This window comes from Abramis brama, assembly GCF_963993115.1.
Source record: "Abramis brama genome assembly, chromosome: 5".
Classification (NCBI taxonomy): domain Eukaryota; kingdom Metazoa; phylum Chordata; class Actinopteri; order Cypriniformes; family Leuciscidae; genus Abramis; species Abramis brama.
Window position 1 is genome coordinate 5,855,524 of NC_139967.1, and position 256,704 is coordinate 6,112,227.

The 256,704-nt window shown below is 37.2% G+C and overlaps 11 protein-coding genes and 1 long non-coding RNA gene across 19 annotated transcripts; 4 read left to right on the top strand and 8 right to left on the bottom strand.

The window, feature by feature from the left end:
* Positions 1-17,237: 17,237 nt before the first annotated feature.
* On the top strand, positions 17,238-23,744 carry LOC311083206 (serine protease FAM111A-like). Of its 3 annotated transcripts, none has more exons than XM_084114565.1 (4): positions 17,238-17,277; positions 19,366-19,427; positions 19,579-19,641; positions 21,273-23,744. In XM_084114565.1, exons 2-4 carry the CDS (start codon positions 19,413-19,415, stop codon positions 23,031-23,033), a joined length of 1,839 nt encoding a protein of 612 aa, XP_083970691.1. In that variant the 5' UTR covers positions 17,238-17,277; positions 19,366-19,412; the 3' UTR covers positions 23,034-23,744. The 3 variants fall into 3 exon arrangements, with proteins under 3 accessions (XP_083970691.1, XP_083970692.1, XP_083970690.1); XM_084114564.1 differs by lacking the exon at positions 17,238-17,277 and adding an exon at positions 18,323-18,379; XM_084114566.1 differs by lacking the exons at positions 17,238-17,277; positions 19,366-19,427 and adding an exon at positions 18,320-18,379.
* Positions 23,745-30,129: 6,385 nt separating this feature from the next.
* LOC311083207 lies at positions 30,130-34,148 on the top strand. Its single transcript, XR_014606233.1, has 3 exons — positions 30,130-30,190; positions 33,804-33,866; positions 33,978-34,148. It is a non-coding gene; the product is annotated as an uncharacterized lncRNA (long non-coding RNA).
* Positions 34,149-34,251: 103 nt separating this feature from the next.
* On the top strand, positions 34,252-36,310 carry LOC311083059 (serine protease FAM111A-like; the record flags this gene model as incomplete). Its single annotated transcript, XM_084114310.1, is given in 3 exon segments — positions 34,252-34,291; positions 35,320-35,472; positions 35,475-36,310. Coding segments are annotated over 3 exon segments (1,005 nt in total). The 3' UTR covers positions 36,287-36,310.
* A 728-nt stretch (positions 36,311-37,038) lies between these two features.
* LOC311083204 (sperm flagellar protein 2-like) lies at positions 37,039-66,606 on the bottom strand. 3 transcript variants are annotated; one of them, XM_084114562.1, is made up of 36 exons: positions 66,478-66,606; positions 66,226-66,328; positions 63,150-63,402; positions 62,279-62,449; positions 61,954-62,094; positions 61,241-61,317; positions 60,888-61,056; positions 59,697-59,885; positions 59,421-59,608; positions 58,621-58,789; positions 58,240-58,456; positions 54,720-54,823; positions 54,429-54,519; positions 53,059-53,111; positions 52,862-52,965; positions 51,219-51,463; positions 50,966-51,104; positions 50,533-50,687; positions 49,454-49,590; positions 48,452-48,579; positions 48,227-48,365; positions 47,280-47,417; positions 47,034-47,191; positions 46,048-46,131; positions 45,854-45,962; positions 44,085-44,205; positions 43,882-44,007; positions 43,598-43,736; positions 42,577-42,803; positions 42,290-42,393; positions 40,733-40,915; positions 40,371-40,463; positions 39,847-40,017; positions 38,695-38,901; positions 37,532-37,654; positions 37,039-37,175 (listed from the first exon to the last, which is right to left on the bottom strand). In XM_084114562.1, the coding sequence occupies exons 1-36, from the start codon at positions 66,533-66,535 to the stop codon at positions 37,092-37,094; spliced, it is 5,097 nt and encodes a 1,698-aa protein (XP_083970688.1). In that variant the 5' UTR covers positions 66,536-66,606; the 3' UTR covers positions 37,039-37,091. The 3 variants fall into 3 exon arrangements, with proteins under 3 accessions (XP_083970688.1, XP_083970687.1, XP_083970686.1); XM_084114561.1 differs by lacking the exons at positions 37,039-37,175; positions 37,532-37,654; positions 38,695-38,901 and having other exon boundaries at positions 39,822-40,017; positions 54,429-54,516; XM_084114560.1 differs by lacking the exons at positions 37,039-37,175; positions 37,532-37,654; positions 38,695-38,901 and having other exon boundaries at positions 39,822-40,017; positions 50,966-51,101.
* Positions 66,607-70,245: 3,639 nt separating this feature from the next.
* lifra (LIF receptor subunit alpha a) lies at positions 70,246-96,066 on the bottom strand. Its single transcript, XM_084113522.1, has 18 exons — positions 95,828-96,066; positions 88,328-88,465; positions 87,592-87,734; positions 84,978-85,131; positions 84,158-84,430; positions 83,325-83,454; positions 82,517-82,650; positions 82,244-82,389; positions 81,367-81,520; positions 81,063-81,127; positions 80,716-80,935; positions 79,802-79,984; positions 78,746-78,847; positions 75,597-75,746; positions 75,081-75,218; positions 74,802-74,898; positions 73,887-73,953; positions 70,246-71,803 (listed from the first exon to the last, which is right to left on the bottom strand). Exons 2-18 carry the CDS (start codon positions 88,392-88,394, stop codon positions 71,216-71,218), a joined length of 2,811 nt encoding a protein of 936 aa, XP_083969648.1. The 5' UTR covers positions 88,395-88,465; positions 95,828-96,066; the 3' UTR covers positions 70,246-71,215.
* A 1,490-nt stretch (positions 96,067-97,556) lies between these two features.
* Positions 97,557-117,714, top strand: osmr (oncostatin M receptor). 2 transcript variants are annotated; one of them, XR_014606409.1, is made up of 17 exons: positions 97,557-97,736; positions 97,861-98,012; positions 98,090-98,222; positions 105,911-106,165; positions 107,341-107,473; positions 107,959-108,113; positions 108,376-108,509; positions 108,925-109,075; positions 109,989-110,065; positions 110,776-110,977; positions 111,052-111,231; positions 112,240-112,338; positions 112,515-112,673; positions 113,334-113,486; positions 114,201-114,282; positions 114,496-114,580; positions 116,268-116,406. XR_014606409.1 is itself a non-coding variant. In XM_084115828.1 (17 exons), exons 1-17 carry the CDS (start codon positions 97,661-97,663, stop codon positions 116,589-116,591), a joined length of 2,541 nt encoding a protein of 846 aa, XP_083971954.1. In that variant the 5' UTR covers positions 97,557-97,660; the 3' UTR covers positions 116,592-117,714. The 2 variants fall into 2 exon arrangements, 1 of the variants encoding a protein (XP_083971954.1); XM_084115828.1 differs by lacking the exon at positions 114,496-114,580 and adding an exon at positions 114,357-114,432 and having other exon boundaries at positions 116,268-117,714.
* A 2,741-nt stretch (positions 117,715-120,455) lies between these two features.
* On the bottom strand, positions 120,456-159,869 carry rictora (RPTOR independent companion of MTOR, complex 2 a). Its single transcript, XM_084115827.1, has 38 exons — positions 159,787-159,869; positions 159,604-159,651; positions 158,658-158,755; positions 155,442-155,506; positions 154,371-154,502; positions 154,066-154,129; positions 153,843-153,969; positions 145,475-145,644; positions 145,293-145,360; positions 144,690-144,757; positions 144,522-144,604; positions 142,541-142,628; positions 142,335-142,425; positions 142,183-142,249; positions 142,009-142,089; positions 140,777-140,877; positions 140,516-140,681; positions 139,804-139,905; positions 139,131-139,177; positions 138,895-139,030; positions 137,944-138,143; positions 137,308-137,434; positions 135,048-135,212; positions 134,796-134,872; positions 133,033-133,111; positions 132,819-132,928; positions 131,964-132,051; positions 131,790-131,882; positions 131,567-131,673; positions 129,780-130,009; positions 128,140-129,136; positions 125,502-125,679; positions 125,001-125,085; positions 123,619-123,831; positions 123,257-123,412; positions 122,602-122,725; positions 122,381-122,519; positions 120,456-121,140 (listed from the first exon to the last, which is right to left on the bottom strand). Exons 1-38 carry the CDS (start codon positions 159,854-159,856, stop codon positions 121,069-121,071), a joined length of 5,112 nt encoding a protein of 1,703 aa, XP_083971953.1. The 5' UTR covers positions 159,857-159,869; the 3' UTR covers positions 120,456-121,068.
* Positions 159,870-166,436: 6,567 nt separating this feature from the next.
* Positions 166,437-185,852, bottom strand: fyb1a (FYN binding protein 1 a). The gene is made up of 18 exons (XM_084114311.1): positions 185,770-185,852; positions 183,785-184,352; positions 182,151-182,283; positions 181,504-181,571; positions 181,234-181,256; positions 180,957-180,997; positions 177,024-177,183; positions 176,238-176,397; positions 175,971-176,073; positions 175,820-175,830; positions 175,616-175,670; positions 168,134-168,177; positions 167,762-167,828; positions 167,412-167,511; positions 167,175-167,337; positions 167,055-167,085; positions 166,723-166,754; positions 166,437-166,624 (listed from the first exon to the last, which is right to left on the bottom strand). The coding sequence occupies exons 1-18, from the start codon at positions 185,848-185,850 to the stop codon at positions 166,602-166,604; spliced, it is 1,863 nt and encodes a 620-aa protein (XP_083970437.1). The 5' UTR covers positions 185,851-185,852; the 3' UTR covers positions 166,437-166,601.
* A 3,358-nt stretch (positions 185,853-189,210) lies between these two features.
* Positions 189,211-196,167, bottom strand: cUnh5orf34 (chromosome Un C5orf34 homolog). 3 transcript variants are annotated; one of them, XM_084115712.1, is made up of 12 exons: positions 195,804-196,167; positions 195,260-195,349; positions 194,554-195,158; positions 194,301-194,399; positions 193,390-193,510; positions 193,186-193,277; positions 192,394-192,463; positions 192,167-192,316; positions 191,148-191,269; positions 190,943-191,065; positions 190,633-190,673; positions 189,211-189,535 (listed from the first exon to the last, which is right to left on the bottom strand). In XM_084115712.1, exons 1-12 carry the CDS (start codon positions 195,996-195,998, stop codon positions 189,366-189,368), a joined length of 1,878 nt encoding a protein of 625 aa, XP_083971838.1. In that variant the 5' UTR covers positions 195,999-196,167; the 3' UTR covers positions 189,211-189,365. The 3 variants fall into 3 exon arrangements, with proteins under 3 accessions (XP_083971838.1, XP_083971837.1, XP_083971839.1); XM_084115711.1 differs by having other exon boundaries at positions 192,167-192,319; positions 195,804-196,114; XM_084115713.1 differs by lacking the exon at positions 194,301-194,399 and having other exon boundaries at positions 189,224-189,535; positions 192,167-192,319; positions 195,804-196,114.
* A 950-nt stretch (positions 196,168-197,117) lies between these two features.
* paip1 (poly(A) binding protein interacting protein 1) lies at positions 197,118-213,976 on the bottom strand. Its single transcript, XM_084115081.1, has 11 exons — positions 213,611-213,976; positions 210,499-210,626; positions 210,223-210,420; positions 209,246-209,358; positions 208,275-208,386; positions 205,774-205,899; positions 205,436-205,542; positions 204,633-204,750; positions 203,130-203,184; positions 202,139-202,217; positions 197,118-198,013 (listed from the first exon to the last, which is right to left on the bottom strand). The coding sequence occupies exons 1-11, from the start codon at positions 213,744-213,746 to the stop codon at positions 197,926-197,928; spliced, it is 1,260 nt and encodes a 419-aa protein (XP_083971207.1). The 5' UTR covers positions 213,747-213,976; the 3' UTR covers positions 197,118-197,925.
* A 1,416-nt stretch (positions 213,977-215,392) lies between these two features.
* mybbp1a (MYB binding protein (P160) 1a) lies at positions 215,393-234,066 on the bottom strand. The gene is made up of 27 exons (XM_084113785.1): positions 233,807-234,066; positions 232,671-232,766; positions 232,495-232,578; positions 232,309-232,383; positions 232,070-232,177; positions 229,317-229,507; positions 228,908-229,075; positions 228,309-228,426; positions 227,639-227,928; positions 226,927-227,037; positions 226,700-226,825; positions 225,415-225,621; positions 225,180-225,288; positions 224,605-224,692; positions 224,294-224,457; positions 222,963-223,094; positions 222,738-222,878; positions 222,071-222,244; positions 220,860-221,017; positions 220,121-220,255; positions 219,946-220,021; positions 219,733-219,864; positions 217,577-217,645; positions 217,372-217,485; positions 216,465-216,563; positions 216,251-216,375; positions 215,393-215,992 (listed from the first exon to the last, which is right to left on the bottom strand). The coding sequence occupies exons 1-27, from the start codon at positions 234,002-234,004 to the stop codon at positions 215,656-215,658; spliced, it is 3,825 nt and encodes a 1,274-aa protein (XP_083969911.1). The 5' UTR covers positions 234,005-234,066; the 3' UTR covers positions 215,393-215,655.
* A 2,652-nt stretch (positions 234,067-236,718) lies between these two features.
* fgf10b (fibroblast growth factor 10b) lies at positions 236,719-251,374 on the bottom strand. The gene is made up of 3 exons (XM_084113786.1): positions 250,866-251,374; positions 239,271-239,374; positions 236,719-237,397 (listed from the first exon to the last, which is right to left on the bottom strand). Exons 1-3 carry the CDS (start codon positions 251,176-251,178, stop codon positions 237,206-237,208), a joined length of 609 nt encoding a protein of 202 aa, XP_083969912.1. The 5' UTR covers positions 251,179-251,374; the 3' UTR covers positions 236,719-237,205.
* Between the last annotated feature and the right edge of the window lie 5,330 nt (positions 251,375-256,704).

A 256,704-nucleotide genomic window follows, 5' to 3' on the forward strand; every position in this document is an offset into this window, starting at 1 on the left:
AAATTTATAAATAAATTTATATTTTTTAAAGCTACGCATTTCTTTCCTTTTTTAATTAGGCTACCAGATATGTTTGCTAACTGCAAGCTATGCATCCAGCTGGGTTCACTTCAGTGACAGTCATAAATTCTCCTGTCATAGAGACAGCTGACGTGCATTTAGACTGATGATTCGCTGATGTTATGTTTCATGTCAATCGTGTAATCTTAACATAAACGTGCTTACACGTTCGCCAGCAGGTGGCGAGAACGCGTTCATCTGTACATGATTTGATATGATATGAGAAGAAGAATACATGGAGAATCAAGCTGTCATTCGCCGTCAGGCAGGGTGTACATATTCAGATGAAGACTTCATCACACGATGGAACAGATGTCACTTTGTGTATAGCTACAAACATTAGCAAACATTAGCAAACGGGTAACGTTAGCTATCTGGCACTCATCACCTTTGCTTTGATTATGAAGATATTCCTGTTTTTCACCTCCCATACGACAGCGTTGTTAACCCATCCACTCTTGAAAAAAAGATAGCTATCTGTACTTTTGTAGGCTTTCATTTTTTGTGCGATGTAAGGTGACGGATTCTCTATAAGATATATATAAATATCTCCAAACTCCAAGTCTGGTAGAGACTTTGCCAGCTTCAAAGCAATGAAAACATCAGCGGGTGCTGTGTATGGATCACACGTTCCGAGTATGTTAATCTTTTCTTGATATCTAATTTTAAAATTTGGTGACAAATGGTCTAAATAGTTAATTGATTGTAGTATTGGAAATTTACAAGGCTGCAATTCCCCTGGCTGACCACTGTTCGTCGCCATTTTGTCAGCGTTTGTTGCCCGCCAGGTATCCATGGTAGTCACGTGACTGCAAAGTATGAATTGAATGGATTGGCTCAAATGGGTGCCCTTTCATGGCTTCCAAAACCGTAGAAAGGTCCCACACGGGGACTGAGGGGGGTCTGGGAGGATTCAACCTCCTAGCTCCTCTAAGGAAGCGGATGACCAGATCGTTTCTCCCAAGTGAGTGGCCAAGCGTTGGTTTAGTAAACTATAGCCGCCAAGTAGACCTTGAGCGTGGATGGGGTTCTGCCCTATCCAGTAGCTCCTGCAGGAAGGAGAGAACCTCCGCCACCCCGCAGTCCGGTGGTGACATGCCACGAGCTGTGCACCAGCTAGAAAACACCGACCATTTCGAGGAATAGAGCCGTCTAGTGGATGGGGCCCTAGCCTGCGTAATCATGTTTAACACTCCCGCCGGGAGGTTAGCGGGTACTTGTTGATGGCCCACGCATGTAGGGACCACAGCTCTGGGCGAGGATGCCAGATCGAGCCCTTGGCCTGAGAGAGGAGGTCCTTCCTCACTGGTATTGGGCATGGGGCAGTGCTTGTCAGCTGCATCAGAACTGGGAACCAAGCCTGGTTCTTCCAGAACGGAGCCACAAGTAGCACTGAGCATCCATTTTCCCTGATTCGCTCTAATACCCGAGACAGGAGTGTGACGGGGGGAAAAGCATAGAGCGGGCAGCGGGCCCAGACATGGGCCAGCGCATCCCTGCTCTTGGAGAAAAACTCCGGACAGTGAGAGTTTTCTTGAGATGCAAACAGGTCTATCTTTGATCTGCCGAATGTCTTCCACAGCAGTTGGACTGTCTGCGGGTGTAGGGACCATTCTCCTGCCGGAACATTGTTTCTGGACAGTCTGTCTGGTCCTAGATTCAAGTGGCCTGGCACGTGCGCTGCTCTCAGCGAGCGCAGATTGTGCTGAGCCCAAACCAGGAGGCGCTCCGTCAGCCTGTACAGGTTTCGGGACCTGATACCTCCTTGGCGATTTATATAGGCCACCACCGACATGTTGTCCGAACGGACCAAGACGTGGTGTCCTTTTATCTGGGGACAAAAATGCCTCAGTGCGTTGTCGACTGCCATCATTTCCAGGCAGTTTATGTGCAGAAGCCTTTCCCGTTCTGACCACTGGCTGAAGAACAGTCTGCCCTCGAGCAGCGCTCCCCATCCCGAGGTGGAGGCGTCCGTAGACACCACCTTCACACTCGAGGAAGTCCCCAGGCTTACACCTGACTGGTACCAGTTGGTTACTCTCCAAGATGTCAGAGCTGAGATGCATTTCTGATCGATCTTGAGGCGAAACAGACCGGAGGCCCACGATCGAGGCGGTGCTCGCGCTTTTAGCCAGAACTGCAGTGGGCGCATGCGAAGCAGACCCAACTGGAGTACTGATGATGCTGAGGCCATGAGACTATAGTACCTTCTGAGAGGGACTATAGTGCCGCAGCGGAAGGATTTCGTCATGTGCTGAATGTTCAGTCTGCGCTGTGGCGATAGTTGTGCTGTCATAGACAGCGAGTCCAGTTCTATACCAAGAAAAGATATTCTCTGACTGGGAGACAGTGAACTCCTCGTCCAGTTGACTTTGAGACCTAGATTCTCGAGATGTTCGAGCAATATGGTCCTGTGTTCCATGAGCTCTGAGTGAGATTGAGCTAGAACCAGCCAATCGTCCAAGTAATTCAAAACTCGCATTCCCCGGAGTTTCAGGGGTGCGAGCGCCGCGTCCATGCACATCGTGAATGTACGGGGTGCTAGGGACAGGCCAAGTGGCAGGACTTTGTATTGATATGCCTGGCCCTCGAAGGCGAATCTCAAAAATCGCCTGTGACATGACGCTATTTGTATTTGTTAATACGCGTCTTTCAGATCTATTGACATAAACCAGTCCCCTTGGCAAATTTGCGCGAGGATTTTCCTGGTTGTGAGCATTCTGAACCGGCGTTTTGAAAGCACTTTGTTCAGCTGTTTTAGATCTAGAATGGGTCTGAGACCCCCGTCTTTCATCGGTACCAGAAAATATCTGCTGTATAGACCCCCTTCGCCCTGAGCTTGAGATAAAGGCTCTATGGCCCCTTTGCTCAACAGTTTCGCTATTTCGGCTCGAAGTAGATGTGCTACTTCCTTTTTCACCGTAGTTTCGATTCGTGCCGCGTAACGGTGGGGACGTCGAGCAAACTGTAGCGAATAGCCTCTCTTTATAATGTTCAGGACCCATTCTGATACCCCGGGAAGCTTTTCCCATGCACTTGCATGAATATCTAGGGGTTGAATGAAATCTGGGCTCTGGCCGTGACATGGTGCCTACCGGAGAGCTTCGGTGTGCTGTAACACAAACATCGCGCTTGTAGCGATCGAGGCGGGGGGCGCGCTGATCACAGCGGGCAGCCTGCCCGCTCTCGACTCTCTTATAGCGGGTTGCCGAGGGAGAGCGAGTGGGGGGAACCCCGTAGGGCTTGTCATGCCTGTGAGTGAATGTGGGCGCGGGACAGCGGGCACATTTACTGCACTGAAAACACCGTCGGCTTGAGCTGACTGTATGTGTGTTGGTTTCGTTTTTACAGAAACCCTGGGACATGCAGTGTGTAGTGTTCGTGGGCACTGGGTCATGGGCACATTCACTACATTTAATGCACAATCAACAGGAGTCGATTTTATGTGTGCGAGCCCTGGAGTGTGGCGGGCTGTGCTTGTGTGTAGGAATGAACACTGGGTTGTGGGCATTTTTACTACACTCATAACACCATCGGCCGTGGCCGGAATACCAGAAAATACACTCTTTATGGGATTTATCTGGGTTGCCGTAAAAACGGCGTTTGTGTGCAGGCAAATGGGCTGTGGTACCGGCTTGTTTACTGCAGAATACACTGGAACAGTCGCATTTTTTGGAACTGAACGAGCGAGAAGTTTTGGTGGAAGTCTGGCCGCAGCGGGACTTGAACACCGTCGTTTTCCTAGGCTGGCTAGGAAGACTTTGAGGCCTCAGGCTTTACCTCAATCTTTGGCTGGGGCCCGCGCAGCGGGGCGGGGGGACTTGCTTCTCAAGTCCGGCACGCTGATAGCTTCCGGTCCTTCCTCATCCAGCTTACGGAGAAGGTCGGCCTGGAAGATCTGCAAAATGGCCATCGAGTGCAACGCAGATGCAGCCTGTCCAGCGTCGGTGTAAGCGCGGCTGTGCATAGCTGAAGTCGTGCGGCAAGCTTTAGAGGGTAGTGCCGTCCTGGCACGCCGTCCAGCAGAGGGCGGGCAAAGATGGGCCGCTACAGCTTCTTCCACCGGAGGAAGAGAAAGATACCCTCTGTGTTTAGCACCGTCCACCACGGAGAATGCTGCTGACACGGAGTTACGGACCCTGGCTGAGAAGGGGGCGTTCCAGGACTTTCGCGACTTCTTCGTGAAGCTCAGGAAGAAAAGGCGCAGGTCTTGAAGACTGCGAGACGCGGTCCCTTTGCAGGAAACATCCATCCAGCCGGTTGTGCGCAGGTTCCGCGGGCACAGACCACTCGAGGCCGAGGCTTGCTACGGCCTGCGCGAGCAGACGCATCAGCTCTGCTTCAATGCTGGCCCTTTTCCCGGAAGGCTCGCGAGCAGAGGGAGCGAGATCCACAGAGCTCGACCAATCCTCACTGCCCGACACCAGGATAGAGCAGCTGTCATCCTCCACAAACGCGGCTTCCTCGTCGTCATCCATGACGGAAGCGGCGGCAGACAGTGAGAGTGAGAGACTCAGGCAAAGCAGGCGGAGAAGCTGGCGGGCGAACCGGCGAGCTTCCATGGGTTGGAGGAGGTTCCGGGACCCGCAGAGCGCGGCGCTTTTTACGGCGCGGCACCGCAGCGGGCAGAGGTGCAGACTCGGTAAAGGATGCCAGGCGAGTCCTCAGAATCACCATGGGCAATAACTCGCAGTGAGGGCAGCCGCCGTCAGCGAGCGCGAGAGCTGCATGATCCTCACCCAGGCAGGAAACGCAGATGACATGGCGGTCTCCGTCGCTGAGTGGGGCTCGGCACGAGCCACAGAAGGTACGAGGCATCTTGATAAAGACGCTCGGCTCTTTTAGAAAGGGAGTGTGCGTCGCAGCGGCGAACACACACTAGCAGAGAAAAAGGATATTATACACCGGATAGCGTAGCAGGAACGGCGACTGAAGGCAACGAGTTGTCGGCCAGCGGCTTCAGATGCGAAGGCTCGTCCCGCAGAAGGCTTTTTCAGACGGCGCGGCTTCTTCCTCTCCGGATCCAGCGATACGTGAGCTCCGCTGAAGAGATGAAAAATCAGATTCTATCAGCCTGTCGAGCTATATTTATAGGCCCAAGCCACGTCCGTTTCGGCGGGACGTGACGTAGTGGGCGCGAAGCGCCCCCACTGGATCTGACGTCACGAGGGGCCTCTCTCGATAGGCTGCTGCAGTTGCCGCAGGGCAACCAATGGGCGCGCGAGCCGTCTCGCCTATGTCTGCATGCTGCCGCAACACGTTTTACATTATTTCAAAATTAAGGATAATTTTTGGCTTCAATATCTCGCGGAAAAGAGATTTTCCCCTAGCGTAAGATACTTACGCAGTACGAGAGACCTCTCGTAAGAGAACCATGAAAGTGAGTGGTATTTACACCCACTCGAGCGATTTGCTTGCTAAACTAAAGAAGCCATTGAGCATCGTCGAGAGGTTAAAAGGAATTGGATTGGATTAAACCCGCCAATAGCGCGCCAGGTGGATAAGCCAGTTTGTGATTGGTCCCCGCAAATTTGTAACGGAAGCAGGATAGAAAAATTTACAGGTTTCCAGTCTGAGCTGCAGGTCGAAATCTAATCGCCGGCAGATCGGGCTGGGTTTACCCAGTCTAGCCTAGAATCATAACCACACCATATTGGTCCTCCCAAGGTTTTTTTTCTCCATTTCTGACAGTTTGGGTTCCTTGTTTTATTGCAGTTGAATTCTGTTTGCATCATTATTTTCCTGTTTATCACTGTAAAGCTGCTTTGGAACAATCTATTGTATAAAGTACTGTAGTGATTCTGACAGGTCAATTTAGCTCAAAAGGAATTATTAATTAATTTATAGGGAATTCGAAAGAATTACTTATTACGGCCGAGCAAATGACTCGTCCAGCGTTCATTTGAACAGGCTGTAACTAACAGCTCTGCAGCGGATATAAATATCCAAACTAGTGAAAACACTATTTATTAGTAAGGTAACTAAGATCAGCAGTTTAAGACATTAAACATTAAATACGGAAGCACATAACACAGGTAACACTTCTCTTTAAAATACAAACAAGACTTTAGAATGAGTAATAAAGAGTATAAAGAATGAGTTTTAAGTGTGAGATGATGAAATCCCAAGTTTCTATATGCACATAAGGTATGACCTGAATTATTTTCATTCAAAATCTTTTGCATGAGTCTATTTGTTTTTTGAGTTGTGTACTGCCTTAAATAAAAAATAAATTAGCTCCAATTCTGCAGGACACCAGCACATTTAGGGATACAAGGAAATGAAATAGATAAATTAGCTAAATATAGCATTGAAAAATAATTATAAAATAGAGATTCGTCTTGGAATAAAGAAGGTAAATCACTAATTAAAAGCAACTTCGACAAACACTGGCAAAATAATCGGGGATAAAGGTAGAGAATATTCAACACGATCTCATGAAAGTGCGATCTTAAAAGCAGATCTTAATTGCAGATCTTGGAAAATCTCTAGGGGCAATGAAGTTTTATCAGACATTCATAAGGTGACAGAAGCACATACTGTGCGCTGTGTCTACACCACATCCTCTAAAGATGACGTATGTTGCATTATGTGTGTGGGTGAATATGGGTTTTGCAGGACAAAAGCATTGTTGTCTGTAACTGCTAAAAATGAAGACAGTTAGGAGTTCAGTGTCTAGAAAGGTAGAAAACAGATGAAATGTACAATAAAAATGTAATGCAAACAGTAAAAGCATTGACGCAGGTAAAACCAAGCATTGACGCAAGTAATGTAACAACACATGCAGGAAATATGTTGACGCAAGTTGAAATTGAACGTGTGCATAAATGTAGAGATATTGTGCGTTATTAGTGATTATAAAATGTGGCCTTTTTGATCTCTCTCAGAGTAGATGTGTGTGTAAGATCTTCTGAAGAGAGCAAGCGGAAGCCAGCCACAGACCACAACACTCAGAAGAAGACACCTGACTTTCTTAGAGAGCGCATATATTAAACGAAGAAAGGGTAAGCCTTGAAATGTAATTGTGTATCTGGCCCATGGAACTTCCAGCTTAGCTGGAATAAGAGTGGTGTATTTAGCTTTTGCCTCTGCAAGAAATAATAAATTGAGAATGAGGACTTGCCCTTAAAACTCTGAATAGTATTGTCCCAGTCTGTTTATTGCTGTAGACTGTAGAGTAAGAATCCTTTTGGGGTATCATGAGATGACTGTCTGAAAAAGATAGATTTATATAGCGATATCATGACAGACTTTACCAAGTCAGTCAAGGTTGCCAACCAGTCACAACAGAGTGGGCCGTGGCGTGGGAGTGCATGAGCAGGTATAGCTGTTCTCTGAGGGTGGAGAGCCAGCTGTGGTGCACTGAACAGAAGGCTACTGTAAAATGCAACTTGATCCTACAGAATTAGTCAATTAGCCTACAGGCCGATCTCGAATCTACTTTTTGTGTCAAGGATAATAGAAAAGGCAGTTTCCTCACAACTACGTTCCTTTTTAGAAAGAAAAGGTATCTCCAAGAATTTCCCATCAGGATTTAGACCATATCATAGTACTAAGACTGCTCTCATTAGAGTTACAAATTAAATATTTTCCCAGCTGATGAACGATAAAAACACTGACAGCCAAACAGAATCCATTCTGCTGTAACAAGCTCGAGCATTTAAAGCAGCATGAGGAAATGAGTGTATGAAGAAAGCACACAGGATCATCAGTGACTCATCAGCCACCAAAGCCATGGACTGCTCTCTCTGCTACCCCCGGGTAGCAGACGGCCCACAGCATCTGGATCTGCACGAGCCGACAGAGGGACAGCTTTTTCTCTCAGGCTATCAGGCTGCTGAACACCTAGAATTGATTCGCCTTACACAGCTGTTAGATAATTTTATTCAGTTACCTACAGTGTTCTGTAATTCAACTCCAGATCTTGTGATGCCATTTTACAATGCGTTGTAAAATAAGAGACACAGGGACCAGATTGCTACTCAGTTGAATGTCAGTTTAATGCAGTCAGACAGAGGATATAATTGCAAATGCTATATTCACCTGTGTTAATACTTTTCCTATTTGCGTCAATGGTTACATTACTTAAGTCAATAGCCTTATACATGCGTTAACCTGTTTGCATCAATTGTTACATCAAGCCATGTGCTGAAAGTCGTAGACAGGAAGCTGAAAGCCACATAATAATAATAATAATAATAATTTGTTACATTTATATAGTGCTTTTTCTGAGACCTCAAAGCGCTTTACATAGAAGGGGGGAATCTCCTCAACCACCACCAATGTGCAGCATCCACTTGGATGATGCGATGGCAGCCATTTTGCGCCAGAACGCCCACCACACACCAGCTTACTGGTGGAGAGGAGACAGAGCGATGAAGCCAATCAGTTTATGAGGATGATTAGGAGGCCATGATAGACAGAGGCCAAGGGGCAAATTTGGCCAGGATGCTGGGGTTACACCCCTACTCTTTTTCGAAGGACATCCTGGGATTTTTAATGACCACAGAGAGTCAGGACCTCGGTTTAACGTCTCATCCGAATGACGGTGCTCTTTTGGCAGTATAGTGTACCCGTCACTATAGAGCATCATAGTCCCGCCCACAGCCCGAGAGCGCTTAGGTGCCGGAAGTAAATTTCCCATTCATTTCTCCCATTGACGTTTTGGAAAAATCCGTATCTAAAGAGTTTTAGAGCATGTCTGAGGATAACCAGCTACGGCTGAACTCATAAGCATACAACATATCATTTCGAGTGAAAAAATGAAGAGAAAATCCAAAAAAAGTCAAAGGTACAAGACTGTGTACATATTTTCATTTCCGAGCGAAGGAACTACTCATCCCATAAACCACCACGCCTCACTGAAGTCGACTGAAGCCACAACCGCGAAAGAGCCTTTTGAGCGACTTCCAAATCTGACGACGGCCACGCTAACTTTTTCCTCCAGTGAATTTTATATAGTGAATGTGCAGTTAATAGCAGTTCTTTCAGTAGTAATTGTGTAAATAATAGTGTTTTATATGTATTGTGTATTGAATTTTATATTTATCATCGTGTATTTTCTGCTCTTGGACCACCATCATATTCAGTTTATTAACTTGCCATGAATTATTACACAAATGTTCAGTAAATGCATGAAGAGGTATGCCTAGGCTAAATATTGTTTTGACAGTGGCATCATAAAATGCTTGATATGACTCATACCATATGAAGGCTACAGTAGCCTAGCTAAAGTGAACGATAATGCTAACTAACGTTACCAACATCCCTGCAAAACTCACCAAAACTTTGTAGGTCTTGTCCCTCATGCTGGCCCTTACAAAACCCACAAGCTGACCCTCGGACACGCTACACTCAACTACATGACCCGATTTGAAGTGGTTTTCACCCCTTTGAACACTTTTGTTTTCCTCCTTGAAAAAAGCCATCATGGCAGCCAAGGAGATCATGATTGCACTGATAAGTCTACCGTGCAAAAACGCAACACAGGTTTTTTTTATTTTTTATTAATGATCTTCAGCCTTCACGGACCTTCGCGGGGTTTAACCAGACAGTTACACGAGTTCCACCAATCATGTGCATTAATTTGTGGGATTATTCAGGATTGTGGGTAATGAAGTATTTATCGAAGACATCGCGAATAAAAGGCATTTATCTCAAAACAAGGTTAGTGCCCCATGAACTTTTGGCGTTTATATGAGCATATACAATTGCTTAGTACAGCCGTAGCTACCATGTAAGTCTACCATGTATGGTTACGTTTTTATGGCTTATAGCCCAACTGTCAATGGAGAAATTGTATTGAATTCTTACTTCCGGCACCGGTTGTGGGTGGGACTGTGATGCTCTATACTGGGGCATTAGGGCCCACACAGACCACAGGGTGAGCGCCCCCTGCTGGCCTCACTAACACCTCTTCCAGCAGCAACCTGGTTTTCTCAGGAGGTCTCCCATCCAGGTACTAACCAGGCTCAGCCCTGCTTAGCTTCAGTGGGCAACCAGTCTTGGGCTACAGGGCGACAAGGCTGTTGGCTAGACAGGAAGCGTAGACCATAAATGGAAACAAGGTCTCACTCAAACCCAATTTATACTTCTGCGCCAAACTCACGCTACTTCAAAGGCTGTGTGTGGCACCTGTAGCCCACGGCGTATCCTGACGTGCACCTCTCCAAAAATGTAACAACACGTCAATTCTACGTGAACCCCAAGCACTGTGATTGGTCTGCTAGAACCCCTCCCTCGGGTTTCACATGTTCCCTCTGCATGTGCACATCAACACAGACAACGACGCAGAAGTATAAATGAAAACCGATGGCGTAGGTCAGACGCAGAAGTATAAATCAGCTTTCAGGAACAAGACTTGTAATCACAGCTCATGCCATGCACTAAACTCCATCACCACAATTTCAACCAAATGGGACTCTAAAGTAGCATGCACTGCACTTTAAAACAATAATAAACTCTGCTATCACCTACTTATCAATCTGCAACAGTATAATATGTATAATTGTGTATTATATGTATAATCTGTACCTTTTGTTTGTACATATTTATCATGTATATTGTGTATTTTTATCTGTAAAGTACGTCTAATTGTATTCTGTTTGGAGTTGCTCTCAGCCGTTCACTCACAACTGCACATGTGCTGTTGGTGATGTGTCAATAAAAGTGATTTGATTTGAAAACACCCATCCAGATTTGTACAGTGATTGGTGCCAGTTGCTGGAGGAGTGATTTTATTTATTCTGACTTGTTCCACTGGTAACACTTTACAATAAGGTTCATTAGTTAACTACATTAGTTAACATTAACTAATAATGAACTGCACTTATACAGCATTTGTTCATCTTTGTTAATGTTAATTTCAACATTTACTAATACTTTATTAAAATCTTGTTAACATTAGTTAATGCACTGTGAACTAACATGAACAAACAATGAACAGCTTTATTTTTATTAACTAACATTAACAAAGATTAACAAAAACAGTAATAAATGTATTGCTCATTGTTAGTTCATGTTAGTTAATACATTAACTAATGTTTAATAAAGGAACCTTATTGTAAAGTGTTACCGTTCCACTCTTAAATTTTAATAAAACATTGTTTACATTTTGTGAATATCTCAGCATTATATCTCAGTTAATGATCCTGATTTTTTGCTGTACTCAGCTGGAGCTGCAGTGTTTATTCATTGGCATACCAATATGACATTTTGTTTACATGTTTTCTTGTTAATGTCGTGTTGTTTAGCTGTGTGAATCTGACGTAGGCCTACAACCGTCAAGATCTCGTTCATAAGACTACAATCTGAACAGACTATAACGAGTGAATTTGTAGAGGCCATTGTGCCATGTTTAATTCACATGTATAACCCAAGGGGGTAATCTTTCAGAAAAAACTGAAGGGAATGATCCCAGAATAGAGGCCAATGGGCAAATCTGGCCAGGATGCCGGGGTTACACCCCTACTCATATATATATATTTATATACATATATATTATATATATATATATATGTATATAATTTGACTTGAAAGATGACAGTTAGGGTGAATTGCCTTTATAAATGTAAAAAAATAAATTAAAAATAAATTAAAAAAATGCAATGAGAATCAATTTAAGATTATTGGTTCAGAATAAATGACTTACACAAAAATGTAACACTTTACTGAAGTAATTAGTTATTGCACCAATACAGTACTTGAAAGGGTAGAGATTTTATTATAATATTAGGCTAATGGAAAGTGAGTCGCTCGCTATGTGAGGAGAGTGAGTCGCCAGCTGAGGAAAGTGAGTCGCTCGCTGTGTGAGGAGAGTGAATCGCTCGCTGTGTGAGGAGAGTGAGTCGCCAGCTGAGGAAAGTGAGTCGCTCGCTGTGTAAGGAAAGTGAGTCGCTCGCTGTGTGAGGAGAGTGAGTCGCCAGCTGAGGAAAGTGAGTCGCTCGCTGTGTGAGGAAAGTGAGTCGCTCGCTGTGTGAGGAAAGTGAGTCGCTCGCTGTGAGAGGAAAGTGAGTCGCTCGCTGTGTGAGGAAAGTGAGTCGCTCGCTGTGTGAGGAGAGTGAGTCGCTCGCTGTGTGAGGAGAGTGAATCGCTCGCTGTGTGAGGAGAGTGAGTCGCTCGCTGTGTGAGGAGAGTGAGTCGCTCGCTGTGTGAGGAAAGTGAGTCGCTCGCTGTGTGAGGAAAGTGAGTCGCTCGCTGTGTGAGGAGAGTGAATCGCTCGCTGTGTGAGGAGAGTGAGTCGCTCGCTGTGTGAGGAAAGTGAGTCGCTCGCTGTGTGAGGAGAGTGAATCGCTCGCTGTGTGAGGAAAGTGAGTCGCTCGCTGTGAGAGGAAAGTGAGTCGCTCGCTGTGTGAGGAGAGTGAGTCGCTCGCTGTGTGAGGAGAGTGAGTCGCTCGCTGTGTGAGGAAAGTGAGTCGCTCGCTGTGTGAGGAAAGTGAGTCGCTCGCTGTGTGAGGAGAGTGAATCGCTCGCTGTGTGAGGAGAGTGAGTCGCTCGCTGTGTGAGGAAAGTGAGTCGCTCGCTGTGTGAGGAGAGTGAATCGCTCGCTGTGTGAGGAAAGTGAGTCGCTCGCTGTGAGAGGAAAGTGAGTCGCTCGCTGTGAGAGGAAAGTGAGTCGCTCGCTGAGAGTGAGTCGCTCGCTGTGTGAGGAGAGTACGTATACAGATCCACCGCTGGCATATCAGTGGGAAAGTGAGTAGCTTTAGTCCTATTTTTGGACCTGCGGCCCGCCATAGGGGAGCAGACCAACGAACGATCACCCTTACCCGAGTAATAGCCTATGGCAACTTTATGGTAATAAGCTGACGCGGTTCGGCGGCAACCAATCGGAATGTAGAAGGCCGCCTGAGAGGAAAAAAAAATCACGCATTCTAATCTACGTCAGAGCGTCCCCGAATCTTTCTAAACCTTGTTTATACTTTCGCCTGGCTCCGCAGAGCGAGTCTCCCCAGACTGCGCGCGCACCTCCCCAAACGGACGAGGCGTTTATACTTGACGCGCTCGCCGTTGTACTATTCTTTGAAACGATAGGGGGCGACTCAAGTAATTATCCTCTGAACCATCAGGAATCAGCGGTTAGAAGAAGAAGCTACACGTGACAAATGTTTATTTTAGTACACCGCCACCAATACCACACTACAAAAAGAATCGTGTAAAACCCAGTAAACCCTGAGATTATTACTAGTGACAATAAAACAAAATATATGGATATGAGAATGTATATACAATATAACTAAATTAACGATCTCTTACATATTTTCTAATTTCACTAAACATTTCATTAAGTTTCGTGAACATTTTTATTAAACATGGACCTTTATGTTCATTAAAAATACTTTTTATGCTATTGTATGCTCATTTTTTAAATGTAATCAACTCATTTAGACGTGCAAACTGGGTGCCGGTGTGGTGAGAAGTTCGAGCTCGGCCAGATTCGGCTCGAAGTCGTTCATCTTCGGATGCGGCGCCGCGCGCGTTGTTACAAAAAATGTCGCGCACACCGCCAGGCGAAATTGGGTCTTGCGAACCCAACGCGCACGACCGCCCACACCGCAATGACGTCATTTTTGCCGCGCGCACCTTCGCGCTCGTGCGGACGCGTCGAGTATAAACCAGGCAACTGGGCTACTTGCTACTAAAAAAACTAGGCTATATCAAGCTCTTGAAAGCCTTTTTTTTTTTTTTTTGGCAGAAACGATGGTTTGAGACATTACAGAAGACACGCAGACTGTGCTGGAACTTACCTCAGTCACTTCTTCTGACGAGTAGGCTATTTCTAAAACTACGCCAGCAGACTTTTCACTCACAACTCACTAGCTAGCCTACATTAGAAACTCATTTCCCGCTGATTTTACGTACGAGCCCCTGACAGGGCCCCTGTGAGGGAAACTGCGCGTATGGATTTCATACAAAACGCTTTTCTCACTTTTAAATACGAAACGTCCACAATGAATAGGCCTACGATAATTAGCCTACATGATGAATTTAGAATTTCAACTGCATATTTCAAAAAGGCTGCTGATATAGCTGGTTTAATTTCAACAAAGGATTTAACGATGCGGCATTTTGTCAAAAATTCTAACCGGCTAGCTGTGGCTAATAAATGTTTCACAGAATAAATATGTTACCCCTCACACTTCCATATCAAAGACTGTATGTTGTACAGTGAAATTAGCTTGCTGCTACCACCACAACTTATTAAAAATATAGGTAAACATTCATATTAACTTACCATGAAACACTGCCTGCTCTGAGTGGCGTGCTCCTCGAGTCATAAGTGAAGAATCCAGAAAGTTCCGCAAAGAATTAAAGTAACCAGTTGCTGGGTCAAAATAACCCAACCAGCGATTTATTTGTGAATGACCCCCTTACAACTCATTTGACCCAGCATGAGCAACCCAATAATGTGCTTACAGTACCCCAAACAACCCAACTTTTTGACCCAGCGCAATCAACCCAACAATTTGTTTACAGAAACAACCCAGCATTTTTTTGAGTGTATATATATATATATATTCCCTACCGACCCATGACCTCAACTGACAACCAACCGGAACCAAACTTTTTTTTTTTTAGGCCCCAGATGTTCCCTGTTATGAATAGTTATTTTTATAAACCTTTACAGTGTGACCAGATGTTCCCTGTTATGAATAGTTATTTTTTATAAACCTTTACAATGTGACCATTTGTTCCCTGTTATGAATAGTTATGTTTATAAACCTTTACAATGTGACCAGATTTTACCTGTTGTGAAGTTATTTTTATAAACCTTTACAATGTGACCAGATGTTCCCTGTTATCAATAGTTACAGTGTGAGCAGATTTTACCTGTCAGTCATTTATTATTAAACCATATAATGTGAGCTCTGTAGATTCCCCTTATACTTAAAGGAATTAAGTCTTCTAGTTAGAAGGAATAAGTCACGTCAAGTTTGCAAATGAATATCATCTTGGTTTATTACTTATGATATTTAAATGGTGAAATGTATCTACATGAAGGTCAGTAGAAGGTGTCTCTAGCTTCCTGAAAACATTAAAGGGTCACGACACCCCCCTCTTTCAGCTCAAGTCTAGCTCACAATCTTTTTGAAAAATGCAGAGCCATAGAGAGAGAGAGAGCCATATGTTTTCTCTACCACTCTGGTCCCGCCCATGGAAGCTCAGCTTCTCTGGGGGTGAACGGGGAGTGGGCTGGCCTGGACTCCGGGCTTCCGCGTGATGATTGGACGGTCTGTCGAAAGGCTGTGTCTCTTTTGATTGACAGCGATTTCATACAATAAAAAGTCGCTGATGTTGAAGCTGTTCGAGCTCAGTCCCATCGCGGATTTTTCAAAGACAAACTGCTGCAATCTATTTCTTGGTATTTGCTTGTCGAAATTGCTAGCCAATTTTTATAATACATTTCACACAATTATAAATTTATACCTTTATTATATTATTACTTATTATATTTTTTTATATTATTAGTAGTAGTAATAATTCAAAAATATTAAAAAAAATATCTTATTATTAGTAGCATTATTATTATACTTTATCATATTATTATTTCTACCTTTATTATATTATTACATTCATTTTTCACAGAGCATTTTCTTGAAAAGGAACGTAGAATTTACGCATAAATAAATGAATAATTTTTATGATGTAGGCCGAAAATGAGCTTCCCCTCTTTGAAAGACCAGCAGCCGCCACTGATCTCTAGGTAATGAAAATATAGCCTATTAACAAAAATAAATCTTATATAGGCTATATTATATAAAAAAAAACGTATAGACAGAGGTGGACAGTAACAAAGTACATATACTTGAGTACTGTACTTAAGTACACTTTTTGAGTATCTGTACTTTACTTGAATATTATCTTTTCTGGAAACTTTTTACTTTAACTTCACTACATTTGAAAGACAAATATCATACTTTTTACTCCACTACGTTTAGTAACGTCAGTCAGGGGATGATTTTGGTTTGGAAATGAAAGTCGTGCTGACGTCAGAACCCGACGTCAGATTTACATCAGAACCCGACGTCGGACAGACGTTGGATTTTGGTTGGAAATGAAAGTCGGGTTGACGTCAAAAAGCCAAAAAACTAAGCCAAGGGCACTATTTGAGGGAACAGCCATTTGGGTGTCCGAAACCATTGTAGACGTTATTGAGTGCGCTTATTCAATCTCATATTCAATCCCACTACTGGAACTGTGTTCTAGAAATAAATGTGATATTGATATGAGGGTAGGCAGGCATAGATTCAGAGGCATAAGGTACTGTAAGTATTACATTCAACAATGCAACAATAATAAAACAATGCATTGACATTTACTTTTTATTTTTGATACTTAAGTACTTTTAAAAACGAGTACTTCTGTACTTTTACTTAAGTAAGAATCGGTGTTTACCACTTTTACTTGTAACGGAGTAATATTTGACCAGTATCTGTACTTTCACTCAAGTAAGGAAGTTGTGTACTTTGTCCACCTCTGCATATAGACCTATAAAAGATTTTTTTTTTAAAAGGGCCTCATTGATTAATTTTGCCTGGGGCCCCCATTCAGTGTTCGCCTCTGATTGGGAGCTGCTAGGCTACTGCTTAAGCTTTTTGAATGTAGAAGTGTGATAAAGGCGTGATAGGCTATCAGTTGTATGTGGATAAAGGCATATTTTGTACATGACTACACATGTCCTTATAAGGCCAAGAAAATATGTCGTTTTACTCTCTCTCCTCTCTCCACAATAGCTGGTGTATGTGGTGAGCGCAGCGCCGTTGTAGCCTGTACTGTGCCTGCCGTCGCATCATCCAAGTGGATGCTGCACACTGGTGGTGGTTGAGGAGAGACATGATTGTAAAGCGCTTTGGTTGTACAGAAGGCTAGTACATACGAAAGCGCTATCTATTCTATTCTATAGCCTAACATCTCGTTGTTACGAGAAAAATGTCGTTTTAACGACATAAGATCTCGTTATTACGACATAATTGAGGGGGAAAATAATATGTATATGTGGCAGCAATGCGTCACCGTACATGAGTGAGTAAGTAGCTTCATCATAAATTCTAGTAGCCTACTTTCGATTCCCTTGTGGGCGGGCAGGCACTGAAGAGCGGGAAATCAGATCAAAGCGAGCGTGGAGCGAATGAGATGAGAACAGAAACTCTGAAGTTAAGACGTCACGTTTACACACTAGTGTAGGCTACACCATCTATATTCCCTTTTTACTTGGACAAGGTAAGATTTCCTGGTTTCTTTTTAAACTATAGCCTATCACTATTTGGAATATAACGTTGGAATGTCTTTAACTTCTTAAAGGGTCATGAAACCCTAAAACACATTTGAGATGTTATAGCCTAGGCCTAGGTGGCACACCATAAAAAATAAAATAAACAATAGCACAGCATTATGTTTAATAGGCTACTAAAGGAAAAGTGGATGTTTTTTTCTTTAGTTTTTATGAGATATTTCGTTTTTCCGGTTTAAAATGCAAAGTTGTACCAACGTCACGAAAAGTGAGGTATAGCCTACGTTAAATTCGGACTGGTGACTGGCTGCCGTGACTATGGCCTCGATGTTTAAACGCTGCTTAGGCTACTCGCAAAAAAAGGCATTTAAATGTCGAGCCGCGGAGGAGAATCACACCATAATGTAAGAACGGGAGCAATTTTGTAGTCTAAAAAGGTGTTTATTAAAGCAGATGTGCAAAAAAAAAAAAAAAAAGTCCAACTGGATGCGTTTCTCTACATCTTATATTATGAGCTGAACAAAACATAATTCATAAAATTCAAGTGGACTGTATTTATTTATTGCCATGCCAGTGATTAACAGAAACATATTTATTTGTAAATTAAAGCATATATATGTGAAGCATTTTGAGTTAAATAAAAATAAAATGATTCCATTCAAAATAGATTCCTCTTGGAAAAATGAAGGTAAATCACTTATTAAAAGCAACTTCGACAAACACTGGCAAAATAATCGGGGTAGCCTATAGATAAAAGGTAGATAATAAAAATATATTTAAAAATTAAAACCTTTATAAGTACAAACAGAAGATTATTTCTATGTGAATCTGGTCAAGATCAATGAAGCCACGATTTTACCAAATACTGTAGGCTACTCTGATTTGATCATTTTACTATAAATTTATGATTTTCTCCAACATAATAGATGGCGGTATGCAGCTTTTACAATGGTCTATAACCCGCCAAAACACTCGAAGAATTTTAAATCTTTTGCGCGCGCTGCATGAGATCACATGATCTTCACAAACAAAGGAAAACAGACGACACGCACTTTCTCCTGCTTCATTTAAGCTAATTTTAAATCACATAAGGTAACTTTTTTTAAACAAAATATCATATTCAACAAAATATAATTATAAAAAAAAACATTCTATTGATTTCGGTTATCTACTTTTATGTTTTTACTGGTAGGCGGCTAATGAAAAAAACAAATAGCCTACTGTAAAGGATAAAATGCGCTTGTTGTGAATTATTTGTGAAAGAATTTACAATAAATAAATAAAAATAAAAAAAACTTAGGCCTACATATGCTACATTAAATAGCCTACACTAAGAAGCAATGGTACCAAATGTGTTAGGATTAGTGACTTTTCGTTCCTGAGGCGCTTTGGTGGGTTTTTTCCTGCATTCAAAGACCGCGGGCTGCGAAAGATTATATGCGAATATTATTGATTAACTTAGACTTTAATGAATGAATTCGTCCTTCACCGAACAACGGGGCTTTCTTGAATGAAGATTTGCTGGACGACGAACGTGTCCAATCTAATGCTTATTAAATACTGTCTGCAATATAGACTTAAATTTGCCTTGTTTTCATAAAAAGTGCAAACAGTTGGCTCTAATCTAAAGAGTTTTTGTCACGTCTCATCGGCTCGCGTTTGATAATTCTGGAAATAATCCCGTTGTGTGAAAAATATAAGATATAAAATACACATTTTTCACACAACAGGATTGTAAGCCAATTTTTATTTACCAATTATGTACACTGAAAAAAAAATGTATTCGTTGAATTTCGTTTGAATTTTTTTATGGTAGGCTAAGTGTGCACACAATTGATTTAAGATACATTTAAACAAATGCATTATGTTGAACTAAAATTGAATAAGTTCAACTTAATGCATTTGTTTAAATGTAGCTAAAATCAATTGTGTGCAACCACTTACCATAAAAAATTTAGTAAATTCAACGAATCATTTTTTAGAGTGCACTATACTTTAGTAATGCAGTATAATAGACTTTTTTTAATCAGATTTCTTTGAGATATTAATCTTGAGCTCATCATTTATCTTCTTCACAGAAACACTGAATTGCCAACATCACTCTTGATCAACACCAGCAAAGAAAATGAATAACAGCAATGTGAAATATTTTCCAGTGACATATATCTGATTTATAAATATTGACTTTCAAATTTCTAAGCTTGGCTATTGACATTCTTTATGGGGATCATATTGAAATGTTTAGCCTTAATCTAATAATTATGGTAAAGATTGTGGAATGTCTATTTCAGGAAAAGCAGACTGACAGCAACAGTGAAGCCAAAGGGGCGTCACAAACTGGTGAAAAGGTGCAGGTAAGCCCATGATATTTCAATAATAACAAAGTTTTAGGTAATTGCTCATGTCTCAGCCAATGAAAACATCAGTGAAACATCAGGTCAAGCAAATAAGCTAGTGCAAAATAACCTTTTTTATAATAATAATAAATAAATAAAACTTTTTAAAGACCTGTGTCTTTAATCATTAGTTCACAGACACGGAGTTGTCAAGCTCATAAAATAGCACAATAACAGTAGTCTATATTGTGCACTATATTCCCAGTCTTCTGGATCCTGTCATGTGTAAGGAAGACGAACAGATCAAAAAATGCCGTTATTCAACTAAGTTTTTCAAACAATAAAGGTTTTCCCTCCACATTTGTTTCTGCATATATTCAAATACAAATACCAAATTTTGGTCAGTTCCTCGCACAAAGCACTATGGCTTTAGAAGACTTGCAATTTATAGAAAGTTTAATGAACTACTATTTTTCCACTCTGAGATTGTTAATCATATTTTTAAATGTTGCATGCTAAAGAAACTAACAATCTTACATACTTTTGAGTGCACTTTTGAATAATTCTGTGTGGCAATATCAATTGTAATTTTGGTAATGTCCTGAATTGTATTAGATTCAAATGTGTTCAATTAATGATACTAATATATGCTGTTTTAATGTTTCTTATGCCATTGTTCTAGAAAAAAAATTATATTCCGAGCAAGAAAAAAGGAAACAATGGCCGTGATCCTCTAAAGATTTGTTGCACACTGACATATCTGTATCATTGGGTGAAGATTATTTAAGGGTCTCATGAAAAAGTGTGTGTGGAATTACTCTAGCTAAAACATTTTGGAAAGACAAAGCTTCTTGATAGCTGCTTTAAAAAGCCATATCTTTAGAGTGACAATTTATTGCATTGCTTATGATTTACAATATGATGGTAAACCCATATTAAAGGATTAGTTCACCCAAAAATGAAAATTCTGTCAGTAATTACTTGTTCCAACCCCGTAAGACTTTCGTTCATCTTCGGAACACAAATTAAGTTATTTTTGTTGAAATCTGAGAGCTGGATCACTCCTCCATAGGCTGCTAGGTAATTGATATCTGCCGGCCCAGAAAAGTTAGTAAAGACGTCGTTAAAATAGACCAAGTGACTACAGTGGCTCAACCTTAAGTTTATCAAGCGACGAGAATACTTTTTGTGCGCAAAAAAACAAACAAAAATAAAGTAATGACAGAATTTTCATTTTTGGGTGAACTAACCCTTTAATATGGAAAGGAAGAATGATTTTTTCAAGGATAAAGTTAAAGAGGGTCCATCAAAAAGCCATATGCAGCAGGTTTGTGAATTTTAATTGTACTTGGTGCTTATCAATTCAAATGCCTTTACCTGTATTGCATTTCTTGTCCTTCAGATCACTGTCGAATCAGTGGCTGATCTTCTACTTCATGAATAATACACCTAAATTAAAGAATTAAAAAAATAAAAGTGCACATTATGAACTGTTGTGATCATTGACTTGTGGATCCAAATTAAATCTGGGAAATTGTATATATTATATTGTATATATTATAATGTTGCACAATATTTCTAATCATGTAAATCATTTATTTATAAATGTTTAAATGCTTTTTGTATTCTTGTTCTTCTGAATTTAACAGTGCAACAAGGGGCAAAGCCACAGTTTCAATTTCCACTACCAATCTAAGAGGCATGCAGTGGCGTGTGATACATCCAAGACTGTGCTTGATGCTCTTAATACAAACAAGATTTTCAAGATGATTAACAAAGAAAACATGGAGAAAGAAATAGTCATCAAGAGATCCAATGGAAAAGTTTTTGGAGCTGCTGTGAAGGCTGATTTCCCCTGCTGTCTTATTGAAAAAGATGAGCGCTTAGACATAACCTTCATCAAAAATACTAGAAATGTTGATACAAAGATAAAAACAACTGGAAGGCTTTCATTCTCCAATGAATCAGAGAACTTTGTAATCTTTTACATTAAAACAAAAGGAGGGGTGAAAGTGAAACGCTTAATGAAAAACAATGAGCTGATGAAGAAAGTTGAGGATGTCTGTGTGTACGCGTTCAAAGAAGACAGACTGAAGGATGCTCTCCGGCGTGACGGACGCTTCATCGATGTCATATTCAAGAAACAGTGTGCACTCCGTGATTTTAGGAGCGAGATAAATCATGTAATGTCAAACACTGTACAGCATCTTGATCAAAAGCATTTTGAGATCATTGTTATCAGTGATAAAAACCTGCCAGACAGCCAAGAAGAGTTCTTGAGTGATGTCAGCCCTGAAATGAATGAAGCTTCAGCCGCTGATTTGAAAGAAAACGTTGATTCTAACCAGCATCCCGTCAACACTGAACAAGAAGAAACTCAAAAGAGGAACGCAATGAAATCCACAAATACTTCAGCTAAATGCTCTAAAATAATTAACTCAAAAGAGATTCTGGGAATTCTGCGTTCTCAGTTTAAAGGTTTAATGGAGACGTTAAAGCAGCGAGAGAACCTTAAGAACAAGACTCAGTTCCAGAAGTTCTTCAGAGCAGAATATGATAAAAGCGTTCAGAGTTTCTTGGAGGTGAAGAAAGTGAAGCAGCTCACGAAACTCTCTGACTCAGTGTGTCAGATTCGAGTGGAGGGATCCGCCAGAGGAACCGGCTTCCGACTCTTTGACAGATTCATCCTCACTAATGCTCATGTTATTGGAGAATTTGACTCTTTCTCCATGAAGACATTCACTGCTGTATTTGGATATGAAGATTTGGAAGCAAATGAGACCAAGTGTGTGCCGATCAAGGAACAGGTTGCAGCGTACTATTATGGCAAAGACAACATGGGCAGGTATCTTGACTTTGCTCTTCTTGAACTGAAAGCCACTGATGAAATTGCTAACGGTACTGGATTGCTCAGTCAATACATTCATGGCCCCCCACCTAACAGAGGTCAGATCTGCATTGTGGGACATCCAGGAGAAGGGGTCAAGAAAATGGACCCCTGCTTCATCATTGAGAAAGAGAATCTACAAAAGGCTGAAGAGAAACACAAATCTGAGAATGCCGAATTCATTCATGTGATGACACAACAGTCTTTGGCAGAGAAATGGGAAAATCATGACAACCAGATCCATTATGACTCTTGTTTCTTTCACGGATCTTCTGGCTCTCCAGTTTTTGATGAACACTGCTATCTGATTGGTGTGCACACTGGTGGATATGTGTACAAAGGAGCAAAAGATCAAATTAGAAGCATTGTGGAATATGCCTATTCCATGCAGCCCATCCTGGAAAGTATCATCACACAGGCCAAGAAAAGTGAGAGATCTGACATCCTAAAATTACTCTCCGAATATAAATCTTTAAATCTTAACTTGGAAGACAATGATGCGAAAATGGAAACAGATCCATAAAACCAGGAAGACTGTAGATGAATAATGGGACTTGAGTCTTGAGTGGTGCCACTTTGTCTATATATATCATATTCATATATCTTGGGGTATTATGCAGGGATGTATAATAAACAATTTCATTTAATTATGTGTAGAGTTATGGGTTCTGTGCGATCCCTGGATGACTCTATGCAAATGTGTCTATTCATTGTTCCTATTATTGTCATTGTCTATTGACTTGTTTCTTGTGTAACATGTATTCTATGTTTAGTATGCAATGGAGCAACCAGAAAACTGCATCCTGATCTGTTAGATTGTATCTGTATGATTCCAAAGGATAAATGATATTCTGTATAATTTCCAGAAATCCTTAATGCTATATTTTAAAGTGATAGACACAAAATTATAATGCTGTCATTAATTATTTACCCTCATGATTTCAAACCTGCATGACTTTCTTGAGCAGAAGAAATATATTTCGGGGGGAAAAATAGACAACATGAATAAATAATGACAGAATTTTCATTTTTAGTTAAAGTATCCCTTTAAAAGGTCAACATTCTTCTTAAATATCTTTGACTGCTCCAGCATTGTTCAATTCTGCGGATGTTTGTAAAAAAAAAAAAAAAAGGCCTACAGCTGCACATATACGATTGTATATCTCTTTATAAACCTGTTGTGTCTTATTTTTTCTAACCTTGTGCCTTATTTTTGCTATATTAAATAATCATGCTGAACAAAATATATTGGCCTCATTCTTGACTATAAGCACTTTCAGACTCTAAACAATGAGACACAAGAGCCATAGGCACCAGTGATGCGCGGGTTGATCCGAAATGAGCGGGTGCCTGCGGTCACCCGCGGTTACCCGCGGTTATGAGTCATCCAAAAATATTTTTAATGATATTCGGGTCGCGGTCGGGTCGTTTGATATAAAGACGCCAATTAAACCTTTGTAATTTATATAGTAGCCTACTAGAGAGCATATGAGCGGAGTGGAGCGGTGAGAATCTCCGCTCATCATCGCTCACGGAAATGTTCGCTCCCCGCTCAAAGCTACATCAGGCCGCTCCGCTCATCATCGCTCAGCGCTCAACGCAGTTTGCTCCGCGCTCCACTCAAATCGCCCCCCGCTCGCTCCAAAAAAGGAAAATAAAAATCTACATGTACATCACTTTTAGCTTAGACCACAGCCTTACCTCCTAAAGAACTGATGAGCAACAACAACATTTTTCAAATAGAAATGTTTTATTTCAAATTACAAATTAGGCCTATGTAAGAACTAAGAAGGAATATAGCCTACGTACAAAGTCCTGTAAAATTAAACGAATAAATGGGCCTAATAATATAAATAACAATTATATAAACAAAAATATAGCCTACATAAAAATTTTAAAAGTAAATTTACTATTAGGCCAGAATTTTGATAAGTGAACTTTTGTGCAACGCGCACGATTAAAATTTAAATTGCCGTATATCCATTGTACACACAAACTGCTGTAAAATAAAACGAATAAATGGGCCTAATAATATAAATAAAATTTATATAAACAAAAATATAAAAAAAATATACATAAACGTTTTAAAAGTAGGCTAAATTAGCCTAACTATTAGGCCAACATTCTTATAACTGAACTTTTGCGCAGCGCGCAGGATTAAAATTTAAATGGGTTTGTATCAATTGTTTGAATATTACGCTATATTTAATTTACACTTTGTTACAGGTTACCGTATTCAATTTGCTAACCTTTTGCTTTCTTCCCAGCGTGTTCACATCACACTGCATGTTTACGAGAGATGTGTCTTTTTAGATTCCAAAATGAATCTTTACTGACTGGAACGATGTCTCCACATTCGTTTTCTTCTACCACATTATAGTTAGTTTTATATTATAGTAGCCTACACCTGTATGACTTCTTATTTTCCTTTTTGAAGTAGCCTACTTTTTGAACTCCATTATTGAGCCGAGTTTTGACTGAAAATAGAATCCATCTTGCAGTCATCAACAGTAGACTGAGTCAGGCTTGACTGAGCATGCTTCAGAATCGTGGTGTGCGCGGAGCGAAATTGGAGCGAGAAATAGGGCGAGGGCGACGCTCCGTCCTTTTAAAAATGCCGCTCTGCGCTCTGTCCAAAAATGCGGGTCGGGTACAATATTTTCTTTTCTTTTTTTTGCGGTCCGAGTTGCGGGCGGGTTAGTTGAAAACGTCGGTCGGGTGCGGGTTGTTTATACATTGACCCGCGCATCACTGATAGGCACATATCCTCTGCACACGAGAACCAGACAAGTCCTCTGCACAGATGCTATGGCCAGCTTCAACTCCTCCGCCTTCATATGTCGGCGTGATGATGTACTCTGATTCTGACACAGAAGGAATTTGATGAAATGTTCTGAATAATATCAATCCACAATTTTAACTTGTGATGCAGCCTAAGAATTAGTCTGGCTATCACCAGAACAGCTCAATCTTTTAAGATTGAACATTAGTCTGTGGAGTCTGGTCTGTATTTTCTACTGCACAAGAGGCGTGATCAACGGGCATAGTTCAAATGACTCTGTACGCATTTGGATAGTCCTTCAACCAATCAGACCAACGATTCAGGTGACGTACTTTGCTGCGAAAACTCCAGGCGGGAAACGTGTCAACAAATGTATTGGTTTGTAGCATTGGTCAGCGGTTTGCAGAAGCAGCAATGGCATCGAGCGATTTTTGCAGGTTGTGCAAAAAAAAAAAAAACATGAAAGTGAGTGGTATTTACACCCACTCGAGCGATTTGTTTGCTACACTAAAGAGGCCATTGAGCATCGTCGAGAGGTTAAAAGGAATTGGATTGGATTAAACCCGCCAATAGCGCGCCAGGTGGATAAGCCAGTTCGTGATTGGTCCCCGCAAATTTGTAACGGAAGCAGGATAGAAGAATGTACAGGTTTACCCAGTCTAGCCTAGAATCATAACCACACCATATTGTCCCACTGACCCTGACATGATGTTCTATTTTTTTTTTTATAAAATCAAAGTGGACTGTATTTATTTATTGCCAGTGATCAACAGAAACATATATTTCTTTGTTAATCAAAGCAGATGTGAAGCATCTAGCATCCATTGTAAGTTCTATATTTCTGCAGTTTTTCCTAATTTCTAGGGCCTTTACGAAAACAGTAAAGTACATTACACGCCATAAGATAGCAAAATCTTCCGGGCCTTTTCTGGATTCTTCTGGCATTTGTTTGGTTTGTGTACGATGTTGGCAAATGGATGGCAACCCTGAAGAGTTCCGGAATCGGTGGTGGCGCAGCAGGAGGTGGTGGAGGGAGGGGCATTATTTTATGGCTCTCTTCTGGCAAATATGAAACATGCCAGATTCAACGTATTTTTCAGTTGCTGTTGTGGGAGTGATTGTGGAATGACTTAAACAAGTATTTTCTCTCCAGTTTTATCATAAGATATATATTTATATATAACGTTATATATAGCCTCTAATGGACAAGGTTGTCTTTGTCATAACTTTATGCAATTACACGAAGTTACACAATTTAATTTAATAATAAATTAATTTTACTGAAATCGTATTTAAAATGTATGTAACGGTAGGGTCTGACCATAATTAACTTGACATAATAAAATAAAAACTGATAGGCTACAGTACATGATATTTAAGTATGAAAAAACGAACTTATTAAAACATTTGTGATTTACCCTTTGACCTTGCTGCCGCGCCATTTTAAACGAAGTCAGACGAACCGCGCTGAGGTAAAGTGTGTTGCTTGAGCTGCTGAACTATGCTTTTCTTTTTTGGTAATTCCATTAACTATCGTACAAATAGCTAGTTAACAAATTATATTTTCTGTTGTAAGTTATATTGTAGGTGGTAAGTTCCATGTAAACTGGCATTATATGATATGAGCATTAAACTTACTGCCCCGTTTTTGAATAGTTCTCAGCGTCAGCACTTAACGTACTTTAGCTCGCTTTCTAGGTTTAACATTTTTTACAGTCTATGGGTTTAACCGAGCCCGTTTCTCTGACCAAACCAATGTTCCTGTACATTTCCTGACAGAGATTTCACCGGTGACTATCAGAGCCAAGTAAAAGTAAGGTAAGTTGTGTTCTGTATGTTTTTAACTCTGTGTTGCATTTTGTTTTTGTTGCGTAGGCTATGTAGGCCTAAACGTCTTTTATCTGCTAAGTAGATTTTTTTTTTCGCACCCTAACGTTAACGTGCCCTCATGAGCACCATGGCAGTTTTAGATGACAGGAATTTGATGAGAAAATTGCATATGGCGTATGGATAGGCAGTTTATTGGTATTATAATAGCATATGCACATTTTTAAAATATTCAATGGTTGTTTGAAGAAATCCGTATAAAAGCCACTGCTTCGTGTCTATTCACACCGCATGGCGTCAAGATGGCACCTGACGTCGTTCTGGCAGACATTTTCCCGCTGCATTCTGCCTACTAGTGTACTTGAGGGATTCGCCAGCCTTATTCTACATTTGAGTTTGACATATTTTCTATTTAGTTTGGGGCTTTTTAAAAAAAACCTTGCCTTCATGAGATCAGGCGAAGTTCGCGTTGTTTGAAAATCGATGTACCACAGCCTTCTTGTACCCTGGAAACTCCAGAGTTCTCGCAAGAGCAATTTGAATTGTCTCTGCGAGACACTCTGGCAACCCATACAGAAAAAATATATTGAAATGTATTTTAAAGTGTCAAATATATGTGGAATATATTCCAAATACATTGAAAATATATTTGCATTGTTGTTCACTTATATTAATCATTTTGAAATGTATTCTGAAATATAACAAAAATATATGATGTCCAGTGTGAAATATATTTACATTTATAACATGTAAAATTTAAATGTCAACTCAAAAATAGCTGAACTCAGATTTAAAATGAAATAAATAAAAATGTAAAAAATAAATTGAAAATGTGTTTGTTTATGAAAATGTTAATGTTTTAAATTTCAAAATATTTCAAATGAAACAATTTGCAAAAGTTAAAACGTATATGAACATGTTGACATATATAAATATATTCACATATTTAACTAAAATATATTTATTGGGCCAATTTCGAATATTTGCATATATTCCAAAAATATATTTCAAAATATATTCTGAAAATTTATTTCAAATATATTTCTTTTGTGTGTGGGTATGAGTGATGATGCACGTTACTTTTGCCACTTGTATCGCGAGGAGCCAATCACATCGGTGTATCTGATATAGGTGGTGTAAGACAGCTAAACCGATGACACTCATAGTGTTATCCAATTGCGTCGAAGTCCGTACGTTTTTGTTTTTAGCCTCACCAACAAAAAATGTTCTTTCCTGTTTTCATTGCATGTTTTCTATCTTATTCCACAATTGATTTAATTTACTTTAATTTAATTTAATTAATTTACCATCTATTATTTTCTTTAATTGCTCATATATGCTTGTGTATTCATATTTCCATACTCATTTAACAAATCATTCACTCATAAATTCTTTATATGCATTTTATATATTCTTTTAACTTTACATTTATGTTTTATACTGATTTTACATTGACTTCATCTTAATGTTTTATCTGTTTTAAGAGATACAATCAAATATGTATCTTCACCACAATAAATACATTTAGAATGAAATTTATTTTTAGTTTTTAGATTTAAATTCAGTTTATTGAAGGGCATTTCCCTCATATCTTTGTGTATTCATGCTTACTTTAGATGTAAATTGCAGCAAATAAAACCAAAGCTTTCGATTACACTTACATTTATTATTTTAACACTTTTTTTAATTTTAACACTTACATTATACCTTACATTGGTGGTGGTTGCGGAGATTTCCCCCTTCTATGCAAAGCGATTTGAGTGCTGAGAAAAAGCGCTATATAAATGTAATTATTATTTTTATTATTTCATTAGTGTGTGCCTTGTGTGATTCAAAGTGTTGCTTTTAGTGTTTATCATGTTGAAGCTTTGGGGATCTTCAGTTTGTTAGGTCTGGAAAATGTTGTGAATGTCCTGTAAGAAATGTAATCAGAATTATTAATAAAAAAAACACTTTAAGTGTATAATTGTGAAAGCAGGAACAAATGAGTAATGCAATTATTAACACTATTAACTATGTTAACTAACAAGAAACTCTGGTTAACAAATTAGCAAGTAATAGTGCTTAGTTGAATGTGGTAGTTCACTATTAGATAATCAATAACTACTATTTTTTTTCATACCTCTTCACTTTCATCATAATTTCTAATACTTTCGATTCCCTGTTGACTACTGGGCGTGGAAGGAAGAGCACGTAGGCCTACTATAATACAGTTATTCTTTTACCCGGACGGATGTAAACCATGCAGATACTCTTTTAGCTCAGACAAGGTAGGCTACGTTTTTCTGATTTCCATTATAAACGTGAAGGTGAAGGATATCATTATTTGGAATATAACTATGTCTCTGTCTACTAAATTTAGCAACTAATTTCTTGTTTTGTACATAAAAAAAAAAGGCACATTTGCAGGTCTTCAGTGAGTTTCGATTCCGTTTACCGGGCGTGGACGGATTGACGGGTCGACAAGAGAAAGAAATAAAGTACGTACTAACACATTCATGCTTCAGAGTTCAGACTAATTTAATTGTGCAGCAATAAACTATGTAAACCTTTTCCAAACACAATATGAAATTATTACCGTAATGTTTCTATATCGATCGTTGTACATTTTTGTCACAAAATTACTTTTAAGTCTCACCAAAGCAAAAATAAAAGACAAATAAGTTGACAGAAACAATTAATGTCAGCAGAAGTTTATCACAAGACTGTTTTAAGGTAATACCAGTTTTAAGAATAATAGTGACTATCACTAATTTTAAGGTTACATTGTTAAAAGAACCAAGTTATGCAAGTTTAACATATTTCTCAGCTCTTCATTATTTGTCCTGTTCAAAGACACAGAACGGCCAAAAACATGCCTCAAGAACCACCCAACAAAAAACTGAAGCAGACAGACCTTCGGAGCTCCTTTCAACAGAGCCGTGTGGGTGACTGTTATTCTTCTCATCCTCTCTGCTTAGACACTGCGTTGGGTTTAGGCTTATTTGTAATGGAGTTTTTGTCTCTTTCAGAAACAGACTGCCAGAGACAGTGAATCTGGGGAGACGTCACAAGCTAGTGCCAATGTTCAGGTAAGGACATTATATTTGTTGCTTGTTTGTTTTATGGTGCTTTAGGCCAAAACAAAAAGCTATTGGTAACTGACGGTTATCAGTATCAACATTCCAATATAAAATCACCAATTATAGCCTACTTTAAAAATAAATGTGATCAGTAGCTAAATCCAAATGTCACCATGAAAGTTTTCTGAAATTCTCAAAGCCACAAATAAAGAAAACATTCTCTAGAGCACTTTAATGCCTTTACAACAGCAAAATGTAATGATGGCACAGTTCTTAGAACAAGAAAATAATGTTGAATTCCAGTTTTTTTATTTTGCTCAAGATCTTGTATTGACAATGCAAGAGTCCAGCACTCTGTAAAGTCTCCTCCAGCACATCCCAAAGACTTCCAATGAATTTAAGATCTGGACTCAGAGGAGCCGATTTATGAATGAAAATGATTCTTCATGCTCCCTCACAACCATTCTTTCACAATGTAAGCCGGATGAATCTTGACATTGTCATCCTGGAATATGGCCATGATGTGTCTTCCTACATGGTTGTTTAAAGGGACACTTCACCCATTTGCATTAAGTTTTGTATTGTTAGAAACCCAGTCATATATTATAATAAACGTGGATTTTTCATTCATTTTTCCCTGAGATGGGAGAAATAAGGATTTAAGTGTTTTACTTCCTGCTTATTATGACGTAAAAATCATCATTTTGCGTCATAATAAGCAGGAAGTCACATTTCATTGAAAAGTGTAGAGACTACAAACACTGGCTCCTCATTATTCCAGGGGGAGGGACCCGCTCACGCTACAGGCCTATTACAGATCAGTGGGTGGGACTTCACTTTCTGAAACTGAAAGCAATATCCTCCATCTTGTTTGGAAGCTAAGCTAACAGGCGCTGTGGAGACAGATGTGAAGATATGACAATAGCGGAGGAGAGTGCTCAATATGATATAGAGGAAGAGGATTTCGGAAGTCTGATGCTTGAATCAGGTGTTTGTGGCTACCTTTACAAGTCGCATAGCGAAGAGCAGCCGAGGCAGAAGACCTGCCTGTCGCGGACGAGAAGCCCAGACTGGCTCGAGCTGGGGGCGGACTGGTGGCGCCGGTAATCTCACACCTCTCGTTTCAATCTAACTGAATTCATTCCGATTGGTGAATCTGACTGTAGTGTTTACATGAACGCTAAACAAGTGATCGGTTGATGTGCGCTTTACCCTTGCTAAGAAAATTTCCGCTCCTCCGTGAGAGATGCGAGACCCGGCGCGTCTCAGTAATGACGCCACCGGCCTCGCGCCGTTCTCCCGCGGCCGTCAGCCTCGTCCTGCTCGCCACAGTAAACATGATGAATGGCGACTGTAGAACGCAAAAGCCGAATCCCGGACATTTTGGGTCTCTAAATCCCTGGCAAACTCATCACTTACTGAGGCTAGCCTTGTTGTTTTCAACTGTGCTCTCTAACCGGTAGGCGTGGCCTCCTAAGGCAGCGAAGCAAGTGCATTCTGGGAGTTGTTGTCTTTCATCCACATAAGCCAAAAATACATTTTCTGGCTTTTCTCAGTCTAGAAAGCTCCAAATTCAAAAATTTCTCCACATTTCTTCTACTTAAATGACCTATTTTAAATACACATTCATCTTCCCAGAGGTGAAGTATCCCTTTAAGAAATGAAAAGCTAAACACTTCATCAATTAGTGTTAGAAGAACTGCTTGCAAACATAACATGCTAGAAACATAATAATCACAGCAATAATGATCCAATCATAGACTCGTAAGCATTTGCCCTATTTAAATCCAAACAGCAATTTCTATTTTTTTTTCTTTTTTTGGCCAGGCAGTGTACTACTTGGTTCACATTTTTTATTAATTAATAAAAAATTATTGCATGGAAGCAGGCATATTTGGACACAAGCGTCTGTGTTTAATTGGAACACACAGATAAAACCATTCATTATGCTAAATCTGTTCATTCCTTAAGTTTTATGACTAAATTATATTCTTATAGAAGGCACTTTTTTTTTTTTATAGATCGCAGCGTTTTAACTGTCATTTTAGAAATAAGAAAAAAGTCACAGATGAAATGGTAACAAATCAATAATATTGGGTTTGAACTGTAATAAAATATCACTGATTTCAAATTGTCAATTACAGCAGATGTTTTTGAATCACTGTAAAATCCAACAGTGATTCTAACTAACACTTTTTAGTTAACTTTACTTAATGTCTTAACTTAATTGTAAAAATCTAGTAATCTGTATTATTCACATACTAGGCTGAGGCGGTCGGATCCATCTGCAATATTTTATTAACACAGGTGATGAAACAGAGATAAGCAGACATAAAACTCAGGAAGGCATACAATGAAGGGACAATCCAGTACTCGAAGTGATAAACAGGCAAGGGTCAGGGCAGGCGGTGAAGGTTCACTAACAGAGTCCAGAGTCCAGGCAAAGCTCTAAGGTCCAAGGAAGCACAGGGCACGGAGAAACACCAGAGAGACGTTTGGAAATGTCTGCGGGGCAAAACAAGACTTCGCAAAGGGGACAATGGAAGGAGCAGTCCAGATAAAGGGTAGATAATGGTGCGCAGGTGATGAAGGTGATCAGGGAAACCAGGGATGGACAATGATGAGAGAAGAGAGGAGTGATGGGAATTGCAGTTCTAGAACTCAGGAGAGAGGGAGCGAGTGAGACCAGAGGAAGGCATAGCAGCGCGCTCCGTGACACTAAGCTTTGTTTACTAAGAAAACCCAAGTTAAGATTAATTGATTAGTTTGAGTGTGGTTTTTGAGGCGGGGAAAATCTTAATGGACTTTTCACTTAATGGACTCCGTTAGCATTCATTCATTTCCCAAAGTCATCTTGAATGTTAAAATTTTAATACAACTGATACATTTGAGAGAACATCACATAAGCTGACTTCATAAATTGATGTTGATTTTCCTAAAATGTTTTCAGTCACCATTATGGCGATTAGTGATCACTTTGGTTGGGCACTTGGAACTTCATTTATACTATTGTAATTCTCTTCCCATTGATGCAGCGATTGCAACAATTGTTTTTTTTTTTTTTTTATATATATGAATGAATGAATGATGTATAACATATTTCATGTTAATTAATAATCTTTTATAATTTTGTTGCTAACACTTATGTCCTACACACCTTGTGAAACTTTTAATTGTGTTGATATAATCCCTCTATATTTGTGACAATCTTGCAATTGATCATGCTTGAGTCACAGACTTCAACATTCAGCCTGTAAAACACAAAAATGGTAACAATTCTATTTTATTTAAAGTAAATTATCAAGTACTCTCTACAGTTCTTTTTAAGTTACTAGAACTCTTATGTAAGTGAACTATACTAACTAAGCATTTGTCAGTACCACATACTATTCCTTTTTCACTTCACTTGTTTTTTTTTTTAAGTGCAATCAGTTTGCATGCTTTTTTTTAAGTCCAACTAATTAGATTTTACAGTGATTTTCTGTACACTGTATTTTCTCAAGGTATATTTGTTTCCCTCTCAGGGTGAAAAGACATTTGTTTTGCGACATTTTCATTATTTAAAATTATTGTAGACAGTGGTACGCCTGCATTAACTTCACTGTTGTGGACATTTTCCCAGAAAACGACGGCTCCTTCAGTTAAGAAAGAAGTTGAAGAGGGACCCTCAAAAGATCTGCAGCTGGTAGATCACTTTCTGTATCACATGCATAATTAATCATTTATTACAAACATTTCTTCAGTGGAATTAATTTGAATGTTTGTGTACATAAATATTTTTTTCTAATTTTAACAGGAAGCTGAAGAGAAAAAACACATTTTCCGGTTTTGTTTAAACTCTAAGACCTATTCAGTTGTGTGTACAACATCCATGACTGTGCTTGAGGCTCTTAATACAAGCAAAATTTTCAGGATCGAAAAAGACAAAAAGAAGAACAAACAGAAAGAAATACTCATCCAAAGACCTAATAGAAAAGATCCTAGAGCTGCTGTGAAGACAGATTTCCCCTGCTGTCTTATTGGCGGGCCAAGCCAGAATCCCATCAACACTGAGCAAGAAAAACAACAAGATGGAAACACAACAAAGTCGACCAATCCTTCAACCAAGCGGTATGTAGTAGTGGTGGGAGAAAAAATCGATCCATCGATGCATCGCGATTCTCTCTCCAACGATTCTGGATCGATTCTGAGAATTTCAGAATCGATTCTGAGCTTAGTTTATAACCAGATGTGCGATGACGCAGAGTTTGCTTTAGAAACACCCGTCTTCTGCTTGCTAACAATTCCCCACACACGTACCTTCAGTAAAATAATATTTAATAAAGTTCGGAAAGGTTGAAACGAATTATAAGGACATTCACAGGCTTCATTGTACAGGATGCGCTGTGAGAGACGCGCATGTTTGATGTTACACTTGAAGTGTGCTGTCTCGCGCGTCGATATTCTCCTTAAAAATGCTCTACGAAGTCATCGTTTATGTGGTTTGGAATGCAGTGGACTTATATATTTAAAATATGAACCTCGCTAACAGAAGGCTGCTTTCAGTTTCAAATGCTGATGCGCGCTTTGTGTTGACTGCTCGCGCATGCGGCTGTGCGACTCCGTGTAAGTGGTTTAATATACTTGTGCAAAATGAACGTAAACACAGCAAGTTATGTCTTAAGGGATTAAACGGTGAGGACAAACCACATTACTTGTATTTAAAAAGAGATCCGAGCGTGAATGCAGCTAAATAGATATCTAATATCTCAGTCTAATAAGATGTCAAAGTAAAAAACAAAAGTATGATGAAAATAAATCACTCACAGTTCTTGAATGGAAAATGTTCAGATAATCTTAAATACTGAAAGCACTCTTCTGTTTCTTTGTCATTTGTTTCTATGCTTCTCTTTATTAGGCTATTTGCTATTTATATGGTTTGAAGTTATATTAGTTTAAAATTCTTAAAATAAAACTGTTTTAATGTTTTATTTATTTTATTTGTAATTATAAAAAAAATAGACTACTTAATTACTTATGTAAACTTATGAATTAATGGGGGGGGGATAAAGAATCGTTCTGGAATCGGATCGTGACTCCCAGAACCGGAATCGGATCGGATCGTGAGGTGACTGAAGATTCCCACCTCTATTATGTAGTTAAACCCATAGACAAATCCGAAGAGATTCTGAAAATTCTGCGTGATCAGTTTAAAGATTTACTGGAGACGTTAAAGCAGCGAGAGAACCTAAAGAACAAGTCTGAGGTCCAGAAGTTCTTCAAAGAAGAGTATCATAAAAGTGTTGAGAATTACTGAAGAAAGTGAAGAAGCTCATGAGACTCTCTGACTCTGTGTGTCAGATTCGAGTCGGGGAGTCTAAAGAAGGAACCGGCTTCATACTCTTTGACAGATACATCCTCACTAATGCTCATGTTATTGGGATATCGACTGACCTTACGACAGTCAACTTTGCACAGTACACAGCTGTATTTGATTATGAAGACAAGGATTCAGAGATCAAGCGCATACCAGTTAAACAACTCATCGCTTACTTTTATGGGAAGGATTTCAGTGGTAGGCATTTCGACTATGCTCTTCTCGAATTGGATTTGGATTCATCACTTGTCGATAAAAATTTTATCAACAAGTATCAACAAAGGTATCCTAAATTGCTCAGTTGTTACAGTCCAAACCCTCCAATTAAAAGAGGTCAGATCTGCATTTTGGGACATCCAGGAGAAGGGGTCAAGAAAATGGACCCCTGCATCATCATTGAGAGAGAGAAACGACTGGAGGCTGCAGATAAACACGTATCTGAGTATTACGATTTATTTCATGTTATGAAACAAAAGTCTTTGGAAGAGAAATGGGACTTTTTTGACAATGAAATTACTTATGATTCTTGTTTCTTTCATGGATCTTCTGGCTCTCCAGTTTTTGATGTAAACTGCAATCTGATTGGTGTGCACACTGGTGGATATGTGTACGAAAGAAACAAACATAAAACTTGGAGCGTTATGGAATACAGCTATACTATGCAGCCCATCCTGGAAAACATCAGAGCACAGGGTAAGATAAAAGGTTTGCGTGAGATTGTTAATATCTTAGAACCCTACATCGATTAAAAGCAATGTGTCTGGGGCTCCAGATCAACAGAATCAGACCTGAAGAGTCTTGAATGAATCTGTCCACACGTCTATGCTGATTTTTTTTTGGAAAGGACTACAAAGTCTTCCATTTTGAGAGACCTAAAATATTTGAATTTTTCACTATCATTATAGGGTTTACTTTTTTAGATAATTTTTTTAAAGGTTTGAATGTGTGCTCAACAGTAGAAGTTACACTCTGTTTCCATTATTTTTGACGTGTAAAGTCGTGTATCTCACCTGTGGGTGTTTGTGGGTTTGATTCGTGCCAAGACAGCAGAACAGTGAACATTATTCATTTGGCAGAGACTAAAGATACAGTAATTTCTTTATTGTTCATTCTTCATTCACAGTTCATTCTTTATTGTATTTTCTTTACATTGTTATTCATACATATTTCTGTATTTTCATATACATTCATTAACATATTAATTTAACAAATCTCTCACTCATGTATTCTTTATATCTATTTTTTAGATAATGTTTTTACTTTACATTTTTTGTTGAGGTTTTCTGCTGATTTCACATTGATTTATCTGAATATTTTGCTTTTGTTGTAAGCGATCATGTTCAAGCATCCACATAAATCATCTCTGAATCACACAAATACACCAAATTATTCACTGTAATATGAGACAAGAATACACAGCTACAATCAAATGTGTATCTTCACTACAGTAAATACATTTAGAAACATTTAGAGTTTATTAAAGGGTAATTTCAGCAGATCACTGTTCTTCATGCTTTCATGATGAATTTAGCATTAGCATGTACCTTGTCTGATTCATGTGTTGGTGTGTGTTGTTATTGAGTGTTGATCATGTTGAGAATCTTCAGTTTGCTGTGTCTGGAAAATTCTGTGAATGTCCTATAAAGAGGACATATAATCAATTAATAAAAACACTTTTGTTTTAGTGTAAATACAAACTTGTTTTTCATTTGTATTTCACAATCAATTACAATAAATATCCCATCAAAAGGCTTGATAAGTGCTTTTTTCTGTCCTGTGTTTTTCCTTTTGAAACAGGAAGTTTGCGTGGAACATGGAATAAAAGCCACAAAACTTGCTTAAAATGTTTCAAATAGATTAATCATTTAGTGCCAGGAATCTTCTCTGTTTAGATCATTCGATCATTAAAATAATATATTAACTGTATTTAGCTCTCACCACTGAGCTCTGTTGTAGTATGTGTGTGAGATCACATGTTTGTGTGTCATACTCACAGGAAGCAGGTACTGTGAGGATCCTTCTATTAGATCCTGCAGAAAGGGATGCTGGGAAAGTGTGGAGAAATCAACCTTTTCCTCACCCTTAAAACCCAACTCCTTAAACACCTTCAGCAGCTCCTGAACACACGACAACACATTAAATACAGTCCTGTAGAGACTCAGGATCATCTGCTGATCTACAGAAACACAGATTATGTTGCTCTGCTTCAAAACTGAGTGAAAAACATTCCAGTGAACATGTACTGGACACACAAAGATTTCACAAAATAGCTTTACATTTATGAGACAATTATGAGAGTGACTAACACATGCACATTGTTGGCTATGGTTATAATTGTTAGCTATGTTTATGGATTTGTTAAAGGGGTGGTGTAATGCCCTTTTCACAAGATGTAAAATAAGTCTCTGATGTCCCCAGAGTGTGTATGTGAAGTTTTAGCTCAAAATACCCCACAGATATTCGTATATAGCTGAGGGTGAGCAAAAACGCACCGTTTTTGTGTGTGTCCCTTTAAATGCAAATTAGCTGCTGCTCTCAGCACAGGGGGCGGAGCTTTAAGAGCTCCTGTCCTTTTACCTCACACAGACATGCACTGGAAATGTCAATGTTTATGTTCAAACCGGAGTCAGACAATGATGGAGAGACTCAAGAAGAAGTGACAACATGTAGAGCAACAGGACATTTCTGAATGGTTAGTTGATGAATTTATGTATCTTATGTGTAGTTATCTTCTAGTCATTGATTAGCATATTCTGTCATGATAATCTTGTTCCCGGGGGCGGGGTTTATGTAAATTTTAAGGTTAGTGATGTCACTAACCCGGGAGGAAGCTCGTGTAGTCTCTACCAGCCGTTTGTTGTAGTCCTTAAAAAACGATTTCTTTAAAAGCAAATATCTCCCTTTGCTTTGAACTTTGAGCGTTGTAACTTTGCAGATGTTGTTTATGCTCAAACAGCAACATTACACACTAACTAAAGTTAGAAAAGTGAAATCATAATCAACCACCCCTTTAAGTATTTTTGCCATCTTGCTTGCTATTTTAAATTGAAAAGTTTCTCATTTGTTTATATTTTGAATTAAAATAGCTCAAATGCAATGGGGTTTGAGTTGGGCTGATGGATCTTTATAGGTTTGGATCAGGGCTGTTATATTCTACCTCTCTGAATTCATCTCTGCTCCTGCGGTTCGGCTGGAATCGGTTCAGATGTGAAGAGACGTGATCATCTCCACGACTCAGGACTCTGAGCACATCATCAACTGACACTTCATCAAGCTCCTCCCCTCTCTCCTCCTCTTCATCAAGCTCCTCCCCTCTCTCCTCTTCATCAGCCTCGACTCCAGCGCCCTCTATATATGGCACAGACTAAAGCAGGAACAGTGGTTTGAATCAATACAAGAGTAAATAATAGATTATTTTTGCACATTACAGCAATGAAAAATAGAAAACAATAAGCATTTACATTTAATCATTTAGCAGACGCTTTTATCCAAAGTGATTTACTTTACATTTTCTTTCTTTTGATTTTGGTGTAAAATACGACCCCAACAAGCTCTTGACAGGTTTTGTGAAATTCACCCACAAATTCCTCAGCTCAGAAGAGTGTTAACTGTGTCACACTGTGTGTGTTTGTATTTGTACAGTTATCTTTGTGAGGATCAGTTTGAGTTGTAGACCATCAGAGTGAGAACAAAGTGAGTAAAGTGAGGACGTTTTGGCCAGTTCTGACTTTCTGACGCCCCTTTAAAGGCCTGTTTGAGGGTTAAGACTTTGTTTTAGGGTTAAAGGTGCAGTCTGTAACTGGACATGCAACAGAAACGAGTGCAATTGACAATGGAAGCCGAGGATTCTTACACACTGTGAGTTGATGAGTTGATTTATAATATGCTCGTTTTAATATGCTATCGTTCATAGAGATTTTTAGATGGATATCGAGGCTTTTTAGGTTGGGTAAAAATCTGCAATCTCTGATTCAGTTTGTTTGCTGGCTGCAATGCACTGTGTTTCCTACCAACTGGCATCCCGGGGTGTCGAAATACTATTGGGTGAACTGGAAGTGGGTCGAGATCACACAGACCAAAACAAAAACAGACAATCCAACACAGAAAGCACATTTCAAAGTAAAATAACTTGCTGTAGAAGTGTTTTTCAGAGAAACGAATATGTGAACTCAGCATGTTTCCTAAATATCCACAAACATATGGTGTTTTTATGCTTTAGTAGAGTGAAAAAGTTACATACAGCACCTTTAAGGTTAGAATTAGGTTAGGCAATTAGTTGTGATAATTAAGGTTAGATGTGTGTGTGTACCTGTGTGAGTGGGCCGGTATGTTTGTAGTGTAGTGTGTGTCCGATCACGAGGCCCAGCGCTCTGGTGAAGCCCTGAGACGGTTCAGGATGGCAGCAGAAATACAGCAGCAAGCTCAGATAGTCCAGCATCAGCGGAGATGAGTGTGAGCTCGCAAACAGACTGAAGAAAAACTACACACACAAAGAAAAACATATGCATGTTCATAAACTGATTACTGTATATGTTCAGAACACCTCAAAGAGTCTCAAATTATAAACCAATCAATGTTAATGCATTTACTGTATTCAGTGATGTTTTACTCAAAGAATTAAAGGGGTCAACTCATGAGGAATCAGCTTTCAGAACTGTTGTGTTAGAAATGAACAGCTGAAGTCTATTTAAACAAGTTTTCGACAATCTGAGAGGCACATTAATGCCGATTGTTTTGTGAATTTTTCAAAATGTAAAAAAAGGCAGTAAAAAAACAATAAAAGCAATAATATGACCCCCTTTAAAGTTGACAAAACCCTTCATGTTGCATTACCTTCTTAAGGTTGGCTAGTCTGTCGTAGGGCAGAGGTTCGGTTGGGCCATCCGGGACAGGAAGATCTCTTTCACTGGGAAACCACAATTCAACCTGATCATAGAACAAAACAGATGATAAACTGAACTGATAAACACATACAACTGTAGCACAATAATATATTTGAGGTTTGCTTCATTTGATTTTAATTGTAGAACTAGCATGCAATTGGAATAAAATGAACTAGAACCCTATTTTCATTATAAAAATGTTGTTAGAGTGATTTTACAACTGTATGGACATGTGTTTGTGTTTACAGATCTGTGTTGTTTAATATGACCGTTGCAGTGATGTTCTGTGAAATGTGCATGAGCGTAATAGACCTGTGTGTATTGTTCTTGTGTGATGAGTCCAGTTCCTGCAGTGTCGACGGCTCTGAAGCGCTGGAGGGTTTTTAACAGCTCAATCTGAGAGGGAAACGGCCACGGCAGAGCAGCGCTGAGCAGGAACTGACGCCAGTCCAACATCTCAGAATCCTGAGCTAATACACACACCAGCTCATCAACCTACACACACACAATAGCACATACACCATCAAAAGGACTTGTCTGTAAGGCATCGTCTCATTTGACACAATTCGTTTTTTTTTTCAATTATGTCTTAACGTTGATGTTCTCAAAATTGTGTTTTCTTCATGTATTGTCTTAAGTTTAAAGCTCTACCAAACTCATTTTTTATGTATCTTTAATTTATCATTTCAGCTTAAAATATTAAATAATACATTTCAGCTAAATTTATAGATTGCTTGACAAGCAGTTTTTTTTCTGTTTGGACACATTTCCTATTGAAGCAGGAAGTTGAGGAGAAAAAAGTTAAAAATAAGGCCTTGTCTACAATGAAGACACAAAATTAATAAATTCCCGCCACTTCCCTCTTAAAGCAACACCAAAGCACTTTTCCTCTTCGGTCCCCCTACAGGTTGGAAGCGGAATTGTCCATTACCGCTGTTGTAAATAATTTAGCCTACTGCAGCCTACCGTCGCCCGCACGCTATTTGTTTATTCAGCACCGGCTTTGGAAATAACGATGTCCATGGACAAGGTAGAGTATGTTGTATGATTTTATGAAAGTATGATGTATTGCGACATCAGAAACAAAGAAAAACAAAATAATGACATTGCTTGCTATTTTTTTTGCTATTGTAACGCTTGCCATAAAGCAAGTCAAATTTGTAGTTTCTTATGTCTAATTCGAACTACAGATCCGCTACCCGATCTGGCAAACTTGCACAGTGCGGTTATAGCCGATAGAGGGTCACAAAGCGAACACTGAAGTGCCATTCACCCTGTTACGAGTAGATGAACCACTGAAACGATTTTGGAAACATTATTTTAAGGTACAAAAGAATCTTTGGTGTTGATTTAAAGTCACCATGACATTAAAATGGACATTTCTTATTTTTTATGGAATATTGCACTGTTCATTATAAATAATGTAATTGTGCACATCATTATTTTTAAATTCATGTGCCCTTTATTCATGTAATCTTTAATCAAAATATCTTCCTCTCCATCTTGCATCATCATCTCTTCTCTTCTCTGATGATCTGTTCACTGGTGTGAGGGCGGGACAACCTGTCACTCACATGAGATCCACCAATAGCAAACCACAACAATCCAATCGATTCCAGATGAATAAAATTAAGTCCCGCCCTAAAAAAAATTCTGGTTGGAGGTTTTACTTGGATATACCTCACATTAGGGAACAAAAGACACAACTTCCGTTTCATGTAGACTTTAAGCAAAGGTTTGTTGGGAAAGAAAATTAAGTATGTGTATTAAGTATTATTAAGTATTAAGTAGTGTTTGCAACCAAAGACACACAATAAACCCTAATTTGCTCTGCTCATCAGAGACGGAGGTGTTTGAGTGAAGATGTACCTGTGAGGGAGTGATGTGCATCCAGGGCTCAGGTAGGACATCACTACCCATATGAGAAGTTAATTCATGCAGAACTTCAGTCAACTCATTTCCACACAGCAGACCTAAACACACAACACAATAAAGTTACTAACTTCAACTGAAACATGTTCGCTTAGTTCTGTTTAACTCTCATTCTGTTCATTCAGTTTAGCACACAATTTTAAAGGAATTGTTCAATCAAAAAACAAGTAACAGAATTTTTGTGAACAATCCCTGGCATGTTTTGTAGTAACGCTGATTCTGACCCGTCGGGGCGGTCTTGCCCAGCTGAGCGCAGAGGACGTGCAGCTGTTGGACTGTGAGAGTGCTGTTTTTGGGCTTTTCCAGGGATCTGCACGGAGCGGATGCTGGACTCGCCACCACACGTGTGTCTCCATCCACGCAGAAGTCAGTGCTCTGCAGCACGAGCTCATGATGGATCTGAACTGCATTCTCAATGTGCTTCTGCACAAACTCTGTCAGCTGGTCGATACTGGAAACACATGCAAACATATTATCTATCTATCTAATTTTTTTTTTTTTTTTTATGGAACAGAAGGAAATATATTTAAAGTATTAAAAACACCCTACTGGTCAAAAGTTTGGAATTAAAATAATAAAATGTAAATGTTTTTAAAATAAGTCTGGCTTCATTTGATCAAAAATAGAGTAAAACAGAAATAAATTGAAATATTTCTACAATATCTATTTCACATGATCCTTCAGAAATCATTCTAATATGCTGATTTGATGCTCAAGAAATGTTTCTTATTATGAAGGATCATGTGACTGAAGACAAGTAATGGCTGCTTAAATTACATTTTAATTTAAATTTAAATAAAATGACAATATTACTAACATTAATATTGTGATAAAAATCACAATATTTTTGATTAAATAAATGTAGACTCAGCGAGCATAAGAGACTTCTTGCAAAAACATTTTAAAAAAATCTAATAAAATAATTTTAATATTATAAAATAAGTATATTTAAAATATTCAAAATAATTTGACTAAGAATTTATATTGCAAAACAAGATTTTATACATCATGGTATTTGTACTGAATTAAGTTTATGCTAATCTAGATTTAAAAAAAAATATTTGCTGAGTTAATTTATTTAGCAAAATTAATTTCTTTGCTTTATATTGTGGTTTTGGGAGTGAAAACCACAATATCCCGTTTATTTGAGATATTCAGCCATTTATAAGTACATTCATAATTCATCTCTGCAGCTAAATGGATTAACTCTCCTCCTCTCCTGATCTGCCGTCCTCCTCCTCTCACCTGTTCATCTCAGACAGAAAGCGAGCTCCCAGCCACTCCTCCATGTTCCTGTAGATCTGCTCCGCTCTCTGCTGCAAACTGCTCACGTTTCTCAGCGCATGAGTCTTCACCAGATCCAAACGCAGCTTCACCGCATGTTCTGCACACAAACACAGAACATTCTTACTGTTTACACATCACACACACACAAACATCCTGAAGCTCTGTACTGTTGATATACACAGTGATATACAAAAGCACAACAGGCACCATGACACAATGTCAGCCAATAGCTCACGGCGTACCTTCACATTTCAGTGCGGTTGTGAACTCCAGTTTGATTCTCGTCCTCTCTGCCTTCCTCTTGATCTCCTCAGGGTTCTTCACCACTGTGGGCTGAGGACTGGGCTCCGGAGGAGGGGTGGGAGCACCTAAAACAACACACACCCTCATGTCAACACACACCAGTGCTGAAACTCATACATATGATAGAGTGGAGAGTCTTCACCTTTCTTTTTCCCTGCTTTCTTCTTGTCCGTAGCTGAGTTTGAAGTCTGCGATGTCTGTCTCTCTATCGGCTTCTGTTCTTCATCACCTTCCTCTTCTCGCTGCTGCGTCTCTGCCAACACCTGACACACAGTTGTGTGCGAAAACACACGTGAAGAAGAGAGATGTGCCGACACAGGTGAGTACATCATCATTTCACAACTCATAGCTTATCCAAACAGAATCTTGAGTAGGAACTATCGTTTTTGTTAAATAAATTACGAAACGTCTAAACATGGACAAAAAGATAAAAGAATCAACATTATAATGAAACGTTAATGAAAAATATACGATAAGTCTCTTCTGCTCACCATGGCTGAATTTATTTGATCAAAAATACAGTAAAACAGTAATGTTGTGAAATATTTATAATTTATTCCTGTGATCAAAGCTGAATTTTCAGCATCATTACTCCAGTCTTCAGTGTCACATGATCCTTCAGAAATCATTATAATATGCTGATTTGTTGCTCAAGAAACATTTCTTATTATAACCATTGTTGGAAAAGTTGTGCTGCTTAATATTTTTGTGGAAACCATGATGCATTCTGATGATCAGAAAGTTCAAAAGAACAGCATTTATTTGAAATAGAATTTTATTTTGTAACAGTGTAAATGTCAATGTCATTTTTGATCAATCCTTGAGGAATAAAGTATTAATTTCTTTAAAAAAATTCTTACTGACCCCAAACTGTTAAACAGTAGTGTTTATGAATAATTTATTCAAATTAGTAACCAACATTATAGAAATTACTAAATTGAAAATGGCTGTTTTTCTGTTTTTAATGTGATTATGAATTCTTTGATGCATTTTTGTTTCTTCTCAGTTACAGCATATTGCATGTATAAACAAATGTACACAGTATTAAACAATTTTTTTTCAATCATATTATAGATTATCTATCCATCTGCATTTTGACTAAATTTCTACATATTTATACCCTGGAAATCCACAGTTCTCGCGAGCGCACAAGATGAATTTGCTCAGCGAGTTTACTCTGGCGTGGAGTAATGATGCTCATTAAATATGCCCCTCGATCCGAGCTGCACCAATCACATCGGGTTATCTGATATAGGTGGAGCTAAACAGATGACGACAGCGCTGCGACGTCCAAGTCATTAGTAAACATTGCAAGATGGCTATGGATGAACACCAGTTGTTTGAAACGGCTTTGGCCGCTACAATGAACGAGTTAGACTTGGCTTTTTATCTAAAAGAGGAACAGAAGACGCCGCTCGAATCGTTCCTTTGTAAGAAGGGTGTTTTTGCTGTTTTGCCGACCGGATACAGCAAGAGTCTAATCTACCAGTTAGCTCCGCTGGTAGCTAAGCGTATGGGGCTTGTTGTGATTGGTCATAGTGTTATCCAATTGCGTGCAGTGAGATTTTCAAATGCATGCTTGGTGCCGCCCCTCGAGCTGGAAGATTTTCATTAGTCGACGCCAGACCATTAATCTTTTAGATTTAGGTCTGGATTTCCAGGCTAAAATATTTACAGATTTTTTTATTGATTTGAGTTCCCAAAACTGTCTACAAAGACACTGCCTACTTGAACATGATGTAGTTCAGAGGAATATTTCTTGCCTTAACTGAAAGATGCTGCAAGTTTTTTTTTTACATAAATTAATTGCATTTGTCTGTCAGAAGATGTAAATCAGTAATGGCAAATATGGCCCATATTTTTAAGCTCAACAGCAAAAAGATGATTATATATTTCTAATACCCAACACACCATGGTCCTGACGGCAGTGAGTGCGGTCTGGAAGAACTCCTGCAGGAGTTTCTCATCGGGATGATGCAGAACCTCAGAAGTGGGAGATCTGCAGGAAACCAACGGAAACCTGACAGCACAAACATATCCAGTTATTCAACAAACACGCTTATTTTTTAAACACACCCAAAGACAAACATTTTAAGCACACATACACTTTAATTTTCTTCTTCTCCTCCATTTCACAGTCTTTTTCTTCAGCAATCTTTCCAGGTTTTTCTAACAGCGCAGGGCCAGAGCTGAAATAAGAATGCATAATATTTTAACATACCAAACATCAGGTCTCTCTCTGTGGTCCCTTAGAGTCTATCTAAATATCTTTACTGGAAAAAACAAATGTCTGTGTTCAGAATTAAATACTATATAACATATACTACTCAGTATACACTACTGTATATTGCAAAGACAAGAAATATTCAGTAATATTATCGGCACTAACTACACTGGCACTATAGGATGAAAACTCAATTGCGCTTTGAGTTTAACACACTAACGACTTATTGAACTAATTTGAATCAACATTGAACTGAATCTTCTGTAGAGTCGCTTTACAGCTGAAATGAACTCGATTCTTAACTGATGAACTTTGCAACAATGATAATTATTAAACTGAATTGAAGCTAAATTGAGTTGAATAATGACATTATTGTCTTCTGTAGAGCTGCTTTACAGCTGAAATTGAATTTGTTTCATAATTAATTAATTTTACATTAACACTGTACAGGTTGTTTCAAAGCAGCTTCACATTAATAAACAGGAAAATAACAAAGCGCTATATAAATGAATGTGACTTGACCTTATCATGAAAATATTTAGCTCTACAAGTGGTGACCAGGTACCACCTCTGAAATAAAACTCTAGGCAGTACAATCAAAATGTTAAATCAGTTAATTTGGAAATTGAAGGTTAAAATAAAAGCGCACTGCATTTTGGGATACATTATTCCACACACTATGCTTTGTTTTATACTGGACATGTTGGCATGCATACTGAAAAACTAGTATACTGTATATCCTATTCTGAACACAGCTAAAGTGGTGAGACAGACAGATGGATGACTGCAGGAGCTTGGCAGAAGATCTATAGTCCTGTAATGTCTGTGACATGATGATAAATCATGATGTGTAATGCTTCTTTTTACATTTTTGACCCCTCTTGCTCGACATGCTCCTCTGCAGTGATGTCAAGCAATGGGACGCGAGTGAAGCCACGTGTGGATTCAGGAAACACAGTTTTACACATCGCTGAATAGTAATCTCTCAGCAGACACAGGGAGTCTTGAAAGCGGCCCACTTCTATCTGTACACACACACAGAACCATTAGACTTCAAACTCATCCCAGGCTGTTTTGTGATGTGTTAGAGGAGTGTGTGTGTGTGTGTGTTACCTGCATTAATGCAGAATAATGGTTGATTAGTACAGCAGTGTGATCGTCTAACCAGCCACCATCAATGACTCCTGCTCTCTCCTGCTCCGCCTCTTCCTTGCGTTTATCACAGATGTCCCACAGACGCTCACGCAAGTCCTGCACAAAAGGAAAACACACACTGATTAGAATGAAAGTTTGAAAAAAAAAAATGTGTGACAAATATTTATTTGTGGCTAATTTGTGATAAACCTGCAAGCAAAAAAATGCTCACTGATTTTTTTTTTATATTATTAAACCAAAACTCTGACACCTGTGAACATTTTGCACTACTGCTTGTTGACTTTTTCATCAACTTTTTATTGTTTTTTAACAATAAATACCATGTAACATCAAAACTACTTGAAAAACATTGAACATAGATAGGTTTAAATGAAACTCGCACAGAAAAATAAATAAATATTTTAAAATGCATATCCTTGTTTTAATACTGCAAATATAACTCAAAACACATGATTTATGGTTTTGTACATCTGTGTTTTCTGTGCTGAAATCTAGCATGTCTTTGCCTGTTAAAATACAAACTTGCAGAAATATCTTTTTTTTACGTGTTAAACTAGAAAAATGATTTTCTAACTCAGTATTTTAGTCTTGTCTTTCAGTACGCATTCTTAAATCAAGATACATTGACTTGAGAAGCAAAATGACAAGATATTGGTGATTAAGTGATTTTATACTCAATACAAGAAAGCAAATCTTCAACAGGGTAAAAATGAAATGTAGTTCAAAGTGAAAACAAGTTTGTTTTTCTTCACTTGTTTTAAGCATAAAGTCTTTATATCTGATGTCATTTTTCTTTTCAAATAAATGTATCTTGATTTAAGAATGTTTAGATATTTGTACTGGAAAACAAGACTAAAATACTGAGGAAGAAAAAAAATTTTGTGCAGTTCAGGAATGTGTCTCACATCCAGTCTTTGATGGAGCTCTCCTTTGGTCTCCTCGTCCTCTCTGATGTTGTCAGGAACGCTATTATAATCGCGCTGCCACGCGCTTACAAACTCCTGCTTCAGATCCGGCTTCTGTAGGCAGTGCCTGAAGTTCTCCCTGAAACACAAACTCACATCCGTCATACACTCACACACACATTCACAGGCCCTCACATCACACACAGGCGAGCGCTGTTCTCTCACCGGATGTTGTAGAGGTGGTGAATGATGAGCTCGCGTTCACCGCGGAGGTTCTGCATCACTGTTTTAACGTTAGTCACATATGAATTACAGACGGTCTCCCAGTACGGAACAAGATACTTTGGGATCTCCTGCACAAAGATGAACATAAGAGAAAAACACAAAAACTGACATGATATAAATGGATCATAGAATACCTTTTTTGTGCCAAAAAACATTTCAGTTTAGTTTTTCACAACCATTCTATGCATTTTCTATATTCAATTTCTGTTTAAAATAAATGTTGTCCCTCTGAAACTTCTATTTATCAAAAATCTTGAAATAAATGTTTCATGATTTCTTCAAATATATTAAGCAGCACAACTGTTTTCAACATTGATAATAATCAGAAATATTTATCGAGCAGCAAATATTGGAATGATTTCTGAAGGATCATGTGACACTGAAGACTGGAGTAATGATGCTAAAAATTCAGCTTTGAATCAGAGGAATAAATTACATTTTAAAATATTTAAACTATTATTTTAAATTTTAATAATATTTCACAATATTAATTTTTTTTTTTTACCAGATAAATGCAGCTTTGGTGAGCATAAGAGACTTATTTCAAAAACATTTTTTTTTTTAAAATCTTACTGACTCCAAAACAGGCAATTGTATATTTGTTTAATATCACAAAATCAGTGTAATTTTTCTAGCTTAATTGGAATTCTCTTTTTGGAATGGGGAAGAAGTTTAGAGTTGATTTTGGTGGTGTGAACTTGCCTTTACAGTAGCACACAACTCTTTCAAGATATTATTTCCCTTATATTATGACTCATTTAAGAGATTTTAACATAAATCTCATACCAACTTGAGTATCAAACTGATTAAAAAATAAACAAACTAGATAAGTGTAATGACTCTGCATCTGATCTTTCAAATCAAACAGACTCTTTGAATGTCATTTCTCCATGTTTAATTGAAGCATCTGCCAGTCTTCTGAGAGAAGGTGTGTGTATGTGCCTCGGGTAAGGGTTCCTCCACATAGACCCTTCCAGCAGATTTTGGGGTCGCTGGTGAAGACTTCGCAGAGCAGGCACTCTCTGGACGGCTGTGTTCGAGTGAGGAAGACATTTTCCTGGAGTGACCCAGAGCTGCTTCTATGGGCCAGGGCAGAGAGCACACTTCACTAGAGATGCATTTACACAAGGACATATAGGTGCAAATCAATAATGTTAAAGTTGTAGGAAGAAGAATGGAAGATTTTCCAACTTGTCTGTAACAATTAAAACTGAATTAATTGCAGAAAATTGTAGAGAAGAGCAGAAGCTTAGCCCTATAAAGCCTCATATTTGATATCGCAAATTGTAAAACTTTTAATCATCAACATGATCAAAACTTTGCAGAAAAATGTTGCACACAATCTACAACATACCTTCTGTCATCTGATTGATAGTTTATACTTTTTAGCAAGTAAAATGCCTTTTAGTATAATTGTAAAAACAACCCCCCCTTAAGGTCATGGTTCAAGGTTATCTTTACTGATTTTTTTCAAGCAAATCTAAGAATAATTTTTATATGTTTGGTTTACTTGATTATCCATACATCATATTTTAGAAAAGTCATGTAAAAATGTGAGTATCAAATATGATCCATTAGGCTTTTCTCTTAAACATCATTATATTGCATTGAATTTTTTCCCCCACAATAAAAACTACAGAGCTTTGATCATAAAACTAAGCATTTAAATACTTAAATACTATTTAAATAATTTTACTAAGACATGTTATTGGGAGATGTGGAGTGACAGCTGATATTTATATGCATTTTATGTAAGTAACCTGCTATACTGCTATATATATCTCATTAATTTTTACAAGATATCAGAAATTCATCTTACTTTTTTGCCATATAAAAATCAGAAACAGCACAAAATTTTATATTTTTGCTCAGTTTGGGCCTCTGAATAAAACTGAGCTCCATATTCTCACTATATCATACTATATGAGCCATAAAAGCCTGATGTATCAAATACTATACTCATTAAAAAACTTTTTATATATCTAAAATTTTGTTTTGCAGTCTGAAGCAAATCATTGTACCTTTTTCAACAGAGTCCATAGTGTCCATCAGAACCATCTCCACGTTTTTGAAGAGAGTTTCCTCATCTACATCTGCTGTGATTTTTACAAGAATATTCTGCCGATCACCAAACCATTTCTCCAGTTTTGGCCATGTGTCATGGAACCCACTAATTCTATTAAAGAAACCATAACATAGAAGACTATATTATAATTTTGTGCTTTAAAAAAAAAAAAATTCTCCATAAAATGACACTTTTTTCGGATGAAATAGCACTCAATTAAAAGGAACAAAATGTAGGATGGCACTTGATTTTATCCATCAGGATTTGCCAGGATCATGAACTAGTTCTGAAAACTGGTGAACCATATGTATAGTTTGGGCATTACAAAATATAATTGTGTCCTATATATGATGTCCCATGTACTGAAAACAACCCCTGTTTTCACACACCTGTGCTGTATCTGATTCGTCCCCAGGCTTTTGTCATCAGACAAGGATTCCGGACCTTGTGTGTCCAGATCTGTCATGCTCGTCTTTTCATCTGGAGCATCACTGCTTTCTCTCTCCTGCCCTCTGCTCTCCCCATCTACTACTAAGTGAAGATAGCACAGCTTATTCCATACTAAAACAACAATGCCTGTCATGTTGCTAAGAGTAACTGATTAGTTAACAATATCTGGCATTTCAATCTGCATAAACTCACCATCCTGGTGAGCGGCTCTCTCCAGAACCTGCTCATCTGAAACGTCTAACAGCAGCACGACGTCCAGTGCAGGGGATGGAGGACTTGGATCTTTAGGAGTGTTTTTATCTGTGGATAAGCTGCTTTGTGTTTTCGTCTCGGTCTCATCAGGTTCTGTAACGTTCAGAGCTTTCTCCAGCATCTGAGCCTGACTGATGTCCACTGGGAACCCATCAAGAATCCAGCCACTATCAGCAGGGATGTTCCTGAACAACACAGCAGGAGGGAATCAAACTGGTTTTAAAGGAACTAGACTACAAGTCAAGTCGAGTCAAATTTATCTATCTAGCACTTTTCCTAAAATACATTGCTTCAAAGCAGATTTTCAGAAAATGGTGATGTTAGTGTTTATAATATCTTAAAGGCCATTCACAACAAGAACAATAACTATAAAGATAACTAAAACAATAACTATATTAGGGTCCAATACCGTTCAGTTTATTATAAGCATGCGCTGCAGTTTTGCCCTCTGCCGCTTTAAATGCTCGAGCTCTTTAAAGTTGGAAGGATTCTGATTATTTGTCATAGTATTTATCGTTCATCTGCAGGATAAAAATCATTCTGAAAGTGTTTCCAACGATATTGTTTCTCTGTGCCTTTATAATTATAGTTGTGGTGTAGACTCTGCAATTCTTTTATATTTAGAATGATTTTTAGAACTATATCTTTATCGTTCAAGGTATAGCCCTTGGTGTGACTGTGAACGAGCATTAAGAACTTCATGCCTTATAGTTGCATTTAGCATATTAAAGCTGGGCGATTTACATTTTATGATGATACAAGCAATCAAGCCATTGAGATTTGCTATATAGCATAATCGCCCTACATGAGAATAGTGTATGTATGTGGATGAAGTTGGACATACTTTTGTATCCAACTTTATACATAGAGCTGTACAATAATATAGTTACATTTTCCAACGTTATAACAATCTAGCAGTTGAGATCTACTATATACAGTAGGTATAGCACATCCTGGTTAGACGCGTTCCTGAGTCAACATATTTTGTTGATCATGGAACAACATTCCTGTCCAAAAATGTAATCCTAACCCTATCCATAACTTATCCCTAAATTCAGAGGGGAATGATAGTGAATAACACTATTATAGAAGCAACCAGGGTTTGGTTGTAAGCCTAAACTTGACATAAACTGTAAACTTGTCCCTCAAATCTGATTGGAAAGTTGTTCCAGGATCAACAAAGATGTTGATCCAGGAACATGTTTCACTTGGTGAAATCAGGTTCTGCATAGGTATAAACACTTATAGTAGTTGTATAATTCATTATTAATTTGTTAATTAATTCACCAAAGGAAATGAAAAAACAAAGTTTTTCATGTGCACTCATGTTAGATGATAATACTATAGTGACCACGATGATCACATGACCAGCTGAACAGAACTCAATTTATATCAGTTAGATATCAGTTAGTTAAATGCTTGTAGAATAAATAGCCCCCCAAAACCTATTTGAATCAGAATTCTGGGATTAACGAGTCAGAATCAAATATTCCAGAGAGTGTTGTGTAGTAAAGTAATTTTTTATTTTAACTTGTGCAAAAACCAAAATGTGAAATCAGAAAATAAGCATTAGAGCTCTTTACCTGATAGCATCCACTATGATGTCGACCAGAAGTTGATCAGGAACAGCTTTGCCTGTCCTGAGAGCCTCCTCTACCGCTGCACCACACTGCGCTCGCAACGACCACTGCACAACACAGCATTGTGCATCATGAGCCATATCCAAGAGCTTAATGCTGCTAAATACAGAGAGTTTATGTGGCTTTGTGTATGCTTTTACTTTTTCTTTATCTTCTTTTTCGTGAAGTCCAGATATCTCATGAGGCTGCGGTCCTGATGTGAGACATACAGAAGAGTCGATCACTACTGGAACTTGAGTGAGCATTTCCATAGTACATGTCACTCTTTTTAAACCTTACTTTTTTTGCGTTTTAGGGTTTGGTATAGAGCATTTATAGAGAACCATATAACTAATACACAGTTAAATTAAAGAAAAAAAGGAAATCAGTTTACATGATACATACAAGAATATTATAAATTAATAATTTATTCCTGTGATCAAAGCGGAATTTTCAGCTTCATTACTCCAGTCTTCAGTGTCACATGATCCTTCAGAAATCATTCTAATATGTAGATTTGCTGTTCATGCTATCAGTGTTGAAAACAGTTGGGCTGCTTCATATTTTTGTGGAAACCATGCTAACCATTTCAAACCATGAAACCATGCTCCTTCGGATGAGACGTTAAACCGAGGTCCTGACTCTCTGTGGTCATTAAAAATCCCATGGCATTTCTCGTAAAGAGTAGGGGTGTAACCCCGGTGTCATGGCCACACACCATTGGCCCTTACCAATCATGGCCTCCTAATAATCCCCTTACATTGAATTGGCTCTATCACTCTCTCTCCTCTCTCCACCTATATCCGGTGTGTGGTGAGCGCACTGGCGCCGTTGTACTGTGGCTGCCGTCGCATCATCCAAGTGGATGCTGCACACTGGTGGTGGTTGAGGAGAGATCCCCTGACATGATTGTAAAGCGCTTTGGGTGTACAGTAGTACATATGAAAGCGCTATATAAATGCCCGATTCTATTCTATTCTATTCTATTCTATTCTATTCTATTCTATTCTAAAAACAATTCAGGACTCTTTGATGAAGGCTGTGTTCGAAATCACCTCCTATACCCTCATTCACTATTCCCTACATTACTACTAACATAGATCATGGTAATATAGCACTTTGGAAAATGGATGGATGGATGATTCAGCTGTGGCGACATCTTCTGGTGTACATTGGTTGTACACTCGTTATTATGGTGCATTATGGGATTGAATGAGTGCACTCAATAACATCAACTATGGTTTCAGACACCACTACAAATGGCTGTCCCCTCAAATGGTGCCCTATTTACGGGTATAGGGGGCGATTTCAGACACAGCAGAAAAGAAAGAGAAAGAACAGCATTTATTTGAAATCTAAATTTTTTGTAACATTACATGTCTTTACTGTCACTTTTGATCAACTAAATGCATCCTTGATGAATAAAAAGTATTATTCTCTTTCCCCAAAGAAAATCTTACTGACCCCAAACTTTTGAATGGTAGTGTAAATAACGTCACAGTTTTAAAAGTTATCTAATATTCTCACAAACCTGATTCTAGAGGAGAGGATGTCTCCTCCTCTTCATCTCTCTGAGGCTGTTCAATACCTTCTGTTGGAGAACCATTTCTCTCCAGGTTCTTCTGAGCATAGCAAATACATGATCAACACCAACACGGGACAAAACAGTGTAAATAATGTAGTAAATTAAAAGTTTGAACAGACAACAGTACAGTAAAATACATCACAAACTGTTCTAATAAAGATTTTGCTGAAAACTATGATAAGTTCTGCTGGGTTTCCACCTCAAGAAACAAACATAATACTAAGAGTATTTACTGACCTGTGACACTTTTTGGCTTTCACTCGCAGCCTGTTTTTCCTTCTGATAGTCTGATAGAGCATCCTGGATCAAAGTGTTGGCTGAGAGCACATGGATGCCAAGAACTGATTCCCAGAGATTAAAAAAAACAGCAAGTCAGGAAATTTAGTTAACAGGGAACTACACTAACCTTTTCCACTGGTGGCACTTGCGCTACTAACTTTTTCAGTTACTGGCGCAAAACATGATTTGGTCGCACAAATTGTTTATAGTAAGCCGCTCTTTTAAACCACATGCCTTCTTGTTTTTGTTTTCTTTAACGTTGGTTGGGATAGATTTACTGCAATAGAAAATACAGTACACAATAAAGTGCAAAATGGATTTCAACATGCTATGGTTGGCACAGATGGGCAGACTCCTGAACTCTTAAGTAGTGATGCACCGATGTGAAAATTGTGGCCGATACCGATAATAACCGATATTAATATTGCTGTTATGGCCGACACCGATATCTCTGTATAGAAAACAAATTTACTGATAATCAAATAAAGAGATATTTTCCAAAACACAATTTTTTTAAAATTTTTTTACTTTAGAAATGACTGATATTGGGCACCTTTACCTGTGTTTGCAAAATATATCACACATAGGACACACATGCATTAATTATATTGCATTGCATATAATGTGTGCTGGTCAACTTGTCTAAAATTAAGAAATCCCTAGAAAACAGTAAAAAAAAATAATAATTAAGATTGTGTAACATTGTGTACAATTAAGATAGGCTACTTAATTTATTATTCCAATATCCAAATATGATGCTAAATAGCACAGGGAAAAGGGCTTCTATTTGTGACGTGCTGTCTTTGCATTTGAACATTGCACATTTTAAACAGGACACGCATTAGCTGAATAAATGTTAGCCAATACAAACATATTTATTGAAAACAGTTGATAATGAATAGACAGGAGTCCAATAATAGCATAACGAATCACTTATTCTAAAAATAATATCAAGTATAAGTTAGACGAATCCGACATATAACGAGGGCTGTGTTACCAGTAAAACATCCGTCATTTAACGAATTTTAAAAACACGGATGGATAATACAAAATGCTTTCTGACATTTTGACAGAAAAACAAAACAAGCAAGAACAAAATGTAAACTATAGCCCGTCAATTTTCATTCTACAATTATCTTCTCCAGGGATTAAAGTGAAAAAAATTCTTCTGACTGAAATTTTTTTTTAGGCCAAGTCATATTCCTTTAACTTTTTACATAGTCGAGACCAATAGCGTTTTAAGGGGAGACGTTTTAAACCGCTTTAATATTGCCAGTAGGCATATTTTAAAAGCTATTTTAATCTATGAAAACGAGGCAGGGAGCATGTGTAGGCTACTGTAGAGCACGAACGGCAGCATTGTGACTAGCTTCTGATTGATGGTGACCTAGCACTTTTTTGCCATTATTGCCATATTGAAGTCTCCTGTGACATACTGTGCAAAGACACGTAACTGGCTGTTTGATTTTTTTAGTCCACAAACTAAAAGGCTTGCCATTCTCCCCCCATTTCGCTAAGCCTTCCCCTTTACTTAAACTTTCGTTAAGTAAAGGGGAAAATATTATATATAGGCAAATTATAACACGTTAACACAAAATTTGTTAACACACACAAGTACTTTTCCCCTTTACTTAACATAAATTGTAAGAATATAAAGACTAGTAATAAATAAACATTAGGCCTATGCTAAAGCTATTAAATAGCAGTCCCAAACTAGTTTTTGTTAATACAAAGTTGGTATGAGCCACTACAGTCATTTAAAAATATAAAAAATAATACAAAGAAAAATAGTGGCATTTTGGGGTTAGTATGGAAACGACAGTTACCATGGTGAATACACAATATTAACAATAACTATTAATGAAACATGGAAACTGCTCCTACTTTTATTTCGGGTAATTTACAACGTAACGGCGTTGCATGCTCGTAGTTTCTTTTGCACTAGCTTGATCAGTGAGGCGATACAGCACGCGCCGCTGCATTTGCGCGTGCAATTGAGTGTGCGCTACGAGAACAGTATAACGGCTGACAGGACAAGAAAGTCCGTTTTTCTGAGGTGAAAAACTATATTTCAGCGTATACTCATGTCACTGCCTGGTAGTTCCTATTGTGCTGGGTTTTCTGAAGTAGTCATGATTCGCCTCTCATAACATGCTCTAATAAACACGCATGCAGAGTGGAAAAGGAGGAGCGGAGGCGCGGGGAGCAAGGATTAAGGCCCGTTCACACCAAGCACGATAACTATAAAGATAACGACAAAGATAACTATATATGCGTCCACACCAACGAACGATAACGGTCTTTTTATTCTAAGCACGCGCGCGCGCCCCCCATTTTAAATGCGCGAGACCTTTAAATTAGAATGGATTCTGATTGACTGTCAGTGTTTTATCGTTTGACAGCTGAAAAAAAATCGTTCTGAAAGTGATCCCAACGATATCGTTCCTCATATCTTTATCGTTATAGTTGTGGTGTGAACTCTGTTATTCTTTAATATGGAGAACTATTTTTAGAATTATATCTTTATCGTTATCTTTATAGTTATCGTCCTTGGTGTGAACGGGCCTTTACAGCGCAAACTATATCGATATATGCGATATATGGTCTAATTCCATATCGCATTTCAAAAATATATCGATATATTTTTTATATCGATATATCGCCTAGCCCTACCTGCATTATAAGTGTGTCCATGGTAACTGAAATATAGTTATTCTAACTCAGCGCGCAACTGTAGCCTGACATGCACTTTCCGTGAGCGGTAATTGAAAACCCGGAGTGGACCATGAGCGAAGTGATTACAGAACGCTTAGAATGGAGAGAGGAACGTGCTTTTGCTCCACTCCAGGCTTTGATCACATCCCCCTCAGTAGGGTGAATACACCTCGTCTTTCCTTAATTTAAGACCTATTCAAACTAAAATTAAGACATTTATTACACTTTTTGAGAAATGAAATCCTATTTACGGCCTTAAAATTATTAAAAGTGAATTTAAGACATTAAGGACAGACTGGAACCATATTGACGGAAATCCGTCATAGACCTGCTGCAATTAACGGAAATCCGTCGTAGCGACGGAGAACTTTAATCCCTGCTTCTCTCTCTGTGTGCGCGCGTCCGTGTTGTGAGAGAGAGAGAGCTCGCGCAGCACTGATACAATGGTACGTTTAGTAACGGTCGCGGGGCTGAAGCCAACTTGATGTGTTGAATGCTCAGAGCACGTTATAAAACGTATTCTTAAAATACACATTTCTGTTTTAATAAATGCTCATAGTAAATCATAGCATATTGCCTAAAACAAAAATAATCAGTGATACATTTGCGACCCATTAAAAATTAGGGTCGCAATGGCATTTCAAAAGGTCGCATATGCGACCATTTTGGTCGCAGTGTAGTTCCCTGGTTAATACAGTCCTGATGTATCATACCACTATTCCTTCCAGTACAGCTCTTACTATGATGAAGCATCAACTCCTACCGTTGCTGATCCTGGTGAGGCAGGAGGTTTTGCCCGAGTGGGTTTTTCCCAGCATGCACGCTCTGATGGTGAAACGGGGAAACGGAGGAGTAGTGCTGGCACTGGGTCGGACTACCATGCTCTGTAGACGACTCAACACATGATCCAGAATATCATTATTCACTGGTGAGGCTTGACTCTCGCCCTCTTCATGCAAAACCCACTCGCCCATCATGGCCTGAAGTGAACAGACAGAAAGATACACATACATAATACTTGCACTGCCATGTAAATGAGCCCATCCCTCGACTGTTATTTCATAAGGAACAATTACATGGTTTCAAGAGAATGAATGGTCAGAGATGATATGAACTCAAAATACTCTTAACATACTGTCCTTACCACATACTCGTTGTAGTCTTGATTATTGAGTATATGGAGCTTATCCAGCTCAATGATCTGTTCTGGTGTGGGGTCAGTAGGGGTGGGCTGCACACTGGCCACTTCATACAGCGGCTTACCACTGAAAAACAGCTCCATCCACTCCTGCATCAGCTTCACTGGTATCAGACTGAGAAAGAGTGAAGATGGCCATTTTACCGTTTTCTATACCATTTTTTACCCACCATATTATTTCCTTACACACACTACCGCTCAAAAGTCTGGGGTCAGTAAGAATTTTTATTATTATTATTATTTAGCAAGGATGCATTTGATTAAAAATAAGACATGTAAGCATAACTATTTTCAACATTAAAAGTAATAAGGAAAGAATGTTGAGCAGTGAATGAGCATGATTTATGAAGGATCATGTGACACTGAAGACTGGAGTAATGATGCTTAAAATTCAGCTTTGCATCACAGGAATAAATTAGATTTAAATATATTCATATAGAAAACAATCATTTTAATTTGAAAAAATATTTCACAATATTACTGTTTTTACTATATTTATAATAAAAAAACAGCCTTGGTGAGCATAAGAGATTTAAAATTAAAAACAATTCTGACTCCACACTTTTATACAGTAGTGTCTATATAAAACAATTTTTTTTTTATATAATGTGCTAATAAGTTACTTTACATTATAGCACACTGAATTCTTTTTTATTTCAAATAGTGAGAATTTTTTTTTTTTTCATCACATGAGCTTTTTAAACTCCATGACTGCAGTTTAGTAGAGGGATCAGGGACATAAATACTTGGATGTAAGAAGCCGATATTCTCCAGCTTTTGTCGCCAGATCGACAATCTGTCCCAGAATTCCTCTGCAGAAGTCGAAGTGCTTGCGATAGCGAGCCTGAACGCGCTCGGCGACTAGCTGTTTGTGTAGCTCATGCTCCATCCTGATCTGCTCACTGCGCTCCAGACGTTCCTGTTGGGCGAGAACCTGGACGGCAGCAGTGATGGGACAATCATGATCAAAACCTCTCAAAAACCTTATGTTTTTTTTTGTTTGTGCATGTATATTCTCTCACAGCTTCTCTATCCAAGGCCTCTTGGAAGTCTCGAAGGTGGTGTTCCTGGTATTGTCTCTCTTGGAAGATCCGGTTTTGTCGAAGTACCTCTTTCTGCTGTTTTATTTGCATCAGCTGCACGGCGATCCTCTTCTCCTGCTGCGTCTGACGCATCAAACGACTGACCATCTGTTCCTCTCGCAATGCCTCCTGCAGACAAATATCATCGCAAGAACCAGACATGATCAAGACGCACTGCTGGCCAAAAGTTTGACACTTTCTTGACATACATACATTTTTAAGCGGGACTCAAAATTCTAAACACATTTTGCATAATATTAACCACTGCACTATGCTAGTATTGCATTCCTAACACAGCTGATGTTTAACTCTGTAAATCCTGACATTAATTAACAATATAAAAATCTATTTCTTTTAATGGAATAGTTTATTGAACCTTTAGACAAAAAGAAAACATCTAAAAAAAGTTTCCATGTGTTTTTGGAGTATGATATTGTGAGAATATTGAGCTCAAATTTACACCTCAAATTTATTCAGAGGCCCAAACTGAGCAAAAATATGGATATTTACATGAACAAAAAGGTAAGATGAAATTCTGATAGCTTGTAATGTAAATTAATGAGATCTTTACAACAGTATAGCAGATACTTACAGTACATAAACTGCATATAAATATTGAAAATTATGTTTCAATGCTTAGTTTTATGACCAAAGCTCTGTAGTTTTTATTATCGGGGGGAAACATATAATGCACTGACTATTGAGAGATGAATAAATAAACGTTCCTCAAAAGCCTGATGGATCACATTTGACACAAATTTTAACATGATTTTTATAAAAAACAATGTATGGATAATCAAGTAAACCGATGTTGCTTCAGTCCAGTAAGTGTTCATCTTGAAATGTTACTAACAATATAAAAGTTTGCTTTATAAAGATTGTTAAAGATTTCACAGCAGACATGCAGGTACATGAAGAACCTGAAGGCAGACATTTTTACAATTATACTAAAAGGCCTTTTGCTTGCTAAAAAAATATAAACTATCAATCAGACGACAGAAGGCATGTACTAGATTGCGTTCAACAGGCTATCCAGCAAAGTTCTGATCATGTTGATAATTTAGAGGCCTTAGAAATCAAATATAAATCAGCAGACTTTATAGTGTTGAAATAAGCGACGCTATTGGTCACCTGCTGAGCCTCATGAACTTGGAGTTGTTCCATCAGAGCACGTCGTCTCCTCATCTCTCTCTGTTCCCGGGCAGCAGCGTCTTCCTCCAGATGCTGACGGATGTTCTCGATGTACTCCTTGTTCCACTTCTCTTTGTCGCCTGTGCTCATTGGCTGGGTCACACGGCCACTGTAAATCCAGGTAAAGTTACATGTTACATCCCAGAGCTCACCTAATGAAGATAATATTTTCCTGTTTGGTGTGCAATAAGACTTAGACGGTCAGTGAACGGTATGTCAGCCTGCTGTCGGTAGCTTCTCGGTGTTTTTTTGTTTGATTGTATTCCTAGATTTTCCGCATTATGCAAACATACCTGAGTAAGGCTTCACCGCCAGCTGGAGAAATCTTCTTCCGGTGCTTCTCAAACTGTTCGATCTCACGATGAACATGCTGAAAATCATACGTCATCTTAAAGGGTCACAATCACACAATCAAATCTGTTCAAAATAATCTTTGACAATTCGTTATGTTTTTCAATTTGAACTGTTTTTATTCCAGTCTGTCACAACATCGGTGTAATTTTTCCATCCCAAAATCAAAAAGAAACAAGAAATTAACTTATGGTAATTCTCGTTACTGTAATAAAAGATAATAAAAGAAATGCAGCATTTACATGCATTTAAGCATCACAGTGCTGTACAGCAAGGTTATTTTAGTAATATTTATATCCAAACAGTATACATATATTAATAGCTTTTATTTTTATATTCTCAGTTTTATTAATTCTTGAACTTAAACAAACATTAGAAATGTTGCCTTTGGGCAACTTACTGAAAGAAGTTTTTACATTTTTTAAAATCTAATATTCATACTTTATTTTACCTCAGCTTCATTTCAGTTACCAAAAACTATTTTTAATAGTTTTAGTTCACAATAACAATAATATATATAATAATTATATAATAATATATTATAACAATAATATAATATATAATATATAATAATAATATATTACAATAACGAGAATTTAGGGCTGTAAACGTGCATAATTATCATGTAAATAAAGTGCTGTTGTGTGTTGTTCACCTGAGCCTCTTGCTTTTTGCGAAACTGATGGTGTTTCTCAGAAGCTCTTGACGTGCGAGTGTGTGGAGGCTTCGGGATCTGGACTACAGCTGACTGAATCTGGATCAGAATCTCATTCTGTTTTCTGCGTGCCTGCCGGAGCTGACAAACAAATCATATTATCAGTTTCAGTCAACACTATTACAGGCTGATTAACCAACCATTAAACAGTAAAAAATGTAGAAGTTTCAGGTTCATGCCTGTTTGATGCTACTGAATAATAGAGTTAAATGCTTATATTTATCACTGGGAAAGTCAGCTGTGGTTTAGCTCTAGAAAGGCAGACCTTTTCAATGTCCTTCAGCCTCCTCTCCTCCTGGCGTTTGAGCCGTTCCTCTTCCTTCAGGAGTTCAGTCATGACCGAGCGCTTGTACATGTCCTGCCCTCGTTTATGGAAGCGGTTTGCGATCTTCTGCATCTTCAGATCCGCCTCACGCTTCACCACAGTCTTCAAGCGCTGTGAGACAAACATGAGACTCTTTTCTTTGGTCCTAAGTTTGCAGTGTTGGTAGAGCTAATCTAAACATGAAACTAACCAGGCTACCAATTATTACAAGATGACATATGCAGCCTGCCACATTTTAACTACTTTTTAATATAAATTATTATTTTTTGTTTTTTTAAATATTTAGATGCAATTTTATCTAATATTTTATTAGATACACACAGTTTTGTGAACAGCAATTAAGATGATCTCTGAAAGATCGTGTGACACGGAAGACTGGAGTAATGATGATGAAAATTCTGCTTTGCATCACAGGAATAAATTACATTTTAAAAATATATTCAAATACAATTACAATTATTTTAAATTTTAATATTTAACATTTTGTTCTGTTTTTACTGTATTTAGTGAACATAATAGACTTCTTTCAAAAATCATACAGACCCCAAACTTCAGTAAAGTAACCGCACTTGTGACTCATTCACATGACACACTACTAATTGAAGTTTATGATTAATATGAATAAGAAAATCTAAATGATAAATAGTGACATTACCACCTTTCTACTGAGAAATTGTATTGTACACAACCATTCTCTGTACACAATTCATGTTAGGGATCTTTAATATATTTCAGGGCAATAAGTTGTGCCAAAAACCAGAAAAGTACGACCACCCCTGAGAGAGGAGGAAAGAAAAGACTTGAAGATCACCTCAGTATAGATGCTGTTCTCTATGCGGTGCAGACGGGCCGTGGCCGCGGGCTGCATGACCTCCATGCCTGTGGCAGTGAGGCCTGATTTCTTCTTCTTCTGCAGAAGGATGTAGAGCTGGTAGAGCAGGTGTGTGGCCGCCCCCTGTCTGCCCTGCATCACTGCTTTGGCACTGCCCAGGTCAAAGGGCACACCTAGCAGCTGCAGCGTGGGCTCTATACGAGTGAAGTTATTCAGCTTCGCATTCGCCGTGCTGTGGAAGAACACAAATACTAAAGATATTTGGCTATGTAACTATGTATCTATCTATCGATCTATCTATCTATCTATCTATCTATCTAATCATGTTATCTATGCTAGATAGATAGATAGATAGATAGATAGATAGATAGATAGATAGATAGATAGATAGATAGATAGATAGATAGATAGTAGGGGTGGAACGGTACATGTATTCGTACTGAACCGAAACGGTACGGGCGTCACGGTTCGGTACATAAATTTACACGGAGAATACACGGTATAAAAATAAATAAAACTTGCGTGTAAATTAATTAATGTAATGCGGAACTACTGTTAGATACGCGGGTTCTTTAGGGACACCTAATCTGTAGCTCCGCCTTAGCTCTGAAGCAGGCTGCGAGGTAAAGATTGCAATTTGCAATTCTGGAATAGGCTGTGTGTGTGTGTGTGTGTGTGTGAGAGAGATAAAGAGAGAGAGAGGCGCGATCGCGATCGAAAAGTCTGTGTGTGTGTAAACATAAAAACGTACTCCGTCATTTTGTTTATGCAGGACATCATTCAAACTGCAAAGTGTTTAAGTTACTGTGAATTAAAATTTTAAGGAAAACAAATATATGAATCTGAATTTAGCAAATTAATTTTCAATTCATTCAGGTACAATTACCAAACATATCTCAATGTATTTTTGTCTTTTTAGTAATTGAATTAATAAACTAATTATATAAAACTATTGTCAGTGCACTACAAATAAACTGGTTCTATGCCTTTACTTTATTAATAAATCTTATTTAAAAAATAGGACATTAATTTTCCTTTGGTGGTACAGCCTGAGACATGCACAAGCCTTCTGCATTTTTGTTTTGTTTTTCCCTCCATTGTACCGAACTCGTACCGAACCATGATGTCTGAACCGAGGTATGAACCGAACCGTGACTTCTGTGTCCCGTTCCACCCCTAATAGATAGATACAGTAGATAATGACAGACAGACAGACTGACTATCTATCTATCTATCTATCTATCTATCTATCTAGGCAACATATGACCATCTTTATCAATTTACATTACCAAAGGATTAATAATACTATACAATAAAAATAAATAAATAATGAATAAATGAATAAAAAATATATTTTTTACATGAAAATAAACAAAGCAATTAAAATGTATAATCTTCTAATATTTATATCAGTGTCTCTGGGCGTATAGTGAGTGTGTTGGTAGCTCTTGTCCCGCTGGAGGCGCTTTTGTCTGGCAGCCAGGTTTGAGCTAGCTGGGCTTTCTCCTAGCTGGTGTGGGGAGTTTTCCATATTTGTTTTCCGATAGAAGTCTTTCTGGTGGGTTGTGAAATGGGGATAGAGAGTGTCCCTAATGTGTGTTTAATTTGGGCAGGATGTTAGAAAGTTTAGCTCTGTTTCCAGTGAGGACACAGTTGCTCTTCCTTCCGCAGTCAGGTCTCTGTGTGTGTGTGTGTGTGTGTGTGTGTGTCTGTCTCTATGGTCAGACTGTGTTCACTGAGTCTGTACATGCTCAGGACTTTTCTCAGTTTAGCGTCGCTCACTGTACTCATGTATCCTGGCAATTCATATTTTCTGTTTAGGGCCGGATAGCATTCCAATTTACTTTGTTTGGCTGTTGCGTCTGTCCAATGTTGTGTAGGTATTTTTCTTTTTGTGTTTTAATTATTTGGTTTGGTCTGGCTGGGTTTTTATTGTCAGTTTGTGACGTCAGCTCTAAGACCAATCGGCCGAGGGCGTTTTTCTCTGGCTTCAGCTCTTGGTATGTCAGGGCTTTGTGATGGAGGGTCTGTTCATTGCTATTTTTTAAGTGGGCATGGAATTTAATAGCTCTTTTTTAATTATTATTATAAGTAGGTATAATCCTAATTCTGCTCTGCAGGCATTATTTGGGGTTTTGCGCTGAACTCGGTCTGCAGAGTCTCTATTGGGTGTTTGTCCCATTTAGTGAACTCTTGGTCTGTGAGTGGCCCCAGACTTCACACCCGTACAGTGCGATGGGCTCTATTACTGTTTTGATTTTTTTAAAATCCGGATTCTGATTGGGATGTCAATTTTCATATTTGTTTTAATAGCATAAAAAGCTCTCCGTGCCTTGTCTCTCAATTTTTTAACAGCTTTTTAAAAATTTCCTGTGTTGCTAACAGCCCTCTAAAATGCGAGTAAACCACTCGCATATGCGAGTAAATTTCACTCTGGGCGACTAAATAATGTCTATCATTAGCCATTGGCTAATAAATTTTTAGATTGTACTCGCCAGTGTGTATGTTAGATGTCAAGTATAAGTTTAGCATAGATATATTTTTACTCGTTGTACACGAAGTGGTAAGTGTAGTCCTGCGTATCTATCTATCTATGTCACACATGACAGTCTGTCTGTCTATCTATCTATCTATCTATCTATCTATCTATCTATCTATCTATCTATCTCTCCATCTGTCTATCTATCCATCCATCCATCTATCTATCTATAAAAATAAAGCCCATTGCTTTTATGTCATGTTATATGGTATGAACATCCATCCATAAAAGGATGGATACATGTAAAAAATATATACATTTCATAAAATAAAATTAATATCTATATTTCTATCCACCCACCAATCACATATTCAACAAATCAATCCATCCAGTCATCTATACCTGTTTTATCTATCAATCCATCCATCCAACTGTCTATCCATCAAAACCTAAGTTAGGCTATTTATTCACCGAACAGGAAATAAACAGATGTACAAATGTAAAATTAAATACACATAAAATACTAACCTAAAAATATGTAGGCCTATGTCCATCCATCTAACGTTCTAACGTTACCTTTGTTTGGTGAACAGGTGGAAGTCCTCCTGCAGCTCATATCTGTTCAGGATCTCTCCTATCAAATAACCGTTTGCAAAATCCCTGGCGAAGGAATACGGCTCTGCAAAAGATTCATATGACATTAAGGAAAAAAAGCGCAATTATTACTGATAGTTTAGCTGATAAAATGATAAATCAGGTATTAATACACACGTTTAAGGACGGATCGTTAACTCGTTTGCTAACGGCTAACGTTACTTCGTAACTTACCAACGACTTTTGACAGCTGGAGCTCTGAATTCAGCCACTGACAGATTATGTCTGACATTCTGAGCGCTTAAATTTCTTAAGGAAATTCAATAATGTCTATATATATATCTATAAAGTTATAGGTCTTGGGAATATCTAGACATCTGTGTAGTTTATGGATGACATTGGGGAGTGTCTCGTTTTGGCTTGGTGTTGCCACAGTAACCAAACTAAAATTCCCTGAATGGGATTCATGGCAGAGTGGAAGTACCTTGTCCTTGTGACCGACACACACCTTTATTCGGTTCTGTCGATATTTGAAATGCAATTATAAAATCATATATATTATTTAATTATTTTATATATATTATTTAATTGCAATATATAAGCGTGTGTGTGTGTGTGTGTGTGTGTGTGTGTGTGTGTGTGTGTGTATATATATATATATATATATATATATATATATATATATGTGTGTGTGTGTGTGTGTGTGTGTGTGTGTGTGTGTATGATTCCCACATGCATCCCAGTTTGAAATGAACCGACATATTTTAAATAAGGTTTCCATCAAATGCTTATCCATTTGAAAAATCTGTAAAATAAATAAATAAATAAAAATATTATAATATATAAATAAGAAAAAGTTCTTAAAATTATTCGTTAATTTTTCCGGTTCGTCGGATTATTATCATACACATTTCTAAAAGTTTTATTTTGTTTAGTTATTTATTAATGCACATGAGTAAAAAATGTATCTGTATTTTAAAAATGTTCTGTCATATAGTTATTATTGCTGGTTGTTTGAAAATGCATACATTTATCTTTAATAAAAAAAAAAATTGGTACCACTTTATTTTACAGTGTCCTTGTTACATATGTACATACCATAGTAATAACAGTAAAGTATGCATAATTATATGCAACACCCTCAACCAAATCCTAATCCTATTACTAGTACTTAAATATATTAATTACACTGTAACGACACCTTAAAATAAAGTGCAACCACATTTATTTTAATTATGGTCACCTCAGAAATATTAACTTGTGTGTGTTTTATTGGTAATGGAGAAAGTCCATCATACCCCAGAAAAAAGACTGAGATTCATATAAGGACAGAACTGAAGGATTAAGATGGAGCAGCAATAAAACAAGAGAATAGGCTGAAAGTTGCGGTGGGTTTATAAAGGTGAACATGAGGACAACTGACCAACATAACATGTTCCTCTGAGCGGCCCTGCTTTTACAAGCACTGCTGCCATCCTGTCTGGAGAACACAAAAGCATTCTGCACATTATGATGATCAGGCCCATTTCACACTGGACTAAGGGTAAAATGGGGTTTAGATCTTCGGAAAAACATCACTAGGGGATTTACTGACAATGAAAATATTACTGCACTTTCTTGCATACAGATTTCTCAATGCCATTACAGGCAACGCAACGCCCAAAGGCAAAAATGATCAAAGAAAAACAGTGTGGTTTATCTGGATTTATTGTCTATAATAATACAGAGTGCACAATATTCTGTTAGTGTATTAGCAGAGTATAAAGAGCTCAAACGCCTGGATACATCTTTGTTTTTTCTTACACGTGTTTACACACACTCATATAGTGTTTCTAATGAAATTATTCCACATTCCTCATTCAAAGTTCATCTTTCCCCTCTCTGAACACTGAATGTGGAATCTGTCATGCATGCAAAGGCAACAACATTATTGTAATATTAATTAGTAATTAACTTGGTGCAATATTCCCATCTGATGATCTTCATGCTCAAGAAATAAGCTTATTTACAATAGTGTTAACATATTTACATTAATGCCTCATGCTTGACGTGACATCCCACTGATCTCTCATCTTGATCGCATACGGAAGTTGCTCAAATCTGATAGATATTTATCAGATATATATCAGATTTTTCTCACAATCTCCCTGTAGTGTAGCCTTTGAGATGATGTTGTCAGAATATATATCATTAGCTCATTTTCCATTTGTACTGCTATTAACAGGCTCATCTGGGCTATAAAATCCCCCAGATAAGACTTTCTATGCATATTCTTGAACAGTTAAAAAACATTATATAGACAATGACATTTGTGCATTTCACATTCATACAAGCAAATAAAAAAATAAACATTAGTAGGCTTATCTCTACATACAACTGCAAAAATGACATATTAGTAACTAATTATTCCAACGTAATAAAATCTTTCACAGTAGTGTTTAAAGCTTAAGCAACAGTAGATGCTGACCTATCCCATAATATTTCATAATCTTTCATAATCTTGCTCCTAATAATGATCATCTAATGCCCTTTCAATCACATGCCACATTAGGAGTTTATTAACTGCTATCTGAAGTTCTTTAAAGTCAACAAGAAAGTGCATCGCAACCCATTTTACTTCCGTTCCATGATGTTTCAGAGGGAAACTAGAAAAAAAATGTAAGGCGGGGCTTGATTTGATCTATTAGACACTGATTGGATGGTGAAAAGTGGGCATTTCATGGAAGAAAAGAATCAGACATGAATGAAATTGTTTCAGAGGTGGAGCACGTTATTAAAATCGAAATAAAAAGTCACAACAGCGCCAGGATTAAGAAAGTAAATGGGGTCGCTTTTGATTTCTTGTCGACTTTTACCATTCAGGCTCAGTGTAGCGACATCATGACAAGCGTCATGTTGTCCTGATGTGACGTATCTGTTGTTCTGACTGCTGCGCAAGGATTTGGAGGACTAGCGATATGCACAGTGCTCAGGAAAAGGCCTTCACAGTAACGTTAAAAACATAGCTCCCGTATATCTGTATGTTAGAATAGCAGGTTGCTCTGATGTCGGTAAGGCCAGTTGAAGTGATTTACCCTGTGGTAACCCATCATAATGATGAGGAAACTGCTCTGAGAGAAGGTGCTGTTCTTTGGAAATAATATGACTAAGCTCCTGAGGCACTGTGGTCATGTGGAAACGAGCAGGGGTGCATCCTGGACAGACGCATCTACAACTGGACATATGATAACACTAGGTTGAGTTTATACCGGGAGATGCAATGCATGTGTGAGAGTTGAAGTGAGTCGTATTCAAGGACATTTGGGTTTGAAATACAAAGTATGCATATTCATAAAACTGAAAAGGGGCTTCACATATTGTACGGATAATGCCAATTTCAAATGTTGCTGACCTTTGGAAAACAAAAATGAAAACTCCTACAACAATATCCTACAATCTGGATTATTGAACCAATAACAGAGATTTTTCGGTAACACTTTACAATGAGGTTTCATTAGTTAACTACATCATGAACTAAGAATGAACAATACTTCTACAGCATTTATTAATCTTTGTTAATGTTAATTTCAGCATTTACTAATACATTATTAAAATCAAAAGTTGTATTTGTTCAAATTAATGAACTAACATGAACAAACAATGAACAGCTGGATTTTTATTAACTTACATTAACAAAGATGAAGAAATACAGTAACAAATGTATTGCTCATTGTTAGTTCATGATAGTTAATATATTAACTAATGCTAACAAATGAAACATTGTAAAATGTTACCAATTTTTCTTTAAAAAAAATCTAAATAAAACCAAATATGACCTAGTGCGATTATCAAATTGCAAAGGCTGTTTGGTAACAAAAGTAAACCATGTGGTTTTCTGCCAAAATAAAAGCATGTTGGTTTAACGTTTGAAAATAAAGAAATTAAGACATCCATAACTATTAGTATTGTAATTTTACAGTTGTACTGTAAAACTAAATACATTTTTTATTTAGTTTTTATTTTAGTGTAATAGTGTAATATTTCTTATTTTGTTTAATGTTATAGTTAGTAGTAGTAATAATAATAGTTATTATTTATTATTAATTTTCAATAAAATTAATACTATTATTAGTCACATTGCTATACAATTACAAAATGTTTGGCCAAATTGTGAAGGCCTAGAAACAAGCATAGCAAATCTGGATCTTTTTTTTCAACCTCTAAACAAAAATACACAGAACTAACTAGCTGCACTACATCATTAAGCAACACTGAGTGCGTTTACATTCATTTTACACCAATGAAGCCGGCAGTGTAAGATCATGTGAACACTTCAGCTGTGTTCCTTAATCAGGGAAATGTCATAAAGGGTTAAAGCAAAACCCGAGACGCACGTTTCCCCATTCTGCTTTCCCTTTTGTTCTGTCAGCTTATTCAATGCGCACGTATCGGTTTATATCTACATCGAGACTGGAGAAAAAGTAGCTTGAGGCTACATAATATTTTTTTTTAGATCACCTGAAAATGGTGTAGCCTTCGAGAATGCATTGGTTTTAATCTTTTGAAATGCAAATCAACATGTTTTACCGGTCCTCCTACATTTGACTGCTACAAAACTGTTAAATCAAGAATAAAAAAAGAGCAGTGAAATGCTGTGCACAATATAATGCTGTAAGGGTGTAGATTTACAGCGATCGCGCCAAACACACTGCAGAAAGAGGCACGAACACTGTTGAATGAATGAAAGCGGCGCTCCAAGGGGTAAACGTCATACTGCTCCTAGCGAGCGGAAGAGGATACGGCCACCTCTACACCTCAGTAGTACTTCACCTCTCTGGCCAGTAACACAAGTCCTTGAGAAACAGTAGTGATGTTGATTACATAATTGTGAACGATTTCCAGTAAGGGCACGAAGTCTAAAACGAACCGAAAACATCTCCGTAAAGGTGAACGGCACAAACTAACGTGAAAACATATGTGAAGTAGTGCGTTCTCAGGATTTTCCCGAGAGAAAACTGTGGAACCAGGTGCTGGAAGGCTGTGGTTTCTCCTCAGAGGATTCTGGAAGAAGGAACTGGGATGATGTGACCGACGTGGGGCTGCCAAGCGAACCACTTAAATTTTCCGCCTCCGGAGAATCCAGCTGCCAGGAACACTGGGGTTTATAGCCTGTATTCAAGCTGTCGTCTTGGAAGTCGGCCTCAAACTCGCCTTGGGGCTCGGCTGGATCCGCGGCGGACTGCATTTGAGGCCTGTAACCTCCACCGTCACACACACCCTGTGAAGAGCTCGGGCTCTGGATGCCTGTGTAGGTGACTTCAGTCTGTGTGGAGCCCACGGAGGCGGTCGAGGAACCAGAGGAGTCCGAGACGTGGTTACTGTGGGAGCCGTCACCGACAACCTGGTTGTAATACCTCAGGAGGGCCGGTTCATCGGAGTCTGTGTCTACCTCGATGTTGTCGTTCTCAAACTCCTCCTCTTCCTCTGGTACCGGGACCAGACCCTTCTTACTGAAATCCCACTCTGGACTCTCCACAATCTGGACCAGACTGTGGGGAGAAGGCTTCACATCCAGAGGACCCTAAACACAAACAACAGCAACTTCAGGAATCATTCATGTTCGTAGCACAAAGTTATTAGCAATAGTAATAGTGATTATTAGGGGTGTGACGAGACGCTTACTCCACGAGACGAGACGAGACACGAGATTGGGTTCACGAGAACGAGACAAGACGAGATTTTTACACAATTTTTAAGAAATCCTCAATGATGAAATGTATGAATGGAAAATAGTCTTTTATTCAACTGAAAATCACAAAATGCAAAACAATTTAGGTGCATTTTGAAATCAACTTGTAATGAATGTTATTTTACTTCTATTTTAATGAATTCTATGCAGTAAAGGACATGCAAACACTGCAAAATGTTTTGCTATAAACTCTACCGTCTGGCTTCTCCCCTGTACGATTTCACATGAGAAATCTAACTCCTTTCCATAAATCGAACATAAAAAAAAATAAAACAGTATAAATAAAATTAATATAAATAACTGAAATAACACTTTAAATGCAAACAGTAAGTGTGTATCCATAATCAAAGTAGCCTACTGCTCTCTCAAAACTACAAGTTCAAACAGAAAAAAAAAATTTCTTCAAGCATGAAAAAGAGATAAATTAACTACACAGAACAGACTAAGATTATGGTCATGTTCTTTTTCAAGAATATAAGCATGTCGACGATTTCTGGCAGCAGTTGAGACCTTTGGGCAGTAACTAGGGCTGCACGATATGAGGAAAAGCTGCGATGTGCGATAACATTGTTTAATATTGCGATGTCGATATGACTTGTGATATGTGAATGTTAGCTATACTGTTCCCATGTCTTAGTGCTTTAATAGGTTCTTTGCGCGATAGGTCAAATGTTTATTACCTGCCTGGTTCAGATTACAGTATTTTAGCGCGATTTTGGCACGATCCGTTTCGTGGAGATTCGTAAAGGACAACGGGCGTCGGGACGCAAGATTCGATCGTTTCATTTCGTATAGTGTGTCATAGTGGGCGACAACCTACGTGTCTGCGATGCTTCAGGACATCACGACAGAAAGACTAACATGTTTAATTTTAACGGTCCTCCACGACGGGTTGAGTGAGAGTGAGTGTGCGCGAGTGAGTGAGAGTGCGAGCAACAGTGAGTGTGCGTGTGTGCGCGCGCGAGTGAGCGTGTGTGTGTGTGTGTGTGTGTGTGCGCGCGAGTGAGTGAGTGATCGAGGGACAGTGTGTGTGTGTGTGTGCGCGGAGTGTGTGTGTGATTGGCCCGGCACACAAATGATTTAAAAGTGGCAGGGGCATCTTCAATACTAATTTCACCCTCACGCTCCATCACGCTGACATCACAACAACTCACGAGACAAAGTTTCACCTCGACGAGAAATCTCGTCGCGTTTTAATCTTGCGAGATCTCGTAACACGAGATCTCGTCACACCCCTAGTGATTATGGTTAAATTGAGAATCACAGAGATCACAATTCTCTCACGATTCTAAACAGACAACTAAACAAAATAACATGCAACTTACTAGAGATTCTGACAAAATGTTTATTACTGCAGATTAAAATGTTTATCAATCTGAATCAATTAGAATCAGTTTGATTGAATGATTCAATGACTCACTCATAAATACTTCAAGAACACTGACTAACCCAATAATGAAACAAGTGAACGCATCTCTTGAATGAATGATTCAATGTCAAACATTAAGTTTCCACCTACTGGTGTAATGATGTAATTGATACAATTGTTGTTTGAAGCGCCAAGTAACTTTCAAAAGGTGATTTGCTCTACATTGATCGCTACCGTAGACATCAGTGTTTATATCTGAACTATAAACTTTTATCCCAGTACTTCTGTGATAATATGAATATTTGTAACAATGAAATCATGAAACTGTGTGGTTGCAAAGATTGTTAACAGACTGTTAAAAGATAACTGCTCTCTCTGGCTCAGCGGCAGTGCGAAGCTCAGCGAAACATAGATTTGCATGTTCTGGTGTGATTTTGTCAAAGGTTTAATAGACACTGGCGAATCACTGACATTTAAGAATGAGATTGGGTCTGTGTTTAAATCAAGATATGATTCAATACCAAACACCACTAAAAACTGTTTTACCGGTGGGGACGACCAGTCTCCAGGTACTTTAGGTCCAGGAATTTCAGGATAGAAAGCTTTCTTTACCCTGGAATTAAATAAATAACAGGAAATCATTAAGAAAACACGTTAATAACTGATTTACATCTGTGTTGTTTCCGTTAAAAACACAACAAAATTACTAAAACCAACTAAAATTCTAATTAACGTACCAATTAATGTAATCCAAATACTAATATACACTGTATTAGTATATTAACATTACCAAAATAACACTGACTGATCAGTAAGACTGAAAGAACATGCCACAGAGGGTAGATTTAAACTACCCAAAGTGAAAACCAACTGTGGAAAAAGTACAGTAATGTATAGAGCAATGTATAACTGGAACACTTTGCCAAGTGATATTATTACAGCAAATAGTAAATACCAATTTAAAGTCCTTGTGAAAAAGCATCTTTCGTGTTAGTTGAATGTAAACTTAAGGTTGCAGTCAGTCACAATGTTGTCTAATGTTTTAGTCTAAATGATGAATTTTTGCTACTGTAAGAGCTATGATAAGATAGTACTAATTAATTATGAGTCAAGTAATCTCTCTTTTACTGCTGAAATAATTGTAGAAATCAGGTCCTATGTATATGTATTGTATATATTGTGTGTATATGTGTGTGGGAGTGCATGAGTGGGTGGGTGGGGGGGTTTGTGGTGTTTAGACATGCCAATGTTTTTAAACATTGTTTAGGTGTGTGGTGTTGTGAAAAACTGGTGTAAAATTGTCTGAAGAGAAGCATGTTAGTTTGACTCCAGGAAGAATAGCTGTACTTGTGACAGCTAATGGAGATCAAAATAAATACAAATACAAACATTGTCCATTGTAGCAAACATCGCTGTAGGTCAAAATGATTTAACATTAAAAACACATGAATAAAGTCCTACCACTCTCTCTTCTTGTAGCAGCAGATGCTGATGAGGATGAGACAACAGAACATGGCTGCCAACGGCACAAGAATTCCAACAAACAGCATGTCGGCTGCTGGATGAACAGAGAAAACGAGAGGTTTAGGAGAAGGACATAATCTTGTATTATCTGCAATATCTGAATTTATTAGTTGTTCTATTTAAGCAGTTCAAATATCCCAACAAATGCTGGCATTGATACCAAGTAAGGCTACAGATTAATGGCAGAATCTCTGAATGAGCATCACAATGTCTTACTGTCCATCTCCATTTTAATGGCCACAGTCGACCCGGTGTCCTCCCCAGCTGAAGTGTAGGCCTTCACTATGAACTTGTGCGAGCTCAGAGGCAAACCCTTCACCCTGTATGAGCGCACCTCAGGATCAGAGATGTTAGCTAGGAGCACAACCACATGAGACAAGTATTAAAATATATTACAAAAGATTAAAAAAAATGTTTTATTTTTGTTATAATACATTATAGACAGACTGTTAGGACAAATCCAGTTTGTGCATAACCAATTGAAATCCGATCAGATTTAGCAAGTTTTAACGGCAAAAACGTTTCGAGCTTTGGATAATGTAATGTAATGTAATATAATATAATACATGATGAGATAGAAGTTTTAATTTGTAACAAGAGGCCAAATTCGTGTTTTGGCAAACTTTCCATTGACCAGTTAGTCATTTTGCTTGCACTATAATGCAATAATAAAGCATTTCTGTTCTTATCAGCAGATAGTTTTTCTACTCACAAATGTATGAAAGTGCTTACCAACGAGATCCAGACGTGCAGCATTTGCCAGGTAGATGGCGTATCCGCGTATGAAGCCTCGCTGGTGTTCCATCGCGGCAGCTTTCCAAGACAACAGCACGTCCGAGCCAGTTTGATTGGCTGATAGTGCACCAACTGGCTCTGCAGGAACTACAGAAGATCGAACGAGAGAAGCATACAAAGATATCATACAAGTAAGCAACAATATGTAACGTCCAAATAAGTGGGTTAGGTTAATTTCTGTTTTTTGTTTTTTTAGTTATCACCCAAGCAAATGGCTCTGTTAACTACATTACATGCTTTATTCTTTTAATGTTTATTTGAAGGTATAGAAACGGTTACTGCATGTATATTGTGCCATCATTTTTGTTATTAATTTAAATTGGCATAGTTAGCACTACTATTGTACATGTGTTCCCTGTATAAGGAAAGTAAAAAAAATACAGAGTTTTAAAATAAATTATTAACACACAAATAGTCAAAAACAAAGCAATTTTAGACAGTGAGATTATGCATAAATCAGTGAGTATCATTAGCAGCAGCGGTTTAAGTCATTTAAGACCACATGAAATCAAAATTGTCACAAAGTTTTGTGGATCTTCATTCATGTCTGTAAGCTTGGAGGACTTCGATAATGATATGCAAGCATACTTGACTTAATGTTGACTAAATAAAGTTGCAGATACACATATTTAAATACAAGCATGCACAAGGGTGTCTACTAAATATCTTGATTTCTCAGTGGTTTGTTAACCCCCTGAGGTCGGCGGTATCGCCGGCGATACCAGCTCGCTTTTTTTTATCAGTGTAAAAGAAACTCATAAATACTCTGTTGACTTTGATTTTTCATAGGAGTTTCGTACATCAATCGATTCTGTTAAATGTGTATTATTTTTGTGTATACTCACAATAAAAACAAAGTGTGGTGCTTTTCGCCAAATAAAGAAAAATAAACACGAAGCGAGTTCTGCCTTCTCTCTGCCAGTTAAGTCCATTCTGAAACGCGTCCGAAAATGAACTGTAACTCAGCGAATACTTCTCACACAGACACGTGAGATATGTCTTTATGAAGCTTGAAATCTCTTCTTTTAAATGAAGTAATTTATATAAAAAACAAATGTTTTCAACTCATGTAATCCGTTTGAAAGCAAGGAGAGGTACCGTTTTTCCTTCTGCCTCATTATCTCTATAATAAGCTGCGGCCGCCCCGCCCCCGGCGCTATTCGCATGGTAAATAGTTTAGGTGATTTAGTATGCATCGCATACGCCCCCCGATCAATGCCAAAAAACCACAGTTTCTTTATCAGACTTACTGATAGTTCATCACGTTTTGAGTATGGCACGCTTCTCCAAAGACGCCCTTCAGATGATTCTGGACAGCGAGGAAGAATGCACTTTTTCCTTAGAGGAAGTTTGTGACTCAGACGACGAACGGCAGCATTTTGAAGAGCGAATTGATCCCGCCGAGGACACAATTTCGGAGTAAGTTTTACTTAAAAGTCTTTTGTCTTTTATTTTTAGTGTTCGCATTTATGAGGAAAAAACAATATTACGTGACAGTTCTCCATTATGGACGCGAGCGCTCTGAAAGCAGCACTAAAAGACTTTCAAACTTTCACAGAGACCTCAAAACAGAAAGTACAAATCCTTTCTTTAAAACGAATTTCGTTTTGTATTAATTGTATCTTAATTTTAATAATTTTTTCATTAACAAATTTCCTGGATTTAATACATAAAAAGTAAATATAGGCTAGCAATCACAACATAAGGTGCTTGAACTGGAGATCATCATTAACCAGACCGTATCCTACTCGCCTCACATGTCTAAAAAATGTGAAATATATTTACAGAAAGCTGGTTCTAAACAAAACCATCCAAAACAAAAAACTATGTAGCCTAATAAATGTGCATTTCTCCGGTGCGTTCACTAGCCTACTGCGAAGATCGCGAGTCAATAGCCTATTGTAATCTTCATCTTTGCCAGAAGTTAATAAACAATTAAAATGTCTTATTGCAATATTTTACATATTCATAATCATTACTTTTGGTGGATCTTTGAGGCAGCTTTTTAGGTTTATGGCGTTTTGGAAAAGAGCTCTTCACGTACAAACACCGTTTCACCAAGGCACAGCAGCCCTTCAGCATATCAGGTGTGAACTACTAAATATGCATGATCGTTTACGCCCCATCCGCATATTGGCTTTCCAAACTAAAAGTGTTTCACAAAACTTAAATCAATGTATCGTTTTATGTGAATGATTAGGCAGGATGATTTTCACATCATTTTGAAGAAAAAACATTAGGGGACGAAAGACAAGACAAAAGTCTTATTGACACATATTTACTATGTGTTTTGTGGCCTTATTTCAGAAACTTTAGTTTTTAGTTTTTTCAATAACCATGCATAAACATTATTCTCTCAAAAATGAAAACATGTACATACACGTGGCTCACATATTATGGTAGCCCTGTTTGTGCTATATAGAGTGAATTTACACCTTTGCCATTAATATGTTTATAAGCAACTGAAAAAAGCACAAATGTCAGGGCATGTCAGAACATCTCAAGGGCCCCAAAAACAGCCCAGACCCCAGAGGGTTAAGCGACATATAGTATATTCTTCCCTAAACCTCAAATGTGGTTGGAATTTATTTGCTTTATTCATTGACTTTCATGCATGATACCTTACAAGTGATTTTTCCAGGCTCTAGCATAAACTATATGAAAAGAAAGGGGTGGGATCTTTTATATGTCCTGCCCCACCTTCCTAAAGGTAAACCTGTGCTTGTTAAACCATTGCATGGGTTATTTAAACTAGCGGTTAACCAAAAAATAAATAACCAGATGCTATTTTGCATTAGTAAAAATAGTCAAAAGCCAATTCACACAAACTTCCCATAAAATTGGTGAATTAACATTTCCAGTAAAGGCGTGAATATGCTATTCACACAAGCATCGGCTGTCTGCGTTTTACATAAATTACATAATGCTGCCATTCACATGCCTGCACAAAAAGTTGAAAGATTTGCCAGCATTTTATCAACAAGTCACACAGGACTTCTTAGTGGAAAAATGTTGTTGAAATTTACGGGCAAAGGCTGTATGTGTGAAAGCTCTTTATGAGCGGTGAAGAGCAATGGTTCTCTTACTCATTTCCTGCGAGTATCCGTGCCATCTCTGCAGCAGCGAAGCAGCGCCGGCTGAGAGAACATACACTGATACGGTGTACCTCACTCCTTCCTCCAGAGAGTCTGAAATCAGCAGAGACTCATCAATCAACCAGGCGCATGGAAAAAAACATTCAGTTGTGGTGTAAACAAAGCTTGAAGAAATTAAAATTTCATTAGATTTTCCACAGTGTATTTGGACACTCAAGTCACACATTTTAAAAAATTAATACCACTTCATCAGAAATAACAAAATATCAAACCAACTGGCATGTATGTGAGAATTTTCTCACAGTGTCTGAAAAAGTTCAATAAAGGATCCAGTCAAAACACCTCCTTTCTAAGAGCCTGCTCTGATTGGTCAGATGGCCCAGTCTGTTGTGATTGGTATAACACTGCGTCTGAAACTAAACGCCTGTTACCATATGTGAGTTTAAGCTCCGATGGCTTACTCAGCACTTGTAAACAACAGTGATATGAACAGTAACAATGATGTCTTTGTTCATGGGCAGCCAATGAAGGCCATAGCTGGGCATTATGCAAATTTGCTATAAACCAATATAGGTTCAAGAAGGCTGGAATTACTGACGACTCGTCTCAGGGAGTTCAGAATCAGTTCTTTTGGGAGACAACAACTCCATTTATCCTGCACTTTGATTTTTAAAACTACAGACCTTTTAACATTCACAAACTGCTATATAAAAGTTAATATCTGAAAAGAAAACATACTAGGGGCACTTTAATGAGATGAACACTAAACCTGTGGTTCTCTGCTAGGACACCCGTGTGAACTTGAGAAGAACTGACCTCATATATCCCCCAAAACAGCCGTTTCAAATATATTGAGTCAGTGAAGAGAAAAGATCCTACAGCATTTGAGAGCAGATGGTTTGGTATTTTATTACCTAATGCAACGCCATGTAGACATTTTTAAGTGTACAAATACTTTTAGGGATCAATGTATTTAATAAAAGAACAGGAAATTATAAAGAAAACTTCAATAGATGAGTCACTTGTAGATTAATTTAAAGGACTCACCTGGCTTCACAGTAAAGCTGCTGTCTGATCCTGGAACTTTCTCCCAGTTAACCGGGCACAGGCCACGGCAGCCGGTCGGGACCCACTCCACCACGTACCCTCTGCTGGCATTGGCGTTAGGCTGCCAGGAGAGGTCAAACGTCCCATTTGAGACAAGCAGCTCCGACACAGACATCTGGGAATCTACAGGACAAATGATCAAATGTCAATGGATTAAAACAGTTAATTGCATTATACAGCAATCAGTGTTGAAGTGCCATTCAGAAAAGCATAATTAATTAGAATTAATTTGATAAGGAGCCCTGCACATGACATGCAGGAAAACAAAAATGTATAATCAAATTAACAATTCATTCCCACAACTTACGTCAACACGTTTTACTAATTCGTTCCCTCATTTTAAGATTTAAATCATTCGCACAATAGAATAATTCATTCCCTTGAGTTACTAAATCACGACCACATTGTAATCATTTGTTCCCTTGTTAAATCAAAGTCGTGGGAACAAATTCTTAATTCGTCGCCACGATATATATATTTTTTGTCCGCATGTCATGAGCTGGGGCTCCGTAATTGAAAATTATTTTGTTATTTTTATTTAATTTATACATAAAAAAGTTATAAAGGCCTTTTTGGGGATATTTTTTCACACAGAATCGACTGAAACAGTTTTACTATCAAACTAGCCATGTTAAATGTCTTTAAAATATAAAAATAATAATATTAATAAAAATATGTGTGTGTGTGTATATATATATATACACACACACACACACATACATAATATTAACATATTTCCATTTTTAAATATTAATACTTTTATTTGACTAAAGTTTTTTAGAAGGTGTGGTAAAATGATGCACAAAACATTTGAATCATCTGGTATCTGAGGAAATGTCCCAGGCTCCCTCTACCTGCTCTGTATGCTGGTGTGGTCACAGCGGAAGGCTGAGAGAGACCAGCTGGGTTCTGTGCTGCCACGGCAACGGTGATGTCACTGCCGTTGTTAAGGATGATGGGAAAGTTTAATCTCTCAGGAGGAAGTGAATCCAGTGTCCACCCGTCTTCCTCTGCTGAGCTCTGAGAAACCTTGTAGCCGACTAATGCACCGTGACTTTTCCTCACAGACAGCGGCTGAATGGAAAGAGTCAGATGGCACCATGTTTACTTCTTAGAAGAATAACACATTATTCAGTTTTTTGACATAAGCTGCGTTTCATATCCTTGATTATGACGAATGTAAAACAATGTTTTTTCCTACTTTCCAAAAAACACGTCCTGTGTTACTGCTGTCCATCCAGAGCCAGACATCAAGAGCATCAGGACCTGAAAATGAACAGACTTTGTTATAGATCTTTAGAAACTTAATATACAATAAACATTAAAATAACAGGAAATGATGTAGAAAAGCAGGGTTAACAATATAAGGAAATGACACCGTGTTTTAGAGCATGTGAATGATTAAACATAATATATCTGACCTGTCATATGTGGTGACTAAGAAACAGACAAAGTAGACTATATCATTTCAGATTTATTATTTTAAGTTATTTATAACCACTCACGGTCCATTTTTGTGTGTATGCTGTAGGGGGCGCTCTCATCCCCCCACTTCCAGAAAGCGTGCTTGGATCCGCAGCGCACAGTCACAGTGTAATCCACATCTGGCCACAGGTCCTCCAGCATCACAGATGACAGACCTGTGCCACTGTAGTTACGCTAAAGACACACAGAGAGAAATATCAGCCCATCGGTTAGAAATCAGTAGCCATTTTTAAATATTATATAGTCCTACATGATTGGTTAAACTGATTTAAAAAACATCATTGCCAAGGTGGCTTGAGTAATAGTTTAAAGTAAAAAAAGAACTGGGAAAACACTGAAGGAAAAGTAACCCAAAATTATTTTGTTATCATTTATTCCACTCTCATCATTTTAAACTTGTGTAGTCTTCTTTTAAACACAATTTTGTTTTCAATATTTTGCAGAAAATATTGAAAAGCATGAATAACGATAACAATATGCACACCATAATGTTTATGTGAGGAACAAATTGAAATACAAGTCATTATTCAGACAATTGTTCATTAAAAAAAAAAGCACATGCGCAAATTAAATTTGGCTGAGGTGAATTATTAAAACTTTAAAGCTACTGTATGACTTTAGGCGATTTGTACAATAGCACACGTTAAACGAACTACTTTAATGGTGTTTTATAGTATTTTTTTTAGCTTTTTGAAGACAAGCATTATGCACCTCATATTTTGGTTTTGTCTCGTTTAGTCATAATTTTCTCAACATCTTGACATAAAAACTGTGTTTTTTTTTCTTGAGTAAATGATGCCAGAATTTACATTTTGGGGTAAACTACCCCTTTAACTCCCAAGACCACACAAAAAGCAAGCTGGATTCTGGGAGCTGAAATCTGAGCAGTGAACTTACTGTGCTGGAAAGTCCATGGCCGATGAGCTTCAGCTGGCAGAGCATCTCCAGCTTTTTATACGCCGCCACAGGCCAGCTCCACTTCAGTGTGGCGTTCCACGCCTCGACTTCAACCGCCGTCACATTTGCTGGAGCCAACAGATGTACTGGAAGAGAGACAACACCGTCAGAGAAGAGTTCTCACTCGTGAGAATATTAAGACACAGTCGCTAGGACTCTATTTATAATGCAGATATTCTCGATTAAAAGGGGAACGTATTGAAAATGTGGTACCGCGGTTAGCGAGTTGGGCAGAGTCAGTAAGCCGAACTGTTCCAAGAGGATTTCGAGCCACCAGAGTCCAGTTCTCCTCCCAGACCTTCGAGCTACACAACCAGGTCTTCCCTTCATTAGCCTCCAAACAGTCCCTGCGGACAGAAACACGGCTTATAAAAACTAGGCGTTCATTCATTCAGACAGGAAATGGTGCAATAATTACATTAGAACATTAATGTAATTCTTGAATCTGCAGTAATGATATGCAGGACATGCGTTAATAATACAAAGCAGCAAATCAGCATATTAGAATAATTAGAAGGATCAACAGAATGATCATGTGACACTGAAGACTGGAGTAATGATGCTGAAAATTCAGCTTTGCACCACAGGAATAAATTACCTTTTAAAATATATTACAATAGAAAATATATAGAAGTTTTTACTGTATTTTTGATCAAATAAATGCAGCCTTGGTGAGCAGAAGAGACTTCTTTCTTTTTTTTTAACATTAAATAATCAGACTGAATCGATCCTTAACTTTTGTGTGTTAGTGCATGTAACATTTAGTGCATGTAACATTTATTAATACAAATAATTATTATCATTATTAAATAATATATATTTATAAATATTCATATGTAATATTTACAAGAACTAATGGAATTCCTTAATTAGCAGTAAATATATACATGACATAAGTATCCTTTTCCATCTCATTTAATGTGGTTTGCTGTTTGGTGATCTTTTTATGTACCAAGGACATTACGGTCCCGAGCGCCAAATGCTATAGTGTGGTCAGTGGTTCTTGTGTAGTGTTTCTTGCCTTCCATTAAGGGTGTAGTTAGTGTGGTTGATCTTTCTTTTCAAGTGAGTGTCTCGTCCTTTCTTCCAAGAACATTCTGCGGATGCCAGGTCCCGCGTCTCGCAGACCAACCCCTCATCGCCCGGCGGATCTGCAGCAATTACATACAACAGAAGCCACATGAAGTCGCTCTTTAACACTGCACAGCAATCATCCAGTGCTAGTCATTATGCTAAAAATGAACACTCAGATCTTCCTGTTTTCTGAAATTGTATGTGTATTTCACAGTCGTGGATATATATGTTTATTGAGTTTATATATCATGATATTTCGGCAAACCACTAATTAAGATAAATATCTAGGTAAAAAAAAAAAAAAACTACAGCCAGTGTCAACCCTATGGTGTCAACCATATAGCATTTTACATATTTTATATATAAAACTTTAAAAAAAAAACATTTATTTAATTATATTATTTTTTAAAAATCATCAAAGAATCCTGAAAAAAATGTATCACAGTTTCCATAAAAATATTAAGCAGCACAACAAGAAATGTTTCTTGAGCTGAAAATCAGCATATTAGAATGATTTCTGAAGAATCATGTGACAGTGAAGACTGAAGTAATGATGAAAATATTTTTAATAGAAAACTGTTATTTTAAATTGTAAAAGTATTTCAAATTATTAATATTTCAGTATGTTTGATCAAATAAATGCAGCTTTGGTGAGCAATAAGAGACTCATTTCAAAAACATTAGCCCTGACATAAACTTTTGAATGGTATGCATGTATAATTATGAATATTTAATACACATTTCTTAATTATTTCTTATATAACGATGAATTATACTCACAGCCTACAAACACCACAGCTCCAGTGAGGGTCAACCCTGGGGAACAGCAGACCACATTTGTGCCTGTGTTGGCAGACGCTGGCTGGTTGGTTACGGTGATGGCGTAAGTTCTTCTGCTCAGACGTGTGGCGCTCATCTTCTGACTCTTGTACAATATTTCTTTGAAATTGTACTTTTCCTTAACAATACAGCAGAATGTCATATTACTGCCCACAGGAACCACCTTATCCTGGGGATACATGAAAGACTCAGACTTCTCAGGAATATCCGACCCTAGAGACAAAAGGATGAGGGTAGGGGTGTAAATGGTTTTAATAACAACTTTAACTTTTCTTTAAAGAAGAAATGTTTTCTAGTGCATCCAAAGAGCAACATCAAAACAGAAAACGTCCTTTTATAGCTTTCAAAACAGCTCCAAGCGCAGAAACAAAACTATCTGGTACAAAATTAGATCACTGCCATTATAATCAACAGATGTGTCTGTCTACGTTTAAAAAGGCCAGTTCCTAAATTTGTCACACTGCAAAGCTACTCCAGCAACTTTATTTTCCATGTCTGTCTGAAATAAAACATCTTTAGATCCTAAATATCATATTTGGGAAATACTTAACACATAAAACTCACAGTATAAATTGAAATGACTGTCACAATAGAGCCACTGAATTAAATGACTTTGAATGCTGGATAAGTTCTCAAAACAAGGACCACAAAGTGCTAGTACGTTTGTTTGTGGGCTGATTTTGAGAAAGGTTTGCAGATGCCCAGGCCGAGCAGGACCGGTTTCAGGATCAGCAGAATTTCTGAAGTGTTTTTTCAGTACCTGGAATGGTCTGAAGGGGGCTCCACTGGCTGACCGACTGCTGGTTTCGTGCTCTGATTTGCACTGAATGAGAAGTGCACTCCAAGGGTAATGGTGAACGCCAGGTCCAACCACAACGTCCTGTCACAGGATCTGCTTTAACTGCCACTGTCTCCTACAAATTAAAAAATGTAAATCACTGCATCTGCCAAATGTATTCATGTAAATTGTCTCTCAAATTTGATCAGTTCATGCATTTCCTGAGAATCGAACACATGATCTTGGTGTTGAAAGCACCATGCTCTACATTATGAAAGTGATAAGCAGTTTTGACTTTTTGATCTTAAAGGAACCGTATGTAAGATTGTGGCCAAAACTGGTACTGCAATCACTTTCAAATTACTGTAGAGCGGTGTATCCCCTCCCCCTCCCCCCTGACTCGAGGTTGCCAGATAGGCTGCAGGATCCAGCACGAACATTTGTAGCTGCAGCTGTGGTAACTAGAGCTGAGCTGGCAACCCGGATGCCGAAACACTACTGATTTCGTGATTGGTAGATAGGTGGAGGGTGGCGCTTCAGGCCAAAACACAACATGACAACATCAACATCAGTTGAGGGCTGCAACTTCACTTTTAAATGACAATATCCTGGCCGGACTACTGTTGTCAGTGATATAAGTATTTGAAATGAACATGATTTCTTAATGTCTAGTGACATATCAGAGCCAATTTATGATTAATTGAAATACATTTCTTACATACGGTTCCTTTAAAGTCAGCATTCGCAACCCGATTCACTTCCATAATGTGATTCCGAGTGAAACAACATATAGTTATGTTAATTTATACCATCTGCATTAGACTGGATGGTAAAAGTCAGAATAGAGTGTAACAGTCGTGTTCTGGAAGTAAAAATCCCATTCATTTTTTCCATAAGGGAATTGATTTTTAACAATTACTTATAAACCTTTAAAGACAGACCTGTCTATGAGCTCCAAGGTTGTTAATTTGATGGTATAAGATTTTGTTAAAGCAGTCAGCCCACATTTCAACTTTTTTAAAGAATCGTGCTAAACAGCGGAATGGTGAAAACATTACCCATAATTCTGCAAAAACAAATCTCCATCAATCTAAGAATCGTGACAACTAAGCAAATTTCACCAAAAGTAGTCTTTAGCTTCCTTGAAGCGCAGCAAATTATGTAATAGAATTAAAAAAATATTATTTTCTAATAAACTTAAAATAAATATATTTTACGCAAGATATACAATTTGTTGTATAGTATATAAGTAACTTCTTTAAATTAATAGTTTCATAATTCCCCACTTTAAATTTGATTGTCATTCTCAAAGCTTCATGGACCTGTAGTTCTTTCCCTCATTAAAGCCGGTGAGTACACAGTGTTGTACCTTTTTGTCTGATATTCAAATACTTTTTTGCTTCGAATCAAAGTTTGTAATGTTGTGGTTCACCATGAAGCTGATTGGCTTGGTTCATGCCATTGCTTGTAACTCTTAAACAAAGTCTTTTTTGAAATCCTTATAGAAAAAAACAAATGAAAAAAACACTTCAAGAACTAAAGCCGCTGAAAAAGTGAGGGCACTAATAGAGACTCTATGGAGCTGAATGAGTTTGCAGTGGATTGTGAGCGATCTACTCCATTCAACGTTTGACAGGGACGTGTATGCTGAAGGTCAAATTCACTCTCCAAAGCATCTCAAAATATCCCATAATGCTTTTTAAAAAATTGTTATTTGCTATTATGACTGGACACTATGGCTATAAGTTCCTATGTTAATTATCAGCAATGTATTTAGAAAGGCTGCATTACCTACAACAACAGCTTTTTGGCTATTGGTTCACATTATTTTCCTTCCTTCCAGCCAAAAAAAAAAAAAAAATTATCAGCCCAAATAAAAAAGATGGTTTAGAAGCAAAGGACGTTTTTTTTTTATGGCAGATTTGGAATAATGTGCACTGATGAATTGTACTCAATAACACCAAGAACTCAAACTATGAAAGTAAACACATAAATTCAGATTTCATGTTGACATGAATATTCTAAAGCAATTACATTAGATGTATCGACAGAGTTTGTGGCATGCCATCGATTACCACAGGAAGCCATTTAGACTCGTCCCTCAGTTAAAAAGGAACGGTAATGCAATTACAATGAAAGGCCAGCAGATATTGTTTTCTGTGGTAATCAACATTGCCTTGATTATTGCTTTATGGGTCTAGAATGCAATAACAATCAATCCAAATAAGCAAAAAATATTTTGCAATATAGACAGACTAACATTAGCCAATAAATTCCAAAACAAGTTAGACATGAATGTAATCTCTATCATAACATGTTGCTCTTAAAGTCACAGTCGGTGACTCATAGGAGATGGGAAAATATTGAGTGGAGAAACTGGTTTGAATGTATTTGCATTTAATCTCTTGTTACTGAAATAAAGGTGGAACCGCATTGTATCATAAAGACCTGGATGTGGCACAAAAGACATGATGTTCCAGTAATGATTCCCAGTGCTTAATGGCTCACACCCACATGCATGCATCAACCCTAAATAACTAAAACACAGATTAACAGTCGACATGACATCCAACGGCAGAGATGTGAGAGCGCTTACATTTAGCACCACATTCATGAGCTCGGTGTGGAAAATCTCGATGTCAAAAAGCGGTGAGTCACTTTGCCATGACAAAGAAAGAGTCTGTGCAGGTAAATCAGGCTGTAGTGATAAACCATGGGGCACAGGAAGTTCACTCAGACCTGTACAATAACACACAGAGAGAGATAGAGACAGAGACAGAGACAGAGAGAGAGAAGAAGAAATGACTTGGGCATTCATTTCAGTTGGCAAATCATAGTAAACCTGTAATGAATTAAACCATCTATTCACTGAGCAGTTTATCTATAATCTATGACTAACAGTAATATCAAGTTTTCCACATTAATAAGAAATGTTTCTTGAGCAGCTAATCAGCATACTGGAATGATTTCTGAAGGATCATGTGACACTGAACACGGGAGTAATGAAGCTTTGCTTCACAGGAATAAATTACACTTAGAAGATATTCAAATAGAAAAAAGTTATTTGAATCTGTAAAAATATTTCACAATATTGCTCTTTTTCAGAGAATCTTGAATAAAATATGACATTATATTACAGTCCTCAGAATTTTGAATGGAATAAAATGTATTGATACATTTTATTGTAGTGTCACAATCACACTAACACTAAATTTAACCAGGGTTACGACATGTTTTGTTGATGTCATGTAATCTGAGTTAAACCTAGGGTGACCCGTTTTAATTCTCTAACATGTCCTGATCAATCTGGCTAGGAATCTGATGACACTCACCATTCTGCCCTCGAGAGCGTAAGACCCCGAGGCTCAGACACAGAGCCAGAATCACCCAGCCCTGCATACTGACCGAACCAGCACCGCTTTACCGCTTACAGAAAGAGCTGAACACAACCGAGACCTGGAGAACACAACCTACGACAAAACACACAAAAAATCTGTTTTACAGGACATAAATCAGAGGGTATAACATAATCTGGGATTGTGATACTGATGTGATACTGAATATCTTTATCTGTGATTTTTTTTTTTCATTTCATCATTATCAACCTTTTTTAATTGCACAAACTTTTAGCATTAATCTCAATTTTGCAAAACCAACAGAAAAAATAGGAAATCATACTGCATTAAGATAATGAAGTCTCATATATATATATATATATATGCTGTGTTCAGACCTAAAGACTGTTATTAGTTATATATAATTTTCTTAAACAATGTCATTTTCGCATTGACTTACACAACAGTATAAGAATGATGCAACTCTTTTATAACAAGCACTCTTGACAATTTGGATCACCTTGCAATTCCTATTGTAGGAGACCTACAAAACTAAATTTGTAGCCTTTAAAATAGCACAACAGGGGCACTTTAATAAAAAATTTATAAACACACCACAATTTCACTGTTTTCTTTACACACACATACACAAGTAAAGAAGGCTGGAAAGCCAAGAACATTGGGCAAGCGCACACACACACACACACACACATTACGGATTACAGCAGTTCTTCTGGTTAGTATACACACACATATAATAGCATTTGGTATCATTTTTAAACATGGTTTCTCTTTTCAATATTCCATTATTTCAATACATTTTTATGCATCATTGCTACTTGGATTAAATAAACGTACTAGAAAGCATAAAATATAAAACCAAAAAAAGAGTAATTGCATAATCACCATATTTATCAACAATATTATAACATATTCTTCTGTATTAAATTTAGATAATTTTTTCCTTATCCTATAGTATAGATTTTCCATATTAATATAACTATACAGCTTGATGCAATGTAAATCAGAATTAATCACACTATTCAATGTTTTGTCCAAAAGCAATAATCTACCTCATCACTACCCCCTATTTATCCCCCGAAAATCCAGAATTTCCAGTCCTCACCTGCTTTTATCATGCATAAATCATAGCCTAAACAACACATCAAACTGAGATTTAGGAAAACAAACATCAGATTAAACAAGCCCTCACATGTAGATACAACATGTTCAGTTGTTTTTAATGGCATTCACACAGCATTTGATAAGATGTCTGATCAATCATATTTGAGGATTGAAGCCGAGAAAATGTGGTGCAATGTTGGTACGCATCATGAGCATCTTATCAGCGCTGGACATTCCCAAAGTGAATTCACGAGGGAGCAAATGCATCACATTCCTTCCTACGAAAGATTAAATTAGCACAATGCTGCATCTCCTACTTCACTCCTACCTCACTTAAATCAAAGAAACTTCTGGATCAAAGCCGTAAAAAGAAAAACACATGAAAACAGGAACTAAATAACTAGTTGTTTACATTTTCACAAGAATGCTAGACGTCGTGTTTGGTAGAGCACTGTTGTGCAATCAAGGTCAAAAGGTCTTCTGAGCAGCTTTTAGCACATTTCAATGTGGATTCTAGGTAGTTTGAGGAATCATTTACAAACCAAAGCTTAATGCTACTGACCACTGGACCAAGCTAACAGATTCAGCAACCCACTCCAGTCAAGGTATTATTTAGATAAAAATAAGCAAAACGGATCATGAAGAAACACAGGGTGAAGTTGCAGCTTATTTTACAGATCTGGCCATGGGCACCGATGCCAAATACAAGTTTAAACAAGCCTTCAAACTCGGCCCCTCCCGTAAGTGAATCCCCAAACACCACCTCATACTGAAACTGAAGCCATTTCATTTTTCCAGTAAACTGAAGCCTGTAAAAAAAAACATTTTAAGCAGAAAAAGAAACCATTTAGAATCCAAGCAAGAAGAAAAAAATAAATATTTTTAGAAGAAAAGCTCATTTTGGCTATGCAAATAACCCTACATTTTCTGCCGGAATAACCAATAGACATATTCAGTGGTGATTCTTGCCTCAGCAAAAACCTCAAACTTTAAAACCTAAACCCAAGAATTTATTTACCTTCAGCATGTAACCAATCCAGCACAATATTCGAAACAATAGGACTCTGAAAGACAGACCCAATGCATATCTAGAGACCAGAATGTCAGAGAGACTTTCGGTCAGCAAGCAACCCCTCAGGGCAACCGCATAGCAACACCCTGGTAACAACCCAGCATCTTACACTTATACACAGATGCCTCATTAGTGTTTATGGACTGCTATATGCAAGCCATCCGCCATGTTGGAACAGTCAAATCCAGTCCGTGAACACTCGATAGTAAGTTGACTGTGCATCTGAAACCTGCATGAATATCTATATCTGCAATAGACATTAGCAGATGGTTTTCACTGCATTTAGTTGATCATTAATGTTATAATTCTGCAAATGTATATTGCACATTCTCACCTCTGAAAGGTTATCCCATTTCGTCTGGATTTTATAGCTTAGTTGTTTTTACAGCATAGGCTGCACAATGCTATGTCATTATCGATGAAAATGCATTTATTTGTTAGTTGAGTGCTGAACAGACTCATGTTAACCATTCCAAGATGGCGGACGCATCGATGTGTCTGAAGCCGCTGGATGTGGCATCTACTACACAATCATGCTCTCGAGGTCTGCATGTGGAAGCACCACTTACATTTTCTTCAGAAAACAGAAAAATCTTGTTTTGGGGGAAAAACTTTAAAACCCAGGAACATTCATTCAGACAAAGCATCAACATTTTTTGTGAAAAAAAGCAGTTTTCCATTTCCCTACTAGACAAAGTTGTCATTTATAATGGCAAAAAGCACATCTAGCTTGTTTTCAAATAACAAATATTCGTTAGGAACAGGATTCTCAATATTGACTTTATGACGATCCATGTGCTGCAGGCTTATGGTGAAATAAAACATCACGTTTGTGTTTGCAGACCTTGTTAGCAGTTTTGTTTTGAGAGCTCACAATGGTCTTGTTGACAGATCTCTTTAATGTTCCAACGGGCGTGAACGGCCAGAGGGCAAAGAACAGGAAAACAGACACTGTTTTTTTACTGAAACGGGCTGGAAAACAATCCCATGGATCACTGCCAACCTGTTTCCTTGCATCACCACCATAAAGTTATGATTACTAGAAGTCATCTGAGATAACACGTTTACAGTCTTTGAAAGGTTACCGTATTTTTCATAGATTTATCATTTCGCTCTTATCATCCAAATATAACAGCCCACTCATGCCCAGACCTCGGCAGGGCGCAGGAATCCAGTGTTTGTGTTGGCAGCCTGTGCGGCGGGTCTGCAGCAAAGTGTGAAACTAATGTTCAGAGAGTTACAGACAAGACTGTGAAACATACCAGCTACAAGCTACTCACAATTTTTAGTCAAATAACAGTCAAGCTACATTCAAAAAAAGTAGTTAGTGATGCAAAAAAGTTACTAACACAAGTATATTGATGATATTTAGGGGGACAATAGCTCCGGGCAGCAAATTAAATAGTCGTAAATATATTATACAACCATACTGTACTGTACATCTAACAATTCTGTACATTTTTGCAAGTCCTTATACTAGTAACAAGTCAGAGCCAATTTGAACACAAATGTGCACTACTAAGGGTTATTTTCCAATAACTAAAACTAAAAACAAGAAAGAAAAAAATGGTTAATTGAAATAAAATATTATAAGTAGACAATTTTTTACCTTTTTTTACCTTGGCAATTAACAGAAACGTTTAAGTTGAAAAACTAAAAGTAACTGGAAATAATTAAACTTAAAAAATAAAATAAAAATAATAAAAATTACTAAACCACAAAACAAAATTACAAAAAATTAAACAAAAATTTAAATGTAAACTGAAAATAAAAAAGCTAAATCAATATATTAATAAAAGCTATAATAGTATAGGCTATACTATGCTAAAACAACATTGGCACTAAATAGGCAACAACAAACAAAACTAAAAACATGAATAAATAAATACTGGTTGTGCTACAAAAAGCAAAAAAAATAAATGAAATGCCATCAAATTTAAGTATAACATAAAAATGTGTGTCTGCTTTAAAGCTGGTGGAAAAACGAGAAGGAGAATAATTTGCAGCAGTTTCCAATGTTTTGCAGGAACTACAGTCTGAGCTCAGATCATTCCTCAGGAATCCATGAAAGATCGGACAGAATTCTTACGTGACAACATTTTAATTTATTATTTCTGCGCCATGAATAGACACAAATTCCTCTCTTTCCCACCCAGCGCATTTACACATGTTGAGAACAATGATAATCTGTCCAGAGCAGTGTGCTCTAATGGCTTCCTTCCACTTATATCACACAAAACTACACGACTTCCTTCCACTTATATCACACAAAACTACACGACTTCCTTCCACTTATATCACACAAAACTACACGACTTCCTTCCACTTATATCACACAAAACTACACGACTTCCTTCCACTTATATCACACAAAACTACACGACTTCCTTCCACTTATATCACACAAAACTACACGACTTCCTTCCACTTATATCACACAAAACTACACGATTCGCACTGATTCATAAGAGGGGAGAAAGTTGTAGTTTCACAGTTTACCACATTTGACTTGGAACAGACACATTATAAGGGTGACCAGAGTAGTTTATTAACTGAAATAAAGCCAAAAAAATTATATATATTTTTTTTAACTATAAATATTAGATGGAAAACAAACAACTTAAAATTAGAAATTCTGCTTTGGTAACTGAAATAAAATGAATTGGGAATAAATAAATAAATAAATAAATAACAGAAACTAGAACTGAAGAAAATAAATAAATTAAAGCTAATACAATAAATACAAAAGGACATCATTTTGTTTTACAGAAACTTAAAATGAAAACTTAAAATATAAAAATAAAACCTAAGACAAAATATTTATAAATACTATAAAAGTGTATATATATATATATATATATATATATATATATATATATATATATATATATATATATTACTAAAATAACACTGAGGGTACGGCTGTGCCATTAATTGTAATTGATTTTGGCTTCCAAAAATTACACAGAAAAATGCTGGGTTGTTTCAAGCCACGTTTGGGTCAAATATGGACAAACCCAACTGTTGATTTACATTTTTTTTTATTAAAGTTTTAAACCCACTGGTTGGGTTGAAACAACCCAGATTTTTTATAGAGTGTATGAAAACAAGGTAATCGAAGTTAAACGATTATCGTTCCGATGCTGCATTCTGTCCAGCGCACCTTCCTTTCCTTCACAGCGGTGCGCTTTCGTTCCTCCCTAAAAGCCCAAACTTAACATCCAAATCAGCCGAATAAGTGAGTGTTGTAAAATGGAGTCTACAGTTGCTAAACTGCGGGACGTGTTTTATATTAAACAGTGTTGATAAAAAGAGACACTGTTCCCCAGGAGGCGTTCTGTGTCTGTGGGTGCTCGAGTCAGAGCCGAACGCGGAGAAGCTAATGTGCTTCACAAATATGTCAAAATGCCTTTTTGGCAAGTACACACATAAACACTGTGGGTGATATCTAAAGTAAACTTCCACAGTTGAGAAAGAAAGTGCGTGTGTAACAGTATGTTGGATCTGCTCATTAGCTCTTAAAGCGACAGCAGCCTCATATACCTGCTGCAGTCTGTCTAATGATAATCAAACAACAAAAGACAAAGGAAAATCACTCACTGATCTTGACTGAATACCGCAAGTAGCTTTAATAAGGATTAATCTATATTTAATGTGTACAGTAAGTGTTATTTTACATTCGACTATTAAATGTTTTTTTTCCCTAGACTTACAGAATACAGAATATCTGAATACCGCTACATCTTCCTGAAAAACTATTCAACTTGTACTTGTGTTTTGTTGTATTTATTTGTCCGTTTTGTTTGTAATTAGGCTAGTTCCTGTGCTCTTATTGTATTGCTGACTGTTAATTTGTCTTATGTAATTATTTTGAGGACCTTTTTTACATCATATTAACCCAGTATTATTTTTTTCTGAAGTTTCGATAATTGTGAAATTTCACTGATATTTAAGATTACTCATATCGTGAAAAAGGGCTCTGCCAACCAATAATCATGTTACAAAATCGTGATATCAATATTGACCAAAAATAATCATGATTATGATTTTTGCCCATAATCGAGCAGACCTAACTGAGGGTGACCCAAATTCTGAGGGCCACCTAACCCAACATAAAGTAGGCCTAATTATTAAATATCCATGATAAGTTTAGTAAACATCTGTGTGCAAAAAAAAAAAAAAAAGACCCTCTCAATTTGTTGTGAGACAGTAACTCAACAGATGAGATCTCATCAGACATTAGATTACAGGGACGCTTCACATGAAAATGAAATCATGTCATTGTTCTCAGTCACCATTCAATTCATTGTATAGGAAAAAAAGCAATGAAAGTGAATGTTGACTGAGGCTGTCAGTTGATAAGATTCTGCCTAACATCTCCATCTTCATCTAAACAACGACAGAATATTCAGCTAGGACTGCTGGCTCTGTGTACTTATAGTTCAAAGGACCACATATGTACAAAATTGTTGTGTAATAACTTACTCACTGATTCATACAGTCAACACAAGCAATGGTACAAGGTGTATCATTAGTGGAAATTGTCCTGTAATTGATGATTTACAATATAACCTTCCATTATATGGTCACATTCACAACATTTCTATCAAACTATCACATGGTACTGGTAACCAGTATAGGCTAGTATTTAAAAAAACCGAGTCTCACTTTACATGCACTAATATAAAGTACCAAAGTACTACCATCCATTAACCACGATATTGGTATTCTATGAATTACCTTGTAGTACCACTTAAATACAGCAACAATTCAGTACTATGGTACATAATGAAGTACCATGGTGTTACATCTGATAATTTGATGGAAATGCTTAAAAATACAAATTGATGTATAGTAGCACATGACATGGACGATACAAAAGTATTCTGGGTTAAAATATAAACTGATAAAGCAACGCCCCATAAGACTGTTTACAATAAACCACACCAAAACGGTCCAGAAAAAACAACAACACGAAAATACATAACCAATTTAACCAATCAAACCAGCCACTTTAAACGAATATATTTCCTTTAAGTCACCTCATTTGGTTATTAAAACTAACAAATAAGCAAAAGTCAAATGCCTTAAACGGAATTATCATATAACCACAATGCCTTCAACTAATCTTATAAGTAACGTAACGTTACGTTATTAATTTCACAGCGAATCATTTCGATATGTCAATAAGACTTCTATTTTAACTCGTTATATAAATCAAACGTCACGAGCTAATACAGATAAACAGGGGGATTTCTAACGTTAAAAAAAAACATGATGTTCCCAAACTGTTAAGTTACCTTGATGTTTTTAGTATCCAACGTCTTCGAAATCACCCGGTTATATCCATAAAAATAACGGCTGCTATCCGATCCGGTGTGTTTGGGTTAATGGCAGCGCGAGCGCATGTCTTTCAGGACGGGTGTCGGTTGTCGGTTGTCGGAACTGGGGGGACCGAACCGGATTCCCATTCCCAAATGGCTCCAGAAAATGAGCTGGATCGGATCGTTCTACCAAGCGTCATTATGCGACAAACACTGTCTTCCTCCAGGGGGCGAATGTTGGCTCAAGAATCGCAGCATGTTTTAGTTGTTTGTACATCATTTGTATGACAGTGAATATAATGGTTTAAATCTAGCAATTCCACGGATTAGTACCGGACACATATATGGATATACAAATCGGTAATCTCTGTAAAAAAAATATTAAACGGCATTCTTGATCATCACAAACACATTTGATTAGTTCTTGATCACCACAAACGACTGTGGTTAGTCCATCTCGACCAGCGCTGAGAAAAGTAACGGGTACCATGTGACAAAGTTATCGGTGTGTTTCTTCAGCAGTGGTACGGATAATATTTTTTACATGAAGCATGATACAGAGAAAATGTAATAGCCACTAAGTTGAAAATACACAGTGAAGAAGAAAAACTGGATAATTATTATTATTAAGCCCCTACAAACCTGACCAATCAGATGCAACGTTCTGTTCGCCATGCCACGCCTATTCTGCTCTTTTTCAGTAGTTCTGCAGTTGGATCCTCTTCTTTTCTTTTTCCAGGGATTTATTCCTCGAAGCTGCCGGACACAGGACGGAGGGGGATTGGAGATGGGACGGGCCATGGGAGCGTGGGCGGCTTCGTGACGTGGGTGAAGAACCACTGAGCCAACACCAAAATGTACGACAAACAAAACTATAGTGAACATTTACTATGACCTTAGCGTGTAGTTATTATAATACAGAATTTTAATTTAGGCATAACCAAAATAAATGAGATAAAGTAAAAACAGGTACATGCTTTATACATATACACATACACATACACACACACATATATATATATATATATATATATATATATATATGTATGTATGTATGTATGTATGTATGTATGTATGTATAGGGGACAATGTAAAAATATATGTAATTTTGTAATTTATGTAAGTTTTTTTTTTTTTAAATGAACAAAAATACATGTATAAATTACACATTTATAATTAATAATATTTATTTATATATATTAATATATTTGATATAGGCCTATTAGCTATTTATTAATTCTTAAGCATTAGTATTAGTAATATAAATCTTAAATATAGTAACATCCAAATCTTGATATAAACATTCAGAGATTATATATTTTTTTTCTATTTGTTGACGGTATTTATTTAAGAGTGAATTTGTTGCTCATAGTTATAATTATGTTATGATACAAATATCTTTATGGTGTCAGAGAATTGCGGTCAAAAGATGTCTTTTAAAAGCATTTGAAGCATTTCTACATCCTGTAGATGGAGCTCTGTGCTTATATAAAGAATGCATAGTTTGATTAAGCTTCATGATTTTTAGTATAACAACCATGACACTGATATATATGGTTTATCATCAGTGTACCTTTCTGTCCATAGTGATTTCTGAATCAGAAAATAATTAAAAATAACACCAAAGCATATACTTCATCTTGACTTCAGTTCATGAATCATAGGCAATAAATCTTAAGCCTGAAGGCATTATTTCTTTAACCTCAAACGGAAGGCAGCAGTAGGAGGAGAAATGTAACGGTTCATAACACCTCCTACACTTGGACAGAATCACAGAGCAGAAAGCTGAAAGAGTTCACATCTACCAAAATGATTCTCCATTGGACAAGGTTGCTTTCAATTGTCATCCTGTTTGAAAATGCTAAAGGCTGGAATTCTTCTTCAGGTCAGATATAAATCAGAATAAGTTTTGCCTCAAATTCATTGGTCACACTTTAGTGTTCTTTTTCTGCAATGTATAATAGCATTTCTCCTAGAGGTTTACAATACCTAAATGATTTTTACCACAGATACAGTCTCTGTGCCGACCATAATTAAACTTCAGGCTTTGGACATGTGGAGACTGGAGATGGAGTGGACAATGAATCAGAAAGAAGAAGGCAGAAACCAAATGTTTGAAATACAATTTGGACGCGCAACAAACATGCATATTGTCAACAGCGTGCGTGAAACTCATCACTCCTTTTCATCATTACCTGATTTTTTGTTTTGCACTAATGGTTTACAGTCTATTCACAGATAAATGTTAGCAGCGGATCACTGGTTTGGACCTCAGAGCTCCCGTTGAACTGTGTTGATCACTCTGTCAGAATAAGACTCATCTCTGATGCTTCACCACCCAGCTCCTGGAGTTCATGGAAAACCAACTATGGTAGGCATTTAAAGTTCATTTCAAAAGTTCATAAGAAGAACTCCATAAAAATGTAGTTGGGTCCAAAAGTCTAAGACAACATTGCAAATATAAGATCTGCTGTCAAAAATGCAAAAGAGAGACAAAAAAATGTTCTATACAATTTTTCAGTAAAATTGCACATTCTAAAAATCACTAAGACTAAACCAGAACACTGAGATATTTGTGTATATATGTGACCATGGACCACAAAACCAGTCATATGGTTTCCATTGATGTATGTATGGTTTGTTAGGATGGGACAATATTTGACCGAGATACTATTTGAAAATCTGGAATCTGAGGGTGCAAAAAAAATTGAGAAAACAAAACATTGAGAAAATCTCCTTTAAAGTTGTCCATTTATGTTCGCGATTGTGCTGCATTCACTCACAAAAATAAATATTTTATATATTTACAGTAGGAAATTTACAAAATATCTTCATGGAACATGATCTTTACTCAATATCCTAATGATATTTGGCATAAAAGAAAAATGGATCATTTTGACCCATACATTGCATACAATGTATTGTTGGCTATTGCCGCAAATACCCGTGCGACTTGTGACTGGTTTTGTGATTCAGGGTCACATATATAGGAGGCTATATACACACACACACACACATACATACATATACATATATACATATATATATATATATATATATAAAATGTGTGTATGTATGTATGTATATATATGTATATGTATATGTATATATATACAGTGTTGGGGAGTAACGGAATACATGTACCGGCGTTACGTATTCAGAATACAAATTATGAGTAACTGTATTCCGTTACAGTTACAGTTTAAATAGTTGGTATTTAGAATACAGTTACATTGTTGAAATCAATGGATTACATGACGATACTTCTCTGTTTCAAGAGTTTATTCACTCTCTAAAAAAATTAAGGCAACTCCATGCATTTCCCAGAAGCCCCAATATGAAAAAAAAAAAAAAGCGCGGTTTGCGTGCAGTCACAATGGAGTCGGAAGAGGAGAAGCTAGAGGTAGAGATGGAGACAGAGCAACAGAGCAGGGCAAGAATGCGTTTCTATCTTGGAAATTCAAACAGCATTTCACATTAAAGAAAGAGAAGGGATAACGAAATATAACTGTGCAGTGCAACCTCTGCTTGCCAGCAACCAACCTCCTTACGGCGTCGTCCAAAGACTCCACCTCCAATCTGAAGCAGCATCTTAAAGTAGGATACTACTAATTTGGATATTTCCAAATACGTGCAGTCAATACTTGAAATATAAGTTCTCCGAAAATGCATTAATACCAATAGTGAAACGTCTGTATATATCCATACTCCCTTAATAAAGGAGTCCAGACATTAGAAAAAAATATCGGTCTACATGCGATTTATATTTAATATGAGGGAAATAAAACATGCGTGACACAAAAAATCTTCATTGCAATCTGTGAATTACACTGCGCAAACCAAAAGTAATACTAGGCCTACTCACCGGATGAATAAGGGTTGGCTCTCCACAGAACATAAAATATTTATTTTATTTTTAGTATTCGCATTTATGAGGAAAAAATACAATGTTACGGTCGTGACGTGAGCAGCACTCTGAAAGCGGCACTAAAAGACTGTTTTAAAACTTTCACAGAGACCTCAAACAGAAAGCACAAAGCCTTTCTTTAAAGTGAATTTCGTTTTGTATTAATTGTATCTTAATTTTAATCAATATTTCATCAACCAATTGCCAGGATTTAATAAGAAGTAAATATAGCAGACAATAATCACGGAGGCGCCACGTGAACTGGAGCTGGACTCATAAATGAACGCCCGTTTCACACATAGCCTACTCTGTTTGCAGTGCGTATGCGGTGCGTATTTTTTCTCTCCCGTACCCATGTTAACAGGTTAGAGCTTTCACACTGCGGTCCGTTTATCCGTTCCAGTTGCTGTGCGTATACAGGAGTGCAGCGATCGTTTCCGCACCGAGTCTATTTCTGCTGTGCCGCAAAAGCTGAATTAAAGTGACAGCGCATGTTTCGTGGTCAAAATAAACACAGATTGAGCTGAAAATGTAGTAATTTCACCATAAGTGCATATAATTAAATAAAATGTAGTAATACCATCATAAATTAATTTAATTAAACTAGTGCAAAATGCCTGTGCAAAATCAGTTTTAAATTGTTGGTTTGGTGCCCGTGAAAGAGACTGTGAACACATTGAATTCAGGGAGCAGGCTAGGTTACTACAAATGATGGCTGTGAATAAACTATAATATTCAGAAGTAAACAGTGTAGCTGACTGAGTGTTTATGTATACCACAACCTTCTAAGTGCTAGTGCAAAATGCCCGTGCAAAATCAGTTTTTGAGTGTGTTTTTAGTAATTGTTGGTTTGGTGTGTTTGTGTGCTCATTGTTACAATTACACAGCAAAAGTTCAGTGACATTTTTATTTGTGATTGGTAGAAAGAAAATTAATCAAAATGGATTTATCACGTTCTGGAACCAAACTATAATATTCAGAAACACAAGAATAGGCCTGTTTATTAAGCAGGATTTGATGTCCGACACTTATAAAATGCAATTCAATGTGGAAGTAATCCAAGTATACAGAATACGTTACTCAGATTGAGTAACGTAACGGAATACGTTACAAATTACATTTTTGGGCATGTATTCTGTATTCTGTAACGGAATACATTTTGAAAGTATCCTTCCCAACACTGTATATATATATATATATATATATATATATATATATATATATATATATATATATATATATGTATATATATATATATATGTATATATATATGTATATATATATATATATGTATATATATATATATATATATATATATATATATATATACAGTGCAATGCATAAGTTAATACACCCATGCTAAAGTTGACTAAAAAGAGGAATAAAAAATCATATTTTGGAAATTGAACTTAATGCCTTAATTTAAAAAATTAGGAAAAATCCAACCTTTTAGGACACCAATTTTCTTTGTGAATGAATAATGTATCGTAAATAAATAAATGTTCTTCCTTAAAATACATGGTGCATAAGTGTGTACACCCCTATGTTAAATTCCCATAGAGGCAGGCAGATTTTTATTTTTAAGTATTTTTTTTAAATTAATTTTTAGGATACTATGCATCCTGATAAAGTTCCCTTGGCCTTTGGAATTAAAATAGCCCCACATCATCACATAGCCTTCACCATACCTAGAGATTGGCATGGGGTACTTTCCATAAGATCATCTCTCAATGCAAATCAAACTAGCTTTTAGGCTAACTGAAATAAAACCATGCCAATCTCTAGGTATGGTGAAGGCTATGTGATGATGTGGGGCTATTTTAATTTCCAAAATATGATTTTTTATTCCTCTTTTTAGTCAACTTTAGCATGGGTGTATTAACTTATGCATTGCACTGTATATATATATTTATATATCTCAGGGCTGCACGATATTGAAGAAAAATGCGATAACTCATTAAATAATGCGATATTCGATACGATAATGCTTAAAGTGTGTAAAATAAATTTTAATTATCTTTAAAATATATTCAAATATTATGTATATAACCTACATACTAGTGCTGCACAATTATTCATATCGCAAATTCGCAATCGCGATGTCAAGACTATGTTATTATATGACACAAAATGCTGCGATTTTATGAAATAAATAAAGGCATGTGTGGACATGACAACCCATTCTCTCTGACAGCTGCTTGCCCATTTTCTACACCGCTAATAAAAAGAAGACCAGGCAGTTTCAGTTTAGGCAGTGGCGCGTGTGGCATTTGCTCACGCCGTGACTTTTTCCGGTGTACAGCGCGGAGAACAGGTGAAGATAGATGCCGAGCGTGGCCAGAAAACCGCTACCTCTGTCATATGGCGATATTTTGGCTATAAGATAATCGACACTGAGCAGAGAGAGCAGGGCTGAGCAGGGGGTTGTTTTGTAACACCAGGCGACGTCTTTTTTCAACATCTACCGCACGTCCAATGTTGACGTCCGTGAGACCTCCGTGTAAGGGCTATTTATAGTCCAAATGTGGTCGGTTGTGGATGTCTTTTCAACATCATATTTAGACTAATTTTAGACGTCGTTTTTATACTTCTATAACTGCAGTCCCATGTTTCAAAAGGGTGGAGGACATGTTTTCTGTACCATGTATTAACATGGACATTTATGCATTTGGCAGACGCTTTTGTCCAAAGTGACTTACATTGCATTACAATTCTATCAGTTCTTGCTTTCCCAGGGAATCGAACCCATGATCTTGGCGTTGCAAGCGCCAACGCTCTACTGTTTGAGCTACAGAAAAGCTATATTAAGCTGTATTCATTTTCCTGTAGATTTGTTTGGCTCAGCGGCTAGTTTCACCAGGAAATGCATTGCACCTTTGTATGCGTCTCCAGTTATCACCTGCTGCTGAGACAATCAAATGGAGTTTTTGGAAAATGATCTTAAATAATTATAAATAATCTGTATTCATATGTATTAATCATGGTGATAACAACAATGTTGACATTTGTAATAAAAAAAAAGTCATATTAATCATGTACATTTCCTGCACCTGTCATAGACGTCCAAATGATGTCCAAAAAAATTACCCAGTTCAAAGGTCAAATGTTGAACGTCAATATGACATCCAAGTTGGGTCATGGTTGGACGTCCAAATAGTGGACCTAGTTTGGACGTCGAATAGATGTCCAGAATTGGTCATGGACTGACGGACCCAATATAGACATGATCTGCACGTCTATCCGACGTCCAATGTTTAGTGGGACGCAATTGACACTTTTCACACATGCTCTCACGCCACACATCCATGTGATTGGTCCATGTGATTGGTTCCCTCTGCATGTGTAATTGTGCGTAAATGCGGATAAGGATGCAGAAGTAAATGAAAACCATCGCGTAGCCTACAGCGTAGAGGCTCCGACGCAGAAGTATAAATCAGCCTTTATTACTCTTTTCTAGTTAATAGTAAATAAACACGAATGAACAATAGTTGTGTTGAAAGATACAGTATAACTTACCGAAATGTTTATGCCTCATACCATAATATCAATCAATCAGTGTTTTTCTAACCGCGGAAAGAGGTCAATAAAACAGCTGGAAAACAATGTCACATAACATCACATTTACCTCAGGAAAGCCATTTGACAGCACGTTATTTGGATAGAGTATTTTGCTAAATATGTGCACTATATAAAATATTTATTATATTTTTACTTATATCATTAAAATATTTTAACGCTGTTATTATAGCCTAGTAAAAAACACATTTCATTTGAGTTGTTATTTTTAACCTTTAATAATAATAATACCAGCTGACAGGGTCTCTGTATGTTTACAGCATTAGGTGAGTTTTTTTTTTTCTTGAGAAAAATTTACATGTACAGTATCTACTGTACCTAATATTTATCCAAATGAATAGATACTGAATCAAGATCGGAATCGAAACACAAGATCTGAATTGAAATCATGAAATGTGTGTCAAGCAATAATAAAAACAGTAGCCTACCAGTCATTGTAACATGTTGTCACTAAACTTAACAAAATTCTGTTTAGTTACCAAATGTTGTGACAATTGCAATACACACCCTGCTTAAATGTCCCTGTTTGTCTGGCAGAATGTTCAAAATATCTTATTTTCATGAGCATACAAATGTTCTTATTTATTGTTCTATTTATTTTTTTACTATTGTACTATTGAGACAATAACAAGTTTGCAGTAATGCAAATATGTCATTATTTAAATTTGTAAAAAATATTATTTTAATTTGAAAACACTGTGCATTTAGTTGTTGTTGCTAGTTTGAGTTGAGAAATAGGCCTACGTATTTCAGCATTATCACTAATCTGTGTGTGAATTTTCCTTGAGAACCAAGCAAGTTGACTCATGAAACCATTTGTTTATTATATTGCAATTGCATATCGCAATCGCACTAATGACCTCAATAATCGCAATATTACATTTTCCCCAAGTGGTGCAGCCCTACTACCGGTACATGCGTGTTTCACATTCTTTTTGTGACAAGAAAACATCCCTACAACTTCTGAAAGTGAACAGCAGTGTTTTACTGTAGCATAAGAAGTGTTATTTTAACATCAGTGTAAACCACTGGGTTTAGGGTTTCAGGAAGGCCTTCATTAGGTTTATTTAACAACAGAAACTGAATAATCAAATGTAGAAATAAAACACTGCTTAGTTTTCACTGTATGAATTAAATATATACTGATTCTTATTAAAGCTACAAAAGTTATTCAGCCCAGAGCAGTGAGTGATTTTCTCTTTGTCTTTTGTTCATGACCCGTTATTGCAAGCCGTTGCGATATGCATATCGCGATATATACATTTGTGATATTTCGATATACTGTGCAGCCCTGATATATATATATCTTATCCCGTCCATATTTTTATTAAAAAAAATATGGACGTGTGTAAAAAACACATATGTATGTATGTATATTTCCACTATTTATTTTTTATGTATACATTTAAATGTGATATATATTGGAAGGCACTTTGACATTGAAGTCAACATGAAATCACAAAGGGCAAAACAATTTTTTTATGGAATATTGCAGTATTTATTATAAATGATTTATCTGTGCACATCATCATTTTTTTTTATTCATGTTTCCTCATAATCTTGAGGAATTTCGAATTTATTAAATCATTTCTCATGGCATTTTCTCTGTAAAGTATCATTGTACACAAATTACTGGACCAAGTTAGACTGGTCTCATTTAGCTGGTGAGGCTGATTGACCAACATGCTCTCAGAAGTGCACACTCATCAGTGACAGTTGAGAGGCACATAACAGGCATGTTTAAAGTCAGGACAGTCATGGGTTAAAAGAGGAAGTTAAAGGGATAGTTCAAAAAATTAAAATTCTGTCATTCCTCACCCTCATGTCGTTCCAAGATTATCGTTCATCTTCGGAACTCAAATGAAGATCTTTTAATGAAATCCGAGAGCTTTCTGTCCCTCCGTTGACAGCTACACAACTGCCACTTTCAAGCTCCAGAAAGGTAGTAAAGACATCAATGAAGTAATCCATGTGACTCCAGTGGTTTAACCTCAATTTTATGAAGCGCTTTATTTGCGCAAAAAAAACAACAACCATAATTTACCACTTTATTTGTAAAATATAAATCTCCATTCACGAGAGTACAACGACACATGCGTGATGTGCTGACGCAAGAGCAGACGTTGCTGTGTGAACGCGCTTTGGAGATTAATATCTTGTAAATAAAGTGGTAAATTATGTTTTTTTTGCGCAAACCAAGCACTTGTATCACTTCATAAAATTGAGGTTGGGGTCACATGGATTACTTTACTGATGTCTTGACTACCTTACTGGGGTTTGAAAGTGGTAGTTGCGTAGCTGTCAATGGAGGGACAGAAAGCTCTCAGATTTCATCAAAAAGATCTTCATTTGTGTTTCGAAGATGAACGCTTACAAAATAATACATCACCTTTACTACAGCATCAACAGAAAATATGCTAAAAACACCTTAGCAAGGCACTGACAACAAATCACGTGATCACAGCATTGTGGTGACAATTTCTGAACATGCAAACACCATTGTTTAAATTTGTGGAGTGTTTGGATGGTGCTACGAACATATTTATTTATATATTTATTTACTAATTTTCTTACAGGGGAGATGATAAATAAAATCCGGTTGTTCCCAGAAGGACAGGTGTTACGGGAGGGTTCCACGGTGATGCTCTGCTGCATTTTTCCCACAGAGAGAAATATCACCTCTATGGTCTTCAACAACACCTCTTACAACGTCACCAACATAAGCTCACAGGTCAAAGCCATTAGAGTGGAAAACATCAACGCCACAAATGGATACGGTGTCAACTTCTTTTGCAGTGGGGACAGTGATGTAGTATTGAACTATGTCACCTGTGAGTTCAACTGTGCAACTTCATTTTCAAATGGCCCCATATACAGTACAGGCTAAAATATTTCTTACACTATTTCTGCAGTAATTATGACAAAGATGCTAGTTTAAAATTATTTTAATATTTAGTACTTTTTAAAATTTATTTAATTACTTACTTAGTCTTAATATATATAACTTAATTCACCTCAGTATGTTACGGAACCCCTAATGGGACATGGTGAAGCAAAAAAATATAAGATGGAGGAATTATTTGTCAATGCTTCTGCATTCTCTCGCCAATGTGAACGCAAAGTTTCTCGGGGGAAAGCAAAACATTGGCGGGGGAACGCAAAAGCATTGACTTATTATATTTCCTCCCATTTCTTTTTTTTTCCATCACCATGTCCCTTTACGGGGTCCTTAAAAATTTACAGTACTGTGCAAAAGTCTTAGGGATGATAATACCCCAAAGTTATTTGGTCAGTCAGTTATTTATATCTTTTGCTGTAGTGTGTCAGTAGGAAATATCAGTTTACATTTCCAAACATTCTTTTTGCCATTAATTGTAATAATCCAGTGAGATTTGTGTATGCACAAGGAGTCTGACAACAGCCGGTATGATCTGATCTCACTGGATTATTACAATTAATGGCAAAAAGAATGTTTGGAAATGTAAACTGATATTTCCTACTGACACACTACAGCAAAAGATATAAATAACTGACTTAAAACCACTTTTTTTTTGGGAGGGGGGGATATTAACATGCCTAAGACTTTTGCACAGTACTATATATATATATATAAATCTCAACTTAATTTTAATAATTTTAAGTTATCTTTTGGAAGTTTGAATTCTTTCTGAACATCACTGCATTAGATAATGAAATTGTTTTTTTTAAGAAAGGCAGCACAAGCACACTTTTGAAATAAATATTTTTCCACTAAATAAAATATAAAAATATTTAAGCCCTAACACAACTGTAACATTGAAACAAGCATTTTTTGTAAAGCTGCTTTGAAACTAAATGTTTTGTGAAAAGCGTTATACAAATAAACTTTAGTAGAACTGAACTAAATTAATAAGCAAAAAAAAAAAAAAAAATGCAATAGTAATCCATTACAAACGGAAACATTTCCTTTTAATCATGATGGGAGATTTCTGATTAGAGATTTTCATTTCTGCTAAACCTTGTTCAGTTCCTCCTGAGAAACCTCAGGACTTCAGATGCGAGACCAAAGACATGCGAAACGTCTCCTGCTCGTGGACAATACGCAGAGCTCCTAATCTATACGACGAGCATAGAAGGAGGAACTACATATTACTAATCAGGTTAGTCTGATTTGATCACTACTAAAGAACACAGTGTACTATCTCTGTCCCTGTAAGGTTATCTGCAAAATCACCTGCCTAATAAGGCTTTAAAAAAGGAATAAGCAAAAGGGAGAAAAGATCAAAAAGATGTAGTGGTTCAACAGACACCACAAAACATTCATTTATGCTCTTAAAGGGACAGTCCACCCACAAATGGAAATTCTGACTTTATCTCACCCTCATGTCGTTACAAACTGGTATTGCTTCAAAATATTATGAAGAACGTTTAGGGTTCAAACAACACTGACTTTCATTATAAGGACAGATTTTTCAAAATATATTTTGTGTTCATAAGAAAGTCATACAGGTTTGAAATGACGATGAAAGAATTGTAATTTCTGGGTGAACGATCCCTTTAACTGTGTTCAGTAGGGCCAAATTCACACTAATTTTAGTTTTGACACATTACGAGTTGAATAAAACTCACTTTTATTCCTGTTCAGTGACTCCAGGAATGTCAGCTGGGATCCTGAATCAGATTCTACAGCCTGCAGTTTTGAAGTCGTTCCACAGCAGATCCACTACAACATCACCTTACTTGTGACAAACAGTTTGGGGCGAGAGAGCGAGATCGACATATTCAATATCAAAGACAGAGGTGAATATGAATATGGAAGTGGAGGCTAAAATTCATACAGCAGAGTTAGCAGCTTTGAGGGCTCATACTTAAAGATCTGGGTCAGATAAACAATAGGTTGTAAGATGAAACCTCATATGAACCATCACAATTGTACCCTAGATCAAGATGCTTTAGAGGGATTGGCCTTATAATAAGTGAATTTCACAGTGCTTTTTGAGGGAATAATGTCAAGATTTTGGGATCACCTCGTTAATTTCTTAACCATTTAATGTCGCATTAGTTTTTCCAGTCCCTGTGCTTCTTGACGTGGCTGCAGGTGTGTTGGACTCAGTGGTGGTCTTACAGCTGAATGGGAGTTTCAAAGGACTTCTTTTGAGTTGCCAGATTGAAATTGAACCAAGAGTGCCAATAGAGGTAATGCATCACATTAAAGGTATAGTTCTCCTAAAAATATAAATTTGGTCATCAATTACTCGCCATCATCAAACCCATAAGACTTTTGTTTATCTTCAGAACACAAATGAAGATATTTTTTAATGAAATCTGAGAGATTAAAGTCTATTCACCCAAAACTTCACTTCAAGACGTTCATAAAGAGACTGTAAAAGAAATCCATATCAATCAAGCTATCACTTTAAGGTGTTTTTTCTTTTCTTGTTTCACAACATGTTTTTGTGTCTTTATGTTTCCAAATAATGTGGCATCTGAAATACGTCAAGAGGGAGTTTCAAAAGATCTATTAACCTCTCGTGAAAACAGACTCGCCACATCAGATAAAGTTTGATCTTAACTGACATGGTGAGGCACGTCCTGTTTTGTTCTCTTACAGGAGTTAGATAAGAATGGATCTGACTCAGTGCAGAATTACACATTCAGACTCCAGAACCTGAAGCCCAGCACACAGTACTCCACTAGGGGACGCTGTGCAGTTCAGGGGAACAACTGGGGGCAATGGACAGAACAAAGGCGATTCAACACAGGTAAAGTCATGGAGAATCATCACTGATAATAGATAGAGAACCAAGGGGTTTTCATACTAGGGTCCATGGAAATGTATAGACACACATACATAAACACACATATATACATACACATTTACAAACTTATGTTAGATGTGATTAATTGATTTGACAGCACTAATAAATAAATAAATAAATAAATAAAGAATATTTAATGCAATCAAAGCAGCATTCGATTTTTCTGACCGAGATATAAACTTAACTATATACGCAGCTAAACGTGACATCTATATTAATGGCTCCATGTGAAGTAGTTGCTATATTTTTGAAGCTTATTAAATGTTAAAAATGATGGCTTTCAATTATACTGTAATGTTGAATGGTTATAATAACTCATTTCATCTGCAGAAATTGATGGAAAAAAAAACATTTAATAGAGACATCAGTATCAGTACTGTGTGATACCCATTGATACTGGCCTTCATTCATAGTGCTTAGTTAAAAATGCCATTAAATGAATATTTAAAGTATACCATCTTTATGTTTCTTTATACGTATATATAGATATAGAAAGGGTGTCCTTTGCAAGGGAATCATCATATTCGGGGGTTTGTTGTCAGGAAGTTTAAAAACCTTGATCTAAGCATGACTATTTCTATTGCTCACACCAAAGGTTAGACATTTTCCAAACATGTAATATTGAAAAATTTGGCACATAATTCATCCCACACTGTTTGTGCTACAGACGTCAATAATCCCTCACTGTAACATCAGAAATTAGGGAAAGTAAGTAACCACCCAGAACGCCTCAGAAAGCACACAGTAACACACCAAAAACACAGTAGCAACCGAATAGCAGTGCCGTAGCAAACACAGTGAATTCTGCACAGCGAGAACATGCAAAAATATAGTTCGACGTTAATTTGTTTTTCAGAGCCTCTTGTGACCATAGATCTGTGGAGACGAATCAGGGACGATCCCAATCGCACCGTCACACTTGTGTGGAAAAGTGTAAGTTTACATATTCAATATTATTCAAACTTATTCATACTTCTTAAAGGGATAGTTCGGCCAAAAATTATATTAAACCCATGATTTACTCACCCTCAAGCTGTTCGAGATGCATATGTCAATCATTTTTCAGACGAACACATTTTCAGTTATTTTAGAAAATGTCTTCGATCTTTCAGTGGTCATAAAAATATACATATTTAAAACTTTATAAATGAAAATATAAAGTTTTAAAAGCCGGCATCCATCTCCCGTGAACGCACAGATTACCCTCAGAAGGCCTTCGTTTATCCCCCTGGAGCCGGATGGATTACTTTTGTGAAGGATGCATGCACATTTTTGGGACTTGAAGGAGGTGGACCCCATAACTTGACATTATAACCACTGAAAGATCGAAGACATTTTCTAAAATAACTGAAAATGTGTTCGTCTGAAAAATGATTGACATATGCATCTTGAACGGCTTGAGGGTGAGTAAATCATGGGTTTAATATCATTTTTGGCCGAACTATTCCTTTAAGAATTGCCACCATGCATGGTACTTTATATCATGTTTGGTAAAGTTAATGTTATTGGCTGAATTGCATTGCAGCTATATTGGCAATATATTTTTTTGCCCTTTTTTAAATATTTTTAAATGTATTAAAAAATATATCGGATTTTTTTTTCTGTAACAACACAAATATTCATAGAAGCAATCTGTCCCTCAGGTCAGCAGCGACTCGTCGCATATTGAAGACTATGAGGTGTGTGTGAGCAACAGAAATCCACAGAGGAGCGTGTGCATGAATGTCACGCAGAAACAAACGGAAGTACCCTTAGATCTTCACATGTGTAACATCACCGTGAGGGCCGTCATTCAATCCGGCTTATCTATACCATCCCACATCACTATTCCTCCAGCGAACACAGGTGACAAGCTTAATGCTCAGTGTGCAAGGGGCTTCTGTATAACGTGAGATAACTGACTGTTGGTACTGCTGCAGACATACCGAAGGAGAAGAGGATTTTGGGTAATGCAAAGGAATTTCAGCTCACCTGGATGAGGGACTCTGTCGCCACATGTGATTACATCGTAGAGTGGTGCATGCTGGGTATTGCGTCCCCCTGCAACTTACAGTGGAGAAAAGTCCCAGTTAATCAGACCTCCTTAAACCTGGACACAGGTATAAAGCTGTTTGTATGCGGTGCATATTCTTACAATTCAAGTAACAACAAAATAAAATAGTACAGTTAATGTGTTTTTAGATATGTGACAGCATTACTGTATATATAAAAGCTCTTATAAAACAGTGAACCTAGGCAGCGTTTTATGCTTTTTTTTTTGTGTTGCATTTAAAAAAAAATTACTCACAATTTCTAGCTGAAAAATATTTTACAGCTTGGCATAACCACAGTGTAAAAAATGACCATGATTTTAATGGTTAAAGACTGTAAAAATGTTAAATAAATCAAAATGAAGAACAAGTCATCTTATAATTTACATATAATTATAATGAATGAGCTTTGATTCATCACATGGTTTTCTCATTAGCACTTGTGGTTTGTGGTGGTTGTCAGTATATTGTAAAGGTGCAAAATATATTTTAGCACTTCAGTAGGTTGGTAAATGAACATTAAATCAGTTAATTTTACTATAATCAGGGTTTTTTTTATTGTAAATTTAAGTTCAATCTGTAAAACCAAAATGTTGAGTAGATATAAAACTGCCCATGGAGTTTTAAGATTTACATGACTTTCAGTTTTAGAAATCACACTTTTAAAATTAGACCATGGTTCTTCAATTAAAGAAAGAAAAAAAAACAGTTGGGTTACACTTTATTTTAAGGTGTCATTGTTACAGTGTAATTATATATCTACGTACTGAGTAATATTAATTAACAACATGTACTTACTATAGGGTTAGGGTAGGATCAGGGTTTGGTTGAGGGTTACTTGCATGTAATTATGCATAATTTACTGTTATTACTATGGTAAGTACATGTAACATGTAACAAGGACACTGTAAAATACAGTGTTACCAACAGTAGTTGAGGGGGTGAATAAAAATAAGAAATATTTCGATTTTTAGTTGTTTATTTTAATGCTTCTCTTATTAAAATAATTCTATGTCATCTTGATAAAAACTAGTTGTTGTTTTTTATAATTATTGTGCTTAAAAAAATCTCTTTTAGGTTTTAAAGCAGGAGTTCAATACACATTTACAATCTACAGCTGTAGCGCTGAGGGACACCGACCTCGTGAGAAACAGATCGGATACTTAGAAGAACAGGGTAAGATTGCACACACACTTTACCTGATATACATCTGTAGGACATTAAAGTAGAGCAAAACACAGGTGCTTATACTGTACTGTAGGTGCTGCTATGTTGCACTGGAAAAAATGGATTTTCACATCTGCATTGCGCAATATTACATATAAACAGTATTTTTTGTGTGTGTTCTGAAGAGCCCATGGAGCTCCCTACACTGGACACGAACCCAAACATAACTTGGTCATCGGTAAACCTGAAATGGAGTTTCAATGAGGAGGATCCGAGTCACACTGGATTCATCACAGGATATGTGATTACGGCACAAGAAGATTCAGAGGCCGGCTCCGATCTCAGTAAGTGTTGCATTGCCCTTAAACGAGCATTAAAACGTGAGCTTCTTCATCCTGACATATGAAATAATAGTCAAGACAAATCTATTTATTTTTTAGTTTATTGAACCTTTAGACAAAATCTAAAAAAGAAGAGTTTGTATGTGTTTTTTGTTTTGTTTCATATTTGATACTTGTGTATCTCATATGAATATGAAGCTCAGATTCGAGGAGGGAAAAACAACTGAGCAAAAATATTTTATGCATTTGCTGATATTTATATGGAGGTAAGATTAAGATCCTGATTAATAAGATTAATAAGGTAAGATTAAATCCTGATAGCTTGTAATGTAAATCAATGACATCTTTACAACAGTATAGCAGACAACTTACAAAATACTTATAAATATCAATTACTCAATTATCTCTGAATAATATGTCTTAGTAAGATGATATTTAAATGCTTAGTTTAATGATTAAAGCCCTGCAGTTTTTATTAAACATATAGTGCAATGTGATACAATGATGATTGAGAGATGAACAAATAAACCTTCCTCAAAAGCCTGACAGATCATATTTGATACTAATCATATTTGATTATGTCATATTTCTGACATATTTTAATCTCACGTTATATTCCTAACCCTTTCCCTACACTCCCCTCGCACCTGTTTGTTCTGGCAGGTTCCCTCAGACAGTTCGTGGACGATCCTCACAGCAAGTCTTTCACGGTCAGTGGTCTTGAGGAGGACCAGCTGTACACATTTCACCTGGCAGCATGTACATCCGCAGGCTGTGGACCCGAGACCACCGGCACCTTCAGAACCAGAAAGAACTGTGAGCCAAACCACCACATTCACACTAACAGAAATCAGCCAGTCCTGTTTTATAACGTAACAGCGTTTTCCACACTGTTCTACATCTATCTAAAAGGGGGAGTTCATTCCAAACCTGTGTGGCTTACTTTCTTCTGTGGAACATAAAAGATGATATTAATATATCTTGCTGCTTGCTCCTGTGATCAAAGCTCATCATTACTCCAGTCTTCAGTGTCACATGATCCTTCAGAAATCATTATAATACACTGATTTGCTGCTCAAGAAACATTTCTTATTATTATCAATGTTGAAAACAGTTGTGCTGCTTCATATTTTCATCGATTTTTTTTTTTTTGTTCAGTATTCTTTGATGAATAGAAAGTTCAAAGGAACAGCATTTGAAATAGAAATCGTTTGTAAAATCTTTTCAAAACAAAATCTGCCTTCTGCTTGTAATAGAGAAGATAGGAAAGCACAGGACATTGATATAGACTTTCTAATGCTAATAATACAACTAAACACCTAATCTGCTTGTTTTAATATTTGAAAAATGTTCTACAAAAGCAAAGTTACAAAATTAAAAATGTTTGTCCCAAGTGTGAATAACTCCATAGAAACACATTTCTATACAAAATGTTGTCTGCATATTCATAATGAATTTTAACTATATTTTGTGTGGACAGGCCATTTCGTAATGTTGAACAGTAATAAGAGATAAAAATTCTCTCCACAGATTACCTGCTGATGGCCAAGATTTTGATTCCTCTTCTGTTTTTGGTCTGTTGTTGCATTTGTCTTTGGTCGAAAAGAAGCACGTAAGTCTATTATAATATTAGCTGTGAGCTAATATGCAGTTCGTATCTGTAACGTGCTGATGATTTCTTACCAGGATAAGAGGATTTCCGAAAGAAACCTTCAGCTTTCTGCACATAAAAGCACTGGACCTGGATGAAGATATTTATGAAGTAATTCATTACATTGATTCTGTACAATAATGTAACTGCAGTGTCTCTATTTATTTTTGACAGCCTAAACCCACCGAAGTTGATTTGATGGTCTTTTCTGGAATCCCAGCCTGGCCATGCTTGTCTCTTTTTGGCTGATTTCAGACAGGTTTGGGGCAATTTTCAGCATGTGAGCTAAACCAGCAGATAACAGGCTTTAAGAAGTGTGAAAATCAGCTTAAACCAAGCAAACCATCTTTGGCTAGATGAGCTGTTTTTGTGAGCAGGTTACAGAACAGATCAAAATAGATCACAGTTCTAGTTGAGCCTTTTTACTCAGTAAAGTGTGAAAATCTTACAATTGCATCCGAGAGAGGACCAATTAAGAGAAAAATCAATTATAAATAAACCTACATGTCATTCAATACAAAAAATGATCTATAAATATCTATCATTTATACTTATCTGGTTTTGGTAAGACTTCACAATTATGTATAATTTGTTTAACATGAACTAACAGTGAGCAAGATATTTTTACTTTGTCCGTGTTAGTTATGCTTTGCTTTATTAGCATTGATGATTCCATGAAGAACCTTTTAACATTCATGGAATCTTTCCATTGCACATAAGGTCTTTTATAAAGTCCTAAAAACTCGTTATAATGTTCTTTTTAAACACTATTAACTTAAAACAGAAAACTTTTTATGCGTTGTATGCATTTACACGACATTGGCTTTAGGGTCCTGACAACACAAGATAACGTGTTCCTCAGTGTACGTTTACACGACAACGATGTAAGTTAGCCTACTAAAAACAAAACAAAAGTTTGCTTTTACAGGCCCCCAAAACACTGTTGTCGTATAAACGGCCAAAACTAAACTGTTTTTTGGTTGAAAACAGTGTCATGTAAAATAAATTGAAAACTGATATCTTTATTGTCTCCGTGTAAACTAACACTTCTTATTAATTTTTTTAACGGTAATGGCATGTGTATTGTGTTCACGTAGTATTTCTTTACAAAATGACATCGCCAACAACTGACCTGACAGCAGAACACGGTTTTTAGTCGTTTTCACAAATCCGTGTGAACGGGGACGGGGATGGTTTTGACAATGTTGTCGTCTGTAAGTTACGCAAAAAAGCAATATATACGTTTCCGTTTTTTGTACATCGTTGTCGCGCTAACGTACCTTGAGAAAAAAAATGGTTCTGTCAGGAAATGATCACTGAAAGGTTTTCTCAGGAACCAAAAATGGTTATTTTATGGCATCGCTGCAAAACCCTTTAGAACCTTTATTTTTTACAATGTACAATTGTTCATGTTTGTTCACAGTGCATTAACTAATGTTAACAAATACAACTTTTCATTTAAAAAACATAATTACCAAATTAACTTTAAGACTAATAAATGCTTTATGTAGGCTGTTGTTAATTAATGTGGTTAAAGGGACAGTACACCCAAAAATTATAATTTGCTCACCCTCATGTTGCACCCTCAATATAAAAGCCTAAATTCAATCTGTTCATCATATAAAGCGATTGAGTCTCTTCAGAAAATTTGGACTAAACCGCTCAATTCATACGGATTAGTTTTGCGATTTCCTTACAAACTTTTTGAAGTTTTCAAAGTTGTAGTTGCGTAGCTGTCAAACGAGGGACAGAAATCTCTCAGATTTCATCAAAAAGATCTTCATTTGTGCTCCGAAGATGAACGCAAATCTAATGGGTTTGGAACGACATGAGGGACAGAATTTTCATCTTTGGGTGAACTATTACTTTAAGTAATGAAACCTTGTAAAGTTTTACCCAAACTTTTTTTTCTTTTACATTTTTGACAGTTTTCTGTTCTTTCCAAGGCGAGTGAAAAAATCAATTCTCTGAGGATCGAGGACTGCAAATGGTGCGACGTCGAAATTTTGCCGCCCACCGTCGCAGAGAAAACATGGTTAGGGAGCGCAGAGGACCCGAGTTGTTCATTCCTTGGCCCTAAAGTCACGCTGCCCTCGTTCCTGACACCATCATACCATCCCACCACAGTTCTCACAAACTTCACATACATGTCCTCTGTGCAGCAAGACGTGCCCTCAGAGCTAATGGAGACCCCTAAGACAGAAGCCACAAGACAGGACTCTGAGATCTCAGGCTTTTCAAGTGACTATGTCACTTCTGTAGCCACATAAGTACCGGTAAATGAAGACTCAGTTGTGTGATATTTTATATACACCAAAGTAAACAAGCCAGCACTGTAGATCTTATCACAAAGATGTCCAGTAAGATCACGTCATCAGGGGCCCTCTTCCTTCTGCAAAACAGCCTAACAAGAAGTGTTGTGAAATGCGATTTTGCAATATATGTCACTTGTTGCAATGTCTTTCAGGTACTTTATCTGTGTTTTGGTAGACCTTTCTGGTCAGAAAGTACAAAATGTTCTCTCTTGTCTTGAGGGACTGGGTGCTATGGTAACACCACATTTAAAATTATTTGGCCTGGTTTCACAGACAGGGTTTAGAATAAGCCAGGATTAGGCCTAGTTCAATTAGGACATTTAAGTAGATTTTATAAACGTGCCTTAGAAAACAACATTACTGCTGTGCATCTTGAGACGAAACAATGACACTGATATGTCGTCAATGCAAGTTGCTTTCAGTTAAAACAGCTCAGACATGCATTTTAGTCTGGACTAGACTCAAGGGCGTAGATTTGGTTTGAACATTGGGGGGGTTGAAGTTTGGGTATGCCTCCTGATATTGTGATCATGGTATAAATATTGGGGGGGTTGTAATGCATAGAATTAAATATTGGGGGGGTTATCTCCCCCATCCCCCCCACAAACTACTACCCTGACTAGACTTAAACCTGGTCTGTGAAACCAGGGGATTTAATGCATTTTGTTTTTGTTCAACATTTTTAAAGGAAGTCTTCTACTCACCAAGGATGCATTTTTATTTTATTTTTACCACAAATAGAGTAAAAAATATTATAACTGTATTATAATATTCCTGTGTTGTAAAGCTGAATTTTCAGCATCATTACTCCAGTGTCACATGATCCTTCAGAAATCATTCTTATATGCTGATTTTCTGCTTAAGAAACATTTCTTATTATCAATGTTGAAAACAGTTGTGCCGTTTCATATATTTGTAGATTAAACTGTGTTATTTTCTTCAGGATTCTTTGATGAATAGAAAGTTTAAAAGAACAGCATTCATTTGAAGTAGAAATCTTTTGTAACGTTATAATTGTCTTTACTGTCACTTTTGATTCATTTAATTTGTCCTTGCTGAATAAAAATTCTAATATGTACTTCTTTTTTTTTAAACTCACTGAACCCAAACTTTTGAACAGTAGTGTGTGTAAAGTTAACATTGACCAAGATTAATAAATGCTGTTTAATGCATATAATAATGCTGTTCATTATGCAATAACTAATGTTACCAAATTATTTCTGGTAAAATTTTACATTACAGTTGGCAATGTGCATTTGACTATACTGTTCATTCTGCAATCTTGGCTTTCCTTATGAAATACATGATTCTACAGACAGTAAGTCTTCTGAAATTGAGACAATCTAGTACTGATCTACTATAGAAGAGGTAAGAACATACTCAGCACACGCTCAAACGACACAGACGCACTCCACGAGTTTCTCTCTTTAATTATACATCCCTTTGATAAGACTAAGATTTTTCCAGAGCTCAAAGTGCCCAAAAAAAACACACTGTACACACTTTACAAGGGAAACCACAATTCAGGCAAAACAAAACAACTAATTTAAATTACACTGTATCTTGCAATGTCATCTTTTAGGAAAAATATAAATATATATTTTTTTCAGTACTTTTCGGTCTCACGCCACTATCGTACAGATCCACAGCACGGGCAAAAGCCACGGCACTCTCTCTTCAGCCAATCAAATCGCAGTCAGTTGAAGGCAGTAGCAGCAGCGCTGAGACACGACGTGACGGGGCACGAGTATTAACAAAAGGTCTTGCAGTTAATAAATAAGCAACTGGATTTGTGTCAATTCAGCATGCAATCTAAACATCATTTTGGGAGAACAGGAAAGATGGATCAGTGCTTTGAACATCAGGAACACGTCAAGAACATCAATAAAAAAGACAAATGCAAAAACTGAGGCTTGCTACGAGACTACTATGAGATTGGTGGAACATTTGAACAGCTCTGCGCCAGTGTTGTGCCGTCTCGAACGGTTCAGTGCAGGTTTGGCTTGTTTAGAGCTGAAGTGATAAACCAGAAGCACGATCAAGGTCACACACTGGGACGACAACACGTCAAGCTAATACTTCAACTCTTTCTAAAGCAGTGCTTTGAGCTTAAAGGAATATTTTTTTGGTTTACACTTTCATGTATCGCATCGTTGGCATGCTGTCGATTACACCAGAAAATCATTTTGACTAGGCCATCAGTTTGAATAACAAAAAAATACATAAAATACAGTTGTTGTTGTTTTATAACATAAATTAAACTAGTTTTTAGGACAGTTATTTTGCATTGTGACTGACATGACAATTAAGCACATTTTATGTCCAAAAAAAAATTTATCCAAATGAAATTCCCATTACTATATATATATATTATTATTATTATTATAATATCAGAACCAAGTCACCAAAACAAATACTACTATTATGTATTTTTCAAATATTTGTCATTTGTCACAAACAAAATCATTTAAAAAGGAAATGTGCTTAATTTTCATGAAACTTTCAGAATGCAAAAACAAACAAGAAAATAAAAGAATATATTTCACACAAAGAAAATTAAACCATTTTAAGGACTAATATTTAGCACTGTGACCTCATTGTCATGACAATTAAGCACAATTTGCTTCCAGAAAGATTTAAATCCCATTGAAATTACCATTTTTTTCATGACTCTAATATATATATATAAAATTGATGTACTATTTAAAAAATTAAATCAACATCAAGGCAGTACAAAAATTCTACTATGATGTGTATAAATATTTTACCAATTAATTTTGGACAGTACAGTTGTGAATTTGTAAAGGCAATGTGCTTAATTGTCATGAAAATTTCAGAATGCAAAAACAAACAAATAAAGAATAAAAGTATGTATTTTGCATAAAGAAAATGAAACCTGTTTTTAGAACTATTAATTTGACAATTAAGCACATTTTGCTCCCCCAAAAAATCAATCCTATTGAAATTTCCATTATTCTCAAGTGATTTTCATTACTGTAATACAAACCAAAAAAGTTTTTTATATATATATATATATATATAGAAATGAAATCAGCATCAAAGCATTACAAGTACTACGATAATGTGCATAAATATTGTACAAACTATTTTAATTTTTTTCACATCACAACCAGTAAAGAAAATGTGCTTAATTGTCACATAAAAAATATTAAATGTTCCTTAAATAGGCTTAATTTTTAATGCAAAAATATGAAATATAATAGAGGTATGTTCTTGACCAGAGATTCACTAGTTTGTACAAAAACACACTTATAACGGAAATCAATGGAGCTTAACTGCTTACACACTCAAAATGATTTCCTGTTGTAATCAATATTACGCCAAAGATTCGGTGCATCGCACATAAGTTGTACTGAACTCAGGATATCCCTTCAAAGGTACTTGATATGATACCATGCATGATTATGTTTATCCGGTTTCATTTCCTATAGAGTCAGTCCACAAACTAAACGCAGATTACCATCAGATCAGAGACGAGACCACAGCACTGAACCGGTATAGTAAGATATGAAGAATGAGTCTGAAAATGTTTTACGCGGTTCGTCCGACCCAAATTATAGGGTGAATCTCACTTGACTCCAAAATCAGATTTAAAAAAAAAAGATGCAATTATTGTTTTGGACCATTAAGATCCTATTTTATGATAATTTCTCACAGATTTCAGCTTCATAGTAACGAGAAATGACATGCACATGACAGCTTTCATGAGATTCACCCTGGAGGACTATTATCATTCAGAGTATGTGTGTGTAATCAGTGCTCACATGCTCTTTGCTTGCGGGGTTTTTTTTTTTTGGAGGAGGAGGAGAATTTCCTGCAAGAGTATTTCTGAGAAGTTTGCGGATGACAAGATATCCAAAAAAAGATGCGTGACGCTAAGGATCGAATGTCCGACGACACTATGTTTTTTCCCCCCAAAACACTGACTTCTGATTGTCTGGAGGTCATAAAAAATCCCAACACACACATACAAAAGAAAAGAAATTAATAAATAGTACAAATGTAATCAACGCTTCGTCCATTCTCTCGCTTCTGGAAGTCCTAAATTCATAGTCAAAGCATTTGCACTCAATCCAAAGCCGTCACAGAATTCTTTGTAGTGTTTAGGTGATATGTTGAAACATTGGCATGGCAGGAATATGTACACACACACACACCAGTGCAGAGAACCGTGTTTCTCATCGGTGCATCCAGCGCTCTTAAAGTGTCAACAGCATTTTTTTCTTTATTAAAAACGAGTCTTTGTGATGTTTTGTTCCGGTTCACCTGTTTCACAGTCTGAAGACGTTATTTGGTAAACTGCTCAGTATTCCTCTAATCGCTTCCTTCCTCTCCTCCATCCGCAGGAGCGCGTGTCTCTGTGGCGTATGGGAGGTGGGATGATGGAGGGATGGGGAAGCTGACGGAGGTATCAAGACTCTGCGGTCTCCACCGGAACAGGTTGTGATGGTTTAGTCAACACTGCTTCAGCTTCATCATACAGCTGGAGACAGAAACACAGTCAACACGTGTGTTCACACTTGGCATGTTTGGTTTGATTGCTCTGTTAGCGAACTGATCCAGAGATTGTTTGCAATCGAGCCGAGACCACCTCGTTCAGTAATATTGTGAATTATTATTTCAATTGAACTGTTTTCTGTTTTAATATATTTTTAAAATGTAATTTACTCCAGTCTTCAGTGTCACATGATCCTTCAAGGGATAGTTCGGCCAAAAATGATATTAAACCCATGATTTACTCACCTTCAAGCCATTCGAGATGCATATGTCAATCATTTTTCAGACGAACACATTTTCAGTTATTTTAGAAAATGTCTTCGATCTTTTAGTGGTTATAATGTCAAGTTATAATGTCAAAAGTAATCCATCCGGCTCCAGGGGGATAAACGAAGGCCTTCTGAGTGTAATCCGTACCGTTGCCGGAAGCCAGTTATTTTCATTTTTAAAGTTCTAAATATGTATATTTTTACGACAAAACCGCACGGATTACCCTCAGAAGGCCTTCGTTTATCCCCCTGGAGCCGGATGGATTACTTTTGTGAAAGATGCATGCACATTTTGGGACTTGAACGATGTGGACCCCATAACTTGACATTATAACCACTAAAAGATCGAAGACATTTTCTAAAATAACTGAAAATGTGTTCGTCTGAAAAATGATTGACATATGCATCTCGAATGGCTTGAGGGTGAGTAAATCATGGGTTTAATATCATTTTTGGCCGAACTATCCCTTTCAGAAATTATTCTAATATGATGTTTTTTCTGATCAAGAAACATTTCTTATTATCATCAATGTTGAAAACAGTTGTGCTGCTTAATATTTTTGTGGAAACAGATTTTTTCAGGATTCTCTAAAGAAAAGAAAAAAATCAAAAGAACAGCATTTTTTTTTTATGGAAATATTTAGTTCCATTATAAATGTCATTACTATCATTTTTAAACAAATGAATGCTTCCGTGCAAAATAAAAGAGAAATATAGAGAATATAAGTAAATACAGACATTTATAGAATTATAGAACTGTGTGTGTGTGCGTGCTAATTCATGATTTTAATGACAGATTTTTTTTAAAAATATTGGGGTCTCTAGTATGGCTGAGAGTCTGTAAACAAATGTAAAAGCCACACACCGTTCTGAGCACTATGAACTCTTTAGTTCAGGTGTTAAAAAAAACATTGTGGTAGAGATTTCTTATAGAGAAGTTTCAGTGTGATGTCGTACCGGAATGAACTGCACATCCTGGAAGAGCTCTTGGATGAAGCGGCGCGAGGCCAGGCGGAACATGCAGTTGGCCAGCAGGAAGGAAACTTCAGAGTACAGGCAGATGTCATCGAACGCGTACGGAAACTTCTCCTTTATCCTGCAGAGGGCAGCAGACATTACACAGGGATGAAATGAGAACACACGCTCACGCTTGCACGGGATTTCTCAGACGTTCTTACGTCAGCAATCCGGTTTCGTGTCCTTTGGTACCGACTGAAGAGCTGAGGTTGATGACGAGCCGCAGAACCTCTTTCCTCAGCAGAACTCTGCAGGCTGGACCGTCCTCGTATATCGCCTTCCCACCTACACACACACACGTGAGGTTTTTATGTTTTATGGGGACTTTCCATAGAATAATGATTTCTATACTGTACAAACTGTATATTCTCTCCCCTTACACTAACCCTACAAAACCTAAACCTACCCATCATGAACATTATCAAAAACTAAAGGGGCAACAATTTTTTTTTTAAATTGCCATTTTTGTGGGGACCTGTTGTCCCAATGACATAGGGAATACCTGACCCACACACATACACACTTTTGTTTTTCTATCATGGACTTTCCATTGTTTTTTTATACTGAACTAATTATATATTGGTAACACTTTATAATAAGGTTTAATTTGTTAACATTAGTTAATGCATAATGTTAGTTGTTATAAGTATTCAGTTACAGAATTCATTAATCTTTGCTAATGTAAGTTAATAAAAATACAGTCGTTCATTGTTTGTTCATGTTAGTTCAAAGTGCATTAACTAATGTTAAGAAATACAACTTTTGATTTTAAACATGAAAAACATGGTCTTGTGCATTGATGGGCTCTGATCTCACCCAGTATGATCTCTGCACTGGGAGTGCTGCTAGCCGAACCCTGACTGACGGCCGCGTCGCTGCAGCCCGAGATCCCAGAGAACTTGGACTGGGCGACCACCTCCAGGTGATTATGGGAAGGCTGGTTGTGCCACTGAGAGAAACCATCAGACAGATCTGCAGGAACACAAGACTAAATTACACATCTTTACCCAAATCTGGAGACCGTAGGACTGACACTGGGGTTTGAACCGGTTTGAACCTTCAACCTTTCCAGTGACCACATCCCATTTCTGTATTCCACTAACCTACACCACCTCTAATAACATTCTCAGGCAGAAAGCAGCAGTATCATATCATACATGAGGAAGACTGAAATGCACCTGTGCGAGAGTGTGTGTTGTTCAGGTGGCTGTGTGTGTGTGAGCCGAGGATGGTGAGAGCGCTGCAGTAGAGGCAGTTCTGCTCCGTGTGCTCCTGTAAGCCTGTAGTCTCCTCAGAGCCCAGCATGTGGTGCTGCTCCGACCGGCTGCTGTTTAACAGCTCCGTGATGCTCACCTGAGTCTTCAGAGGACCACGACACGACTCTAAGAAACCTGCGAGCACAGGCGGGGAAAACACACAGATTAGTGTTTCACATCATATTTACTATTGTTTCATTATAATTATACTGTCATTATACAGTCATTTTGGGGTCAGTCAAATAAAATAATACTTTTATTCAACAAGGACACATTAAATTGGTCAAAAGTGACAGTAAAGACATAATGTTACAAAAGCTTTCTATTTCAAATAAATTTTTTTTTTTTTTTTTTTTTTTCTGTTCATCAAAGAATCATGAAAAAATATAAAGCAACTGTTTTCAACAGATAATAGTAAGAAATGCTGCAAATCATCATATTAGAATGATTTCTGAAGGATCATGTGACACTGAAGACTGGAGTAATGATGCTGAAAATCCAGCTTTGCATCACAGGAATAAATTTCATATTCAAATATATTCTGTTTTGGATATTGATATTTGCCCGTTTCAAAGAAATGTTATTTTGCTTGCTTTTAAAGTAATGCCATATATGCTTAAATATAAAAATGCTTAAATGCTATGAGTGGAAAGTACCTAAAATACTTAGTGACATGGATGTAGGGCATAAACTGCATTTGACTTGACCTCTGTTTATTGTGGTGTAAAAAAAGAAAAGGTGTTAAACCTAAATGCATGAACTTACTGTTTGTAACCAAAAACACAGGTCAATGACAGGCACACAGGGTGAGGAGAAAGTGTTAAAACCACAAGCGGAGGTGAAAGTAATGAAGGCTACAGTAAAGAAGGGGAGAAATGCTAGAAGACGACAAAAGCGTAGGCAGCAGCAGAAGGTGATGGAAGAAATGGAAATTCCCCCAAAAAAGTATTAAAAGACAGAGGTGTGAAGAACCCCTCAGATGCTGCCTGAATTAAGCGTGAAGGACACCTGAGCCCTAACAAGGGGCGCCAATATTGCTGGTTAAAGGCTAGATTATAGAGCTTTTTAGTATGTAAATAAATTTTAGCTTATTTATTTTGCATTAACTGCAGTGTAACCAATAAAATGAGTGCTCATCAACATTAGCAATGTATTAACATTAGTTAATACACTGTGAACTAACATGAACAAACAATGAACAGTTGGATTTTCATTAACTAATGTTAACAAATGAAACCACCAAAGTGTTACCATAATTATTAATGATATTAGAAATCCAGAAAAATACAGATGATGCTACATACCATTAGATTCTCCAAAAAGAAATTTGGATGATTTTTCTTCAGCAGGAGGGCTTGTTCTCTTCTGGAAATATGAGGTTTCTTTAATCTAAAAATGAAATGAAATGAAATAAAATAAAAACATTTACATTCAACACAATTAAAAGACCAAAAGGAACATCAAAAAGTTTTCTACAAACTAAAGCAGAGAACAGTTCTTTCAACAACTATATTTTTCATTTTTTGGTCGCTACGGCTAAGCCCACTGCATTAATGCAAGTCTACTGGTATATTTTTAACTCATTTTGTCATTTGACAGGTGAAAATAATAAGTAATACAAAAGTCTGATCCACTCACTGCATCTTTTTCCTAAATAAGCCACACAATCAGTGTTCAATCCATAGTGAGGGTGAAAACGTTACAAAACTGCATCTTCAAATGAATCGGCACTCACGAAAACTGAATAAAATTTGCATAATCTACTCCACATACACATTAATAAAAGTACACGACACAAAACAAACCTGAAACATATGGTTGATGTCAAGGGGTAGCGCCAGGCCAATGTAGTCCTCACTGCAGCCATAGGTGGCGCTAGAGACCATAGAGCGCAGGGAAGAGGAGCGCTGCAGGGTGGAGTGATTGATCGGACTCAGCAAGTCCTCCTTATCCAGAGACGCAAAACTCAGAGCTTTCAAAAACCTGCGAGGAGAGCGAACACAAGCACACGCACTGCGAAACATTAGCTCTAAAACTTCATCTAGACTTTTGCTTTTATTAAAAAGGTCTACAAACAGTCAACAAAAAAAATAACTTTTACGAAACAACTAAAAATATTTTATACCTACTCCTGGACATCCACCTTACTTCAGCAAATAATTTTAATCCAAACACAAAATACCTGGATGTAATTGAGTAAACAAAAAGGCTGTATCCCAGTACACAAAATTAATAGTATGCAATACCACAATTAGTGCATACCAAATCACAGTGTGCATATTACATATAAATAGCTAGCTACGGTAGTATGATGCACTGTTTTCCAAATAAACTGTTCCTGGTAGATTTTATAAACATCACCCCTGTCCCAACTAGATTATCTGTCTGACAACAGCATGTGAATTGGGATGCAGCCAAAGATATTTCAAAGTCTGTTTAGTAGTTTGAGTGGAGTTTGTATTGGATCTGCAGGAGTAGATTGAGCATCCCGGGTCAGCACGACAGCAACTAGGTTTGCTGCTTTCCTAAAGGACTGTTTGCACAAGCATCTGACCGAGTCTTAGAGACGAGTATTAGTATCCAAGTCACTCAACTCATCACAAAATGTGAATGAATGAGTGAAAGATGGAGAAATTATTTGGGGGGGGGGGGATGACTGGAAGTGTAGTCACATGGACAGGATGTTGCCTTGTACTCTACAGTGTTTCTATGATGGAAACTCTACGGTGGTCCGAGCTAATGAAGGGATCCTACTCTTGAGCTGCTCTACCCACCATGGCACAAGAGTTCGGGACACCCTGCGATGGGGGCTGAACGGCCCAGAATTACTTCGAGAATACCTGAGGACCAGCAAAAACACCCTGAACTTCAATTGCAGTTTCACATATACAGTATGTGTGAATGTCACAAACATGTCAAGAACCAACAAATATAAAATATCCATTTATTTTTTATAAAATATTATTTATTATATTATATTTTTATATTATATTTATTATATTTAATTATGGTATTAAATATGAATTATATTATTATTAGTATTATTATATATTTATTATATATTTATATTATTATTTATATATATTAGTTATTTTATGGTAAGAAAATATAGGTCATTCAGACTTTTTTGACCATCACATTATCATAACACATATTTTCATGAAAATCTACTAGATTTTAAAATTTACTAGAAAATTCTTATTACAGTAGTGTCTGGACATTTTTTTTAATTCTTATGGCTACTTTTTAGATTCTCATTCATGTAGTTAATAGAATTATGTACATTACAGTCATTTTTTCCAACCATAAATTACCATAATTTTAATATAGTAATTCATTATCATAGGCAGTACAAAACTATTTATAAAAACTTGTAAAAAATGAAAAAATATATAAATAATACATTTAAATAATAAAATTTTATACACATACTTAAGTACATAGATATACAGAATGTATGTATATATGTATGTATGTGTGTGTATATATATATATATATACAGCGGGGGTAAGTATTGAACACGTCATCATTTTTCTCAGTAAATATATTTCCAAAGGTGCTATTGACATGAAATTTTCACCAGATGTTGGTAACAACCCAAGTAAGCCATACATACAAAGAAACAAACAAAAATAAGTTCAGAAATTAAGTTATGTGTAATAATGTGAAATGACACAGGGAAAAAGTATTGAACACATGAAGAAAGGGAGGCGCAAAAAGGCATTGAAAGCCAAGACAACTTACAGTAATTAAAAAGCAATCCAGCCCCGTCAGTGGAAATTAATAACAGCTGGTTCAGTCCCAAATGATGGCCTTCACACAAGACACATCTCATGATGCCTATAACCAATGCCATCATTATGTTTTGCAACAATTAGGTTGCGAAGGTCTTGAGACAGACCCTTGCTTTTACCCATCATGAGATGTGTCTTGTGTGACACCTTGGCAATGAGACCTTTTTGTAGACCATCATTTGGGACTGAACCAGCTGTTATTAATTTCCACGGACAGGGGGCTGGATTGCTTTTTAATTACTGTAAGTTTTCAGCAGTTGTCTTGGCTTTCCATGCCTTTTTGCGCCTCCCTTTCTTCATGTGTTCAATACTTTTTCCCTGTGTCATTTCACATTATTACACATAACTTAATTTCTGGACTTATTTTTGTTTGTTTCTTTGTATGTATGGCTTACTTGGGTTGTTACCAACATCTGGTGAAAATTTCATGTCAATAGCACCTTTGGAAATATATTTACTGAGAAAAATGATGACGTGTTCAATACTCATTTCCCCCGCTGTGTATATATATATATATATATATATATATATATATATATATATATATATATAGAGGGAGAGAGAGAGAGAGAGAGACTCAAAAATAATTATAATTTGTATAAAAAACTAGTAGTTAAATGAAAGCTGAAAAAGTATAAATGACTGTACCTGCGTGGTGTGAGCCGCGAGTCGAGGCTCCGTGTTTTCATGGTGATCGTGTCTGTAAACAGTACGTCTTTAGCGGGAGACGCCAGCGCTTCGCTGTGTGACAGAGACGGGTGGATCCTTTGCTGCTGCAGGCGTTTGAGCGTGGCGTAGCCCAGCGCGTCACGGGGGCTCGTGTACATGTAGCTGCAGTCCACCAAGCTCTTGATGGTGGTCACAGAGGGAGATTTCAGCGACTGAGCCCTGCGCGGCAGTGTGTGTGCCGACCCGGGAGGAACCAGAGAGGTAGAGTTGGACTTGGACAACAGGATGTGGTTATGGTTGGACTGAGGACTGAGCGAATGTTGCATTTTCACAGTTTTAGCGCTGACCACCGTGTTGAGGCTTGCACAGTCTGTGTCCATGCCTACAGCAGAGGGCGTCTCTCGGGAAGGGGAGGAGCTCATGGAGCTGATGCCACTGGTTGTAGTGTCCGTGTTGAAGCTCTGACTGCGGCTCTTAAACGTGCCGCCTCCCGGCAGCACCGAGGCACTGTCACAGGTCAAACGCTCCCTGCTGCTCCGCTCACGCTTATGCTGACCTCTGCCCTCCGAATCCGAGCTCCCCTCGGTGGTGTACGGCTCTGCTAGTGCCTTTATACCCATAAACGAGGTCTCAAGGCTAACCGTGGGGCTGCGGGACACACGACTGCCATTGTAAAAGACCTCGCTCTGCCCCAAGTGGCCTGGAGAATAGTTCGAGGGTTCGGTTACGGTCCGGATGCGCCTCATGAGCTGGAGCTCCTCGGGAGATTTTCCTGCATTGGTTGTGCCTTTAGTGTCAGTGGGGCTTCGTCCCTTCTTACTGGGGAGGGACAGTGAGTTGAGAAAGCGGTTTCTGAGATGCGAGGGGGTGAGGATGGTGAAAGGGCTTCTGTCCTTTGAGGTTTTTGTGTGCATATTAAGAGAAGAGTCCTCGTACATGTCCAAACCCTCGCTAACATCGTCCATGAAGTACAAACCTAAGAGCGACACGTGCAATATTACAATGGACATAAAACAACAGATTGCAATGACTATTTATGCATAAAATTACAACAATCAGTTACTAAAAGGTGTTAGCTAAAAAATGTGATCAAAAACTTGAACTTAAAGGGTTGGTTCTCCCCAAAATGCAAATTATGTCATTAATTACTCTCCCTCATGCCGTTCCAAACCCGATCTTTTTGATGAAATCTGAGAGCTTTCTGTCCCTCCATTGACAGCTACGCAACTACCACTTTGACGCTTTGAAAGTTCATAAAGAGATCATAAAACTAATCCATATGAATTAAGTGGTTTAGTCCGAATTTTCTGTAGAGACTCGATCAGTTTATATGATGAGCAGATTTAATTTAGGCTTTTATTCACATACAAACATTCATCAACTCGCACATCAGTTGTGGTAAACGGAAGCTCAAGCATGTTCGCTTGACGTGCGAGAACCACTGAGGTTCATTCTTGTGTTACGCATCACGTTTAATTTCTTTAAAATATCTTAATTTGTGTTCTGAAGATGAATGAAAGTCTTACGGGTTTGGAACGACATGAGGGTGAGTAAATGATGACAGATTTTTCATTTTTGGTGAACTATCCCTTTAAGAAAACCTTTTGATGTTGACTCACTGGGTTGACTTTCGCTTTCGCTGTTGTGGCGTGAGCTGGTGGACTCGGAGTTGAGGCTAAGTGTGCTGGGCACAGAAGACAGTTCGCTGGGCAGCGGAGCGTCCACTTCATCAGGGACGACGGGCCACAGCTGCCTGCGGCTGTGCCGTACAGAGTCCCATCCCGAAGCCTTCAGCACATCACTGCCCTGCCGCGTCCGGCTGATCACACCCAGCACATACACACACGTACTGCACACACAGAGCTGTTGGTTACTTACTGGACATATGCTAACAGGTTATTAACTCTTTCAGCACCAGCTTTTCTTTTTCTTTTTCTTTTATAAAGTTGCTAGTCAGCATCAGCACTTTTAACCATTTTCACAAAACTTTCATGGCCTCAAGACTATTTTATTGTATGAATATCTGAATATGCAATTTATCAAAAGAAAGAACAGATCCTCTGCTTTTAAACAAAAAGAACAGTGTTATTCTAGCTTCATGCATTCTTTTTTTTAATCAACATTTGAATGTGGATAAATTTAATAAAATTTTCGCTTTTTTTTTTTCAAATACTAAAACGTGCATAAGCAATGCTTTTATCACTTGTTTCTTCTCCTTTTTTGCCTATGTTTTGGTCCCAAGATGATGTACTCTTTTAGAAGATGTGTCATAGCGCCCCCTACCGTATAACAGTGAAAACACGGAAAGCCGGAAAATTCAGTCAATGAAAGGGAAGTGCAGTCTCATAAATTATGGAAAATTTTATGAATGGAGGGGAAAGAGTTAATTGTATTTTACACTATTAGTATTTCAGTTAATCTCTTATTGTCCAAAGCGGAAACACTTTGGAAAAACAAAAAAGACATTAAGAGTGTCAAGAAAATAAGAGGGCGGTTCAGGAATTTGTAAAAAATGAAAATATATTCTACACTACCATTCACAAGTTTTGGGGTATTTTAAAATGTTTTTGAAAGAAGTCTCTTCTGCTCACCAAGACTGCATTCATTTGATCAAAAACATATTGTGAAATATTATTAATTCAAACTAACTGTTTTCTATTTTACTATATTTTAGATGTAATTTATTCCTGATGTAAATTATTAGGAATCATTATTTCAGTCTTCGGTGTCACATGATCCTTCATAAATAATTCTAATATGAAGATTTGCTGCTCAAGAAACATTTATCATTTTCAATGTTGAAAACAGTTCATATTGCTTCATATTTTCATAGAAACCGTGAAGAATAGAAAGTTCAAAAGAACATTTTAAATTTCTTTACTGTCACTTTTGTTCAATTTAATGCATCTATGACAAATAAAATAAGCAATTTCTTTAAAAGAAACCTCACTGACCCCAGACTGCATGTAAACATTGGGTCTAAAGGCCCATTCAAACTATAACGATATCCAGATTAGCATACACACCATTGCGCAATATCGTTGTGTTTATTTAAGTGCATGCTGCAGTTGCCGTCTGCCTCTTCAAGTGCTTAAGCTCTTTAAGTCAGGTGGATTCTGATTGGCTTTCAATCTATTAATAGCTCATTAGCTGGAAAAAAATCTTAGTGAAAGTGATCAACAATAGTGTTTCTCTGTGCTGTTATAGTTGCTGTGTGGACTTGCCTATTCTCATAGAATTATAACAATTATTATAACTATATCTTTATCGTTTATGTTACAGTGTAAGTGGGCCTTAACTTAACTATATGACTTTGTTACGCATCACCTCTTGGTTTCCAACAGATGGTGTTCATGCGCATTAAGTTGTGAATAACCCAGTATATTCCCATATTAGGCAGTCTTACCCACGTATGGACAGAACCTCACAGTGCTGAGCCAGAGCAATAATATCTGGAATCACATTCTCCTCCTGTAGGAGGTTCAGACCCCAGTTTGAGCTGCCAATGTTGCCCTGGAACATTTAAAATGTTAAACATTAAAAGCATAAGCACCACATATATTGAAACTAGAGACATTTAAGGACATCCTTAGCTACTCAACACAGAGTAAGTCAAAACCATCACTGACCAGAGCCCATAGTGCCGCCTTCAGCAGTTTAACACCTTCCCATGTATCCAACATTGGAGATCGGACTGTGTAACTAAGATCCGGGATAACACCCTAACAAATACACACAAATAAATACACAAAAACATACAAAGCTATACAGTGACAGCAAGCAGTGTGTGCGTAATCAGGTACCTGAGCTTCCAGCAGCAGGCAGCCGGTTTTATCATGGACCAACTGCCCATATAAATGCACAGGGAGAAAGACATTTGGCCTCTGTAACCTACAACATGAGAGAAAGAGAGAGTATGCTTCATATTCATAACAGTGTTACTTTAGTATTATTTATAAACTATTATAGTATTTATTCATATTTTGAATGAGCTTTAATGGTAACATTTCACAATAAGGTTCGACCTGTTAACATTAGTTGACATGAACTAACAATTAAAAATACTTCTAAAGCATTTATTAATCATAGTTAATATTAATTTCAACATTTACTAATACATGATTAAAATCAAAAGATGTATCTGTTAATATTATTTAATGAACCTGACCTAACAATCAACAGTTTTTTTATTATTATTAATGTTAACATAGATGAATTAATACTATAACAATGCACTGGTCATTGTTTGTTGATTAGTTAAATGCATTAAATAACGTTTACTAATGGGACCTTATTGTAAAGTGTTCCTGCTTTAATTTAATTTTCAGTTTTCATTTTAACTTTAGTTTTAGTAATTTAGTAATTTTTATTTTTTATATCGATCTAGATTTATTAGAACTTAAACATATTTACAAGGTAACAAGTTTTTATTTACAAGTTTATCATCTAATATTTATATTTTATTTTAGCATTATTTCAATTACTGAAAATTATTTTTTATAGTTTTAGTTTACAATAACACTACTAATTCATACCTAACATCAGGAACTTGTTCAACTCACTAACCAAGTATGTGCAATAGTAACGGTCATTTGATAGGATATTAAAAACTGATTTCTTCATTTACAAGATCTTCACAAGATAAGCAGTGCTTAGACCTTTGGTTGCTGCGCCGGACGTAGTTGTCTCCGTCGACGGGTTTGCGATATGTTGTGAGAGCTTCATTCAACTGCTCTTCAATCATGTCCACATACTTCAGATTATACTCCTGCAAAAACACACACGGCTTAACACATTTGCATTCAAGAGGAACAAACACACACAGGCGTGAAATAAAGGACTGAGAGAGAGTTATTGGTTTGCTGCTTTCACCTTCTGCCATTTATCGAGTTGTTTGTTGACGTAGCCTCTTTCGTTGAGGTAAGAGAAGCCCTTTGGGATGGACAGGAACCTACAGAGGAGAACAGAGAGACATTTAACACATTTATTCATTTACCAAACAACTTACAAATGAGTACAAAAGCTTATGACCTTATTTAAATATTAACAGATTCAGACATTGTCTTTATATATATGACTGTTAAATAACATTGCTAAACATCATTAAATAAAAAAAGATATAAATAAACGCCATAACTGGATATTCGTTTATTAGTAAATGATGGAGAAAGCTCTCTGATGGTAAATTTGTTTTTAAATAAAAACTTCATGGACTTTTACTAAAAACTATTTGCATTCTTTGTATATTAAACAATCAAGGGTTAGGGTTAGATTATTGTGATAAATGATTAGATAAAGGGTTAGGTTAAGTTAGATAAAGGGGTACATAGAGAAATGTAGATTATTGCAGCACTAATAAAACATTATTTAAAAGGTAAGTTGCATTAAAATGTGAAATTTCTAAGTAACTCCAAACAAAAGATACATTTGAAATTAAATTATGATGAACGAAAAATTATTATTTTCAAAAATCTATTGAAATGTGTTATGACTAAAATGATAATTATATATTTGCATATGACAAAATTGTTCATTCTGGGAATTCAACCCGGAATTTTTTTAAAATATTGCATAGAACATCATTAAATAAATAAGTACTGCTTATTTTGGGCCCTAATTTTAATCACAAAACCTGGGAGACTCTAAGATAGCTAAAAGATGTTGGTGCACATGGTTAAAAAAATATATAATAATAATAATAATAATAATAATAATAATAATAATAATAATAATAATAATATATATATATATATATATATATATATATATATATATATATATATATATATATATATATATTATTATTATTATTATTTTATTTATTTTTAAATAAAAATTATTTTTTTTATTTTTTTTAACCATGTGCACCAACATCTTTTAGCTATTAATATTTTTTTTTTTTTTTTTAAGGGATAGTTCACCCAAAAAGTAGACCAGTGAAGAAGATTTTTTATCTGAAACTGTGGTCCTTGCAAATCATGCAAGTCAATGATTTGATGTCAATGAGCCAAAAAAAAAAAACATTTACAGGCAAAACAAATGTAACACATTCAATTCAACACATGAAGTGAAACGATCTGTGCAAGAAACTGAATATCATTTATAACATTATTACCTGTACAGCCAACACAATCTTTGTTTATTTCCTGTTATCACTGTAAAGCTGCTTTGAAACAATCTGTATTGTAAAAGTGCTATAGAAATAAAGGTGACTTGACTTAATCCACAGCCTGAGTGTGTTAATGGAAGTCTGGTGTGCGATCTTCCTGTCGCAGTATGACATATGCGCTGGAAGAAACTCACACGTGAGCTGACGCTGTGTTTGTTTACAACAGAAAGGGATGACACGTGTGTTGTATTTTTCATCAAAATAGTGCTTACTTGCTGCCCCCTATAGAATGTTGCAACATACGATTACGTTTGCTTGTGCAATCTCAATCGGGAAGATTGACTTTTCACAGATTCCCAACATTTGAGCATCATTATGCTACAGGAAGTGCTTCAGACTGTCGTCAATGCGCTTAAGACTGTTTACAGAGGCTGTGGATTACAGGTATTTTTGGGTGAACTTTCCCTTTAAGCTATATAACGTTAAGTAGTAAGCATACAGTAACTTAAAACCAAGAGTGTTTTACCTCAACAGCAGCAGAAGGCCTTTCTCTCCCAGGTGAGACAGAGCAGGTTTCATGTGGATCAGCGCGTGCAGGTTGGCCTGGAGTGATCACAACACATCAGAAATAAAGAGCACAAGAGTTGCTGTAAGAAACACATTTAACTAATACAAACCAATCATTATCCTGGGTAACACTTTATAATGTCAAAATGCTTTAGTGCTTAGCAGATCATTACTTAATTGCATCAATTTCTGTTACGGTGATGCCGATTACCTTGTCTTCACAAGCTTCGTCCAGGACGTCCAGCGCCTCAACGGAGACGGTTTTGTTGTGGTCATGCAGCTGTGTGACTAGCAACTCCATCCCCCAGTTACTGAAGAACTCAACATTAGCACGCAGAAGCACACGCAGGTGTTTGGTGGCGTACAGACGGCAGTTCTGCAGCAGGACATACAGGGAGAATCACTCAATCAGATCAATCTGAATTCAAACATAAAATCAGGTTTAACAAGAATCGTATAGGATGGATACAAGAGTTATCTGCCGTATATCAAATCTTAAATAAATCTTGTTTGTTTTATTATTTAACATTACTATTAGATTAGAATCAATAAAACATTCTTATATTAGTTGTTTTGATTGCTATTTATTAACCCATTTAAAAGAAATATTATTTGACGTAATGCCATATAAAGATGTTTGAATGCTATGCGTTTAGAAATGTTTGGTTAATGCGGTTTACTTAAAATGATATTGATGTAGAACAGGATGAAATGAGGGAAAGGTGTAAAAAGTAAATTTATGAACTTAATGTTTGCAACTAGTTTTTTGCAAACTTTTTTTTTAAATGTCTATATAGTTTTAGTTTTTTTTTTTTTCAGTTTAAGATTAAGTTATTTTAGTTCAAGTTAAATTAAATAAAAATTAGAAAAGCTGAAATAAAACAAGGTTATGTTTTTCTTTATCTGATTTTTATTTCGGTTAACATTTACTTTAGTTCAAAAAACTAAATGTTTTTTTATGGGTTTAGAAAAGTATAATAACCCAGCTCAGAACACAGAAATGTTATGTAAGATTTAGTTATTTTAGTTCAAGTTAAACTAAACTAAAATGAGAAATAAGCTGAAATAAAATAAGGTTATGTTTGATTTCTAAGCTTTTTATGGTTTTCGAAAAGTATAATCAGGTTTAACAAGAATCATATAGGATGGATATAACAGTTATCTGCCATATATCAAATCTTAAATAAATCTTGTTTGTTTTATCATTTAACATTACTATTAGATTAGAATCAATAAGACATCTTTACGTTGTTTTGATTGCTATTTACTTTCCAGTTTAAAAGAAATATTATTTGACGTAATGCCATATAAAGATGTTTGAATGCTATGCGTTTAGAAATGTTTGGTTTATGTGGTTTACTTGAAATGATATTGATGTAAAACAGGATGAAATGAGTGAAAGGTGTAAAAAGTAAATTTATGAACTTAATGTTTGCAACTAGTTTTTTGCAAAAGTTTCTTTTTTTTCAGTTTAAGATTAAGTTATCTTAGCTCAAGTTATATTAAATAAAAAATGAGAAAAGCTGAAATAAAACAAGTTTTTTTTTTTATATATATATTTGATTTTTATTTCAGTTAACGTTTACTTTAGTTCAAATAACAAACTTTTTTTATGGTTTTAGAAAAGTATAATAACCCAGCTCAGAACACAGAAATGTTATGTAAGATTTAGTTATTTTAGTTCAAGTTAAACTAAACAAAAATTTGAAATAAGCTGAAATAAAATAAGGCTATGTTTGATTTTTAAGCTTTTTATGGTTTTCGAAAAGTATAATCAGGTTTAACAAGAATCATATAGGATGGATATAACAGTTATCTGCCATATATCAAATCTTAAATAAATCTTGTTTGTTTTATCATTTAACATTACTATTAGATTAGAATCAATAAGACATCTTTACGTTGTTTTGATTGCTATTTACTTTCCAGTTTAAAAGAAATATTATTTGACGTAATGCCATATAAAGATGTTTGAATGCTATGCGTTTAGAAATGTTTGGTTTATGTGGTTTACTTGAAATGATATTGATGTAAAACAGGATGAAATGAGTGAAAGGTGTAAAAAGTAAATTTATGAACTTAATGTTTGCAACTAGTTTTTTGCAAAAGTTTCTTTTTTTTCAGTTTAAGATTAAGTTATCTTAGCTCAAGTTATATTAAATAAAAAATGAGAAAAGCTGAAATAAAACAAGTTTTTTTTTTTTTATATATATTTGATTTTTATTTCAGTTAACGTTTACTTTAGTTCAAATAACAAACTTTTTTTATGGTTTTAGAAAAGTATAATAACCCAGCTCAGAACACAGAAATGTTATGTAAGATTTAGTTATTTTAGTTCAAGTTAAACTAAACAAAAATTTGAAATAAGCTGAAATAAAATAAGGTTATGTTTGATTTTTAAGCTTTTTATGGTTTTCGAAAAGTATAATAACCCAGCTCAGAACACAGAAAAGCCATGAGCGTGCTCTTACATCAGTGGCCGCGGTGAGGATCTTGGACAGAATGACTCGAGCGAGTCCGTCTCTGCTGTAGTCCAGAGTGGAGACCGTAAGTTTCAGCAGGTGATCCTGGTTTTTCATCGAGCACAAGTTCAACAGACTGGACAAAACAGATCAAAACCAAACATAGTTAATCACACCACTTCCAAGGCATCATAGTATAAACATGACTGGAAATACTTTTTTTGTGTGTGTGTGCATATATTTGCAGTTTTATTTGTGGCAAATTTTCAGTAATGTTCAAGGTTTGCTGGAACACAACATTTTTGTAAGGTATGTTTTCTTTCCTGAACATGGTACTATACCACAGTTAAATGGAGTAACCAAAAAACATAGCTTTCCCGTAGCTCAAACAGTAGAGCGTTGGCGCTTGCAACGCAAGGTCATGGGTTCGATTCCCAGGGAAACCAAGAACTGGTAAGAATTTAAAATGTGTACCTTGAAAATGCAATGCAAGTCGCTTTGGTTAAAAGCGTCTGCCAAATGCATAAATGTAATAATGTTTTTAATGTTACATCACTGTACATGGTACCGCCACAGTACTTTCACTTTTTCAGGTTATTTCAAGTTTATTAGGACACTAACATATTCAATTATGTGTGTTCTCACCACTGAAATGCACCACATTTCTCCAGAATTTTGACACCGTTTGGCTGTGAAGACAGAGTACCCAGAAACAGGAAGTAGTGCTGACTGAGGGTGTTAAGAAGACCATTGCTATGGAGACTGCGTTCAGGTTTAAGGCCAGTAGAGGATGTGAGCCACTGGACGATATCCTTCACCAATTCCTCTAAATACATCTGACCATCCTACAAAAAAACCAGAAGACAATAAACCAAGTTAACTGCTACCACTGTCAGTCTGCATGATTTTGTGGGGAACGAACTGTGATTTTTCTGATAAAAATTGCAATTGCGATTTAAAATGTGAACGGGTTTGCTGTGCTTAATTGTAAGGCTGCACAATTTGGTCAAAATGTTGTGATTATATTTCAATATGGCTATAAAATAAAAATAATTCATATAATTATTATTGTTACTAAATAGAAAATATACAAATTACCAAATTAAATAAATAAGAAATATTAGTATTGTATTACTTCACTGTAAAATAACAAAATTGAGTATTTAAGCAAATTATATAATAATAATTTTACTTATCATTACAACTGTAAAATTACAAAACTCTTACTTTCTTCATTTTTTTCTTACTTTTATTTCGACAGAACACCGCAGGGAGCTTCTCTTTTGCTGATGAGCACTTTACATTAAGATTGGCAAGATGGTTAGCGAATGTTGCGTTCCCAAATGCACATTCCCAAATAAATAAGAGCAGATGTAGAGTTGAGCAGCATTTACTGTGAACCCAGATGCTCCGAGACGCTGAAAACACCAGATCATGAGCTGCTTGTGTGAAACATGCTTAGTGATTTGATCTTTGCACTAAGCCATATCACTATTTTGGTTTTATTTCCATTAATGGTGCAGCCCTAACTGCTACTGTGCTTCTTTTAGAGTAATTTATCAAAGGCTCATGGGTCTTAATTGTTTGCCTTCTCACCTCATCCGAATCCAAGAGGAACTGGTTGAACTGGCAGCCCGCTACCGTCAGCTGTCTGGCTTTGGCGTGATCCAGCTCCAGAGCGGAGTACAGCTTACTGCTGGGCTTATAGAAATACAGCAAACGCCTTACAAACCTACACACAAACATACGTTAGGGTTGTAGTTTGTGGTTAGTGCTTAGCAAGACAATGGAGCACACATCTGATGATAGGTCACAGCACACACTGGTCTTACTTGTGCATCTGCTCGTCCTTGTTGTTTCTGAGATTCACGTTTGGCCACTAGAAAAGAAAAGCAACAACACACAAAGAAGGGTCGGTAATATCTTGTCATGTTTTTTAAAGAAGCCTCTTCTGCTCACCAAGGCTGCATTTATTTGATCAAAAATACAGTAAGAACAGCAATATTGTGAAATATTATTACAATTTAAAATAACTGTTTTCTATTTGTATAATATGTAATTTATTCCTGTGATGCAAAACTGAATTTTCAGCATCATTACTCATTCTAATATGCTTATTTTTTAAATGCCACTTATTATCTAATGCTGACAATTCTGACATTTAAAAGTGTGACTTAAGTGTTAAGAGTCACTGTATAGCACACTATCATTATCATATATAGCACACTGTACACCACACTATCATACTTGATGCAATTTATGAAACATACAGCATGTGACTGTTTGATTGAACTGCTAAAAAGCTGAGACATTTTACAGATTGAATATGCTAAATATGCAGGAATAATTGAATGTAACTTTCTGAATTAAACGTGCAGTGTAGTAACAACTTAGCATTCTACACTGAAAAATAATCAATTGTTTATCATAATGGTTTCACATGCTATTTTTTCTAAATTAGTAGGTAGTAGATAGTATACTGTACAGTAAGGCCTTAGGTTTTACCTTCAGTATAGTGATGATCAGAACCCAGTTCCAGTCCAGGTTCTGTTTGTGATTGAGGATCTGACTGTCCCTCAAGTTCATCATCAGCGCCTCTTCAGTGTCCTACACAACACAAACAGCACACGACTCAGAAACAAAGTCTTCTGTTAAAGTATCCTATTTATATATACATTGTGTGAATTTCATAAAACCATGTCAGTCACTCCAACATCCCCCCAAAAAATACATTTTGCATAAAGAAATTAAGCCTATCATAAGGATCATCATTTTTTTTACATTGTGACATTATCATCATGTCAGTTAAGCACATTTTGACCCCCGGATTCTTAATACCATAATGCATCTAAACGTTTTACTTGTTTTAATTCCAATTATTTTCAATGGTGATTGTATCCATGTAATTAAAAGTTAATGTTCTAAATTCATATATATCAGAATCGGTTCTTTCTTTCGGAAAACAATAACTCCATTTATTATGCACTTTGATCTTTGAAACTTTATAGACCTTTTACATTCACAAACAGCTATATCACACACTAGCATAAATAGCATAATAGGGGCACTTTGATGGTTCTAAAAGTAGGAACCATTTTCATTAAGCAAAATTTAATTTCTTATTACTTTCTTTTGATTTTGGGGTGAAATGATCCAGACAATTACTGGACAGGTCTATTGATATTCAGCAGGCACAGCAATGATATAGTGTGTGTACCTTTATAATATAGATGTCCTTGTGCGGACGCTGGTGCTGGTCTCTCTTGTGACTGGAGGGGGACGTCCTGTGCAGGATGTGATCCAGGTAAAGACTGTAAGGTTTGGGGCCACGTCGTTTCTTTTCATGGAATCGCTTCAGGTGGTTCACGGCTGCGCTGGCACGCCTGGAGACAACAAGATTCAGAAGCAAAAACTAACAGAGAATGCTGTTGGACACATGCATTATTGTATGAGTGTGTGTTTGCATTGTTGCACTCACAGCCGTTTCTCCTGAGTGATGTCAAAGGAAGCAGCCATGTTGATTAGCGTGGGCAGACAGTGCAGATGATGACTATGTGAGTGAGGAAGAATCGTATTGGCCTGGAAGAGAGAAGAGTCAAGATGAAGATGTATAGTAGGTGAACAAATAATTTTAGGTTGAAAAATAAAGGCTAAAAGGAAAATTAAACGGCAGTCCACATGTGTGTGCAGACAGAGTGTAACATTTACACTCTTTAAGTGGAAAAAATGCAAGAAAATAACATACATTTTTACAAACTGTAACATTATATACATTTCAAATCACAATGTAAAACAAAATGTAAAATAAATGGTTCACTAAATAACAGTTCAGTGACTATGTTGCATCGTCCGACAACTTTCCCCTTTATTTTTGTTTTTACATAATCCATATTAATTTAATTAAGCACATTTTAACACCCAAAATCTCAATTTCACAATGAGTCTAAATTTATTTCCGGTTTATATATATTTAAAGTTTATCTAAGAAGGCTTTTTTCCTTTCACTGCCATACAATGTTATTTTAGTATTACTTGTATACTTTTATAGTATCATTTTTACTATTTTGAATAAGCTTTTCAATTTTTCATTTTAATTTTGGTTTAAGTTTAGTAATTTTGTTATGTGCTGTTGTCATTTGTATTCATTACAAAAATTCTATGTAGCTTTAATTTATTTTTAGTTCAGTTTTAGTTTACTTTAACTTACAACAACTTTTTGTCAGTTAGTTAAAAAAATATTTTTATTTTTGTATTTCAGCTACCAAAAACACATTTTTAATATTCTTTGTTTTAGGTAACAATAACAACACGGCTGCCATAGTAGAAATTAATACATTTTGTTCAATAGCGTTACCAAAATGTGAATTAAAAAAACTCATTACATAGAAAAAAAGAATTACAATATTACATACATTTTAAGTAAAGCTACATTTGTGTACAGTTTATAAAAACATAGTAAGTTGTCTAATATGTAATTTAATGCACTAGAATGTTTCAATTAAAATATATATGTAATAAATATTGCGGTTTATGCCCATGTATGCCCAAAAGTTTATATTTGTTTTTGAAGGTCTTTTAAAGTCTCCCATGCTCACCAAGGCTGCATTTATTTAATCAAAAACACAGTAAAAATGTCTAATATGAAATATTACATAATAATACAAGTTCACAGCCCAGTAATAAATGTTGGGCCCTGTTGTAGTGTAGTACCATGTGCAGAAGTTCTCCGAGCAGTATAGTGGCTCTCACTGATATCTGATCATCACTGCTGGTCACGACCTCCACCAGACCCTGAGTAAACATTATCAATAAAAACATGTAAGATCTCTTACATTAAAGTTAAAGAAAATCAAGGATCCATCACGTGATCTTGTGATTATTTACCTCCAGTAGTCCACTGTTGATAAAGGCAGACAGCAGAAGTGCCAGGTAGTTGTCCATGAGGTCTGGTCTGGTGATGGAAAACAGAAGAGCATGAATACAACATGTAACCCAGAATATGTGATGTGTTACATGATCAGTTGGACGTGTCTCACCTGGATCGTGCTCTGTGAGGCAATATGACATTGGCTTCTGCAGCCACAAATCCATCAGATAGTCTCCAGCTGTCCTGAAACCTGCTGGGGTCTGAATGGCACAAACATCCACATGAAACGCACATCCCACACAGAAAGAGCAACTTGCAAACATAAAAACCTACACTGAGTTTACAGCAGTCCGTGAGGCATTTTCATTTTCTTACCCACACTGTGCAAGGCTTCCTCAAAATCTCCTGTCACTATAGGAACAGGCAATCTGAAGATCTCGTACATGACTTCTAATAAGGCTTTCTGTAGACAAAAACATAAATGGACAGATTTGGCTTTAAAATGTATTCATTGCTGTCAATCAGTTCTTTCGAACTGACCTTTTCAGTGAATCAGTTGCAAACAATGCTTCAAGACTTACTGTAGGTTTCCAATTCATCACTCTAATTATTTAAAGGCACAGTATGGCATTTTTCGCCACTAGGGGTCGCTAACCTATTTACAATAACAAAGGCGTAGATTGATGACGCAACATTTGCTAAGAATTATGGATCTTGTCGTCAACGTCAAGCCGACCGATCTAATAATGTTTATGGATGACTGAATACATCGATGTTTTTATCATGACTGTCATGACTGTGATATGAAGTGATATGAAGCAGTTCGGGATTGCTAAGACACAGCTATCAGCTCCAAACGCGACGCGAGTCCCGCGGATATAAAAGGAATATGGACATTTCATTCTACCGAACTACACGCAGAATTACTACTCACAGGTCAGTTTATTAGACAAATTAAACTTGTGAGGTAACGCAGCGCTGTTTCACTTGGTCTAACATTACACTATCACACTAAACTGCATTTGAATGTGTTGAAATGTATGTGTTAGTCTATCTGTATGAGACTAGCAGTAAACTAACGTTAGATCAACATTAGAATAACATACAGATTCTGACATTTTATCATTGTTGAACTATAAAACATTGATTAGTTTTATGTAAATGTGCTCACCTGTTTAATAAAGTACATGTAGGAGCGGTCGAAGTCTCGGACGTGGAGCTCTCGTTTATATACTGTCTATGGGAGCTCTCGGCATCTCGAAAACACCGCGCTGATATTGATTCTCGTTTTAGTTCTCCTTTTTTTATCCAAAGTCTGCTTGCCATGGTCCATAATGTTTGAACGAAACAACAACAGCGTGCAAATAGACATTGTGAACTACAAAGTTGTCCGCGTCAGTCGCTTTGGTTACTATCAGACGGCTCTGGTTCATAGCTCTGGTTGCCATGGCAGCACGAGCGGAAACCAGGGACAACGCGGATATGACGGCATTGGCGGCGACACAACGGAAATAAAGAAACAGGACGTTTCTCGAATTAAATTACAATTTTCTCCTGGTTTAAAAGTTGTTGGAAACAGTCGGGATAATGTAAGTACACAACTAAAAAATATATATAACATAGATATAGTGATTTTTGCTATTTTTAAAGCAAAAAAGTTACATATTGTGCCTTTAATGCACTTTAGAATGTTTCATTTAAATTATATGTAATAAATATTGCGGTTTATGCCCATGTATGTCCAAAACTTTATATTTGTTTTTGAAGGTCTTTTAAAGTCTCCCATGCTCACCAAGGCTGCATTTATTTAATCAAAAATACAGTAAAAAATAAAAATAGTAATACTGTGAAATATTATTACAATTTAAAATAAGTGTTAAAATGTAATTTATTCCTGTGATGCAAAGCTGAAATTTTAGCATCATTACTCCAGTCTTCAGTGTCACATGATTCTTCAGAAATCATTCTATTATGATAATATGTGACTGAAAAAACATTTCTTATAGTCAATGTTGAAAACAGTTGTGCTGCTTCATATTTTTGTGGAAACTGTGTCAGGATTCTTTGAAGAATAGGAAGATCGAAAGCGCAGCATTTAAATAAAACAGAAATATTTTATATAACACTATAAATGTATTTACCATCACTTTTGATCAATTAAATGCATCTTTGCTCAATAAAAGTATTTATTTCTTTAAAAAAAACTTTTGAATAGTAGTATATATTGAATAAAAATGCTGGGAAAAAGTATTAACTATTTCATCCAGCATTTCTGGTAAGATAGAGCGGAGAGTTGATAGAGCTAACACATTTTAGCCTAAACAACAAGCGAAGAAAAGAAAAAAAAAACACTCACCCTGACATCCATGTTTGGTATACAGAGCAGGCCTATCAAAGACTGGACCCCTGAGTTCCCTACTTTACACAGGTTTATAATACCTGCAGGAGAACAGCAGAAGAGAAGGATGAAGAGCAGAATCTGGCCGTTTCTATTTTCTGCTCATGGATGAAGTCGATTTCATACCTGACCAAGAACGGAAAGCTGCCACGATGGCCATTTTACTGGCTAAAAAACGAGCTTCTCTGTCCTCCCTGTGGAGCACAATGATTCAATAAACTACTATATCAGAAATGCACATGATCACAGTGCATTGCAGGTAAATAAGGTATTGCCAACACACACAAAAACGTATAAACATTAGGTCATTCTGTAGTTTAGGGTCTAATTCTCACAAATAACTAAGTATTAACTACGACTTTTGCCTCAATAAACTCCTACTGATTATTAATAGTTAGTAAGGTAGTTGTTAGGTTTAGGTATTAGGCAGGATTAAAGGACGTAGAATATGGTCATGCAGAATAATGTGTGCTTTATAAGTACTAATAAATGCATGCTAATAAGCAACTAGTTAATAGTAAGAATTAGACCCGAAACTAAAGTGTTACCAAAAATTATACTATGGAACTATGAATTATTTTTATATATTTCTTTTAGACAAATATAGATATGGATTATCTTTAAATATTGTTTTGATATTGATGGTGTCTAATTAAATTAATTCAAGAAACCTTAACAATTGAATCAATCATTAAAAATGTAATCAAATGAATAAAAAACAGGGCTCACTTGATTTGTGCCTCTGCTGTGTCAGGGTTGTGTCTGTAGTGAAAATCTGTGTAAGGTGCGAGGATTTGCTGAAAAAAAAAAAAAAAAAAAACACTTACTGCTGTCAGAAAAGTTGAGTTAATTCAATTTAATTTGAGCAAGAGCATGAGCACCGGCCACAATGCCGCTGCACGCATGCATACCTCGAGTTCAACGTCAGGGCGTATGAACTGGCGCGTGTGCGGGTGATTGAGCAGGTGCAGTATGGTGGTGATCAGGGCCTCATTGATGCGGCTCAGCTGACAGTCGATGACGTTCTTCAGGATGGTGCTCAGACCCCCCCGCTGGGCCACAACCTCTGGGTTCTTCAGTGCTGGATGACAACAGAGATATATATTGTTGATTTACAATGCCTGACCAAAAAAAAAGTCGCTCTGTTTGGATTTAAATAGGTAAATGCTTATTTAAAGGCAAATGCTTAAGAAATCAATGATTGGATCATTATTGCAGTGATTATTATGTTTCTAGCATGTTATATATTTGCCAGCAGTTCTTCTAACACTAACTGATGTAGTGTGTAGCTTTTCATTTCTTAAACAACTGTGGGAATGCAAATGTATTAAAATGTTTCATTTAGGTTTACATTGAATTTAGCATGTTAAGGTTAGCAGTGGCGTAACTTTGTTTTAAAAAGTGGGTGGGACAGGTGGGGTGGGGGTTGCTAATAAAACGCTAAATCAGATATATGTACAATAACATTACGACGTCCAGCAATCGATTTAAATAGTAGGCTACATGGGGTTTAATTTGTCGTTTAATGAGATGAAGTATAATGTATATAGTATAATGAGATGTTGTCAGAGCCGAGAATTTTCGTGTGAATAAATGGTCCAGTGGTAAAACTTTCGCCTCCCGTATCAAAACTTGTGGGTTCTAATCCACACTCGAATAGTTTTTTTTTTCTTGTATAGTTTTTTTTTTTCTCATCAAAACCGATTATGTTCATCAGTGGTTGTATATCAAGCAGGGACACGATTGTGTGCATTATGTTTTGTGATTTTACCAGAACGAAGAGTATCCGCAACGGATTGAAGCGCGCGTCCGAGTGAAGACAGTGAGCGGCGTGTGCGCGAGCCACACGAGAGAACACTGTATCCGCGCCACTGATCGCAGCGGCAACGAGCACTTTGATCACTTGATTTAAAAAGCACATTTCAGTGCTAGATTGTCTCTTATTTAAAAAACGAACGAAATGAATGCTCTGCCAGTTAACTGGATATGTTTTATTTATTTGTAGAATTGGTACATTCGTGCCGCGAGATGTTTTAAAAAGTGGTGGGGACAATATCGACCCTGGCAAAAAGTGGTGGGGACATGTCCCACCCGTCCCACCCGCAAATTACGCCTATGAAGGTTAGGTATAAATTATGATTATCAGAGTTTTCTAGCAAACGACTCTGGTCAGTCCTGTTTTACTGAAACTCTTGGAGTTTGTGTTTTAGCAAGAAAGTCCAGCCAGTCCTGTACTCGGGTCTCAGTGTTTGAATAGATATGCTGAGTGGATTAGGGTGGGCAATGCTCTCAGTCTAAAACCAGTTCCTAAACCTGTCTTTTTCGGTTCCTGCCCCTAAATGTATATAAACTGTAAGCGAACATTCACGTCAGACTTGGTGACTGCAGCTACCGACAGCTTGTGTTCTCAATAAAGAATCCTGCTGAAGAAACAACCAAGTCTCCTGGTCTTTCGATTCTAAGTTCACAACACAACCACGTAGGAAGACACATCATGGCCATATTCCAGGAAGACAATGTCAAGATTCATCAGGCTCACATAGTGAAAGAATGTTTGGGAGGGAGCATGAAGAATCAATTTCACACATGAATCGGCTTCTCTGAGTCCATATTCTATAATAGAAATGGCATTAAGGCCGTGTGTCCACCAAAGCGCTTTTTCCCCGAGGCTAGTGTATTTTTTCCAATTGTTTTCCATGATGCTCATCACTTTTCTTTCTTTTTTTACTGTGTTTTTATAGAAAAAATTTTTTTATAAACAAAACACTGTTACATAACATTTGCTTACAATATTAACACCGAAAAGTAAAAGAATAATCATCATCACTTTTTATCCAGCCGTTGAATCTCAGCGGGACAAATACCACACTGACCAACAGCCACATCCTGTTTGTGCAACGATAACAAACGACAACAACAAGCACATCTCTTCATCCAAAACTAGTGCAGAGCAAGTGTGTTACATTGTGTCGACATATTTCTATAGAAACAAACTATTTGCGAAATCAGATATAAGTAACAGCTCCGTGAATGTTCCGTATCAGCGTTTCAACTGAAAAAAAAAAATGCTGCGTCACCAAAGCGCCCGTAGCAATGCGTTTGAGGACACATGGGCTAAAAACCCACAGCTGTGCACACAAAGGCCCTTATACAATGTTTTTCATCTGTTCATTCTGAAGGATTCAAATTTAAGAATATGTTTTAGATCTGCTGATCCTACTTCCTTACATAACATCACATGAAAAACTAAGGTAAATTACACTGTATTGGGCATTCAAGGTGAACATGATGGCATCAATTTACTGATCAGAAGTCAGCTGTAAGTCAGCTGTCTAAACATTGTAATAGTCAGGGGTTTTGTTAGTCTTTGATCTTCCAACTAAGAGTTGAACTGTGTGTGAATGTTACATAGTCTTAGGTCTCGTGACCATTTGTTGTTTATACCATTTGGGGGGGGGGGGGGGGGTACCATTATCTCAGTTGGGGGCAATTGCCTCTATTGTCTTTAGATGATTAGATTTAGTGGTCATCCCTAACTAAGGCTGTGTGCATGGTCAGCACCATTAAGGACAGCCCACTGAAATGCCTATAAAGAAACCATGTAAAAGTTACGTTAGTCAGACTGTTTGGAAGAAATGCAGCAGCGTCCTCAATAAAGAATATAACTTCTTGAATGTATCCCAAACGTCTCCTGGTTTTGCTGAAAAAGTTTACAACAGATGCTGCCGCGACCCAGATGGAGACAAAGGAAACTCAAAGAATTTTAAGCTCAAAGAACTGAATCTTGAAACTTCAAGCTCAACAAAAGATATTGCCAGACTGAATCTTTCCAGCTTCCTCCAGATTGAAAACTTCAAGCTCCAAAAAGATCTCAATGCCTGACTGAGTTCCAGACTGAATCTTGAAACTTCAAGCTCAAAGATCTCAACAAAGCTGACTGAGTTCCAGACAAATTTTTTCTGTACAACCAACGATTCGGTGAGTTTCACTCCATTCAAAGAACCAATGCAGACCAGTACAAATTTGTTTTTCCTCTGCGCCGTTCAGAGAAGAAGTTAACAAACAGCTGTAGAGTTTGGTTAACTAAAGATAAGCCTCTAAAAAAGTTTTTCTTTTAGAGATGAAATTTATCCCCTGTTGTTGGCAGGGAAGATTAACAGTTACATGTTAACCTGTTAACCGTTGCCAGTGCGCCCGCGCACTGAAGTGTTATTTATTTATTTAATTCAAAATTACTATCAGATTTAATGTTATACCTTGACAAACTATACATAATTAAAAAGATATAATACTCAAGTTTCAGTATTTGACCACTATTGTATTCTGAGAAACTCATAGTGACAGTTATGTCTTAATTTGTGTCAGGAGTTATGAAATGAAAAAATGAGTCGATACCTTTAATATGAATTATGCGCGTCAGCCGCTTTCATTCATAAAAAACTCTGTGCTGTCGTCATGACAGCGATTCACAAAACAATGTCCTTCAGGGCTTTAGCTCAAAAATGTGCAGATTTGGAGAAATATTGATAGATTCTCATAGATTTACATCATATTTCTATAGACAGGAATAATATTTATTGAATTTATACCCAAATGCGTCGATGTAATCTTTATGAGCGTTTGGTACTCTGATACTGTGTTTTCAATTCATACCAATAGCCTGAGGGCGCTATTATGCACAATAATAGTCCATATATGGAACATGAAGAAGAGCCATGATCATGTGACATTCCAGGACGTCACTGATACACACAAAGCTACAGAGATCGCGCTGTAACATGCAGATAAAGATGTTTTGAAGACAATAAACATGATTGCAATGATATTTGAGTTACCTGTGTTTTTCAAGCCATGCCAGGTATTTTCATAATAATAGATTATATTTATAATGTAATGCTAATCTATATAGGCTATCATTGTGCAGAACACTATCCAATAGTATATTTTCTGTCTGATTTTTTTATCTGAAGCCAAATTAGATCACAGAAGATTATTGAAAATACTCGTCTTGCGTTATAAAGCAAGTTTGGAACACAAACATGGTTTTAATCTCATAAATTGTCGTGTATTGATGGTGTGCTAAGCTAACATGCTAGCTAGCCCTAGGTGCACCTGCCACCTAGAAGTTATACTTTTATTATTTTTTGAATGCTTACTGAAATGTTTCTTTATTCAAGAAATGCATTTGATACAGTTTAAAATGTGAGGTGAACTTTGAGAAAAGAAATTAGGGACTGAAACCTGAATAGCCTGTGAATAGCCAGTCGTTAGTAACTATAATGCAGACAAAAGAAATGCATATTTAGAGCCATAACCAGGCTGGAGAGGTGTGAATGTGTGCAGGGGGAGACTGAGACTGAATGGGGCTCGTTTGCACCACAAAACAATAGAGACAATATACTGGATAGATGGTTAGAAGATGACAATAAACATCAGTAGCATTTTAGCGTCAAATCAAAATAAAGTCATTTGACATGGTCTTGAAAAACATTTAACTAAATACAGAGTTTTGGACTTATTATCTTCAGATTTTAAACATAAAATGTTTAGACATGTGGCTTTAGCTGTAGTGCATTTCTAGATTGCTACAGTGCCAACTTCAATTTTATTTTCATGAGGATGTTTCATAAAAATTAATTTCTAATAACTTTACAAAACTTTGAAGCTATTTATAAAAAAAATTTTCATTATGACAATTAATTCTACATTTACAATAAACTGCCAGGTGTCAGCTTTCAAACGAGATCATACTTGTGCTTTTAGTGCAAAGGGTTCATGAACTGTATCTGTTTCAGTTTGGGTATGTCATTTCTGGGGATTTTTCAAAAGTGGGGTTGCAGCTTAACAGGTTAATATTGTGTGTATGCTAGAGACGACTAGCGTCATGTGCTAATAAGATTGTACCCCCTGTTTATAAGACAGTAGAGAGAAGTTTTTTTTTAGTGTTTGTTTGTGGTAACAGAAATTCACAAAATGTTTAGGAAAAGTACTAGACAGATTACACCTTTTTGGACAGATAGTGAATTCAAGTCTTTGTTATCAGAGCACATGGACTCCATCGTGACTGAGCCAGTCAGATTGAATTTAACAAAGAAATTTGGCATTGATCCAGACAAAGTATGGTCAATTGAAGATTGTAAGAAAGTGTTGGGTGCATGTATCAGGAAGAAAAATGTGAAAGGCATTATCTGTTGTCACAGAGAATTTAGCTTATCCATTGCACAAGAACAAGCTCTGTGTATTGCTAAGTTGAACGATCAGAACAAACAATTGCAGACTCACATGTCCTGTCTCAAGACAAAGGTGGGCCATAACAAAGCCTCAACCAAAGGTGATTTAGAAGACCAACAGTCAGATGAAAGCTATCCTGATTTACAGTCTTTTGATAGAATAGAGAACAATGTCAATGCAGATGTAAATGCAGTTGAAGTGTGCGTAGCTAGACAAAAGCCTCAGGGAAAAGGTGTTGATACAGTTTCATTTGCAACCCCCATATTGCAGCCACAAGCAGTCAAAACATCTTTAGGTCCTAAAGATATTGAGAGAATTGCTGAAAGTTTGCCATCAGTGCAAACAAATTTTTCTGAATTTAGAAGAGCATTGATCAGTAAAATGCATCTTTACGACATGTCGTTGCCGGAAGTCACACAGCTGATGTCACAAATTCTAACTGAATCTGAATTCAACAATTTTGAGTCTGCTGTTACTTCCGAACTGCAACATGTCAGTAAAGGTGATTTGAGAGAAGGTGTTTTGAAAATCCTAAAGAATATCTTAGGACCCAAAATCGATTGGTCGAAAATTACCAATTGTGTACAGAAGAAGGGTGAAACTGTTTGTGAGTACACAGAACGATTCTGTCAGTCAGCTGCAGTGTACAGTGGAATTGCAGAGAAGGTGAAGAACGCCAGAGAAGGTGTTAGGTGATAATGGCCCTTTGGTTCGCACATGGTTTCATTGTCTTTTGCCAGAACACAGAAAGGCGTTGCCTTACTTAAACATCACATGGTGTACGAGAACCCTGCAAGACAACTTGGACAGTTTAGCTATTTAGGAAAGAGACTCTGATGTCAAAGAGAGAGTAAGAATTGCAGCAGTTTCTGTTATGGTCAACTCAGAGAAGAAAAAGAAACGCAAATGTCCTAGAGAAGCCAGTTGTTCTTACTGTGGCAAGCATGGACATTTTGGAAAAGAATGTAGGAAAAACAAAAAGAACTTTAAAGAAGTTAACAAGGTTAATCAGCTTCTGCTTAGCCTGCTTGCTATTCTGAAGCAGCCCCTCCCCTCCTCGTTAAACTCGTGGGGCAACTTGATACGGTGTTAACCATTTTGGCTGTGAATGCTTAATTTCCCCAGTAACTCACAACAAAGATGAAAGACTTATTTTTGTTTAATAGAACAAAAGGAAAGTGACTGTCTCAGCCTTTGTTTGGGGGACATTCAGTATTCTCACAGCCTTAAATGTTATGCCACAGAATATTGCAGTCAGACAACCATCCTCTGTTAATGATGTCTACTAGGACTGATGTTTCACTGGAGAATGGAAATGTGCCAATTTTCTCACACACTGTACAGTGTGTACACAACACAGGGACAGAATAGGACACGGACAAGTGAGGTGCCCTGGGAAGAACTGAACGCAACAGGCTTCGGGGGTGAACCCAGGGTGAAGACACTACCTCATAGGCCTTTCCCGATTTAGTCCATCCTTACCTCACTGGTCCATAGGTGTCAAATAAATTAAGAAATAGGGAAAGAATGAAACGACAACAGTAGACTCTGAAAACGATAGAACCATAGTGTTTAAACTGCTACAACCGTAGTGTTTTGAAGAAATACTGCTCTCTGTTTTTCTGTTTTCTGTCTTACAGTGTGCAGATAAAACTTGATGGCTTTTCCGAGATCCATATGCAACGACCGTCTCATCTGCGTATGAAGCCCCAACCTCAAGAAGACAACCAGACCCACTGCTGAACGAACTATCACCAAAGAAAATGAAAAATACACAACGCAGAAAATTCACGGACCCTAAATTGCATGTTTTGTTTCTGTGTCAGCATGCAATTACAGATGAACAACACAGATCATGCTTGTGCCTGTAACTTTTTCAAGTTACAAGAATGAACTTTTTTAAGTGTCTAAATTTGTATTTTTGTGAGAGTTTTTAAGAACTCTCAAAGAGGGGACTGAAGGATTCAAATTTAAGAATATGTTTTAGATCTGCTGATCCTACTTCCTTACATAACATCACATGAAAAACTAAGGTAAATTACACTGTATTGGGCATTCAAGGTGAACATGATGGCATCAATTTACTGATCAGAAGTCAGCTGTCTAAACATTGTAATAGTCAGGGGTTTTGTTAGTCTTTGACCTTCCAACTAAGAGTTGAACTGTGTGTGAATGTTTACATAGTCTTAGGTCTCGTGACCATTTGTTGTTTATACCATTTGGGGGGGGTACCATTATCTCAGTTGGGGGCAATTGCCTCTATTGTCTTTAGATGATTAGATTTAGTGGTCATCCCTAACTAAGGCTGTGTGCATGGTCAGCACCATTAAGGACAGCCCACTGACATGCCTATAAAGAAACCATGTAAAAGTTACGTTAGTCAGACTGTTTGGAAGAAATGCAGCAGCGTCCTCAATAAAGAATATAACTTCTTGAAACTATCCCAAACGTCTCCTGGTTTTGCTGAAAAAGTTTACAACAATTCATTAAAATAAGTATTAGCACACTGACTTAACAAACGCCACTATTAAAGGGGTCATGAACTAGCTTTTTAAAAAATTTTATATTGTTATCTGAGGTCAACTTATGATGTTTGCTTGGTTTTTACATTCAAAAACATCAAAATAAATAAGTAATAATCTATTTTCTACCCTGGTTTTGAGCCTAGCTCCTGAAACGCTCGGTTTTTATGGGCGTGCCGCATTGAAGACTTGGAAGTAAACGCCCACTGCTATGATTGGATAACAGTTTTGCATATTATAATGAGTTTCATGTAAAGCATAGATCGGTGGGCGGGGCTTAACAGGCAGTGTTGAAGTAGGCGTTGATCTTCTTCTGCGGAGGCGGTGTTTGATACCCTTTGACGTCATAGATCCCCACTTTGAAAAACCTGTCGTTCGCTGTGCCTGGTGTCAATAACAGCTTTTATTGGACTAACAAGGAAGTTTTCAGTTCTGAAACTTACAGGATATTTTTATAGTATGATGACCTCTATGTCAAAAGCTCAAGGAAAATTAGATTTCTCAGTTCATCACCCCTTTAACTCACCAAGTTCACAAATGATGGCGATGCAGGCTCGAACCATGCGATCCCTCTCCTGCAGCCCGTCGTTGCCCACAGCGATCAGAGAGTTCGCCACAGAGCTGGGAAAGAGCTGTGCGTTCACTGTTATCATCTGAAAGGGAAAAATAACAGATTGAGATCAAATTCACCCAGCACAAAATCATAAACAGGTTATAATGAGTTCAACAGTTGAGGTTTGAGGTGGTACCTTTCTGACCAGTCTGAGGGCTTGCGTTCGCTCCACCTCGTTACTCTGCTGGATGTCAATACACCTGAACACAAATCAACAAGTTTGAAGATAAACTTTCTGACCAGGACACGGAAGCTGAAAGTCAAGTTCACCCACATGAGCACTTTAAAGCTTACCAATGGTAATATTTTCACAATTTAGTTTTACATTGAAAAGATGAGCAAATAATTTCACAAATCTCAAGACAAAAACACGACACAAGACAGTAGGATATCTAGGTTTCGTGAAGACACTGAGGAAGTTAAGCAGGTGTGCGAGCTCACCTGGAGATCAGGTAATCCACCTGCAGCTGAAGAACCTTCTGGAGGATGCTGCTGTCACAGATCAGATACCTCAGCGCTCTCAAACCTGCAGCCCGAACCTCCTTCACCTCATTCAGCAATGCCACACGCAGACTAAAACGATAAAGACAGAATGAGAAACACAAGAAGAGCGCACCAAATCACTCATCAGTGAGACTCCATGATGGATGCTGTCTATAGCCGCTTTCCGACCGGAGGAACCTTTTCACAGTTCCTAGAACTATTGGCTAAAGTACCCGGATGTCGGCGTGTTCGCACCGCAGGAACTAGGAACGATTTTAGTTCTAGGAACTCCATTTGGAGGAACTAATTTAGGTCCTACTTCAGAGTAGGGTCTAAACCAGCACTATAGGAACTACCCGTGACGTTAGTGTTCGCTGATTGACCGAACGCACGCGGAGCATCAGCACCCGCCATTTTTAAAACGGCTAGAATGTAAACACACAGATTATAGCCTATATATTTACTCCATAAACTAACTATAAAACATGGAAAACAGTGATAGATGGGTCTCTAAACCTTTATGCTGAAGAGAAAATCCAACGCAACTTTGAGGGGACCAAGTCAAACATGATTATGTTTATCTGCCCAGCTAGCAACACTGGACATCAACCACACGGCATAGGCTAATAACCTTTTTTTCATATACTGTCTACTTTCTATAACAGTTCTATCTAATAACATGTTAAACAGTACTGTTAGACAGATCGCTAACTAATAAACACAGAGAATGCAAGCATTGTTTGCTCTGGCGTTCTCAGCGCCGCCAAAATAAAGGTCCGTCGCGCCGTCAAAATAAAAGTCACCGTGCTTGCGCCACTCCCTTACCCCTCCTACCAGTTCCTATGGCCACTTGGCCAGTGCGAACGCAAACAGCAAAACCGAGTTTGGGGGAGAGTAGTTCTTAGAACTGTTTAGAAGTGGACAGTTCCTAGAACTAAGTTCCTGTAACTACTTGGTCGGAAAGCGGCTTATGTAGTCAGTGACCAGCTACTGGAACAGAATAAGAGAAAGTTCAACTGTTAAACTTACCAAATGATGATTTCCTCATGCGTAAATCCTAATTTCTCTTCACAGTGACTTACACTGTTCAGGAGCTAAGAGAGAACGAGAGAATAAGAGAGAGAGACATTATATTTATTAACATTCAAATCCAATGTTTCAATGTTCAATATGTCTAATAGTACTAATCACAAATTTATAGTTATATGCATTTATATATGCATTAATATAGATTTCACAAAATACACTACTGTTTAAAAGTTTGTTTGTTTTTTCAAAAGAAATTACTACTTTTAATCAGCAAAAAACGATGAAATTGATCAAAAGTGACAGCAACGACAATGTTACAATTTTACGAAATATTTATTTTTCTTTTGAACTTTCTATAAATCAAAGAATGCGGAATTTGTCAGACACAAAATGAGTATAAAACAGAATTTTAAAAAAAGAAAAAGGATTTTCCTTACAACATTATTTTGATTAGTGTCAACATTGCACTAGAACTAGATCTAGTTTCTGACATACAAACAAAGGTAATCAGTTGCTGCTAAAATTTGGGGTATTTTAGTGCAACTGGAACACTGTTTTGACCAATTAGCATCCAGGAAAGAAAATACACATGTATAATATTCTTTAAAAGTCCTCCTTTTTCAAATCTCTCAAAGCTGTTTTGAATATGATCAAAGATGCAAAACATCATCTGGTAATGATGAGCTTCATAAACTGAACCCAAAACTAAAATGTAAAACAGACACATCAACAATTGCACTAAGCTGACCGTACAGTGTAAAATAAGTGCGCTGTGTCTATTAAAGATGTTTGTGTGTGTTACTGAGCAGTAGTGTGATGACCTTGGCAGGCTGTGCATGTGTTTATGATGATGTCAGAGCTCAGGAAGTCTGAAGGGGTCGTGTGACCCTCGGAGAGGATTACATCGCCTCTATCTCAGCATCCTTAAAAGGCCATACACGGTATTCATGCACACACACACCGCTTGAGTTATTATTCACCAAAGAAACAGTTAAACACACACACACAAAACAGTTAAACACATGAAAAACTGCACACATACTAACTGCACTAACAGTCTTAAGGTTTGACCTCAGTCACACTGACATGAAACTCTCACACACAAAACAAAGACAGTTTTCTCTCAGAAAGAAAGTGAAAGTAAGAGGAGGGCGCCCAAGATAGACAACACACACACACACACACACACACACACACACACACACAAAACAAACTCTCTCAGAAAGAAAGTGAAAGGAGGGTGCTCAAGATGGACAACACACACACACACACACACACACACACACACACACACACACACACACACACACACACACAGCCTGCTGCTGTTTACCATGTTACAGAACAGATCTTCTTACAGGACCAGGCCAAAAAACATCTGATTAGAATTAACATTACATAAAAATTACATAATTAACTCATTATAAAACAGTGTATCTCAACCTTATTGACTCCAAAATCAATCTTTATCAAGTCAAATTTATTTGTTTGTCCATTGTTTAGATTAGAAGCTTTACAGAAGATCATAGTGATGTAATGTTTATAGTCACATTTAGCAGATTAGAGATGTGCGATAACATAGTTTACATTTTGTGACAATATAACAATCAAGCAGTCGAGATGTTTACTTGCTTTATGTGAGTATACTGTACGGTATGCAGACAAAGTTGGATATACTTATAGTAGCTGTAAATTGAAGTTATTAATTTGTGATATTTGGAATTATGAATGATTTTGTTCGATTTACAACAATTTGATGCAGTGACAAGCCTAATTATTATTTTGTGATGTGCATCACTGCCACAGCAAATTAGAAAGTTATAGACCACTGTTTTAAGGACTTTAAGTACTACACACAACTTTTTCCAGCACTTAAAGTCGACATGAAATCAAAATTTACCCTATTTACTTTGTTAGCGCATATTACTAGTCTCGTGGTGAAAAATTAATCCGTGCAAGTTAATACACAGAAAAAAATTGTTTGCTGTGGTAATCTTTAATCAAAATCTGAAAAGTTACTTCCGGTCTGGAATGGCGTTCCTTTTCTGATGACGTCAGTTTGACGGCTTGGGTTGAAAACGCTAAACCACTCCCTTCAAACCGTTATGAGCAGAGATGGAGAGGAGGAGCGCTAAAGTAAAACCCTGCCCTCTGTTCAATATTCCCTTTCACTTGGAAATACGTCACAACACTGGAGAAAAGTCGTTTGCAACTTCCGGTTCACGGGGACTTTAAAGCTCAAAAGTCTGAATATTATCCAATTTAAATGTGATGACCAAAAATATTTTTTTGTTCATCCCCCAAAGATTGTCCGAAAACAAACACTTGGTGAAATACAAACACTTATTTTAAAACTAAAGAAAAAAAACAAACATAATTACTATTATAACCAGTAGATGGCGACAGAGGAGCACTTATTTGCTCATTAGCCATCTTCACTCCCTAACAAGACAGCCAGCGAGTAAAGAGCGCTTCATTTAATAACTGTGCGAAAACTCCACGTTTAATCACTGAATCTGACTAAACTTCACACTGAATCTTTTATTTACACCGTGTCCGCTTTGTTTGTTATAATGAGAGGATTTGTGTGCGAGTAAAACTTAGTAAACTTATTCAGCTTTTTGAGCAATACTGAGCCGATTCTCACTACTGGTAACTCCTCTGATTGGTCATTATTTTCAACAGAAATGCCTGTGATTGGCTACAATACTCAACGCTGCAAAATCCCGTTGTAAATAGACACATTTGCAGTGCCGTTGAACTCATGTGACATGAATATAACAACCAGATTGCTTTCTTATTTTTTTCTTTTATTAAACAATTACAAATTATATGTTACCCGTACTAATAAAACTCTGTTAATCCTGCAATAAAAATATTACTTTGTATTGACCTGACCAGGAAGCCAAGGTATGGCAGCCGCCATACCCAATTGATGCCCCTGCTTCCTAAAAAGCTTTTTCAATACAAACATGAGACCATGCAGTTCAGGTCATGATCAGGGCCACTTAAAATCTACACCTACAGAACTCAAAAACTGATTGCAAGTATTTTTGGGAAATTTGGTAAGATTATAGTATTCTCAGCTCCATTTAACACATTCTACCATGTTTACATTCACTATTTTGTGGTATTTTCAGTGCAAGACCTACTAGTCATGATATTTTCTCAAAGCTGAAATCAAACAACAACCAGCATAAATAAAAGTTGCACTACCTTAACAAAATTGTTCAGGTGGCCGAGCTTCCTCATGTTGGAAACCCCATGAGATTTGGCAACGTTCTGAAGGATCTCACGCAGGTTATCTGAGGGTTCTGTGGAAAGCATAAACAATCAAATTAAAATCCTTAAAACACAATAAAGTTAATAGCCAGTGGAACGTAATATATCAGATATTTTAGTCCAACTGGAAAATGTTTATTTAATTTGTTGATATTCTTTAAAAACTCTTCAAATTACAACATAATGTAAATACATAATCATATAGTTTATCACCGTATGTACTATGAAGCATAATTTCCCCTGTGCAGAGCTCAAAGAAAACCTCTCAGGATCTTGTATGAGAGTGATTTTTTACATTTACAAGATTAGTCTTAAGTCTTTAAATAGTACATTTCTCAAGAGAGATTGTCACTGCAAGTTTCATCAAGATAAGGCTTGTCAAAGACTTTCTGCATTTAATACCCACCAGCTTACATGAATCAGAGACTGAAACCTTAAAAAGCAGATTTATAAGGCAGCATATGAAGATATGAAAGCATCATGACGCATGTTTGTTTACCGACAGCCTAACCGAGATAAATGCACTGCAGTTATTCTGCTGACATGTAGATGCTTATTAACTGGACAACACAAACTGATGGGACTGTGTATTAAAGATTAAAGACAGCTAGGTCCCAAATCCTAGTGAGCTGCCTAGCTAGACAGCATATTTGGGGCTTCACAGGCGCAAAAAATGCAGTCTATTAAGGAAACCCATTAGTTTTTGAGACAGACAACATCTTATTCAGTCTCATTCTCCTGTCTGCAGGCCAGAGAGAGGAGATGGGAAATTATTATCGCTAATTTCTTGAATTTAAGGGGATTCGTTCATGGCCTGGTTGTTATTATTACAAAAAGACACCAATAAGATGTTCCTTATGATCTCTATGATGACTCTCACCCCGCGTAAGATCCAGCGGTACATTCTCCTCCCCGCTGTCATTCCGACCTGTCAAACACAAAAAACGAAACAATAAAGACATCGTAATCCCTTATCCGAGGCTTAACGGAAACTGCACAAGCGGAGGGATTTAAACAGAGCGTGCTGCGCATGGTGACGGGGGTGTGGGTGCCGTTAACTTGCCTCTCATCCGTACACTCCGGGTCGGACGGCCGCGGATGCTGACCGCCATGTTGGCAGGGACGTTCATCATCACAACACCGGAACTCTCGTAAACTCTCGCGAGGTTTACTTTTTCTTTCATTATCTTGGGCGTCAGAAAATGTTCTAAAAGCTAACACTTGAATTATAATATATAGGAAGAGTTCAGATGCAAAAGCCTCTAAGTGCCATCTGAAATGTTCTTCTAGAATGATCATTTTTACCAAGCTCGTATTTTTAAGTTCAGTAATTTCACTTAAATTACCATTTAAGTGAAATTACTGAATTTAAAAATACGAGCTTGAAAAAATAAATAAACGGAGCAGTTTAGCCCAAATTTTCCGAGGAACAAATTTAATTTAGGCTTTTAGTCACTTAGTCATTTATCAACTCACACATCAGTTGTGGTAAACAGAAGCTCGAGCTCAACCAATGAGGTTCATTCTCGTGTGTTACGCAGCACATTTGAGCTTCCGCAAGATCCAATGAGGTTTATTCTCATGTACAAGTACAGTTGGGCATCTGTTTATGTTCCCTAATCAAAGAAACATAGAAACATTCACTGATCAAAGAAACGCTGATCAGAGTTCACATTTTTGGGCGAACTAACTCTTTAACTAATGCAGTCAATTTAACTTATTAAGAGAGTAACTTCTGAATACTAAAAACTTATAAATAAAAAACAAGCATTTAAAAATGTGTAAAGCATTTAAAAGAATGTAAAACACTGCACTTACATGGCACAATAACTGAAAAATAGAGAAACACGGTGTAATGGCTGAAGGCTGATCTGATATTCAGATTATTTGTCACGCAATTTAACTAAAGCATAAAACAACGCATTAAAAACGTTTTAAAATGCTGCATTTATGACACAGGAACTGAAAAATAGCAAGATGATGTAACAGCTAAAGACTGATCTGATGCATGTGTTAGAAAACGTACTCGGTTACTAACGTAACCTCGGGTTCTCTCTAGAAGAGGGAACGAGTACTGCGTAAGATATCTTACGCTAGGGGGAAAATCCTTTTTCCGGGAGATATTGAAGCCAAAAATTATCCTTAATTTTGTAATAATGCAAAATGCGTTGCGGCAGCATACAGACATAGGCGAGGCAGCTCGCGCACCTATTGGCTGTTCTGCGGCAACTGCAGCAGCCTATCGAGCGAGGCCTGGCGTGACGCCAGACCCAATGAGGGTGCTTCGCGCCCGCTGCGTCACATCCCGCCGAAACGGGCGTGGTCTAGGCCTATAAATACCGCTCGCAGGCAGCTATTATCTGGTTTTTCATCATCGAAGCAACCAGAGCGTGTGCATGCACGGCAAGATACGCAGTAATCGTTCCCTCTTCTAGAGAGAACCGAGGTTACGTTAGTAACCGAGTACGTTCTCTTACGAGAGGTCTCTCGTACTGCGTAAGATATCTTATCAATGCAAAACGCCGTGCATGCTGGGATCTGACACCAAAGACCCAAGGGCGAAAGCCCGGGGTTCATATAGTGCACAATCACCCAGGGAACTCACAGGGAGTCCGGGAAGAGGGAGGGGCGAAGCCGCACTCTTCCACATATGGCAGCGTCACTTAGACGCGAATTTCATCATACAGACAGGGCGGGGTACGGCCTGAACTGATGGGGAAATGTGGGTCTTACACAGTTTGCCCAGGCACATCTTTGTGCTACTGCTTTTCACTGTCGATCATCGAGCTGTGCTCAGTAGACGCAGCATTCTGAGCTGATAGCATCAGGTCAGATAATACTGGTTAACTAGACCGACAGCAGCCTGGCCTGCAGGGCGGGAACCTCTAGGTTGTAAAACCTTATAAATGTAGACGGGGAGGCCCAGCCCGCCGCCGTACAAATATCTTGCAAGGCAATCCCACTCGACCAGGCCCACGAAGAGGCCATGCCTCTCGTGGAGTGAGCTCTGACACCCAACTGGCACTGCATGCCCTTGGAGGCATATGCTAGCGCTATAGCATCAACTATCCATCTGGATAGGCTCTGTTTCGACGTGGCTAGTCCCTTAGAACGCCCGCTGAACGAAACAAAGAGCTGCTCTGTCTGTCTGAAAACAGACGAGCGAGACACATAAGCTCGTAATGCCCTGACTGGGCAAAGGAGGCTCGCGTCTCTTTCCTCATCAGGGACCGGTAGGGCTGACAGGGAGATGACCTGCGCCCTAAACGGTGTGTTGAGGGATTTTGGAACATAACCGTGCTTAGGTTTGAGTATAACCTTTGAGTCGTTAGGCCCAAATTCCATGCACGTCGCGCTCACAGAGAGCGCATGTAAGTCCCCTATGCGCTTCACTGAAGCGAGAGCCAGCAGAAACACAGTCTTGAAAGACAGATGTTTCAGATCAATCGTCTGTAAAGGCTCGAATGGTCCACCTTTCATGGCTTCCAGCACCGTAGAAAGGTCCCATACGGGGACTGAGGGAGGTCTGGGAGGATTCAGTCTCTTAGCCCCTCTAAGGAAGCGGATGACTAAATCGTTCCTTCCTATTGACTGACCAAGCGTTGTTCTCGAGAACGCTGCTATAGCCGCCACATAAACTTTGAGCGTGGAAGGGGTCCTGCCCTTATCCAACAGCTCTTGTAGGAAGGAAAAGCACCTCCGTCACTCCACAGTCTGTGGGTGACACGCCACGGGCTGTGCACCAGCCCGAAAACACTGACCATTTCGAGGAGTAGAGACGTCTCGTAGACGAAGCTCTAGCCTGCGTGATCATGTTTAACACTCCTTTAGGGAGTTCAACATGTACCCGTTGATGGCCCAGACATGAAGGGACCACAATTCCGGGTGAGGATGCCAGATCGAGCCGTGGGCCTGAGAGAGGAGGTCTCTCCTCACTGTGCACTGGCCACGGGGCAGTGCTCGCTAGCTGCATCACAACTGGGAACCAAGGTTGGTTTTCCCAGAACGGTGCAACAAGCAGTACTGAGCATCCTTCTTCCCTGATCCGCTCTATCACCTGAGGCAGGAGAGAGACGGGGGGAAAAGCATAGAGCGGGCGGCGGGGCCATACATGAGCCAGCGCGTCCCTGCTCTTGGAGAAAAATTCCAGACAGTGAGCGTTTTCTTGAGACGCGAACAGGTCTACTTCCGCTCTGCCGAATTTCTTCCACAGCAGTTGGACTGTCTGTGGGTGTAGAGACCATTCACCTGCCGGAACATTGTTCCTGGACAGTCTGTCTGGTCCTATGTTTAGGAGCCCTGGCACGTGCGCTGCTCTCAGCGAGCGCAGGTTGCGCTGAGCCCATACCAGGAGGCGTTCTGCTAGCCTGTGCAGGTTCCTGGACCTGAGGCCACCCTGGCGATTTATGTAGGACGCCACAGACATGTTGTCCGAGCGGACCAGGACGTGGCGTCCTTTTATTTGGGGACAAAAACGCATCAGCGCGTTGTCTACTGCCAACATTTCGAGGCAGTTTATGTGCAGAAGCTTCTCCCGTTCTGACCACTGGCCGAAGAACGGTCTGTCCTCGAGCAGCGCTCCCCATCCCGAGGTGGATGCATCCGTAGACACCACCCTGACCCTCGAGGAAGTCCCCAGGCTTACACCTGATTGGTACCAGTCGTCCGCTTTCCAAGGTTTCAGAGCTGTGACGCACTTCTGATTGACCTTGAGACGAAGCAGACCGGATGTCCACGCTCGGCGTGGGACTCGTGCTTTCAGCCAGAACTGCAGTGGGCGCATGCGGAGCAGGCCCAGCTGGAGCACTGATGATGCTGAGGCCATGAGACCCAGCATCTTCTGAAATTTCTTGAGCGGGACAGATGCGCCGCAGCGGAAAGAGTTCGCTGCACGCTGAATGTCTACCGCGCGCTGTGGTGATAGTCGCGCTATCATGGACAGCGAGTCCAGCTCTGTGCCCAGGAAAGATATCGTCTGACTGGGGGACAGAGAGCTCTTCGCCCAATTGACTCTGAGACCCAAATTCTCGAGGTGATCGAGTAAAATGGTTGTGTGCTCTATGAGCACTGAGCGAGATTGCGCTAGAATCAGCCAATCGTCCAAATAGTTCAGTACTCGCACGCCCCTCATTCTTAGGGGTGCGAGCGCCGCATCCATGCACTTCGTAAATGTACGGGGTGCCAGGGATAAACCAAACGGCAGGACTATGTACTGATATGCCTGGCCCTCGAAGGCGAATCTAAAAAATCGCCTGTGACGTGACGCTATCTGTATTTGAAAGTACGCGTCTTTCAGATCTATTGACACGAACCAATCTCCTCGGCGAATCTGCGCAAGGATTTTTCTGGTCGTGAGCATCCTGAACTGTCGCTTCACAAGCACTCTGTTCAGTTGCCTTAGATCTAGTATGGGTCTGAGACTCCCGTCTTTTTTCGGTACCAGGAAGTATCTGCTGTATAGCCCTCCTTCGCTCTGAACTTGGAACTGACAGAGCGAGCATAGACGGCATAATTTTATCTGCCGGTAGACCCGGGATCGAACACGGGTCTCTCGCGCGCAAAAACCTGAGAGTCTGCCACTGGGCCACAGGGGGAGACACATTGTCACTCAGTTAGCGCGAGTATTATCAGAGAGCGTCAACGTGCTGGCGTTTGTTTGCAGGCATGCGTGTATTACAACAGGCTTGCTCACTGCAATACTGACATTTTCAGTCGCCCGAACTTCAGAGGGGAATGAGAAATGTATGAGAAATGGAGGTCGGTCCGTCCGCAGCGGGACCAGAAACACTCTCTTTTCTCCTTACGCCAGTGACGCACGGAAACCATAGAAACGGTGTTTGGGTGCAGGCGAGCGGGTTGTACAACGCGCTCGTTGGCTGCAAAATGCACATCTGCAGTCGCCTTTCAGGGAACTGACAGAGTGAAGCATTGGCGGCATAATTTATCTGCCGCTAGACCGGGATTCGAACACCGGTCTCTCGTGCGGAAAACCTAAGATTCCGCCACTGAGCCACAGGGGGCTTTCAGATGCACAACCATATAAGAGAGCGTCAACATGTTTTCTTCGGCGTTTGCTTGCAGGCGCGCTTGTATTAAAACAAGCTCGTTTGCTGCAATATTGATATTTCCAGTCGCCTGATCAGGGAACTGAGAAATGTATGAGAAATTGAGGTCAGTCCATCCTCGGCGGGACTAAAAACACTCCTTTCTCCTTTCGCCGGTGAGTGACGCATGAATGGGGCGCAGAGGCAGGGTAGCTTTCTTATAACGTAAAGAAAAACTAACCCCGACCGTCCGCTTCCAGCCTCCCTTGTGAACGGCGCAGTTTGCGCGGCTTGAACAGAGGGAGAGAGAAAGCTAGCCCCGTGACCGTCCGCTCCTGACATCCCCTGTGAGCGGCGCGGTTTGCGCGGCTCGAACAGAGGGAGAACAGGTATCGTCCCCCAAGCAGGCAAGGCAAGCGGGCGAACCGGCGAGCTTTGCGGAGGAGCAGTCTCGGAGAAGGATGCCAGGTGAGTCCTAAGAGTCACCATAGGCAGTAACTAGCTCGCAGTGAGGGCAGTCGCCGTCAGCGAGCGCGAGAGCTGCGTGATCCTCAGGAAAGGGGCGTCTTGAAAAAGACCAGCTCTTTTAGTGCAATGAGAGTGTGTGTCGCGGCGGCGAGCACACACACATACATAAACACAGTAGCAGAGAAAGGATATAACGCCGGATAGCGCAGCAGGAAGGCAAGGAAGGCGGCGCGGCCAGCGACTTCAGTGACTCGTCCCGCTGAAGGTGCTCTCTCTCAGACAGCGCGGCTTCTCTCCAGCTCCAGCGATGCGTGTGCTTCGCTTGAAGGATGAAAAATCAGATAATAGCTGCCTGCGAGCGGTATTTATAGGCCTAGACCACGCCCGTTTCGGCAGGATGTGACACAGCGGGCGTGAAGCACCCTCATTGGGTCTGGCGTCACGCCAGGCCTTGCTCAATAGGCTGCTGCAGTTGCCGCAGAACAGCCAATAGGCGCGCGAGCTGCCTCGCCTATGTCTGTATGCTGCCGCAACGCGTTTTGCATTATTACAAAATTAAGGATAATTTTTGGCTTCAATATCTCGCGGAAAAAGGATTTTCCCCCTAGCGTAAGATATCTTACGCAGTACGAGAGACCTCTCGTAAGAGAACATAGAAACTAAAATAAATAAAATAATAGTAAATATAATAAAAACAGCGCAGACAAAATGTGTAAACAAGTCATGATTGACAAGTTAAAACCTCCAATTTGATTGCAAAATGGACTGCATTTGTAGGATTATTTGTGATTAATTTGGTGAAATTACTTAATTTAAAAATACGAGCTTGATAAAAATGATCATTCTAGAAGAAAATTTCAGATGGCACTTAGAGGCTTTTGCTTCTGAACTCTTCATATACACACTATGTTTAATTATAAAGGTTTGGGGTTCGTTAAAATTATTATAACATTATTATATGTAGAATAATATTATAAACTTGTTTTTTTTTTACCATTCAGACAGTCTCAAGCACAGGTTTTGTTTTTTCCATCGTCAAAACTTCTTTTTGGATGGCTTGGGGTGTCACATGTGGACATTTTTATTTTAAATGTACATTTTAATTCAATTGCCGCTTCACTGGTGTACATTTTTACATTTTAGTTAAAGTTGTTAGAGCAAAACATTCAATTCATGAAAGAAAGGACGTTTACAGTTTTTTGATCACATTACTTTATTCTTACTGAGGGCACTATGTATATACAATGTATAATATTCACTATATATCAATCTCAAACAATGATAAAACATTGTTTTTTGTGAAAGGATCGATGACAAATAAGGATGTTCAAAGTGATGAAAACATGCTAGATGAGTTGATCCGTGCTTAATCATTGTCGTAGATGCACTCTGTAACATACAAGATGAAGCAGAAAAAATGAATTGCAGTAAAAGGATGTAAACTAAATACATATTCATTAACTGTGCCTGTGCAAGTTGAACCTTACCATCACCAACATCATCATAAACAGATCCGTCCCTTAGAGAGGAAAGGAAGTGAGACAAAAAATATGAAGTTGTGGTCAACTGATCAGCCGAAACTATTTTAATATCAAGAGAGCAAGGTGGCTGATGGTATTGCTGTACACAATATTTGTACACAATATTTACTCAAAATTCAGTAATATTCACAAATATTTAGGCATATCAAATGAGTCAGGAGTGCTTAAAAAAAGCAAAAACTGTAGTTATTGACAGGTGAAAAAAAAAATTAAAAAAAATTACATGCAAAAGGATACACCAGAATAGAAATAGAACTGAACAAGAAGACTGTACTTACTGCTCCAAATTAGCAGCAGACACATAACCAACTGAAACAGAGATAGACTATTTAATAACAGTTTCCTGTTCGGCTGTAATGTGCATCTCAGCACAGGTATTATTTCCTCAGTCAACTTACATTTCCCTTCGCTGTTTCGGCAGATGAGTTTGTCATCTAAAGGGTGAACTATCACATCAATCATTTCTCCGGGTTTTATCAGCAGGTCTTTATTACCAAACTTCTTCATAGACAGTGATGGGAGAACAGTAGCTTGATAAAGCACTTTGATTTCTGCATTATACTGCAAGAAGAGGAAGTAAGGGGTTAGTATACAGAATCATTTCACACCAGCAGTTAAAATAGTGTGTGTCTTACTTTGAACTTCTTCCTAAACTCTTTTTCCTCCTTCTCAAACTTTTTCTTTTTCTTTGGGTCCATCACGTTTGTCTGGCTTGTTGAGATGAACTTTGGATTACTGCAGTGAACAAGAAAAGAAAAGAAGATCTGAGTGGTGCAAAACTCACTGACATAATTTTGAAAGCACTAAAACTCAAGGATTCACAGAAAATAGACCATGCAGGTCTTGTGGTAAAAGGCCAAAGTTTATAGTCATGATCTTAAAGTGACCTAGTTGCCAATTCTAATTAAATGGACGGCCTCCTAAAACAACATGTCGATGAAAATGTGTGTCTGCTGTTCTTCTTTTGTAACATGTATGAAGTAACCTGCAAGGAGAAGGAGGTGGAGGGAAGTCTGTTGAAGTCACATCATCATACGTGTCATCAGTGGCATCTGCTGGGCATAAACCAAAAACATCTCAGGGGTTTCTGGGTGGAGCATTTACATTAATGCACATGGCAGATGCTTTTATCCAAAGTGAATTACACTGCATCCAAAATATGATTTGTACTTCCTTTGATCATGCATTCCCAGGGAATCAAACCTATGTTCTACAGTTTAAGCTACAGGAATCTTAAATAGGAGTGAGCAAACATTACAGTTTAAGCATTTATAAATGTTAAATGAAATACAGTGCTTTTAGATTATGAACTAAATTAATATTATTTTAATGTACAGTTAAAGTGAGTATTACTCACCCATAACATTACATTCAAAGTCTGGAGGGGGTGGAGGGAGGAAGCTGCAAAATGACAGAAAACTGCCAGTAAATCCACATGCGCTTCACAAAGGTTAAAGGTGCTTTAAATAATATTTGTTTTCTAAAAAAGGACTTTAGACTGTCACCTATCAGAGTGAAAGCTGCACAGATTAGTGTTTATTTTTTTTACTACAAATATGACTATTCTTTTTTTACATTTTATAAAACAGTGTGTATTTATACACAAATATATGTTTAATATACATTTGAAACATTATTTAATATAATTTAAAATACAATAACATTTATTTATTGTTATACAATATGTATTTATTGTACATAAGCTCAAATCCCCTAAATTTAGAGATAAATGTTGATTTCAATAATTTGCTTTGGTTAATATTACTTTTATTCAGCAAGCAAGGATGCATTAAAATGATCAAATGTGTCAGTAAATATACTTATAATATTATAAAAGATTTCTATTTCAAATTAAAGCTGGATCAAATAATCCTGTAAAAATGTATCACAGTTTCCATTAAAATATTTAGCAGCACAACTGTTTTCAAGATTAGCTACTAAATCAGTAGCAAAAACTCAATTTTTATTTATTTCCCCAGAAATCAAGACTTAATATCTTATGTCTAGGGCTGGGTAAAAAAGATCGATTTCTCGATTTTATTCGATTCTCATTTTTACGAAACGATATCGATTCTTAAATCCCAAGAATCGATTAGTCATCCTGTTTTCAGTTGATGAATGAATGGAATATTGTTGCGCGCATCCCATCCAATAAATCACAATAATCTTTGTGCTTTGTTATTATTGATATGAAACGAAGTCTCAGATTTCAAATTACGTCCATTTTCTTACGAAATTCAAAAACATAATTACCGTTTTGGCGCTGTGGCGTGAGATCGCTCTGGCGCAGCTCAAGAGCAGCAGCAGCGCAGAGCGCACATTCCTTCTCTTCCGCCTTAATAATACCAGTTACAGCGCGAAATAAACATGAATGAGCATCTGAAAGTGTGTTAAAAGATAGAGTACAACTTATCGAAGTCCGTATCATGTCACATGGAATCGCTCAATCAGTGTTTCAACCGTGGAAAGACGTTAGTAAACAAATGTCATGTAACGTCACATTTACCTCAGAAAAAAATATCCAGTGACCATAAACTCGTTAGTCAGCTAGAAAAATTAACTCTAGAGAAGAGCATTTTGTTAAATATATGCACCATATTACATAGGCTATTCATTATAATTTTTTATGTTCTTCAATATTTAATGCATGTTTGAATAAATCTGGAAAGTTTTTTATGACAGCCACCATTTAAATTTTTATATAATTTCATATAACTTTATTATTATAAAAATAAATAAAAGTGTATTCTAAGTGTTTGTATACAAATCAGTTCATTTTTACCTTCAATATTATAGTAGGCTAATGAAGCCTATAGGCTACAACTGACTCCCATAGTTTACAATAATAGTTAAGAGATTTGTTTTCCTTGAGAAAATTTGCAATGTATTGTACCTGATATCCAAAATAATCGATATTGAATCGAATCGAATCGTAATCTAAATCGAATCGAATTGTAAGCTTGTGAATCGAAATTGAATTGAATTGTGAAATTTGTGTCAATACCCAGCCCTACTTATGTCATTTTACTACTTTAGTAAAATAACGTTATGCATCTTTATTTAAGAAATGTTTGATATTTGGACTGGAAACAATACAAAAATACTAAGTAAGTGTAATATTTACAGTGTAATAACTGAACTTGTAACAGTTTTGTTGCAAAGCACAATATTATGGTGAAATTAGATCTCGTGTTTGAGTTAAAACCGAATTATTGTTAAGCATAGCAAGAATCATAGCAAAAAGGCTAACAATTAAGAGTTATGCCCACCAATTAATATTGCCCCTTCATTCATGACATGGATACCGTAATCATACAGAGAAAACATAGTTGCATACCTTTATCTTTCGCTCGTTTATAAATTGGGCACCTGATGGCTTTGACCTTTCTTGTCCATCTCTTATTTGGCACTCGACATCAACAATCAACAGATTTCCCCTGATCCCCCCATACCAACTGTCACTCACGACGATGTTGTGTTCACATAATTAACTAAAAGCATTTATTTACACACTGCTAGGAATAAGCAAGGGGGTACTATTATGAAGTAAACTAGCTGTGTTGGTTGTCATGGAATCAGCTGCGTGATGTTTATGTTGTGCGCATGCGTGGATGGTGAGGAAGAGAAAGTAAAAAAAACTTATAATACAGATCCTGTGTGTCTCGCCTCTTCTGTAAACATAATATTGGCGACGAGGATGGCTGAATTTGGTCTACCCCCACCTGCACACTTTCTTGCCGTCCCCGGAGATCCTCCAGTCCCATGGGCAAACTGGCTGGAGAGTTTCACAGTCTACCTGGACGCTTTGGGCTTTGATGACATTACCGACAAGAGGAAAATGGCGCTCCTCCGCCATTGTCTGGGAGTGGAGGGGCAACGCATTTTTCGCAATCTGGGGACGCCCAACGACTACGATGCTGCAGTTACCCTCTTGACGACCCATTTCACTGGCCACCAAAGGACTTTACTCCGTCGGTATAAACTTCGCCTGCAACGACCCGGTGAGTCAGTTCGAAACTACGTGACAGACTTAAAAGACTTGGCGCGCTTGTGTGACTATGGGGTTCTGCAAGATCAAATAATTCGGGACCAGTTCATTGAAGGGACATCGTGTGAGAAAACAAGAGAAAAGCTGTTACTAGAAGCGGACGATTTGACTTTAAACAGAGCTGTGGAGATAGCGCTGCAAGTCGAGACAGCCATGGAATGCACGTCTCAGCTGGCGGGCGCGCGCCCCCTCGCGGACAGAGCGGCAGAGCAGTTGCAGCCTGCCTATCACACCAGCATGCACTCCGCCAACGACAGTCGGTGTTCAGAGCAAGGTTTCCCGGTACAATTCACACAGAGACAGAACAATAGGCGAACTGCAGAGGTATGTGGTAACTGTGGTTCTAAATCACACAATTCTAAGGCACAGCATTGCCCTGCCAGAGGGCAACAATGTAGAAACTGTCTGAAGCAAAACCATTTTGCCAAGATGTGCCGTTCAGCCCCGGCCACTCTCCCACAACACACTGGACCTCCACCAGCTCAGCACAACTATACAGAGATCAGAAATGTGACTGCTGGTCAGGTGGCTTTCAAAACATGTACCATCCAGTTAGCTGAAGTAACCCTACCCTTATTAATGGACACTGGTGCGGCTGCATCGCTCCTAAATTCAAGCACTTACTATAAGTTTTTCTCTCACCTGCCACTAGAACATCCTGCCACCGCTCTATGTGGCTATGACAGCTCCAGGATTGACATCCTAGGTGTGCTCCACGTGCCGGTTCACTATGGCTCCAAGCACCTACCATCTTTCCCCTTTCACATTGCGAGGAGGGGAGCCAATCTTCTAGGCCTGGACCTGTTCACAGGCCTGGGGTTCACGCTCAGGGATGATGCTGGCTCCGACATTCACCACATCACCTCCACTTGGCAGCAAAAGTGGCCGGCTCTGTTCGAAGGCCTAGGCTGTCTCTCAGCCTTCACACACAGGCCTCTGGTGAACCCGGATGTGTCACCTGTCATCCAGCCCCTGCGCAGGATCCCCTTTGCCTTGAGAGACGAGGTCACCCGCGAACTTGGGACACTCCTGGACATGGGAATTATTGAACCAGTCAACGCTGCTCCCTGGATTTCAAACCTAGTCATTGCAAAAAAAAAATCTGGGGGAATAAGAATATGTGTGGACCTACACTTGGTGAATAAGGCAGTTATTCCAGACAGATATCCTTTGCCTACCTCAGAGGAGCTCACTGCACACTTTCACGGCTCAACAGTCTTCACAAAGCTTGACTTACGTCAGGGCTACCTGCAGGTACCACTCCACCCAGCCAGCAGGGACCTCACTGCTTTCGTGACGCATGCTGGGGTGTTCCGGTACACTCGAATGGCCTTTGGGTTAAGCTCCGCCCCTAGCTGCTTTCAGAAGGTGATGAGCACAATACTGGCTGGCATCCCTGGGGTAGCGGTTTTTCTGGATGACATTGTTATTCATGCCCAAGACATCGAGACACACAACGAGCACCTCCAGAGGGTGGCTCAGGCCCTTCTTCAGAACAACCTGACTCTGAACCCAGAAAAATGCTGCTTTGCTGCCCCAGCCATCGACTTTGTGGGGTTCCGCTTGTCAGCCAAAGGGATTTCCCCTCTACAGTCCAATGTCGATGCCATACACAGGATTCCAGAGCCGACCTCAGCCTCTCAAGTGGCCTCATTTTTAGGCATGACGGCCTATTATCTCCGTTTCCTGCCCCATTACTCACACACCACTGCACCTCTCCGCCAGCTGCTTAAAAAAGAAGAGCCATGGCACTGGACTACAGCATGTTCTGAGGCCGTACAAACACTGAAAGCCCAGCTCACAACACCCCCGGTACTAGCCCACTTCAACCCTGAATGTCTGACTCTAGTCACTTGTGATGCTTCAGATCGGGCTATTGGTGCAGTCCTTTCACAGGTGCAGGACGGGGTGGAGAGACCTGTAGCCTTCGCCTCCAGGGCATTAACACCAACAGAACAGCGCTACTCTGTGGGTGAACGTGAGGCGCTTGCCTGTGTTTGGGCTTCAGAGAGGTGGCACCTTTACCTCTACGGACGGCGTTTCACCCTCAGGACCGACCATCAGGCCTTGACCGCATTGCTGACAGCATCTGGATCCGGTCATAAACCCCTGCGCTTACACAGATGGGGGGAAAGGCTGAGGCAATATGACTATGTACTGAAATTTACCCCTGGAAGGGACAATGTAGTCGCCGACGTACTCTCTCGTTCCATCGATGGCCCCACACCCATGGTCTCCCCTGATGAAGACTCAGAGACCGAATTAATTCACATGCTTCACACGCCCTTGCAGTCGGCCGTGTCGTTGGAGGAGTTGCAGCACGAGTCAGAGCGTGACCCCACACTGTCCTCGCTACGCACGTACATTCGCTCTGGATGGCCAGCAAAGGTTTGTGATGAGCTCATGCCATTCGCAAGGGTGCGTGATGAACTTTCATGTTGGGGTGGTGTTTGTATCTCCAGGGGCCTGTGCACCGTGGTGCCCTGTAGCCTGCGGGCCCGCGTACTATCCATGGCACACGAGGGGCACCTAGGCATTGTTAAACTCAAACAGCGATGCCGAGATCTCATCTGGTGGCCAGGCATTGATCGCGATATTGAAGCCCTTGTTAAGGATTGTGTGCCATGCCTCCTTAGTGGGAAAACTGGACCTCCAGTGCCAACCCCGCTGCAGCCGGTTCCATGGCCGTCCCGCCCATGGGAACATCTCCAGCTTGACATCTGTGGAGAGATCCATGGCCGTGGAATTCCCCATCATCAGCGTTTCCTTGTGGTGCTGTACGACCTCCATTCGAAATGGCCTGAAGTGGCTCCGGCTGGAACTGTCACAACACAGGTAATCACTGACATTCTAGAAGTCTTGTTTGCGCGTTGGGGCATGCCTCGTGCCATCACAACAGATAACGGACCTCAGTTCATCTCTGCAGACTTTTCTCAGTTCCTCAGTGATAGGGGAATCAAACACATCCGCACAGCATACTACAACCCACAAGCAAATGGCGGTGTGGAGCGGTTCAACCAGAGCCTAAAGAATGGCGTCCGGGCTCACCTGGCTCAGGGGTGTACATTCCAGACAGCACTCAACCAAACCTTAATGCACTACAGGGCCAGCCAACACGCTACAACTGGGGCCTCTCCAGCACTTCTCATGCTGGGCCAGGAGATGGAACTGCCACTGGACAGACTCAAGGCACAGGGCATGGCAATGCCTACAGCCGGCAGCTCTCAGGCTCAGACCAAAGCCGCTGTAAACAGGCACCAGCAACGGATGCGGCAGTATTTTGACCGGAAACATAGGGTCAAGGCCACTGCTATTACTGCAGGCGACTGGGTTCGAGCACGTAGGCCACATCGGGGCAACAAGATGGCTTCATACTGGAGCCAGCCCTTTCAGGTGCACCGCCAGCTGGGCCCAGCCACATTCATGCTTAGTGACGGATCACGATGGCATGCTAAAAGACTGAGGAAAGTGCGGAGGCCAGGTGAGGAAATGGTGGCTCCACTGCCATCAGTCCCTCCTCCACTGGTGCCGACATGTACAGGGCCACAGCAGGCTTCCCATACTCTTCAGGCCGCACCGTCACCAGTGCCTCAGAAACCTGCCCCTGACCTGCAATCTCATCTGCTTTCCCCTGGCCTCCAGTCAGATCCAGGGCCGGCCCGTGCCACAAGTCCAGCTATGGGGAACTCCCCAGCGGTTTTGGAATGGCCGCAGCCTGAGGTCGAGGAGGGCCGACCCGTAAGGGCCAGGGTTCGCCCTGCCTATTTAAAGGACTTTGTCACAGGGTGACAGTGTAGGCCTTGCACTAGGTATTGTACTGTTCAATTGTTCTGGCAAGGACTTAGTTATGTATAAGTCTAGTTTCTTGGGAGGGGGGGGGAAATGTTGTGTTCACATAATTAACTAAAAGCATTTATTTACACACTGCTAGGAATAAGCAAGGGGGTACTATTATGAAGTAAACTAGCTGTGTTGGTTGTCATGGAATCAGCTGCGTGATGTTTATGTTGTGCGCATGCGTGGATGGTGAGGAAGAGAAAGTAAAAAAAACTTATAATACAGATCCTGTGTGTCTCGCCTCTTCTGTAAACATAATAGACGAGTCACGACCAGAAGTCAAGACTAAACCCCCCCCAAAAAAATGCCGCCCGGTTCGCCCGTGCCAAAAACCGCTACTGAGGGCAGTTTAAGCGACAGGATGCACGCGACAGATCCGTCCGATAAAGATAACGAAGTAGTATGTCCTAAAGCTTGCCTACTTTTTTGCTACACATTCAAAAGTAAATATCTTTTCTTCACAAAAAGAGTACATACTTTTATGGCGTAGTGTAACTTAGGCAAATTGGGACGCAGCATATGGCTTTACAAGATGACGATCGCTCTGATTGGTTTTAGGTCTATCCAGCTGCGCCCAGAGGCATTTGAGCGACGTCCGTTGGTGACGCCCCTTTGGAAATGATTTGTCTATGGAGCTTTGCCAGACCATAACTCAGTTACTACTGAGAATGGTCTGGTTTTAACCAGGCTACTAAATCAGCATATTATAATGATTTCTGAAGGATCATTTGACACTGGAGTAATGATGCTGAAAACTCAGATTTACCATCACAGGAACACTATACACACACACTATATATATATAATACAAAAACTATATAAGTACTACAAAAGAGAATCAAATTAAAAAAAATCTAATAGAAAAAAATGAAAAGTGCTGTCATTGATTGCTTAGATGCATATACCAGTTTTAGTGAAATATTAAGAGCTTTTGAACATGAAAAATGAACTCACCTGAAATCAGCTTGATTATCTTCTGCACACTCATAAATATCTTCACACTCAACTGCTGTCAGTAGTCACATGACAAAATTTGTGAACAAGGGGAAACAAAACAAAGACTGTATATCCTTTTACGCTTCCTTCACTTGACACTCGATAAATGATTGCAATGTTATTTACATTTATATTTATTAAATGTATAATGCAATGGCTTACCATCGGGTAGACTGAAAAAAATAAATGTTTTTTTTTTAGTTAAAACATAAATAATAAAACATTACATTACATAACATAACGTTTTTAAATTAGTAAAACATTACTTCAATAATGTTAATACTGTAAATAAGTGTACCAGTTACTCTCTTACTTATTGACTTCACTAGCACCCACATCATCATACACCTCCTGTCCATCCTGTGTGTGTCTCACTTCAACAGGCACATCTAGAGTGTCAGGCTTCACAAAACCATCTGTATGGAAAAACACACCAACACAATAATAGCAGCTAACCATGGCTATTCAACGAGGAAGAGACAGTCTAATATAGAGCATGTTCAGTTTAACACGACATATCAGCATATACATATATTAGATGTTGTGTGTAAATCCAGTGCAGTGTGGCAGATTAACTCACAGTGGCCTTCAGTGTTCCTGGCGAGCCAGTAGTCCTTCGGGTTTTCTGTTTTGCGCACGATTTCAATGGTCTCTCCCTGCTTCAGTGGAAGTTTGTTCTTCCCACCTTTGTGGTCCACACTGGCCTTCACTGTGTCCACTACCTCAATCGTACCCTTGATCTAGCCGAGCAGAAATTACAGTGATGGTGAAGTTATAGCCATCACTATACCACTTACTAATGTTAGCCTTCATTTAAAAAAAAAAAAAAAAAAGTTTATAAATACACAAATATTCCAGTTACTTAATGTCCACAATCTAAAAAATGCTGGGTTGTTTTAACATAATTTTGGGTCAAATATGGACAAACCCAAACGGTGGGTTAAAAATGTCATTTAAAAATGTAACCCAGCCATTGGGTTTGTCCATATTTGACCCAAAGTTGGGTTGAAACAGCATCAGAGATGGGTAAATCCCTACACACATACACACACACACACACACAAACGTAATAACTTAAATTAAGAACGATTTCTATCCACAAATTCTAATTTTTAAAATCAGCATGAACCAAGTAATTTATATCAAAGTAAAGACTCCTATGATTATGGAGAAAAGATTATATATGATTATATACAAATAATGTCGTAATCCTAAAAAAATATCTTCTAATCTGAAATATAATTTTAATTTTGAGGTGAAATGTGTCTCCAGGCATGTACTTGACAGGTTTTATGAGATTCATGAAAATAAAACCCCCCACATAAGCTCAAAACAGAGATATCCAGATTGAGCTGTTTGTACTCACTTTAAACTTTTTCCTGGCCTCCTGCTGCCTTTTCTCTCGCTCTTTCTTCTCTTTCTTCTCCTGCTCCAAGCGTTTCTTCTCTTCTTTTTCAAGCTTTTTCTTGAGTTCTTTTGATTCTTTTGGCGTCTTTTCCTCCATCGTTTCTTTGTTGTCTTCAGGCCTGTGTAGAGGAAAGTTTTCCATTAGAAGAGTTTTGAGTAAGTATTCTTTCTTCTTTTATCTCATTAATCATATTAAAATTTGAGACCAATTGAACTGCAGCCTTTGCTAAAGAGTAACCAGATTTCCTGAAGAAAATGTGAGTGGCATTTGTCGGTGCAGAACTTGCTATTACGATGGGTGATGGTTCACAAGTTTGTTGAAAATTACTTCTCTAATGAATAATCTCTTCTCTGATGATGTGTTCACTGGCGTGGGGGCGGGGCAACCTGTCACTCACATGAGATCCACCAATAGCAAACCACAATCATCCAATCAATTCCCCATGGACAAAATCAAATCCCACCCTCCATTTTTTCTCGTTTGAAAAGTCATTTCACTCGGATATACATCACAATAGGGAAGAAAAGACTATTGCAACTTCGGTTTAATGCTGTGTTTAAAGAGGATCAATTATGCTTTTTTACATTTTCTACTTTCTTTAGTGTGTAATGTTGCTCTTTGAGCATGAAAAATGTCTGCAAACTTACAAAGCACAAAGTCACTCCAGCAGCAGTTGTTCTCTCTATCAGTGTGCACTGTTTCTGAACTCCCTGAAACTCCCAGTTTTCTTCCAGAAACGAATATGTCACAATATTCCTCATTTAAATAATTCCCACCCAAGGCATACTCAAAATAAAGGGGACGAGGCCTGATTGAGATGTGTTAGTAGTGTATTGAAACTCACAGTTATGGTGAGGGGCGTGACATTACCAAAACGCACAAAGCGGTTGACCAATCACAACACACTGGTCCAGCTGACCAATCAGAGCACACTGAGCTTTTCAGAAGGAGGGGCTTCATAGAGACAGGAACTATGATATTCATCTAGATTAAAAAGTTCGTTGAGACAAACTTTAAGTTGGCTTGAGAAAGCTGGACCAGAAAGTTTGAAGAAGTTTAAAGTAGTTTGGAGTTTAAATTAGTTTAAAGTTTAAATTAGTTTAAAGTTTAAATTAGTCTAAAGTTTAAATTAGTTTAAAGTTTAAATTAGTTTGAAGTTTAAATAGTTTAAATTTTAAAGTAGTTTAAAGTTAAAAAGTTGTTGCGGGTTTTCTAGTGGGTTGCTAAGGTGTTCTGGGTGGTTGCTAGGTGGTTGCTAGGGTGTTCTGGGTGGTTGCTATGGTGTTGCTAAGCGGTTGCTAGGGTATTTTGGGTGGTTGCTAGGTGGTTGCTATGGTATTCTGGGTGGTTGCTAGGGTGTTGCTAGGCAGTTGCTAAGGTATTTTGGGTGGTTGCTATGGTGTTGCTAAGTGGTTGCTAGGGTGTTGCTAAGTGGTTGCTAAGGTATTTTTGGTGGTTGCTAGGGTGTTGCTAGGGTGTTCTGGGTGGTTGCTAGGGTGTTGCTAGGCGGTTGCTAGGGTATTCTGGGTGGTTGCTAGGGTGTTGCTAGGCGGTTGCTAGGGTGTTCTGGGTGGTTGCTATGCTGTTGCTAGGTGGTTGCTAGGGTATTCTGGGTGGTTGCTAGGCGGTTGCTAGGGTGTTGCTAGGCGGTTGCTAGGGTGTTCTGGGTGGTTGCTATGCTGTTGCTAGGTGTTTGCTAGGGTCTAATGGGTGGTTGCTAGGGTGTTGCTAGGGTGTTTTGGGTGGTTGCTAGGCGGTTGCTAGGGTGTTCTGGGTGGTTGCTAGGCTGTTGCTAGGTGGTTGCTAAGGTACTTTGGGTGGTTGCTAGGGTGTTCTGGGTGGTTGCTAGGCGGTTGCTAGGGTGTTCTGGGTGGTTGCTATGGTGTTGCTAGGTGGTTGCTAAGGTGTTCTGGGTGGTTGCTAGGCTGTTGCTAGGTGGTTGCTAAGGTACTTTGGGTGGTTGCTAGGGTGTTCTGGGTGGTTGCTAGGCGGTTGCTAGGGTGTTCTGGGTGGTTGCTATGGTGTTGCTAGGTGGTTGCTAAGGTGTTCTGGGTGGTTGCTAGGCGGTTGCTAGGGTGTTCTGGGTAGTTGCTATGCTGTTGCTAGGTTGTTGCTAGGGTATTCTGGGTGGTTGCTAGGCGGTTGCTAGGGTGTTCTGGGTGGTTGCTAGGGTGTTGCTAGGCGGTTGCTAGGGTGTTCTGGGTGGTTGCTATGCTGTTGCTAGGTGTTTGCTAGGGTATTCTGGTTGGTTGCTAGGGTGTTGCTAGGCAGTTGCTAGGGTGTTCTGGGTGGTTGCTATGCTGTTGCTAGGGTGTTCTGGGTGGTTGCTAGACGGTTGCTAGGGTGTTTTGGATGGTTGCTAGGGTGTTCTGGGTGGTTGCTATGGTGTTGCTAGGCGGTTGCTAAGGTATTCTGGGCGGTTGCTAGGCGGTTGCTAGGGTGTTCTGGGCAGTTGCTATGGTGTTACTAGGTGGTTGGTAGTTGTCACAGATGGTTACTATGGAGTTTTTATAGAGTTCTTAGCATGATCTTTGCATGATTTAGCATTTAACTAATCGCTATTAGCATGTAGCTATTCACTGCTAGCATGTGTAGCATGTTGGAAGTGCTGTTTGCTAGCATGAGTCAAAAGAGCCAAACCTCATCTCTATACGATGTTCTGATACAGAGATATAGGTCTTGCAAGACGGTTGCTAGGGTACTCAAGTTTGGTTGCTATGGAGTTGCTTGGGAGCTGGAAGCTTTAAACTTAAGAAGTTTAAAGTGGTTTGAAGTTTAAAGTAGTTTACGAGTTTTTGAGTTTTGAGTTTATAAGTTTAAATGAGTTTAGAGTTTAAGTTTAAATGAGTTTAGAGTGTGTGTGTGTGTGTGTGTGTTCACACACACACACACACACACACACACACACACACACACACACACTCAGAGTTTATGAGTTTAGAGTTTATAAGTGTATAAATGGATGAGTTTATAAGTGTACAAGTTTTTGAGTTTAGTTTATAAGTTTAAATGAGTTTAAGAGTTCAGAGTTTATTAATTTATGAGTTTTAGAGTTCATAAGTCTATGAATTCATTAGTTTATAAGTTAATTAGTTTATAAGTGTATGAGTTTAGAGTTTTTAAGTTTAAATGGAGTAAATTTAGTAGTTTGAAGTTTAAATTAGTTTGAAGTTTAAAGTAGTTTAAAATAGTTTGAAGTAGATAGATAGATGAGTTTATTAGTTTAAATGAGTCTCAATGGCTCATATAGTATATACTGTAGAACGGCAGTTTGAATTAGTCTTCAAGGTGTTTAGATTTAAATTTTTGTCGTTTGGTGAGTTTGAATCTGGATTTTAATTTTTTAGAACTCCCCAATGTAAGTCAATGGGAGTTTTTCCGAGTTTTGATCGTCATTTTTAGGAAAACCGTAAGTCCGATCAGTTAGAAAAGATATAGCATACCGAGTCAGAATAGGCTGAAGGTCTTAGCCGAGTTTGGAGTATGTAGAGTTAAAGCTCTAGGAGGAGTTTGAGTTGTAAATTTCAGAGTAAGAGTAACAACAAAGCGGTTGACCAATCACAACACACTGGTCCAGCTGACCAATCAGAGCACACTGAGCTTTTCAGAAGGAGGGGCTTCATAGAGACAGGAACTAAACGGAGCATTACTGACAGACTGGAAAGAGGGGAGCTGCAACAGTGTCAAATATGTGAAAATATGTGTTTTTCTGAATATTCAAGCATGAAAAAAAAAAGACCCCAAAAACAAAATCAAGACTTTGTACAAGGGCATAACATGAACTATGCCTTTTATATTTTATTGGTTCAGGAGTTTGTTCAAATCACTAATTCTAAGTTTGAGTAATAATAATGCTCGACTTAGCAACCACAATTAAATAAGAGATCTCACCGGTTGCTGTCAAGATCCTCGTATATCTCCTCACCCGACTCCTACACAAGAAACAAACAGAGACGGTAAAAGTTCAAATGAACTAATCTTAAAAATTCAGTGTTTTATTTACACAATCATTTTCTTCAGTCTGTAATAATGACTGTCTTGTAAATGCCTTTTGAGAAGCTGTTTTTTTTGCAGACTATTTTTACCAAGGGTTTTAGAAGTGAGATGTGGATGTGCTATTTAAAACAGCTCTACACCAGATGTCAGCTTAAGCAAACACAATCCTCACCTCGTGGTCATTGCTGCTTTTACCTAAAACAGAAAAGAGAGATGTTTACAGACTTTGAAAAAAGACCTAACCCCCGCCCCCGCCCTGCAATAATATTAAAGTAACACCTATAAATGTAATTTCATGTGATGCTTGAATGTGCTTTTTCTTTAAAATGAGGTCGATATCTTTGATATTTTGTAATCTAATGCAGTGACATTAATTTCTTGGGGTTACTGTATGTATCAAACGTTAATTTGAAACTCATTTATATAACTTCTCTTTGAAGACCTAGTGAAGTCTGTGTCCTGTCCAGGGTGTCCGTATCATCGTACAAATCCTCCTGGAGAGTCTGATCCCTGTTCACAACAGAACAAACAGTAAAAACAAGCTTACTTTTGAATTTATGCTTCACAACTTTGTATTAATGATAATACATGCAATTGTACTATTGCATTACCTCACAGTACAGCAGTGGTACCATGAAATTAAAAAACTATGAGTTCATACTCATGTACCATGGTATTTAAATGTCAAGGTACACGTACACACACACACACACACACACACACACAAATGGTGTATAGGCTTTACTTTGAAACTATTTTTACTCAGAAATTGCAAGTAAATTTCACAAATAATTCAAAGAAACAAGTAACAGTGAATCAAATATGAAATTTTGAAGTAGAAAGACTGAAATAGTACTTTCTTATAAAATATACTCTTTTTTTATTATTTACAACTTTGAAAAAATTGATTTTTACAGTGTATTTCACTACTAAATCCCCATGGTATTACTATAGTACCATGTCCCAAGAAATTAACTAATTAATAGTAATTATTATTTCATGACACCCTTTTTTTTAATGTATTGTATTGTATTGTTGTATGTATTTCCAGATTTGTGTTTACGTGCGTCTCATAAAGTCAGCACTCACAGTGGAGGGAGAGGAGGTGGAAGTGTGAAGTCTGGCGATGGGGGCGGAGTCATAGATGTGATTGACAGGCGTTCCGGTGGCGGTGGGAGGGGGAAAATTCCAGGATCAAGCTCAGGATTATTGGTGTTGGATACTGATGAACCAGTAGATGGAAACAGAACATGAAGCGACAAAAACTAAACCGTTAGACATTGAATCGTCCATGAGTCTGTAAATGTAATCTCTTTTTTAAAATATAGGTTATATTTCACAGCTCAGGGAAATGGATTTTGGGTGTTTAGACAAGAATATGGTAGGCCCAAAAAAGTATTTGGACATTTGAGTCACACTTTATGAATGGTCCTACTAAAGGATTCATTTTCTTTATGTAAATGTGGCTGTTCATTATTATTATTCTAGTTTCTTAAAATTCTTTTTGTGGAATGTATTCATTTTTTGACACATTTTGTAATATAATGCAATGACATTCAGACATTTTAAGTGATTCAAAATAAAGTTCAAGAGTTTGGGGTCAGTAATGTTTTTTAAAGAAATTAATACTTTAATCATTCAAGGAACACAATAAATTGATCAAAAGTGACAGCAAAGAATGTTATAATTTTACAAAAGATTTCTATTTCATATAATTGCTGTTCTTTTGAAATTTCTAAAGTATTCTGCAAAAAAAATTCAACATTGAAAATAAGAAATATTTCTTGAGCAGCAAATCAGCATACTAGAAAGAAAGGATCATGTGACACTGAAGACTGGAGTAATGATGCTGAAAATTCAGCTTTGATCACAGGAATAAATTGCATTTGAAAAAAAAATATTTAAATAGAAAACAGTTCTTTTAAATTGTAATAATATTTCGCAATATTAGTTTTTTCTATAATTTAAAGGTGCTCCAAGCGAAGTTGGGTGACGCCACTTCTTGTTGACGTTCAAAGTATTGTCAAAGTCAAACAAAATTGAGACTAGCTCGACCCTCCCTCCTCCTCATCCCGTCCCCTCCCCCAATGTAAATTTGTGACTTCGTGTTCCTTCTCCTTTTTCCCTCTTCTTTGCTATTTGTTCATCGGAACGTCGTCTCTTTGGCCGTGTGTCGGCCATATCAAAATTCAAGAGAATATAATTTTAACGTTAGTCATTGTCGTCGTCTAGGACATCTCTCCTCTAGCTAACTTCCCTCTTCATGCTTCTCTCTCCTCCACACCCCCCTTCATGTGCACGCGCACTAACCCCCCAACCCCCACCCCCAAATCATTCTTGTCGGTTATTGGCTGGAACACTGTTTGTTATGTTTCGTGGTCCAGGCTGGGCCAGTTTGTTTTTCTTGCTGTTTGTGGAGCCTGGGTGTGTTCGTGGGACAGGCAACTAGTGGATAGTGAGGAGATGTTTGCTGTATGTGACAAAAAATGTTTTGGCCTAAAAAACGTGTGACATCGCTTAGAGCACCTTTAATCAAATAAATACAGTCTTTATGAGCTTAAGAGACTTTTCACAAAACATTAAAAAAACTTACTGACCCCAAACTTTTGAACAGTTGTGTAAGTGTCTAAAATCTTATTGACACCACTGTATTTTAGTTGTACACTCACATAATTCTAGACATTTAAAAAGAATGAACCCATATGGTGATGTCCATGTCTTACCGTTCCCTCTGAACTTGTTGAGGTTAACATGTGGAGGTCTCTCTGGTTTGGAAGGACACTTTCCTAAAGCAAACACACTGGGGAGATGCTTCGTTTTTGGCACTGACAAATCATCAGTAGCAGTTTCCGGCGCTGCAGAGATGTCTTTATGAAAAACAGGTTTCTGCATAGCAGATGGTTTGGCAGGAGTCCAGGGTCCGGCTCCTGCTGAAAGGGATTGTGTACACGAGTTCTCCTGTTGTTCTCTTTTGGGCAGCTTTGCTCCAACAGCATCCCTTCTCGAGTCACTATAGAGCGGGTTGCTAGAAACTAGAGGATTGAATCTAGTCTCTAAAGAGTTGACTGTAAAGTTGGGTTTGACCATGAGTGGTTTAGGGAAAGGCCTGGAGCCTGCGCCTTTATGCATGTCCACAGGTTTGAGTTTCACCGGTTTGGGGATCAATGGTGGATTCTGGTCCTCCGTCCTGGTGCTCCTGAATTGATTGCTCTGATTAGGTTGGGAAAACATACTTTCACCAGCCCGTGAGTTAAAGTGAGACATCAGAGCTTGTACATTAGTAAATGTGGCCTAAAAGAAGTCAAATATAAAAGAAACATTGGTAACACTGTACAATAAAGTTTCATTTGTTAACATTAGTCAATGCACAAACTTACATGTTAATGTTATTAAAGTCGAACTGTAGTCAATAATGTTGTCCCTTAAAACTCATCAAAATGACAAGGAATTCCTTGAAAAAAAATTGTATTCATGCCTTGAAATAGCTTGAATGTAACTCTACACCCTTGCCTCATTTAGTATACGCGGTTCTATGAATATGCAAATGATCCCCGCCTCGACTCACTCAAAGCAGCTCAGAGATCCGATCGTTGACGATCACACGTTGATCCGATTGGTTACAAGGTAGTTTGAGACGTCAGAAACACCAGTGATTTCAAACTGTGATTTTGAGACTCTTTGGTTCACTGCAGTTTTAGGAGAAAATACTCAGCAATGGTGTCGACTTGTGAATTTGCACATGGTTTGTCTTAAATCATATTAAAACACCACATAGACATATAAACAACAATAAAAACTTGATTTTCACCACAGGGGACTTTGAATGTTTTTCCTGTGAAACTTCCATATTTAAAGTCCCTCTGTAGACAATAATTTTATCCCTTAAAACTCATCTTTGATCACAAAAAATACATATATAAAAAAAAAATTCTTGAATAAAATTGGTCATGCCTTAAAATTGAATGTAACTCTACACCCTTGCTTCATTTAGTATATGCGGATTCATGAATATGCATTTCAACATTTCAAGTTGACTGAACTTAACATTTTAAGGCAGCACGAACACTTACTTTTTTTTAAGTTGAAACAATTTTTTTACAGTGTTCTTTAAGGAACCATTGATGCCAATAAAGAACCTTTACACACTAAAAGCCACTCTGAACACTTTAACAACCACTCCCAGCATTGCGGTAGCGCGTTTTACACAGTCAACAACTAATTTTCTCCAGAAAATTAGAAAAAAATAAAATAAATATATATATATATATATATATATATATATACACATTTACAATATTTATTTATTATTTACAATAATCCCTAATATTATAATTAATGCAGCAAACCTCTTTGAACAGGCTACAGATGAAAACATTCTGAACTTTTAAACAAGCTGTGAAAATTCACACCTTTGTGCCTTTACACTAGCCACTCTTTACATTCACAGTTGCTATACTGCATCTGCTTCTTCAAAATGCAGCTATGATCAAATACTATTGTATGTTTCTTATCAGTCACATCTTCAAACTAGTTATCAATCGTAATAAGAAACATAATAAAATCCTCAAGTATTGAAGGCATCTGCTCTAATATACTGCACTAACACAAGTATAATCAAGATAATCAAGAACTAAATCAACAGAAAAGTCAAAAATCGAAATAAAGACACTCATTTAAATAAAGTAGCAATATTTCTCTGCAAACTCACCCAGCCAGCACATAAGTGTGTGTAGAAGTACAGTGGCTCAGAAACTGGTGAGAATCGCAAATACACCCAAAGGAAATGCATGCACGTTTCTATAACTGGAAGAGGTGTAACCAGTGTTTCACTATCAAGCATAACATCCCTGATCTGAGGTCAGGTTTAGTATTGGCTCAAAACCAGTGTCTCATTCTTTGGACAGCCATTTAGTGCGAGAACCAACACAAACTCTGGTCAGATGGTCAAATGACAATGATAAGATCACTGTTCTAATACGAACAATGATAATAATAGTATATCTGGTGTTTAGACGAGCAGCGTATAAAGGTCAGTCGTCTAATTCTAAACACCACACAAGTCACTGTTAGAGCAAACAAGTGGGACTCACCATAATGACGAACAGAACAACTTCCACTAGGTTATTAGTTTGTCTGATGAGTTTTCAAGGAGTGTGGTTGAACATGCACAAGAACTGATGACTTAAACTTTTTGCCACAACTTTTTTTCTTTCTCCTAAATGGCTTAGAGGGTTAGTTTCAACCCAACAGTGAAAATTCGAAATAAGTGAAATTTACTTTGGCAAGTTTTTGCACGAATATTTTTTAAGTAAAATTTCACATATGGAATTAAGTAAACTCTACTTAACTAAGTTAAGTGAAAGTAACAAAGAAAATAAGTCATTTTAACTTGGTTAGTAAAAGGCTGAGTATATAGATATTGTGTGAGACACCATACAGTATCTACATATCAGAAGTTACGCATTGTGTGAACGCAGAAACCTCAATACTTATACAACCTCAATACAACAGACAATGACGGTAACATTTGATGGATTGTTTTTGTGTTTGAATTTGTCATTTTGGGTAGAAAATGAACTCCAAATGTCACAAAATGGCAAGTTACAAATCCTAACAAGAAAAGCAATGATAAAATAGTGTAAATACAGCTGGAAAACAGTGCAAAATCAACCTCATTAATTATTCAAGGCCCAGTGCATGATGGAAACACCAGTATCAGAATAATTTTACTTAATTTTATAACGTTGATATTTATGCTTTCATTTCTACATGCTTGAATTGAGTACTAATATAAAATGTACTTTTTTTTATTCTTGCCCAACTAACTTTTTCATGTAAGTTACATTGTTTTTTTCTATAGTATTCACCTCACCACAAAATCATTTTTATCAGTGTATAATCCATCTTCAGAACACAAATGAGGATCTTTTTGATGAAAACTGACACTTTGACGCTTCAAAAAGTTCATAAAAACGAATCCCTATGAAAGGAGCGGTTTAGTCCAAATTTTCTGAAGAGATTCGATCGCTTTATATGATGAACAGATTGAATTTAGGCTTTTATTCACATATAAACATTCATCAACTTACACATCAGTTGTGGTAAACGGAAGCTCAAGCTTGTTTGTTTGACGTGTGGCAACCAATGAGGTTCATTCTCGTGTTACGCAGCATGTTTGAGCTTCAGCAAGAACCAATGAGGTTTGTTCTCACGTGTCAAGCAGGTTCAGTTGAGCTTCTGTTTATGTTCACTGATCAATGTTTAAATGTGAATAAAAGCCTAAATTCAATCTGTTTATCATATAAGCGACTGAATCCCTTCAGAAAATTTGGACTAGTTTTGGACTAACAGGATTAGTTTTACGATCACTTTATGAACTTTTTGAAGCGTTAAAGTAGTAGTTGTGTAGCTGTCAATGGAGGGACAGAAAGCTCTCAGATTAATCAAAAATCTTTATTTGTGCTCAGAAGATGAACGAAAGTCTTACGGGTTTGGAACGACATGAGGGTGAGTAAATGCAGGCCCCTCGCGACAAGGCAAGCAAACCAAGCAATTGCTTAGGGCCCCGAGCTGGCCTGGGGCCCCAAGACAACGACTGGTTAAGAATAAAATGCAACGACAAACTGTGTGAGCGCCCCTTTGATAGTCAATGCAGTAAAGTGCAATGAAACTGTTATCGGGATCCCCCTCAAGGGGGCCCCCCTCAGTAGTCGCTGACAGCAGCCAGCCAACCACGTGATCTCTGCTGCCGGCAAAATACAAAACCTCCTCGGCAGTCATCATGAAGCGGAATTATGCAAGTAAAACAAGATAGTGGTAAGTGATAAATTACACTGGATAAAATAGCTCTATTTGTCTTGTACAAATGGTGTAATTTTGCAGCAGGTAGGCTAGCAAAAATATTATGTTAGGGTTAGGGTTGTTAGGCAAATGCTGCTTGTAACGAACAGTTAGTGCAACCTTTTTTTCGAACGGACGGAATATGGTTACATACTGTAATATGTTTTTTTTTAACGGGATAAGGAAGACGCAGATCTGTTATAGTATTTAATGACATGACATTGCTATAGCTTTGTAATAGGTTTTGATGAAAGTGGCATAGATAGCATGCTATACTAACTATTCCACCGTGATAATCTATTTTTGGAATACCACACAATAAATTCCGTGCATATCAAACATTAGCTCTGGATGTTTTTAAGCATTGGTAGTTGTGAAAGCAGCTGCATCCCTTCCCTTCTAATATCAAAATATGGAAATGCTAACATATCTTTTCGGTAACACTTTATAATAACCATCAACCATTGGTGTTTGGGGGGGCCTCCATGTCCATTTTGCTTGGGGCCCCCAAATTCCTTCAAACGGCCCTGAGTAAATTATGACAATTTTCATGTTTGGGAGAACTATCCGTTTAAACGTTTAAGCAAAACACACTCAGTTAAATCAATGAGTCAAGAACACGTATTTATAGGGCAAAGAGAACTACAATAATTTAATAAGTCATTTCAATCACAATCAGATATGATATTGCATAGTATAATGTTAAACAAAACCTTAAAAATATCATTTAACTGTGACAATGAAAAAGGAAGACGTGTGTGTGTGTGTGTGTGTGTGTGAAACAGTCAATGGAAACAAAACTGAGGAAAATTAATATGTAATCAATGGCTTTAAGGGGTGAATCTTGCTAAAACATATCTAGGTAATATTTCACCTCAAAATTCAAAAGAAGAAAAATAATTATAAATTATATTTTGCATGAAAATTAAAATTATTGCTCCTTTTTTTTTCTCAGACATTTTTGTACAATTAAGCACATTTTTCCATAATTGTTTTATTATAATTATTCTTAAAAGTAATAAAGGCAGTATAACAAATACTACTATAATATATAAATACTTACGATTTTAATAATATAATTGCTTTATATATATATATATATATACATATACACACACACACACACACACACACACACACACACACATATATATATATATATATATATATATATATATATATATATAAAAAGAGAGAGAGAGAGAGAGAGAGAGTATTAAAATAATGGGGATTGGGGGAAAATGTGCTTGAAGTTCCTGAAAATAGGCACAATAAAATTGTCTTTTGACCATGTTTTTTTTTTTTTTTTGTGGGGTAAAATATGACCCAGACATGTTCTTGACAGGTTTAGTGAGATTCATGTTTGTCCCATACAGCCTCGTTTCCATTTCCCTGATCCATAAAACCAGACAATTTTTTGGGTAATGTTTTTGGAAAGCTCTTCTAGAACTGTGCGTGTCTAGCCTACGGTCTGTCCGATAAGAGCGTGTCGATGTCCCGTATGGCTCTGGAGGTTTTCAGCAGAGCCTCAGAGATGCAGTTCTCTGTGAGTTTGATCTCGGAGAGATCCGGAGAACGCTCACATCTCGAAGGTCTCGCTGTAGAACGCAGGACAGGGCTGTTCTCCAACAAAACTGATGGTTTGTGTTAAAGAAACATCCTGCTCTCAATAGTCAACTTCTGCATAAACAAAGCGCATACAATAGGGCTGTCAAAATGGCTGAAAAACTGTAAATGTAAATATTACTAATATTCAAATTATATTTGAATTTAAAAGTCATAATTTCAGTTAGGTCTCCTGAGGCCACAAGAGGGCGCAATGAGCAAAATATGAATGCACTGCAATGGTTTATTCAGAGCAATGAAATAACATGACAGTCTGTACAAAAGAGTGCTTTACATTTAAACTAACGTTTATAAATTAAATATAATTTCATAAATTGCATAAACGATTATGAACAAAACAGCATCAAATATTTATGCATAGTTTAATACAAAGAGCCACAAAGAGTTCTTTCAGACAGAGTACTTTTTTGCATTTAAAAACATGCAGTGGAATGGAAAAACACCCACAATGTCTCGAGACATGTTTTTTAAAAGTTGAACTTCTTTTACTTTACGTAGCTCTCTAAACATGTGACTCTCTGTTGCGAGACCCGAGTCTAAAGGTCAAATATGTCCGTCCAGCGCTTGTTTACATAGAAAACAGCACAGAAAATGCCTTCTGTGTAAAAGGCTTGGTTACGGTTTTGACGTAACTTAGATCGCATTGAGCTTCTCTATTTCTGCAATGTTTTGAATGAACAACGCAGCAGCGCTGCATCAAGTGGGTTCAACTGGATAGGTTAAGAAAAACATTAAAGGTATAGCGGAGGATTTTTTTACTTCCGGGTGGAATGCCTATACTATTGGTCCTCCTAATTGTCAATCATTCTGGTGAATCAATCAAACTTTTCAAAAAGTGGAGAGGGCGGGTCTTATCTAAAATTCGGAAAGATCCTCCGCTATACCTTTAAAACGCAACAACAACTCTTACATCATCATCACATCTCGTTCGCCACTGATAAGACTGACTGACGCACAGCTAAAATTAGAATGTGGATTTTTATTTTTGATTCGACGAATATTCAAAATTATTAAAATTATTTTATTTTATTTAAAAAAATAATCATTTTATTTTGACAGCCCTAACATACACATATAATCTCAGCAAAAAAAAAAAAAAGGATACAGTTAAACCTCTTGATCTTTTCCAGCTCTGAAACAACAGACCTGTAGGGGTGAAAGAAATCAGGATGATGAAGGGGAAGATTTTCCTTTTACACTTTGAAATACATTAAACTTAGTAAAGAGACAAATAAGTTTGTTGTGGCAATCCTCCATTCAATTTCACTGCATAAAAAAAGCAATTATACTGGATAACTATATTTTAAAATACCCTGGAAAGAACATAGAGAGCCGATTTCTGGGAGAGAGTGATTGATATGCATCACTATAATACTATAATAAAGATGATACAGGGAATAAGAGTTCCTTAATACCTGCATGTTATTGGCTGAGGAGTGTCAGAATGGGCGGAGTCTGAGAGAGCCACACCCACTGCGCTCATGCTCTGTTCTGTCTGTTTTACCCAGTCACACCACTGCACTACTACCGACACATACCTGAGCGAGAGAGAGATGTATAATAGGAAATTACGTATTTTCTTAAGTAATTGGTGCATTGATTTTTTCATTATCTCTTTACCTGTGATATGTTTTGTCTGTCTCGACTTGGACAAGAGTTTGGTGCCCATCTGGCAAACTGAGCTGGCACCAGCTGTGAGACGGTTTGGCTTCTGTCTTGAGTCTCTGCTCCATTTCTCCACACTGTCATTACAAACACATAACTAAAACGCATATCTAAAAATCATGCATTCATAACTAAAAAAAAAAAAAAAAAAAATCAGGATTTTAAACTTTGTTTATTGACATGGTTCCAATGTAACTTTATTTACGCTCTATTGAGCATTTGGCATGCTGATTAGGACTGGGCCATGTAGCTAAAACAATACATTTGAAAAAATTAATATATACCTTTAAAATGTAAAATAAGAATAAGAAAAAAAAAAGGTTTTAAAAAAGTTAAATATATAAAAAAAAAAAATCTGGTTTAATCCTGAGTTATTATATCAATAAAATATATACATTTAATTGTTTTTTATTTCAGCTAGTTGCCAAGGCAACATTTTAATTCAGTTTGACTTTAATGTACTAAAATAAACTAAAACAAAAACTGAATTAAAACTATAGACATAGCACACAACATAATTACTAAAACTTTAAATTAAAAACAAAATAAGAATAAAAACTAATTAAATTTGTTTTTAATAAAAACTATATTATCTTAATGATACCAATATAAAACTGGCATATTCAGTGTTTTTCACCAAATGAACATTACATTTTCATTTATATACACCAATATAACCATACATTGTAATGTAATGATCAATATTTAATATATACAAATAATATATTACATTAATATAATAATATTTAACTAATATTTTTAATTTATGAAAAACTCGATGATGCAAATTTGAGTTTGAATCCCCCTAAATTACTAAAAACTTAGCATGTGAATCGATGTAAGCATTTCGCATTAACAAATAGTCTCTGGTGAAGAGCTGATTAAATGTGGGAGTAAACAAGCAGTTTGGTGAGATGGTTCATGATCAGTGTGTAGTTGTACGCTACTGAAATGCACACAGTATGTTTATGTACCTGTGCAGGTGTGTCAGACTTCCACATCATCTGAGCCCTAACTCCATCCAGGAACAAGACCTCGACCGTCCCGTCTGAGAGAGCTTTGAAACGTCCTGTACCTGCCACCGTCACCTCCTGAACTACACGTACACAATCACACACCGCAGCCTGCTGAAGACAGAACCGTTATCATCACACACACACACATATACACCAGACATGGAGCGAGTCTCCGTCACACACACCTCGTTCCAGCAGTAAAGAGAGAGCGGGACCCTCAGGGAGCTTCTGGCCTGGATGAAACATTTCAGAATCCTAACAAAACACAGACAAAATGGTCTTTCTTTGTTTCGTGTAATGTAGTTTGTGGAATACACAAATTATACACTACCATTCAAAAGTTATTGGTCGGTAATGTGTTTTTGAAAGAACTCTCTTATTCTAAACAAGGCTGCATTTATGTGATGAAAAAAGTCATTTTGAGAAATATTATTACAATTTAAAATAACTGCTTTCTATTTAAAGATATTTTAAAATGTAATTTATTCCTGTGATCAAAGCTGAATTTTTCAGCATCATAACTCCAGTCTTCAGTGTCACATGATCCTTCAGAAATCATTTTAATATGCTGATTTGCTGCTCAAGAAACATTCCTTGTTATTGTCAGCATTGAATATTGAATCATTTATGTCAAACCATAATGATTCTCTGATGAATAGAAAGTTAAAAACAAAACATTTATTAGAAATAGAAATCTTTTGTAACATTATAAATGTCTTTTACTGTCACTTTTTATCAGTTCAATGCATCCTTGCTGAATAAATGCGTTAACAGTGATGCTTGACTTAGCAAACACAATTGTTCAATAGCTTTGCAGTGCAACATTTTGGGTCTCCTTATCACCCCCTAGTGACTGAATTCTATAAATAGGAATTTTCCTCTATTTAGGAATATTATGACATTATGAGTTATCCTGGAATCCTGTCTATTGGTTTTGGTTTTAATGTGAGCTGTACGCTAGTAACCTCTCATCTCACCTGCTGGCCCGTGTGACAATAGATTGGACAGAATACAGCTGACCCGGTACGTCAGGTGGGAGACCACACAGGTAATACACACACTCCACTGCCTGAGAACACAGAAATCAACTCATCTTCTGAACCATTCATTCATGTAATGCTCTCTGCATCAGTACATCAGCCTCTCCTGAGACCAAGCACATCTTGATAGTGTTGTCTTACATCTCTGTGAGCAGCTCCAGCTTTGTAATGTGTGAAGTAATTGGCTAAAACACCATTGGATCTAATGACAGAACCATCACCAGGTGAGATTTCAACCATCGGTATCACTCCATCTACTATACTAAAGGAGAGAAAATACATGAAATCATCATCAGTCAGTGTTTAAGTCTAATGCATACTCTATTTGTTTGGCACATAGTCCTTAAAGGGACAGTTCACCCAAAAATGAAAAAGCCGTCATCATTTACTCAACCTCATGTCATTTCAAACCTTTCCAAATGACTTTCTTTCTGTGGAACACAAATGAAGATATTTTGAAAAATTCTGGGAAACCAAAACACATTGGACCCCTTCGACATTCATTTTATGGACAAAAATAACAGACATTCATCAAAATATCTTCTTTTATGTTTTACAGAAGAAAGAAAATCACACTGGTTTTGGATCAAAATATTTTTTTGGGTGAACTATCCATTTAAGGACTGTGTGCAAACAAATCATGAATCAAAAGTAAAGTAAATATACTGAAATATATTGCTTTTTTTCATACAATTTGAAACCAATCCTTAAGAATAATGATTAGATAAAATCATCTTTTAATTGAAATATGGAAAGGCATAATATAAAAAATATCATATACTACTGAAAGTGTGTGTATATATATATATATATATATATATATATATATATATATATATATATATATATATATACACACACACACACACACATACATATATATATATATATATACACACACACACACACATAATATATATGTATAAAAATGTAACCTATTGGGATCCTTACAAATTATATTTTTGCCCTTGGTAAAGTTTTTACCCCAGTAATGGTCTTTAAGATGATGCAATAGGTAATGGTGTATGAACATGAAATGAATCGGTAATCACCGGTATACAATGCCTTTGCACCAGACCACTTTCACCAACTCAGCTGTGACTTCCTCTTCCTGTTCCAGCAAATCAGGATTCACAGTGTTATACCTCCACCTGAACATCACATGGTCGATTTTGGGGATGACATACTTATTTGAGGGGTGAAATATTACCAGTTCTTGACAGGTCGAGAGATTCATCCATAAATAAAGCCAAAGAGAGAGAGATGAGATGAGACTGCATGTTGTGTTTGTTTGGAGTTCCTCACCTGTGCTGATGAGGAGAGGGACATTTTAAAGGCAATGATTTGGGAAGATGAGTCTTCATCCCTGTTTCAGATGTTTGTCGATCTTCGCTGTCTGTTAAACCTTTCCTATCTTGCCCATTTATAGTATTTATTTTAGTTTTCTGTGATTCCCACTGCTTGACAGCCAATGAGAGAGGATAGCACCACATCTGTGGGTAAAGCACTCGGGAATACTGCTGGATCACTGTGGTGTACACATGCACCTTTTCAGACTTCAAGCTTGTTGATTCCAGTCTTTCCATATTGGGGGCTTTTCCGACTGACCCAGGATCGTCCATCCAAGCACTTACTGAGGAGGTTAAACCCTTAACCTTGGTGGATTTTAATGACAAGCCACTTAATAAACATGTGCTTTTGTGTTGGTGACCTTGAAGCTGCAAATACTGCGACTCTACTTCATTTTGGCTGGACCAACAGATAAACTCCACCGTGAACTCTTCTCCAGAAGAGGAAAGAACCAGTTCAGCATGTCCATCAACAGAGCAAACTGTGATCTCTCCATGCGACCCAGTGGTGCAAGAGTCAGACCCAGGCCACTCAACCTCAGTTATGGCACGGTTGAACTTCTGCAAATGAGCATTTGGTTAAGCAAATAAACATAAATGAGAAATTAAGCTGGATTTACATGATTTCAGTAATAAAAGGTACATCTTAAGGACAGTCTAACCTTGTTGAATTCCACTGTTATGAGCTCTTCAGGCAAATATGGATGAGTTGCATACTTGTTTCTGAATGCCAAAGCATTCACTACCAGTGCCTAAACAAGAGAAAGAAAAAATAAGTGATTTAATTTTATACTGTGCATCCATATTCACAGCAGTAAAATACTTAAGACAAACAAAATACAGCTCATGGATGGATGAATGGAGGGATATGGTATAACAGCAGAAGGTGAGATAGATAGATAGATAGATAGATAGATAGATAGATAGATAGATAGATAGATAGATAGATAGATAGATAGATAGATAGACAGATAGACAGACAGACAGATAGATTATATGGTATGAACAGCACATGGTGAGTTATTCAGACAGACAGACAGACAGACAGACAGACAGATATAGATAGATAGATAGATAGATAGATAGATAGATAGATAGATAGATAGATAGATAGATAGACTGCAATGCAACAGTCAGACACAACACGTTTAGCATTACACTGACACAGTTTTGATAGTTATACAGATGAAAGGGTGATATGTGTACCTTATACTCGCTGATGGCGAATCTTGTTCTCTGTCTGACTCTCTCTCTGGGCTGTAGCGGGTGTGCAGAGGGTGACAAGTGTTTCTCTATCATGAATTCAGATCCGCAGGGTGAGAGCTGAAGTCTGCACCCGTCTGCGTAATACACATCCACAGACTCGTCCACATACATGACCATAAACCTAACTGAACACATGACTCACTCAACATGACACTGAAAACGCTACGGCTGGAACTCAAAACAACAAAATAACCATTTGACTGCGAGGGTCTAAACGTAAACACTAAAAATCACTGAAGAGACACAAACAAACTCCACAGCCGCGAGTCAAATTGTGCGATTCGTAAATAGATCGTTCTTGCGAGTCGGATCTTTTGAATGAATCGACAGAACTGGTTTACAAACCCGGGAGTGAAGAGAGGAAAGAAGAAATGTTACAAATAAAATGTCCTATTTGATTGTATGACTCAGTTCAAATAAATTGCATTAAATCAAAATTTGGAAGTCAAAAGTTTTTTAATGTAGATTTGAATTATTTTTAAAGCTATATTAAACTGAACTGCGACACGAAATTACAACACTTTTATTGATTAAACTTGCTCGAAAAAAAACACACATCATAATCAGCCACCCATGTGTTCCTAGATAAGACTTTATTGCAACGTCAGGATGTCATGCACCAAATAATCGCCGAATCGTTTTTTGATTCAATTATTTGACATGAATTCATTGTTCTGTTCAAAAGAACCGATTCTCAGAAATGAATCGGACTGTCTTTAGTTGCCATGTAAATTTTCGCGGTTCATGAAGAGAACGACGTTGATTGGATGAACCACTTCTTCTACAGCACTCATAACTCTTGTGTGTCTGTTGTCGCCCCCTTGGTGTAAAGATTTAACCTGAGCTAACAAACATGGATCAAGATTTAATTTAGATATATGATTTGCTATCTTTTCATTATTTTAGTTTGAAATATTCACCACTTTTTTTGCATATTGCATTACAATTGCAAATAAATAAACGTTTTCATAAAAGATGTTTACTGAATATCAGTAGAATTTTGTTTTCTTACTTTGTAAATCATCATCAGTTTTACAAAAGCCAAATAAAGGGTCATAGTTAATGTTATATTGTATATTACATTGGAGTAAAATATACTTTCATTCACTGGTATGCAACTGGGGACGCCATGCATGAAAGAGTTTACAGATTGCAAAACACGTTGGACAACATCTCATCTAACAGTCCATTATCTAAAGAAGAAAAAAACCAAAACAGCTCAGTTCTAACCAACAGAAACACAAAGAGACAGTGTATTAATAAAGATTTATTGCAGGCAAACAATGCAGCAAATAATATTTACAGCTATATTAAAATAAACATTCCTTTATCTGGGATCCATGAGATGTTCGTGATCTGTAAATCACAGTGCCGGATGAATCTGTGTAAAGCCCCAAAACTGTACTGAGCTTTTCTTCTGATTTAACACGCTTAACATATGATGTGGAAAATGTATCCCTGCATAAAAAAAATAAAAAAAAACAGACTTTAAAGTTGGGGTTTCTCCTTTCCTCAAACATGTGCATAAATTGAAAGTAGAACGCTAAGAAAAGATTCGAGGAGAATCTGTGAAAGGAAGAACAGTAGTTTTGTTTTCTTAAAACTTTGTCTTACTCTCTGTGCACTGTAACTTTAAATGGCAATGCCTTGAGGAGTAAAACACAAACCGATGCGTCCCGCCTCATTTCTCCTACATTTACTGAGCAGTTAATCTGCAAACAAACCACACGTACACTTGATGATGCTACTCTTCGGCTCATATTAAAATCTCACTGCAAACTTTTTTTTTCGGGGGGGGGGGGGGTGTTTGATAAATCAGAACACACATAAAATAAACCTCACAACCCAAATGCCAAACCCAATGGCTACTGACAATTTGATGGCCTTGCAAATTATTCTGCATTTCAACTAAACCAATGCAGCCATAAATCCAGTGACATTGTAGCCAAGAAGTGCATGTTGAGAAATTAAACGAAAATCAACCAAAATGTTCTTGATTCCGCCCACTCTGAAACATTCCAGCTGGTCGGGTAATGCGTTAACATGACAATCTCACAGTCTCTCATTTCTTTCTTCTTGCGTCCGACTCCATGCAAAACTTCTCAAACGCCTCCTCGATCTCTGGATCCATTTCATCATCATCATCGGAACTGAAACAGATGGAACAGTGAAAGCTTAGATATTTATTTACATGGCCTTTTATTTGTGCGTTCTCGCTTCCTTTCCTCGCGTCTAAGCTCCACCCTCCTGAGGATGCTAAAATGAGGACGGAGGAATCGAAGCAAAGATATTGGTAAATTGGAATATTCTTGGTCACTCAAGCATCACTTAAAGGACAAATCCAGTGAAAAATGAACCTAGGGGTAATTAACACATGGTTACCGAGTCGATCGTTCCCTGCGATGCGTTTTCATGAAAATCTAATGTATAGAGTTTTATCTTTAAAAACAGATTAGCTCATAACACTAGTATATGGGGCACAGAGTAAGTAAAAGTAAATCGCTAGTTAATACCACTAACAATGCTCAAAATAGCCTCACACTAACACGGTAGCATAATGAGGGTCCCTACATTTTATAAAGACAGTACATTACGCGTTTACATGCAGGAGCCATCTTGGAAAACAGTCTCGACTAATCGAGTCACGAACGCCGTGCTTGTAAACGTGTAATGTACTGTCTTTATAAAATGTAGGGACCCTCATTATGTTACCGTGTTAGTGTGAGGCTATTTTGAGCCTTGTTAGTGGTATTAACTAGCGATTTACTTTTACTTACTCTGTGCCCCATATACTACTGTTATGAGCTAATCTGTTTTTAAAGATAAAACTCTATACATTCGATTTTCATGAAAACGCATCGCAGGGAACGATCAACTCGGTAACCATGTGTTAATTAACCCCAGGTTCATTTTTCACTGGATTTGTCCTTTAAAGGAACACTCCACCGTTTTTTCATATTAAACTATGTTATTCCCTTAACTAAGATGAGTTGATACATACCTCTCTCGTCTCAGTGCGTGCACTCAATCGCTCTGGCGCGCGGCGACACTTTGATAGCACTTAGCTTAGCCCAGTTCATTCATTAGGGACCAAACAGAGATGAAGTTAGAAGCGACCAAACACCTCCACATTTTCCCTATTTAAATACAGTTACACGACCAAGTATGGTGACACAAAATAAAACGTGGCGCTTTTCCAAAGCGGGTAAAAAGGATAACTATAATGTATGGCGGAATAGCACTTGGGAGCACTTCGACTCGGCGCAGTAATATCATCACTCCTGAAAAATCCTCTCCCTCTCACTTCTGTCATTACAACCAATGTGACTTTTTATTGCGCCGAGTCGAAGTGCTCCCGAGTCCCAAGTGCTATTCCGCCATACATTATAGTTATCCTTTTTACCCGCTTTGGAAAAGCGCCACGTTTTATTTTGTGTCACCATACTTGGTCGTGTAACTGTATTTAAATAGGGAAAATGTGGAGGTGTTTGGTCGCTTCTAACTTCATCTCTGTTTGGTCCCTAATGAATGAACTGGGCTAAGCTAAGTGCTATCTAAGTGTCGCCGCGCGCCAGAGCGATTGAGTGCACGCACTGAGACGAGAGAGGTATGCATCAACTCGTCTTAGTTAAGGGAATAACATAGTTTAATATGAAAAAACGGTGGAGTGTTCCTTTAAAGGCGTCATCAGCTGCGCTCGAGGGATCTGCCCTTGTGTTGTTAAAGTTTGGTTATTTAAAGCTGTAGTCCGTAACTTTTGGCGCTCTAGCGATTAATAAACAGAACTGTATGCGTCTTGCGGATGAACATTGCAGCCAGAGCTACTTCTCTCTGTTTATGTCTGTAGGCGCGTTTCCATTACAGACAAAAAACTATTGCGAAATGACGGCGTTTCCATTAACCGATGTTATGCGACTAAAACTTAATTTTTTCCTCTCGTGATCAGTAAAATCATTCCAAAATGGAGGTTTATGTACTTATCCCAGCCACTGCACTGGCCATTATTATTAATCGAAGGAGATGTATGTGTGTTTTCCAAGCATTAATGGTGAGGAACGACCCTTATTATACTTGTGAGCGGCACATATGAGCTGTTTCTGGGTGTTTCTCCCTCATATCTGCTTCGAGGTCTTGATTGTGGCATTTATTTGAGGTTTAGAATCCATTATTCCTGTAATTATTTTGTCTTATATGAATTTAATAAATAACTCGTATTCTGTCCAAACACACCGCGTCTTCTAAGTCAGGTGACTGTAAATGCGCAAAAACTGTTTCCATTGCAGTTTTGCGAAATATTTCTTTTTTCGAATTGCCTGAAAAACCACCTCATGCGAGCGTAAAAACTTTTTTGCGATAAATGGGAGTTTTTGCGAAAATTACGTATTTCCATTAAGCATATTTTCAATTCGCAATTTCAATTTGTGCAATTTGAAGGGTAATGGAAACGCGGCTTATGACAGGTACTGGGCTACTCCCCAGCGGTACGACCCGAACCAGTCTAAAATAGTCTGAATACAAACATTTATTACACATTATACATTTTATTATTAAATATTCTATTATAAAAGTATGACCATAAATGACTGAGTATATAAAGTTGTTTCCGCTGTTATCAGGAAAAAAACTCAAGTGATTGTGCAGATCGCCTTGCGCGCACACACACATATCAGTTCTAGCACTGCTAACTTGACATTGCAGCCTGTTCATTATCAGAATAAAAAACAGTCAAACCAAACATAAAGAGTTACACTGCTCAATTTAAATAGTCCATAGTATAATCTGTGCTGTTGAGCGTGACCACCGCCTCACTGTGGTGTTATACCAAGCACATTTCTGCACACGTGAAGGATGATGTTTTATGTGGATATTAGAATGCTAGTTAAGTACAAAGCCTAGTTTACATAATAAATAATAATTTAGCATCCAAATACATCACGAATATAGAATCATTTGGATTTGTTGCACAATGAGAGAGGTGGGCTACGTGACACTGGTTTCTGTTTCAGTTTTGCTTTAAATGGATTAATTTTAAATAGGCTAGCTAGTTTTATTTTGTATTCTTGTTCAGTTCTGAATAAAGTTACATTTACAGGATTTATCATGGAGTGAGGGGAACTAAAATAGCCTATAGCTATGTTTACAGTGTTTATAATGTTCGTAAACATTTAGCTTTATTTACCGGTATTTTACATTAATGTAATAATAAAATGACTTGTACGCAAATTATCGTTTTTTTTCTTTTTCTCTCTCCTAGAAACCCAATTTTATATGTATAGCACATTTTTTAATGTTTAACTGATAGTATTAATAGTTGGTTACTGATTAACCAGTTAATTATAAATAAATGTGTGCAGTTGTCTAAATCATCAATATAAGATTGGATGACTACACTATGAACTAAACATTTTTATTATGTTCATGGATTTCTTTATTGTAAGAGCCTCACTGCAACTGTGTAGTTTAAAACAAAACTGTTAGAGTAGAGTGCTCTCCCTGGACTGCTGACTTCACTAAAATTTGCTCTTTGACTCCACCAAGCATCATTGTGATGAGGACAATTACTGGAGTTTGAGCAGAGGGGATGGTCACACACCAGGGTTATTTTAGTTATAACTAAAACCATAAAAAAACTTTTGTTACTTGAAATAAAATAAAATTTAACTGAAATAAATAAATATTTAATAAATATATGTATTTTTTATTATATTTTTGATTTCAGCTTATGGCAAAATTTCTTGTTTTCATTTATTTTAACTTATTAAAATAAATATCTAAAAATAAATAAAAATTATATAGACACTTTTTTTATGTCAATGATATTGGTAACACTTTACAATAAGGTTCATTAGTTAACTACATTAGTTAACATTAACTAATAATGAACTGCACTTATACAGCATTTGTTCATCTTTGTTAATGTTAATTTCAACATTTACTAATAGTTTATTAAAATCTTGTTAACATTAGTTAATGCACTGTGAACTAACATGAACAAACAATGAACAGTTTTATTTGTATTAACTAACATTAACAAAGATTAACAAAAACAGTAATAAATGTATTGCTCATTGTTAGTTCATGTTAGTTAATACATTAACTAATGTTTAATAAAGGAACCTTATTGTAAAGTGTTACCAAAATAACACTAGGCCACGCTAACTGCTGCTGCTGCTGCTGGCCTCACTATCCTCTCAGCTTTACTATATTACTAAGTTGTGCAGTAAACGGACATTATAATGGATATTCTGAACACAAATGTACAAACATCTACTCACGATTCATTTCCATTCTCTTCATATGCATCAGGGAAGTAGTCTTCTCTGTCTAGAATCTCCTGATATTTGTCTGAGTATTCTGTGGTGGGAAAAAAATAAAAAATTGAGGACAAATTACACTTTAACTTGCTCATTGTTTCTGCTTAAATGAATACATGATGTTTGCTAACTGCATGATTTGTATTATCTTTGAACTGTACATTTCTGCCATATGGACAATATTTTGACAGTCACCAACAGATTACTCTAAATTGTAATGTAGAAACATGTTTGTTTTTTTAAAGCTGTTTTGAAACGAAATGCATTGTGAAAAGTGCTGTACAAATAAATGTGAATCAAATTGAATGTGAACAACTTAGTAGAATCCTGTCAAGAACATGTCAATCATATTTTAAACCAAATTTAAAAAGAAAAAGAAAAAAGGAAATTATACATCACTTAGAGAAAATTAAACCTGTATGAGCATTGTGTCATTTGTCTTAACAATCAAAATACATTTCTCATTAAAAAAAAATTCATTCGAAAATTCATCTTTCCCATCACAGGAATAAATTACATTTTAAAATATATTCAAAAAGAAAAGTTATTTTATTTTTGTAGTAATATTTCAAAATATTTACTGTATTTTTGTATAATGAATGCAGCCTTGGTGAGCATGAGACTTTTTTTAAAATAAAAAAACATGAAAAATTGTACTGAAAAAAATATATCTTAATTTTAGTGAAATGAACTAAAAAATATACATTTAAAAAAGATAGTAATTATTATTAATCTTTTTTTTAAAAAACGACAAAAAAAAAACATGTTATGATAATGAACATTTGGTAGAAAATTATTTTTAAAACTTACATAATTTATACAAAAATATGTAAAAACTTAATGCAAGTATTAGTAATGGTCATAAAATAGGCTTTGTTTTTTTGGACTGGAACATGGTTTCGTGATATTCAGCCACTTGCTGAAGTCTGTACACGGGTCACACCACACTCACCAGGATCTGCTGCTGTGAAAGGCGTCCCATCAGCTGTGTAGAAGGTTGGTTCATTCTGAGGAATATGAGAGAAACACAGTAAGAGAGCCACCAAAGATACTGTCACAGAGTACTTTACAAAATAATAATAGTAATAATTAGGGGTGGGGGAAAAAATCGATTCTTCGATGCATCGCGATGCGGACGATTCTGAATCGATTCACAAATATCAAAAAATCGATTTTCTAAAAAAATAAATATATATATTTTTTCTAATAACGTAATATTGACGGAACGCAAAAGGCGGAACTATAAGCGGACATGCAGTGCGCGGACAGTCTGTGGGTAACAGAGACACGCACATAACAGAGTCGCGCACATACATAACAGACTCATGATGGATGAGCGCCAAATTCGAACGGCACCTTTTTCGTTAAAAGCTAACGTATGTAAAATTGGCAATTTCATTGTTACCTATTTAGTATTTTTGTATGAGAGCTGCTTTCTGTATTGTTTAGTTTTCACATCAGTACACTGTGTGTAAACCGATCTGTTATACGTACGTTATACTGCAATATGTGCAATTTCAGTAACAAAAAGTTACATTTTGACTGTGCTCTCTGCAAATGTTCATTCACTTTTTTTGTATAAGCTGTTTTTGATTGTAGTATACAGCAAACATTTCAAGTCATAACTCTTTATTATTTAGTTGTGTATAAGAGTGGCTTTGTATGTTACTAATTATCCGGAATATGCGTATGTCCAGCATTACATTTGTATGAGAGCTGCTGGTACATCATTCTATATTTTTTAACGAAAACTGTTTGTGGTTTTGCTACAGCAAAAAATTTTTTTGTCTGAAGATTATATTGCTCATTGGAAATAACAGGAGGGATGTTGGTTAGAAGTCTATAATTAAATGCTAGAGATTCAGAATATGCTGAAGTTTGTAATCATTTACTACAAGTATGCTGCTACAGGTACACATTTATTTTCCTGTTGGTTCTTTGCAATGTTGGGACATATGTTGGCAAATGTAACCTTACAGTTGACTTTCCAAATCACTTCCATTTGTTTTATTAATAAAATTAATATAGGAAGTATTGGAAGTAAGTTCGTTATGGGTCATCATAAATACTTTGCTTTAAAAGTACCAAGTAAGTAAAAAAAAAAAAATCGTTAATAATCGATAATCGTTACCCTCTGAATCGGAATCGAATCGTGAGGTGCCTAGAGATTCCCACCCCTAGTAATAATGCTTTTACTAAGCAAGAATGCATTAAACTGATCATTGCTGCAGAAAATTCAGCTTTGCCATCACTGGCATTAATTACATTTTAAAATATAATCAAATAGAAAAGATTTATTTTAAATTGTAATAATATTTCACAGTATTATTGTTTTCACTGTATTTTTTATCAAACAAATGCAGCCTTTGGGAGCATAAGACACTGTCACAGATAGACATTTTACTCCAAAATTACGTGCATCTGAATGAATTAAATTTCTTCGGCATATACACACCATGAAGTAGTTGGGGTCATTGTCAGGTGTAGCATCACTGGACACAGCGGCTGTGAGAACTCGCCCCCAGTTACTGGACTGTAACTCCACCAGTTTCAATAGCATCTGTCTGACATCTCTACAAAAGCACAGATACAATAGACATCTCAATAATGCAGCTGAACAGCTCTCATCAATATAAAGGCAATTCACACTGACAGTCATACGCAGCAAAAAAGCTACTGGAAGGTTACATTTTTATATCGTCATGAGAAACAACAACAATTGAAAAGTTGTGCTCTTATGCAAGTGTGCAGTCAGTGATCACCAATGGGAGTGCAGACAATGCGGTTCATAAACCTCAACACTACATGCATTCAGTAGTGAGCAAAAGTGATGTCCGGAGGGGATATTTATCATCATTGACCCTACATCAAAATATTTTAAAGTCCAAAACACGGAAGAACCAACCAGACAAGATTATTTGGCAAAAAAGGAAAACAACAGCTACAGGTTTTTATTTTACCATGTAAAAAAAGCTCAGAGTAAAAAGCATACACTGACTACAACATTACAGTTATTAATATTTAATTGGTTCTCTCTTGGTTTTAAGTCATAATTTCTTTAATTGACAGCCTGGCCAAAAATAATGTCTGCACAATTTGGTTTCATTGCGTTATCACAAATATAAAACAATTCACTCCAAACCCAACAACGCAATATGCTTACAAAATCGTTTAATAAATCTTTAACAATATTTAAATAAAGAGTGAAGATGTCAATTTTCCTAAGCTGGACATCACTTTTGGCCACTTTTCACTCACCGGCTGCATTTGGCGTCCAACAAGATGTCTTCAATCTTCTTGATGATCTCACTCATGTCTGACTGCCCTTTCTCCTTCCATGTGTCATCCAGAATGGAGCCGCTCAGCTTGTCAGATCAGTACAGTAAAACAACGCAAGTCAGCGCCAATAGCTTAGTAGAGCATTATTATCTGAGGATTGATTAAATTAAAGGTATTATTCCATTTCAGTGTTTTAAGTTGATCAAATGATCTTAAGCTGAGTCCTGAGATCGCTTGATAACTCCTGCAAAGTATTGGCTCTACTTAGTCTTACAGTTACTGCAGTTGCACTGTATAAGAACAGGAATATTTCACACCTTGAGTAATTTGACAGCACAAATTAGATTTGGGTCATCTGGGTGAGAGAATAATGTGTTCAAAAGATCCTTAAGCGCTCCCAGTAAGACATTAGCTCGTCCCGGTGTGCCTTTCCCACTTTTCACCTGAAAGACATTAAAATAATTGAAATTTAAAATTGTAGCTGTTCATATTTGAATAACCAGCTACAAATATGAAAGACACTGAAAAAGACAAAACTTGACATTTGAATTCAAGCAGATTTATATGTCAGGTTTTATATGCTAGATTATGCAAAGGAATAGACAAAGGGTTTTAATTGGTTTAGGCTTTAGATTACATAATTTGCTCAGACATAGCAGATCAAGCTCTGCCCTGGGGTTTACTTAGTAAGGATGAACGACTGAATGTACCAGGGTTAGTTAAATTAACTAAATTTAACTAAACTAAAACTTTTTTTTTTTTAAATGGTTAACTGAATTAAAACTGAAAAAAAAAAAAAATCAAAACATAAATATGAGATGAAAAAATGTAAAAAAAAGTTTAACTGAAATAAGTTGAAGTACAAAAATTACTAACTGGAAATAAATAAAAACAAATTTAAACTAAATAGAAATATTTAAATATAATATAAATAAATAAATAAATAAACTGTCCATAATCTATATTTAATTATTTTGCAGATGCTTTTATCCAAAGAGACTTATAAATGAGGAGTTTATTAGACAGATATATAAAAACGGAGATATAAAATTCTGACTCATCATATACTCATCTAGATATTTTTATTATTATTTCTTTTTTTGTCTTTCTATTCAAAGTCTAGGCAATCAAACATTTTCTCATGTTGAGATCACTTTATATGATGAAGCTTTTAAGCTTTTTCATATATAAACGTTGATCAATTACCATTAAAATTATCTCACAAATATTTTCTAACTCAATGTATTTGTTTTTGCAATGGGGTAATTTTGTTGCAATAGCTTCACAAAGCACAAGGAAGTTTGATTTCAAACGGTAAATTGAATTTAAAAAAGTAATAAAATAAGAACAAATAAACATTACTAACCATATCACAAATAAATACAGTAGATTAAAGATACAAATGAAATAGACTGCTTTATTTATTTCAGGTTGGTCTAACAGTAGTATTCGGGTAAGAAACAAAATAATCAAATTTAAAATAACATTGGATAAACTTTATTGTAAAAATACATATTAATCAATTAAAGTTACACGAGTTAATCAATCAAGAGCAGTAAGTGATTTTCTCTTTGTCTTTTGTAGTTTGATTAACGTTTATTAAGCTGCTGTCTCTTTAAGACCTGACGCACGCACGGATCCAAAATTCCAGAACTGTTTACGACTATTTATGTTAATACTCACCAAGATGGGCATTGTGACATTATTTTTTAGTGTATTTGACCATTAATAAGCTGCGAAAAAGAACTAATTTTGGCACTTGTATGTCAGAGGCGGCTTTATTATGCGTGTACCGTGCCGAAATTCAGACCCGGTCACTCCAATACTATTTAACTGGAGTGAATGAGACGACTGAATGAGAGGAGGCGGGTGCGTGTCACTCGCTGACGGAGAGAACAGCAAAAAAGTGCAGCTGGTATCGGTGTATCGATACTGAAGAAAGGAGTATTGGAACAGTTTCAGATATTTCAGTATTGATACATACTGAAATATCGATATTTCTGACAACATTACTGTCCTTAAAGAGAGCTTACTACATTGAAATGTTGTCTACTTGCATTAAAAGGGGGACAGTAAAATAAAACATGTTTGATGGAAAGGAGGGGTCTTTCAGAACATACATAAAATTGGGTCTCTGTCTTTAAGCAGAAATGCATGAGTCAATCTTGTATGACCTATATGACGTCTAGTGAACTATATAGTAAATTATTATTGATTTCTATGGACTCTTTTCACATTTCTGGGGTTCTCAGAAGTGAAATTCGTCATTGGGTAAACTTCAATAGAGGTGAATGGGAGACAACTGCAAATATATAATTTTTTTGTGTTTCCATTTGCTCCAACAGCAAGAGAAAAAAAGCCATGATAGAGTTTCCATGACTTTCCAAAAGAGGAAAAAAATATAGCAAGATTGATTACGTTGGTCAGAGAGAAAGATTTCAAATTTGCCGTCATTCCCTCAGCCATTGTATTAGAAACATGGACAAACCCAACCATCGGTTTAAAACTGGTTTATTTAAAAATTTAAACCAATGGTTGGGTTTGTCCATGTTAACGGCTGGGTTTGTCCATATTTTACCCTAATTGGGTTGAATCAACCCAGCACTTTTAAGTGTGTAATATAACACAATATATAGCGTTCTAAATGTACATTACATTTTTTTTTTAATTTACTAGATTTGCGATGTTGATAACTGCGGATCATCACAGTCTATAAAAAGGGTCCATTGGTTATTAGACTGTATTCCAGAGAGCTGTGTAATAACCATATGTGTCATATTTTGTGGTAAGAAAAGAAAAGCACTGGTTGTGAACTGACCTCCAGGTTAAGGTAAAGCTCCCCCAGAAACAGCACATATGAGTGAAACTTTTTCTGGGTCTCTGGATCTCCTCTCATGGACTGCTCCCTCCGCTCATACTCAGTTTGACACCTACACAAACACCACAGAATGGAGTTTAAGTATAAATGAAACTTACAAAAATGAGAGTAAACAAAACTGAAAGTAAAGGCTAATAAGGGGAGAAATCAGTGACTTTAAGAACAAAAAGTCAAGCTACTTTTGTGAAACACGCCCAGAAAACTCTGACTTAGGTGTCAGCTGTAAGATTATGACTGATAGATTATTAGATCACTTTTTTATTCAAAATTAATAATATTTTAAATAATGAGTCAAAAAATGATCAATTTTTCTTCCAAAATGTGTTTTTGTCTTACAAATTATTATGTGCATCTGTTTTAAACAAACGACGAACAGAGGAGAGTCTGCTGGCAAAAGGAGAACGAGACAGAGCTCGTAATAAAACAAGAATCAACATTGGCTTTGCTTTTCAGAGACGGGAGAACTGACGAATTTGAAACGTTGTAAAAGTGACGCAGAGATGATGGTGTTTTTATTACTCAACAGTAGAGTAAGGTGTTTAATTGAGCAGATAAATTACCATATATAGTTCTCTAACAGAGTTCACTGTAAAGCATTATCTATTGTGAAGGCTCATTTCATTATGGTTGTTGTAGCGCTGTGCTGGAATTTATTTTCAAGGAAGTAACGTGTCTATTAACGGGTAAAGATACAGTAATGTCTTTAGCTAGTCAGTTTGAGATCCTTTCCATCTAAACTGGTTTTGTTTTATGAGCAGTATGATAACCATATTCATCCACACAGTTAGAGCTGAAGCACAACCAAAAACAATGTTCTTCTGCAAAATGCATGAAGTTTTGTTTTTTAACCGCTAGAGGGCAAAAAGTTGCATAGTTTTACCGTTTAAGCAGGCTTTTTTTTAATGGTTTACCTCTTCAGCAGGAGCTGTCGGAAGTTACCGTTGATTGGAGTAAGGCGGATGTGATGAGACAGATGGTTACAGAGCCGCGCACCAGTGTAGGCGAAGTTAGGGAGAGACGTGGACTGTGGAAAGCAAATACAGCACTGATGCATGATTTGAGATTTACCAGTTACAAAATTTAATAAATGATTATCCATAATATAAAAATACCCAAGGTGTTACAGAGGCCATCTCAAGTTACATGCATGCTTTTTCAACAGAACACACAATGAGCATGCAAAACTAAAAAAAAAATACACAATTTAGAGTAAAATTCATGCAGCTTTTTGTCATTATTTTTATTTCATATTATTCACATTTGTGTCCACTTGAAAAATGCACTTGTGTGTGTGTGTGTGTGTGTGTATAATATATATATATATATATATATATATATATATATATATATATATATATATATCCGTTCAAAAGTTAGGAAACATTACTATTCTTAATGTTTTTAAAATAAGTCTCTTATGCTCATCAAGTCTCCATTTATTTGATAAAAAAAATACATAAAAACTATAATATTGTGAAATAATATTACAATTTAAAATAATGGTTTTCTATTTTAATATACTTTAAAATATTATTTATTTCTGTGATGCAAAGCTGAATTTTCAGCATCAGTACTCCAGTCTTTAGTGTCACATGATCCTTCAGAAAACATTCTAAAATGCTGATTTGATACAGTAGTGTATATTGTTACAAAAGATATAATTGGAAAGTATAACTTAGTATGGTACCAAAGTCAAAACGTTTGGTATGAAGTCGACCCTAATTTTGATAGTTCACTCAAATTTGAAAATTCTGTCATAATTATGGAACAACATGAGGGTGAGTAAATAATACAGAAAAATGTATTTTCAGGTGAACTATTCCTTTAGGATGCGCACTTTGACAGGATACCACACAGATCCATTCTGAGAAACTCATCACAAGCACACCTGTACGTAGATGAGCTCCACGAGCTCCTGCAGTATCTCCTCTGTAGTGACCCAGCTGTTCAGCGTGTCTGTGATATACTCAATTTCTGACTCAAAGGACCCCGGAGACGAGTTCAGATGGCTTACAAAATCCTGAACTAATTCAGCCAGTGAGGCCTCAGCGTAATATTCTTCAGGCTCATCCGAATACACATCACCCTATAGAGAGAGAATATTAGACTAACATCCGGGTAAATGTTTTTTTTTTGGTTTTTTTAAAGGGCCACAAAGACTCACCTGGCATAATGCATAACATCCTGGGACAAACTCAGGTGCGGCAGCAGACAGTTTGGAGTTCCTCACCAGTGCATCTGCAGCACTGCTGCTATTGTGTCCTGAATTAGAAAGTACAGGGGATCTGCTGTCTGGAAGATGAAGCAATGAAGACCTTAATTAATCCATTTAACATTTTTAGTCACAACATAATTCCCATCTGTGTTATTTCATAGTTTTGATGACTATTCTAAAACTTGGGAAACAATAATAATAAAGACTTGTGTAGATGCAAAGGCAACTCCATAAAGACGACTTCTCCACTCAGGTCACATGACAGATTTGGCCAGATTAACCATCTCGCTCACAACCAGCTTTATTCCGAAGACTGCAATAACCTATCTACAGTGAGGAAAATAAGTATTTGAACACCCTGCTATTTTGCAAGTTCTCCCACTTAGAAATCATGGAGGGGTCTGAAATTGTCATCGTAGGTGCATGTCCACTGTGAGAGACATAATCTAAAAAAAAAAATCCAGAAATCACAATGTATGATTTTTTAACTATTTATTTGTATGATACAGCTGCAAATAAGTATTTGAACACCTGAGAAAATCAATGTTAATATTTGGTACAGTAGCCTTTGTTTGCAATTACAGAGGTCAAACGTTTCCTGTAGTTTTTCACCAGGTTTGCACACACTGCAGGAGGGATTTTGGCCCACTCCTCCACACAGATCTTCTCTAGATCAGTCAGGTTTCTGGGCTGTCACTGAGAAACACAGAGTTTGAGCTCCCTCCAAAGATTCTCTATTGGGTTTAGGTCTGGAGACTGGCTAGGCCACGCCAGAACCTTGATATGCTTCTTACAGAGCCACTCCTTGGTTATCCTGGCTGTGTGCTTCGGGTCATTGTCATGTTGGAAGACCCAGCCTCAACCCATCTTCAATGCTCTAACTGAGGGAAGGAGGTTGTTCCCCAAAATCTCGCAATACATGGCCCCGGTCATCCTCTCCTTAATACAGTGCAGTCGCCCTGTCCCATGTGCAGAAAAACACCCCCAAAGCATGATGCTACCACCCCCATGCTTCACAGTAGGGATGGTGTTCTTGGGATGGTACTCATCATTCTTCTTCCTCCAAACACGTTTAGTGGAATTATGACTAAAAAGTTCTATTTTGGTCTCATCTGACCACATGACTTTCTCCCATGACTCCTCTGGATCATCCAAATGGTCATTGGCAAACTTAAGACGGGCCTTGACATGTGCTGGTTTAAGCAGGGGAACCTTCCGTGCCATGCATGATTTCAAACCATGACGTCTTAGTGTATTACCAACAGTAACCTTGGAAACGGTGGTCCCAGCTCTTTTCAGGTCATTGACCAGCTCCTCCCGTGTAGTTCTGGGCTGATTTCTCACCTTTCTTAGGATCATTGAGACCCCACGAGGTGAGATCTTGCATGGAGCCCCAGTCCGAGGGAGATTGACAGTCATGTTTAGCTTCTTCCATTTTCTAATGATTGCTCCAACAGTGGACCTTTTTTCACCAAGCTGCTTGGCAATTTCCCCGTAGCCCTTTCCAGCCTTGTGGAGGTGTACAATTTTGTCTCTAGTGTCTTTGGACAGCTCTTTGGTCTTGGCCATGTTAGTAGTTGGATTCTTACTGATTGTATGGGGTGGACAGGTGTCTTTATGCAGCTAACGACCTCAAACAGGTGCATCTAATTTAGGACAATAAATGGAGTGGAGGTGGACATTTTAAAGGCAGACTAACAGGTCTTTGAGGGTCAGAATTCTAGCTGATAGACAGGTGTTCAAATACTTATTTGCAGCTGTATCATACAAATAAATAGTTAAAAAATCATATATTGTGATTTCTGGATTTTTTTCTTTTTTTGATTATGTCTCTCACAGTTGACATGCACCTACGATGACAGTTTCAGACCCCTCCATGATTTCCAAGTGGGAGAACTTGCATAATAGCAGGGTGTTCAAATACTTATTTTCCTAACTGTATCTGTCTGTCTGTCCATCTGTCTATCTATCTCTGCATCCATCCATCCATCCATCATCTATCTATCCATTTATCTATCCGTCCATCTGTCTATCTATCTTATCTATCCATGCATCATCTGTCTATGTGTGCTGTCTATCTATATATATGCATGATACATCCATCCATCCATCATCTATCTATCCATATATCTATCTGTCCATCTGTCTGTCTATCTTTCTATCCATCTATCTATCTATCTATCTATCTATCTATCTATCTATCTACCCATCTGTCTATCTATCCATGCATCCATCTGTCTGTCTGTCTGTCTATCAATCCATCCATCCATCCATCATCTGTCTATGTGTGCTGTCTATCTATCTATATATATGCATGATACATCCATCCATCCATCCATCATCTATCCATATATCTATCTGTCCATCTGTCTTTCTATCTATCTATCTATCTACCAATCTGTCTATCTATCCATGCATGCATCCATCCATCTGTCTGTCTGTCTGTCTATCTATCCATCCATCCATCCACCTATCTCTATCTCCATCTGTCCATGTGTCTCTTTCTATCCATCTGTCCATCTACCCATTCATCTATCCATCTATATCTATCTACCATATATGCATTTGTCTATATCTATCCATTAATCTATCAATCTATATCTATCCACCTATCTATTCATTCATTTATCCATCAACTTCTATCCATTGAATTTATCGAACAATGCATCCATCTACCTAACGTTATATATCCATCCATCTATTCATGTATGAATCTATCTGATTGTCTGTCTGTCTATATATCTATAGGCAACTCTACTGAAATTGTAAAAAACATATAAATATAAATATAAATACATATATCAGTCTGTATACAAGTCAAATCACGATAAACAGTGATTAGCATTAACTGCCGTAGACTCAAGTCACTCCACAGGCTAATTAAACCACATGTTCTGCTTTGTTTAACCGAGCCTGACTCAAATAGAGGACTAAACAAAAAAGACAAAGAAATGTGCGAATAACGTTATATTCCCCTCAAAAGCCTCTGACACAGTTAGCTACTTCACAGAGGTGGTTATTAGCGGACTAGCATGTCAGCTAGCAGTGAACTTTACTTCACCTAAGTTGCCGTCCGACACCGGAGGAGTCGTTCGCGGTTGTCTGAGCGGCTCTCCCGGGTTAAACAGCGAACTTCTAGCATCTCCAGCCTCGGATGAGGAGGAGGAGGATGGTGTGCTGTTGTTGTTGTTGTACATGATCTTCTTCTCGCTGATCTTCTCTGTCCCCGTCTGGCGTCAGACACGAATAGACACACGGATCAGATCTCAGGAGGCCGCTGAACACTACAGACACAGACAGCTTCAATCTACAGTCTGCTTCTCACTTTCATGTTTACTATTTCTGTTTCTGGCATCTGGCCCTAGCCTAGTCTATAAAGAACTAATCACTTCCTCAGTCATTCTCCAGAAATACCTGCTCATCAGAGGAGCACTGCCATCTATTGGAAATGAAAAAACAAAACATCCTAGTGAAGATGTTGCAGTAAATCATGTCTTTTCAAAAAGATGTAGGAAATGTTAAGCTTTAAGCATGTTTACTACACTTTAGACGAAAATACCACAATTATTATGTATTTATTATTGTTGTTGTTATGTATTTTCCATAAAATAGGTCCTACATAAAAAAAAAAGAAAGAAAGAAAGCATTTTTCTTTAACAAAAAATGAACACTGAAAAAAAAAGTTGCTCAACTATTTTATGAGGTTTATATATTTTTTTACAGCTTGATAAAATGTAGGACATGCATACAATTTAAAACAAAAGATTATAAAACTTTACATTAAACACAATGAGTAACCCATCCACTCAGCTAGTTTGGCACCAAATATTTTGTAGCAGTGTTATTTTAGTATTATTTATATACTATTATAATATTTATTAATTAGTTTTTTTAGTTCTATTTAGCTTTATTTTTATTTAAATGTTGGTTTTAATAATTATTTAAGGTTATTTCAGTTAGTTTACAAGGCAACATTTATCATTTTCTGTTTTTGTTTTACATTTTAATACGTTTAATATGTTTTTCATCTAAAATGTATATTTTATTCCAGATTCATTTAAGTTACTGAATTTTTTTTAATAGTTTTAGTTAAGCATGTTTTACTGATATATATTTCTCATAAATTAAAAAAAATGAGATTGCTGGTATCTGATGCATGGCAAATTGATTCAGCACTTCAATGCGTGTCAAAAATGTATCAAACGGAACAAATTATTCCCATCATGCTTTAGAAAGGGTCCCATGTCCCAATAAAGTCATCTCTTGAGTGTGGCAATTTTAATTGAAGTTGCACACAAAACGTTGGATGCAGCTAAATATCAAATTGTTGGTCATTAAATAATTTTTATTAATTATTTTTTTACTACAATTAATTGAATATCAATTTACAGTTGAGAGTAAAATACAAATATTGATGGCATGGTTCAAAATCATACTTATCTGACCGTTATCAGTTTGTAGCCATAAATGAAGAGATGTCATACCGATCTCACAAGTTCAGTATGGAGTACCTCAAGGCTCAGTACTAGGACCGTTGCTTTTCACCCTGTACATGCTACGCTTGGGAGATATCATTACGAAGCATGGCGTTAGTTTTCACTGTTATACTTTTAATTGGAACACAACCCAATTCATTTTAAATTACTGCTGGATCCATCTTTCTATCTAATTATTCAGCCATTCTCTATTTATCCAACTATGCAATATCCATCTATTTACATTACTGTACAGTAATATTGTACATTTGTTTCATAGCTTTTACAGTGTAACTGAAACACAGAAAAACAGCAAGTCATTTTCAATTACTGCCAGACACATACAGTAAAAACACTGAAACCACATATAAAGAATAAAATACCTTTTAGTATTCCACGTATTGCTTTTACAAAAATTGTATCATGCAAGTAAATCACACACAGGCAAATAATACAGATATCTGAAACAAAAAGTGTCTCTTCACACTGGCTGATTTCTCTGAACAGAACAGCTATCTTGAGCCGTTCATTAAATCACCGAATTATGATGACCAGGACCAAACTTTGGACTGCATAGGACAAACAGCAACCAGTCCTGTATTCATCACAGTTATATCACATTATTGTCCAATTATTTCCCATCATCTCCCTGCTGCCCTCCTTTCTTTTTTTTCTTCTTTTGTTGCGGCTGTGTTTTGGTTTTCTTAGTGGCCGGCTGATCTTGTGTCTCTTCTCCTCCTTGCTGTTTCCTTTTCTTGTTTTTCTTCTTGTTCTTCTTCTTCTTTCCCTCTCCTGACGCTCCTTCAGGGGTTTCTGTGGAGGCTGGTGTTTCTTTCCCCTCCAGTACCGCGGGCTTCTTGCGGTTCTTGCGTTTCTTCGACTCAGGAAGGAAGCCCTTCTTCTTCTTTGTGTTCTCTTCTGTCTGCTTTTCCTCTACAACTTTCTTCACCTTTTCCATCTTTGGTTTTCTACATAAAGCGAAGGAGCATAGAGAGATTGAGACATAGAGACATTGAATACAGGTTCATTATCAGATACTAGCAATATAGCTACATTATCTTTGCTTTAATTACTTATTTAAAGACGTATTTGAAATGTACACCACCTATTTGATTATTATTTTCTATTTTTACTTGTAACATGGACACAAACCAAGAGATGATTATTCATGGAACACAAATTATAATTTTTTTTTAATCCAAATAAATGTTAGTAATGTGACTCACAGAATGCCAAATAATCTCATCACGCTCCAGTACGTGTCCTCCAGCTTCCCTGGTTTCTGCAGGATTCCTTCTGCGTTCATGGACTTGAGAATATTCTGAAGGAGCTCCAGATTAACTTGCATCTTCTGCTCAGAAAGAAACAAAATTCCCTTTTCACTCTCAGTTCAACTGACGTAAACAAGCACAAGGTTTAGTAAAAACAGTGATTCATTACCTGATGGTGAACGGTTTTGACAAGGTACTGACAGAGCTCCAGCACCTTCACCATCTTTTCATGAACCGTTTTGTTCTTACACTGTACATTTTCAAAACTCTGGAAGAAAAGGATAATTTTGTTAGTAATATGCACGTTCCCTCAAGAGCACTCAAGGAAAGCTTATTGGTCAAAATGGTAAACATTAATGTATAGTGAATAAGCAACTTTTCTATTTTGTAGATATATTTACTTTGTTGAAAAATAATTGACTGCTACAAGCCATTTCCCTTAATGTATTATTTAAACAGTAATTTTAAATAATTCTTGTTATTCAGCAATAAATAAATAAAAAATACCTAAAAAATAATTACACTACCGTTCAAAAGTTTGGGGTCAGTACATTTTTTTTGGTTTTAGTTTTTTGAAAAATTACTTTCATTCAGCAAAGAGTCATTATATTTATAAAAAATTACAGTAAAGACATTCACATTATTGATGATGATGATGATGATAAATAAAAAAGAATTAAATCAGCATATTAGAATGATTTCTGAAGGATCATATGACACTGAAGACTGGAGTAACGATGCTGAAAATTCAGCTTTGCATCATAGGAATAAATTACATTTTTAAATATATTCAAATAGAAAACAGTTATTTAAAATTGTAATAATATTCCACAATATTACAGATTTTACTGTATTTTTGGTCAAATAAATTCAGCCTTGGTGGGCATAAAAGACTTCTTCCAAAAACAATAATCCTACTGACCCCAGATTTTCGAATGGTGGTTTCACTGGAATTGGTGCAAAGCACTGATCTTTTAGTACCATGACACACTTGTGTGTTAAGGCTACAGATACTCTCAACAGTAAAAACATGTTGCATTTTGAGAAATTCAAGCTAAGAGCTGAAGGAAGCCTACATTTGTGAGCTGATCCGCAACTTTCTGATGCAGCTCAGTTGTCTGGACATCAGACATCAGGTTCTTCACTTCTTTAGTCTGCAGGGCCTGCAGCACCATGACACATGCCTGACCCTGAAAAAAAAACATTGAACATATAACAATAAATTATAATTAAATTACCTAGTAAATGATCATACTTCAATATTCTTAGGCTTCTTTTTACCTGCTGATGTTCCCTCAGTCCTCCTGTGATGTTCTCCACAGCTATGTCCAACAGGTTCACACATAACACCTTCAAACACATCACAAATGGATCACTTAAGAGTTTTAAGAGAAATAAGGATATTAATACATAATATTATTATTGTAATTTTTTCAGTTGTACTGTAAAATAAAATTGTTATTATTATTAAATGCTATTACATTTTTTATTTTATAGCGAAATTGTATTATTTTTTTTAAGCAATTGTATTTAAAGGTGCATTGTGTAATATTTGGGAGGATCTGTTGACAGAAATGCAATATCATATACATAACTATGTTTTCAGTGGTGTTTAAAGACCTTACTTAATGAACCGTTATATTTTTATTACCTTAGATTGAGCCATTTCTATCTACACACACCGCGGGTCCCCTTACATTGAAATGCGCCGACGTTTCTACAGTAGCCCTAAACGGACAAACGCGTTTCGTCACTATGTTGTTCTTCATGCAAAGAAGCTTGCTAAAGTCATCGAATAAAACACTGACTCAATGATGAACAAGTAACAATAATATTCACAATAACATATTGTTTTACTGAATAATTAAGTAAACCTAATTTCTTAATGTATCTTTGTAAAGAAACCTCATTGCTTAACTGACTACTCTCTACTGTCTTAGACGAAGACATCTTTTCCTGTCGGCCACCGTAACTTCTGCTGGTTGCAATTCGCAACCTCACCACTAGATGCCGCTAAAAATTACACAGTGCACCTTTAATCACAATCATAGTAAAAATCAGCAGTAGGGGGCGTGTCCACTCATGATGGGGAGGAGAGAGAGTGAGCAAGAGGGAGATTTGAAAAAAGACTGTAGAAAGAGAGATGGCTGAGAGACATTACAAAAGAGAAAAGGTCAGAGGAGTATCACTGGAAAAAGAAAGGTTATGGATCAGGGCCCGTATTCATAAAGAATCTTAATGCAAAGAGTAGCTCCTAGTGACAAAATTCTAAGAAAATTCTTAGAAATGTGGGCGTTTACTCTTAAAATTAAAGAAAAAATCCTAGTAAAGAAAAAAGTAATTCAGGAAGCATCTTAACCCTTAAAAGAGGTTTTAAGGTTAAAATTGTTAGGAGCACGGACGAGGACTTTTAAGAGGCTTAAGAGTTTCTTTAGCAGAGGAGGAAATGGCAGAAAGACGAAGAGGGAGAAGAAATGTGTTGCAGACAATGGATGACAGTGAGTTAATAAGACGCTATATATTAGATCGTGCAGGGATTATGTTTGTGACAGATCTTTTTAGAGACACGCTAATATCTCCAGCACAGCGCAGAAATTCCATAGCGCCAGAAATGAAAGTAATCACTACATTACGATATTTGGCAACTGGGAAAATTCCATGTTTGATACATTAAAACCAACATTCAAACCACCACTTAAATAGACATGCCAACAATCAGTGTAATTGGAAAGAGTGGAACAATTTTTATCATTCTAAGCAATCAAATACCTTATAGGAAATTAACAGCATGGAAAATAAAAAAAGGATTTATATACACATATAGGCCTATAATGTGTGTGTGTGTGTGTGTGTGTGTGTGTGTGTGACTCTGAGAGAACGGTCAAATAGGAAAAATTACGCATGTAATTTCAAAGTGAAGGCTTAGAATAGACCCTATACTTAAAATCACTTTTTTTTTTCCTTCTTGGACAACCAACCAATCACAGTCTTCAAAAGATTGTGTCATACATAGCAACGGGGTCAACCCCGCCTCCTCACTAAGATAAAAGTTTTTGTCTTTTCCTTACTCAGAGTTGCTCTCAGATCGGCCCCGAATCGCTTTTAAGCTAAGACTCCTACGTAAAAGTTTTTAAGCTAAATTAAGAGTTTTCTGAGAGGATTCTTAGAATCTTTATGAATACGGGCCCAGGAATTTATCTGCTATGATAAAAGAGACACTCTTGCATTGCGAATTCGTGCATTTTGGGGACGGAGCAAGGAAGGGAGGGGTGTGTTTGTTTGAGCTGATTTTAAATATCAACAGTGTTTCCCAGAACTCGCTTACTGCACCTTTAACCATACAATTGATATTTACTACTGAAGCGGTTTAGACTCACAGGGAACCTGATGAAGAGGTCGCTCAATTGATATTTACTATTGAAGCGGTTTAGACTCACAGGGAACCTGATGAAGAGGTCGCTGAACATGGCTCCAGTGAAAGGGCTTTTCCTTCTCGTCATGAAAGACGTCAACGCATTCCTGAAGCAAGTTGTGACCCTCTCAACATCCACTTTACCCATAAACTTTGCCTGCAATTAGCACAAAGTTATTTCATCAAGCTCAGTACTTGGATATTAGCAACGCTGTATCAATTTGAGATTGTAGATTACCTGTGACGGTGCGTTTGTCGAGCCCTGTTCGCCGCTCACAACGCCTCTCAACACCTTCAGCAAGTAGAGAGCAGCACTACAAAACAATAATGTAATTTGAACACATAAATATATTCACAATTAACATAAATGAGAGTTTGTATACTACAGATAGAAGTTTTCCAGAAGTTATTACCTGAAGTAGTACAGACACACAGACGAGTCTGTCAGTTTCTGAGCTCGACCAATCAGACGCTCAAACATTTCATGAAGCTCCGCCTCTCGCCCATCAACTTCCCTGCAGTAATACTTGCCACGACAGAGTCGGTTCCTGCCAATCAGAGACAGAGCAACAAGATTTTATGTAAAATGAGGAAAATAAGCAGAATGTTTTCATGAGCTTTCACTTAAGGAAGCGAATCTCAAACCTATTAGGCAACATAAAACTTAAATAAAATAAAATATAAATATTTTAAGTTTAAGTACTAAAACTCCTAAAAGTAAAACTGAAATCAATTAAAGCTATTATATATATATATATATATATATATATATATTTTTTTTTTTTTTAAATGTATTAATAAAAACAACAAAAGCGCATAAAATTTAAAAGCTCTGTAAGTTGTTTACGTTCATTATTATTGTAATGTTATGAGCTTTGAGTAGCGAGGTAGTTTAACGCCGTCTCTCATGGCACTGTGCAGACTCTGCTGTGTGCGTTCATGTGTTTTGAAGGAGGCGTGGCTTTGGAGACGCTCTGAAGGGAGGGTGGGATCTTATGCTTTCAAAGCTAGCTTGCTATTGCTTGACTCTGAAATTGCTTATCTTACCCTTAAACTAATTTAAAATGAAAACTGAAAATATAAAAATAAAAGCCAATTCAAAAAACGAATAAATACTATAATAGTAAATAATACTTAAACAACACTGCTCACCTGAAGATGTCTGCGGCCTTGCGCAGGTAGTCCTGTTCCTGTTGGCTGGTTTCAGAGCTCATCCCGTTCTCGATCACACTAAGCAGCGGTTCCACCATCCCAAGAACCAGGGCACTGCTTCCCTGTTTGTTCAAGAAGATCTCCACCATGTCCAGGACCTGAAAATAACACCCCAAATTACTTAAATTAGCCACTGAGAGACAAAACCCACATATTTTAACTACATATTTTTTAAACTCCTGATGGAGTTTTTCGGTTCCTTGCCACTGTTGCCTTTGGCTTGCTCAGTTGGGGATATTTGGGATATTTAATTTAATTAATCAATCAACAATACTATTGATCAGCATTACCAAACGTGGACATTTTCCACTAGAAACAAGCATTGATGTATTATTTTAATTTAATACTGTGAAGCTGCTTTGATACAATCTGTATTGTGAAAAGCGCTATATAAATAAACTTGACTTGACATATTTTTTAAAAATCGACAAGTCAATAATCAGCCTTAAGGAAGCGCTGTATGATTTGGCTGGTTTCAGTTTCACCTGACCCCAATCGGACATTTTTACAGAATGATTTTTAAAAGTTTGAAAGTCTAAAAGCTCAAAAAACACAACAGCCACAAGTCATCCGACTGTATATGGCTGCAGCCGCAGAGGATTTGATGGTTCAATCCTAATCTTTCCTGTGGCTCAAACAGTAGAGCGTTTGACGCTTGCAACGGCAAGGTCATGGGTTCAAATCCCAGGGAAAGCAAGAATTGATAAGAATGTAAATGTGTACCTTGAAATGCAATGTAAGCCGCTTTGGATAAATAATTAGAAAATATAAAAAAATAAATAAATAAAATAAAATAAAGATAAATAAAGAAAGAAAAGGTGTAGTTAACAGTGTAGTTAACTAACTAAACTCATCCTTGCTAATTTATACAGCACTATAAAAAAATACATTACGATAAAATGTTTTAATAATGTACATATTATATGTGTGTGTGTGTGTGTGTGTGTGTTGTCATAATACTGCAAGTATTAAAATAAATAGGTGTATATAATTTTTTAAAGCATAAAACTTCTTTGTTCTATCAAGCAGAGAAGAACTACTACTAAAACAATACACATTTTCAAGACCTATAGATACAAATAGATAAGAATAAGATCAAAATAATCCAGAATATTGATAAATGTGAGACAGTCCAACGGGGCAAGACCTACTTTAATCTTGAAGTCCCGCACGAGGACCTTTTCCTTGCTGATTCTGTCCTTCTCGTCTTTCTTGGCCTGGATCCTTTTCTTCTGCTCCAGGAAGAGAGAAGACAGGCTTCCGTCCAGCTTCATCATCGCCGCATCATCAAGATCATCATCATCACTGCCATCCTCTTCAGTGGCCTAAACGAGAACAGAGCATCTGCTACTGTTGCTCCACACATGTAGTTATCTTTGTTTAAATTGTGAATGAGTTGTATAAAACAGAAAGTGATCAGAGAGCGCTCCCTTTATAATCACTGACTAAGCTCTGCACATTTGCAGAACCTCGCTTTATGATCAATGAAGTTGCCTACACTGTGCAATGCGTTTTGAGCAATACTGAGTGGATGCGCCACTGAGTAACTTAAACACCTCTGATTGGTCATTGCGTTCCCCGCTCAACAGACATGTCTGTGATTGGCTGCAATGTTAAAAATGTTGTAAATAGAAACTTTTGACGCTCTTCACGGAGCGCTCAAACACACTGGATTACTTTCTTCATAAACTAAGCTTTAAATACACAATATTACAAAATTTTATATCGTCAGAAAAGATGTTGCAATAATATCTGCAATATTCATTGTAACGCCCAGGCCTGCGTTTTAGTAGTGAAAATGTATTTATTTGTTCATACCAGAGCATTCTGACCCTGCAGAACCTTCATCAACTCCAATCGGAAGTTCTGATCAACCTCTCCACCTTCCTCCATGGCTTCATCCTCATCATCATCATCATCTTCATCATCATCATCTGAGGAATCAGAACCCTCTTCATCCTGATGTAATTTAAAAAAAAACATTTTTTAATATGGCGATTTATTTGGTTTGATGCGATAAATATTCATGATGATCAGTCCCACCTCCTCTTCCTCTTCTTCTTCCTCTTCTTCTTTATCATCTAGCTCTTCCTCATCTTTTTGTTTTCTCTTTTTGTCTTTCTCATCAGTAACCACAACACCACTTTCATCCTCATCCTTGTTGGGGTCCAGAACCTAAAAATCAACAAGAAATCGAAACAATCACATGTATGTTATTTCAAAAGAAAAACCACACACACGTGGATGGGGAAATGTAGAATTAACCAATAATAAATCGCAGCTTAACATCCACGATCCAATCAAATCCTTTTAAAGTAAAGCCCCGCCCTACACTATTTCCAGAAGAATGTTCGCTCAGAAATACATCACATTATGGAAGCTAAACGCATTGTGGGTCAAATTACAGGTGTAAAGTTATGAAAACTGTCTGTTTATTATAAATTATACTAGCTAGCAAAGACAATGAAGAAGCTCTTTTAAAGCTCACATTGACAGAATCTGTAAGTAAACTACAATTAAAACAAACTATTTCAAAAATGGGTCACACTTTAGTTTAGGGTCCAATTCTCACTATTAACTACGACTTTTGCCTCGATCTCCTAATTATTGCTTATTAATAGTTAGTAAGGTAGTTGTTAAGTTTAGGTATTGGATGAAATTAAAGGGATAGGTCTCCCAAAAATTAAAATTCTGTCATCATTTATTCTCTCATTTTGTTCTAAACCTGTATGAGGCTCCTCCTTCTGTTGAACACAAAAGATGATATTTTTGAGATTGTTGGTAATCAAACAGTTGATGGTAGACCATAGTATTTTTTTTTCCTACTATGGAAGTCAATGACTACCTTTACCAACATTCTTTAAAATATCTTAAGAAACTTAAGGTAACTTAAAGAAACTCATACAGGTTTTGAATTTTTAGGTGAACTATCCCCTTTAAGGGATGTAGAATATGGTCATGCAGAATAAGGCAGAATAATAATATGCGCTTTATACTTACTAATAAACAGCCAATATTCTAGTAACATGCATGCTAATAAGCAACTACTTCATAGTGAGAATAGGACCCTAAACCAAAGTGTTACCAAAAAGTGTCTTCGCAAATTTAAATAAAGATAAAATAAAATATAAATATTAAATGAAAAACTTTTTTTTTAAGATAAATGTCACCTTGGCAACTAACTAAAATAAAAAACTAAAATAAAAAGTACTAAAATTAAATTAATAAAGCTAAAAAAAAATTCGAAACCACAAAAATTAAAATTACAAAATTTAAAAAAAGCTAAGTTCAAAAATTCTAAATATTAATAAATACTATAATAGTATATAATACAACAGTAAAAAAGCACTGTTCATTGGTCAATAGTCTCTTACGTTCAGGATGGAGCTGAGAGCTCCTTGGGTGAGGTGAGGGCAGATACGGTTAAACACAGCTTTACACACACAACGAATGAGTCGACTGGGCTGAGACAGGAGTGACAACAGGATCTCAACCACCACCTCCACCCAGTGCGGCTCCTCGTCTGAGCCCTTGCCAGCTGTAACACACACACACCATTAGTGCATAAACACAACACGCACAATGAACAAACACATCAGGAATTATGGATCACAAATTAATAACAGAAGAACCAATGGCCGTATTTCATTAAATCCATTAACATCATTGAACCGCTCCAACTTACTTGCTTTCTTCTTTTTGGATTTCTTAGCTTGAGCTTTCTCCATGCAAGTCCGCAAATCATTCAACAGTTCAAAACTTTCTTCTGGAGCCTGGAGTGAGGAAAGAACATCAACACTTCTGTCAAGATCACAAAATATAGGCAGTAAAACAGTCTTCAGAACTTTCTGAACTCAGTCCACAGTCGTTCTGTTTGGTTTATCTGGAACAGGAATGTAAAGCACATGATCTTGGATATTGTACTCAATATCCAAAAACAATTTTCAAGCAGCAACATGAATATGTATTAACAAAAAGATCTTCCCATGCACAACAAGGATATAGAAAATAATTAACAGATGAATAAAGAATTAATAAAGTGGCCGCTTGAAAGTGTCAGTTGCGTAGCTTTTATATTTGATAGCTTATATAAATATTTTATTTGTTTACCAGCATGTCGCGTGACAATTAATCGACATCAGAGAAACATGAACGTGAATGCGTTGTTAAATTGTTAAATATTAACAAAAAATCTAAGAGGAATTTCAAAAAAGTTTGGGAACTCAAGAACTTAAAAGTTTAAGCCCGAAAGATTCAAACCTTGAACATCTGAATCCCAACGAGGAGGAAGAGGTGCTGGAACGCTGTGTGTTCAGGTGAAGAAGACTTCTTTGCTTTTTTCCTCAAGGCTTCCACTGATTCCAGCATACTGAAAACACAGACATAACACAAAATCACTACAAGCACCTCACTTTTGTTTGCATTTAAACGGTCATATTGTGGAAAACAGCTTTTTTTCTTTATATTATAAGTAGTGTTTTGTAGGATATGTCACCTGTCCCAGCCCTGTCTCTGCTCTGAACTGAAGGTCTGAACGCTCTGAACGTGTTTGCTCTGGTTGAGGAGCATGGCGGCGTACTGCACCAGACAGTAAATCCACATGGTTCCGTCTGCTTTAACACCCAGATTCCTCCTGGGGTTCAGTCCCTCCACCTCAGGCGAATCTCCTAACACAGCCATTGTGTTCAGGCCCTGCAGAAGACTGGAGGAGATGGAGTTCATTTAATTTAAAGGTGCAGTATGTAATATTAACAGCTAGTGGTTGAACTGGGAACTGCAGTCGAAATTCTAAATATTGGAAAAAGTTGTTTCTCCCGCACATCCACCTCAGACTCGACGCTCAAGCGTTTAGCCAGATTGAGGACATGCAACAAGGACAAGAACATTGAAGGTGACGATCACCGTAAACTGATTTATCAGCATTTTAATATGCCTCTGGGAATAGAGCTGTTTAGATGGACGCAGATGATCTTTTTATTTATTAAACATGCTATGGTATTTTTATGCTTTAATTTAATTATATTTATTAATTTAATTAACATTTAGAAGAAAAGAAAAGAAAAATCTCTGTAAAAAATGCTCTTTATGACGACTTATTTTTAATTTCCAAAATTGTATTTAATTCTAATATTGGCTTTTTATTAGTTATCATCAGCCATAATTACTAGGGCTGCACAATATATTGAAATTATCAAAATATCGCTAATGTATATTTCGCAACAGCTTGCAATAACGGGTCATGAACAAAAGACAAAGAGAAAATCACTCACTGCTCTTGGCTAAATAACTTTTGTAGCTTTAATAAGAATCAGTATATATTTAATTCATACAGTCAAAACTAAACAGTGTTTTATTTCTACATTTGATTATTCAGTTTCTGTTGTTAAATAAACCTAATGAAGGCCTTCCTGAAACCCTAAACCCAGTGGTTTACACTGATGTTAAAATAACACTTCTTATGCTACAGTAAAACACTGCTGTTCACTTTCAGAAGTTGTAGGGATGTTTTCTTGTCACAAAAAGAATGTGAAACACGCATGTAGGTTATATAATTTTAAATATATTTTAAAGATAATTTAAGTTTATTTTACACACTTTAAGCATTATTTAATGAGTTATCGCATATCGCATTTTTCTTCAATATCGTGCAGCCCTAATAATTACTGGCATCAGCAAATCGCTAATTTGAAACAAGACTAATATAGCCAGTGATACATAACATGGGAATAGTTCCAGACAATAAAACATGTATGGTGTGGCGGTGATAACAGAAATCAGACCTGTAGAAGGCTGCAGAGAGGGTGGCTCGGGTTTGTTGATCTATGGGCACTGAAAAGGCTTGCGCTGTCTCAGGGACTTCTGGGGTGGGTTTCTTCACATCAAAGAAGCCGTGGAAGAAAATAAACCTACAGGAGAAAGATAAAACGTCACAATGCCATCCATTCATATCAGTATACATGCCAGGTAGAGACCATTGGCGAAATATTAATATAAAATATAAATATACCTAGCCATTTTCATGACGAGATCCTCCTGCTTCTTAATCTGATGGTTTTCCACAATGAAAGTGAGGCGTGGAATGATCCATTTACGAAACCTGGCAACACAGCTGTCACTCCTACAGCACGAGGTAAAATAGAAGAAATATGAAACTGACATAAGGAAAATGCCTGAACGGTGACAAAAAATAAATAAATTACCCTCAAATTGAAAATGAACACTGATACAAAAATTATCAAATAATTGTTAAAACAAATAATTTCACTTCATTTATTTATTTAATAATAACAACAATAATAAATATATGCTATTTTAAACAAATAAAAACTATTATTACTGTTATTAATTATAATATTTGATCAAATAAAAAAATATTATTATTACAGTTAACTAAAATGGAAACTATTAAAAATGGTTTGTTAATTGAAATAAAAATTATAACATGGCGACTAAAGTACTAAAACTGATATTAAATAAATTAATAAAAATATCAAAAGCACAACAAAACTACTAAAACTAAAATGAAAGCTGAAAATAATAAAAAATAAAATAAAAGCTAATTCAAAATATGAATAAAATTATAACAGTATATAAATAATACTAAAATAAAACCAACCCTAGTGAAATATAGCATAACATCACTTCTGCTTTGTCGAAGTTGATACTTTTCCCCCCAAAACCTCTAATCTTAATTCTTGTAAAACACCGTGTAAACTCACTCTGGTCCAGACTCTTGGCTTCCTTTCTGTCTGCGAGTGCTGAAGTCCAGACAATTCTCCAGCTGTGGCTTACAGAACGCCTCCATCAGCCACTCCACGTACTGCTCCAGCGCCGACGGAACCACGTGCTCCAGAACCTTCCAGTAGGACGGGACCACTGGGTAGCCCTGGTTGGTGAGCTGGGTGAAGCTGAGCATCACTGTGAGCTGTTTGTCAGCGTCAGGGCAGCCCTGCATGAACTCGCTCACGTACTTCTCCATTTCCGGAGCAAACTTGAATCGATCTGGCAACTGAAGTGAGAGACGAGCAATTAACATACAATCTGATGACACAAGAAATGGAACACAAGCTTATTATAGAGCTGGACGATTAATCGTTAAAAGATTGAACTCTTGATTCAAAAACCCACGTTATCTTATTCCTAAATGACAACAGTGTCTACATTCAAATCTGTACGCAAAACTTTTCCGTTTTTAGTACATTGTTGTCATTTAAACGTACCCTAAGATTGCATCAATTACATCATTACACCAGTAGGTGGTGACAAGTAACTGTGCAAGTCTTAATGAGTGAGTCATTGAATCATTTATTCAACTGACTTAAAAAAATCTACAGATATCATTGTTATCAATCACATGAAACATATACATAACCAAACATAAAGACATACCTGTGCGGACAGTATGTGTTCACCGTAATGTCTCATCACATCACCGGACAACACAAACTCAAGCTGAGGGATCGACAGCAGCGGCAAGGATGCGGCCAGCAACCGGAAACTCAAATAACTGACAGATAGAGAGACAAAGAGACTATTATTTAAGCCAATTCAATTATTTAACTTAAAATAAATAAAATAGACTACATTTTAAATAAATAAAATGAATCAACAATTAAACCAATAAAAAAAAAAAAAAAAAGAAAAAAAAAATTATATATATATATATATATATATATATATATATATATATATATATATATATATATATATATATATACACACACACACACACAATTAAACTACATTTTAAATAAATAAAATGAATCAACAATTAAACCAAAAAAATAAATAAAATAATAATTATATATATAATATAACGCAGCCCTACACATTTACATTAAAAACGGATGCATTTGCATATAAATATGTGTCATAATTACGTGCAAAATAACCTTTCATCACATGAAGTGAGGCGTGTCCAAATCTGCCCGCATATTAAACAAACTAAAACTAGCAGGTTAAGGTTTGACTACCCATGTAAAACTCACTGTGTGGGTCCAGGCATCTCTGACATCATGCCTCTGATGATGGCATCAGTCCAGAACACCTCGAAGTTGTCCTCTCGCAGAGACGCCTGCAGCAAATCCAAGGCGACCGGGGGCAGAATGTTCTCCTTCTTCACAGAGCGAGCGGCCATCTTTAAAACCTCCACTAACCTGGGAGCGCACATCAACAATATTAACAAAACAAGAAAGCACACAAAATACGAGCATGTTTTCAACCTACCATGTGTAAAACAACACAAATAAATAAATAATCAATTATATTATAAATAAATTAAACCACATCTATAAAGATCTCATGAAACAATTTTTTGCACATTTAAAAATCTCTGAAAGCAAAGGCAAAACAACACATAGAGAAAGAAAGCAGAAAAGGAGAGTTCGACACACTCACTTGGGCATGTTCTCTTTAGTGATGACTGTTGTGGTTCCCAATATTTTCTTGAGTTTTTTGGGCTTGAGCACCGAGGGGAACTTGTGCAGGGCCACTAGGAGGAGCTCCAGCTGCTCGGGGGTTTGGAGGGCAGAGGTCAGGTCCGACTGCAGGGCGCTCAAGAGCACCTCTTCAAACACGTCCTTCGATGTCTAAACAACAAAACACAACGCAAATTAAACATTACATGTAACATATACACTTTATTATTAGTGTGTATAATATATAGAATACAAATTAATAGTATCAGTATTAACATTTCTATATTAATTTGTATAATAATTAGGGCTGGTCCGAATACCATTTTTTGAGCTTCGAAGCTTCGGTAGTAATGAACATCGAATATTCGAAGCTTCGGAGAGAGGGGGCTGAACATATTCTTCTCTCTAATAAAGGCAGGAATCTCTATGTGTCTGTATGTCCATTTGCATAATTATTATTTCGAGAACCGTTCATCCAATCGACTTCACACGGGAGTGCAGTGTCGCATTTGGTGCAATATATGGACACGCGAGACGCGACACATTCAGAATTTAAACTTTTAGTAAACTACAGAACAGCGCGAGCGGGAAGCGCCGCGCCTCACGCGGGCAGGGCTTATATTCACCGAAAACGGACACTGCACTAGTGATATAAAACCATAGACTGTAAAAAATATAAAACGCACACACACAGGTCTGTTAAATTAAGCAATACTTTCAAGGTAGTCTAATATTTTTCCGACTAACAAATTGCTGACACAGTCAAGGGTAGATTAAAAAAAAAAAATAATAATTAGAACAAAGAAAAACGAAATTTAAATAAAGAAAAAATGAAATTTAAATAATGAAAAACGAAATTTAAATAAAGAAAAACGAAATTTAAATAAAGAAAAAACAAAATTGAAATAAAGAAAAACGAAATTTAAATAAAGAAAAACGAAATTAAGTTAAATTAAAAACGAGATTAATTTAGATTGATAATAACGGGTAAAAAGGCTAATACATTTTGTTTCTATTATTCTATTTTCCACAATGTCAAAGCAACGCAGCTTAACCCAAAACACAAGCACTTCGGTCCATACAAACTCCGCTGTTCTGCTCTAGTCAGAGAACACTCCCGTCGGTTCTATTTCTAGCATGCACGTTTTCCGCGTGGTTCGAGCCGCGCCTGAGACGCGTGTCTCATGCAGGCAGTGTGCAAACTCCAACCTGTTAACGTGGGAGCCGAAATAAAAACGGACACGCCACGCAGCCAGCGAGTCGCCGGCCTTATTCAAGCGCGAATGAGAACCGTTTCGCGGGGGATCCAGGTGTGCAAAAAAAAACAAAAAAACGAATATTCGAATGTCAAATTTTCAAATCGAATACCAACCCACCGAACAATTATTCGAATATTCGGGTCCAGCCCTAATAATAATAATACTTTTTACAATCATTGTTTTTAATATTTTAATATGTTTTTAACAGCTTTCCTGCAGCTTGCAACGCCAAGGTCATGGGTTCGATTCCCAGGGAAAGCAAGAACTGATAAGAATGTAAAAATGTGTACCTTGAAATGCAATGTCGCTTTGGATAAAAGCGTCTGCCAAATGCATAAATGTAATATGAATATTATTTAAAATAATATTATAATTATAAGTGTATTATTAATGCTATAGATATTTGTACTGCTATTGGAGAGCCCAAAAGCACCTCTTCAAGAGCTATTATATTCAACTGCAATTTATTTCCTTTCCAGATATAATATTTACACTCTAATAAAAGCTGAAATTGAAAGCAAACTCTTCATGGCAAATTTATTCAAACATACATATATAATTAACAGTAAATAAGCTCTTCTCTAGTGTTTTTAATAGCTAACGGAACTGTGGACACTGGATGACTTCCCTGAAGTACAGGGTGGGCCATTTATATGGATACACCGTAATAACATGGGAATGGTTGGTGATATTAAAGTCCTGTTTGTGGCACATTAGTATATGTGAGGGGGCAAACACCTCAAGATGGGTGGTGTGTACTAATATATACTAATGTGCCACAAACAGGACTTTAATATCACCAACCATTCCCATGTTATTACGGTGTATCCATATAAATGGCCCACCCTGTATATGCAACGTTAAGTGATATTGTGCACAAGCCGTTTTATTGACGTCTTTCCGCGGTTGAAACGTAGATTGAGCGATTGCATGAGACATGATACGGATTTCAATGAGTTGTACTGTATCTTTCAACATACTTTCTGATATTCATGCATGTTTTTCGAGATATGACTTGTATTAAAGTGCAGCTGCTGTTTGAACTGAGGCGCTACGGCGATCTGTCGTGTCACATTTAAGAGCGTCAACCCGCCATTTACTGTTTGGGTTTCGTGATGAAATGGACAGAATTTGAAAGCTGAGACTTTGTTTCTTATCAGAAGTAACAGAGCACAAAGCTCTTTGTGATTACTGGATGGGAGACTCGCTATAAATAACGGGAGCTTTAATCGACCGATACCGCTTATTGGCTGATACATCGGTGCATCTCTAATTATGATTATGATTACTTTAATGATGTCTTTCCTACCTTTCTGGGGCTTAAAAGTGTGAGTTGCGTAGCTGTCAAAGGAGGGACAGAAATCGCTCCGATTTCATTAAAAAATCTTCATTTGTGTTCCGAAGATGAATGAAAGTCTTACGGGTTTGGAACGACATGACAGTGTGTAAATGATGACAGAATGTCGTTAATCACCTCTGACAGGATGTCGACCATGGTTTTTCTGGGCAGGTCTTTCAGGTGTTCTCTGTACTGGGACAGACTCTGGAGGAGCTGGACACACTCCAGCATGACCTGCGGCTCCTGAGAGGTGATGAAAGAGACAGAAGGAGATCATGAACACAAATGAGTGTTTATATGCATCCCAAATGCCATCATAAATAATACGCAAATTAAGAATTATGTGATGTAACACAATCCTCAGCGTCTCTTACCTTATGCAGACGTGAGGACTGAGACAGGGCGAGCACCCCGAAGAAATTCCCAAATGCTGCATTTCTGATGAATTTCTGTTAAAAGAATCAAAGCATGACAAGATTGGCGCTCATGAATATGACAGATTAATGATTAGGATAATAAAATATGGACTAATGAGGGTTCCACGCTAAAAAAAACCTCACCTTTTTGGCTGTCTGGAGATTGTGCTTTTCTTTGACGCAGTCTATTGTGGATTTCAGCGAGATCTCCTCAAATACACTCAACAGCTTCAGACAAGAAACAATAACAGTCGATTACATAACTAATGACTGCTATATAAGGAAAAACATGAAGATAAAACTTGAATGGCTAAAAATACCTGAGCGAGAGCCACACTGTATCCTGATCGAGCATCTTCTCTTGTGTGAGAAAGACCATCCACTAGTCTCTTCAGTGAATACTTCAACTCATCCGCCTAGAAGAAAGTGCAGAACAGAAACACTGAGGACACATATAAATATACGCCATCATCTAGAATCCACTGACTTTATCACGCAAGGTCATTTGAGCTGTTTTGCATTCTTCAATTAGGAGCACTTTTGAAAACATATGTGGATAACAGATAGATAACGGATTGATAAGATAGACAGATAAACAGATGGATGGATTTTAGATAGAAAGATAGATAGATTTTAGATAGATGGATGGATGATAGATAGGTTAGATGGATTTTACATAGATAAACAGAGGGATAGATGGAATGATTTTAGATAGATAGATAGATAGATAGATAGATAGATAGATAGATAGATAGATAGATATATAGGATAGAAATACGTGACAAAATAGATAGATAGATAGACAGATAGATAGATAGATAGAGATAGATAGATAGATAGAAATACGTGACAGAACAGATAGATGGATGGACAGATAGATAGATAGATAGATAGATAGATAGATAGATAGATAGATAGAAATATGTGACAGAATAGATAGACAGATAGATAGATAGATAGATAGATAGATAGATGGATAGATAGAAATACGTGACAGAATAGATAGATAGATAGATAGATAGATAGATAGATAGATAGATAGATAGATAGATAGATAGATAGAAATATGTGACAGAATAGATAGATAGATGGACAGATAGATAGATAGATAGATAGATGTGACAGGATAGATAGATAGATAGATAGATAGATAGATAGATAGATAGATAGATAGATAGATAGATAACTGTGAAACTCGATTTTTTCCCTCTTTCTCTTTAAATCATCTTGTCTGGAGTCTGTGGATATTAAAGTTTTCATAAATAAAAAATCCCCCATATACAACAGCCCCATGAAACCCACGTGTTTACGCCAACAACCAAACCAGAAAGAATCACAGTATTCAGGTAATGACAGCTTATCACATCGGGTGATAAAACAGCATTAACAACCAACTCTAGCTAAGAACAATATTGATCAACAGTGATCAGCCAATATTAATATGATGACTTCATACCTTCTCGCTCTGCTTCAGGTGTTCAATCAGATCCTCTATCGCGTTGAGGCGGATGTCTCGCTCGGGTTTCGCGATGTCCCAGAAATAATCCAGAAACTGTCGGTTCTGATTGAGAATGCCTTTAGCATCGGTAACTTTGGGTCGCACGGTGGTGTTCTCGATCTCTCCCATCTCTCCCTGCATCACTGCAACCATCATGAGAGTGTGGCGCACACGTGTGGGGAGGTCGCCAAGACGTTTTCTTCCGGGGTTAACTTCCGCGCAGTGAATTCAAAATAAAAGTCTCAAACCAGAAACTGAACAAAAAGCTTTATTCTCCCAAACTAAATAATAAAGGTCAGGAATCGGAAACCTTTGTTATTAAATTATTTGATTATTTATGACGTTATTTTTTAGAATTATTTTATTTTTAAATTTAAAAATAGTTTACTTAAATAATACCACAAAAGCATGTCTTTAAAAGAGAGCTGTTATAGTATAAATTGTAGTTTTTTCCCAGTTTTTTATGATATATTACCAATATAACTTAAAGTTAAAAATGTAACCAATTGTAATATCTTTATATAACATTGATTTTAAAATATTTAAACTATTAAACTAAGATAAATATTACATAAATTATGTCTATATATTGTTATTATTATTATATTGTTATAGAATGAATTGTATACTTTGTTTTATGTAATATAACCAATATAACTTGGAATTTTGTTTTTGTTTCTGTTGTTATTTCATTTGGATATACGATAACGTGTTGTCAGTCTGCAATGAAATTATTATGGACAACTGCCTTATTTATGTATGTATGTATTTATGTATGTATTCATTTATTTATTTTTACAAAAGTTTGGATACAATAATATTATACTTTAAAAATGTAACCAATTGTAATATCTTTACATAATATAATTTTAAATAAGCTAAATTACATAACTTCTGCCTAATTTTGTAAATAATTTTATTATCAGTATTATTGTATCTTAAAATAAATATAGATTTATATATAATAAATATATATTATATATTTATATGTAGATTAAAAATATTTAATAATATTATGTTTTAATACATAAAATATTTTATATATTTTAATCTATAAATATACATTTTAATACATCTAAAAAAAAAGTCAAACTGTTAATCCACTTAAAAAGCATTAAAGCCTTTTCTTTAAATTTCCATTAATGACCGCTGACAGATGATAACCTTTTATGTCAAGGCAGATTTGTGTGTGATGTGTGATGACAGCAGGAGTGATTCAGAGAACCTCACACACACTCTGCCCAGACTGAAGCAGCATGACAGTCACTAATAAGGAAGGGCCCGGGCCCCTATAAACCAGGCCTGACCCCCATAAGGCTTCAATGGGCCACGGCGGCCTCTCCACCCAAGTCACTGGGAAGAAACCATTAACACCCCGTGTGTCAGAGTCGGCCGCTCAACATAAGCATTCATTAGAAGACTCGCCCCAAGTCTTTTTCCACTTGTTTCTCCAAGCTGGATCACATTATTTGAGTGAGCGCCTTTCGCTCCCCCAATTATCTAGAACTATTTAGATAAAAGATAGCAGGATTTAGTTCCCGTTACTGAATGTTTTTATCTGTAAAGGAAACGGAACAACTGCTTTTGCAAGTGGATGCAATAGGTGTGAAACTAAACAAATGATTTGTTGGAGACAAGGAGCGAGTGGAAAATGTAATGGTTAGTGTGTTTAACTTTGTTTTGTATGTGTCAGTTAAGCCAGACTTCTCTCTGGGCTGTTGTAAGTGTTGTAAGTGTTGTAAGTGTTGTTGTGACCAAACAGCATCCGCAACCGTAATGATTCCCAAGTGTTATTACGGGAAATTCAATCACCCCACTGCATATCTTTACCATTAATGGATACAATATTATAATAAAAAAATTAAATAAAATCCCTCACTCTCATTGCTGTATATGATTTAAATGTAAAATATTTATAGATTGCATTGATATTTTAGTATTATTTACATACTATTTCACTTTTATTTTTATATTCTCAGGTTTTTATTGTAATTTTAGTTAAATGTTTAGTCATTTTATTGTATGTGCTTTTGTCATTTTGATGAATTAGTTATTTTTTTTTATTAATGTCATTTATTAGTTCATGGAAATTTTATTTATGTCATTTCTTTAGGCTTTTTAACAATTTTTATACTTTTAATTGTAAAAAAATTGTTTCCATTTTTTTTTAATCCATTTTTATCTATTTTTCGCTTTTATTATTATATTTTCCATTTTTATTTTAGTATATATATTTTTTTTTTTCCAGAATTTTCTTGTATGTGCTTTTGTCATTTTTATTCATTTATGTCATTTATTAATTCATGTGATTTTTTTTTTTTTTGGTTTAATTTTTTATACATTTAATTGTATTTATTTTTAACGTGGAAGCCTCATTAGTCCACATTTTATTATCCTAATCATTAAAGGTTTTTATTTATTTCCATTTTATTTATTCATTTTAGTGCTTCAACTTATTTGCCAAGCCAACATTTCTCATTTTCATTTAGTTTAATGTTAATATTTATTACATATATTTATATTTCAGTGAATGAAAATATTTTATTAGTTTTAGTTTTAGTTAACATTAATAACCCTGATAAGATTGTACTGGGGGGGGGGGATCTTATTTTTACAGTAATTTTGTAATAAATTACTGGATTAATAAGAATCTAAAGAGAATTACTAATATGAATAATGGAATAAAAAAATGTATACAAAATGTTAATGACACTTGTGCTTAATTATCATGAAAATGAAAATTGTGCTTTATTTACTTTTCAAAATGTTCTTTTGATTTTGGGTTGACCCGAACATTTAGTGAGATTCACCCACATGTGTGCTTCTTATTCCTCCAGTCTGGAACGTGAACATGAAACACGGCACAAGCTGCTCTGCAGGAGGATAACAAAATAGATTTTATTTCACAGGAAGAGGTTATCCATTTGATATGCTTTTAATATGTTTTTAGAGTATTTTATTTAAATACAATACAAATAAATAATATAGTTATTTCAAAGCAGTCCAAAACTGAAGATACAAATTCCCCATATACTGTACATCCCCACTATCTTTCCCAGTGCGACGCATTCAGCCTTAGAGCCGCTCATATACACGATCTTCATGTCCATTAGAAATAAATGATCTTAGAAATATGATCCTATTGAAGAGAGCTTGAAGGAAACTCTTGCACACATAATCCACAATAACTGAAATAATGCACAATGGAAATGAAACATTCATGAACTTTGCTGTTTTGAGAATGTTTACCACTTAATATCAGCTGGCATGAGCATAAAGTAATAATGAAGGAGCAAGCAAAGAGAGGCGTGTGTGGACAGTCTCTCTCTCCATCCCGTCAGCATTGCAGAACTAAAGTCACAGCATTATGGGTAAGAAGTGTGTAGCTGTGTTCTTCCTGCGGGTTTTTCTCCCACGCAGAGACTTCCCATGAGCGCTCAGACCTACAAACATCTGTCGTTTCTTGTTCCTCCACTCGGCGGATGCGTACGTGTTATACCCGTTCTCCTCGATGCGCTCCTTCAGACGGCAGTTCACACCATAGTTTCTCTGAAATGCAAGAAACAAAGAGTTTATTAGATTTCCAGCAAGGAAAACCACACTGTAAAACAATATTGTTGGTTTAACTTAAAAAAGTAAGTTGCATGTTTGCCTTAAAATGTTAAGTTGATGATTGAAATTAAAAATTTTAGTTAATGCAATGAAGGAGATTGGTTTAATACCAAAATATTATGTAATCTGAACCACATTAATTATCTAAATTGATTTGACAAAAGATAAAAAGTTGTGATAACAAATAATGAAATTTTATTTCTTTTTTTACAGTGCAAGGCCATAGTCATGCTGGTTTTGAAACATGCTGGTCCAACATGGTCTGGTGTATCAGCTCTGACTGAATAACCATTTAAATCTCATTCTCAATCACTTATCGCTTTATCACATATGTTAAAGGTGATGTGTTTGTACCTTTTCCCTCAAAAAAGCATTGGCTGCATCTTAAATCGCATACTTCCCTACTATATAGTACACTGTTAAAAAAATCTGTAGAAATTACAGTATTACTGGCAGCTGCTTGCCAGTAACTTACTGTAGATTTAAATTGATGTTATTTACTGGCAACAGTTTGTTCAAAGTTAAATGAACATTAAACAGTAACAAGTCTTAATCTTTACAGAATAAAACTAAAATAACAGCCTCATGCAAAGCATTCTGGGAACCAAAATCTGAAGGAAAAAAACAGAAAAAGGTTGATGAAGATTTCTGGTTCCCAGAATGCTTTGCATTAGGTTGTTATTTTATAGTTTTATTCTGTAAAGACAAAGACTTGTTAATGTTTAATGTTCATTTAACTTTGAGCAAACTGTTGCCAGTAAATAACATCGATTTAAATCTACAGTAAGTTACTGGCAAACAGTTGCAAAACTACAGCAAATTTTTTACAGTGTAGGTGAAAAACAGTATACGACAAACTTAGTATGTCTGAATTCGCAGTCCTCATAAAAGAGTAGGCAAAAAGTCCCCGGATGACCTTCTACTTCCAGTGAGATTCTGAAGTGTGCATAAGATGGACATTTTACTATCCCATGAGGCCACAGGAGAGGATTTGTGAATGGTGGAGGGTCACATGATAATGACTGCATGGCGGATGTAGTACGTCCAGATTACATTCATACACACACACACTCACATACTATACTTTTTTAGTGGTCGTGAAGTAATTACTTATTCAAAATAAGAACCTACTCAAGAGAGTATGTAATTTCGGACGCAGCCCTTGACTGTGCATTACCAGTCTGACACAGTAACACTAACTCAACCAATGGCGTGAGTTTTGGGGCGGGGCTACGTGTTTGTTTGACCAATGACAGACAGTGCTGCAGAAATTACACACAACACCTTATTTTTCAGCGGGTACAGCCTAAAACAGGGGGTTTCAAACTTGTTGGTGTTATGGACCCCTAGATATGAAGATTCATTTGTAGAACTCCTAAAATATCAGTTATATATTTTCATGTATGAAGCCCTATTTATACCGTGATAAATAACAATATTAATAGTATGTTTAACAGTATTTAAATTAAGTAACAGAAATGTTAGCTATGTAAATAAACTGTCTGACAATATAATCAAATCATTTAATAGTAATTAATAAATTAAATACATTTAAATAGTAAAATTTAATTTAATTTAATTTAATTTAATTTAATTTAATTTAATTTAATTTAATTTAATTTAATTTAATTTTTAATTTAATTTTTAATTTAATTTTTAATTTAATTTTTAATTTAATTTTTAATTTAATTTTTAATTTTATTTCAGCACCCCATTGTGGCTCACTAAATATTCCCATAACCCCAGTTTAAATAAAACCTAGACTAAACTCCAGGTGTATTTTGATGGAGATCTGGTGCAGGACACCCACCGCTCCGTACAGTTCTCCTCTCTTACTGAGAGCCAGGTACAGGTTACTGCCGAGACCTCTGATGGCAACGATCCCAACATCCACTGACGTGATCTCCAAAATACCTGAAACACACAACACGTTAACAGTTAACGGAACAATACAGAGGCTTTCATGTGAAACAGCGCAAACTATTTAGGTTAACTATTTCATGTTTAGTTTTAGTTTGCAACAACGTGACTCTTGCATGAGCATATACACTCCTCGCTTTTTCTTCAGCAATTGTAAAAACATTTAAATTATTCAGTTTCTGCTTTAAAACCTCAATAAGGAATAACATTTTGGGGAACAAATCAAAGAGTGTGTGCATGTGCGAGGTCAGAGGTGAAATTACAGTTTTGTTTGACCTTTGCTCACTGGCAGGTTTTAGTTCAGTTGTCAACACACACACACACACACACACACACACACACACCGGAGCATGTGACGCTGGTTATCAGACTGATAACCCCAGTGGCAGCGAGTGTGAACCCTGGGGCTGCGGTTGCGGGGGGTTTGTGCGGCTGCTCTTTGATCAGAGTAAAAGTGTGGAAAGATGCTTCTCTCACGACAGCTGAAGCTGCTCCTCTGAACAGTTGTGCTGCCCTCCTACCAAGAGCTTCCTCAGATCTAAAACACTCCTGTTCACTTCATCCACTGAGAGTCGGTGTGGCATTGGGTTATGTTACGTTTTATTTTATATGCGATCAGTATCAGTCAATATTTGTGTTTTTCTTAATTGTCGATATCAGTTTGATGCTGATGGATGCAGATCATCAGCGGAAAATCAACTTTGTCCTGCATTTTTTAAATGAGAAAAACGTTTAATGAGAAATCTCAATCTCTTGTTTAATGTTTTGTTTGTATACACATACAATTAAATTATTAAATTAATATTAAATAATAATGATTAAATACTGAATTAATGAATAATGATTATGAATTTATCTTCTAAATATGACAGATAAAATGAACATTGAATATAATAAATACACAATATATATTTATATATATATATATATATATATATATATATATATGCAATTTATAATATTAATTTTATCTGTCATATATATTTTAAGGATAAAATAATATATATTCAGTATTTATTTTTGGGGAAATCAGAGGTCTAACTAAAATAAATTATAAAAAACAACTTTTATCTACATTTCAATTTTTTTCAAAATTTCTAATTTTCATTTAGTTTAACCTGATGTACTAAAATAACTAAAACTGAATGAATAAAATCTTTTTTTTTTAAACCGGCAAAACACAGCTAAATCTTAAACTAAAATGAATGAAATTGAATTTTTTTTTTAAATATTATGAAACTATTTAATGTCATATTGTCATAACCTAATGATAATTTAGGTTTTTTTCTAATTTTCTCTAATTATATGTCAGAATTTCTCCATTTGTTCTCCCTTTAATCCCCCTGATGTTTATGAGAAACAACTGAGATTTGTGATTATTTTTCCCCAATTCAAATTTATTTTTTAATTTTAAGATTCAAATAAGCAGTTATCCGTTTTCAACTGTATATTGTCTAATTTCACTTGTGTATTTCACTTTTTGTTTCATACATAAAATTCTAGAACTGTAGTGGGTTTAAGACCTTTTTTATTTTATTTGCAATCAATTGGTTTTCGGCCATAACATAAAAAAAAAATCAAACAACAATATCAGACAACATTTATTTCATGCGAGCGAGCGCAGGTAGTCCGATATATGTCCGCAGGTAGCGTTTGCACTCATCTGTCCGTGTGTGTGTGTGTGTGTGTGTGTGTGAAGTGGCTCCATTGGGGTCTCGGGTTGCAGGTATCAAGTGAGACGGTAAAACTATCTGAGTGCTCTGTGTCCTCTCAGCGCTGGGATGAAAGCATGAAAGGAAGGAACGACACAGACAGGATGACAGTGAGACGGATTAGAGAAGCTTCAATGATCAGTGATCAAAGATGAGAGCGACACCAGGCTGAAGCCTACTGCAAAAAGCTGAATGAAGCTCTCCCACACACACACACACACACACACACACATTCAGACTCCAACCACCAACAAGTTCATGTGAATTTAAGCTCGCATGTCAGCCTGCCATATGCTTGTACCACACACACACACACACACACACACACACACACACACACACACACACACACACACACACACACGTTTACTTAGCGAACTAAATGGGGACATTCCACAGGCGTAATGTTTTTTATTCTGTACAAACTGCATATTCTCTCCCCTTACACTAACCCTAACCCTAAACCATCACACAAAACTTTCAGCATTTTTACATTTAAAAAGAAAACTTGAATTGCTTTATTTTTATGCCAGATTTACAAATGAGGAGATTTTATCAGGTTTTGGTCACTCCTGTACAAATTTGTCCCCAAAATATAGAATCCCTACTAGTCAAAAAAGTTGATTAGTAAAAGCTGAAGTAGGCTGATGCTTAAATACATGCTGGAAAATGTTATAAATTGTGGTTACATATGAAGTGCTTTACAAAAAAAATTTTTATGGATGATTTTGAGAGGAGAGCAAAAGAAAAGCAGCCAATAAATGTCCATCGTCCCAGGGTTATTAGCGAACTAAAATTAAAAGCACATGTTAACTGAAATAAAATGCATAAAAAATTAAACTTATTTTATTTCAGCTAGTTGGCATGGAAACTTTTCTCAGTATGTTTCCCAACATATTTTGTTGATGGAACAACATTCCTGTCCGAAAATTACCCTATCCATAATGTATCCCTAAAATCAGAGGGAAAAGATTTTGCAGAAAAAGCTGTTGTAACCCTAAACTTGACATAAACTGTAAACGTTTCCCTCAAATCTGATTGGTTGATTGGAATCAACAGGATCAACAAAGATGTTGTCTTGGTGAAATCAGGATCTGCAAATGTCCACTCAATTTATGTAATTTCACATAAAAAAAACTCAATTTATGTAATTTCACAGTTTTGATGACTGCACTTTTACACTAAAATGAACAAAAACAGCACTAATTTCAACACAGAGCCACACTTTGAAGTTCCATGTCAGTGAGGCCACACTTAACTAACCACAAAAGAGAAATCGGAGAACAAGCCAAGCCATTACAGTAAATGTGTTCGTAATCCCACCTTTCGAGCCAAACACCTGCGAGAGCGACCGAAGGCGAGAAAGCCCTCAGCAGATGTCGAGCAGCGCACCAGGAGGTCAACTTTAAACTGGGTCTGTCCGCCCTGGTTTGTCTTTGCACGCTGTTGTTTTCCCTCGCGCGTCATGCTCTGCTGCACGTTACTAAACGCTGCGTCTTTGGCTTGCAGTTGTTTGCGCAGACGTGCATTTTCCACAGCGCTCTGCCAAAACTGGCCGTGTTTTTGTGCTAGGATGATGATGTCTGGTGCCTAAAAAAAGCTAAATCAACAGTTGTATTTTCTGAGATTACAAAACAGCATTGCATCATGCCTATTTGTCAGTGATATGGAGGCACTTGGTTTAGTTTTATTGTGTTGGTGGAGTTGTGAAGGCATCTGTGGCACACATGGCAGCGATCTTGCACTGTACTGGTGGTCTCCTACGTCCGGCTCATGCCTGAAGCGTCCCGACTGCTTCCTGAGACAACGACACTGAGGATGTTTGAAGACATGATAGCAGACGCAACAAATAAACCCTGTCATCGCTGATATTTAATCTTTACACAAAAGGAATACACAACTGGGCTAAATACGTCCTTCAAAGAAAGCCAGTGTTCAATAAAACATGTTGGGAAAAACAAAAACATGATATTTCTATGCTACTCCAATGCATTTCAAAAAATACCATGCATACACTGTAAAACATGGTTTTTCAAAGTTGTAAATAAGACTACTGGAGTATGTTTTACATGAGAAAACTATTTCAGTCTTTCTACTTCAAAATTTCATATTCAATTTGTTACTTAATAGAGTGGTGCAGATATGCTGTCATAACCCGGAAGACTAATTCCTTCAAGATGTTCAAGTTTTATAATGGGTTTTTTCGATTTATTTGTAAAATAGTGACTATACTTTGGCGTTTCCCTGTTTACCTTCCCTGTTCACCTGGTGTTTTAATCCGTCTATTTTGTCCACTTCCAACCACTTTTGATTTCTTCGAGGGGACGGTCTATGTATGTAAATGTATGGGCTTTTTCAGATCTTTCGATCTAACTGACCAAGTAAGCTCATGCAATTTACATATGAACACACCCGGAGACAATGGAAAAACACACGGAGATCATCAGGTTTCATTTCTGCTCTGACAGCCGCAAGACCAGCCGAACACTGTGAGTGTGTGTTAGAAATCAGGAATGGTGAGAGAACATTGTGATTAGTACGTTTTTCATTTTCAAACTAAACTTGGGTCTTCACCCGACAAAGTTTAAATCCCGTCTGGCAATCGCTCTTCCTATAATGTTACTCATTAGGTCAGTAGACGGAAAGTAGACGGTCTTAAGTTGTTTGAACACATTCGACCACATGAGCGTTTACACTACGAAAGCAATCTGGACGAACGTGTTTTCAACTTCCTCTAGAAGTGATCAAAAGTGGACAAGCTCAAAGAGTTTTAGACCCCGTTTACACCTGTATTTACCGTCGTCCACTTGTGATCCGATCGACCAAAACCCTTCTTAATATCAGGTGTAAACGAGGCCTTAGTTCGACGTTAATCTAACGTTTTGATAACGTTACAACTGCACTTACTACTTTAGATGGTTTAGAAAACATTCAAAAGTCACATTGGTAACACTTTATTTTGATGGTCCCCTTTAGACATTCTCTTGGCTATAAGTAATGTTGCACCAATGCATATCAACTCTGATTAAAGTATTAGTAGACCGTCCGCTTAATATCTGCTAACACTTTATTTTGATGCTCCACCAACAGACATTACTGACCATAAGTAACTTTGCAACTACATGTCAATTTATTCTACTAACCCTAGTCCCTTATTCTACAAAATCTAACATACCCTTAATACTTAACTAGTACTCTAATGAGAGTTAGTTGACATATAGGTTGACATATAGTTGACAAAATGATAAAATCCGCTTATTGTTTTCTCCAACGTTCACATAAGTAAGAAAAAACACTTTTAAAACTAATATTCAGTAAATATCACTGTCTGTTTGTTTTGCTAATTGGCCTTTTTAGCATGTGGTTTAGTTAGCATGAGCCCTTATTAGCATCAAACCCTGTTCCAGTCAGACAGACAGCAGACTTCTGCTTTATCAAACAGGATCAGGATACACGTGGGACAGCTTTACACTGGAATCCACATAAAAGCTCATAAATCTGTTGGAGTCTCTCACAAGGACAGACCAGACGCTGAGTTAAACACCCCCACTGCGCTATAATCATCAGTCTGATTCAATTCCCCAAGACTTTTACATACAATTCAATTTGCCACACTCAATGTAGGGCACGCCCTGATTTTGCCAAGTTAGACGCGTTCCTGGGTCAATATATTTTGTTGATCCTGGAACAACATTCCTGTTCGTAAAAATAATCCTAAACATATCCCTAAACCCCATAACCTATCAGAGGAAGGTGAATAACACTGAAGTAGAAGCACCTAACCCTGTTTGTAAGCCTAAACTTGACATAAACCGTAAACTTGTCCCTCAAATCTAATTGGTTGATTGGAATGTTGTTTACAAAGATGCTGATCCAAGAACATGTTGTACTTGGTGAAATCAGGTTCTGCCAGTGTAGGACAAATAATGCGAAAATGTATTGTGAGACATTCATATCTAACCATTTTTAATCTTTAAAATTACAATTGGTGTTGTGGACGTACATTTTCTACAGACAAAAAAAGATGTAAATGTGCTGTTGCTTAAAATAATCATGAAACCTTTTATTGTTATTTTACTTGTGTAATGTGACATATTTTTGAATGTGAAACAGGACAAAAATAAGTAAATAAATGACAGTAAAAGTAAATAAAACTGATTGAACCAAATTTTCATTGGATTTATTATGCACTGATGAATCATACAGGAACATGATGTTGATTTAAGGTTGCTATATGGATGCTTTTTTTTTTTTTTACTTGATGTGACTCTTAACAACTGCTTTTGATAACATAATGTATTCAGATTGTAATATATTTTCATGTGTAATTTATTCCTGTGATGCAAATCTGAATTTTCAGCATCATTACAGTCTTAAATCACAAGATCCTCCAGAAATCATTCTAATATGATGATGTTTCTGGATTATTTGATGAATATAAAGATTAAAAGAACAGCGTTTATTTGAAATAGAAATATTTTGTACCATTATACTGTAAATGATTTCACTGTCACTTTTAATCAATTTAATGTGTTCATGCTGAATAAAAGCATGTATTTCTTCCTGACCCCAAACACTTTTGTAGTGATATTTCTTTTAGGATTACATTACTCCAATGACCTACATCTAACATTCTCCGAAACATAGATAATAAGTTTTTGGCATGAGCTGTTCTGCATCATGGGTCATCAGAATGATGTCACACCCCTCTCAGATCCCTTGTTTCTGTTTTTCCCAGCTAACGGTGTCTTTTCAAACGCATGACATCATTCAGAAGCACCTCAAAGGCCAGTGTTTCCCAAATCATGTCTTGCCTAAGGACAGCATCACTACTGCAGTATCCATTTCCACCAACACTGGATCTGTGCTAGAAAGACTAGTGTAATTTCACCCGCGGAAGATTATTCTTTTGTCGGAGGCCATTGCTGAATGTGAAAGACGCTCACCTTTGATGTGTCGCTGGCGATATTCACATCACGCCATTCATAAAACTCGAACAGTAGCCGCCCTGTTTCTCGCTCGGACGTATCCGTAAGGTTCAGGATGTCATGCACTACATGTGTGTTGAGCAAATATGTTCAAAATATGTCAAAATGTAAAATCTTACAGCAGTGAAAGAAAAGTCCAAGCTTTTATCAACCATTAAAAAAAATCCAAAATGTACATTGGTTGAAAATGCTTTGGTCAATAGAAGATTTCTATTTCAAATAAATGCCATTGCTTTGAACTTTCCATTCATCAATTACGAATTTTCTATTTGTTACGGTTTCTGTAGAAATATTAAGCAGCACAACTGTTTTCGACATTGATAATAACAAGAAAGGTTTTGAAATTAAATTAACGATTTCTGAAGGATCATGTGACACTGAAGGCTGGAGTAATTATGCTGAAAATTCAGATTTGATCACAGGAATAAATTACATGCAAAAAATATTCAAATAGAAAACTTATTTTAAATTGCAATATTTCCCAATATTACTGTTTTTACTGCATTTTTGGTCAAAAGAATGCAGCCTTGATGAGCATAAGAGTCTTCTTTAAAAACGTTAAAAATATTACACCCCCAACTTTTGAAAAGTGTACAATGATGTTTCCATTTTCTCAGATAGTTCACCCTTGTGCTCCAACAGTGAATCAGACTGTTTTTCTGATCAGATTTGCTCAGGATACTAAACCTGCGATCAAAAGTCAGAGATCTCAATATGAATTCAAACATTTCTCATCAAATTCAGCTGAGGGCAAAAGGGCACAACTCTGTACTCTTACTGTGTGTCAACAATTGTTTCATTTGTGTCTACTTTTACTTCTAGGATAAACATCTGAGATGAAGTCGATATCTTCGAGCAATAACATTGTCCTCTGGGATTACATGTTGAACACTGTCACATTTGTTCTCACCATCAAGAAACTTTAACCGAATGTGATGTTTCAGTCTCTCATGAGGCTCTTTAGGGCTAGTTAAAGTTGAGAGCAGTTAAGTGAGAACATGTGTATTACTGCTGCTGTTCCCGACACATGTACACACACACGCATGAACACACACACACACACACACACGAGTAACATGTGCTCACCCCTATAGACATAAGAGCAAGCAGCTGTGCTGTACACCGCTTAAATTAGCTACTCTTATGAATAAATGAGTTGTGAAATTTAAAAGGACAGCACATAGCTTTTGAGAGATGCGTATGCCTTTAGTTAAACACTAAAATGCTTTTTCTAAGGCACACTTGCTAATAAAAACACATAAAACTAGAGCTTACTCATGTAAACGTACTGCCACAGTGCTGAGGTGTTCCATGTGCTTGATAGTGCACTGCTGATGTACTGAGTGGTTGCTAGGATGATCTGAGTGGTTGTTAGGTGGTTGCTATGTTCTGAGTGATTGTTAGGGGGTTGCTAGGATGTTCTGAGTGGTTGCTAGGTGGTTGCTATGTTCTGAGTGATTGCTAGGGGGTTGCTAGAATGTTCTGAGGGGTTGCTAGGTCATTGCTATGTTCGGAGTGATTGTTAGGGGGTTGCTAGGATGTTCTGAGTGATTGCTAGGTGATTGCTATGTTCTGAGTGATTGTTAGGGGGTTGCTATGATGTTCTGAGGGGTTGCTAGGTGATTGCTATGTTCTGAGTGATTGTTAGGGGGTTGCTAGGATGTTCTGAGTGATTGCTATGTTCTAAGTGATTGTTAGGGGGTTGCTAGGATGTTCTGAGGGGTTGCTAGGTGGTTGCTATGTTCTGAGTGATTGCTAGGTGATTGCTATGTTCTGAGTGATTGTTAGGGGGTTGCTATGATGTTCTGAGGGGTTGCTAGGTGATTGCTATGTTCTGAGTGATTGTTAGGGGGTTGCTAGGATGTTCTGAGGGGTTGCTAGGTGGTTGCTATGTTCTGAGTGATTGCTAGGTGATTGCTATGTTCTGAGTGATTGTTAGGGGGTTGCTATGATGTTCTGAGGGGTTGCTAGGTGATTGCTATGTTCTGAGTGATTGTTAGGGGGTTGCTAGGATGTTCTGAGTGATTGCTAGGTGATTGCTATGTTCTAAGTGATTGTTAGGGGGTTGCTAGGATGTTCTGAGGGGTTGCTAGGTGGTTGCTATGTTCTGAGTGATTGCTAGGTGATTGCTATGTTCTGAGTGATTGTTAGGGGGTTGCTATGTTTTGAGTGCTTGTTAGGGGGTTGCTAGGATGTTCTAAGTGGTTGCTAGGATGTTCTGAGTGTGTAGACAAGTGGTTACAATAGCATTCTGAGCGGTTGGTGTTTACTAGGATGTTAATGTTTACTAGGATGGTATCTAAGTAGTTGGAATTCTGAGCGGTTGCTAAGGTGTTCTGGGTGGTTGCTAGGGTGTTCTGGGTGGTTGTCAAATGATATGGCTTTATTCCGTCCTTCAGTGTAAGTCTGTTTTTCCCCATTTAGAATTTTATCATCCAGCAAGAGAAAACAGTCTGATCACCAGATGATTGCTGATGATGTTTCAATTCACAGCTTGGTGTGTATTTGTGTATTTGTGTCTGTTGTTTTATCAGAGATGAGGCTATCAGAAGGAAACTGACACACACACACAGATCTGACAGACATTTCCTCTCAACGCCTGATCACCTCTGAGGGCTTGATTACATGTTTACACAGTCAGATGTCACAGTGATGTCTGATGCTACACAAACACACATTGCCCTCTAACAGGGACAACTCAAACACCCGGTACATTTCCATGCATCTCTAATGACCTAAAAACATTACAATTAAAGAGTGCACTTTCTATAAAAGTTTTCATTTCGCGTTTTTTCATTTTTTTATAGAAGCTAAGGAGGTTCTGTCAAAATATTTTCTTCATATCAAACTTTTATTGCTCAGAGGTTGCTCCTTTATAGCTCAAGAGACTCCTTTATGTTTCATTTAAAAGTTCACCCAAAAATTTAAATTCTGTCATTAATTACCCTCATGTCGTTCCAAACCCTTAAGACTTTCGTTCATCTTCAGAACACAAATGAAGATCTTTTTGATGAAATCTGAGAGCTTTCTGTGCCTCCATTGACAGCTCAACTGACACTTTGACGCTTCAAAAAGTTCCTAAAGAGATTGTTAAACTAATCCATATGAATAGTCATAAAGTTAAAGAGCTGTAAAATTAATGTGGAGCAGCTCATGGAAGAATTTGATGAGAAATATTTAAGATCTCAGACTTTTGATGGCAGTCTGTGGTATCTTGTACACTTTGAGACATAGTTGAGATCTCATCTGAAACTCAAGAGGAAACTCACTGCATGCTTTAGGAGAAACAAATGAGACCTTAAAAAGAAAGTTTGATTATAGAAGCACCAGACAAAAACAACCACACGCTTCTGAATCAAGATGCCCAGCGTCTTTGAAAAGGAAACACACACACACACACACACACACACACACACACACACACACACACACACACACACACACACACACACACACACACACAGAGGAAACAGGAAGACCCTTATCTGCACATGGGCTCCATATGAGCAATGGCTAATTAACTTGTTCTTTTTAAAACACCAAAACATATTTTGCATTTCACTGATGGGCTCATAATACATGAAACAAACCACAAACTATCTAATAACAGACACTTGACTCTATTATGGACATATAGCCATTGAAAGCACAAGCGTAACCCTTGATCACATTATAAGGGATGTGTTTCCTCTGCTGTGTCAGGGGAAACATTTACGGCAATATGTGGGTTAATTGCTCTCAGATTTCTGGCTGTCAGCAGGACACAATTACACATTTAAAAGGTTATTACAGCCAATAGCACGATTCTTTAATGGCCCATTAATTTTGTTTGTTTTATTAGAGCAGCTAATTTCATTTATGGGGTTTAAATATTAGTATTATTATTCTTGTGAGGTTCATTAAGATAGAACAGCCATTACCCCTGAATTCACATCAGGTGTTTTGCTTATGTCTACTAATTTGCTAAAAATTGTATTTAAAAAAGTCATTAACAGATATTGCAGCATAATAATTCAACATTCAAATAGAAATGTCATACAACTTTTGATTCATATGTGAATGCATGAGGTAATTTGATTCATACTTGAATGTACATGAGGTAACGATCTAATTTAATGATAAAAGTATTTATAACGTGTTATAATATTCTTATTCATAAAGTGATTATAAATAAATCTGGATTTTAAAACTAATTTCATGTCACAATATTCAATATTTGTGCCCAATGATGTAATCCAGAAACACTTCATAATAACTTCCATAAATAAAAGGAACTAACATTATTGAATATATATTCATTAAACTTTATTTTCATATATATTCATATTTTTTAAATACATCAACTACTGATCTGAACTAGGCTATACATGTAGGCTATGTTAGGCAATTAATGAAGTTAATTCTAAATGGGTTTAAAACTAATTATACCACATTTATTTAATTCTTCTTATTATTAGCCTATTATTATTCACATTAAAACAGATTTTATTTTTTATTTTTATTTTTTTTGTGGACATAATTGAATTCTAAATGAAAATTCAGTTCATAACTTCCATACGATTAGCCTAGATGTAGCTTACATTCAAACATGTTAAATGTAGCCTATTTAATCAGGATTAATAAAACTATAAACTATGCATTTAAACTTGACTAATAGCTATATTTTCTTAACAGACTAGTTGATAATGTTCACATAGGCGTTATTAAATTTCACATCACGATGTTTTTGTTTGGCCATTAGCGACGTGATTCTGAATAAAGCGAACGTATTCTGAGGTAACTCACTGTAGGGATCGTCTTTTCTCTTGGTGCCGTTGACTCTCCCGTCTTTCCCGATCCTAAGGAAGAACTTCTGGAAGGAGAAGAGTTTCCTCTGGCGCACGTCTCCCTGGAGGTGCACGTAACTGCGCACATGCCGGCCTGAGGTGGAGGTGGATGAGGATGAAGATGAAGATGAAGAGTTGCCGACCCTGAGCGCCTTCTGCACGGGACATGCGCGGCCACAGCTGACGGAGACCGCGAGAAGATACACGACACACACCGATAAGCATGCAGACACACTCTTACTCACTGTCCATCTCCTCATGGTACTCCTCATGGAACATGCTGCTCAGTGAATGTGCATGGATGCCTCTCGCTCAAGAGAACTCCACATAAGACCAGTGAAGAAACCATGAAGTTGTGGAATTAGGCGAGTCTGTGAAGCCTCTGATGGTGAGATAGAACACTTTATTAATCCCATTTGGGAATCATTATCATGGCAAAACTCATTCCTCCTGCGTTTCCAGGGAATGCACGTCAAAACGACCCTGTTCCTGGCATCCTGTCTCCTGATGTGATCTTCTACCTCCAGGATGGTCATAGAAATGCTGCAGTCTCTCTCTCTCTCTCGGTTCCTCACCCCTCCCTATACTCCTGTCTGTCATTTTACGTCCCTACCTACATTCTCACACTCTGCCCCTCCTCGCTGAATTCCCTAGGTGTGGGTTTGTCTGATAGGGCTTTTGTGAATGGCTGTTATCTGGAGCTCTTTGATAGTGGACTAGGAAAAGAGCACAGACGCTTGAAAAGATGAACAAACCTAACCAGAGGCCACTCTTGATTGGCCCCATCTGATGATAAGAAGCTTTTAGTTTGATAAAGTTTGGGAATCATCATGTTTTGTTTTTTCCTTTCGTCGTGGATCATGTCCCTTTCACCTCGTATGATATCCTGAGGCATCTGAACAGTCAAGACATTGGTTTTGTCTGTTACACATTACATGTCATTATTATTCTGCGGAACATGGTTATGAATTTATTACTTTATCAGAGCCACAGGCATTTAATTAAGAATCTAAAGCAAGCGATCTAGTTCAAAAAGTCACAAAACCTTTACAAAGTTCTAAATTGTCATCAAAACAAATGATATAAAAGATTCGAAAAGATTCAAGACACAACATACTTAATATGAAGGAATTTTCTGTGTTGATTTTTCACATGTGTTTTACATGTATTTTACCCCTAAACCTAACCCTACCCATAAGTTATCCCTAAAATCAGAGGGAAATGATAGTGAATAACACTGATGTAGAAGCACTGAACCCTGGTTGTAAGCCTAAACTTGATATAAACTGTAAACGTTTCCCTCAAATCTGATTGGTTGATTGCAATATTATTCCAGGATCAACAAAGATGTTGATCCGAACATGTTGTACAGTTCATCCAAAAAGGAAAACTGTCACCCTCTTGCTGCCTCAAACCACTTTCGTTCTTCAATTGAACGTAAAATGAGACGTTTTGAAGAATAATTACGCTGCTCTTGTCCATATACAGTCACGGTTCATAGTGAGCGTGCTTAAAAAAAACATAAAAACAGCATAAACTTGACATATAACACTCATAGATTTCAGAGCTTAAAAAGTAAACAAAGTAACACAACTAGTTACTTTTTAGGGAGTAACAAAATATTGGAACACACTTTTAAAAGTAACTTTCCCCAAAAATGCAAGTCATATGAACAACTTTTATGCTGTTTTTATAGTGTGTCTTGGACTTTTTTAAACGTACGAATTGACAAAAAAAGTAACGAAAAGTAAATAATGACAATCGTTTTCAGGTAAACTATTCTTCTACACTCTTTTATCCGCTAGTTCTAGTTCACTCCAAGACTGTTCTATTGCCTTTCTATTTAGAAACATTTGTTGCTTTGTAAAATCTCTTCAAAACAAGAATTAAACTTCTCCATTCCAGCCCTCAGCTGAGTGGAAAAGTTGTGTGACTTTTACAGGGATTGCATTGATCCCACCCAACAGATTTTTATAGAGTATTGATGAACTGAAATGTGTTGCCAGTGACCAATGGTTTGTGTGGTTTGGTTTATCTGCTCAAACATCGCTATCTTATCTGCATTTCCTGTTTCCCCCCCTAAAAGCCTTTGCTGGATTCTTCACTGGAAATGAGGTTGACTTGTTCCCCTTCTTACGATCACACCAATAATGTGTTTATTCTTTCTTGAAATATGCAATCATAAAAAGCCATAGTGCCTTAAACCTTATCCAGTCCTAGTCACACATTCCTGCATTTTAACGTGCAGTGAGTGTGCAACATGCTTCTCTTTCTGTGAGGCTTTGTTTTCGTAACCCAAGGATAAAACTCAAATAAAGTCAAATGCTGCAGTAGCCAACAACCGCTCCGTATGCAATCTCACAGTCATGGATTTGATTTGAAAAACGTGCAATAGTCAATGCAATTGAAATGTGGCCTTTCCCATCTCCTTTTCGGGCCACATGTAATATAAGGAAGATTTAGAGGACTTGTGCGGAAGCTAGAGTTTTATAACGGTTATATTTATCTCAGTAGATCTATCTCACAGTAATGCCCCTCAAATCCAAGCGTAGAGTTAGAAACAGCAGTTATACTCGAGTTCCAGTGAGAGACAAAGAACATTGAATGACAGTACAACATGTTTGTTCTATGACATAACTAAAAAATAAATACACAGTAGTGGCCAAAAAAGGGCTTGGAAAATTAACATCGTCACCCTTTATTTAAATCTTATTAAAAGTAAACCTTTCCTCAGCAAGACATGATTTAAATGGGACCTGTAATGCAAAGTTTACTTTTAAATTGTTTTTGAATTTGAAAAATCCATCCACTCTATTTGTTGAAGTCACATCAACAGGCCCCGCCCACGACTGGTAAAGGAATCTGCCTTATTAGCTTAGCTCCTCCCCTTGAGTGAGCTGCACACAGTCCGCCATGTTTGTTTATCTCCTCGCCAGAGCATTTAACAGCAGCATTCAAGTAAGACATTTATTCTTTTTAAAGCTATTAAAGTTATTCAGTCAAGATCAGTGAGTGATTTTCAGTTTTTCTTTTGCTGTTTGATTCATAACAACATATATAGCAGTAGGTACTGTATATTACGCTGTGTACACAGATCTAATATACACATGCGATTTCTTTCCTGCTGTTTACATTCACAGACATAACCGTGAACTTTGTGTGTTTTTGACATAACCTTGTGTGTATTTGATAGTTTAAGCGCAATAAGACGTGAAAGAGAACTTAGTTCTCACTGCAAGGCTTAGTACTCAATTTTTGCTCATATATGATTTTTTTTTGCATAGCTGTTCACATTGTTGTTTTAAATGTGGCCAATATCAGATCCTAGTGTGAACAGATCATGGTCCTGGACTGAACCACATGTGCAAAAGAACAATAAAAAGACGTCACACAGCACGCTGTCATACGCGCGAACATTAAAGTAAGGTTGACAAGTTCATTTATAGTTTGATCTACTGCCAAAGTCAGCGAATTTAAGCGCAGGCAATATATAAAACAAAGTGAGGATACGAAAAAAGAGCAGTTTTTAAACATTTATGATACGAGCCCTCATGTTGAGCTGTCACTGTAATACATATGAGCTCTGACACATCACTGTCCTTCCACTACCTTTTGCAACTTTCTTGATAACATCTGGTACAGTATGTAAAAAATCTGACTCCCATGAGTGCTTATTTACATTTAAAGATACATGCACGAAAAAAAACATGTTTTTGCTTCAAATTAAAAATGGCCATTTACAACATGGTATAATAAATGATCTGTGGGGTATTTTGATCTGAAACTTCACTGACACATTCTGGGAACACATGAGACTTGAGAAAAAAGGGGCATAATAGGTCCCCTTTTAAGGTGTCATCCATGTTTGTAGCATAAACAGTCAAGTTATGCACAAAAGTTTAAGACTTAGAGTTAGGGAATTTGAATCTGGCTCTGAAATCTCTTTGAACGCTGTTTGTCTTCGTCCATTCTGGCCCTGAGCAGTTTTGCCAGTCACTAAATGTAAATATTTGATGAGGCGAGTGTCCACTGAAGGTGTCGGGGTGTCGGTTTGCAGAGATGGTTTCTTGTTTTCCTGCTTCTGGACATGCTTGTCATGTAATCCTTGATCAGTTGACCTGAACTTACATCATCTGTAAATCAACAGATATAAAATAAACTCATTCTAACCCAAGTCAGCCCGTAAACTCTCTAATTTAACACTGAATTGAACTCGTTGACTCTACAAGCGCTGTGTGGTCATGATATTGCAGTGAGTGACGTGCCACCAGTCGGTCCAAGGTGTAAAGCTAGACAAGTTGTTCGAGTTAACTAATATTATGGAGTGATCTGCTTTTAGTTTAATCAGGACCATTGAATCAGGTCTCTCGCTCTGACTGGATGGCTGAATTATTTAGTGGTACACAGGAAAGGGAAGTCGCCACACTGCCATTCAAGAGTCGTACCTCTGTATTCGGACCTCTTTTGCTGGAAGCACATTACGGTAATGTGTGATTATATAACTGAGCTAAAATCAAGGTTAAGTAATGCGCTTTGTCATGAAGCGCATGAAATCTAGGGCACCAACATGGTGTGACAGTGCTGACAAATGTGATCGTTCTGTGACCTAGCTGACAGTGCTGTGGTGCCAAGTGGGTTTCAAGTTATAGAAGAACCTGCCAAATCTGGCCTAATTCAACCCGACCTCTGTAATGGAGCCTGATTCGGCATGGTTTGGATTGCAGAGTCACCTCTTCCCATTTTACGGTGACCTGAAAAAGTGTTGATAAACAACAAACAGCGGGTGTGTGGCAGGCTACATTTATAGTGTAAGTTTCTTAAAACCACAATATTTCTGCATGTCCTGGCTAAACCTCTAGACGTTAAGAGTAACCAATACTTACATTGGGAACAAAGGTCTGAAGCCACACCAAATTTTTATTTAGGCCATGGACCTGTTGTTCAAAAGTAATTGGATTTGATCAAATCTTGAAAATTGGTCATTCAAAAGAAGAAGAAACAAGATTCTGAAAACGGATTAGATTACAAAAAACAATCGTGTTTTTTTTTTTCAGGTTCTTCAAAAACCTTTTAGTAAGATTGGGATACCATTGATCCAAAAAAACAAAATGGGATTATCATGATCCTAGCACACAGGTAAAAGGTATCCCAATCTGAATTTATTTAATTAAAAATGCAGCAAAAGCAGTAATAAAATATCATTACAATTTAAAATTATGGTTTTCTATTAGAATATATTTTAAAATGTAATGAATTCCTGTGATCAAACTGAATTTTCAGCATCATTACTCCAGTCTTCAGTTGAGTACTGAAACGTTTGCTCGTTCATTTGTTTTTGATTCACTTTGCACGTTTTGCACTATGCAATCCAGAAAATAATAAAAATATTTGATAGACTTCTGTAGTCTGTCCTGAATTCAGTGTTTCCAGTCTTCAGTGTCAGATGGTCCTTTCAGAAATCATTCATTTAATTTTTAAAAATCGAAAACAGTTGTGGAAACAGTGATTTTTGTGGAAACAGTGATAACATTTTTTAAATTCTTTGATGAATAGAAAGTTCTAAAGAACAGCATTTATTTGAAATGGAAATAATAAAGATAATTCAATTTTATAATATAATATCCATAAAATCCATTTTATTTAGAAATGAACATTTTTTGAAAATATTTTCAATACTGAATAGTAAAGGTACACTTACTTGTTTAAAATTAACAAAATTAAAATAATGAGTAAATACATCAGTCCTTCTTCCTAAACGTGTTTTTCTTACCCTGATTTATTATTGTACGCCTATTATA

Coding starts and splice junctions, on each gene's coding strand:
- LOC311083206 (XM_084114565.1), top strand. Junction 19,642..21,272: donor AAACTGGTGAAAAGGTGCAG/GTAAGCCCATGA, acceptor TGAATTTAACAG/TGCAACAAGGGGCAAAGCCA.
- LOC311083204 (XM_084114562.1), bottom strand. CDS start 66,535: ATGTCAGACATAATCTGTCAGTGGCTGAATTCAGAGCTCCAGCTGTCA. Junction 59,886..60,887: donor AAGTTCATGAGGCTCAGCAG/GTGACCAATAGC, acceptor ATTTGTCTGCAG/GAGGCATTGCGAGAGGAACA. Junction 44,008..44,084: donor GAAAGCAGGGAAAAAGAAAG/GTGAAGACTCTC, acceptor GTGTTGTTTTAG/GTGCTCCCACCCCTCCTCCG.
- lifra (XM_084113522.1), bottom strand. CDS start 88,394: ATGCAGGGCTGGGTGATTCTGGCTCTGTGTCTGAGCCTCGGGGTCTTA. Junction 82,651..83,324: donor AACTACACCCTTAATGGAAG/GCAAGAAACACT, acceptor TTCTGTCCGCAG/GGACTGTTTGGAGGCTAATG. Junction 73,954..74,801: donor TGCTACAAGAAGAGAGAGTG/GTAGGACTTTAT, acceptor ATTTAATTCCAG/GGTAAAGAAAGCTTTCTATC.
- osmr (XM_084115828.1), top strand. CDS start 97,661: ATGATTCTCCATTGGACAAGGTTGCTTTCAATTGTCATCCTGTTTGAA. Junction 97,737..97,860: donor AGGCTGGAATTCTTCTTCAG/GTCAGATATAAA, acceptor TTTTTACCACAG/ATACAGTCTCTGTGCCGACC. Junction 98,223..105,910: donor TTCATGGAAAACCAACTATG/GTAGGCATTTAA, acceptor ATTTTCTTACAG/GGGAGATGATAAATAAAATC.
- rictora (XM_084115827.1), bottom strand. CDS start 159,856: ATGATGAACGTCCCTGCCAACATGGCGGTCAGCATCCGCGGCCGTCCG. Junction 145,645..153,842: donor CGCCATCATTTGTGAACTTG/GTGAGTTAAAGG, acceptor GTTGTCATCCAG/CACTGAAGAACCCAGAGGTT. Junction 134,873..135,047: donor ACGAAGCTTGTGAAGACAAG/GTAATCGGCATC, acceptor TGATCACTCCAG/GCCAACCTGCACGCGCTGAT.
- fyb1a (XM_084114311.1), bottom strand. CDS start 185,850: ATGCATTTCCTTTGGGTGTATTTGCGATTCTCACCAGTTTCTGAGCCA. Junction 181,257..181,503: donor CAGGACACAGACTTCACTAG/GTCTTCAAAGAG, acceptor TTTCTGTTTTAG/GTAAAAGCAGCAATGACCAC. Junction 176,074..176,237: donor CAGGAACACTGAAGGCCACT/GTGAGTTAATCT, acceptor TTTTCCATACAG/ATGGTTTTGTGAAGCCTGAC.
- cUnh5orf34 (XM_084115711.1), bottom strand. CDS start 195,998: ATGTGTTCAGTTAGGTTTATGGTCATGTATGTGGACGAGTCTGTGGAT. Junction 193,511..194,300: donor TGCAAAGGCATTGTATACCG/GTGATTACCGAT, acceptor TCTCTCCTTTAG/TATAGTAGATGGAGTGATAC. Junction 190,674..190,942: donor CCTCAGCCAATAACATGCAG/GTATTAAGGAAC, acceptor TCACCCCTACAG/GTCTGTTGTTTCAGAGCTGG.
- paip1 (XM_084115081.1), bottom strand. CDS start 213,746: ATGTACAACAACAACAACAGCACACCATCCTCCTCCTCCTCATCCGAG. Junction 210,627..213,610: donor GGTGTCGGACGGCAACTTAG/GTGAAGTAAAGT, acceptor TTCATCTTCCAG/ACAGCAGATCCCCTGTACTT. Junction 198,014..202,138: donor GAAGAGAATGGAAATGAATC/GTGAGTAGATGT, acceptor CATCTGTTTCAG/TTCCGATGATGATGATGAAA.
- mybbp1a (XM_084113785.1), bottom strand. CDS start 234,004: ATGATGGTTGCAGTGATGCAGGGAGAGATGGGAGAGATCGAGAACACC. Junction 226,826..226,926: donor CTCGTCATGAAAATGGCTAG/GTATATTTATAT, acceptor TTTCTCCTGTAG/GTTTATTTTCTTCCACGGCT. Junction 225,289..225,414: donor CAGAGACAGGGCTGGGACAG/GTGACATATCCT, acceptor CTGTGTTTTCAG/TATGCTGGAATCAGTGGAAG.
- fgf10b (XM_084113786.1), bottom strand. CDS start 251,178: ATGAGGAGTACCATGAGGAGATGGACAGTGAGTAAGAGTGTGTCTGCA. Junction 239,375..250,865: donor GAGAAAAGACGATCCCTACA/GTGAGTTACCTC, acceptor TGTGTGTTTCAG/GTATTTTGGAGATCACGTCA. Junction 237,398..239,270: donor GAGGAGAACTGTACGGAGCG/GTGGGTGTCCTG, acceptor CTTGCATTTCAG/AGAAACTATGGTGTGAACTG.